This window comes from Parasteatoda tepidariorum, chromosome 6 (assembly GCF_982258835.1).
Source record: "Parasteatoda tepidariorum strain Cologne lab strain chromosome 6, Ptep-v5.0, whole genome shotgun sequence".
NCBI lineage: Eukaryota > Metazoa > Arthropoda > Arachnida > Araneae > Theridiidae > Parasteatoda > Parasteatoda tepidariorum.
The window spans coordinates 108028537-108316894 of record NC_141760.1 but is presented as its reverse complement, the minus strand read 5'-3'; the positions used below and the strand labels follow the sequence as shown (position 1 = coordinate 108316894).

General features: G+C 30.1%; 4 protein-coding genes across 13 annotated transcripts; 1 reads left to right on the top strand and 3 right to left on the bottom strand.

The window, feature by feature from the left end:
* Positions 1–16932: 16932 nt before the first annotated feature.
* Baldspot (elongation of very long chain fatty acids protein baldspot) lies at positions 16933–42271 on the bottom strand. Of its 3 annotated transcripts, none has more exons than XM_016069890.5 (2): positions 41955–42271; positions 16933–20837 (listed from the first exon to the last, which is right to left on the bottom strand). In XM_016069890.5, the coding sequence occupies exon 2, from the start codon at positions 20831–20833 to the stop codon at positions 20003–20005; it is 831 nt and encodes a 276-aa protein (XP_015925376.1). In that variant the 5' UTR covers positions 20834–20837; positions 41955–42271; the 3' UTR covers positions 16933–20002. The 3 variants fall into 3 exon arrangements, with proteins under 3 accessions (XP_015925376.1, XP_042902909.1, XP_015925377.1); XM_043046975.3 differs by lacking the exon at positions 41955–42271 and adding an exon at positions 41736–41885; XM_016069891.4 differs by lacking the exon at positions 41955–42271 and adding an exon at positions 30477–30629.
* A 20680-nt stretch (positions 42272–62951) lies between these two features.
* LOC107453184 (uncharacterized) lies at positions 62952–74916 on the top strand. The gene is made up of 4 exons (XM_016069893.4): positions 62952–63264; positions 65889–66039; positions 68240–68379; positions 71516–74916. Exons 1-4 carry the CDS (start codon positions 63204–63206, stop codon positions 71812–71814), a joined length of 651 nt encoding a protein of 216 aa, XP_015925379.1. The 5' UTR covers positions 62952–63203; the 3' UTR covers positions 71815–74916.
* A 17491-nt stretch (positions 74917–92407) lies between these two features.
* Positions 92408–222681, bottom strand: CaMKII (Calcium/calmodulin-dependent protein kinase II). Of its 4 annotated transcripts, XM_043046970.3 has the most exons (18): positions 222516–222675; positions 216305–216399; positions 172058–172117; positions 142959–143013; positions 136592–136657; positions 133979–134051; positions 133795–133897; positions 130417–130500; positions 125842–125936; positions 123722–123844; positions 123542–123625; positions 122136–122178; positions 115313–115336; positions 110728–110817; positions 108550–108625; positions 102302–102396; positions 96238–96352; positions 92408–92633 (listed from the first exon to the last, which is right to left on the bottom strand). In XM_043046970.3, exons 1-18 carry the CDS (start codon positions 222575–222577, stop codon positions 92504–92506), a joined length of 1473 nt encoding a protein of 490 aa, XP_042902904.1. In that variant the 5' UTR covers positions 222578–222675; the 3' UTR covers positions 92408–92503. The 4 variants fall into 4 exon arrangements, with proteins under 4 accessions (XP_042902904.1, XP_042902905.1, XP_042902906.2 ...); XM_043046971.3 differs by lacking the exon at positions 115313–115336 and having other exon boundaries at positions 222516–222681; XM_043046972.3 differs by lacking the exons at positions 92408–92633; positions 96238–96352; positions 102302–102396; positions 108550–108625 and adding an exon at positions 109132–109377.
* A 14177-nt stretch (positions 222682–236858) lies between these two features.
* Positions 236859–275438, bottom strand: LOC107453183 (uncharacterized). Of its 5 annotated transcripts, none has more exons than XM_043046965.2 (14): positions 275003–275438; positions 271418–271541; positions 269342–269440; positions 267767–267832; positions 265781–265846; positions 265193–265284; positions 263173–263267; positions 260776–260903; positions 256076–256132; positions 253417–253491; positions 246829–246939; positions 244781–244915; positions 244067–244197; positions 236859–237002 (listed from the first exon to the last, which is right to left on the bottom strand). In XM_043046965.2, exons 1-14 carry the CDS (start codon positions 275113–275115, stop codon positions 236894–236896), a joined length of 1401 nt encoding a protein of 466 aa, XP_042902899.1. In that variant the 5' UTR covers positions 275116–275438; the 3' UTR covers positions 236859–236893. The 5 variants fall into 5 exon arrangements, with proteins under 5 accessions (XP_042902899.1, XP_071034355.1, XP_087022546.1 ...); XM_071178254.2 differs by having other exon boundaries at positions 275355–275438; XM_087166420.1 differs by lacking the exon at positions 275003–275438 and adding an exon at positions 273359–273575.
* Positions 275439–288358: the final 12920 nt, after the last annotated feature.

The following is a 288358-nucleotide window of genomic DNA, read 5'->3' as shown; positions in this document are numbered from 1 at the left end:
GGTGACCACTTGGATCTGTTTGCGTAGTGACCGAGGGTGTGCGGTATTGGTCCTCGTTAAACTGTTCTACCGTAAAGCGCTTGACTTCGCTTGCAGTTCGTCGGGCTACCGAAACGGGGGTGCCATCCCCTCTGTAGAGGATCAAAATTGTGATGGCATGTCTTCGAATCATCCTCAGGGGTGTTTCCCAGACCGTCGCCAATAGCCCATCGTGCAGCTCTAGTGCGACGTAAACTAACTACAACAACAACAAAATCTAAAAGTATTAATTTTCATGAAAAACAAACTTTTAAACAAAAAAAACTGGAAGAATGATTTGTTTATTTATTATATTTTTCATTTAAGAATTTAAATTACAACTCAGTTTTTTTTTTTTTTTAAACAGAATAAAGTTTACGCTGACAGTGCAGTTTCAACTTTATTTAAATGCTTTTATTTTTAATATCTATGATTATTGTATCTAATTATGCAAAAAGTTATGGTTTTCGTGATTATAAAATATTTATTTAATAAAATTTTAAAATTTTAAACATGAATGCATTGTGTACAGTGCCAAAAAAAAAATTATTTCACCGAGAATATTTTATGTTCTAAAGATCGTATTTTCACGTACTAAATGTCAACCTTAATGGTTTCTGTGGGTGAATTCAAATATGTTAATTAATCAGTGGTAACTGTTAATTAAATTACGAAATCAATACATATTATTTTCATTTCAAATACCGTTGATTTTAAATTATTTAGCTTTGTATAAATGTCATTTTAAATTATAACTATAAACAAAATAACCACGTGGTTTCAAATAACTTTAGAAATGCTAATTTAGTGACGTAGTTCACCTGTGCTACCGCTTTCACGTTGATGATTAACATGACGAATAAAAAAAATTTATTATCTAAGAACATGCGATAAACTACCTTTTTTTTTATATGAGAACTATAAGGTACCAAATATCACTGCTGTTATCTTATAGTAACTAAAAATATAGGCTGAATCGGAAAATTCTGTATAGGATCTGTATTGTCTGAATATCTGGTGAATCTGACAATTTTGTTGAGGGCTTACATTATAATTTTATAACCGTCGTTGAACAGCAAACCTGATTTTGAGTTAGAGAATATCAATAGTCAGTGCCATAGCTTTGTAATTTTGGACCCAATTCAGAAGATACGTAAACTCCTGGATCAAGCATTAGGACAAATTTTCCTTTTGATTGAACTAACTCTCATTTGCGTCGCAAGAAGAGGAAAACCACGAAAATCCTCATATGTTTAGCCTAACGGACCCTCGGTCCCTACGCAGGCTGATCAAAGTGGACACCCACCCGCTTACTGAGATGCTTGACTTCGGCATGTCTTTACTGGGAACCGTGTCTTTACAATCAGTCCTCTGCTGGACAAAAATATATTGACAATATATAATTATATTGAAGTCTAGAATTGCGCATTTTATCTTTCTTTATGTCTCTACTATCTATAATTCGAAGTCTAGAATTGTGTACGATGTTATTATTAAAACTGCACTTATTTAAATTTTGTAAAAGTTGTTGTTGTTGTTAATTTACGTAGCACTAGAGCTGCACAATGGGCTATTGGCGACGGTCTGGGAAACACCCCTGAGGATGATCCGAAGACATGCCATCACAATTTTGATCCTCTGCAGATAGCACCCCCGCTTCGGTAGCTCGACGACCTGCGCGCGAAGTCGTGCACTTTACGGTAGCACAGTTTAACGAGTACCACTACCACACACCCTCGGTCCCTACGCAGACTGATCCAAGTGGTCACCCACCCGCACACTGACCGTAGCCAGTGATGCTTGACTTCGGTGATCTGCTGGGGACCGTGTCTTAACGATCAGTCCACTGCGGGACAGCCCATTGTGCGGCTCTAGTGCGACGTAAATGAACTACAACAACGACACACCCAACATTATCACTAAAACTCCATTGACACTGGGACCTCCCTGCACGAGCAGTATCGCCCGCCAAACGCTATGCAAAGCTTGGGGTAGCGGGTTCGAATCCCGCTGTTACCCTGGATATATCTTCGTGCTGTTTCCTCTGTATTGTGCTATCTGTTCTTCGATTTGACAAAGGTTTATAAGCCTAAACTGAACACACAAATCTGAAAATATATGCAATTCCAATAAACCATTAACACTTTATTCAAAGAATATTCGAGAATATTGGCCCGAGCTATTTTTCTACTAGGTAGGAACCTTTCTCTGAAAACCTGGAGGTCGACGACAGATCATTCTTTTTAACCGAAAATCCTTCATTATCTGTATCACTAATAAGCACAATCTGTAAGGATTCCTTGAGGTGTGCTTGGAATATTTTATTGATTTGTATGTAATATATTTTGGAAGTTTCACTCTTTGACCTTCTTGCATAGCCTGCGGTCATCAACTGACGAAACCTCGTTGTCGGTTTCCCCCACCCCCTCTTCCTCAAATTGAAAGTGTAACAACAATTGATGATGCCGGAAGGACACCTCTTCGAGAAGTGGTTTTTCACTTCCTTGCGACATTTTTCTCACTAGATCGAGGAGGAGAAAAAAAAACAAGATCGGAACTCAATGCAAAATAATAATAAAATAAATAAATGAAAAATTGGTCCCTCAGGTTATTAACTCAATTGTTGTTTTAGGTCATGCTTTTTTTTGTTCAAAGGCTGAACATTAAAAAGGAAAATCGTGTTGTTTTCGTTTAAACTGTCCTTTCACTTTCTCCAATCTAAAGGTAAGTAATAAAGAAAGCACTATAAACATATGGCTTTGAAAATAAATAAAAAAAAATTATCTTACACGCACGTGTGCATAGACATAATTTCAGTGTCGAATTCTGTGCTTCATAATCAGGGTGCTGATAAACCTAAAATTTCTTAAAAAATATCCTAAAAATGCAAAAAAGTCTTAACTTTTCTATTTGTACCGTAATCCTAAAAAGTGTAAAAAAAAAATTTTAAAAAAATGGCTTTTTATTTTTATTTTTTAATGTGGCTAAAAAAAAATTGCACTAGAAATCGAAAGTATTTGCCACCAGTATGATTTTATTTGATTATTTGATAGTCCCACCTCCTCAGTTTGATCACGCGTTTTAGTGAATATTCCTAGAGAAGGATTTTTAAAAAAGTGACCCTTACGAGCAACTCTCACAAGTTGATTTCGCGTGAAGATTTTCTGTCAATAAAACAGTTATATAGTAGTAACAATAATGCATATTATATCCAACTATTTTTTTTCAGAAACTATATTTTCTCATGACAATTACATGTTGTTTGTTAAAATAAGTTAAATGTAAAATTTAAAAACTAAAATGATTACTAAAATACGAAACTTTGATTTCATCTTTTTTGACTACCATTCTTTAATGATAGATGTAGTATTAACCATTCGCCTGGCAAGTGAACGTGTTAAAATCTGAATTTCACTAATTTTGCTTTTTAACGTTGTATTACTAGTTTTGCTTTTTAACTGTATTTTACTGTTTAATTGACTACTCCTGTCACGAGAAAACGGTCAGATTTTTTTTTAGATGGTAGATATAACAGCAACCAATGATCTTGAGAACTTCTGTATTAGAAACAATATTACCTGTTCGAGTGAGCTGTGAAGGCTCAAGGGATAGAGCGTTCGTTTTCCAATGAGGTGGACGGGATTCGAATCCTAGCGATGGTTGGTCTATGCGAATTCCGCACCCAACTCACACAGACCACAGTGCTGGCGTAAAAATTATCCTCAGTGGTAGACGGATCATGAGTTAGAGTCCCCTTGCTGTCGGGGTAACCGTGGGTGGTTTTCATGGTTTTCCTCTCCATGTAACGCAAATGCGGGTTAGTTCCATCAATAAATCCTCCATAAAGCCAGATTTCTCCAGGAGTTCCCTTGTCTTCTGGATTAGGTTTTAAATTTACAAGGCTGGGGAGTTGAACATAAGTAGTCGTAAACCCAAAGATTGGGTCGGCTGTTTCAATGACGGTTATAAAATAAAATATTAGCTCTTCGGATCATGAGCTTATTAATGCAATTTTATAAAATGCAATACTATATGCTAAAATTAATAACAAGTTTTACAAATATGAACATCTAGACTGGTTTAATTTGAGGAATAAATAAACAAACATTATTAATAGTCATAATATCGACGATAATAATTTTAACCTACTATATTTTAACGACTACGCTGGTTTTAACTATTTGGATTTTAGGCAATTAACTTTCGCAGATGATCCGATAATTTTAATTAGATATTCAATCCTCTATCGTTTAGACGAGTTGGCCACCTTGTTTTAAACATAATATCATCCTGGACCGAGAGTCGCAATCTATCTTTTAGCACAGAAAAAAACCACCACGATCACTTTCCCAAAGAGCGACAAAAGAATAGCAAGACTACCATGTGTTAAATTAACAAGTCAGATAATAACATAAAAACAGCCATAAGCAGAATATACTTGGGAGTCACTCTCGACTCGGGTTTAAAGTGGAATGCTCCTCTAAACGATTTCTAAGATAAACTTCTTTTTTTTAAATCGTCGTTGAACCCACGTTTTTGGGTTTACGACTGCCAATGTTCAACTACGTAGTCTTGTAATTTTGAATTCAATCCAGAAGACAAGGAAACTCCTGGATCAAGTATTGGGATACATTTGCCTTCGTGGAGGACTTTTTGATGAAACTAACCAGCATTTGCGTTACTTGGGGAGGAGGACCACCAGAACCTCCCATGGTTAGCCTAACGGCAAAGAGACTCTAACACATGATCTGTCTGCCACTGAGGATATTTTACGTTAGCGCAGTGGTCGGTGCAAACCGGATGCGGAATTCGTATCGACCAGCCATCGCCGGGATTGGAACCCGGTTCACCTCATTAAAAGGCGAACGCACTATCCCCTGAGTCATCGCGGCTCTCTAAGGTAAACTATAAAATTAAAAAGGCATCCATGGGGGACTTAAACCGACTGTTTTTAAAAGGATATATCTCCAGGTCAGTGGAAGGATAATTTTATACGCCGCCAGTGTCTGGTACTCCAGTACCGTCAAAGTAAATGCGAAACTTAAATCAATCCAACGAATACCTTTACTTACAATAACAAAAGCTTACTCAACAGTCAGTACTGAGGCACTCCAGATAATAGGTTGTGTAAAAATCATTCAATTGAAAGTTATTGATGACATCCATTACAAACGCTTCAAATGGGACTGGAAGCTTGATTATATTACAAAGCGTTTCGACACAAACATTCCTTCCTTCAATATCTGGGGAACCCCAGCCCCAGTTCACTCAACTACATCAAAAGCTGTGCCCTGGAGATGTGAACTACCTACCAACCATGGTATCGCGGTCTATACAGATGGCGCTAGAAGCTAGAATGGAGGACATAAGGGATAAATCAAACTTTAAGTCAGGTTTTGGGATAGTGATCAAAGATAATGGTATCACCAAACATGTGACCTCGGGCCGGGATAGCCTGGTCGGTAGGGCGCTGGGCCCATATCCAAGAGATCGTTGGTTCGATCCTCGCCGGTTGAAGACTCCCCGTGTAGTAAATGGTGACTGATGCACGTTAAATCTGTCGAGTCTCAAAGTCCTCCATGTTCCCACAACAAATCAATACCTCTGGGGGTACTGACTGATCCAGGAGTTTCCTTGTCTTTTGGATTGGTTCAAAATTACAAGGCTACGGAGTTGAACGTAAGTAGTCGTAAACCCATGAAATTGGGTCGGCTGTTCAACGACGGTTATAAAATATAATAAAACACGTGACCTCCTCTGGAGCCAGTGACGATGGCAACATCTTCACGGTTGACCTGCTGGCAATCAAATTCTCATTACTATGGCTAAAAGATCAAAGTTATTCTGCAGCATCAATTCCGAGATAGAAAAATATGGTTTATTTTTACTCAGCAAAAACCTTTTAATGTAAACCTAAAAAAAAGGTTTTTTATACGGCTTACGTGTAAACCTCCTTAAAACGAGGACTGTGGTAATCTTCTCCGTTCTACGCACATTTCCCTAATCCAAAACGTTAGAAAAAAACCTTAAATCGAGGTTGACTTAGGATTTTCAAGCGTGAAAAGGTCATTTCAATAAAGCTGGAGTCTCAAGGTGAAAATAATCTTAAATCTAGGTCATTATAATGTTTCTTTTCGCAAAGTCTTGCATGCTCAGCTAAAATCCACCCTGTCATGAAATTTTAATGGACAATGGAATTTGATCCTATCGCTACTGTGACGTCAGCTAAAATGGACCTAAGCGACCATTTTACCTAAGAGGCAATACTTTTTAAAAAAGCTCTAAAAAATAATTTTTAATCCTTTTAGGATGAAAGGTTTGAAACTGCAATATTTTTACTTCATTGAATAAAGGTTTTTAGTATAAATATTTTCGTGACACTAAAAAGAAAATTCCGACACAAAGGTTGCCTTTAAGGTCACATGCTTTCTGGGATTTACTCTGATTCGCTCTCCTCGTTACAGTCTTCGAATTGCCCAACTTTGTCAATCTCCATTATCCATGAAATAAAACTTCTATGGAAGAATAACATCAAGATTAATTGGGTCGGATGTTCACGTTGATATTACAGGTAACATAGAGGCAGATGCAGCTGCCACCAGACTCAGCCGAATAGAACTCGAAGTCCCAAGTGCAAAAGCACAGGTCAAAACGAGGATTAAACAAATAACCATGGTGCAGAGGAAAATTGACTGGAGTTTAAATTGCTGGCAGACATTATATCGACTTCAAGGATCCTACTACCAAGAGGCTGCAGGCCAACTTTTATCTCAATCAGTTCTTAACCGGACATGGAGTGTTTGGTAGCTTCCAACAAAAAGACTGCTGCATGTATGCATTGTGGGACCTACCGAAACATGATACACTTGTTAAAAAAAGGGCCCATATTTCCAAACACTCCATGGACAATATTTTAATAATCTTAACACACCACATTTGCCACGTTGGCCTGCAGACAAATCATCAAATAAATCACAAAACAGACTATGGAGCACATGCTGGCTCCAAATTTAGATCCTACTACCAAGACGCTGGCAGGCCAACTTTTATCTCAATCAGTTCTTAACCGGACATGGAGTGTTTGGTAGCTTCCAACAAAAGCATTTACAAAAAACTGCTGCATGTATGCATTGTGGGGCCCAGCAAGACATGATACATTTGTTAAAGAAACTGCCCACATTTCTAAACACTCTATGGACAATATTTTAATAATCTTAACACACCACATTTGTCACGTTGATCTGCAGACAAATCATCAAACAATCATAATACAGACCTTGGAGGACATGCTGCCCCGAAATTTAGAAGAACATCAAAACTAGAAGACTACGTTTTAAAACCCATGTGTTATGGTTTATTTTTAACTACTTATATTGTTAATTTTACTTACTCTTCATTTTCACTTAGTATCATTTTTAACTGATTGATTTATTTTAAATGGCGGTTTTTAAATTTCATACAATTACCATCTTCCCTTAAATTTTTTATCATTTTTTCCCGATTTTTCTAACTCTTATTTTATCCGGAGCATTAACCATCTTTTTATCAATTCTGTTGTTACCTTTTTATGCTGCATTCCTGAGTGTTTTTACTCCTTCTGATCATTGGTTTTAACATTTTATTCCAATTTTTAATATTTATATTTTTACACATTTACTTCTAGTGGTTTTATTGCCTTTTTTAAATTTCCATCTAACTCCTCTATTTTAACAATTTTCTGCTATTTTTGACTCGTTCTTGACTGTTCTGTCTACTTATTTAGGTCATGTTTTAAGCGTTATAGCAAATTGTTGCAAAATGTCAACTACCTTGATCATCATTTATGAGATCTTTTACCTGCACCTGCTAAGCGAAGTAAATGTTCTCAGTTTTTATAACTCAGTATTTATTTTTTTTTTTTTTATATACATAATTATTCTGGACATGGGGTGAATATAAGGGTCTCTTGGCCTTCACCAAGTGTTACGTGGTATATAGATAATTATTTCTATTGTTTTTGTTTTTTTTATATAATATTTATTTGGGCCTCCTTAACATTCGATATTTTTGTCAAGCTATAGTCTTTGTCAAGCTACTGTCAACTACAACTTATTTGTGAATTTTATCGTTATCAATTTTCTGTTTTTTTTTTTTAAATTTTATTTTATAACCGTCGTTGAGCTGCCAACCCAATTTTTGGGTTTACGACTTATAATCTTCAACTCCATAGCCTTGCAATTTTGAACCGAATCCAGAAGACAAGGGAGCTCTCGAATAAAGTATTGGGAGAAATTTGCCTTCGTGGAGGACTTTTTGATGGAATCAATACGCATTTGCGTTACATGGAGAGGAAGACCAAGAGAACCTCCATGGTTAGCCTGGCGGCAAAGGGACTCAAACCCATGATCTATTTCACCACTACAACTGATAATATTTCAAGTCAGCACTATGGTCGGTGCAAGCCGAATGCGGATGCGTATCGACCAACATCGCTGGGATTCGAACCCGGTTAACCTCATTGCAATTCGAACGCTCTATCCCCTGTGCTATCCCCTCTCCAATTGGTTAGTCCATTGTAATTTTATTTGAATTAATAAATGCCCCCGGTGGGGGGACTGTTTCATCTCCTGATGTTTCATTCTCTGAGTGAATCTGCCTCGGCGACGTATCACTCATATTTTCCCGAATACTCTCATTATAGTGGGGGAGGGGGATTCTAATAGCTTGCATTTTCTTGTATACATAGATATTCATCTTATAAGAAGTTTCATGTCAATCTCAAGAACAAACATACAAGCAGCATTTATGATAATTTTCCCTTATTTAGCTTAAGTAGTTAAATTTACGCATATTGATGACATATCAGCAAAATAATGACTCGTCATATCAAATACAAATACAGCAAGTGCACGATAAATGTTTTTAGTATACTACAGTCCGAAAAAATGTACAGTTTTAGAAGTTATTCAACTATTAGTTTCTTTTGTTTTAATTAATATGATTTAACCAATTTTTTTCTCTTTTTATTTAGTTTCTATTAACTTATTTTCGTGTATGTGGGGTAGGAATCTTGCTTTCGAAATTGCTACCACTTTCCGACTAGATATTGCTCTCAAATGTTTACTGAAGTACTGTGCCGAACGACAATACAAGTTTTAATCGTTAACTGAAAGATATAAGAAGAATGTGTCATTCTGTTAGCCTGTTTTTTGTTTTCTAAACAGAATTGTAGTCAACCGCAATTCAGACCACTTTCCGGTAAACTAAAGTGCTCAAATCTTATCTGGAGTTATGTGCTTATGACAATACAGGTTTCAATCATTTTCTGACAGCTACAGCTGATTTTATCACCATTGAGATTTTAACTTCAATCAAAATCACTTTTATAAACATATATTTTTTTAAATAAATAAATAAACTGTTTCAATTTAAATAATTTCCCTTGTATTTGGAAGAAACATTTAGAATTACTTGAATTTTACTTGCATTTGTAAAACAGTAACAGTTGGTTTAAACTTCATTTAATAAAAAAAAAATCTTTAATTGCATTTTTCATCAATAATTATTAAGAAAGTCTTCTTTTAAACACTGTTCACGTATTGTGAATTTTATTGATGCATTTTTAATAGCTTTCTACTCTGACAAGCAGCATGACTGTCATATCTACTGAAATGATTTGTGCATTATTTTCCATTATATCTAGAGACACAATTACTGGGGAAAATTTCTTTAATACCATAAAATAGACAATATATTCTAAATAGATATCAGTCTATCTAAATAGATCTATATCTAATATAATAGATCTATATCTAAATAGATACAGTTTAGCCTGTCATTCTTTTTAAAATCTATTCAGTTTAAAAAATGAAAGAATATAATTTAATGATATCACATTTGTAGATAAAGACATCATTAGTTTGTTTTTATTGTTAGTTTGTTATATCTTGCTTTAGTATCATTAGTTTGTTGATATTCTTCCGTCGGTAAAAATGACAGTCACGATTTTCCATACATATTTATTTTCAAAACACATTCTTTGACGAGAACCTTTTTGTTTACTTTTTTATCTTTCAATTAAGTATTAGATGCAGTTTTAAAATAAATTTGTGCACAAATTGTAAATTAAGGACGAAACCATGGATCATTCTCGGGTAAAAAAATAACATATAATTTTAATCCTATTTTTGACGAGAATATTTTTGAAAATGAAGATAAAACAAAGAAAAATTATAGACATATGAAAAAAAAGGGGTGGGGAAATAATCAGTAAAAAAATAACATACAACAGTTTAAAAAAATTTAAAAAAAAAAAAAAAGGATAAAATTTTATTTAAAAAAGCCGGAAAAAAAAGATATAATCTTTTCATCAGCGAAATTTTTCAAGAATGATTTAAAAATGTTTTCGCAGAAAGATTGCCAGATTACAAAATATGAAAACAAAAGCACAAATTGAGTATAACTAGAGGGTTTTAAAGTGCCGTTCTTACTGCACTGCTGAAGTGATTTGTTATTCTGTGCATTGATTTGTTAGTTACCAATGATGGGCCCGAAATGGATGTGCGCAAGGTAATATTATACTGGATAATTTTAAAAATTGACCATAAATAGTTTTAGAAAATAGATGTTTATTTAAGAAAAAATATAAAATAGAAAAGAGAAACATAAATTGCCTGTTTTGCAAATAATTTTAGCCACGGATTTACACGAAATGGATTAGCACATGGGAAAATCGCTACTCGCTCTATAGTCCATTTTTTATACTGTTTTTTCTTTTTATTTTATTTTCTGTTTTTACATGTTATTTTTGCTTTTTGTGTTCTATTTTATTTGTTGTTATTTTTGTAAAAAAATTTTTTGAGTGCTCCTCACACTATTGTATTAATATATTTTGCTTTGGCTTTAGTTATACAATATCAGAAAGCACTCTGTTTTGCGGATATAATCATGTGGGCTGATGAAAAGATTATATCTTTTTTTTCCGGCTTTTTTAAATAAAATTTTATCCTTTTTTTTAAAACTGTTGTATGTTATTTTTTTACTTATTATTTCCCCCCCCCTTTTTTTTTCTTCATATGTCAATAATTTTTCTTTGTTTTATCTTCATTTTGAACTTATCTAATGAGTTCTGTTTACTTGCAGCTTAAGCGCAATAAATGAAACTTATTGTTTTTCTTAACTTTCTTCGTGTTTTCTTGTATATATATATATATATATATATATATATATATATATATATATATATATATATATATATATATATATATATATATATATATATATATATATATATATATATAGACAAAATAAATAATATAAAATGATATTAGTGAAAAATGTAAATTAAAGAAAGAAAACATTTAGGGGGAAAAGAAAAACAAATCATCCTAAAATATTGACTAATAAATTGATATTTTTCGCTTAATGCCACCATCTATTTTTAATTTTAAAAATTCTCCAAATTAACCAAACGCGATTCTGTCCTTGTCGAATAAAACTGCATGTTTTTAAGCAAGAGTTAACGATTTGGGAAACTTTAGGACCGGTACGAAATATTTATAGAAATTTTAAAAACTTATTCACGCGTATTCGTGCTTACTAGCTAAATGCCACCATCGCTCAAAATTTTATAAAGCTGCAAATCGTATCTATATTTTTTCTTATAAATTAGCAAATGGCCTTTAACTAAGATTAAATATTAATCTATTTCTAAAAGGCATTCGAAATCGATTCATTGTTCAAAATGTTGGCAATGATTTTTTCTCCTATTCCGATGTAGAATGTTTTCGAATAAAAGTGAACTTTTCGAACGACCTAGAGGGGCCTTGAAAGGCTAGCCTCAAAAGAAAACTTTTCATCATCATTGAGAATCACGTTGCAGCTACTACTTCATTCGTAATTTCTGTTTTCCAGAAAGTTGCTCCATGTGGCTCGTCATTCTTTTTTTACGCTAATAGCAGTGAAAGTTATTTCGAAATCTTTCGTTAATATATATTTATCCACTTAGCAAGCGCATTTTTTTTTTTTTTAATACGTTTAATTGAAATTGCTTTCCTGTTTGTGCAAAAGCGTCCCACGTAGTAGGGTTTTTTTTTTTTTTTTTTTTGAAACTTTAAAATGAAGATTTAATACGTCAAAACGCTATGATGTTGCTACCTCTAAGAAAATTTTTTCTCAACGACAACACGAGTTGGCAACCTATGCTATTGTTAGACGTACAATGTTCCAAATAAAACCAGTTGCAAAAAAATTTAACACTTTTTTCTTTTAAGTTTCAAACTCTAACTTCTTAAAAGTATGTACATTTTCTCAAATAAAAGTGCCTCTTGAGATAAGAGTAAATAAAGCTGAAAATAAACCACGAATCATGTCATCATGGTAATAAAGTTTCTAACTGAGAAATTTATGAGGGTTTTTTCTTTTCTTAATTCCGCCAAATAATAACGCTTTAAGAACATTAATACCCTCGCTTACAAATCTGGTTGTAAAAATATTAAACCATAAAAAACTTAATTGTCTAGTGTAGCAATGCACAATAGGTGCTCAGTTTTTTCATTTTCTTTAACCAGTTGTGATTTTCAAAAGCGCGCACCCTCGGCCACTTCGCAGATCAAAGTGCTCACCCACCCGTTTACTGAACGCAGCCAGTGATGCTTGACTTCGGTGTTCTACTGGGAACCGTGTCTTTACAATTAATTCACCGCGGGAAGTGCTTAGGGTTTTAACTGCGATGGGCGAAAAATTGGAGCATTTTATTACGTTTGATAAAAATTATGTTTTGTTTAAAAAATCTATTTGATTTTTTTTAATCAGTTTTTTTTTCCTTCCAATTTTCATATTTAACGATCAAAACTCAGATAAAATGAATAAACAGTACTTAATTTTATTCAACAACAAAAATGCAACTAAAAGTTTTTATATATACCACTAGTGATAGAAAGGTTAAAGTAAGTGTTTAAATTCTTGCAAACTAATTGCTGAATAAAAAAAAAGTAAAAAAAAGTCAGTTATTTTTTAAATTTTTATCAAACTTAAAATCTTAATGAATTAAAAAGACAGAGAACCTGAATAGAGCGTTGTTACTATTTGTCAAACAAAAAGTTCATAAATTTAGATAAGAAAACAGTTTTAAAAATAAATTATTCCGGGCATAACAAGTATTCATTTACAAACAGTTATACCAAGTTCATATTTAATAAGATAATCGTTTAAAAAAATAACAGTGCATAATTGAATTAACTGCAAAATAGAGTTCAGATTTCTGTCGGCACTTTGCATTAGTTTACTGACAAAATTAATTTGACTTAGAAGAATTAATTTGGCATAGAAATTTGAAGCATTTTATTGCCTGTGTAAGGAAATCTTTTGCTTTTTGTATCATTACTTGTTTCAAAAATTTCAGCGATATCATCATAGATATCTACAATTAGAAACCTAATAGCTTCAAGACTTTTTAACCAGCATTCTCATCTGCTGTTATCACATAAAGGTTTGACAATCAAAATTTTCTGTTTCTTTAAAATTTCCGATCGGTAATTCGAAGCAGAAAATCTCTTATTTATAATAGAAATACAGTTGTCTCATATTATGGTCGCTCTTTTATTATGAGATCAAACAAATGTGTGTGGCACTTTTTCCTTGTTGTCGGTGAATTTTAATAGGCCAGAAAATCTCACGGTAAAATTCCCTCATTGAATTTTGAGACTGTGATCAGCATAAAATGAATATGAGTCATTAAGGTAACGTTTTCCTACAATAGGCCTACCGTCTCAAACAAAAATCTCTTATAGTAGATCTGTTAAATTTTTTATAAAACTAATTTTTATTATTCTACATATTATCGATGGCTATGGGGATATTGCATCTTAAAAATAGTTTGTTCAGAAATCTTAGAAAATGATCGAATTTGAATTAAGGTCAGGAAAATTTTTTACTTAAAGGGTTCTATGAAATTATACACTACATTTTAGAATAGACATATTTAAATCTGAGTCTAAACTTATTAACAACTAATATTTCTTGGTGCAAATTTCTATAATATACTATTATAAATTATAATTACAAATATTTGTTAAGTGATTAAGAGATCAGTTTCATGCTGTCTTTTTTGAAAACTTGATTCATTGGCAGTAACTAAATAGCAGGATGAGTGAAGATGTCACAAACCCTAATGGAAAAATCTGTTATACGTCACAATCATTGGCTATAAGAAAACTCTATAGTTTGTCTGCGGCAAGAACTCCCCCCGCCATAATGTCTGAGGCCGTCTGCTGCTACGGAAACAAGAATAGCGCATTTAAGGGAGGGTAGCTTCTCTTTACTTTCGGGCTTACACAATAGAACGGCGAAAAACATTACCTTTCTCCAGCTGCCCAGAGTCAAAACTTGTCCTAAACAGTGACCTAGTTACCATAGCAACAGCCACGTGACCAGACGAATTGCTAGGGGAGTTCTTACTTTAGACAAACTATAGAACTAATTTGTTTATGTGTTATGGATAAGAGTAGAACAAGGAGGATAGTTTATAAAAGAAATTTCCTAAACATGGCAAGAAAGTAAAGAAACAGAAAAAAATTAAAATATAATAACTCACAAAGCTGCCGACATGGATATGAAAAAATCCAGGAAATTTTACGAAATATAAATTTCACGATAACTGTTTGCACTAACATTTTACACATAGGGAATTTTATAATCATCAAAATAGAAAAATTGCAACATTTTCCAGTTTAGATTAACATAAAACATACTTGAAATGTTACGTATTATGTTTACTCATAATTTTGAATATTAATAGGCATTTAATTCATCAAAGAGAGTTAAGATTATTTCTTAATTAAAAAAAAAATAATAAACTGGGCATTTTAGAACAAAAAAAATTTCGAACTGATTTCTATAAATGAGGTTCGCTTCATTATGTGTTAATAATACTTATTTAAATATTCATTGAATACTTGAATATTAATAATTCTTATTAAATATTCAAGCGATAATCTGCACAAAAATTCTATTTCAATAGGGATTTTTTAAGGACACTTACTCAATTATAGGGAATTTTCTAAAATTTACAAAAACCAGGAGAATTCTATTTAAACCAGTAGACCAGGAAAAATCCAGTAGTCAACTGGATTCCAGTAGAGTTGGCAGCTATGCAGTCATTTTGGCAGCCCCCCGACAAGGTCTAGACTTTGCACATGAACAATGACACCTATGTGTATAAAGTCAATCCAATTCTATTTTTAAGAAAACATATATACGTTACCGCTAATGCGTACTTTGCCAGCTAATCTTCAGTTTAATTGATATGCGGCTCTATTAAGATGTGCAATTACATTTTCTACACTTTACCAAAGACATGTGCACATTAACTGCTTCCATATCCTTTGAAGTTCAAAAAGTTTCTTTTAATATTTTCTATGATTTTATTCTCATTTAATAGTATAATTTTTAAACCATTTAATTATTCGTATTAATAATTCGGTAATAAATAATATTCGGTTGATAAATAATTATGTCAACTAATGTGTTGATTATATTAACTTGATTCTTAAGTTTTATCGAAAAATAAATAAAATTATACTAATTTAAGCATACAGATTTGTTCTAACAAATATTCCACTTTCACAAGTGCCAAGTAGGGAATATGATTACCAAGGTAATTTAAAAAATGAAACAATTTATCATTTTAGCTGATCGTTGTTAATTTGTGTATTAACTAGATCAGGGCTGTCCAACTGCAGGCCCGCGGGCCGCATGCGGCCCTCCAACACATATTGTGCAGCCCACCAACTTCTTATTCAGGCTGATTGGCCTCAGTTTTCCCATTAAAATGTAAGCAAATTGTTTCATAATCCTTCTGTTCCATTGTTTTATAATTAATAATTCAACTATTAATTGTTATTGTATAAGAGGTTATTGTTCAACTTTTTCAAACTGTGGCCCGTGGGCTCTTTGCAGTTGGACAGCCCTGAACTAGATAATCTAAAGAATAACTGATTTCCGCACTTTTGTGGCAACATATTTTTTCCTATGACGAACTATAGTTTTGTATAACCAAAGTATTTATTTTTTGTTATTGGTTTTACACATCAAAATCTTTTTGTATCAATTTGCTACACTGGAAGTTTTGGCTTATAACTACCCAAAGACAGAGTGTTACTCAAATCTGGAGAGAAAAAAATCCCCGTACGTATTAAACACAACATATTAAGAGGAAACAACGATCACTGTGCTTTTGTCTGAGCTATATTAGGCCAACTATACTAGTTTCAATTGCTGAAAAAACTTAAAGAAATAAGTACAGCAGAAATATCCTTAAGATCCATGTACCATAGATTGCATTTTGAATGGTCACCATTTTTTAAAAGACGACGAAAATAAGAAACGAAATTCCCTGCATTTTCTTAGCTTCTAAAGAAAAACTCACAATTCCCTGTATTTTCCCTGTCACTTCCAGGTTTTCTCTGTGGAGAAGCAAACCTTGGTGTAAGAGAGTGTATACAAAGTGAAATAACAAGCTTTCATTTCTCTACATAATTTTTTTTTTTTGTTTTTTTAATTTCATACACTATCAAAAATATATGTACAGAAAAAATTTGTTAAACTTTGGTTAAAGAAAAATTGAAGCACAATATGCAGAACACAAAATTGCACTCAGGTAGTGCTCAATATTTTTTTTTATATAAAAAATGTATTTGATATATATATATATATCAAATTAATGTTGTAGCTTCTAACATCTCATGACACAGAAGAAAAATAAACAGAAATAATTTACTAAGAGTCATTAAATATTTACATTAACACAGATAAGGAGTTTAAATTAAAACTGCTACACATTAACATTTTTAAAATAAAGCTTCAAAAACGCTATGAATTGATGGCTCCATAATTTTATTCATCCATGAAAAATGACAAAAATTTTAAAATGTGAGGAAAACAATTTTTAAAATGCATAAAAAATTTAAAAGGAAATCAAAGGCAACTTTGAATTGATTTCTTTAACAATTTCTTATGAAAGCAAAACGAGAACAGGAATTGATGACATCATAAATTTTATCCAGGGTGCGTAGTCAGATTTTTCAATGAAAAACACTTAAAAAATATTTTAACTCACTTTTTGAAAAAAAAAATAAATAAATAAATAATAATCAGGATATGTGCAGGAATAAAAATTATTTCTTTCTATTGTTTGAAGTTTATTTATATACATAAAATCAAGAAAATGCAAAAATATTTTCTAACAACTTACATAATCATGATAAAATAATTAGTTTTTGATAAATATTGCAGAGAAAATTGTTAAAATCATGCTTTTTTGTAATTTATGATGACGATTGACACAGCAAAGAAATATCTTATTTTGAACGATAAAAAATTAAGCACTTTTTACAAAAAAAAAAAAAAAGAAGCACTTCCAAGCTTTTTTCAAAAACGCTACGCACCCTGTTATCCATCAATAAAAGAAGAGAAAGGAAATTTTACAATATGCAAAGAATTTAAGGAAAAAAAAAACTAACATGAATTTATGTCACCATAATTTTACTTATCAATCAGGGTGCGTAGCCAAATTTTTAAAAAGAAAAAAAAAACCTCTTAAGCATTAAAAAAATATTTTTTAAGCACTTTAAAAAATATCATAATTAGGATATGCGCAAAAAAAAATTTTTTTTTTTCTTCCTATTGATGATCCTTCATGTATATATTTTTACAAAATCCAAAAGAATTTTCAAAGACTTTACATAATGATGATCATAAAATTAAAAAAATTAGTTTCTGGCAAAGAACTTTTTTTTTTTAATATTAGCCATCATAAAAAGAATTAAGCACCATTTTAAATAAATTCATTATTGAGTAAATCATTCTATTTTTTAAATTAACTATTACTTTACTTAATTATGTAAAAAATTTTAAAAATGGTAAAGAAAAAATCTCATATTGGAAAAGGAAAAATTAAAGCAATTTTTAAAAAATTTCCAATGAAAAAAAAAAAAAAAAACACACCTTTAAGGGCTTTTTAAAAACTCTACGCACCCTTTCAATGTAGGAGAAGAAAGGAAATTTTAAAACATGAGAAGAGACAATTTTAAAAACGCTTAAAAATTTGAAGTGTAATGAAATACAACTATGATTAATTGATGTCCCCATACTTTACCCATCAATGCATCAATGAAAGGTTGAAAAAAAAATTTAAAACGTGTAAAGAATGTTAAAAAAATCAAATTCTATCGATTGATGGCACCATCAATAAAACACGAGAAAATAAAATTTGGAACCAGTAAAGACCTGTTTAGGCAAAATTTTATAAATAATTCGATGTATTTAATGAGCCCTATTATGAAAACAGTAATTTTTTTATGTCTAATGGCACAACTACATGACCTCCAAAATTTTGAGCTTTTTCAACAAATTCCGCAAAGCTCGTTTCTCAAGCATTTTGATTACACAATTTTTACACATACCCTTTAAAATAACAAGCAGTGGAATGTTAACATTGGAAAACATGTTTAGAGCCCTGAATGAGGGGAAGGGATCATTTTATTCCAAAATGGAATTTTATCTATTAGCACCATAAGCTAAAAATGTGTAGTACAATATCTATCAAAACATAACAGTTTTAAAGAGGGAGACATTTAACCAACATACATTAAAAAAAAAACATAAGTATTTTAAACAAAAGTTAAACATTACTTTAAACATTAGTCTTCTTGCATTAATATAAGAAATTATTTTAGACATTTCATACAATTCATGCTTCATTTAACTTTTCTTTTACAATTTTTCTAGCGAAGAAATAGGTTCTGGTGTAATAAAAAATTCTTAGTTATATAAATTATATTCTTAGTGAATAAATAGCACACAGGAAAAAAGTAAAAAACTTAACAAAACATCAAATTTATATTTTCTAAATGCTTTAAAAATAATTTTCAATTTATGTTTTGAATTGTTATGCCCAAATACTAAAGGGAAGCTGGAGAAGAAAAAATAAAGAGACAACTAACGTCCCAAACATTGTTCAATGAAAAAAAACTACAACAAAATTACTGCAACGCTTAATTTACAGTTAAGACTGATTTCTATACTACAAAGATAAAGAAGGCCCTTAAAGAAAAAGCATACTAAAGCAAATATTTTTCATACCAGCTTTAAGCATTTATAACATTTACTCGATATTACTTCAAGCTTTTGGGACTCTTAATAATAACAAAAATAAAGTGGAATTTTGTCTCAAACTACATCTAGAAATTTTTTTTAAAAAAAAATGACTAATGTAAAAACATTAGCAAGGTTTATAACAAAGCTTTAATTTGGACAGTGTAACTTCATTCGAATCAAAACTTCCTAAAGGTAACTCAAAACATTTATAATAAAACTTAAATTCGGTTCAAATAAACAATTTTGATTACACTCTATAAAACACAATTCACATAACTACATATTTACAATGTCTTCACAGTAAAGCTGGAATACAACAATTGAAAATAAATTAACAATAACAGTTTCATATTGGAGGCCATTTACAATAAGCTGCATCAAATTTATGAACTAGCTAAATCAGGACAAAATTTTTATCCACATAAAAATGTTCAAATGACTTCTTTTTTTAATGATCTATGTGCGATTACTTAGCTCGATGAAGCAGATTTCAGTGCTCAAATTTTAAAAGCCAATCACCTGCCAGATCATTTTTTTTTACTTTTAAATCTAATTTATGCTTATGTTAATTCCCTAATATATTTTCATTTTTTACATTTGAACATGCTTTTAGTAGCACTATAGTATATGGTAACCTAGCATTTGCACCCAAATAAAAAAAAATAAAAAAAACACCTTCAGAATGGAATCCCAAGTGATGCAGCTAAAAAATGTTGATCAATCACTATAAGAGTTCACAAACCATCCCACCAAGCTATTGACTTGAAATAAAATTGGCATAAATGGTTTGGTAATTTTCACAATGGGAAAAAGGTTAAGAATGTCATTTAAGAGCTAGCATTCAGTAACATTAGTCTAGTTTCTTGGCTTTACTTGGAGGCGAGAGGTAAGTACCATAAAAGAAACGGGCAAACAACACAAAGTAGGATGTATACATTAGTATTGCGTAGTTGGCGATATCATCTGGTAGTTGGCAAAACTGTCCCCTTTGCCTGGTGATGTAACCAAAGTAGCTGACAAAACAGCCAGCGACCATCTGAAGAATCTGAGACGAAGTAATGAGGATGGCTACGAAACGTGGCATCTTGAAGCGCATGGCCCTCATCGCGTAGTAAGTATACATCATGGAGTGAGCAAAGTAATTCATCACAACAAACCATCGAGCAGGGGCAATGTGCTCGGTGTAGCTGTACCAAGTAAAAAGAAGAACAGTGATGTGGTGGTACCAGTGGAGAAATATCAGCTGCTGCTTTCGGAGGACAATGAAGATAGTATCACCCAATTCAGGAACTTTAGACAAAGTGAACATCCAAGTCCAAAATCCACTCACTTTAACTTCTTCGATAAAACTTGGATTGCATACGGAATGGGTGAACCCGAACTCGTTTAGAACGTGGGCGAGTTCTGGCAAAGTCCGGCAGAGACCGAAGATAGAGAAGGCCGCGAGGAAGACATTCCAGGCGGCAAGGGTTCTTCTAAGTTCGAATCTAGATCTTGATTGCATGTATGCTTGGCCACCGAATATGAGAAGCATGTAGATGCCAATGTAGTAAAAAGCTTGATGCCAGTGTGCTATCATCCATTGTCTTTTTAAGCTTTTATCAAAGTTCTCTTCAAAGTTGAAGATTATGGAATAGTTTGGAGAGCTTGGCGATTCACTGATGAGGGATGGCATATCCATGGTTCTGAAAGAGAAAAAAAAAAAAATCTCTTAATAATCTTCTCAGTTTTAAAAAGTTAATGCGAGCTTATTGTTCTGGAATAAAATAGTTGCCACTCAAATCTGGAGGGGAAAAAAATTCCCTGTGTTTTCCCCATATGTATTATACACAATGTATTAAAAAAAAAAGGATTACTGTGCTTTTTAATGAGCTATATTGGGCTATCTGTACTAGTTTTAATTACTGGAAAAACTTGAGAGTAAAAAGGAACAGCTGAACATACTTAAATAATGCTACAGTAAATGAAATAGTTAGTATAGATAAAATATCTTTACTAAATATCTCAGATTGCCCTCTGAGTGGTCACCATTTTTTAAAAGACGAAAATAAACAATATTCCCTGTATTTTCCCAGTTTGTAAAGAAAAACTCAAAATTCCCTGCATTTTCCCTATTAATTTTGGGGATTTTCAAATTCCCTGAATTTTTCCAGGTTTTCCATGTTCTCATTATTGAGTGGCAACCCTGAATAATTTTGGCATATGACAAAAAAACTCAATTTAAACAAAAATCATTATTTATGGAATTAATTTGCAAAGGGTATGCATATTTATAAATTATGCATTCTTGTAAATGTAAAAGTTAACATGGCCATGCATATCAGGTTTTTTTTTGATATTGTTGGAAATATGGTAATAAACGAACTAACTAAACACATTAGGTTTAATAAACTAACAAGGCAGGAGATGAAAAGTTAATGGACAGACTCGCAATTGAAATTAAAAACATATTCGATTTTATGAATAGTAAAAATACACACATTTTTATCCTTTAGTTTTTGTTTCAAATAAACTTGTTACCTTAAAGATAGTAAAATAACTGTTATATTATTGTGCCATAAAAAAAATATAAAAGGGAATTTTTCTAGAAAATGTGGCTAAATGTGTTCTCAATTTCTATAAAGAATTATAATATTATATTTAATATATTACAATTGCAAATGCTTTCAGCACAACTCTAACAACAGAGTCATTATCCAGAAACACATTTAAGAGGCAGCCAGAAAAAAAAAATTATTAACATCTAAACAGATTATATGAAACCAAAGAAGGAGCAAACACAACTGATACATAATACAACATGCTAATAAAAATGTTATTTACACCCAATATATTTCAAACCTCATTCTCAGAAGCCCTTTGAAGTGCTTTTACGCTATATGAAAAATATGATGCACAATAAACAATAAAATACAGATTAATTTTCACTAAAGGAAAAATTCTTTTAAACTAAACAGATTTGAAATGCTGCAGAGTCTTCTCATAGAAAAGGGATTCTAATGCCTCTGTTTCATTCAACATGAAAAATATGATCCACACATTCTCACAAAAAGATAATACCCAACATATTAATAGCTTCACTATAAAATATGCTTTTCACAGTGAGAACAATAAAATAGATATTTTTAATACCTCAAATAAAATAGGACATATAGGATAAAAAAATAGTTCCAGCCATGTAGTGCAAAATATACACAGATTTTAAATACTGAAGGGTTTCCTTCTGGGAGAAAAGAAATTCTTACACCTCCATGCTTTTGCAGTACAGGAAGGAGCTTTCTTTATTTACATAACTAATTAACATACACTGGTTATCATAAATTAAGGAAAATTCACAAAAATCGCGATAACTCAAGAAATTACACATGGAATTTTATGAAACTTACCCACAATATACAACACATAGTAAGGTATTAAACAACATAAAAAGAAATTATCAGACATTAATAGTAGTATAGAAATTAGCACATGTATAAAATAAACAAATTGGAAGTATCGGTTTGCAATAGAAAAAGTACCTTTAATATGGAATATGATTGCCTCTAGAAGCAATACAGCACAAACAGCGATGTGTGATGCTTTCAATTATGCGGTCTATCAGTTCAATAGGAAGTGAGAGCCATTGCTCTTGTAAAGCAGTTGCAAGCGTGGCAAGGGTCTGAGGGGGCGGATTGATGGCAGATACACGCCTCCCTAGAGCATCCCAAACGTGCTCGATAGGATTCAAGTCCGGGGATCGAGCTGGCCACTCCATGCGAGTAATTGTTTCCTGTTGAAGATAATCATCAACAATGCGAGCTCTGTGTGGTCTTGCATTATCGTCCTGTAACAGGAAGCAATCACCAATTACCCCGGCATATGGGCGCACATAAGCATCAAGGATGTTGTCTCGATAAACCTGAGCATTCACGGTTCCCCTTGGAAAGACATGGAGGTATGTGCGCCCTCCTAAGGATATGCCTCCCCAAACACAGACACTGCCTCTTCCGTATGCATCTCTTTCACGGATGTTTGATGGATGATAACGGGTCCCAGGTTCTCTCCATATCAAATAACGTCTACTGTCACTTTCTAGACTAAACCTGGACTCATCCGTAAAGAGAACAGGCCTCCATTGATCTGACGTCCAGTGGACATGTTGTCGGGCCCACTGCAAACGGTCTCTCCTATGGCGTGATGTGAGCGGCACGCAAATGGCTGGTCGTCTCGCATACAGACCACCTTCGTGGAGCCATCTGCGCACAGTTGACGTTGACACCAACCTTCCGGTGGCTGCAGCAAGAGAGGATCTAAGATGTGTCGGAGTAGCGGTTCTATTCCTGCGTGCACTTAATGTCAAATATCGGTCATCGGCACTGGTCGTAACAGTTGGCCGTCCTTGACTGAACCTCCTAGATGCCGAATCTGTGGTTTGAAATTGCCTCCAAAGTCTATGAACCACAGATGGACTCACATTTAGCCATCTGGCCACTTCTGATTGACTCTGCCCTGCCTCTAGTCTCCCGATGGCTCTCCATCGTAGTTCTTCAGGCAAATGATGCCTAGAGGTCATTATTACGAATTGGCTATCTCAGATTTTCAATGTCGCAATCACAGTAAAATTTGTGTGCTTTCTCTCAAACTTGGACTTTTATGCTCCAGGCAGATGACGTAAGCCGAGTGCAGCGCCACTAATTTGCATATTGCAATTTTACTCAGCTACTCTTAGTGGACAACATATGCAAATTTTGCACGGTTTGGCTTACTTTTGAAAGAGTTATCGCTATTTTTGTGATTTTTCCTTAATTTATGATAACCAGTGTATTTGCATCATTTTATTCAGTGAAATATGTTCTATTGAACCTAGTCACTATGCTTAACCTCTAGAATTTCGTTCAAAGTTCTAAAATTGTTGTAACTAAGTTAAATAGAAAAAGTTTCAATGAAAAAAATGAAAATATTAATTATTTAATATCTTTCACTATTAGTTCTACAAAGGTTGATATAGATAAAAGTGAAATTCTTTAAAGGGCAATTTCCCGAAATAAACCATAGGATAGTTATAAGGAACCATGAAGCAAAGTTTGCTAACATGTGTTACCAAGGATGGATTCTGAGTTGCATAGGTCATAATACAAACAGATGAATCAAATACTGTATTACCATGGTCATTGATAACACACATCTAACACATAAATATCATACTTCGTGATCATTATTGAAAAAATTAACATATCAAAAAAATAATATCGCGATTATACATAACGTTAATTATTGAACAAGATTAATTTCATATCGATAATGAAAATATGGACTAATGCAAAAAAATATTTAAATTGGAAAAATACTGAGATACATAATTATATATCTACATTTACAACAATAAATTATGCGATATTAAAACTAGTCACTTATCGGGTAATAGAAACCAAAGTTAGAGTTGGCGATCATTCGGAAGGACAGTCGCCAACACACGGTCTAATCTCATTACTAATTCATAAATATATAAATTAAATCACTAGATTAGAAGCATTTGAACTTTAATAGCGCAGGCGGCGATGACATAACTATTACGCTTTTTCAAGGTCTCCCGTTTAAAGTGAGCAAGGATAATAGAAAGTGAACATCCATTCATTTTAAAACCAGGAACTAGGAATAGAAATTTCTGTTTCGGGTCACCGTGTGAATAAAAAAAGGGGTCGAGTGTATAACGCGAGGAATGACGCCACTGTCTACTCCTCCAATCAACGTTCGTTGACACATTCCCGAAAGGCATCTTTAAGCATGCCGACGGTCTAAGAATTTCCATATCCCCAATTCTAACGAGGAAAATTAACGACAAAATATCAAATGATTCAGAAAGCATTAGATTTATTTAATTTTTGTTTTCAATAGAAATAATTTCAGCTCAGTTTCGTAGTTTCTTTATCATCTTATTATACATAAATCACCACCAAGATATGAAATGCAAACAGTAAATAATTTCTATACTTTGTTGCAAGCATAGATATAAAGGTATATTATTGCCTGGTTGCAAGTTAAAAGACCATTGCGGTATGGGAATTAAGTAATCAGCGACAGCATTTAGTTTCGTTATATTTCATTATCAAATTATACAAATATGCTTTCAAAACAATATAAAAGCTTTTAAAAGTTAAACATGTCGGACAGAAATTTAACTCGAGCTATCCTTTAAGATATATATCGTAGAATTATGAAGAAAATTTTTTTTTTTAATACTTTTACAGTCTTCCTGGAATCCTAGACTTCGCGACATAATTCGATAAACAAGAACCACTTGTTGATTGGACCACTAAGAATGGTGCGTCGTATGCTGATATGCACTTAACAAATCAAATGCTAAATAGAGAATTTTTATTTTTGTTTCCTAGTTGAAAAAAATCGTCTGCAAGGAACAATATTTATTTTTCTTTTATCAGTTTCTTAAAATGCGAACAGAAGGACGTGCATTTGTTACAATTTTTAGATAGCATTTTTATAAATTCTTATTACTTGTTTATTGTTATTAATAAGAAAGCGAGCAAAAAAAAAAAGAGGCCGTGCAACGTTGGTTCAAGAGTTGATATGCATTCGCGCTTGGAGCTTTGTTTTAATTTGGCGTATACTGGATGCAAACAGCCTCTCTCCAGAGGAATAATTGTTTTTTCTTAACTTGCACCAGAGTATAGTCATTAAACTGACTGCCTGGTGGCTTCTTACTATATATAAATTATTTATATATATAATAACTATATATAATAACATTCTTACCATACATAAATTACCGCCAAGGTACTCTATAGAATTTAGAGCCACTGAATGCTTGACGTTTTTAAACTAAGTATGAAATCGGAGAATATATGTTTAGGTTCAAATATAGCGTAAGCATATTTTTGGCGATTTCGATTCCCCCTAATAGCAAAAATAGGCAAATCATAAGCTCCCTTCCATACATAAGTAAGAAAGTTGCAATACTCACCCCTCTCTTTTTATCGCTTTAACATTGAATTTTATCGTTGTAAAATAATTTTAATATTAAATTCAAATAAAATATGCACATTAGTTCAAAAACATATTTTTTCATTCATTTTATAAAATTTTGAGTAGAATATTTTTTAGGAATCTTGTTTTCCATCTGTAGTCAAAATATCTCAAAAAAATTTTTTTTTCTTTCCCATTTTAAAATTTTCTTCTTTTTTTTTTTTTGTAAATAAGCGGATTTTAATGTTTTACATAAACAGGTCTGCCAACTTTCTACGCGCTTTGGAATAATTTCTTGTAGTGGTAGCTATGTTTATGCTTTAATGAATAATTCTTTGTTTCGTAAATATAATTTAAAATCATTTTCTACACTATTACATGTTAATAATTCAGAAGTTTATAAAAAACGTCACTTTGCTCCAGCTGTCTCATATTACAGCCTCTAAATTGTTTGCAAAATTACCTGAAATTTTGAAAGCTTTAGTACTTGATTGTCCACCATTCTATAAAATGTTTAAACAAAAAGCCACTCCCTTTCCCTTGTCAGCAAAAATCTTGAGCTTACATAACATTCGAACAGTCCCAACACCATATGGTATTCTATGGAATAACAAAGGCTCTTTCGAATTATTACAAATTAGATACTTCGTCAAGTGAGTTTTTCATTAGTCATTAAAAAAAAAAAAAATGATAGAAAGGGCTGATTTCAAAATAGAGCTTGTTTCTATTACCCAATCACCTAGACAAAAAAAAAATCCTGTCTTTGCATTAGCAATACAATATGGGTTTCAGGGCACTGTATTTGAGGAGAAGCTTTCAAAGAACTGTAGTTTTAATATTGTAAATCCGTAATTAAAATACGTAATCGACTGTTTTAAAAAGGTTTTTTTTTAAAGGCCCATTTTTAGAATTCTAAATATATTGTGATGAAAGATCTGTAAAGTAATAAAATAATGTGGTCATAACGACTCTAGATACATTTTTAAATGCAAGCATTCAGTAATAAAGAAAAAGAATATTTTAACATAAAGAGCTTTTTAAAAAAATGAAAGTGACTACTATAATGACTTATATTTGTTTTAAAATGCATTGCGCACGCACTCTTAAATAATACACTAACAATTTATGCACGATAGATTTCATTAATTTTAAACTTTTCTTTTATTGTTGCTGTTAACAACGAAAAAATGGTAACGATAGCCTCGCCTCCAATTATCAATAAATTTAACTTCATTTTATTACAAAATTTAAATAATAACCGGCGTTGAACAGTCGACTCAATTCTGAGTTTAGGACTATCATTGCTCGATTCCGCGGCTTTGAACCCAACCCAGAAGACAAGGGAGCTCCGGGATGAAGCATTGGGACAAACTAACGATCGTGGAGGACTTTTCAATGGAACTAACCTGCATTTGAGTTACATGGAAAGGAAAACCACGAAAACCTTCCACAGGCAGCCCGGCAAGCCATGACACGTCTACCATTCAGAATATTTAACATCAGCACTGCGGTCGGTGCGAGCCGGGAGCAGAATTCGTATCAACCATCCACCGCTGGGATTCGAACCAGTTTCACTTCATTGGGAAGCGAACACAATCGTCTGAGCCACCGGGGCTCGCTAGACTAAAATGATATAAGAACACGACGAATATTTACTCTGAAATCAATATTTATGACAGTTCTGAGTGGGTGCGACTGTTAGAATTTATTATTTATTTTTTTCGAGTTCGAAAATAAAAATCAAGTATTATCAACAACCAGAAAAATTACAACATATTTATGTACCTATATGTAACAAAAAGCCTGCATTTTTCATAAAGCGTGTTGTAACGTGTGTAAATTTATAAACTATGCTATGCATGGCTTAGTTCTAAATAATATAAACAAAAAAAATATTTTTTTTATAACTGTCGTCGAACAGCCGAAAAAATTGTGGGTTTACAACTACCAATGTTCAACTCCGTAGCCTAGTAATTGTGAATCTAATCCAGAAGACTTTGGAGCTCCGGGTCAAGTATTGGGAGAAATTTGGCCTTCGTGGAGGATCTTTTGGTGGAACTAACCCGTACTGTCGTTACATGTAGTGAAAAACCACGAAAAACTTCCACGGTCAACCTGGCAGCAAGGGAACTCTAATCTATGATCCGTCTACCACTGAGGATATTTTACGTCAGCACTGTGTTCGGTGCGAGCCGGATGCGGAATTCGCATCGATCAACTAACGCTGGGGTTCGAACCCGGTTCACCTCATTGGTAGGCGAATGCTCTATCCCGAGTCACTGCGGCTTTTATTTCTCCATGAATATTTTTCCTTACAATAAATCTTGCCAGAAATAATTTCTGGAATTCTCTTTCTAGAAACATTTTTCTCTCCTAAAATGCACGTGAGTTTTTTATTTTCATTTTCTATGACACTAGAAACGTTTCATTAAGGTCACGGACGAAAGAAATTTTTTTCTTCGGTAGTGCCATGAAGGCTACTGCAGATCGCCAATTCATATAATTAACGAAGTCATCACATTGAATCAAGAGCTTTTGGCTTTCGCTTGACTCAAAATTGGGTCGCAATTAAAGATGAGACCGGCGCAGCCAGACCCCACAGCGGGCTCTGGCTCATAATTTTTGTAAACTTTTTTACTACTTCTAAACAAACGTTTGGTTCAGGTAAAAAAATATATATATATAATTTAGAAAGCTAAAAAATTATAGAGATCTGATACTTCTTTGCGACCGCAACATGTGCCCCTTATTGGCTAAATCTATTAAGTATGTATCTAGGATCTTCTCTCGTCGCAATGAACGATACGCGCAAACTAATTTTTTTTTAAGCATTGAACATTAATGTTGTACACTTTCTATATTTTAAACTTTATCAATATACAAACATCGATATTCATAAAAATAAAATGATGACCTTAAATCACATGGTATGATCCAGTTTCCTCGCATAAAAATCCTCAACATAAATAAATACTACAAGTTAAAAGAAATATTGCTCATTCCTAATTTAAAAAGATGATACGCGTAATATTTATAACCCTTTTTCGATTGAATTATTATTCGAAATTGAAGGCTAAAAACTAAAAGCGGAATTTCTTTATAATGAAGCAATTCAAAGATTCGCAACGTTTCATGTTACTTTAAAACAGTATCTCATTAACTATTTCGCTAAATGTGCGAAATAGTTAATGAGATACTGAAAGTATATATATATATACAGGGGTCTGTCCAGACATTTTGTGAAAGGTCAGTTTTTGTAAAATTGTGAAAAATTTACTCGTAACTTGTGAATATAAAATAAACGTTAAGTCACATTCTTTCAACCAGGGTCCGCTTCTGTAAATTTGTGCAAATAGGGTCCATTATTGCAACAAAAAAAATTTTTTTCAAGGAATTTTACATACAAGACTACAAGACATTTAGACATAGAAGACTATGCTTAAAACTGTAAAATTATAATTTAAAAAAAATTCAATTTTAAAAAAATAAACAGCAATTGCAGCTACTAAATTAGCGATGCAACATATAAATATTTGGTATTTAGCATATACTGCTGAACGCAGAATATTCATTTCGGACGAATAAAGGAAGAAGTGTCTGCCGAAGACAAAATTTAGTTCGTTTACATCTGTCTTTCTTCTCGTAAACGCCCCAAATCATTTATACCACATCAATTAAATATATTTCAAGAAAAGTAAAATTAATATTGGAGAATTGTCAACTGTTTAAGTGTTAGTAGAAAATACCCTACGGAACGCTCTGTAGTTAGCGGAAACAAATTTTTTCTCACTTTTTTGCTTTAAATAATGTTTATTGATCCAATGTCAAAGAAAATTTACAAATTATTTAACATGATTAGTGTTCAAGCTGATAACAAAAGTAAAAAGAGAGATAATTTTACTAACATAATATTTGCTTTTGTAAAAATATTGAATTAAAAAAAAAAAAAAAAAAAGACATGATGAATGAGAAACAATCAAGGGAGTTGGTGAATGGAGACTGCTTAGTAAAACAAATATGTTAATATTAAGCAGAGAATGCTAATATATTAAGATTGTATTATTTGACGTACGTAGAAAATTAGTATAATATTCATCATTTTGAAAAAGAAAGAAAATTTACATATTTTCTTAAAACTTAAATTATTAAAATTATATAAAAAAAATAAGGAGTAAAAAAATAATTTACAATTAGTTACAGCATTTAAATTAAACTGTTAGAGACTAACTAGAAATAAATTTGACTCATATTAAGCCAATATTCAGTTGCAAATTCTATACGCCATGGACTTCATAATATCATTAAAATTACGGATCATTGACAAATGAAATCACAAAAATTTCAATAAATTAAACACCGCTTACCCGAGAATACGAATTTACTGATATGCAATCAGTGTTGCTCCGCACATCACACTCTCAACTAGCTCACTGTCCGAGATTTTTCCTCGCCATCCTTTTTTAAGAATGAAACCAATTCCACCTCCCCCCTTCTCTTCCTCCCTTTTTCTTTCAAAGTTCAGTCTCAGTGATGACGTCAAAAAAAATGGAATAGAAACAACTGACGAACTCGAAGGTCATAACTATTCATCAGGATTCTTTTTAATTTGGCTGAAATTACGCACCTGTCAATCAATTTCTGGAACTTAATAATATTTTGCATGCTTTTAACTCGCATAGTAGGTAAATAAGGAAAATAATCCAAGCGAAAGACAGATATCGTCATTAAAATTGACACGAAAATACACATTAGTATATGTTTAATATACTAATAAAGAAAATACTTGTATTATAATGTTTAATCAAACGCAAAATCTTAAGTTCAAAGGTTGCACATTATTTTAAGAGTTCTTAAGAAGTACGAACTTTTTACTGGTGTAGCTTTATACTTCATTATTTCTTTTATATTTACGGTATTACTTTAGAGACTAACAAACGACTTAAAGAGTTAAAATCGTTCTTTTTGAAGATGAATCAAGCATAGCTTTTTTTTCTTCTTAAAAATGTCGTCTGCGTCTTTCTGTCTTAGTTAAAACATTTTACTCTCATTTTCATTCTTCTTTCAGCTAGAAAAATTAAATCGCGAGCTGCGAAATATAATTGCAATCATAGATTGACATCTTTTGGGTAGGATGAGACTTTTGTAGGATGAAATCTGGGATAGCTTGCATCGAAAGCGAGCGAGTAAAAACGTAAAAAAGAAATATATATACATTTTTTTCCTTAATGGAATTAACAAAATTTTAATTGCTTCCTTCTAATATGGCTTCAACAAACTTCAACATTGTCCTGAAACGGAACAGCGCAATCTTCTGGGGCAGTCCAAATATTACTTAAGAACATAATGGGGGAGAGGGTTTGTGATGTACTTATTTTTGTTCACAAGGGGGTGAGACCATGCGCAACGCTTAGGTAAGATTTTAAAATCACATTTTCAAAAAAAAAAAAAATTTAAATGAGAAAAATAAATAAATCTGAAAAAAATAATAAAAGAAACATTTTCTAATTTGATAGATACTTAAGTGTGAAGAATAAAGAAGTTGGAAAAACATGTCTCCTAGGGGTTTGAGGTCAAGAGGGAAATACGAAATATTAAACTCAAAATTATCATAAAAAAAAAGAAGAGGTAGTGTCCGAGATAAGAATTTTAATGCCTGTCATAAACTATTAATTCTTCCTCTTATGCTACTTGCTTTAATCGTTTTTTTTTTTTTTTTCAAAAAGAAATTTACAAGCTTTCAGAAAGATAGAAGCGGCTGTAAGCGATGAACCTTAGAGTTTGAATTTACCATTTATGTATAATCATTTTCAGAAAGAAAAATCTTTTAAAATTAAAATAAAAAAATTCTATATCATTGATGTACTCAGGTTTTAAATAATAAACTTTTAAACTGAATTGGAATGAAAAAAAATAATGAACTGTGCGGAAACAAAAGAAGAATTGGAGATAGTAAATATTGATACTTAATGAGTCATAAATCATGTAAATATTGACACTTAATGAGTCATAAATTATGCGGAAAGGAACCTAAGTAAATTAATCAGGACAATGCTTCATAAAAAAAATTAAAGGGCGTAACGGGGAAGTAAACAAGTAAATTTAATTAATTCCTATAAATAATAATTATATTTACATTAATTTATTTACGGAACTTTAACATAAATGTCGTTTAAGAAACAAATTAACAAAAGTAATATTTATTTGATTAATCGAGGAAGAAAATATTAAAAATTAAGATTTGCGCAAGCAGATCAGTGCCTGATTTATTATAAGGTCTGAAAGGCCCGATTCAAGCGCCCCCACGTTACTAGGGCTAACTAAATTTTAAAAAAATATATAAATAAATATGAGCTTTTCTTAAAAAATAATTAAGACAATGAGTCTATTAGAATTATAAATAAATAAAAATAGAAATAAAGATAAGCTTAAATTTACTAAATTATCTTAATTTGCTTAAATTATATATAATTTAAAAACATTTAGTAAATAAACAAGTAAATTTGATTTAAAGTCACGATTAGGCCTACTGCCTCAGGATTTCTAACCCTGGTTCTGGTTGAGACAGTCAACAAGTTGTTTCCTTCTACTTTTATCATTTTTATTATTAGTATATTTAGTATTTATATTATACTTGCAACCCGAGTAGAATACACGATTAGGCCCAAAAAAGTGATTTAAATTAGGAAAATAATCCCCATAATCCACGGAAAATATTACGAGCCTAATCATGTGGTTGTGTCTGACGGGTTAACGTTACAGCGATTAGACTATTATCACGCTGAAGCTATTTAATTAGATTCCTGTAAGCAAAGTCACGTGTGGTAAGCATTCCGGTAAGCAAAGTCACGATTGGTTTCCAAAGTTGTGAAACAAAATTTACAGCTAATCAAACTTTCGAACAATTCACAACTGCAACAGACATAAAACTATAAACACAGTTCCCAGCAGATCACCGAAGGCAGCCAAGCATCACTGGCTGCGGTTCGTGAGCGAATGGGTGACCACTTTGATCAGTCTGCGTAGGGACCGAGGGTGTGCGGAATGGGTCCTCGTTAAACTGTTCGCTAGGAAAGTGCTCGACTTCGAGTGCAGGTCACAGGGCTACCGAAGCGGGGTGCCATCCCCTCTGCAGATGATCAAAATGGTGATAGCATATCTTCGGATTATCCTCAGGGATAATTAGGACGGTTTAATTTCAATAACACGCGTTCATACTGTGCAACAAAAGGAAGAAGAAAAGAATCTTATCACTGAAAACGCATAAGATGTAATTTCAATAGAATTTTTTTTTTTTTTTTTTTGCCTAAGATTGGACAGTCGGTCAAAAATCAATCTGAAGCTCACGACTTGCCATTGAATCGATCTCAAAGGAAAGATTAATCCCTCTGATTTCTATCAATTTTCAAAAATAACACCCACTATCTACTTCGCTGATCGATAAGAAATGCATGAATAAAAAGACAAAGGTGAGCAGGCTTAACTAGGTTTCGTAAATATTATGATACCTTTAAACATATCGAACCATACTTTTTATAGAAAAGTTAATCTCAGTACTTACAAGGGAAACTAGGGAAGTGTGACTCGTCAATTTTTAAATAAACTAGTAGGATGTATGCCTTATGAAGAATAATTTTAGGGGGCAACATTCGTTTCGGCCCATAGAGGGTCCTATGAGAAATAAAAAATAATTAAGTACGTAGAAAAATCGGTATTTCATTACTTCAATGCAGACTATTAGTTATTGTAATTATCTCATACTCCAATTAATTTTGTGCTACTTTCACGTACTAAATAAATCATATTTATTGTCAAAACTGATTTCGAAAATTTTATATATCTGTAGTTTTTCAGAAAAAAAAATTAAAAAAAAAAATTGGCATTTTAAAAAAAAAAAAAATTTGGCATCAAATTTTTTAAATTTTTTTTTTCAAAAAATTTTCCAATATTAAAACTAGTAAACAGTAATAAATTTCATTTATATGAGAGTCGAAATATAATACGCATTTTCCCAAACTGATGGAATTTTTTGTGAGTATAGCTTATGTAACATCCAAAAATGTGATTTACAAAAAAAAAAAAAAATTCATATTGTTAGATCTTGCAAAAAAATCTGAAATAATTTATGTGATTGCATAAAATTAAATTGCATTTATAAAAATGTTTTCAAATTTGTTTGGCGGGAAATTTGAACTTAAAAAATGTTTAATATTCCAATTCGATTTTTTTCATAAAAGATCAACTGTACTGTATACACAAAATTTGAAGTGATATGTCTCTTTAAGGGGAAAATCCGTTGATATCTATGTCCTGTGAATTGTAAAATATTTTGTCAAAACATTGCTATCTTTATAATATTATTTTTATATCTGATATCCTAGCTAATTTTTGAAATATTTAACTTTAAAAGTTGGCATTAGCTAGGATATCAGGTATAAAGATAATTGTATGAATAATATTTCAAAAATAGCAATGTTTTGACAAAATATTGAACAATTCACAGGACAATTTTTTTCTTCTGAAAAACTACAGATATATAAAATTTTCGAAATCAATTTTGACAATAAATATGCATTATATAGTACGTGAAAGTACCATAAAATTAATTGGAGTATGAGACAATTACAATAACTAATAGTCTGCATTGAAGTAATGAAATACCGATTTTTCTACATACTTAATTATTTTTTATCTCTCACAGGACCTTCTATGGGCCGAAACGAATGTTGCCCCCTAAAATTATTCCTCATAAGGCATACATCCCACTAGTTTATTTCAAAATTGGCGAGTCACACTTCCCTAGTTTCCCTTGTTAGTAGAAATAAATATTTTCAAGCATGACATAAAATATGTTTCATACATGTTCAACATATAATTTACTTATTTTTTGCATCAAATATAAAAATAAAAAAAAATAACATTACGAACTTATTCTACTGTTGTCTTACGCCGCCGCTTTGACAGAGTTTGTGATTACGTAGATCATCACGTCGACCATCAGAGTTCCAAACATTGTCTCGAACCTAATCCTTAATATGGAGTTACCCATTAAGCGTAAAGTGATGCATGTTACGTGTCAAATTTTTATAACTAAATAGTTCATTTAATTACATTAAAAAGCGAGTTCGGATAGAAAATTATCGATTCGATGCAATAACATCACTGATTTTTAGTTTGAGAACAATTAAATTCAGAAGAAAAAAAAAAGTTAAGGACTGGTTGTTTCAGTTTCGAAAGATTGTTTCAACTTTTACATAATTACGATTTCTGTTAAAGGATCATTCCACCCAATAATATTTGATTTAAAGATATTGATGAAGAGTTAACATTGTTCTCAATACTTTTCATTATAAATTAAAATATTTAATTTATTTATTTTGGAATTTATTCAGATATTTGAGACATTTTTTGCCGATCTGAAAAAAAGATTTTTAATGCAGAAATTAAAATGCGAAGCTTTAGAACCGTCTAATACTGTACCGAGATGCCTCAACGCACTTGAAATAAGACTTGAACTGATAGAAGAATTTCTTTAATTCATGTATGTCCGCGATGGCTCAGGGGATAGAGCGTTCTCCTTCCACAGAGGTGAACCGGGATCAAATACCAGCGATGGCTGGTCGATACGAATTCCGCATCCAGCTTGCACCGACCACAGTGCTGACGGGAAATATCTTCAGTGGTAGACGGATCATGGGTTAGAATCCCCTTACCATCAGGTTAACCGTGGGAGGTTCTCGTCATCTTTCTCTCCATGTAACGCAAATGCGGGTTAGCTCCATCACAAAGTCCTCCACGAAGGCAATTTTCTCCCAGCACTTGATCCAGGAGTTCCTTTGTCTTCTGGATCGGGTTAAAAGTTACAAGGCCACAGAGTTGAACAGTAGTAAATCCAAAAATTGGGTCGACTGCAGAGATGCCAACTGCTCCGGACACGCCAAAATAATTAAAAGAACGGTAAATAACTGCAAAGTAAATTGTGCTAATAATTTACTATATTTGCTTGTTCTATAAAAGGTACAGATTAAAATAAGTACTCTAAAGTGGTGAATCATATAAACCTACGAATTATTTAGAAATAGTGATGGACAAAAATCTACTAAATTGAATTTTATTAAACCAAGAATCACAATTTATAAACTACCACTTTAAAATATATATTTGCTGTCCGGAGCAAGTTGGCATCTCTGCGACTGTTCAACGACGGTTATAAAATAAAATGTATATGTCAGGTTTATTTTAAACGAACACAACTGTTTTTAAAACATTAATTAATTTTTTTACTAAAAACTTTATTTCCAAAGTTAAAAGTGACTTAATATTTGCTTATTCTATTATTATAATTATTAATTTTAAAAAAAATTTCTCATGGAAAATTTAATGTAACGATAATGCTTATTATAATGATACATACAAAAAAAAAAAGCATAACACATTAAGTTTATATATTATCTGAATATCTTAATCCTTCTCTGAAATTTTAATTGGGAAACACCGTATGAGATTATCTTACACCGTCGCAAAATGTTGGTTATTTTAACAGTCTTTAAGCTGTAACTAGACAATTGCTATTCTGTTGGTCTGACTGTGGTAAGGTTAATACATATAAAAAAATTATATAATAAATAACGCGCAAACAAACGGAAATTAATTATAACTAATAAAAATAATCTGTAACAGTGCAATCGGCGTGTATTAAGTCTATAACAATTCAATTAGAGCAGTGTTTCCGAAAGTGTGGTACGCGTACCCCCAGGGGTACGGGAACAGTTTAGCAGGGGTACGCGTTCTTATGCAAAATATCTTGCAACAAACGAAAATTTCAAAAAAATTAGTATTTAAAAACAAAGCAAGCCATGAAAATTTACGATTACGTATTTTTCTATTGGCTATTTTTTGCAGAGTTAACAGTTGGTCATAACAGTGGTGTCAACAGTCGTGATTTTTAACTTTTGTGCAGTTTTTTTTTTCTAGTAAAAAAAAAATTTTTTTTTTTTCTTTCTTTTTGAGTGGTACACAGCGTTACGAAAAATTTGGAAAGGGTACACAAAAGTTCTCATTTGCAGTAATAAAACACATTATCTGAAATAGAATAATAGAAATGAGGACAGACAATCTTTTAACGAAATATTATTTCATATCATTTGCACTTGGACTGCTGCCTATTACAATAATTTTAAGCCTCAATGCATGGCAGTCAGACAAATAGCAATTGTTCTACTTAAGTCCATATTCATGTACAATATGAGAATTTTTTTTGCTTATGTAAATGATGGGATATTTCCTTAGAATTCTTCTCGGGCTGGTATGAATTCCCAGCAATATTAATGCCTCATACATATACAGCCCAGCATTTAAATACATTGTGCGTTATATTATCTATTTGCAAACAGAAACATGTTCTATTTATTATACTACTCAGTATCACTTTTTAATCTTCATATAAAGCTCACTTATTGTACATAGTTACGTTTCAGAAAACTGTAATAAGAAAAATTGCGTTATAAAGTTAAATTATTAATACTGTTTTCAAGATATTATAGAAAAATTTTAACAACATCTAATTGTTATTAATAATTAAAACCTTTTATAAATCCGTGAACTCGAAAGTGTAGCGGAATTACCAACATCCTCCCGCATAAGAAATATGATAGTTTGTTATTATGACTGAAATTTGATAACGTTTTTATTTTTGAATGGAGAATATGTTATTGTACTGGATTAGAAAATCACGCGTGTTTTTGTATTCTCTATAATGAATTGATTAATGAGCATTTCTAATAATACTTGTAAAACTATATTTTGGTGTAGTCTCTTAATTTTAAAAATTAAGAAATTTACATTTAAAAAAATTTAAATTAAAGAAAAAAAATTATGTACTAAAAGCTATACATACTAAACCTCTTGATGGAGATTTCAGTTTCTAAAGAATAAATATCACATCTTATTAAATTATTATTGTAACTAATTATAGCAAATTCTAATTCTTTTCGCATGTTCCTTGATTCCGATAGAGTCATAAGAAAAACTTTATTCAAACAGATTCCCTCGTAAATTCAAATGTTTTTTTTTTTTCTTTTTTTTTCCATCTCCTAATTACTATACTTTTATATCATATTAAGGAATGATGATATTACGACGGACAAATTTTCAACTTGATAACGACTCACGAATATTGAATTCTTGTATTCATTCCGTTGTAAGCCCACGTCGTTTAAATAGTCATTTCAAAATATTCAAAGGATTCTCAATACTCCGATTTCATCATTATTTCGCTTTTTCGCCCAGCCGTTTTCACGTTTTTACTAAAATATTGGAATCGGAAAAACATGTTATTACGATACGCGAATTTCAATTTGAGTAATCACATTTTAAAAAGCTCAAATTGCCTTTTTCCGATGAATATTAAATAGGGCATTGAATTTCAAATTGAAGTAATCACTTTTTACCGCACTAGATTCACAACTATTGCATCAAATAAATATTTTTTTTTCGATCTTTTTTTCGGCAGTTATGCCACAGTCTCTTGAGACATTTTCATGCGGTTATTCAAATTCGGATATTTGTAGTATGATGTTTATTTCAGCATGCGATTTCGAATTTGAAATATCACTTCTAAAGTTTGCGGTTCGCAAATTGACGTAATTTCGATTTGTAAATTGTGTAGTAAATTGACGTAGTTTTCCGATCGATTTTCGGCAGTTATTTATCGCTTTTTTCTTTTCTCTTTTTTTTCGAATTTAGATATTTTTGTAAATAGCTTTCACGCGATCCGTCTGTTTGCCAAAAAAAAATTTTTTTTTTTACATAGTCGCTTTTCTAATAATTTAGTCGCCATCTTTTGAAGGAAAAAAAAAAGCTTTTTTGCTGTTTATTGAAAGAAATAGCCATAGTCGCCAGTGAATACCCTGAAACCGACAGTTATCGCGATGTCCTGAAATAAACAATAGGTTATAATAGGGTAGACAAAAGCGTAGTTATCACATCATAATTAACTTCATAAATATTCCCAAACACTCTTATACACATTAACGTTAAATAAACGTAATTCTAACATTGAAAAAATTCATCATTTAAGAAAATAAATTTTACCACAAAAATATTTTTCATAGAAAGATCTACTTTTTTAGTAAAATTCCTAATAACTTCAAATACAATTTTGTTTTTAATTTACTAAACTACTAAAATTTCCCATTCTTACCAATTTTTCTTTTTAATTTGTTGCGACGAAGACTGAAAAAGATTATTTTATTCTAAAATAATATACATAAGAAAAGTTGGTACTTTTACTGTAGCCAGGCACAAATAAATTTAAATTTTTTTCTTCTTTTCTTGGAAGACAAAACAAAATGGCCTTCACAAAAAAAAAAGTAAGAGAACTTATTTGTGCTTGGGGAAATTGGAAAGTACAAAAAATTCTTTAATTAGAAAAATAAAGTAAATAAATCAGAAAAATAAAAACTAAAAATACCTTAGTATTTGTGTTTACTAGCAACTTGAATTAAAAATGTAAATATCAGTCTCTACATTTGTGCATTTTTGTTACATTAAATAACACCATAATAGCAAACATCGTGTAAAATTTCAATACTTTAGAGGGTGTGTAGCCAGATTTTTCAACAAAAAATAAGCATACTTTTAAGTACTTTTCAAGCACTCAAAAAACACTTTTAATCACTCTCATAAAAATAATCATAATTAGGATCTGTGCAGTAATAAAATTTTTTTTCTATGGTTTAAAGTTCTTAATTTATGAACATAAAATCAATAAAATTCAAAAACATTTTCAAAAACTTCACACAATCGTGATAAACCAACTAGTTTGATAAATTTTTCTGAAAAAATTAAGAAAATCATGCATATTTGGTAATTTATAACATGGCAAAGAAAAATCTCTTTTCAAAATATAGAAAACTAAGCACTTTTTACAAACCTCGAATAAAAAAAGTACCTTTAAGGGCTTTTAAAAAAATGCAAATTAAAAATAAGCACCTTTAAGCACTTCTTAAAAACACTATGCACCCCACTTTATATCTAATGCAATGTGTAACATGTAAATTTTCAACTTCCCATATTTTGTTAGATATTGGGAGATTTAAAAAGCATCAACACAATGAAAACATTTATTCTACATCAAGTTTCATTTTATAATCTATATAACCAGTAGTATATTGGGAGATTTAAAAAGGATCAATACAATGAAAAAAAATTATTCTACATCAAGCTTCATTTTATAATTTATATAACCAGTAGTATATTGGGAGATTTAAAAAGGATCTATGCAACGAAAAAAAATTATTCTACATCAAGCTTCATTTTATAATCTATATAAACCAGTAGTGTATATTGGTAAAATTTCAACTTCCCATATTTTGTTAGATATTGGAATAGGGAATGATGCAACGAAGAGCACAATGATGTCGTAAAAGTTTGCATTAATTTTTTTTTAAATACCAAGAAAAAATTTATTCTACATCAAGTTACATTTTATAATCTATATAACCAGACCAGTGGTATATTGGTTTTACCACAGAAGCTTATTTTTAAATCATTGCATCTTGCTGCAAAATAGATATCAGAATCATAATTTTAATTAAAATTCAAGAATAATTAAAAGTTTTGGTATTCAGTCCTCAATAGAATCTATGTAAGAGCTAGGTGAAAAAATGAATTTGCAGGTATGTAAGGTAACAAAACAAGAAATGGCAGTAAAAACGAAAAGAATGAATGAAAATCTGTACTAAAGAGGGGGTCTCATAAAAAGCAGACTTGTAATTCTGATAATTTTTCAAAAATATTGTAATTTAGATAATAAACAGAATATAATATTTAAAATTTTTTAACTTCATATAGTGGTACTTTTTGGTTTGCCAAGCAAAAGTATTTTTTAAAGTTTTTTTTCTTCTTTTATCATAAACCTTTCTTTTTTCTTCTTTTTTAATTTTTGAGAACATCCATTTTGTTTGGTGTTTAAAAAATAAGATAAAATAAAAGTATCAATAAAGCTGTATGAAGAAAATAGTATCAAAACCTTTTTAAAACAAAATAAAAATATTAGAATTTTTTAGTTAAAAAAAATATTTAAATAAATGACAATCAGCAAAAGAAATAGTTCAGAATATGAAGTTATTTATATTTCATTTAATTTATATATTTATATTTTTAACTTCAAGATATGCTGTTCAAGATATGTACAGAGGAAAATCTTTACCATAAAATCAGAACTTTAATTTATATTTTAACTAAAAATACATTCAATTTCTCCAAAATAAGTATTTTATCAAAAAAAAATTAGCATTGCAAGCAAAAGTATACATAAATAAAAATAAAGAGTAAGAAATTGAATTAGTATTCATACTTATGAACAAGATTAAATACAAGTAAAAAAAATTTAAGTTTGCTATAACTATATCGATTCAGTCAGGAATTGCTTTTCAATTAATCGGAGATAAATAATTCAAAATTAGACGAAACAAAATTTGATACATTGATATATTTTCACTAACTGCGGATAAGTGAGAGAAGAAAAGCTATGATCAATAAAAAATAAAGAATATATAACAGCAATAAGTCAATTTTCTCACGCAATTACATTAAAATTAAGAGTGAAAATTTAAATCACTTACGTTTATATTCCCCGACCGGCATATACAAACAATTTGACATACATTTGAGGTGACAGTTATCATATATGTAAATATGGCGATATAAATAAAGCAAGGAAGATTCGATTGATTTTTAAAATAACTATTACTTTATAACAGTTACATTTTTTAGCATTCGCTAAATAAAAAGGGTGAACATTAAAAATGTAATGCACGAAAATCGAAAAGGGAGTAACTCACCTCAGACAGTTAAGATGACAGGATATGTTACAGCAGTAAGCCTAATTTCTCGGTTAAAAGCAGCACTAAATCTTAATATTTCAGTTTAATATTTGCAGTGAAGCTAGATCAGATGTCCCAATTTTCACTTCATACAGCAAAAAGTATCTCCCAAACTGTTCTATGAAATGAAGTTACAAGAATCACTCGCGAAGTTAAAAAGCCGACACAGGTTCACCGCCGCACCTTAGTTATAGTGACACCATGTGGATTTTGGAGTGGCCATGATGTTGCGGCACGACCAGACCATCGGGCACGCGTAGACGTCACCTCATTACGTCACGGTAGGGTTACTACATATTTTAAAGAAGAGTGCTCGATGCTTAGTTGCCAAAAAGAGAAAATAATTGAAATTGAAAAGAAATTTTTGTGAACTGATTGATTCCTATTACTGTTTTTAAAAACGATCTTAAAATTTAACATTTCATAATATTTAAATTACATTTTTCGGTCATCTATTTAAAACTATTTAAAAACATTTGAGTATTTACATTTCATAAAATACGAAAAATAACTGTCCAAATTTTATTGCAGACGATTTATTCATTTTTTCCCTTCATTTTGAGCTCTGTTAAATTTTAATAAAAGGGATAAACTGTTATATGCGTCTTTTTTTCTTCCTTTTCTTTCTTTCATTTTTTTATTTCTTTGAAAAAGTTTTGTGTATAAGTTTTTAAAATTCCCAAATTTTAAACTTGCACAAAATATATTTAAAAAAATTTAAAAATCGAAATTTGAATGTTTTTAATAAGGCAATTAATTGAATGTTGAAAAAAAGGGGGGAGAAGAGAGCTAATAGTAGTTTCTATTTTATGAATAAAAATTTGCGTTGAATGCTTCAATACACTCATAAACACTCTGTTTTTTAAAATCTATTTACATTCATGGCAATTAAGTTTAAGATGGTTACAGTTCTTCAAAGGTAATATTTAAAAATGTATTAAGAGTTGCATAATCTGGAAAATGTAAGTCTCAAATATATTTAAACCTGAAAATTTTTCAATAAAATTATTATTATTTCTTAATTCCGAAAAATTTAAATAAGATTAATATAAAAACGCTTTTTATAATATTTGTTAATTCTTTTTTTTAAAATTTTATTGATAATTTAAGAATTTTATTATAAATAATTTAAGTCTCAAATATATTTCAAGCAGAAAACTTTTTAATGAAATTATTAGTATTTTTTAATTCCGAAAATGAATATTTTTTGAGAAAATATCAGAAAACTTAAAGAAGATTAATACAAAAACTCTTTTTATATTTGTCCAAATTTTTTTTAAAAAGTTTTATTGATAAATTAAGAAGTTTATTATAAATAATTTAAGTCTCAATATATTTAAACCTGAATTTTCAATAAAATTATTATTATTTTTTTTAATTCCAAAAATGAATATTTTTTGAGATAATATAAAAAATTTTTAAGGAAGATTAATATAAAAATTATTTTTATATTATGTGTTAAAAAAAATTTATTTAAAAAAAAAAATTTAAAAAAATATTGATAATTTAAGAAATCGATATATCACTTATTCTATCAGAAGAAAACGTTGTTACCTGTCATAAAATTCTTCATTCGAGAGTGGTTTGATCATAAGGCACTGTTCCCATTAGACCACTGAATTCAAGCATCATTGACTGCTGTTAGCAAGTGGGTGGATGTCCACTTTTATCAGTTTGTGAAGAAACCGAGAGTGTGCCATATCGGTCCTCGTTAAACTGTGTTACCATAAAATGCTCGACTTTGTGCCCAAATCGTTGGGTTACTAAAGCGGACGAAGCAGTGGATCAAAATTGTGATGTATGTCCTCGAATCATCCTCAGGGAAGCTTCTCATTCTGCAATAGCCCATTGTGCACCTCTAGTGCGACGTAATTAAGTACAATTACACAAAATTCTTGATTCGGTTTATGATTTGAAAATTTGTAAACTAGTATTCAAATACTATTTTCTGACATTCGTGGAAAAGTTTGTAAAAATATATATATCTAACGATAGAACAATAGACACGATATTTAAAATTTATTAAAAATTGTATGCACTTACAAATATATCATTTCATCACATATATTTATTACATCCCTTCATTACATGTATTTATTTTTGTATGTATCGTTTCATTAAACGCATCCATCGTTTCGTTATAGTTTGTCTACGGTAAGAACTCCCCCCGCCATTATGTCTGAGTCTGTCTGCTGCTATGGAAACAAGAATAGCGCATTTCAGGGAGGATAGCTTCTCTTAACTCTAGGTGTAAGATATTATGCGCTTACCAGGATCGCATTTTTGTAAAATAATTTACTTGTTATATTCCAGTTAGTAGATGGCATCGAGTCGAGTTCTGTGGTTGCCATGGGGATAGTTTTGGAATGTAAATAGTTTTTTGAGTGAGTGCGAGATTTTTTTTTCCTTGGAATGACGATGTTGTGATTTTATTGCTGAGTTAATAAACCATTCCTTTTATTAAACGTAATAGTAGAGTTTCCTTGATTATTTGATTCGAAGTCCTTTTAGTTTTATTTGAGATCATAAATACAGTGACTCTCAAAAATGTTCGTTCACAGTAGGAAAAACGAAATACCCTGAATCTGAATAATATCAATTTTAATCAGAACTATCATAATATCTGAATAATATGAATTTTAATCAGAACTATCATAATATCTGAATAATATGAATTTAAATATTTTTTCCATATCGTCTCTATTTGATTCTACAAAAAAAAAAAAAAAAAAAAGAACATATTCTTTTAAATGTAAACTGATTCTTTTATTAAGCGGGAACAACATAGCAGAAATCTGTAAAAAAGAAGGATTTGTTAATAAATTTTTCAATGATTGTTTCGAACTTAACTTGATTAACTTGATACATTTTTCTTATCTTATTGTGCATATTTTAATCTTCACTTTACCAAGTTATAAACGCAAACATTTTAAAAATTAGCACTTATATAAGCCAATGCAAAAACTTATTTTTTAAATGAGCCATAACTTGTTTTACTCATAAATTGAAAAACAAAATAGAATACGATACGAATTCCACATCCGGCTTGCACCGACCACAGTGCTGACGTAAAATATCATCAGTGGTAGACGGATCGTGGGCTAGAGTCTCCTTGCAGTCAGGCAAACCGTGGGAGGTTTCCGTGGTGCTCCCCTCCATGTAACGTAAATGCGGGTTAGTTCCACCAAAAAGTCCTCCACGAAGGCAAATTTCTCCCACTACTTAATCTAGGAGTTCCCTTGTCTTCTGGATTGGGTTCAAAATTAAATACGGTTAAAAAATAAAATTAAGTTGTTTCGTCATGAAGTTAGTTATCTCGCACACTTCATCTCTGTAGAAGGTGTAAGAACGGATCCTGAAAATATTGCTGCAGGTCTTCCCACGTGAAACCATGAATGCTCACGTGCATGGATATATCTTCCTTGCTGTTTATATGCACCCTTATGCAGGTGCAATAGGTGATGATTTCGAGTTACACGAAGATAACGCAATGCCGCACAGGTCTCGCATTGTGGATGATTATCTACAGAATCAAACAATTCGAAACATGGAGTGTCTAGCTCGATCATCGAACTTAGATACGGTCAAGCATGATTGGGATGTTTTGGGAAAACTCGCAATCCTTCTCCTCAGACTCATACCGCGCTTGCAACTGCTTTACAACAACAGTATAGCTTGCATTTCCAAAGGAGCTGTCTGACCGCATAATTGAAAACATCCCGCATCGCTGTATGTGCTGTATTGCTGCTAAAGGCAATCATACTTCATACTGAAGGTTTTTTTATTTATTCCAAACTGGCACTTCTGATTTATCTCTTTCATAGATGTTCTAATTTCTGTAACATAATAATTGCCTGGTTAATATTTTTTATGTTATTTTATACATTATTAAGTGCACTATAGTGCGTGCCTGTTTCATTAAATTCCATGCCTAACTTTTTGAATAATGGTAATTGTTGTTATTTTTCTTTAATTTATAACAACCATCGTACTACAAAAAATTTGTGAAGGATTTCTCGGCGATTGCCAGACCAATCCACAAGCTAACAAAGGCTAATCAAAAATTCTTGAGGACAGAAATTTGTGAAAATGCTCTTAAAGAATTGTAGAAGGCCTTACATCTTTGTCTGCACTTGCTTATCCCTAGCCGGACAAATTGTTTATTTTGGATACTGAAGCCAGCAACGGATGTGTTGGAGCTGTTCTGAAGCAGGAAATAAAAGGTCAAGAACTGGAACATCGCTTACTGGAATAAATTCCTATTAAACCCGAAGCAAAATTGTTACACAACTGGAAAAGAACTTTGACAAAATAATAGAACATTTCCATCATTGTCTCTACGGCAAACAATTCTAGCTCCTGATTTATCATTTGTACCATAGAAACCATAGAACATTTCCATAAGTGTCTCTACGGCAGACAATTCTAGCTCCGGATTTATCATTTGTACCATAGAAACCATAGAACATTTCCATAAGTGTCTCTACGGCAGACAATCTAGCTCTGCATTGATCACTTGTACCATAGAAACCATAGAACATTTCCATAAGTGTCTCTACGGCAGACAATGCCAGCTCTGGATTGATCACGCCTTTTTAACCTGTCTTTTAAATTTTAGGAATCCGGAAGGTCAGGTAGCCAGGTGGATATGAAAGATTCCAGGAATATGATTCCGACATTCGGCATCGTAAGGATACTTCGCGTGGAAATGCCGACGCATTATCGAGGGAGCCCTACAATGAAAGCTATCGATATAGCTACAGAATAGAGAAGAAATATCAGATATCAAATTCTGTGTTATTCCAAGTTACGATTTTAACGACATCGAAACCAGATCCATGAAGTGATGAAGGGAAATGACAATCCTAATTTTAATGCCCTTTTAATAAAACCTATCCTTGAAATAAAGGATATCGAATATAAAACCAAGTTGTCAGGAAATTTCCGTCTACAGCGCTAATACTATATTTATACCTGTATAATATTGTAACCTGCTAATACTATATTTTATATATATTATACCTAGTTTAATGGGCTTACGACTACTAATGTTCAACTCCGTAGCCTTGTAATTTTGAAACCAATCCAGAAGACAAGGGAACTCCTGGATCGAGTATTGGGAGAAATTTGCCTTCGTGGAGGACTTTCTGATGAAGCTAATCAGCTCGGGTTACATGGAGATGAAGACCACGAGAACCTCTCACGGTTAGCTTGACAGCAAAGGGACTGTAATCCATGATCCGTCTATCTCTGAGGATATTTCACGTCAGCACTGTGGTTGGTGCAAGCCGGATGCGGAATTCGTATCGACTGGGATTCGAATCCGGTTCACCATGGGAAGGCGAACGCTCTATCCCCTGAGCCATCGCGGCTCGCTGATACTACACAGTAAAAGAGACCTGTCAACTTGGCCGGGATAGCCGGGCTGGTAGAGCGCTGGACCCATGTCCGTGAAGTCGTGAGTTCGTTCCCCGCCGGCCGAAGACAATCCGTGTAGAAAATGGAAAATGGTGACTGCTGCACGCTACATCTATCGGGGTTACAAAGTCCTCCAAGTTCCCATAACAAATAAATACCTCTGGTGGTACTGGATCGCAGATCGATCGTGCTCTGGTTCGGGGGAAAATTACGATCTGTGGATGGATGGATGGATGGTGTGTGAATATGACATCCTTGTGAAACTGGATGTGACGTATGTATGTTGTCTCCGGATCATCGGCAGGGATGTTTTCCCGACTGTCGCCAATAAAAATTTCGTCGTTCATAAACTCTAAAATTTTTCGTACATGCTTTTTTTTATTTTTTTTATTTTTAAGGTTAAAAGAGTGATATAATGTATGGTTTAAATAATAATGAACATTAATAACAGTGCTCAAATAAAGTTTTTTCCCCAATAGTTAAAATCGTTTTTCTCTTAATCAATACAAACTGTTACTTGGTCTTTTATAAGAAATAATTGTTAAATTTTAAGTACAATTAATTGCAGTTAAAATGATTTCTGGATAAAAATTTTAGATGCTGGTAATAAAATCGAAAATATATTTTAAAATTGCTGTAAAATTTTTAAAATACTATAGCAAAGAAGTGTGTTTGTCAATTAGAATAAAAAATATGTCATAAATATTAAATCAAAAAATTTACTTAAACAGCATTAATATTTTGGGAAGAATTTTGCATTTTCTAAAAATACTATAATCTAATCTTTCAGTCTTATCATTATCTTACCGGTATTACAAAAATAAGAGTTAAAGCTACTTAATTTACATATTCCCTATGATTGAGAAATAGTAGTTGGATATTTGTACTGTATATTAATACCGTATGGTAAATATTATATTATAATAAATATTTCTTGATATTTCCAGCAAAAAGAAATCATTTTTACTTTATCCACTCTCTATTAATTATAATATTGAAAGAATTAAAAGTATGCAGTTATAATTTCAGAAACTGGATAAATTAAAATAATAAAATTGCGAGGTATATAAAATTAAAAATTAAATTTTATTTTACTGGATTATTACAAAAGTATTTAAATCGTATTCAGTTTGATTCTCTAATAAATTCAAATAAAACAAAAAACAAATTATATCTTATAAATTCAAATAAAACAAAAAACAATGTCAATAAAATTTTACGTTTTATTAATGAGTAATAATGTCAATAACATATTTTTAAAGAGGAAAATACTAGCCATAACCGTTAGTTGATTGAAATAGACAAACTTTTCTTTTAGGAAATAAGAGGAAGTAAAACCAATTACTTTTCAATATAGTAATTAAAACATTTCTTTAAAACTAAAAAGGCAAAATTTCTCAGAAGAAAACAAAATAATGAGCACTTTAAAACATGACGTGACAATTAATGTTTGGAATATGGAATATATAGTATTAAATAACCAAAAGAAAAAGTGCCAATGCACCAACAAACTATATTCAATAAAAATTAACTCCTTATAAACGATTTATAAAAAGGGCAAAAATAAGGCATGATTTTTTCTTAAATTTAAAAATTAAGATTTTATTATATGAACTAATATAGTCAACGTTACTGACTGTATTTAATGAATAAAATTTCCTTCATTAATTAATGTAACAATTTATTTTAATAGAAAAATGGGTTATTTTAATGGGAAAATTTAATAGAAAATAGAGTACTGCAAAACCAAAACAATCATTTTTAAGAGTGCTTAAAGATTTATGCAGTGCGAAGATTTATTGCTATCTTAAATGTAAGATGCAGGTTCTCACAGACTGCAATACTTATTATTGAACGTACGCTTCTTAACATAGCAACTGAACTAAAAGTTTGATAATAATCAATACCCTTTCCTTGATTAAAGCCTTCAATCACAAGTCTTGCTTTATACTTATCTATACTCCCATATGGATTTTTCTTGATACCGAAACACCCACTTACAAGGCGAAAGCTTTTTCTTTCTCAGGTAAAGGTGTTAATATCCATGTGTGGTTTTCTTTCAGTGATTTGATTTCAGCATTCAGGGCTTTAAACCAACAATCGTGTTCATGTGATAGCTTCTTCGTAAGACTGTGGCTCATTTGAATCTGATATGAAACTTTCAGCTGCCATTACATAATCATCAATACTTTTAGAATTTTTTAGATCACTACTTTGATTTCTTAGTTTCATGGTCACTAAATTTTCTTCGCTTTTATTTTCTGAGCTTAGTTTCTCTTTTAAGTCATCTTGATCAAGCTTTCCCGCATTTTCAGCTTCAGTAGGATACTCATTGTATCCAATAAGAGGTAATTCTGCAGAATCTTCGCATTTAATTAGAAGTTTCTCATCGAATATTACAATTCGAGATCAGATAACATTATTCTTTATCCAGATACGATAACTTTCATCACCATCATATCCCAATAGATAATCTTTAATTGCTTTCTTATTCAGTTTTCTACGTTTCAGGCTTGGTACATGGACATAACATGATGATCCTACTATTCGCATATTGGTGTTTATTTTTATCCTGTGCTGCTAATACTGAAATATCCTGTTCTGCTAATACTTTTCTTACTATGTGGGACTAATCAAACTTCTTTCAGTTCTTTAAATTGCCTCTCACCTTTAGCTTTTGTTACAATCTTTAAAGTGCCTCTGCCTACAGCTGGTAGTACTTGCAGCATTAATCCCATGTGGGGATTCAAAATCGGTGAAGAATTTACTATTATTGGTGATATGGTTTGAAGGACCATTATCTATAAGCCTATAGTAGCTGCTTTCTCATAATGAAACAACTTCGCCAAGAGTTAATCCTCTATCTTCATCAATGTTAAAATCCTCTTATTGACAAAATATTTTTTAAAATGCAAAAAATATATACAGGGTGTTGAAAAAAGTTTGGAATACGCCAAATACCTCGAGAAATATACATCGAAGCGAAAAAGTGGATATAGACGCTCTGGTCATTTTATATAAAGCTCTCCAATGATTCCAAATTCAATCTTCCATCCCCACCTCCAGTGGAAGGGGGCGGCTACTTTAAAAGCTTAAATATGAACCCCTAGTTATTATTGCAGATTTCAATTCTCCAGAAAAAAAAATAACCTTATTTGTTTTAAAGGCTTGTGCATTTTCCTTCACAGGTGGCGCTGTAACCGAGAAAAATTAAAATACGGCACAAACTGTTTAAAATAGTGATATCTTAAGACCCATCAAATTGAAGAAAAAAATTAATAAAAATGTTTCAATATTTTTTATTCTTAAAAAAAAATTATGAAAATCGATTTTAAAAAAAATTCGAAGCATATTTATATTTTAATGTTTAGATTTATAATATATTTATGTTTTGACTAGATGGGTTTCGAGACTTGCAACTTTAAACAGGTAGTACCCTATTTTAATTTACTAATTTAATTATATTAATGTATAAAATTAATAACTGGATAAAATAAAATGAAATAGCTTAATGATGGGTTTCGAGAATGGCTAATTTCAATAGTTCGTATCCTATTTTATTTATTGGAAAAATAAATAAAAAATATAATGGTTTCAGTATTATTTTTTTAAATAAATAGATTAAAAAATATCCAAATTCTTTTTTTTTAAGCACGTCTATTTTCCCGTTTTAATCAGATGGAACTCGACATTTGCCGTTTCTGGCAGATGTAGCCAATTTTAATTTTCTTGGTTGTAGTTAAATCTGCAAAGCAAAATGCATGAAACCTATTCCCAGATAAATTTACTTTTTTCTGGAGAATCCAAATCTGCAATAAATAATTGGTCCATACTTAAGTTTTCAGAGCCAAGAGGTCAGCTTCATTGGATAGTTTTTAGAACAATATCGTCTATTTTTCATTTTATCGATTCGATGCTTATTTCTCGAGATACTTGATAGTTTTCAGAAATTTATTACACCCTGTATGTCTGTACATATCTGTACATACATAATAAAAGTATTGCAAATTTGGAATGAAATACGAGGAATAAATGAGCTCACAAAATTTCTTCACGGAGTTTTAGAGGTGAAGGGTTATGTTTACAGAAGAAAAATACAAGAGATTCCTAAAGAATATTTAAAAAAATTTTTTTCTTCATATTTATAAAAAACTTGCCCACATAATGTTTAAACGGCCCTTAATACAGAATATAAACCAAAGAAGTAATTCTTTATTAAAAAAAAAAAAACTTCAGACAGGAATTTTTAAAGGTTAAAAGGAATTTTTGTCGTCAATGCAATTTTTTATTCAGTTTCCTTAAGTAAACAAGCTTACTTTATTATTGTTCTAAGTAACTGCGTGTATATTTAAATATTTAATAATGTCTGTCGGTTAAAGTCAATATTTTTTTAAAATGCATATTTAAAAAAATCGCCACAAAAGGCATAATAGAAGCCAAAAGGTAACCCTTCAATTGAAAGTGGACTCTCCAATCCGCATGTTTTTCTTCCATGATCTCACCGACATCAGGCTACTATGCAAAGAAGTGGCGCGATTTAATGCCGGTTATCAATCAAGGCACGAGTGAGGCAGAAATACCATCTTCCAAAAACTTTGGACTACGGATATAAACACTACACTTTTATTTATTTATTATTATTTTTAATGCCTTCGATTCTATTTTCATTCTTTTAAAAAAATTTGCCCTTTGATTATGAGATAAATTTAACTCGATCATGCAAAAACAGCGTGATTTCAATGTAAAAATAAGTAAGTACCTAATATGTTTAGAACACGAAGTTATTTTCGAGTTTATTTGTTAATCAATCGTTCTTTAAATAGAATATTCACGTTTGTGTGTATATATGTATGCATACACATACCGGCATATTTCAATTAAAGAGAATATTATTACTTAACAGAAAACTTATATGAAACATGAATATAGTTTGAAAACTTAGCTAATTTTAATTACATTCCAAAAAATATGCTTATTTTACCCAATATAGCCTGCAAGCATGCTTTGAGATATTTATTTTTTTAGCGATAGCATGAAACTTCTTCAAAAAAGTACTTTATTATACTACTAGGGAAACGTAATTATTTAGGATACTTGTTAATAAAGTTGAATATTACTTACGTACACTTTCTATCAAAGAATTGTATTTGTATCCGTAAATTTATTTTACAACCGGAGTTAAACAACCGACCGAATTCTGAATTTACGACTTTCAATGTTCAACTCCATATCCTTGTAATTTTGAACACAATCCAGAAGACAAGGGAACTCCTGGATCAAGTATTCGGAGATATTCGCCTTCGTGCTGGACTTTTGATTGAACTAACTCGCATGTGCGTTACATGGTGAGGAAAATTACGAAAATCTCTCCGATTAGGCTGCTTGCAAGGGGACTCTAGCCTATGATCCGGCCACCAGTAAGGATATTTTTACGTTTGCACCGTGTTTGGTGCGACCGGGGATGGGATTCGGATCGACCAGCCATTGCTGGGATTGAACCCGGGACATCTCATTGGAAGGTGAACGCTCTATCCCCTGAGCCACAACGGCTCACTGTTTCCGTATTGTTAACCTTGGGTTAAAAAAAAACTTTTATGATTATCTAAAATAATTCTTACACACTAAAGGTATGAGAACTGAAGGATAACCTATTACCAATTTAAAAATATTCAGCTATAATGAACTTTTCAAATTGAAGCTAAATGTGCTTTATTGGGGAAAAAAACTATTCTTTGAAATGTTAAATTTTTTTTCTTCTTAATTTTATTCATATAAAAAATTTGGTCTAATTACAGTGAATATTAAAACAGTGTAATGATTAGCAGTCATTATGTCAATTATAATAATGGTAATAAATTAACAAAACATATAAAGTTAAAAATTTGCTCAAAAAGTTTTGTGGGTGCAAGGCCCTCTCTTCATCCTGCCCTATTCATATAAAGTTATAAAGCAATCAAATAAACAAAATAGAAAATCACATTCTTACATTATTCTCAGTTAATTTGTACAACATACTCTTGTCGAGTATCTACCTCTACGAAATTACAATTACAATTCACTATAAGACATGTTAACTCGATTCTATGATGGGGTAACTTTTCTTAGATGAAGGTTGACATGGTCGATATCTACTATCCCCACATTGGTGACCCGGACGTGATGTGAACACGCCTACGTTGGCAGAAACGCCCACTTCGATATGAATACGCCTACATTGACAGGACAGTAACGCTGCTTCGATGGATGGTCCACATGGAACAGTTGATTTGTTACTTGTGACTGCGACATTAACCACCTCCACGCAGTGTTGCTACTCAGTCTCGTCTTGATCACGCTTAACGTCGGCTTGCATACACTCGACTGCTAACGGCAACACAGGAGCGACTACGACCGTGAAGTTAATACACCTCTGATATTCAGCACTCGAAAAATACCGTGATCTTAATACAGCTCTCCCGTCTTCTCAGAAAACAGCAATGAATCAACTAGTGGTATCCGTTCATCGAATTCTATCACAGATATAATTCTGGTGGGGGAGTACTGTAGGGTATTTACCACTACAAAATTACAATTCACTAGTATATAAGACATGTTAACTCGATTCTATGATGGGGTACCTTTTCATAGATGAATGTTGACATGGTCGATATCTACTATCCCCACACTCCTTTAAAAAATTATCTTTTTTGTTTTTTCATCTTTAAAATGTAAATAACAAACCCGAAATAATAGCAAGCATGTGATTTTTAAAAATGTGTTCTTAACAGAATATTTATTTTTCAAAAATTTATTAGTAAAAATTGTTTATTTTCTCTAATTTTCTTACAAATTCATTTAGCTTTTATAGGCCCCAAATACGGAGCTATAACAATCTATTATGAACTCGAGATCACTTGATTATATTTTATTTTATAACAGTCGTTGAACAGTCGACCCAATTCTTTTGGGTTTACGTCTATTAATGTTCAACTCAGTAGCCTAGTAATTTTTATCCCCTCCAGAAAACAAGGAAACTCCTGAATCAAATATTGGGAGAAATTTGCCTTAATGGAGGAGTTTTTTGAGGGAGCTAACCCGCATTTGCATTACATGGAGAGGAAAACCATGAAAACTTTCTACGGTTTGCCTGACAGCAAGGGGACTTACGCTTTCATCCGGCCACCCCTGAGGATATTTTTACGTCAGCACTGCGGCTGGTGCGAGCCGGGTGCAGGATTCGGATCAACCAGCCATCGCTGGGATCGAACCCAAGTCCCCTCATTGGGACGCGAGCGCTCTATCCCCTGAGCCACCACGGGCTCCTCTCTTGATTATGTTTTTATTTTTATATTATAACCATCATTGAACAGCCGATCTAATTTTGGGTTTAAAACTACCAATATTCAACTCCGTCGCTTTGTAATTTTGAACCCAATCCAGGAGACAAGGGAGCGTGTGGATCAAGTATTGGGCGAAATTTGCCTCTGTGGAGGACTTTTTGATGGAACTAACCCGCATTTGCGTTACATGGAGGGGAAGACCACGAGAGCCTCCCATGGTTAGTCTGAAGGCAAGTTGACTCTGCATTCCGTGGCATTTATTAACATTGTGGTGATGAGATTAAATAATATTAAATAAATTGATTCAATAAAATTAATAATCACAACAGTTTAATAATAATTAAAAAAAGAAGAAATCATATTAAGTTACAATGTAAAAGACAGACAGAATTAACGACAGCAGCATTTTTAAAAAGAAGTGAATGCAAGCCCGAAAGAAAATGCTGCCAGATTCTGGAAACTAAAGTTTGAACACAAGAGATATTGCCATCTTATAAAAAAGGTTGAGGGAAATGTTTTGCATTGCCACCTGGCGAGCAGAGTTCATCGCCATCTGGTGAGAAGGTGGTTCACCACAACATCAAAAAATAAATTATACAGATGGCAACAGGCCAATATAAACAAACATTGATCTGATATAACAAAATTTGGTAAAGTAGTTTAAAAGTATTACGATTAAAATTGAGTTCCGTGAGGTCAACAGACCCTTATAAACAAAATGTAACATGAAAGATCAATTCACTTGTTTTGAGACGAATAGAATGTATATCATTTCCAGGTCTGCAAAAAGTAAAGAAGCCGCGGCTGGTATCTCAATCACAACTGAAAAGCTGAAAGTACAAATCTCTTAAAAACTAATGGCTAAAAAAGCAGAAAGGAAAAGAATCATTAAAAATAAACTAAAATAGACCCAGAGTCTAAAACCGTGTAAACAGTAAAAGTTAAAAGCCTAGGTCATAAAACCCATTTCATTAAAAACAATCAAAAGAGGTTGTAAATCCAAAATGTAAAACTAGAGAATTAAAATTTAAGGTGAAAGCGTAAAAACAAAGTTTAAAATATCAAAATAGATAGTCTAAAGTTTACACATTAAGACATCAAGATATAAAAATATATAAGTATATAAAAATATATAGATATATAAATATATAAAATACCAAAAGCATTAAAAAGTTTAAATTTAAAACCTGCTTAAAATTCAAGACATTAAAAAATCCGAATACAGTAGGGAACCGATTATCTGGAACGATCGGGACCATCGCTATTCCGGATAACTGATTTTTCCGGTTTTCTGAATCGCTACAAAAAGCCGTTTTTTTATTGTTAAACCTAACTAAAAAAAAAAAATATTGGAAATAATCTTAAAAAGAAGAAAAAACGATGAAGTAATAATATACTAATGATTATTTCCAAAATGATGGTAAGGTAAACATCTTTCAAAATAGAAAGAAAAATCCTAAAATCTTAAGGAATAAAAAAAAAATTTTTTAAATGGCGGGAAAATTTATCGAATTTCGTTCCGGTTTTTTGGTTTTCCGGTTTTCTGATTTCCGGATAACATGTTCTGTACTGTATATTAAAATATCAAAAGTTGAAATATTAAAAACGGGCTCGTGGTCCGTAATCAGTAATTAGCAAGTGTCCCTGGGATCTGGAGAAATAGTTTAAATCTTGTTGTCTTTAAATCTGTTTAAATCTTGTGCCAGCAGTAATTAGCGGAATTTTCTGCAGAGGCCTGATTTTTTCATTGATTCTAGAGTTATTTCTGTACTAGACACTGGCGGCATAAAAAATTATTCTTTCGCTTGCTTGGAGATATATTCTTTTGAGAATTTGCGGTCTGAGGCTCCGTGTAGCTCTAGCGACACGCCTGATCCCTTGGTTGAACTTTAATAATTTTTCCATGATTTCATTGAGATGAGGGATCCGTGTCAATCTTGGATCAAGAGTGACTCCTAAGTATTTCAGCATTTTAACGTTTTTGATGTTATTGGTGTCATTTTGATTCAGTTTGATAGAAGGATGTCCAGCAATTCTTTTACTGTTTTGGGGGAAAGTAATGAGGTGTGTTTCTTCCTTGTTTAGTTTATTGTCCTCGGCCTAGGTTGAGAGTTGAGAGAGAATATGTGCCACCAGCAGGTCAAAACGGTAAAGTATTGGACCACTCACCAGTTTTAAAATGTTATTAGCAAAAGCTATAACAGTAAAATCCTTACTATTAAAATCTATGGCTACTATGGAAGGATTCAAGTGTAGTTTATTTCTAGTGTATACTAGTGTAATTCAGGGGCTCTATTAAAATCATCAAAATAACTAAAATCAATATCATCAGAAAATTTAAAAATTGAATTAATTAAAATTAACCACAGAATTGGTCCCAGGGAAGAGCCCTGAGGCACACCTATATAGAGTTCTTTTTCCACTATTGTGTTGCCCTCCTTATAGTTAAGAACTGCAACTCGTGATATTGGATAGATTAATGAAGAAGCTAACATAAACCTGGCGGATGATATTTTGTTTAAAAAAAGTTCATTAAAGAAGGAAACGTAAAATAAACTTGATATTCGACTTGGGGGCCCCTCTGATGTGGGGCCCCGGGGCAACTGTCTCCAGTTAGCCTTGTTAAAGGCGTTTTCAATATCCAGAGCCACCCCTATCGTATGTTTGCCATCTTTTTTTATTCTCTGTAAAAATATTGATAACTTTTTTTATTGCGTCTTCAGTGCCCTTCCCGGTTATGAAGCCAAATTGATTATTGTGGATTAACTTTCTTGTTTCGAGATAGTAAGTCAATCTTTTAGTTAGGAGTTTATCTAGAATTTTGCCCCAGACTGAGAGGAGTGAGATGGATCTATAGGAAATCGCTAGAGTTGGATTTTTTTGTGGCTTTTGGATAAGGGTGACTCTATAGCCTTCTTCCAAGATCTAGGAAAATAGTTCGCGGCGAGGCACTTGTCAAACAGGTCAAGACGCCAAACGCTATTGATATAATAGATTTCTTAAAAAATTTCATTCGGTATGCCATCAGAAGCTGGTGACTCCCCCGGTTTAAGCTTACTAATTACCAGCCCCAGCTCTTCTTATGTGAAATCCGAGTCGTTGTTCCCATTGTTTACCTGGGATATTTCATTCCTAGGTGCCCCTGGGAAATGGTTCTGCATGATTTCCTCTATAGACTCTTGAAAACTTTTAGTTTTACTGCCATTAAAGTCAATTGGATTGTTTATTTGTTGATGTCTAACATGACCTTTTACAATCTTATACGGGGCAGCGAAAGCGTTCTTAGTGGGAAGATTATTAATATACAGTAAAGCGCCGATTATGCGAACTGCACGGGAACGAAAGTGGTTCGGATAATTAAAAAGCTCTGATAATTGGAAAGTTGTTTAAAATCTAGTTTAAATTATTATTATTTATGCAGCAATGCATGTATGCATGGCTATATGTATGTATGGTATAATAATACATGTATGTATAACTACTATATGAAAACTGCTGAAAAAGGTTGTAAATTAAATAGTCTTCAGATGTAGTGGATATTATTTTAGAAAAATTGTCGATAAGTTAAAAAATATTTTAAACTTTAAAAAAAAAAAAAAAAAAAAAAAAAAAAAAAAAAACGAATGCTGAGATAGTTTGGATAATTGGACGTTCGGATAATAAGGGTTCGGATAATCGGCTCTCTACTGTAGTTCTTTAGATGAAATGCTTTGGCTTGTCTAATTGATTTTTTATATTTTGCATAATTAGCTTTGAATTTAATTTTGTACTGTAGTTGAAAGACTGGGTCCATTTCGCGTTGAAATCTTCTCAAGAAAAAGAATTTCCTCAGCAATTAAAATTTTTTTGCATAGTAGATAACATGAAATTTGATATTGGTAGTAAGCAGTTCAAACCTTACTGTATTAGTTAAATTTTTTGAACTTTAAAGAAAAATCATTTTCAACCACCCTTAGAGATTTTTTTTTCTTTTTCGGTTTAACAAACAATACTACGGTATCGAAAATTACAAAATTTCTGACAGTATCCTCCTCATGACTGATTATGCCAACTGATAACGCGTGTTTTAGACAAAATTTTATTTGTTTAATTTTTTAATGCTCTGTTACTATTTCTAATAATGTGTCACATTTTTTGAAAATATGAAATCTATTGAATCTCGCTGTGCTAGAAAATTATAAAAGATTCATAAAGTTTCCGCAGATGACAATTTTTATAGATTTTAGATGTTTTGGGCAAATATATGTATATTTTTAAAAAAAATATTATATCAATATTTTTAACCATATATTGGCATTTTTCAAAACCAAATCGAAAAAATATTAATTCAAAATTCATTTCTTTCACTGGAAACCAGTTCTAAGTGAATCCATAGGTGTAAATAATTATAAAAAATTCACGAAAACTCAAAGCAATCATCATAAAATAAACAAAGGCAGAAATGCAAAGCATGGAATCCAGGAAAAGAAGGGTTACGTAGCAGTTTCCAACTGCGTCGTAATTCATTCCTAGTGGGTTTATGCGGGTAATGGTTACGGCATTTTTCATTTTAAGTTATTATTTTTTGAAGGTTTGAAAAAAATTTCACGTTTATTGCATTAGACTTAGTTTATCACATCATCTGCAAACATCGACATAATTTGTACGCAAAGGTGAGGGTGAATAAGTAAGAAAAAATAAAAATTTGACCTTAAAAAATGGATAAGTAATTATACTAATTTAAAATTAATAGGAAGATAAATTTTGAAATTTAAATAAATTTAATCTGCAAAATTTAAAAGTTATTTCATTTCCACCATCGCGTGTACCAAAATCCACGTTTGAGCCCCATTTCAGAAATTTTAAATTTTTTTAAAAAATATTTAATTTTTTAGAGGGTTTAGATTTATACGTGGGTCAATTGTTTAACGAATTTGGTCCCCCTCCCCTCTTTTATTATTAAAAATAAGTCCAACGACCATAACTTTGACTTTCGTGATTATTTAAGTGATTCAGGTAAAGGATTCAAAATATGCATTTTAATTCGTTTTACAAAATTTTGATTACAGTATTCTTCAACAACAATACAACATAATTTCTTTCTGTGGTTAAAACTCTTGACCTCTGAAACTTTTTGAAAAAATTATTTTCCGACTTTTCCTTTCCGCAGATTTAATTTTCATTTTAAGTTGAAAATGTTTCCAAATTTAATATTTTTCATTTTTTTTTTTTTTTGTATTTTAGTGTCTTACGTAAGCACTTTCTCGGAGGAGCCTGTAACCTCTAGAGAGCGCGTCCCCAAAGTGGCGGATAGGGGAATGCTACCACTGGTGGGTGGTAGAAGGGAAATAAAATACCTTCCGCAAACCAATAGGTAGAAGTCCAACCTCTCGAGGCAATGGCTCTATGACAAGTGCGGCTCTAGAACCTACGCAGATTGCCGGGTGCTCAGCTGGATCCGAGGTATCTATTCAACTGTGTCTCTGTTGCCCTCTTCAACATCGACCTCAACTGCTGCCATGACACCCTTTATTCCGAAAAAGTCGGAGATGTGCCCTGGGATGTGCCTTTAGTCCTATTTGAATTGTACTTTTCTGCACTTGTCAAACGACAACAACACGTAAGCACTTACGTCTTATGTACTCATTCTTACGTAAGCATTAATGTCTTACGTGCCCATTCTTACAAACCCGCCTGCCAGTGCTAGCGAAATTTTGAATGGCTCCTAAAGGTACTCATAAATTAAACAAATTTGGCACGGTAATTCGTAAGAGCATATTCGACTTATAACCATGAGAAAGGAGGGCTAGAGTTTCTGCTATCTAACTTCGTTAGAGAGCTGCGACTTACGGGTAACATTTTCTGAATGGTCGAGAATAAAAATTTACCGAAATAAAACGTATCAATTTTTTTCTCGTAGACTTAACATTTAATCTTTACAGTTTAAAGTGTCTATCATGCACAAATATAATGTTAAAGAATTATTTATTTTATGAAATAATTAGGTTTTAAAAATTGTTATGGCTCCGCTTGTCACTTTTATCCAGTTATTTATGTTATTGTGTGCCGGATAAATTGTAATTTTTTTAATAAAAAGTTAGTTTTCTACATAAGAAATTATTTCTACTAGAAAATTTTGCGAACAATATAAAAATGGATGGTGTCTTTAATATAAATCTAAACAGCAATCTCGAGTTCTTGACCTGCTATACTTCCGGTTAGAAAGTATACAGCTGCTTACTACAGCTTATTCTACGAGGCGATATTTTCAAACAGATAATTTTGTTTTTAATAAAATAAAGTATATGATTTCTGAACTCAAATCTGCTGTATTTCATAACATATTAACGATAATAAGTAATTTTGGTGAATTTGAAGTGAACATTTATTTTACTTACTTGTAGATGTACTGTTAAAAGAGAGTGACATGGTTGCTAGATTTAGAAAGAATTCGCTTTTTCAGTAGTCTTGATTTGGCCTCCTTTTACCATTACTTTATTCTTGCCGTGCACCACCATACGTTAGAATTAGCATATTGTTCGAAGATTAGGTTCATTTTACAAATTATCATTTAGGTTTAAATTTCCAAGTTGGTATGTTGTTGACAAGAAAATAAATGCTTTATAGCAATTCTTTTCCTTTCTTTTTTTTTTTTTCATATGACGATTCTTACGTCTTGAAATGACAGGTCTTCAAACAATGATTCTTTTTCAAACACAAATATAAGAAATAGACGTATATTACTCGAGAGAGTCTCAAAACACAATAATCATGTTGTGAGCCAAATGATCATTGTGTTTTGAGACCGGAAACAGTAATCAGGAAGTACAGGCTGTAAAAAACTTGCAACGAACCCTAGTGTAGAAAACACCATCCATAACTTTTATTTTTAAAGAGCTTAATCTGTTCATCAACAATTTTTTTAGGCGTTGTTTCTTGCCTCTTGGCTTCTGGGAAAAGAAACGTAATTAAATATTGATACCATCGCAGCATTCAAAATAAATATCAAGATTTTTTAAGTATACATTCCATGAAGAAAGGATAGAAATCTTTTAAATTACTCGAAATTACTATTTTATTCGAAGTAATTTAAAAGAGTGCGGTTTTGGAAGTTTCCTGCATAGTGTATTGTTTTCTATTTTTCATTATTAATTATGATCAAGTCGTTAAATAAAATTTGTCATTGGATGCGGAATTTACTCAAACATCGCATAATACCAAAATTTAAAATACCACTAAAAATCACTGTGTAAAGCTAAAATTTCCCAAAAAGGAGGAAGAAAGTGAGATTAAGGAGAAACATCGCCAAATGTGTAGCAATTCTACTATCTTTTTTCTTCGCAATCCCACTTTTGCGGACAATTTTGGAGCAGTTGGCGTACTTCTTGAGGGCTGCAGGGCAGTATTTCCTCATTGCATCAAACTTACATTTCAGTAGGTTTACAACATAGAATTTACTTATTTATTTTTTATTTATATTGTGTTTATGTAGAAAGTTATTTTCAGTTGACCCTCTCCTACCAAGAGATTCACCTTATTAAGAAACACATAGGTTTAATAAGCAGGTTAATTTAAAAAGAAAAAAAAATACAAATTCTTTTTATTGGTAACCACTTTCCATTTTTGTCGAATGACAAAAATCAAGTTTTATTTATTTATTTATTTTTTTTAACAATGAAACGCATGATATGTGTCGGATTGAGTAATTTATTACTTCTCTATTAATTAAAAAAATATTAAAATAATTTGACTTAGGCACTTCTTATTTAGTTAATGACCAAAAATAAAAAACACCATCATGATTTCTGTGCAAAAGCATAATTTAACATATTTTTTTAAACTTTCCAATGGTAAGGAATGCAAACAATTGCAACAAAATAAAAACCATAGACATCCAAAGGAAAAAAGTGGAAGAAATAAAAGTTTTTTGACATACTTTTTTACTTTTATAACTTTGTTTTACTATTTAACATACACTCATAAATTTACCTTGAAAGAAACGTTTCGAAATAAAATAAATGAACTCAATCTGTTAGAGAACATAAACAATTATCTAAAAATACATAATTAGTATCAGCGTGTGAGGAGTTTAAGAAAGTTCGGAATCAATATACTTTTGTAAAAAATTTGGTAACTTCTGTACTACATCTTGTAAGTGCAAGTATTTAGCGCCCTCTATATATAACTGGAGTTGTGAATATCAAAAAATATTTCTCTGCTTGAAATTTTTGTATTTGGCAATGAAAAGCAATTTTACGTCAACAAACGTCATCGGGTTTTGGATTTGCTCAATTTTTTATTCGATTTTATTAATTTATTGAATAAAGGATAAATTATTTGCCATAAGTGTTATGAGGGATCGTAAATGTTTTAATAATTTCATGAAGTTTTAGCAATGTCTTGAATTAACATTAAATGTGTGAATATATCTTTTTAATCTATGTGCGTAAGAGGTTTTTCTTAAAATTTTAATCATTTGTAAAACGTCAAAATGTGTAGGTATGCTTATGTCCTATTACCTGTGATATTGATGTTTGTTTACTTTACGGAAGGTAAGAATTTATGATTCATTTTAATCTATTACTACGGATTGATTTATACATAACATGCATATTGACTTGTTAATTCTAAAGACTTGATATGCAAGTAATGAACTTCTGTTTTCAGTTATCTATTTTTTGAAGTTGCAACTTTTTCAGTTAAAATTTTTTTTTAACAATTACAGTTGCTTCTGAAAAGAATTTGCTACATGCATTATGGGTATTCCGTATCGTGATCTATGCTAAAATATTTGCTACTTCCCAGTAGTAACCGGCGAAAAACTAAAAAAAATAAAAACTTAATCACAGATGGGGACCAACTCGAAGGATATAACTCGTAGCCACTCCCGGGAAGGGGAAATTTCCGTGGTCTTTTGCACCAACTACAATCGCAAAGGCTCTAAATGAATTGTAAATACAAATTTGCAAGTTAAAAAAAAAAAAAAAAAAAACTGATTGAAGATATTATAACTATAGAAAATTGATAAATTCCTCAAGGTGGTCCCTTTCTGTAGTGTTTTTTTAATTTATTATTTTTTTTTCTTGTGGGCTGCTGCACCGAAGTTGTCGAAACTTTTAGCATTTATTCTGTTTCGGATCTCCATACGGAAATCTTCAATCCAGGAAAACCTCTTTATACTTGCAATTTTTTTAAAAAAAACTGCAAGTATAAAATCTATTTGGTGATTATAGTTATAAATGAAGTTCACGATCTTTATATATATATAAAAGTTCAAAACGTAAAGAAAACACGGAAAAAATTACAGTACAGATATATAGCGCTCATGGGCTGCAATAGCAGCGCAACTCAAAAAAATCAAGTTTTGAGATAAGTGGGTTTAAAGTTTTCATTGCTGAGCAAAATACATAAGAAATGCTTTAGTTTTCTTAAACGAAGTTTACCTTCAAGTTGAATTATGAGTTGTGATAGTATTGCTGCTGAAAGAATGTGTATTTTCATATTTACACCTGTGCTTAGTCCAGAGCTCATTCTAGGCAAAAAAAAGGGCATTATTATTCAAAAAGGGCAATAATTTCTTTCTATGGGCTTTACACGTTCTATGAAAAAACATTGTCAATTAGTAAAATAATTTTTTTTTTTTTACTTCACTAACAGTAGCAAACCAATAATATTTAATAATTTTTATTAATAAATTAACATATTTATCAAGTTATTGAGTTAATTAGCTTAGTAATTTATTTAAAATGCATGCATATATTAATAAAATAATAAATGTATGTTTTTAAGTGTCTGTAGTTATGATTTAATAATTAAAATGATTAATAATAATTATGATTTAATTATAGTGGAAGCAACTGCAAACTTTCAAAGACAAGTGCAACAAGGGGGTGTGATGGCTATTTTTCCTTTTCTCCTATATAAATCTATGTATTGACAGTAATGACAAACTAAATAAAAAAGAGTTGAAAATTTAAGAAATCCATTCTACAGTTTTGAGAAAAAATTAAGAAGGGGTGAGGAAAGAAAGGGCAAAAGAGGTGTGAAGTCTATTACATCAGGGCACTAATTTACATCAGGGGCAACAGGGTGGATTCTTTTGACTAAAAGGGCAGCAGTGTGCTGCACCCTGTTTACCCTGCCTAGAATGAGCTCTGCTTAGTCCAAAAATCGTGTTTTTTGAGTTGTGCTACTATTGCAGCCCATGAGGGATATATATATACTTCAATTACTATAAAAATGTATTGTTTCTTCTGAGAAAGATGTAGTCTCCTATTAAGTTTCCAAAATCCTTCATGTCTAGAAGACGGCAAAATATTTTATTTGTAGTGAACTGGAACTACTTTATTTTTAAATGTAGTGATAGCAAACTACTTTAAAAATTTAGTCACTACTTTAAGGAAAGGAACTTTGCTGGAAAATGTAATTTGAGCACTTCCTTCAAAGTAGATACTCAAAAATTATTGCAAAAAGATTGCAGCCCTATTACAGAAAAAAACAATAGGCAACAACTATCAGTGTGGTTTTAGAACTAAAAAAAAATTCTATGTGACTTTCAGAACAAAAATTGACAAGTTTTTGAACTTAACAAATGTATACGAAAATTATTTTTAATACTATATTGTAAAAAATATGATTATAAATAATTCTTAATAATCTATACTAATCTATACTGTCGAAAAATAATTTTTCAAAAAGTACTTTGCTGGATATTCGTTGCATCCCTAATATTTTAATTAGCCAATCATCATCAGTGTCTGTGTTGATCCAAAGCTTGTCAGTGTTGACCCAGGCAGAAATCTGGTACAGAAAAAGAACATTTTTATAATTAAAAAAGAAACGTCCTTTCATTAAATTCTAATTTGTAAAAGGGCCTTTTTTTTAAAATTGAAATTTATAAAATTATCCTTTTACAGAGTTTCATGTTATAAACGTATTGAGTGAAACTATACTAAGTTAGTACTTTAGTATTATATCACATTCTTGTATGTACTTCAAATATTTTTGATAGGAAATGTAATGAATACTAAACTGAAACTTTTTATTTGACTAAGAAATTTATATTGACAAAAAGCTGGGTCTCAAAAAGTAAGGCTTTAGTTCCATATAGCTGAAAAAAATCTCTTAAAGGAAATAACTAATTGGAAAATTAAGTAAAAGAATGTTTTTCTTACAGTCTCAAGTATTATGTGTACAAAAGAATCATTTGGCTTCGATACCACCCCTTTAGAGTGTCCTGGCCCTTTTGACTCAAAGGATAAAGTATATTGCTGTGGACCCAAAAAACGGCGCTTTTGCTGCAGCTATGCTGAATATGCTTCTGCCATGTAAGTTCTTTCATTAATTTTAACATTTTTGTAAGCTTTCTTTTGTAAGTTTTCTGATGACCCAGAAATATTTTTCCCTTTCATTAGTGTTAAAAAAATTTAACTGTAGTAGAAAAAAAATTTTTTTTCACTCCTTTAATTGCAATTTGCTGTCAGAGATTACTAGGTTAATTTTTTTTAGCTAGGTGTCAAATTTCAGAAAAGATTCTTGTGTTCAAATGCAGAGTAAAATCATTATTTAAATCAAGAATTTTTTTTTAAATCATTAACTTAAATTATTTTTTTCATGAAATCATCAATTATCCATTTCAAATTTATAAAGTATTTTTAACAAAGGTTATTTGAAATTTTTATCGATTTCCAAATTTTTAAAATTTAATATTTCAATAAATTTCAATTTTCAAAATTATATTAGTCAGTTCTTAGTATGTAATAAATTCTATACTTATGAAATGACATTCTAAAAATCTTAAAATTTGTTTGAATTTTTCAGAATATGAATTGAAAAGAAAGCAGAAATTTAACACAGTTTTTCTTTTATCTTAATACAACTGTAAAGAGTAGATATGGGTTGTTTCATAATTGGAAGAAACATAATAGTTATAAAAATTATACCAATTCCTAATTTTAAAATACAATCTTCAAAACCTGTCATTTAAGTTTAATTTGGCAAGACTTATAAATGCGCCTTCCGCTCTATCTTAGACATGAATATATGCGTGTGTTGCTGTTGCCATGATAAAAAGCTCCAATTTAATTATTCTTTAAAACATTAATTATTCTTGTAACAAGAGTAACTGAAAATTTACAAAGTTTATCCTAAATTAGAAATTTTTTAAAATCTAGAATATCTAAACAGAATTGCTGCTGGCTAATGGTTTCAACTGATTTATACAATTTATCAGTGTTTATTCTAAATCAAAATGTGACCTTTAATCCACATGGGATTAGGGTTGAATCGTCAATAATTGAGTGAGAAATGCACGATTTGAGGTTTGCCAAACGAGATATCTTATTAAAACATTGAGATTTTAAAAACGAAGTGAAAATCCATTTTAATAACTACCGAAAAATCGATCGTTAAAATCACGATTTACTCTAGATTCGTCGCTAATTGTGGGGGATCAAGGAAAATTTTTACTAACTGAAGTACAGGATTCGGAATTTGCGATATGTTATAATGACATATTGAAAGATTGAGATTTTTAAAATCAATGTGAAAATCTGTAACAAAATCTGCAAAAATTGTGCAATCATGGGGATTTATTTGTTGTTGATTCAAATCGATATTAGTTATTGTCTATTCATTATTTTTTTATCGAATAAGGATGTTTGTTGATGGGGCCGTTCAAGAAGTACGTACATCCCGAAGGGGGAGGGGATTTGCTATTTTGTACGGTTTTGTACGATGGGGAGAAGGGGAGGTATTATACAAAGTATGTACATTATAAGCATGGACCAAATTTAAATTTGACTTTTTCCTACACATGTATTATACATATGTTTGTTCTTGTATTTTTTTTTCACACGGCTACCATTTGTTAAAATGAGTAAATCAGTTCTCAAAAAAAGTTTTCTCGCAAAATGAAAAATTGCAAACTCCAAACTTTCCCCGAAACTTTTTCTGGTACCGGATGAAAACACCTGGTGAAATACTGTAGATTAATTGTATTGATTGTAGGAAATTATTATGTTGATCAGATAAGATTGTTTTATTTATTGATTAAAGATAAAGTTGGATGTCATTGTTTAAATAATTTAAATGAATAAATTATTTTTTAAATATTTAATTTTATTTAAAACATAATTATTTTAATTTTTAAGAAAAAGGGGGGGGGGGGGTAGACCAATAAAATGTACGTACTCTAAGGGGGGGAGTAAGACCTTATGTACAGTAATGTATGAAGGGGGGAGGGGTTAAAATTTCTCCATTTTTTTTTGTACGTACTTTTTGAGCGTCCCCTATCTTAAAGACCTATTATCGAAAAAAAATCTATTTTCCAAACTTGCCGAAGTCCTGATGATTTCGGACTTTCCACTTTTTATATATATATATACAGTTATACACTTTAAGTTAACCAAGAAGAATTAATGAGTAGCTCCTAGTTTAATTCAGACTATGGTTTATTCATGATTTGAACTGCATGAACAAGTTGATTATGTTTGTGAAAATTTAATGATGTGTAATTGCACTTTCTAGTAATACCATAGGCATCATAGTTGGAGTGCTGGTAACTGCTATAGTTGTGGTTGTCATCATAGTGGTGGTATCGTGTTTCTGCTGCAGCTGCTGTCTCCTTGCTAAACGCTGTAATCGGCGAGGAAATTCTTCATCTTACAGTGAGTGTCCTTTTCTTCTAACCTTACACAGACTGTTTATACTTTCTGTTTTCTCAATTTCCCTAGCAGCAAAATAAGTTGGGCCCTCATTGGATCTTATTGAGTCAAAATTTGTGAATTTTGGCTAAATAAGGGTTCGAAGCAGGGTTTGGGTTTTATTGAAAAACCCCGAGGGAAATTGGGTTTTATTTGAAATGACCCGGGGAAAACTGGATTTTTTTCATTTATTGCTCATAAACTTTTAAGCTTTACTGTGTAAATATTTTTATTTATTAAAAAGTGTTGTGTAAGCTTAAAAATAGAAATAAATCTAAAAAGTTATTTAAATTTTGTTATATGTATTTTATATTAAGTTTAAATAACGCATTATCACTAATACATATTTGAATCTTTATTGTTAAGTACATAACGTTTCACAATTTTTAACTCAAGCATTAAAAATTATAAATGCAGTAATATAAGAGGAACAAGTTTATTAATCTTTTTGTTTTCACACACATTTATTTACTATATTTATTAAACTTATATATATTTCCCATTATAAAATTATAATCTGTAAAAATTTAAGTTTCATCTGACTTTTGACTTTAATAAAAAACTGAAATAAATATTTAATGGTCTTCCATGTTTTTATAATAAGATTAAGACAAATTGAAATTATGTATAATTATAAGGAGTATCCTTTTCTTTTCCCATTTTTTTTCAAATAATTAACCCTAGGAAAATGATTTCATTTTTAGATGAATAATTTAAAAAAAGTTCTCTTATAAAAAGTTTTAGCTTATTTTTTTAAAGCCAGAAAATAAAAATGTTTAAATGTGTTAATGTATCACTTAGAAAAAAAACAAACAAATTGTTTCTTTTCGATTTTTTTAAACATATGAATTAATATTAACCCCTTAACTGCCGCGGGCGTATATATACGCCTCGGCCTTAAGATGCGTTAACTGCCGCAGGCGTATATATACGCTTTCCCGAAGTACGATGCTTTGCATTGCGCTGCTATAAATAGAACTACACCCCCTACTTCAGAATGCAGTAAAACGGCCTTGAAAGTGTTTGCTTTGCGAATGTATAACTAATTTCGGAGGAGGGGGAATGGGAAAAGGATGTTATGGAAAAGTGATATCGTATTAATCGCTTGTGTGTATTTATTTGAGTAAGATCGGGTTTATTCTTTTTTCGCTTTTGTTTCCCGTATGTATTTGGTGCTTTTTATTCTTTCCACCAACGTCTTCAAAGAAAAATGCATCGCCAAAATGTGCTGTTTGTTCAAGAAAAAAAATTCGCCGTGAATCCCGCTATCGGTGCGATGAATGTGATGTTGGTTTATGTGTCCAACCATGTTCCAGGATTTATCATTCAACTGCTAAATTTTATTATCTTTTATATTGTATTTTTATTATTTAATTTAAATTTTGTATTTTCTTTCTTTCCTTTTCCTTGTCTTGTAAAATTAAACTGTTTTTAAATTGCAATGCGTGCATCATTTTCTCCACCAAAACACCGTGTAAGAAAGTGCAATTGAGCGAAAAACTGTGGCACTGGGGAGTGAATCACGTTAATTTTACTCGGCAGTTAAGGGGTTAATATATAAAACATGCTATATTTGAAAAATTGATCTTTTCAGACTATATTATTTAAATTTCTATTTGATTCAATTTCATTAAAACATTACTTTTTGAAAAAACCCACTTAAAGTTTTCATTAGTACTATAAAATTATGGATTCGAGTTTCTTTTACTTTACAAATATTAAAAACTTAATAAATCATGCAACTCTATTTGATAAGTTTATGCTGCACAATAAATTATATGAAATTGAATGTGCATCAATAAGTTTTAATAACAAAATTTTTTTTTGTTGAAAAAACCCACTTATCTTTCCAAGTGGGTTTTCTCCAGGTGGGCCCATCCAACAAAACCCGGGTAGATTTTTTCAAAGTGGGCCCACTTGGCGAACCCGGATTCAAAGAGGTGTTATTTTCCCGATTTTAGCCCCAGATAGAATTGTCTGGTTTACCCAATATTTCTCCCCCACTTTACAATCAATATCGGCCCTACATCGAATTATCAGATTCATCCGACATTTTTTATTCATTAATCAGTAAATATAGGCCCTATAAAGACTGAGAATGACCCTACGTAGGACCAATATTAAAAAATCTAAACATCCCTATATTAGTTCTTCGGTGCCTGTTCATATAGGACCCATATTGGGCCAATTTTGAGCCCAACTGGGGCCAAAGTAAAATTGTTTCAAGGGTAGGCATTAAATAAAATTTTAAGTATATTGTAAGGGACGTTGATTTTGACTGGTGGTCTGGAAATTCCTTAACCAGAAAACATTGGACTTTATTGAACAGAATTAAACTATTGGGTAAAGTGAAAAACTTCCTGCAAACACATAATCTCAATTAAAAAACTTATTGCACCAATTGGTAAACGATTTCGTCTCCTCCAAATTTAGCGAAATTTCTTTGAAAATCACATTTTTAAAAAAAAGAATAGAACTCTATATTGATTCATACTGGGATGAGTTTGGTTAAAAAAAAAAAGAAATCAGGAAAGCAGAAAATAGTAATCTAAAAATGTTTGTGCAGAAACACTTATTAAATAATTAAAAAATACCTAAAATTTTAGCAATAAAAAATTTATGAAGGAAGCATTTATCTATAAAATGTGAATGTTTTAATAAAAGTATCGATTGGGATTTTATTGATTTAAATTGTGCGAAAATCTCTGCTTGATTTTAAAATTGCGGAAATACCAGTCCCGATATTTTATTTTAAAGCTATGTGAATAAAAATCTCGATGGCTGATTTTAATGGCTGATACCAAGCATGTAATCCTTTTGCTAATTCACAGAATTCTGGGAATCTAAAGACTGTTGATTCGAGGAATATCAGAAAAGGTTTGGGAGGTGGAACACTTTTAAGTAATTTTCTAAAAGAGGGAGCGCAATGCTGAATCGACTAAATAAAAAAATCTTAAAAGTGATTGCAAATCCCTGACTCAACTATTACCAATTAAAATTATTAGTTTTGTGTGTTATTACTTATTAATATTCATGTTTGATTCTTTTTTTACTGTCACTTACAAAAGATCAAACTAATTTACAAGAGTTTTTCTTCCAGCTGCAAGTCAGCCGACGTCGACCGCTACGACGACAACAGCTCACTACTCGGCTCAACCGGCCTATCCAATTCAGACCTTTCCTACAGGATATCCTCAGCAACATTTCCAACAGCAATATCCTCAGCAACAGTTTACACAGGAGCACTTCCAGTATCCTCCTCAGCCATATCCTCCTCAACCTCCCTATCCTGCTGCTGGCGGCTATCAGGGAGGGTATCCCCCGCCGTCTGGCAATCCCCCACCTTACCCAATCAATGATCAACCCCCTTATAACCCATCATTTGCTCCTGGGAAATGAAATCTTCCCCATCAATTGGAAGTAACAGAGGTTTGATTTTTCTCATCAACTGAAAAAACGAAAATTTGTTTTTATCTTTTATGCTAGTGGAAAAAGCAGGATGGCTGTTGCAATTTGATTGTGGAAGTTATGACTTTGCAGGTTTTACTTAAGACATATTTTATAGCGTTTTAATTTTTATCAAGGAATGTGTAATCTCAATTTTTCTTTCAAAAAGTGTTATTGTGCATTTTACTGAACAATGCATTTTTTTTTTAGGAAAGAAATCGTAAGATGTAATATTAGATCTGAATCTCATAATTTTATCAGGTGTTATATTTTCTCATCAACTGAAAAAGCGAAAATTTGTTTTTATCTTTTATGCTAGTGGAAAAAGCGCAATGGCTGTTGTAAATTTGATTGTGAAAGTTATGACTTTGCAAGTTTTACTTAAGACATATTTTATAACATTTTAATTTTTATCTAGGAATGTGTAATCTCAATATTTCTTTTGCAATTTTTGAAAAGTGTTATTGTGCATTTTACTCAACTATGCATTTTTTTGAGGAAAGAAATCGTAAGATGTAATATTAGAACTGGATCTCAATAATTTTCCTAATTTTATTAGGTGTAGATACTTCAATATTATTAGGAACTAATTATCCTAATATTATTAAGAGTAATTATCTTAATGTTATTATGTAGCAATTGTCCTAATACTATTGGGAGTAATTGTCCTAATACTATTGAGAGTAATTGTCCTAATGTTATTGGGAGTAATTTTCCTAATGTTATTGGCAGTAATTTTCCTAATGTTATTGGGAGTAATTGTCCTAATATTATTGGGAGTAATTGTCCTAATATTATTGGGAGTAATTGTCCTAATGTTATTGGGAGTAGTCGTCCTAATGTTATTAGGAGTAATTGTTGTAATATTATTAGATGTAATGCCTTTCAAGTTATATTTGAAAATGGTGTGCTAATTGACCTTTAATGCATTTGACCCTCCATTTTATGCATTTTGATGGAAAACTTGTATTGTAATTTTCTGGGACTTGCTCAAAAAAGTATTAGAACAAACTGTACAAGATGGTATGGTATCATTAATTATGTGTATGCATAAATTTCTTTATCCAAGTAAAACAATTAACACTTTTTTTATCAGTCTTTTTTTTAATTATGAAATTTTAAAAAAAATGTATAAAGATCACATTATTATTTTTGAAAAAGTAGAGAAAATTTTTCATGAATTTTAAAAATAAATTCCGAATGTATGTGGATTGTTAAAAAAAGGGATTTCTGTATGCTTACTAAAATATTTTTTTAATCTGTCGAATTTAATTTTTTTTTCTCATTTTATTTATTTGCATTTTTAAACTTTTATACTTTTAAATGCTTGAGTTGTAAATAGTTTTCATTTCATTGACTAATTTATTTCACACGTACGTGCTTTTATTTTTTATTTCTATAAAATTTTTAGGGGGTCAAAGTACCCAAAAAATGACAAAAGTAACAAGTTTTTTAATTGCTTACCTTACATTGAAACTTTGCACTGAAAAAAAACTCGTCTCATCTTCCTACCTTAGTTGATAAGTGAAGAAAATCTTACGATAGAAAGGTCTTGGGTCTTGTTAAGAAAAATAAAACTTAACAAGTGCTTTTCTAATGGATTAATTTATTGGAAAACTAAAGAATTTCTTCTATTGAAATTTTGAAGTTAACTGTTTTATAATCTACTTCATATAATTATATTGAATAAGAGTTTTAGAAGTTAGTAAAATTTTTTTGAGCTGTATTTTGTTATTTTTTAAATTTTTTCTCCATGATTTTTTTATATTAGTAACCATTAAAAAGATTATGATATAAAAGCAGATGACTGCTGAGAGTTAAAGCAGGTATCAATGTAAACATCAAGCAATTATAGTTTTTAGAAATTACGAGGTGTTAGACATTTAAAATTGCAATGTTTTTATTTTTGGGGGATTTTTTTTTAATGTGCATGTAAATCATCTAAAAATTAGTTACTTTATATTTATTTTTTAAAAAATAAATGAAACTTATTTGTGGGTATTGTGACCCCTTAAAATAGGGAATATTTAAGACAGCTATTTCATAATTTGCACTGTGAAAAATGTATAGTTACTTTGGAATGTATAAAATGTTAATTTGTTGAATATTTAATGTGTACAGTTATTGTTGATTAAATGAATCAATAAGTTTTGAGACTAGCTGACATTACCCAGCTGGCACAGTTTCAGTAATTAAAATTTAGAAAATGTAAATTTCTTAATTAGAAACTTCGTGTGGCTAAAATTGTAAATTTATGTGACTTTCGTAGTAAGTGTTTTGTGCAAATCTGTGTATATAGAAAATAACTTTTTTTAAAGCTTTAGTTTTTTTTAAATTGAATTGTAAATCAATATATAGTAGGTTTCTTTCTTAGAAATTATTTTATTGGTGTGTAATTATAGCAGTTATTTTTTTTTTTCTCATTGTTTTGTTCTAGAGCATAAACAAACTACGGTAATATGAACTTGAATAATATGCCATTTATATGATGCAATTAGACTTGTATGTATAAAGTGACAAATGAAAACTAAATCAAGAACAAGCTGATTAATTATGCTTTCATTTTAGACATGACAAAACTTTGAAGAGACTTGGGGAAAAAGTAATGACACTGAAAAGTCTTTTCAAATAGACAAATAATGAAAAATTTTACTTGCTTCTCTTTCAATCAACGCAGTTTTCATTTATTTGCTTCACTTAAAAATTGTTTTAAGTTTTTGTGTTTTAAATGCTCCCTTACATGATCTTATTTTTAAGATTGGTTTAATTACTCTCGAATATTCAAACTTGACATTTTGAATCTGTTATCCCCTGCTGATCGCTTTAAGCAAAGATATAAAAACTTACAGAATGAGTAGCTAAAAAAAATAGCTTTTAACACTTAGCTAACAAAATTTGCTAAGAGATGAATGAGTTTAGTCTTAAATTTTAACCTTGATGTGGTACTATGTATTGGGTTTATTTTGTCCATTCTGATCGCTCAAATTGGTTAACCTTTTAACTGTCATGTCTGAAATACGTCTCGGACAGCACTGGTGTTCCAAAATGTCAAAATTTATTATTTAGGTTAATTTTTTTTCAATGCATCGTATTGCATCAAGCATTTATTATAAAAAAGGTATCCTGTATGACGTCTTTACTTCTGATTGAATTTTCTACTTTATTTATTTTGTCTTTTGCTCTTTCGTATACAATGTTCAGTTAGTTATTTGTTATAAAAACTTGACTTGAGTGGCATCATTACTTTTTTTAGAGTGCTCTTGCTGAGTTTTTCAAGACAATGTTTTAAAGTATTTTTTTTATGAAAAACTGTATCCAAAGTAACATGTTTTTCTTTTGATTGTTGTATTTTGTTTTTCAGTTTCTTATAGTTATAAGTGTTTCATAAATGACAAAACAGTCTTTATATAAGTAGTGATGATACTGTTTCATATAAAGGTTACGAAGCTAGTTACTTCTGCAAATGCTTTTAAACAAAACGAAAAGGTGACTTACCAAAAAGAAGTTGTATGTTTAGCCACACAATAGTTGCCAACTCCATTGTATTTTTTTTTAGCTTTGTTTGGTTTAATATCAAGTTTCTGCATATTTTTTGAAAATTTCTTTTTTTTTTAAAAAAGAAAAAAATTCTAATTTTTTTTTAAATTTAAAAAAAAAATTACAATTTTCTAAAATGGTATTTATTGTTATAAAATTTTATTATTTTATCTTTAAGTAGCAAGTTTATTTAATGTCACCTGAATAAAAAATATTCACTTTAAAAAAATGATTAAATGTTTGAAGAACTCTTATAAATAGTAATGATATTTTACAAAATGGCTTTTAACGTTTAAATTATTGTGCATTATTTTTCAGCATAGACTCTTGTAAAAAAATATTTTGAGCTTTGACATTTTAAGAAATAATAGTTAAAAATAGAAAATATTTTTTTTTTTAAATGTTATTCCTTAAACTTCCTGATCAATAAGGTAATGTTGAAATTCATTTTATAATAAAGATTTTCATATAAATTGTGTAATTTGAAATTATAACTTTTATCAAGAAATCAGTGATTTTTAGAACGCTTTATTTTTGTTATAATGTAGTGGTGTCTTCCCTGTTGTTTTCTAACTAATTAAAAAACGTATTCACTTTTGGCCAAATATAAATGAAAAATGCCAATTTGTTGTGTTATGTTTTTAATGTAATTCTTGGAAGTTCTTTTTTTTTTTTAATTTTAGATTTTCAATTGTTATATTTTTACTTTATTATAAAGAAAAATGTTTTAATAAACTTTATCTGAAAATATATTTCATAAATTTATATTGTTCAGGTAATTTAAATGAACTTTTTAGAAAAAAATTGATCTGGGCTTATAAAAGTGCACAGTAGAATCCTGATTATCTTATACATATAGTTATATCATAAAACTTAAATTTGTAAGATAATAGGGGTTATTTTTTCGATACATTTATTAATTGTTCAATCATTGAACTAAGAACAAAATTGTTAAAAATAGATAACTATTATCAGAAGCAGGCTTCACATTTTGTCCAGAAGAAACATATTTTTTCCAGGACAATAGAAGAGATTATTTGAAATGATCATTACAATTGTTTAGCTATTAATATTATGGGGAAAGCTTTAACTTTAAGCAAGTTAATTTTAAATTTCCAATTGATGCTTTTCAATTTTCACTTATTTAAAATTAATATATTAAATATATACATTAGTTTCTTCCATTTCTTCAACTTTGGTTGCGCTAATAACAGTGTGCGAAAAAATGAAACATTGTAAAATACAAAAGTGACAGTGTTTGAGATGTTTGCTTTTCATGATAATCCCAGGTTCACGAGATTTTCAAAGTACTCATTGCAATTTCCCTCCATGCAATTTATAAATTACACATTGAAATTCGTGTTCACTTGATGCATTTAGTTGTAAATAAATTAACATAAAATCACATACAAGGTTGAATAGAGATAAAGATAAATGTAAGAATTAAAAATAAACTTTGAATAAGATCGCAAATTAACTTCTAAATTGAACAAATAACCAAACAATGGATAATCAAGATTCTACTTTAAATGCAATTCATGTGTTTCTAAATTATTACTGAAGTTTTCTTTTTGCTTCAATGCCTATATTTGTTTGAAATCAAACTTGTTTGTATTTTTACAAATCTTACATGTTCCTTAATAACACTATCTAATGTATTGTAATGTATGCATTTTGTTAACACAATCTGTTAAGTGTTGTTTTATGCTAGTCATACAGCACCTATTCTATTTTAAAAAAGCCATGCTATTTTAAATACTCAATTTTATCAAATGTTGAATTCTATGTAGTATCAAACTTTTTGTGCTTGCAAAAAATGTACAGTGTGCAAAAAGATAAAACTCCCTGAATAACTTTTGAACTCATGATCGGATTTTCATGTACTAGAACTCTATCTTTCTATACGAACTATATGGTCCTCAAAATATACCTCAGAGATGTGGCCCTAACAGTTTAGTCAGGGGATCGATCCAAACTTTTGATCCCTTTTTTACTTTTTGCATATTTTGCCATGTCTTGAACTTTTTAAACAAATTGAAAAATTTTTGCACTTAACTATAAAATTCGTTTATTCAATAATAATTCCGTAAAAAATATAACTTTTAATAATTATTTAATTTAATAATGGTCAAAAATATTTTAAATTGTAAAGAGTACAATTTTTTGGCTACTTTTAAAAAATATATATTAATAAATGATAATCAAAAAATTATTGTTTGCATAAAAAATATTTTTGAATAAATGGATTTTATAATTGTATGCAAAAAAAATTTTGGATTCACTTAAAAAATTCCTGAAATGGGCATAGTGTAAAATAAAATTAACATTAAGGGGTCCAAAGTTTGGACCGCTGTCCCAACCTTACTTTTGGGACTATATTTCCAAGCTGTATTTTGAGAGTTAGAAATTCCAATCCATAAAAAAGGGTATGTTTATTCAGAGAAAGTACGTTTTGGTAACTTAATACCATGTGCACTAATTAGCATGTTTGAAGTCGCCTCTGCAAACCCTTAAAATTGAGTCCTAGCACGTGAAGATCTGGTCATTAGATTAAAAGTTATTCAGGTCGATCCTTTTTTTCTTTTCTAATTGTACTAAAAATTAATTCAGTGCAATTAGTTGAACATATTGCATCAATTTGCCAATTTTGTTTTAAATTTTTACTTGTTTTCTGTATTTAGTTTAGAATTTTTGTAATATATGACGATTTTAGGAGGAATTTTTTTTTTTACCAGCTGATGCCTGCTTATGAGAATACTTTAATGAGTACTTGCAGCTTGTTCTAATTGCTGTTAAAAACATCTATAATAATAATTTTTAAATTCAGATTAGCCATGATGCCTAAGAAATATTTTTAGTGTCCCTTAAATAGCAAATTGTAACGTTTCCCACAATACATTAAAACAAAAATGCCTGTTGCAATATTAAAGCTAAATAGTTGCCTGTTGAAATTGTAAAGTTAAATAGTTAGAAGTATTTACCTACTCTTAAATATTTTTTTCCTTCATAACATTAATTTTTATTTCTTTGCTAAGCTTAAAATTTTGTAGGATGATTGCTAAAGACAATTTTTTATATTCTCATTATGCAGTTGTTCCTGTATTTGTTTTATTAATTTATTTCATGTATGAAATAACTCAGGCAATTCAATATAATGGTAAACTTATATTTTTTAAAGTTGGGTGCAGAAACAAATAATTAAAAAAATTTTTTTTCGGTGAATAATTGATTCAGATATATTGGATTTTTTATGTGCTTGTTCATCTTTTCTTACTTTAACGGTTGAGAAGGTAGTAGTCATTTCTGTGCTTTCAATTTAATTGATCTAGTCATTGTTTCAGTTCTTAGAAATCTAGAATTGAATAATTTTACTGCTTATCTCAGTTTTTCTTTTTTTACAAATGCTTTTGGGTATTTTATATTTGTTTTACATTTATTTTTCTATCTTACTATGTTTGTGTGTCAATTAACATTTAAGTAACTGGACTTTGAAAGCTATTGTAAAAATTTAAGGCAATTTAGATGTGTTTTTTTTTATATAAATGAAAACTTAAAATGCCTTGATCAAATTAATAAATATTATTGATAGCAACCTGTCATTTTGATTGTTCATCAATAATGAAATAAAAAATTTTCCCTCTATTACTGTAAATTCTCATTTAAAAAAAAAAAAAAAAATTCTGTGCTTTACTCTTCACATGCAATTAAGTTTGTACATTTACTCAAACATGTGCGGTTTGATAATAATTGAAATACACTGTTGTAAGAAATTAAGAGTATTTTCAGACTTGGTCGATTATCTCCAGAACTACTGGATTGCTTTCAAGGAAATTTGATATGTACATACATTGATACAATTCAAAACAAATAAGCATTCAACAAATTTAATACACACGCATGATCGTGCGTAACACTCGTTGAAGTCGGAAGGTATGAAGCAGCGTTTGCAGAATGAACAATAAAATGGGTTAATGGGTACTATGGTCCCCTCTTACAGATATACAGGCCTTTCAGCTTGATTTCATACTTGAAATAAGGCAGTTTATGATTTCCTGTTGCAATTTCTTACCTTCCGACTCCAACGAGTGTTATGCACAATCATGCGTGTGTATTACAATTGTTGAATGCTTATTCGTTTTGTATTGTATCAATGTATGTACATATCAAATTTCATTATAATCGACCAAGTCTGCAAATTCTTTTAAGTTCTGACACCAGTGTAGTTTTGTCACAATATTGAAATCTATTGCATAGCTGCCAATTCTACTGGTTTTTGTATATTTTTGAAAATTCCCTAAAACTGAGTAAGTTTCCTTTTAAAAAAATTCCAATTGAAATAGAGATTTTCATGCAGATTATTGCTTGCCTGAATATTTAAATAAGTAAAGTCAAACCCCGCTATAGTGACACGGTTTATAGTGAACTCCCGGATATAGTGAACGAAATGTTCGGTCCCATGCCTTGCTATACCCGTATAATGTTATTTTTTGTGGATATAGTGAATCAAAAATGTGATGAAGTTGGATATAATGAACTTTTTTCTTCATTTTTTCTAATAATTTCGAAATTTCTACTTCAAAATAAATACATATACCGATTTTTAAAACCATCTATAGTGGAGAAGGCAGCGATAAGCATTTTTTTCTTGATTGCTTATTTTATCTTACTTTCCCATCCCTAAAGAAATCAAGTAGATGTTTCCAACCCAGGCAGATGATGCACCTGTAAGGTGTCAGTGGGATCAATATGCATTTTCTGTCAGAGGGAATGAGTAATTATTCATTATTGGTCAAAGTGTTGGACACTATTATGTGTTTATAAGGCCCTCATTTCAACTCCCGTTTGCTCTTAGTGCAGTTAAAAAAAGCCTGCAAACAAGTGTCTCAAATTTAACTATGGCGGCGAGCAGTAAACGTGAAATGTTCTCCATTGATGATAAAATGGGCATAATCAGAAAAATTTAAAATGGGTGTAATCAAGCTGATATTTGCAGGGAATATAAACTATCCAAATCTACAGTTCGTAACATATGGAAAAATAGGCAATTAACAATTTCTGCTAATGAAAAAAATTTAAATGGCAGAAAAAAGCAGATCACAAGAATATTGAAGAAGCATTACTGAAGTGGTTCAACATTCAAAGAAGCCGCAATCTTCCAGTATCTGGACAAATGTCGATGAATTTGCTAAGCGATTTTATGAGATTACTTTTATGTGCTCGAATGGCAGGTTAGACAAGTTTAAAAAGTGGACAAACAGAAATTCAGGAAAAATTAATTATCTGAGAGTCGGGAAATGTTTCCATAACTGATGTTGAGGACTGCTAAAGAATAACAAATTTTTTGCTACTACATAATATTTTTCAGTCATTTATTTGAAAAAGCGTGTAATAAAAGGGAGGAATTTGGGAACCATTAGTTAAATTTCCCGCATAACGGATATAGCGAACCAAAATTTCGGTCCCTTTAAAGGTTCACTATAGCGGGGTGTCAGATCTCAAAAATATACGCAGACGAGTTTTACCCTTATTGCGCCCCCCTCTCCACTTTGCATCTCTGTCAGAGAGGCAAGCGTTCGTTCACTCAAGAACTTCGAACAAGGAAGTTCACTTGTCAACTCTCTCATGAGCTACCTTTCATTGTTTACTGCTATTGCAGCAGTCATAATAATAATCTTCGTGTATATAGTTCATTTATGTTATTAAGTTTGTTTAATAAATGTTAAATCAAAACACTACAGTCCGCTTTCTATTACATACAATGCACACGGGGTTTGACTGTATTACTATTACATAATATAGCGAGCCTCATTTATAGAAATCAGTTTAAAACTTTTTTTTGTTCTAAAATGTTAAGTTTATTTTTATTCAGAGCTACTTTTTTAAATTAATTAAAAAATCTTAATTATATTTTTTATGAATTAAATGCTAAACTAAATTACTATTCAAAATTATGAGTAAACATAATACACATTTCAAGCATATTTAACGCCAGTCATGACTGGAAAATATTGCAGTTTTTGATGACTGTAAAAAATCCTTAAAATTTCCAATGTGTAAAATATTCAGTGCAACAATTATCATGAAATCTTTTTGCGGATACAGGCAGATAACTTTAGAATGTGATATTATCTCCCCCTCTAATAGCTGCATTTTGTTTTATTGTTGTGTTTTCATTTTGCTAAAATTAAATTTATGTCTAGAAACATATTGACCTGTGTTAGGAAATAGGACGTGTTCATAATTTTAAAAGAAGAATTTGCTTCTCTACCTAGGATAAATTTTGCATCTAAAATTTTCCATGTCTTTTATTTAGTGTCACTATTATCCCTGATTAATACTTAGCATACTAATTTTTTTAAATCTAACACTATTACTTGTAATTGAGAATTCAATACGTGTTTTTTAGATGTGTATAATGTTAAGCAAGCAGGGTTTAAAATGAAAAAACTTTTTTTTTAAACCCAACCCGGGTGGGTTTTATTAAGCTATTGCATAGTTTAACACTCTTTAGATTTAATTTTTAATTGCAAAGAGAACAATTATAATAAAAAGAAATCTTTAATCGAAAATAATACGTTATGAATTAAAATAAAAAAAGTTTTAATTTTAATGTAGTATATTAATAAAATATTCTTTTCATGCTGATATTAACAAAACTCTTAAATTAATTCTTTCCTCGAGTAAAAATAAAATCATAATATTGTGATTTATTTATTTTTAAACATTCATAAGTTATAGCTTTAATTTTTAGTTATAAAGTATGCCTTTTGCAGGCCAACTAACTACAGAACCATTGTTTATTTATCAATTTTTCTTAGTAGCTTTAAAAATCTTTAAACTATGCATTTATGGTTAGTTTTGATTTGAAAATTCCAGAATATATATTTAAGATAAATACAAAATACCTTAAATCTATGTCTCTTTTATCTGATTCTTTATTAACATATATTGATTATGTTTATAAAATACCCATTTGAGCCCCGATTTCGGTGGTTTTTTTGGGGTTTGTGGGTAGGTCAAAAACCCTGTTAGAAAGTGACTTGTTTATGCTATTTTAACACTTATTTATACAGAATATTGTAAAATTACTGTTTTAATTTAAGGAATTAATTTCTTTTCCAATTATTTAAAAATGATTTATTAGGTTGCTTGAAAATTAATGCTAATAGTTAAACTAGTTGTTTAGATATTTTACAAAGAATTTCAACCATTTTTTTTTCTAGTGCGAAAAAAAACTTGCTATCTCTGATTGTGGCCGCCTTCAATTCTGGATAGAAAGAGTTGCCTTTTCACACTACAATAATGAAATAGATGCAGGTTGCCACAGAAAAAAAATTAACAAAATAGTTGCTTTTAGTAGTCTAAAGCATAAAAATAGTTCCCTAAATAAAAACAAAATTTTTTCAATAACTAAAATTTTATTGAATGATTTAACTGTCATATACCATAATCCATTTAGTCAAGTTGGTGGCAAATATGATAGCTTTCATATGAAACGTTAGTGTTCTGGCACTAAATTTTTACATAAAAAAAAATAGTACATTTGCAGAAAATTTAATACTTTAATTACTAGAATTCATTCAAAAACATACTTTTTCTAAAAATTAGTAACTGATTTAGCAAATATATATATAGATAAAAGTGATTACACAAATTCGAAATTCATGCATCACAATATCGTATTAAAATTTGTTTTTTTTTTAATCATGCAGAATTTTGTAGCAATAACCATTGAAAAGGCGATTGGGAAACAAAATACTTACAATGGAATCTGAGCAATTCATTGTGTTTAGAAGCTCCCGTGGGCCGCAGGTTTTCAACCCAATTTATGCTAAAAAAACACAGCTAGGTGTACAGAAGAGTATCTTTTTCCTGAAAAGAGTTGCTTTTTTTAGCCTATTCAGGCAAAAAAAAGAAAGGTGGTCTCAAGTCGAAAATAGTTGCAAAAGTCGCCTGTGGTGTTTTGAATGGTATTTTTTTCACCACTCTTAAAGCGTGTTCTGTTTTTATGTAATTGAACTAATTTCTAAAAACTCAGTCACACAAATAAAGTTTATTTCAGACCATATAAAGAACAAAATTCATTTAACACAATTCTCAACTGCTTTAATAAGATAATTCCAATAATTTTTAAAACGAGTCAAACGTAATAAAATACACTCAATAAAATATAATTAAAAACACAACAAACATATATTATTTAGGACCATATACAATAAAATTTTAGTTTGTACATAATATTATTTTAAGTGCGTAAACAAAGTTATATAAGTTCAAAAATAAGTTCTCATACACTCAAAGTAGCAATATTGCATACAAAAACTTCATTGTACAATCAATTAATTGATGCTATAGTATACTATTTATTTTTATTTCTTACTTTGATTATAAATACTGTTTTCTTTTTTTATTTGAGAAAAATCTTTTTTCTTCTATAACATTTAACTACCATTTGCATAGACAAAATGTATGAATAATTACCTGTTGTTTCACACAAAAATCCATCAAAAACTTTTTTTTTCTTCCAGATATTAAGAAACTTATTTATAAAACACTACAAAAGTGAGGCCTAGTAAAATCTTCTATTTTTGTTAGGACAATATGAACATCATATGTGGACGTAACAATTAGTGAGAAAAAGAGAGAGAGAAATCAAAATTCTAGTAACAGTTAATATATCAAAACATCGACAGTACTTCCTCCAACTATAGTTTAAATTAGGAAAGCAGCAAAAAGTGATTGACATTGTACAAAATTGGATGTTACTGGAAAGTGGCACTTTTCAAAGTGCACTATTCTAGTGAAGACATGTAGAGGTGTTATTGTTTCATGGTATTTTTTTCTCACAAATCTTTAATTAATACTCAAAATAAAACTTTGGATTATTATCTTAGAATCGACCATCGAAATGGGAAACACTTTCCATGTTTTTCAATACTCTACCATGTTTTTCAATACTCTTCAAAAGTCTACCATGCAATTGAAAAAACAACGTAAGAGCTTCAAGAAAGATTTCGAGGGAAACGACTCAAATACAATCGGTTCAAAATATTTCAAATTTGTTACACACCTTCTTTGATATTACATTAGAAATATTGTGGAAAAAAGTTTGCTAATCTGTTTTACATAAATAGTTTTAAACAAATTAGGAGTTACTTAGTATATTTCGGCGAAGCTTATTACGAATTCGAATTTCAATGTAACTCAAACATCACTTTCACTGAGCAGCTTGTAGCAACCACATTTTAATAAGTTTTTATTTAATTTAATTTGAAGATTTTTTAAAATACTTTTCTTCTTTTTATTTGCGTTGCATTTTTTAATTATATTTTTAAGATCCATAAGTTATCAAAAATAAATAAATATGATTAAAGAAATTTCATTACTAAACGTCATATTACATATTTACATAAAATGACTTGATCAGTCATCAATTAAACCTTTGGATGTTTCTGATGCTTTTAAATTGTTCCAAAATAATAAACGTGGTTCAAGAAATTAAACTTCAAAATTTTTTTAGGAGGGTGCAGGAGGTTTTACTAGTTTCTTTCTAGTTAGTTTAGTCTTGCTACAAGCAATTTTAAGAAATAAACATCTGCCCTGCATTGTGTAAATTTGGAGAAAATTCTTTTCCAATTGCACGACAGAAGTATGTTCCTTCATTCTCAAACCAATTAAAATGTACTAGTATTCATATAAAGATGCCAAATATATAAAAATCTAACTTTCAAATTCTTGCCGCTTGTGTCGGTTTTAGAATTGCACAGCAGAAGTATGTTCCATCATTCTCAAACCAATTAAAATTTACGTTATATGAAACACAAAACTGCGTCAAATACAGTGTTTAAAGTCAGCATTGTGTAAATTTTAAAATATATATGGGAAAACATTCTCGTTCGTCTGAGCTGACTCAAGGCTTCTATATTACGGAACCGGTCTTCTCTCTAGATAGTATATTTAAGCGTTGTTCTTAGTTAAAATTGTTTAGATAAATGTTTTAATAATAAGCTTCAAATTATATATATATAAAAAAAATTACATCAGGAGAAATATAGATCAGAATTTTTTTAAAAATATTAATGCATAGAAGTTATTTGCGATTTCGTCTAGCCAAATATTTCTTGTTGAAAAATAAAGCATTCCTGCAACAGCTACAGGGTTTAAAGTTCGATAATTTTGGACTAACAGCATGACAGTGACAATTTGCTTTGGTCCCTTACCCATGAATGGCTGACCATGTAAAGCTAAGCAGATGGCGCTGTTGGTTAAAATTCGTCACAAGGCTTCCCGGATAATACATCCGACTGATTTTTCCGCTTGAACTTGAAAAAACGTACCATGCAATATTATTATACTTGTAGTGTTTAATATTTCAATCTAACTTTCAACGAAACGAACAACAAATGAATTCGGAAGTCTCCGCAAGCTTGCTATGATGCTACTCAAAAAATAACCAACGGTGCTATTTGACACAAATATAGTCAAATGAGGGATAACACTCAAAACATGGCTAAGGTTACACTTTATTTATGGCTGTGATATTAAATTTTGTTTTAAGTTCACGATCTATTTGAATTTATAAATTACAGAAAACTCTTATGAATGGTAAAATTACGCGTAAATAATAAAACTTCCTAGAATATTAAGCATGTTCACATAGCGCCCCATAAACATAAGGGTGAGATACACCGGAAGTTCTCTAAATTTCTTCTGGTTGTAGGAAATTTGTTATTACTTACATACAGCTGGTATCAAAATTTCAAAAGATAAATAAATAAATAAAAATTTATTTATTGAAGTACGGGATATACTATTGAAGTTACCAATAACACTTCTACATGCATATCTATACAACATCAATGATTCTTAGCCAAAAATTTGTACTAGCAATTAGAATAAAAATTATAAATTTATGTAGAAAAAGTAGTTAGGTTATCTAGGAAATAAGTTTTTTTCATCGCAAGTGTGCACATGCACAATGACTAAGATTTAAAAATAATGAACTGATGTGTCTAAATTATACAAATGTTTCTCTTCTCATAAAATTAAACGTGTGTGTTTAAGTAAACGTAATGGAATAATGGGTGTTGTATCCGATTCTCTTTGTCGAGGTTGTCCTCTTAAAGAGGAGATTTCACGACATGTACTTTGCGATTGTGAGGTCCATTCTGCTCAAAGATTTGAGTATTTAGGGCAACAATTGCAATAAGGACTGGGAACTGCAAGATAATCCTATCAGCTGTTTGCTGAACTTTATTTCAGCTATAAGGCTTTCTTGTTAATCATGATTTAGGGTTTGGGTACAGTAGACCTCTGGTCGATGTGTCCTGCTCTTTGGAGTTGCCCAACGTTTAAGTCTAAACATAGTGGAATACCTTCGACAACCAGTTAATCATTAATTATAATATGAGTTAATATGATTTGAGTATTAAGTTAATTTTCATTATTTTAATAACATTATACAACAATTATATGAATAAAACTATGGTAATTTTAACATTTTAGTCAGCAGAATGTCTATTAATAGAGATTGTAAATAACAGATAATCATCTAAAGATATCGCGTATACTCAATGTATAATAAAAATATGAACACAAAATGGCGAACAGTTTAATGGTGAGCATAAATTAATAAACGAAGGATAGCATCAAATTATTTCCCCTGGATCTACATATTCCTACTGAGCATGTGCATCTGTCACTTCAGTGTATAGGGTGTTTCATCTGCACTGCTGAAATGTGCGACTGTCGCGTCTGTTCCTTACCGCATATCGCTTCAGTGTATGGCCTGCCAAACTGATTTGAGCATAAAACTTACCTCGTTAATGTAGCAGTTCAAGAAGCGTCATTAGTTTATCAAACCAAAAGAGATTTAAAGTCTAGAGATATTTACCAAGACATTGACATACGCTATTCTCTATCATAGATGAATCATTGGTTATTGTAGTTGCAGGGGGGTTCTTCCACAAAGTGGATATTGATCTTTTCTGAGTTGGGAGTTATTTGAATGCAAAAATGAGCGATACTGCCTGACATTCACTGCTTGAATGTTCTATGATAAACTCTAATAACGGAGGCTAAAAATCATTGATGTGTTATATCACTACATTACTAAATATAGAACACCAAAAAGCTGACAAATTAAAGTACTTTTTAAACAACAGGAAAAACACGACACACGGACAGTAATGAATTTACAGATAATAATGAAAACCAACACGGAAAATGTTACATTATATTAAAAGATCACATTTTGCATAATCTCTTTTAGGGCCAGTTTCATATGACTACTTTGATATGCCTTTTTATACATTTATTAAAAAGTGCTCTGAAAACATTAGTTTCCATTCGTAAAAAATCATTTAGAAAACATCTTATTTGTGTGTGATTCAGTACCAATAGTCTTTTATAATTCAACAATTACATCACTAACAAAATATATATGTATATCTATATTTAATTTTTAATAATATCTCTCTTAATTTGGCAATATTCCATCTTATTTATTAATTTTTTTTTTAACCACAGGGAATCTATTCAAAACTTTCTTCATGAAAAGAAATATAACACGAAAAATTCAGTACTGAATTTTTATTTTGTCCTGAAAAAGGTTTTAAAATTAAGATTTTTAAGTATTATATTCTAACTTTGCTTTTTTTTTTTTAAATTTCTAATTAAGTTTATTTCCCTTTAATAAATGTATTGATACATAATTTTAATATTTTACTATTCAGTAAGGACAATACTGTAATATCAAAACATAAAATACATTAGTACAAAATTTTAGCACTTTAAAAACATAATTGTATTTCAAAATTTTGATGCTTTTTCTTTTTATAAACTATCAAATTGTAGTCATTTATGCTTACTTATACAATTTTGAAAATATTTTTTTTTTTTATTAAAAGTTATTTTATCTTATATTTTGTTAAAAATTTCAAAGCCAAAGATCAATGTAAATTTTTGATATTTAAGCATAAGAAATGTAAAGCAAATGAATTTATTGGTTAAATCTTGAAGCACAGAAATTGTCATTAAAATTTATTTCGTACACATTTTAAAAACTTTTAGACATTATTTAAATCAAGGGCTTCCAAACTTTATCCATATACTCTTACATCACCTGATTTATAATTCTTTCAAACTTTAAATGGGTTGTGAATAGTTTATTAAAGTTCAATTCTGGTTAAAACAACAGTCAATGATTGAATGGTTTTCAATGCATAAAAAATATACATAGCTGCCAACATAGATAGGAAAAAATCCAGTAGATTTAACGAAATAATATAAATTTCATGATAATTATCGCAAAATGTACTAAATATTTTACAGATAGGGAATCTCAGGGATTTTTACAGTTATCAAAATAGAAAAACTGCAATATTTTCCAGTTATGATTAACATTAAACGAACTAGAAATGTTATGCACTAAGTTTGCTCACAATTTTGAATAGTAATAGGCATTTAATTCATCAAAGACAGTTAACAGATTTCTTAATTAATTTAAAAAGGGAGTTCTGAATAAAGGTAGACATAACATTTTAGAACAAAAAAAGTTTTGAACTGATTTTCATAAATGAAGTTGACTTCATTATGTATTAGTGTCGCTTATTTAAACAATCAAGCAAGCAATAATCTGCACAAAAATTCTATTTCAATAGGGATTTTTTAAGGAAACTAACTCAATTTTAGGGAATTTTCTAATTTGTACAAAAACCAAGAAAATTTTTATTAAACCAGTAGACAACTGGTAAAATACAGTAGTCCAATGGAAAAATCAGTAGAGTTGGCAGCTATGGATATAGTTTATACTAATTAAATTGACATTAAAAGATTCATTTGAGAGAGCTAGTGTGGTCCTATTTAGAATTTTTTTCATTTACTTAAAGACACAATTTAGGCAATATTTAAAAGCAATGATTACCGATCAAGCTAATAAATAGTTAAGTTTTGAATCTATTTAAATAATCAAATTCAAATTAATCTTTTAATGAAAGAATGATTGGAAACCTTTGATCTAGATGATAAAATATTCAAATTCCTAACAAATAATAGCACAAGTAAAAAAAATATTTTAACAATAAATAGCAATAAAATATAAAAAATTTCCTTAAAACTTTTTAACCACGAATACAAATTTCATATTAAAAATGATTTTTAAAAGTTTTGATATTTTGTTATAGGATAATATTTTTTACAAAAATTAACGAAAACAAAATTGACTAGATTTTTGGTAAATTGGAGTCTATGTTTTTTCTTTCCACTTGATCATTTTAATTAAATCAATAATCAAATCACATTAAAAAATTACAGATATACAAAAAAGTGAAAAGACATAAAAATATTTTATAAGTAAAGAAGAAATTTTAGATATGTATTGATTTTTTTCTTCACCTTTGGCAAAAAAAAAAGTATACACTTTTTTAAACATAATTTTGAAGAAATTTTTTTCTGATCAATTATAACCATTATCCTAAAGAGCCTTAATAATCTATTCTAATTATCTTTCGTTAATATTGATTTCTATAAAAAAATTCTTACCATAAAAATATGAATCATTCTTGTAATAAATAGAATATCATTAGAAAAGCTAATAAATTATTTTAAGTAAGATAAATTATACATAAATAAAATAGTTATTAATAGATTATGAAAACTGTGAGCAGTATCAAAAACTTATATTATACTGACATAAAAATTAATATAAAATGTCAAAGAATTTACAGACTAAAATAGGTTATTCTATGACTTAGTCAATAAAAAATCACTGCAAATGCTTAGTTTTTCCCCTCTCCTTTTTTAATTTAAGCCTAAAAGTGATAAAAAATGAAACAACATGGTTATTCAATGATATGATGTACTTAAATAGTTTCTCAAGCTTTTATTTCACTTATTGGTTCATTGAAATAAGGAAAGTTTTGATTTTTATGAACTAATTTAACTGAATTCAATGAATCATTTCAATGAGTTAGAAAAAGTACTAATAGCTTTCAGATATTTTAATATTATTTTCGAAACTTTTCTTTCAAAACATTTAAATAACTATTTAATCTTATAAATTAGATATGATATCTATATTAATTGGACGAAATTCAACAATTTATTTTGTAAAGAATCGATGTTATAAAATATTATATCACAATAATTAAATTCTTGTAACTTCATTCAGTAAAAAAAAATTAAACATTACTTATTTAATTTGGGCCTATATAAGTAACGAGTGGGTGAGCTAAAAATTTAATTGAACAATTAGTTAATTAAATAAACATTATGTAATACAAAATTCTAATTACAAATCAATTTTTCTATTATATATGCAGAATTGTAAATAAATATGTTGCTGATTGATGCAAATAAAAATTTCCTGTAGGATAATGAAAAAAATTACTCTTTTTTCCTTACATATAAGAAATTTCAAATAGCATTTAATCAATAAATTTCAAATTAGCATTCGTATTTATTTAGTAACATATAATAGTTTAAATAATAAAATATGCATATCTTTTAAATAGAATATAAATTGTCACTCTTTCATATGCACCAAGCCAAATCTTATATATTAATAAATATAATTGAAAGCGTAGGATATTTTATTTTTAATCTTTCCAAATAACCTTATTTCACCAGTTACCTAAACATTTACTGAAGTAATAAGAACAGAATGATGATACTTATTTGGCTGTATGCATTATAAAAATGGATTACAAGTAAATAACCTTATAATTAATATGCGAATTGAGTACAGGTAAAAATATTTAGAATGCTTAAAATGCATTCCAAAGGACTACAGAGATCAAAAGGAAAAAAATCCAGAATACAGAGGAACATTTAAAGATAGAAAACAATTGATTATAAAGAAAGTTTAGGAAATGAATGGACGGTTGATAAGTCTGGCATTTGTGGTCCACTAATTTTGATAGAGTTTTGTAATTGGCTATCATCAATAAATAGCAATTCTGAATTGAAAATTATTATTTAAATAAATTAAGATTAACCTTAATTATGAATCACGACTTTATATGTGATTAACTGTTTTAAATTGCAGAAATAAATAAAATTAAACTTGATATCTTTATAAGTAATTTTGAGTTTATGAAATAAACAAGAATTTATTAAAACCGAAAAAAAAAAGAAAATTTGCAATTTATGAATATTTATTTTAGTAATCTGGACAATATTTAAATATACAATGCAATACTTGAGTAAGTAGCAATTGTTTCAGAAATTAAAAGTATAAGTATTATACAGTACAGAACCCGTTATCCGGAAATCAGAAAACCGGAAAACCAAAAAACCGGAACGGAGTTCGATAAATTTTCCCGCAATTTTTTAAAAAAAAACTTTTTTTTCCTCATAAGATTTTAGGATTTTTCTTTCTTTTTTGAAAGATGTTTACCTTACCATCATTTCAGAAATAATCATTAGTTTATTACCTTATCGTTTTTTCTTATTTTTAAGATTATTTCCAAATATTTTTTTTTTTTAGTTGAGTTTAACACTAAAAAAACGACTTTTTGTAGCGATTCAGAAAACCGGAAAAATCAGTTATCCGGAATAGCGATAGTCCCGATCGTTCCGGATAATCGGTTCTTTACTGTAATAAAAAAAATATTAGACATAGTTTCAAATTTTGCCACAACAAATTGAAATCTCACATGCTAATAAAATTGTATAATTCAGATTGCAAGCTTGATTTAGTTCAAACTTATTGTTTTCAAAGAGAAAAACTGAAGTAATTGATGTAGTTTTTAAATATACGACAGAATGCTGGAGTAAGTAGCAATTGTGTAAAAATTAAAATATTAAAAAAAAGTTTCAGATCACTGATTAAAATATTGTGCACAAATGAAAGAAAATAAAAATTCTTTAATCTTTAAGGCATCCTAATTTTATTCCTGGCCCTCGGACATAGAAAAAAAAAATCTTCCTTGATAAAGAGTTCCAGTTTTTCTCTCCTCATTCTTCATAAGTATGTCTCAAAATTGTAACAAATTAAAAGATGGTGAAGGACTGGGAATTTTCGGAAGCGTTTAATGAATAAATGCTACATACACAGCCTTCAATGAAATATTTCTACATAACAACATAATCATGCTGAATAAAATTATTTATGAACTGAAGTGAAAGGGGATGATGCAGAACCAGAGCGGTGGAAGTGTACACTCTGCCATTTTCCATCCCGTTTGTGCCAGACTCTAGATTCTTCGCTCTGCTGAGTATGAGCAACTCCAGACCTGAGAAATAAAACAGACCTTTTTTTTAAAAATTTTTCTATGCAAAATTTACCTATGCTTTGTGTGATTGCCTATGGACAACTTCAGAAAATAAAATAACATCGCTATTGGTGCTAACTATCGCAACAGTGAAAAAAAAAAAACCCATCCTGAATAACTTTTGATCTAATCAGCGGATCTTTACGTTCTAGGACTCAATCTTAAGGGTTCAAGGGAGTGACCTAAAACATGCTAATAAATTATATAAAGACGATATTTTAAGTTACGAAATCTGACACAAAAACGTACTTTCTCTGAATAAACATACCTTCTTTTTGATGGATTTGAATTTTTGACCATCAAAATATAGGAAGTAGCCCCAATCTGGGAAATATGGTACGGTCAGGAGAGAGGTCCAAAGTTCGTACCCCTTAATGTTAATTTCACTTTTTTACGCATTTCACTATATCTTGACAACTGTTTAAGTGATTAAGTGCGGCTACCTATTCTTAAGGGTCAGAAATATGAATCCACCGAAACAAATGTAAGTTTATTCAAAGAAAATATGCTTTTGTGTCTGATACCAAAACGCAAACATTAATTAGTTAGCATATTTGCGATCACCCCCCTCAAACCCTTAAGATTGAGTCCTACAACGTGAAGATCCGATGAATAGATCAAAAGTTATTCAGGGTGGTTTGCTTATTTTTTTTTGCGCACTGTACTATACGAATAAAATACTATTGACCAATATTCCTTCAACTGATGCATGCTTTTTGTAGGTCAGAGCTGATGTTTTTGTCTAACTAATCCTAACCAGTTATTATTGTTTAATAAGATGTAATGAATATTCCGGACATTCACTTAAGTGACATGGGGAATGTTTATAGTTTACTATATATCAGTTCACTTCACTTACGGCAATGTCATTGCTGATATTTTTCTGATTCATCCTCATCAGATAAATATAAATCTTAATCCGATATCAAATAAATATTAAATATACCAAATAAATTTTTATCATATACATACCAGCCAATTTTTAATCTTTTTGATTTTAGTTTGATTTTTCTTAAGTGGTAGTAACATTCAAATTGAATTACAGCCATATTCAGAAATATATTTTGTACTTGTACGAGCTTAAAATTCAAAATCATACCATTATCATACTTTTCCATAAATATAAGTAGTGGTAGTCAAAATAATTTAAATTTATAAATACAAAAAAAAAATGGAAAGTAAAAATTTTACTAAAGCTATAAAAATAAAATTTTAAGCAAAAAGTGTAGAAGTTTGCAGCTATGCAAATAGGATGCAATAAATATTTCAGACAATCACTAAAATATAGATTGTGATTGTCGGTACTCACTTGAGAAAGTTGACAGCTGCCAACTGTTCCAATTAAATCGTATTTGTTCCAATTTTTTAACCTTATTTTAAAAATACGATTTTTGGTCAAAATTTTCTGATTTTTTAGTATTCTAGTGCCTTGTCACTCCTTATACAAATTTTCTTCTAACCCAGGGCGGATCTAAAAGCTAGAAGTAGGGTATGTGATTTTTCCGCATAGTATTCTGCGTATCTCAAGAGTATTGGTTCGCGGATCCGCCGAAATTTTGTAACTTTTGCTTAATCCCACTGAAAAGACGTTTGCATACATGATTCTTTTGGTTTAGCAGATTTTCGCCATTTTGAATATTTGGAACTGCACTGGAATTTGCTAATATCGTGATTCTTATTCAAGCGATTTTATTATCAATCATCAATTTTCGTAGTTACCTGATTCATAAGTTACGCATTGCCATTTATATGCACACGATGTATAAATTTGCACATCACAATTTCTATTATCACGATTCTATTATTTAAAAATTCAATATCACAGGGGTGATTGTGAGCCCAATTCAAAATTCCGGAAAATTTCTTGAGTTCAAAAAAAAGAAAACAGTTTCAATTGAAAAAAAATTTAAACAAGTTTTTTTCCCCTTTTCTCAGTATTTCTTAGTTTGCTTAAAATATATTTAAAATATTTTACGCATACCTATACCATTTACACATACCTATGATGACCTGGAGAAGTAATTAAAATTTACAAATATGTCTTTCTTTCTTGAGTTTATGATTATAACAACTGTTTACGGATAAAAAATGAATATTAATCACGAATATAAGCTTATAAAGTATCTCTCTGACTCTCCCTTACAAACAAATAAAATAAACTGTGTTTTTAAGTTCCACCTCAGAAAATTTGATTTCCGGAAACTTCTATGATCAATGATTTTTTTAAACATCTGGACCTTCGATTTCCGGAAACTTCCGGATCACTGTTAGCAAAAATTCCGGAAATCCAGATTTTTTCCGGAGCACAATCAGCCATCATATCATGATTAGTTAAACCTAATGTTTCGATTCATATTGACAAGATTTTAAAAACCATTCTTCATTCTTAAAAACCATTCTTCATTCGTATTCACGATAGTTTAAAGAGCGATGTCCTGATTCCTATTCAAGCATTTTAAAAAGCTAATATTGCTATTCGTATTCACGCGATCCAAAAAATTATGCATCATGATTCATATTTAAGTGATTTAAAAATTCAATTTCACAATTTCTATTTAAGCTTTTTTAAAATCCAATATCTTGATTCATATTCACTAGATTTTAAATTTCAATATCAGGATTCTTGTAAGAAGTTTTTTTCTTCTTTTTAATCAGTCAGGGTGCGTAGCCAAATCTTTCAACAAATTTAGCACCCAAATATCGCACTTTGTCAGTACATTCTAAGCAAAAATATTTTTAAGCACTATATACATTAACAAAATGCACAATAATTTTCAAAGACTTTACATGATCATGAAAAAATTACTAGTTTTTGACAAAGAACTTTTATGATTATATCAGCCAATAGCCATTAAAAATAATCAAGAGATATTTCGATTTCATTTCAGAGGGTGGAAAATCAAGCTTAAAATTGAGAATATCTGGCAAAATGCAGCAGAATTGCACGTGAGAATGCAATAATTTAACGGAACCCAATAATTTTACACGTTAATTTTATACGTAGTAATTTTATACGCACATGCAGACTCGCAAGTATTTCATCAAACCTGTAAAATGATTGTCGCTTTCATACGCTATGACCCCTAGGGTACACTGAAATATTTCTTTTTAATGAATTGTGAAAACATAGAATAGAACAAAGTGAAAAGCATGCTTTTGCATAATACGTGGCGAAAATTGACATGGTAAAGAGAAAAAAAATCTCATTTTTGAAAAGCACCTTTTAGAAACATCCAAAGAAAAAAGCACCTTTATGGGCCTTTAAAAAACAAAAATAAGCACTTTATAAAAATGCTACGCACCATGTTAGTTACTATAAAGGTGTGATATTCTTTGTTAATTAAAAAAGTTAGTTCAAAAAATTAAGTTTAATATAAAACACGTATGGTTCATAAATTAATATCTTGATATCGATTTTTTGCATATAAAATTTTCATGGTTTTTAACTTTGTATCACAACTACCACTGGTTGGCCTGTCATGCCTTGTGTTCCAATTTTTATTTTTGACATTCACACATATTGTGGTAACATATTTATGTATTATCAATTAAAATTATTACTCACTTGTCAATGTATTGCGTGAGTCTAACATATGCAACACAAGCACCATCCTCCCCCAAAAGATGTACGGTTGGATTAAGGATTGTGGTGTTAAGAGACTTGCAGTTTTTACCTGAAGCTATAGGAAAATAATTAGAATTTTATACCTATAAAATGAAAAAAAAAAAAAAAAAAAAAAAAAAAAAAAACAACTAAATTTTTCTTTTAATTATGCATTTAATATTAATTTTCATTATTTAATAGACAATGGGTGGGAGCTCCTTGTCTGCACTCTGTTATCAACAAATGCTTGGATTCAATCAGTTCTAATACGCTACTTCAATGGTTTATGTTACTTTAAAAGTCTACTCTTATTAAAGTGTTTGCTGTGACTTAACTAGGAAAAAAAATTGAGGATAACAGTTAACTGATTAATAGTTAACTTCACTATGTTACGAAAATGGTGAATTCTCTCTCTATTATTATTATTATTATTTAAAGAAAAAGGTAAGAACACATAATTTAGCTCCCTACATTTTTTATTCACTAAATTAATGTAATTTTAAAGTTACTTTAAAAGCTATCGATAAATAACCACATAAACCACTAAAAAAGCGTTTTCTTTCTTTCTTTTTCTAAATAGAAATAAGCGCATAATGCTCAATATTTATTCTTAATTCTAAAGAGAATAAACAATCATAAATGCATTTTTTTCAAACCTTTACTTAGTTTATGTGAAAACACAAAGTAATAAATATAAAGTAAGTAAATAAAGTAAACCGACACAATACTGTCATTTAGCATAGCATTTTCTGGTAAGTTATTCAAACTAAAATTGGACTTTAATGCAAAAAGCTAACAAATTACTATATTTAGTGTCCATTAAAAAGTCTGTAACCACCCTCTTAACTTCCTAACAGTTGCACCAATAGATGTAAAGTGGAGTCTAGAAGTAAAGTTGCTATGAGCTACAAGATCAGACCACTCACAAAGCCACTTGGCTGTAAATTGTACAGTACCATCTTTATGCCTGGGCACACCCAGGCAATGCCGGGGACCCAAGCATTCAGAAGTCCTAGAGAATCTTACTTTTTATATATTGTATTAAAAAAACTAAGACCAGAAACATTGCATTATACATTTTTCAAAATAAATATATTCTCGTGTAATAGCAACAATTCAAGTACAACTATTCAATTCCCATTCACTAGTGCAGTGGTCGGCAAAGTGCGGCTCCAGAGCCGCATGCGGCTCTTTGGCTCCTCCGACTCTGGCACAAATATCCATGGAAGGCACAATAATATTTTTATTTAAAAAAACTTGGTAAGAAAAAATTTACATCTTATTTGATAAATTAATCCGAAGTGCTATTTCGGGATTTTAAGAACAAAGCAGATATTCTGAAAAGAATTAAAGAGGTATCATTGTCTGCCAAACCATTAAAGATAGAACAATTAAAATTTCTTCGAATATAACCACCCAGCATATGGAAGATCTGAAATTGGTTTTGGCTTAATCGACAGCAGTTGACGAGTTTTGTGACATAAATGATACAGCGCAAGTTTCACTTTTTGTAAGATTTATGCCTCATTCAGGCCCTAAAGAAGAACATTTAGGATTATTGCCACTCAAAGGTCAGACGCGTGGAGAAGATATCGCAAATGCTGTAATTGAGTGAATGGACAAAGATCATATTCCCCTCAATAAAATTGCGTAGATTTCAACAGATGGGACCAAAAGTATGACTGGCGTAAGAAAAGGGGTTGTAGCTATTTTGAAAGAAAAAATTAATCACGAGATACTTGTTTATCATTGTATCATTCACCAAGAAACGCTTTGTGTGCAAATATTTCCGGATGAAATTTGTAAAGTTATGGAATTAGTGATTACCATTATCAACTCCATTTTAGCTAAAGCTCTTAATCATTTCCAATTCAAAGAACTTTTATTTGAAATAGAGAGTAAGTACGCTGATCTCCTGCTTCATAACAAGGTACTTTGGTTATCAAGAGGGAACGTTTCAAAACGTTTCGCGTGCCTTTTTCCGGGAATTAAAGCATTTCTCCTTGAGAAGGGAGTTCACTATCCAGAACTAACAGATGATCAGTGGATCCAAAACTTTTATTTCATGGTAGACGTTACGTCTCATCTAAATCAGCTTAATCGTAAACTACAAGGGAAAGGAAACTTAATTTTTTCGATGTTAGAAGAAGTAATAACATTCAAAAACAAATTATCCATTTTTGCTCAGGATTTTGAACCTGTTGAAGCATCGCCGAGAAAATAATTCCTCTATTGATAAACACCATTTTAAAACAATAATTTTAAATATGAGAGAAGCATTTCTCAGCAGGTTTCAGGAATTTAAAAACAGCAGAGCAACTTTAGCATTTGTCAAAAATCCTCTTAATGCTACAATAACCGAATTGAAATTTTCTCCTTTTGTAATTGACATTGTTAGCTTTGAAATACAATTGCTGGATTTAAAAAACAAGGAGATATGGCGCTCTAAATTCGAACATCTTTGTGTTGAATAAGAAATGTTGTAGAAGAAAAAAATTGATCTTAGTTCACAACACAAGTGGTCTGCTTTGAATGACCTGGAGAAGGAAGACATGATCATTTTCAACGCTTGGAATAGTATTCCTGACTCTTACGATCAGCTGAAAAAGCTCGCGTTTGCTGTTCTTACCCTTTACGGTTCTACATATATATGAGAACAATCTTTTTCAAGAGTAAATTGAGAAGTCGTCTTATTGATGAGAACTTGGAAACATGCCTAAAATTAAAAACAACAACATACAAACCTGACTTACTCAAACTTTCCAAGGAGATGCAAGCACATTGTTCGCATTAATAAATATAATTTATTAAGTATAAAATTTAGTTTTATTTAATGTACTACTTACTTAGCGTAATAAAAGTTTACTAAACAAGCAGATTTGGCTCCCAATTTTTTTAAAATTGTTATAATGTTCATATTTGACTCTTTGTCTAATAAGTTTGCCGACCACTGCACTAGTGTATAAGACAAGTTTACTTGACTCTGATTCTATTTGGAGGTACCTTTTGATAGATGAAGGTTTACATTGTCGGTAGCGCAACCCCACAATACTTTACAACTTTGTGTTTTATTTATCCCCATCACACGCCATAAATGTATCAAATGTCAATTTTTCATCAGGTGGTGCAGTATGTAATCTCATTTTGTAGCATATACTCTTCACTATATTGACATCATATTTTATAACTATAGTTACAGTCAACTTTTTAGAGTACTGCTAAGCCTAATTAAATTAAAGAAAAACACATTTAACTGAATGGAATTTTTTTTTTAATCGATTGGTTTCAAAAATGGCTGGCTTTCTCAGTTATTTTCTAATATTTAGTCATAGCCTAAATTGTAGGTAATAAAATTTAAGGTAACAAGTTTGTAATTCTACAACAAGAAACCATAAATTTTTCTTAATTTAAAGCATTAATTTATCACATTTCTTTTAGAAAATGTGTATAAATACAAGTTTTTTATGCTTTAATAGTGAGAGACAACAGCTATAACAGTTCACTATGAATATATACAAAATTAAAACCATAATTTTCATGAGCAAAACAAAGATTTGTAAAAATAAAAAAGTAAGATGCAAAAAAACACTTTAGGCTCACCATATATCAAAATCCAAATTGGAGCACATGAAAGATCAGTAATTATTTTTTTTTTAATATAGGTAATGAATATACACAGCATAGCTCAAAACTATCTTTTTCACTATGAAGAGCTACCATATCTCCAACCAGCAGTGTGAACAACATCTAACTCACTGCGCTACCAGAGGTATTTATTTCATACAGACAGCAAAGTTGAAAAGATAGTTTTGAGAAAATCTGAACATTTTTAAATATACTTATCTCGAGCAACATAAATAGGGTTTGTACTCAAGGAGTTGCATAGTAAGAATTAAGTCAATAATACAAACCCTATTTTATATGTTTGCTATTTAATCTTTTTTTTTTGTTGACATTTTCTTAAAAAAAGTTAAAGCACAGATTCAGCTTTGCAATTAAGTCAAAATCTTTTGTCATCAGGTTTTTTGATAGACAACTTGAAGAAAATGTCAAAATCAGCAGACACAACCAAATTAACATAGAGAATATTTTTTAATATATAATAAAAACTGTAAAATATATCATTTATATGTCCTAATATTATTTTTATTAGATTAGTATTAACACATAATACTTACTTAACTGCAAAAAAAATTATTGCTAAAAACTAAGAGCAACATTCAATGATACCAAAAATTATTTAAAAATTTAAAAGATATTTTAATCTATATTATAATCTAATTTAAAAGATCCATGCATAATGTAGCTTTTGAATTAAAAATAAAATAATACCAAAATATGATTAAAAATTTTGTCTAACAAAGATTAAAATATCGGTAATAAAAATGACATTTAATATGAGAATCTGCATCCGTAAATAAATTATTTAATATAAAGTAAGACATTTTTCTCTTCAGCAATATTGAAATGTAACTCATAAAAAATAGAACAAATTAGTTTAGAACACTTATAAATATCAAAACAGTTTTTAAAAAAAAAACTATAAGTAAATTACAAAAAATATATTTTAAATGATGTTTTAGTTATTTCTTAAAATTTTAAAGAATTTTTTAAATTTTTTTATTATCAGTTATCGAAAACTACTTACATTAGGTTAAGTTTCTATTAATAATCTTAAAGCATACTTAATTTCAGACTCAGTTTAATAGATTGTGGATATTGAAAGTTATTTCTGATTCAACCTAATTGACTATGCGTGTAAGAAGTTATTTCTAACTCAAACTAATATAAATAATATTTAATAGCTTTTGAATAGTTAAGATGTAACTTGCTTTAAAATACACTATCTGGCTAAAAGTATGCGGACACCCGGTTGTTGTGGTGGTGGAAGCATAATGATGTGGGGGTAATTCTCCTGGTTTGGCCTTAATCCGTTATTTCCTGTGGTTGGAAACATGAACTCTGAGATGTGTATGTGAAACAATGCTGCACACCCAACTCTTTGGGAATGTTTCAAGGAAGGCGCATTTATCTTCCACAGGGTGCATGGCCAAATTATTCAACTAAAAATAAGCACCTTTTAGGCACTTTTCAAGCACTGAAAAAATATTTTTAAGCACTTTAAAAAAATATCAAAATTAGTTAGCGCTTGAAAGTTTTTGACAATTGAAGGTTTTATCTTGTTTTATCACGTCAAAAAAAAAACTTTATGCAATGTTTTTGACAATTGTCGAAAATCATGAAATTTTGAATCATGCAAAATGGACGTTTTCATACAGACAATACGCCAAAATAGATTTGGGGTTGAATTAATTGTGAAAACGTTGAATAGTACAATGTGAACTGTGTCTTTTTGCATAATTCAAAGAGAAAATTAACATAGTAAAAGAAAAATCTCATTTTGATAAAGGGAAAAATTAAGCACTTTTTAAAAACACCTAATGAAAAAAGCACCTTTAAGGGCTTTTAAAAAAAGAAAATCGAAAATAAGCACCTTTAAGCACTTTTTAAAAACGCTATGCACCCTGTTCCAGCAGGATAACTGCTCCATTCACACACCGAGGCTTGCACAGACGAGGTTCGATGATATGGGTGTTCAAAAACTGGACTGACCTTCTCAGATCTAAATTCCATAAAACACCTTTGGGACGAATCAGAGTGCTAGAATAGCCAGCCAAATCGACCCTCCTCACTGCAATCACTCTCTTCAGCTGTGATGGAAGTCAATTCCTATTCAAAAACTGGTGGAAAAGTCTTCCTAAGACGTATGCAGGCTGTCATCAATGCAAAAGGGGGACCAACATCACATTAATATGTGCTAAGTCCATACCACTGTGTGTCCGGATACTTTTGGCAGGATAGTGTATATTAAATTCTCACATAAATGTAATCAGCATTATGATCCTTATTAAATTATAATTGAAAAAGGATATATATATATATAACAGTTATTTCAGGATATCGTAAAACCTAAAGAATATGAGAAATTTCTAAACAATTTGAAAGATGTATAAGTTTGCTTTACCATTGTCGAAATAAAACTTATGGAAATCCATGCCTTCAATCAAGTTGCCGAGAGCTTCAGGCTCAAAAGCAGTCATGTGCGGATCACAGTATTTACTATAATTAAAAAATAAGCACCTTTTAAATACTCAAAAAATATTTTTAATCACTTTCGAAACAAAGTTATTATTAGGCAGTAATAATTTTTTTTGTTCTATTGTTTTAAGTTCTTAATTTATAAACAAAATCAATAAAATTCAAAAACATTTTCAAAAATTTTACATAATCATTATAAAATAAATTCTGATAAATATACTGATTAATATATTATTTTAAACTAAGTAAACCTTATTGTTCAATATCTCAGAAATATAGCGCCAACTTGGCATCTTTGTCTCAGCATCCTCGCCACCGTTTGTTGTAACCCTAATCAGTTGAAAATTAGTTGTTGATCTTATAGCATGAGCGTGCTCGTAGCACCAATCATAATAAAAATCTTTAATACAGTCCATTCTATTTTAATCATTTGTTAACAAACGAACCAGCATAGAAATCAATCAATTGGTATCGAACATTAGTGGTCCGTCGAGCCGGAGATGGAAAAAGAAAAACTAAATAGATCGAAGCGTGCCGTCAAAGGTACCATAACAAAGCTAGAAACATACATTGACCAGACCAAGGAACATAACCATACTGAATTAGAGGTCAAGCTGAAGCGTGTGGAACAATTGTATAAAAAAGTTGATGATTTAAAGGAGCATTATTATGGGCTAAAAGACATAACTGACCCTGAGGTAACTGAAGTAGAAACGGACTTGGAGGGAACAGTAGACAGACTCGAAGCTCTGGAGGTAAGAATTAAAGATATTCTTAACTCTTTGATAATTAAACCTTCAATAATTAATTGTGAAAATGAAATATCTCAGGCTGATTCGAAAACAAAACTAGAAATTAAACTACCCGAGATACCACTACCGGTATTTCATGGTAAATTTGACGAATGGCCCAATTTTAAATCGCAATTTGATAACATTATAACTAAAAACAATGATTTAAATGACTCTCAAAAACTGCATTATTTGAAAGCGTCATTGCTGGGCGACGCTAAACGTCTGGAAACTGTTGACGATTCTTTTGAATCACTTTTAAAAGCATTAGAAAATAGATTTGAGAATAAACGTCTCCTCACTGAGACTTACATAAATCAAATTTTGGAAATTGAAAAACTTACAAATGAATCAGCTGGAGATATTAGAAACATGGTAGATATTTTAAAGAAAAATATCAGAGCTTTGAAGCTTCTAAATTTTGATCGTAATAATTTATCTGACATACTTCTGCTTAACATCATTTTGAAAAAGGTAGATCGAGAAACTAGAAAACAATATGAACAAACGATCGCATCAAATGAAATACCAGAACTGGATAACTTTTTAGAATTTTTAGAAAAAAGAAGCCAAATTCTTGATAGCATTAGTCGAACAGCTTCTTCTTCAATTTATAAACTTAAGCAAGCTGTTAATAAGAGTAAATCTTTCCTGAATTCGAATAATAATCCTAACTCTTGTGTAATCTGTAAATTACCACACATGATTTATAAGTGCAATACTTTTCAAAATATGAAGGTTTCGGATAGATTTAATGAAATAAAACGATTAAATTTGTGTATTAATTGCTTAAAGAATAATCACAAAGTTAAAGACTGTAAATCGAACAATTCTTGCTTCGTTTGCAAAAAACGCCATAATACATTACTGCATATTTATGAGATTTCGTCCCCGCCTCCTACCTCCTCAGTTTCTACGATGCCAGGCGCCGATCAAGCATCTGTCTCGCAAGTGCATGATTCATTCCCACAAGAACATTTGAACACTTTTTCTAATTATTTAGTATCAAAAAAGAAACAAAATATTCTCTTGCCTACTGCAGTTGTTTATATTAGAAATGAATTGGGAGACTATTATCCATGCAGAGCGATTTTGGATTCCGCTTCTCATCTTTCTTTCTGTAAACAAAAATTAGCTAATAACTTAATGTTGAAAAAGGAAAAAATAAATGCTTCTGTTTCTGGATTGAGCGATATTTCGGTAAATATCAAACAAAAGGTAACCACTGCAATTAAAAACAATAGTGGGAGTTTCTCAACATCTTTAGAATTTTTAATTGTTCCTTCGATCACAAATTTAACGATAATTAATTCGATTGAAGTATCAAATATAAAGATTCCATCGGACATTAATTTGGCTGATCCAGAGTTTAACACACAAAAAGAAGTAGAATTAATTATAGGTTGCGAGCTCTTTTTTGAAATTTTAAAGCCAAATCAGCTTCGATCGCCATGTAGTAATTGGTTGTTTCAAGAAACTGTTTTTGGTTACATAGTCGTAGGGAGCTCCGATAATAGTACAAATAGAGCATATTGTGGATTAACGCTTAGTTCAGATCTAAATTCGGAAAGCCTTGATAAACAGCTACAAGCATTTTGGAATATAGAAACTGTTGAGGAGCCCTCTGTTGAACATAGTGTCGAATTTGAGTTATGCGAAACTCAATATAAAAATACTCATTATCGAAATCAGGAAGGCCGTTACACAGTACAGTTGCCTTTGAAGGAGGATCCCTCTTCGCTCGGTGATTCTAAAGCCGTTGCCGAAATGCGTTTAAATCAGTTATGGAAAAAACTCTCAAAAGATGAGGAGTTGCAATCACTTTACAAATCATTCTTAATGGAATATGCTGACTTGCAGCATATGCAATTAGTTGTAGAACCTCTTGATAAAACAACTTCGTATTTTTTACCTCATCATGGTGTACTTCACCCAGATAGTAAAACCACTAAGTTGAGGGTGGTATTTAATGCTTCCTCTAAAACGACATCCGGTCTTTCTTTAAATGATATTTTGTACAAGGGCGGTACTATACAACAAGATTTATTTTCAATACTTTTGCGATTCAGGCAACATGCATATGTGTTCACTACTGACATTTCTAAAATGTTTAGGCAAATTTTGATTCACCCTGATCATCGAAATTTACAGTTGATATTATGGAAGAATAGCGTGAATGACCCAGTGCAAACCTTCAAACTTAACACTGTTACATACGGAACTTCTTGTGCACTCTACTTAGCAACCAGAACTATTAAACAACTAGCCATTGATGAGGGTGATAGTTTTCCCTTAGCCGCTGCTGTAATAATTAGAGACACTTATATGGATGACATTTTGTCAGGTGGTTCAGACTTTCAAGAATTTCAATTACTACAAGAACAGTTAGTAGACCTGTTTAAAAAGGCGGGTATGAGCTTACACAAGTGGTGCACTAACACTTCAAAAATTCCTAATTCCATACCATTAGAAGACCAAGCCTATGATTTCTCTTGTGAGCCACCTAATACCATTAAATCCCTTGGGGTTATCTGGAACCCAAATTTAGATTATTTTACTTTCAAGGTTGATGTAAATATGCATGACTCATACACCAAACGAAAGGTCTTATCCACCATCTCACGCTTGTTCGACCCCCTTGGATTCCTTGGTCCCATACTAACCAAGGCTAAATTGTTTCTCCAGAAACTCTGGATACTCAGATTGAAATGGGATGAACCGCTTCCAGATTCAATGGCTAAGGACTGGCAGTGTTTTGTTTCTACTCTACCTGCCATTGAAAACATGCAAATTCCTCGTCACGTGGGGGAGAAGAGGGGAATCCTGATTCACGGCTTCTCCGATGCATCAGCCGTTGCGTATGGAGCAGTTCTGTACATGCAATCAATTTCGGGAGAAACATCATATACGAGACTTTTGTGCAGCAAGTCCCGCGTTTCACCAGTAAAGCCTATCTCGATCCCTCGCTTAGAATTGTGTGCCAGTGTTTTATTGGCACAGCTTTTGAACAAGGTTCTGAAGTCTCTAACCTTGCCCATTCAACAAATAATGTTGTGGACAGATTCTACAATTGTGTTGGCATGGCTTCAACGGTCACCTGATCAACTCAAGACTTTTATCAGCAATCGAGTTAAAGTAATACAAGAACTCACTAAGAACTGTCATTGGAATCACGTTGCATCTGATAAAAATCCTGCAGATGTCCTCTCTCGTGGTCTGAATGCTTCGGAAATTGCTTCCCATGAACTGTGGTGGTTTGGACCAGATTTTTTGAAAGAAGAACTGAATATTGTTCCAATAGAATTTGAAAAACTCTCTTCGGACAGTGAATTTTTACAGGAACTCAAACCCCCTGCCAAAATACTTTTAACTTCTTATAAACTGGACTTAATTGACAATATTTTAAATCGTAGCAATAATTATACTAAAATTTTGAATGTTTTAAGTTATGCTTTCAGATTCATATTCAACTGTAGAAATCCAAGTAGCAAAAGATTTGGTAAGTTATCCTCTAATGAACTAAAGGACACGGAATCCTTTTTAGTTAGAAATGTACAAGCATCTGCTTTTAAGGAGGAAATAGAGGCCATTTCCAAGGGCAAGGTTTTTTCAGGTAAGAGTAAACTTAACTCTTTAAATCTTTTCCTTGATGGTCATCAAATTGTCCGAGTCGGTGGTCGTTTGCATAATGCTGCTCTGGATTATTCTCAAAAGCATCCAGCTATACTTTCTGCAGACCATCCTTTCACTAAATTGTTAATGACTCATTTGCATATCAAAAATCTCCATTTAGGACCTCAAGCGTTGTTATATTGCACTAGAGAAAGGTTTTGGCCACTTCGTGGTCGATCGATAGCTAGGAAAATTGTACATAAATGCATAGTTTGTTTTAAACATAAACCCCTTGTTTCAAATCAACTTATGGGAACCTTGCCTCGAGAAAGAGTAAACCCTAATTATCCTTTTTTGCATTCTGGTGTTGATTATTGCGGCCCTTTCCAAATTAAATATAAACACCAGAGAAAGGGGAATTTCCAACGGATTTATGTTGCAATATTTGTGTGTTTAGCCTCGAAGGCGATTCACTTAGAAGTTGTTTCCGATTTAACAACCGATGCTTTTCTTGCTACTTTAAAGCGTTTTGTAGCTAGGCGTGGCAAATGTGCTACGATATCATCTGATAATGCAAAAAACTTTGTTGGGGCTAGTAGGGAATTGCAGCGATTGCAGAATTTAACTAGATTTCCTGACGATAAACTAGCATCCTATTTGGCATCTGAAGGGATAGTTTGGAATTTTATTCCTCCCAGAGCTCCAAATTTCGGGGGCCTCTGGGAGGCAGGGGTCAAATCCTTTAAGTTTTACTTGAAACGAGCTACAGGAAATCTAATATTAACATTTGAAGAATTCCTTACAATAACAGCACAAGTCGAAGGAATCCTAAATTCTCGGCCATTAACACCTTTGTCAGATGATATTGATGACCTGGATGTTCTTACACCAGGGCATTTTTTGGTTGGAAGATCTATAACTGCCATAGCTGAACCAAGTTTGTTGGATAAATCGGAAACCCGACTTTCTCGATGGCAAAGGTTGACAAAATTTGTTCAATACATTTGGACTAAGTGGTCTCACGACTATTTGAACAATTTGCAACAAAGAACAAAATGGAAGGTAGAGAAAACAAACATAATTTTAAATGCGATGGTTTTAATAAAGGAGGATAATCTTCCTGTAAATCAGTGGGTATTGGGACGAATTTTAAAACTATTTCCTGGAACGGATGGAAAGGTTAGAGTAGCGGAGATTAAAACGAGCAAGGGAATTGTTAAACGTAGCATTAATAAGTTGTGTATTTCGCCATTGGACAATTAAAAAAGATGTGTGTTAATTTTCTCATAATGTGTACCTACAGCATTTATTCAATCTTTGTAAATTTTATATTGGAATATGTTTATGTACCATTGTTATGCTAATTTGTATGTTTATTGAATATAATTCAACGGCGGGTGGATGTTCAATATCTCAGAAATATAGCGCCAACTTGGCATCTTTGTCTCAGCATCCTCGCCACCGTTTGTTGTAACCCTAATCAGTTGAAAATTAGTTGTTGATCTTATAGCATGAGCGTGCTCGTAGCACCAATCATAATAAAAATCTTTAATACAGTCCATTCTATTTTAATCATTTGTTAACAAACGAACCAGCATAGAAATCAATCAATTGGTATCGAACACTTATTAAAATAATAAACACTAATTTTTACACACTTTGAATAATAATTTTTTCAGTCGACTAAATATAAATATATATATATATATATATATATATATATATATATATATATATATATGTATAGTAGACAATAATAAAAACTACTCACGTGTAAATTTCATAATCTCCTGTGTTTATAGCATCTATCAGTTGTTCTGTAATTTTAACAATTTCTTGTTTCCTAGCTAAGGGTCATGAAACAAATAACAGCATTAGTTTCCCTTTTTCAAATGTAAATAGTATATTTAATAGATTTATTATAAGCAATAAAAAGCCACAATTTTTTCTTGATACTTTGTTTTGATTGTTTGTTGCTCACTATACTATTCTGATTGCAAAAAAATTAAGATTTTCATAATAAAGAGATTAGTAATTCTATTTTTTTTACTAACTATAAGAGTGAAAAATTAAAATTACATATTACTTTTATCTATTACTATGTTAGACTAAACATAATTACACTACTGGTACAGTTAGTCTAAAGTAAGAACTCCCCCAGCCATTCGCCTGGTGGTGACTATGGTAGCGAGGTAGAACTATTTCAAGTAGGGGTGTGGAAGTCATTGTTTAAGACAGGTTTTGGTTCGGGTCTGCGAGAGAAAGGGAATCTTAGCTACCCTCGCTGAAATACACTATTCTTGTTTCCATTGGAGCAGACGGCTTTAGATTTTGTGGTGTGGGGAGTTCATACCATAGACAAACTATATCTGTCTGACTATACTGTTCCAGTTGTAGAAAAATTAGGATTTTTTCATCTGCAGATTGACACGGGAAATTCTGCTATCATCAAAAACCTTTAAAGAATTTAATTTGTTGGGTGCACACACAAGTTTCTCACCTGTAGTGGCAATGGTTAAGGAGGCAGGAAGACTAGGTAGAGAGGCCCTTTTTTGAAAAGCTTGTAAAATCTTAGTGCTGTCAGGAATTGAAGTTTTAGCTTAGAGAGAAATAATGACTTAAGAGAAAAAGAAAACAAAAAGCAGAAAAGAAAAAAAAACATAAAATAAAGCATATAAGAGAACAGAAGCAGTACATATGAAAAAAAAATTATGAAATAAACAATAAAAAAATTTAAAACCCTGTAATAACTATAAAATAAAGCATGGAACAAAAGTATAATAGAGAAATAATAAAACTGAAGCATTATATAAGAAAAACAAATTAATAAATAATAAAAAACTGTTTGTGATATAAAATGAATCATTTTTTGAAACTGATTGGCGAATACATTAAAAAATAACAATCTTTTATTTGTTTAATTCAACCAAATTACTAAGGCATAAGGTTTGTTGCGGTTATAGAGAAATTTTTTTTTTTTTTAAACAAGAAAATAAAATTAGCTTTGATAGAGATAACAAATACCTGTATAAAACATTCATTAACAGTAATTGATAAAAATGTCTCAACAATTTTAGGTCATTTTCATATCACGTGTTTATCATCGTTTGAAGCAAACTTTACTAATTTCTATATCAGCCAATTATAATTTTATATTGATTGTATAAAAATACAATCTTCTACAATCTAAATTAGCTTTTTATGAAATATATTAACAGAAATAAATTGTTAACTTCTTAGGAAAACAGGTTATTGATGGATGTCGCACAATATTGCAATCAGGATATCACAAATACCTTTGATATCATTTGGCGTTCAGAATGTTGATCAATATTAATCAGTATTTACCAATATCCCTGTACTACTTGGGTATATAAATGCAAACTCATCAAAATAATCATTTAATTTATGGAACTCTTTTACTCTGAGTATTTTCAACTTTTCTTCTGATGGCTTGGTCTTTTTAAAACCTGCTTTTCTTTTACTCTAATTCTGTATAATCATTGAGAAGAGCATATAGTAAAATGATTTTATAATATTAATTAATATAGATTCAATATATCATGTTTTTAACTGCCCTGCAGTCGCTGCAGGCCTTCACCTCTTAAACTATCCCACAGAAGAGGATTTGTATTCATTTAATGCCATAGAAATAACAAAAACTATTCAAGTACACCATGAAGTATGATTAAATAGAGGATACGACACCAACCAATGATTATTTACAATATTTTTCCCATACAGAGAAAAGATATTCAGCTAGTATTAAATAAAAGAAATATATTTTTTGTATTCATAAGTTCATAAGGGAATTTTCACAACAAATTTGGTATCATATAAACATACCATTCAACTTAATGTAATAATTCAACTTAAATATAATTACAATTTGAAAAAGTAACAACACTAAATTCAAAATTATAATTACATATAAGTAAACAAAACTAACCTTTAACATCTTCATCTTCAAGAGTCGTGCTGCTGTCAGTGGATTCTTTAACTTGAGAGCCTTCACCTTTTTTGGCCATGATACTTCGACCTACATATTTCATTTAATTAAGGATACTCAGAAACACAAATTATGCTTTTATGCTCTCAACTTAAGATTACTGAAAACAAGTTAATACTATAAAAGTTACAGATTTTAAGAAATTATAATCTGCTTCAAAATTCCTTTTTCATTAATATATTTTTAGAAATGTTATATATATAGCAGTAATTTTTAAATATTCAAATACATAAATAGGAGCAGCTAGTAAGGATCATTTTTTTTTTTAATTTTAAGAACACTCTTGTAGTTTTTTTTAAATAATGAAATTATAAATATATTATTTGATTTATATACATTTACAATACAAATTTCATAATTTACAGGTATAAACATACACAATATAGTTAAGTACACATACGGCTCCCGACCATTCTGTCTATGGTGATGAGGGGTAGGATATAATTAAAATAATTTCTTTTAGATATAATTAAATACACATTAAACATTTCAAATAAACAATTAATGTAATATTATTAATTAAAAATTTTTTTACTGTTTATTAAACTACATAACACTAAAGTCCCCAGCTCAGGGTTGCCACAGAAACAAAATTGTTGCTGAAAATTATGAAAATAGTTGTCTAAATATGAACAAAAAATTTTCAATAATATGACTAAAAATTTATTAAATCACTTAACTGTCGAATACCATGATCCATTTAGTCAAATATGATGATTTTTATATAACCGTTAATATTCTAGTACTAAATTTTTATGACAAAAAAAATTTATATTTGCAGAAAATTAAATACTTTAAATTATTAGAATTAATTCAAAAAAATACTTTTTCATTTGAAAAGAAACAACCTTTTTTTAAAAATTTTTCCCTTTAATCAATAATTGATTTAGCAACATATATATTGTGAAAAGTGATTACTCAAATTCACACATCATAATATCTTATTAAAATTTTTTTTAATTTTAAAATTATGCATTATTTCGTAGCAATAACCGTTGAAAAGGTGACCAAGAAACAAAATAGACTTGCAGTGGAATCTGTGCAAATTGAGCACATTAAAAAGTGGTGACTCAAGTTTGCAATTCAATTTTTATTTTTTAAAGAATGTCTTTTTAGGCAAAAAAAAAAGTTGCTGTAGTCGCCTCAGGCTAAAAAGTAATAGTAAATAGTCACATTTTAATCGCCTGCGGTAACCCTACCAACTATACTCTTTAAACTACTAACTCTGAAGCAATAGTTTTTGATGTTATTCCAGAGTCAGTTTAGTTGATTTGTAGCATGTTGTTTCTTGTTCATAGTCACTACAAACTTTTTCTTTTATCCATTTGGCTAATAGAGGTTTTGCATAGCATGTGTCTTACGTTAACTGCAACACTAACCTTATTTTCTCCAGAGTTTTGCAATTTGCAGGAAACGTTTATGCATACCCTATAAAACTAAAATAACATTAGTGAGAAATAACAGTAAAATTATGCAAAACCTCCCTGACATTGTTTCAAAGATTTCTCATTTTTATATCTTTCACCACCCACAGAATGTTGGAACTGCTTTTGAACTAGAAAGCTGATCAAGAATTGCTTGAACAGTCCTTCCTTTTTTATAAGGTCTGAATTGTCAGGAGCCGGATAGACAAGAGTACATTCAAAAAGGGAATTTTTTTTTTCATGCAGCTAACTGAAGGAAAATACTACAATGCAACAATAACAAGAACACACACTTTTTCATGCAATCAATGCATAGAAATGGAAGTTCATTCAAAACACATATTTTACCCATAATTTATGCATCTAAAGGATTGCAGTTTTTTTTAAATTCATAACTACCGTTGATTACCTTACTAACTATTCATAATGCTAAACAAAATCAATTGAAGTCATTGATATTGATAATAAATTAATGATTAATTTTTGAAACTATTGAATTGAGTCATTAGTAATTTCCACAATTAATTTCCTGATTTCTTACAATTCACCTCAAAACTCATTTTCTACACATTAGTCGATAGGGAAGTTTTAGTTAAATTTTACCAAGGGATTCAATATTTGGAGGATAAAAGAATATTAAATGAAATGTTCCTATAAATTATGTTGAGTTAATAAAATGATTTTGAAAAATTTGACAAGAAGGGTACCAGCTCAGGTGATGTTTATAATCAGAGTGAGTGGAGGGAGAAGGAATAATACCGCTTTCTCACCATGATCATAAAGCCCTGATAAATAGAGTTGGCAAGGGGCAACGAGGTTAATAGAATGATTAAATTTATTTATAAAAAAAAAACTTAATTTAACTTATTATTGATTTTTATTTATTTTGTTTTAACACTAGATAACTGAACATTCATCATATAAAGTTTATATTATAAACGCCTGAATTTTGTCTGATCAAATTATAAACACTATACACATCAGATTGTAAACATTGAACGGAATTGCTGATCAACATTTTAATACAAATTCAAGACTTTCCTTTATGTTATCTTAGTTTGCTCGACATAAATAAAGGAAATATCGAAACAAAAACATTCTGAATTTGTTAGATTATTTTATTTTATGATTTTATTTTAGATTAAAAAAATAAAAATTTTTTTTTGTATAAACGAATTAACAAATTTTTAATGAAGTATATACTTTGAGTTCATTTAAGTACAGTTTGAGTACATTAAGTAGTTGTACAGTTAGAAAAGTTGTCATTAAACTTTAAGAAATTTATTTATGACTTAATCAAATAATTAAATTATTTAAAAGCAAATTACATAAAGCTATTTTAAATTCACTATGGTGATTGAAAACAAATAAGACAAGCATATCAATAATTATAAAATTAATGATAATAAAAAAATTGAATCACTTGAAAGACTAGTTTCTACAATAAATTTTGATTATACAATTTCAACATATTGCATACAGTGAATAACACTTAACATGGAAAGCAGGCAATGCTTCAAGCAATGCTCGTCTGCATGCTCACATGCAACATTAACTAAATAGCTCATGCAATTTATAAATGACGAATAGAAAATTAACAGCAATGGGTGATTAAAATTAGAAAAATAGCTCTAATAACAGAAATGGTGCAGATCACTGAAGCACTAAGAACTGTACGGAGTATGCCAGATTTAAAAAAATAATTACTTTAAAGGGAATAATAAAAATATAACAATGTTTTAATTTCATTTCTCAAACAGGTGCATCACCAAGAAGTGTCACAACAAAACGAATTATCTTATATATTTCGGAATACCTCATTGTGAATCATTCAAACACTTCACAAGTGAAGAAAAACACATCTCAGGAAATAAATTACAATATAAAAAATATATAACTGTAAAAAAAAATTAGGCCTCCTACACTTTTTTTTTGGAATAAGTTTACAAGTAGCAAAAAATAAAACAAAAAATAGTATGAATATGCTCGAGCATCCCTTTATAAACATAATTTTCAAAAATTACTGCAAATTTTTTTCAAATAACAGTAATTTTCTAAAAAGTAAAATGAAATTTAACTTTCAGCATGAATTAGATTAAAAATAAATTATTTAATATGCATTTTTAAAATCTATAGAAAAAAATATTACATGTCATATTCAATGTAAAGTTAGAACAATTAACTTTTACGAATAATAATTTTCATATTTTAACCTGAGAAAAACAAATTTAAGGGGTGGTTCTATCGGAAACCTATCAAAGTGCCTATGAGGGCCAAAATAATTTTTAAATGGTAGCAACATACAAATATTTAGTACTTGGTGCATACAAAAAAATATTACATTATCAATATGAAGATTATATGTTGGAAATAAACGTTACTTGTAAATTTTATAACAAATCTTTACATTCTTCCGAACATCAAAACATTCTTTCGATTCATCAGCTATTTTTCTATGAAATTTCTTTTTAATTATATATGAAACCAAGTGAGTGTTAATAACCTGAAAATATTATCCTACGAAGACCTGATGATGATCCTACGAAGACGAAGATGATACTAATTACAGATACCTCATAAAAATATACTGCGCAAGAACTTCAGTAATTTAGTTTTGGTTTTCTTCAAAAAAATTCCCATTGAATAACAGAATTTAAACAAAAGCTCATTGAAATAGAATTAAAAAGAATTCTTACTTACAATTAAAGACATTGAAAACCTTTTTTTAACTTCTCCCTGCATGTCTCACAAAATAAAGTGACTGCAAATTTAGTTTTATGTGTTGTCTTTGTATATCTTTGAGTAAATTTAATATAAATAGCTTTTATGGTTACCATAATAGAACATGCGATCCCAGATAACCGAAATATTTCCAGTCAGTTTGTTCCTTTTCTTGTAAATAAAAAGTAAACAATATAAAAAACAGCTTATATCCTATATTTTAATTAGTATTTATTTAAAATAACTTTATATGTACATATTAAACGTAAAACTGATTTTTCCATAAAAATCGACAATGAGGATCATTTGTAACTATGACCACTTTTTTTTAACCTAGCATTTAATTGTTTGTAGCAAAGGAAAGATCAAAATCAATTTACCTTGATTTGGAGCAGTTACATGGCCTGCAGGTAAAGCATGAAATTGTTAGAATGGATAAAAATAGGGAAAAAAATGAACATGCTTTTAGAAAAAAATCATGCGCAGATGAAAAGTAAATAAAAGAATATTACATTATGATAAAAATCACATCAATTGAAAAAATATACTAAGCTAAATAAAAAAAGTACAAAGAATTCAAAAATATAACACCCAAGCTGGAAAACAACTTGGAAATATGAGATAAGTCTATGTAAATGTATATCTAAGAAAAGCATAAGAGCAAGTGAGGAAATTTCTATAAATAAACAGGGCATTCGTTCTACATTATTTTTTTTTCTTCCTCAGCCTGCATATTGAATGTTATGTTATAACATCTATTTATACAAATAAAGCAAGGTGCAAATGATGACGTATAAACGAGCCTGCGATCTAAAGCCTATATAAAGAAAGATAATTTGGAGCTATTTACCTCGTGATATGACTGTTTAACCAATGTGCCAATGTAAGAATGTTTGAAATGACAAGGAAATGAGTTCATTTTAGAAAAAAATGTAGAAATTCTCAACAGTAAAGGGGTCATCCATAAAATATGTTCACTCAGGGAAGGGGAAAACAAAATGCAAGATATGCAAAAGGACATTTTAAGATCATGAAGGTTCATAGTTATATATGTTGCCACTAAAGTGTAGAAATAATTTATTGTAAAGATTATTGAGCTAATTTGCAGATTAACAAGGTACATACAAGAGATTGTTCCATTCTTCAAATTATCAAGGTAACTGGAGCATTCCTTAGACCAGGGATGGACAAACTACAGCCCGCGGGTCAACTGTGGCCTGCCGGAATGTTTTATCCGGCCCGCGGATAGAATTCTAACTTGCCGATCAGTGGCGAATATAAGCAAGATACATTATACATCCATTATTTTGTCTACTTTGTTTGAAGCTATTTTTTTCCTTTCCTTTTTAACAAAGTACTGATAACCTTTTTACTTTCTCTATTGGTGAAATTGATTGAAATAGTTAGCACAGACAGCTTCAATTGGTAAAACTTTGAACGCAAAAGTTCTTTATAGAATAGCCGCAGATTAGCTCCAACTAGTGTTTGTCTTTCTCGAGGATCAGACATATGAAATCTAACATAGGTGAATTGTGCTTCACATGTGGCAGACAGAGCATTTTAAGCTCCAACGAGCTGATTTTTCTGCTGATGCGAGTTTTAACATTATTTATTGAGTATGGAAAGATTGCACACTATTGTTGCATCTAAACATGCCAAAGTTTGAGTTATGCAAATCATTACCAAAACCTAGTTTCCTAAATTTAATATCTCAAGCCCAGAAAAACAGTGCTTAATCTTATATATGTGATCAAGTGTTTTCAACTATGTACCTTAGAAAAAATCATTTCAGAAGTAGACTAACAGACAAGTATTTAACCTCGTTCCTTAAAATAAGCTCATCTCACTTTGAACCTCAATATAAAGAACTTTCAAAAATGAAATCGCATTGAGCATTTTTTCAAATACTCAAAGAAAAAAACACCTTAAAGGGCTTAAAAAAAACACCTTTAAGCACTGTTTAAAAAAGCTATTAAGGTAAGGTATTTGGGTAATCGGCACCCTGTGCCGATTACCCAAAAGCACTTATTAAAGTGAAAATAAGACAGTTGCTCAAACAACAGCAATAGTAAGCTTGAATTAACATAATGTTATTTATTAATTTTTCACTATCTAAAAATTTAAATAGACAATCAACACACTAGTTGAAAGAATCAATCACTTTGAAAACCCTAATACAATGCATCATACGGTTTAAAATATTATTACGTTAAAGCAGGAGTGATTGTGAGCCCAAGTCAAAATTCCGGAAAATGTCTTGATTTAAAAAAAAAAAGAAAACAGTTTAAATTGAAAAATTAGAAAAAATTTTAAACATGGTTTTTCTTCCTTTTTCTCAATATTTTTTAGTTTACTTAAAATATATTTAAAATTTTACACATACCTATGATGACCTGGAGAAGTAATTGAAATTTACAAATATGTCTTTCTTGAGTTTATGATTATAACAACTATTTACGGATAAAAAATGAATATTAATCATGAATATAAGCTTATAAAGTATCTCTCTGACTCTCCCTTACAAACAAATAAAATAAACTGTGTCTTTAAGTTCCACCTTGGAAAATTTGATTTCCGTAATCTTCTGTGATCCATGATTTTTTGAAACGCCTGGAACTTTGATCTCCGGAAACTTCCGGATCACTGTTAGCGAAAATTCCGGAAATCCGGAGCACAATCAGCTCTGTTAAAGGAAATGAATCTAATGTCTTATTTAATTTTCAATATCTTAAGAATCAACAAATTAGTTAATAGAATGAGATAATTCAACTTTTAATACAGAAGCCATTAATGTGCAGGTCAAATAAATAAATAGTGGAAACCCTTGATTCCATACTTTAAAGGCTTACCCTTGTTATTCTGCAGATTAGCTAGGTGTATTTTAACAGATTTTGGGCTTTAGCAGTAATACATATTTTACCAATTATTGCCAACAATAAAAGAAAGGAAGAACTAATCTTCACTGAATAACTTTTAATTGGAAAATTTTGAGAGCACATTTGAAGCTGAGGTTTCTACTATAGCTTGATCTCAAACATTGTTTTGATCAATATAATAAAAGAGTTCTTATAAAATTTGAAATATTACCTTAAGGCATTATAATCAATACCCTAATGTGAATTTGGGGATGAATTTTCTGCAATTTTTTAGAACATATTTTATAGACAAACCCTAAAATCATGAGGAAAGACCCTGTCGAGTCATCAACTTCATACAAATCAAATTGCTAAATTAAGTTAAAACATGTATTTTATTCTTAAAATTTTGAATTTATTATTATTAAAACCTAAAAGATCTATTGATTAAAAAAAAGCTTTTTAAAAAAAAAAGATTTTATAAGTTATATAAAAAAAGACTTAAAACGCAAAAGACAAAATGGTATGGGATCATTCCGCACAAAATTTCACTTTCCTCCAAACTAAGGACCATAATGAATACTTATCCATTTCGGTAAGTTGTAAAAACCTAATACTGCAACATCTATTATGACAATTAATTATCACTAGCATCAATAATAGTTTGGTGATTTTATTATGCTCCAAGAAAGGAAAAAGTGCTAGAACGTTTAGTTTTAAATTGAATTATGGAATTTTAAAACAGGGTTGCCACTCAAATCTGGAAAAAAGATTCTCCGTGTTTTCCCTGTACACATATTACACACAATATATAAAGAACAAAAACACAATCATTGTGCTCTTGTATGAGCTGTATTAGGCTAACTATACTAGTTATAATTGCTGAAAAAACTTAGAGGTAAAAGGAACAGCTGAACATACTTAAAACAAATAATGATATAGTAACTAATGATATAGTAACTAGATTAATATAGCTGAAATATCCTCCTTAAATATCCCATAAATTGCACTTTGAGTGGTCACCACTTTTAAAAGAAAAAAATAAGAAACAAAATTCCCTGTTATTTTAGGTGATTTTTAAATTCCCCGTATTTTCCAGGTTTTTCCCTGTGGAGTGGCAACTCCGTAAAATTTCTTAAACTTTTTCTTTCCTTAACTTTCTTTTCAATCTAGAAAATTTTCCACATACTATTTTTTCTGTATTTCTTTTATTTTTTTTTTTTTAAATTTTAAATAAAAATAACTAAAGTGATTTCAGCATTGTATGTAAGCATTGATCATTCCCTTCCCAATTTGTCAGCGGTAATAAGCAAATCACAAACCCACTCTCTCAAAGCATTTAAATAATATTTGAACCACTCCTATAACAATTTTTTTTTTCAAATGGAAGAATGTTTTAAGTGCATATGGGTAGAAAAGCTGGCAACAACCCTAAAATGTCACTCTACTGTCTGTATATTAAGACGCGTAGAGTGTGAAAAATATAAGCCTATATTTTGAGTATCAAAAATGTAAATCCGTCAAAAGTAGAGTATGTTAAATCCCAAAAAGTACATTAATCTGCCTAATTTTGAAAAATATATAATTTCTGTATCTGTTAAGTAAAATATTTAAATGTCTTCAAACAATTAAAATTGAGTCCTAGTATGCGAGCGAAAATTTGATCGTTAGATCATAAGTTTCCAGAGTATTTGCTTTTCTATTTAGCAAATCGTACATTAAAATCTTATCATTTGATCAAAAATTATTCACACTATTTGGGTTTTTATTTCGACAACTGTAAGTATCAGATGACACACAACTGGTAGTGAATGGTCACATCTTCAAGAAAGTCCTCCCCAATTTAAATATCTTTAACAAACAAAATTGAAGTGAATGGTGAAAATGATCACAGCTTGATACTGGCCAACAGATGTTAGTAAGGTTTAAGAAACTAACTAAACACAAGGCTCATTAGCTATCGAACTAAAATCAGTATGTAAAAAAAACACTAATCCAGTCAACTATGACAGCTAAAGTTGGACACAGTATGCATATCTAAAACAGACCATTAATTTTTGAAAGAAATATGCTACGTAAAATTTTCCTTGTAGTTTAAAAAAAAAACAAAAAAAAACATGCAAACTTTAGAACTAATTCATATAAGTTTACAGAAACGTCACTTAAAACTTTCTTCCACTCAGCTCTTTAACTTGAAAATATTCTTGGAACAAAAACTTAAGTTATAGTAATTATGCAACACACACAATTCAAAAAAATTTTTTACACTTCCTACCTATTACAAAAAAAAATGATAATTAAATGCAAATAATAAAATCTAAATTAAATACGTGAAAAAATAAAGTGCTATGGAGTTTTATATAGCTTAAAATAATTGCTATTTTTTCAAACATTTCTCTATCAAAATTAAATGACCTTAATGGTGAAATTTTTATAAAATTAAAAATAGAAATAAATTTAAATATGCTTTTTCATATTCAGCAATAATTAACTATTTTTTTTTCTTTAAAAAATTGCAAGAAAAATACTGTCACTGATTTTAAAAATTTTATGTTAATTGGAATTTAAGAGCTTACAGGTTTTACACCTAAAATAATTTTTTTCTTCTTAAAAATGAAAATTCGCTTTGTTTATGATGCTGAAGTAAAAATAATTGCTAGTTTTAAATTTAATTTTCTCTATCTAAAATTAAAAAAAAAAAATGGATTAATCGCATATAAAGGAATTTAAAAACATATGTATTTGAGTATAATATAAATACGAGTAAGTGATCTTTGCAGCCGTTTTCTAGAATTTTTACTTTGAAATTTTTTAGAAATCACATAAAATGATTAGTAATCTGCATACCAGCAAAACTAAAAATGTTACTAGTACATAATTATACAAACAAATATATATATTATACAAATATATATATATATATATATATATATATTGAAAAGAAAATAAGCATAAAAAGATTATAAAGTATTGTGCTTAGTTTCAAAAAATTTCATCATTACTTCTTTGACTCAAATAAGAACAAAAGAATATCCTGAAGATAAATAATCTCAAGTATTATAAAATGAAGAACATGACATATCTACAACTTTGAAATTCAATAAATACATTCCAAAGTTTTCTCTCAAAACAAACAAAAAAGAAAACTAATAGTCATAACTTCTTATCTTTGTACCTCACTCTTATCACACACAATTTAAGATTATTTACTGACAAGTGTACTTTGAAAATAAATACAAAAGATAAAGTTAACAAAATCATCATTCTTATGTGAAATAAAACTCAATTATTTGAATACATTCCTAACACTGACAATCTTCCATCAGTTTTACATAATTAAATAAAAAAAAGTACATGAATTAAATACCTTTGATCTTTCAAATGACAAAAAAAAAATATTGTATTAACTTTAACCTGAATCAAAAGCAAATTTATAAAGTGGAAGAAAACTAGTTTTAATTAAGTATATGTACTAATACAAGAAAACAATGAAAATATGCAGCATTTAACACATGTAAATTATTTTTATGGATATTAATGATAAGACATTATGATTAAACTACAATTAAACTTGTTAATTAGACCACCTTTAATTTATATGATAAAGAGCAAAATCCTGATTCATAAAAGGACCATTAAATTTCGTCCCACAAGCGTAAGTGTAGCGTTAGAGGCAGCACACTATTTGTTTCTAGAAAACTGTTTAAGTTTAATGTATATAAGCATATTTATTTTTAATATGCGTGTATACAAAATGTTATAAAAATGCAAAATGAAAGCAAGAAAAAATTATGTATAAAATGTATGTACAAAACTTAAAATAAACAGTTTTCTAAAAATAAAAATTGTGCCCAACCCTCTTCACTCTACGCCTATGCCCACTAGTGAAAAGCTTAGATATAGTTTGTCTAAAGTAAGAACTCCCCTAGCCATTCGTCTGAACCCATGGCGGTGACTATGGTAATGAGGTATAACTATTTCAAGTAGGGGTGTGGGGTCATTGGTTAGGACAGGTTTTGGCTCGGGTCGATGAGAGAAAGGAAATCTTTAAATTTTGTTGCCCCCCTAGAGTGAATAGAGGCATCCTCCCGGAAACGCAATATTCTTGTTTCAACAGTAGCAGACTGTCTCAAACTTTATCGCGGGGGGAGTGCATACCATAGACAAACTATAGAGTTCATTGTAATATTTTAATTCAATCTTTTTCAAAAGGGATGTTAGTCAGAAGAAAAAATGCTATCGACAAAACAAATCACTTCAACATGAATAGTACAACATAAAATTTTTACACTTTTGTAAATAAATAAAATAAAAAAATGATACATATAATTGAAATAATAATACTTACTAGAAAAGTTACGTGTGGCTAACATGGTCGTAAGTATTGCACCCTAAAAGGATTGAAACACATACAAATATTTTACACTTAAATTAGTCCCTAGAAAAACAATGTATTTAACGACACGAAAATTAACCCCTCAACTTAAAGGCCCAATATAACATGGGGCAAGAAAACTTAGCCTGATATAATTGTAAAGTTAAAGGGCTAACAATCAGAGTGAAAAAAAAAATATTTAGAAATAATTACTACAATTTGTGATTCTTGAAAGAAACAAAAAAGTGCATTAATATGTGAAAAATAAGAGTTTGGTAGCAGAACTGCTAAGAAGTAATTAAGCTGAAATAATTTACAATTTGGGAAAAATCTTCTAGAAAACAAACAAAAGTTATTTAACTATGGCAGTTTGTCTGTGTCAGTACACAAAACATTCATTTCAACAATATACAAAATACTTTTAAGAAATAAAATTGCCTAAAAGAATTATTAATAATAAAGTAAAAATAAATCAAACTTTTTCCCATTTATAAGAAATGAGTGTTGCCACTAAAAAATATGAAGTATGTTTTTTGAATAGATGTTAAATTAAATTTTTAAATAAAGTATCAACTTATATTCACTAAACATGGGTTTTGACTATCTACATTTTACATGAGTAGCTTTCAACAAAGATATCGCAATTAAAATATAACAGCAAAGAAAAAAATAGTAAAAGTAGTTGTTATGGCATAAAATTAGAACCAAAATGAAGAAGAAAAAAACCCAATAAATATTTAAAAACTATTATTAAGTCGTGCAAAATTTTCCATTTAATTCATTGCAGAACGAAATCCATATGATAACATCATTGATTCTGCTGTTATGGCATCTTTAAATGTTTCAAAAACTTTCACTGTGTTACGTTTTTTTTAAAAAAATATTCTTGAATAAATTATCTTTAAAAAAAACCACAAATTTATAAGAGAAATTATTAAGCCTAGTAAAATTTTCCATTCAATTCATTGCACAATGGATTCTACATGACAACGTCATTGATTCTGTTGTTATGAAATATTTAAATGTTTCAAAAACTTTAAAGTATTGTTTAAAAAAAACTTTTATATTTAAAGAAAATACAAAATATTAAGATAGTTTTTAAGAGAGGAAAATTGATACAGAGTCATTCATATCTACCTCATTGTTTATAATACATAAACATTTCAAGATAAAGTAATGTGTGCCTTTATTACTAGTGTATAAGTCAACTCTCTAATTTTGGAGTTTTGAAGACTTAACACGGGGATATATGGTAATTTATTTCTTTTGCATAGAGAATTTATGTTTTCAAATTTGAATAAAAAACTGTATGATTCACTTTTAATTTCTTACAATACAAAACAAAATTCACAGCAGGGAAGAATGTGAATTATAATTACCTTCAGTTTACGACGAGCATTGAATTTCTTGAGGCAGTCCACAGTTTCTTGACGATGAAGAGTAGATGCAACACGCTCTCGTTGCTAAAGAATATAAAAAAAAGGTTTAATTATAAACAATAAGGATATAATAATGATGAAAAGAAAATGTTTGTAAAAAGTGAAATTCAAAATACTCACACAAATCCATGGATGTTTGAGAGCTTCACTGGCAGTGATTCTTTTGCCTGGATTTACAGTTAACATACTATTGATTAAATTCTTAGCTTCAGGTGTCACTGTATCCCATTCTGGAGATGGATACTTAAATACAATATTAAAAAATTAAGGATAAATAACACTGTACAAAATTTAAAAATTGTTTCATAAAGATTTTATTACAAAAATATCAATCATTTACGGCTAATGATGGAACATGAATAAAAAGCAGTCTCTGCTGAATTTTGCAAGAGATTCTCAATTTCTACCCTCTGATATCGAATCAAAAAATCTCTTGATTTTATAATGGTTAATGTAATAATGTACATTGATGTAAAGTGCTTCGTCAGAAACTAGTTATTTTATCATGATCATGTTAAGTCTTTGAAAATTATTTTCGACTTTGTTAATATGTATAGTGTTTAAAAATATTTTTTGAGTGCTTAAAAAATACTTAAAAGGTGCTTATTTTTGTTGAAAGATTTGACTTTGCACCCTGTTTGTAAAAAAAAATTTTTTTTGCTTTATAAATTATTTAAAATTTATTTTTTTATTTCAAAACAAACTGCTTTTTAAAAAATTAAGGATAAATAACACTGTACAAAATTTAAAAATTGTTTCATAAAGATTTTATTACAAAAATATCAATCATTTACGGCTAATGATGGAACATGAATAAAAAGCAGTTTGTTTTGAAATAAAAAAATAAATTTTAAATAATTTATAAAGCAAAAAAAATTTTTTTTTACAAACAGGGTGCAAAGTCAAATCTTTCAACAAAAATAAGCACCTTTTAAGTATTTTTTAAGCACTCAAAAAATATTTTTAAACACTATACATATTAACAAAGTCGAAAATAATTTTCAAAGACTTAACATGATCATGATAAAATAACTAGTTTCTGACGAAGCACTTTACATCAATGTACATTATTACATTAACCATTATAAAATCAAGAGATTTTTTGATTCGATATCAGAGGGTAGAAATTGAGAATCTCTTGCAAAATTCAGCAGAGTTGCACATAAGAGTGAAATAATGTAACCAAACTCTGCTCAGTAGACGCACGAGCGGACTCTCAAATATCTCATCAACTATGTAAAATGATTGACACTTTCATATGCTATGGACCAAGAGTACACCTAAATAGATTGTGGTTGAATGAATTGTGAAAACGTTGAATAGAACAAAAAGAAAATCAGGCTTTCGCATAATACGTGGCAAAAATCGACATGGTAAAGAAAAAGATATAATTTTGGAAAAGGGAAAATTAAGCAATTTTTAAAATCACCCCAAAAAAGCACCTTTAAGGGCTTTTAAAAAACGTAAATAGAAAATAAGCATCTTTTAAAAACGCTACGCACCCTGATATGTAAAAGTATTTGCATAATCAAATGAATGTATTAGTAAATATCTTTTATTATGGGTTGGAGATGAAATTACAATGTAATATCAAATGTCCATCAGTAGATTAAACTCAAGAAACACTTTTTCTGAATTTTTTTGAAATAAATAATTACTGCAATAGGAAGTCCACTTAATTTACTCCCTTGCTAATAAAACGATAATATAATGAATATGTTCGGGTAATAAAGTGTCATCGGAGTTTTACTTAATTATGAACCATGTTTTTGGCAAAATAACAAAATTAATGAATTCCAGTATCTACTAACATCATTACTTGTTAATACTAACACCATAATTACAACAACACATTCATTATTTCATAATTTTACCAGCATATACAAGATTTGGACAAAATAATGGAAACACTTCCATACTTGCACATTTCTTCACATTTCTCAAGAAATATTTACAGTAGTATTTTAAAATTTTGGAAGTATTTAGGTCACGCAATTTCTCATACATATCAATAAAGTTGTAAAGCTCTTAGAGGTTTAATTGACCAGCAATAAGTTAGCAACAAAAAATAAATGTTTTTGAACACCTTATACCAAAAAATTTAGCAACAAGCTTGTAGATAAAATTCTTTAGTAGTGAAAGAACTACTAAAATTTACATTTTGCTCACTCTTGAGATAGTAAGAACATTAATATTTTTTCATTCCTGCTTATGTTTAGGTAAAAGTGACAAAAACTTACATCATAAGCACCAGCTTTAATTTGGGCATACAGCCTATGTTGATCTTCATCCCAAAAGGGTGGATAACCAACAAGCAATATATATAGAATAACACCTGGAAAAGTAAAATTTTAAAAAAAAAAATAACATTCAACAATTATAAAATTATTTAATAACAATGAGTAAGATAGTCATTATAACGTCTCTCCTGATATGAGAGAGTCAAGACGTTGTAACTTGAAGATGTTAGATGGCTAGGGCATAAAAACAATAACCATAAATATTAAACCACAGCTAAAAAATAATGGACTAATTTTAACACAACACCAATTTACTTTAAGTAGAATTTGTTTAATAACAGAAAAATTGGTAATAATGTAAATTTTTTTCTATATTGATATATGTACAGGGTGATTCTAAAAAGATGGACAAAATTTTAGGAAGTGATAGTACACACCCAAGCAAAAATTTTTTATCAACGAATGCATGGTTGAAAATAAAAGGCAAGGTGCTGACGCATTTGGAAAGTTGTTTGATGCAAACATGAAAGCTCCATTCCGGTTGTGAGTTCGTTCGCTACGTTACTTGTCGCCAAGCTTTCGGCCGCTGCAGGGAAAGTTCGAGATACGCCTAGTGTGTTTCAGAATGTTTGCCTATCTTTTCCTCGCCGTTGTACTGCGTGCATAGCCGCTGTCGGCCACTGTTTTGAACACTTATTTTAATCACATGCCATTAAATTTGCTTTTATAACTTAACTTCATCGTTCTTTGTGTGTTTTTGCCTCATATAAGAACATAAAATTTGACGCCCTTCAGCGGTTTTGCGTTTTGTTTTCGACCATGCATTCTCTGATAAAAATTGTTTGCTTGGGTGTGTACTATTACTTCCTAAAATTCTGCCCATCTTTTTAGAATCACCCTGTATATACACACTAAAGTATAATTTTTTTAGTATAATATTACACCTGTTCAAAATGCATTAAAAATAATATGTGGGCAGCCATTTTCTATAAATAACATACATCAAGATTTTAGTAAAACTAGATGTTTTGACTCAAAAATAAACCATACAATGGGACTGACATTTCACAAAAAGAGTGAATAAAATTTCCCAACAAGAAAAGTGTGATTGATAAAATTATTGTATCCTTTGAAAGAAGTTACATAGCTCATGCATAGCCATAAATTACAACCATCTAGGACTAATGATAAGAATTCAGCAGTGCATGCACTTCGTTTGCATTCAAAAGGGATTCTACGAGGCCATGACCCCTCCTTCAGGGGACCTCAGCTTGCACCCTAATGGATAGGAGGTTTTCAGAGAATAAAGAGAGAGGGGTAAAGGTGAAAAATTATATACACATATACATATACATATATATATATATATATATACATACATATATATATATATACATATATATATATACATATATATATAATATATATATATATATATATATATATATATATATATATATATATATATATATATATATATATATATATATATATATATATATATATATATATATATATATATATATATATATATATGCCGGCCAGGTGGCCGAGCGGTTAGCGTGCCTGACTGCGAAGCCAATGGCTGCGGGTTCGAATCCCGCTCTGGGCGTGGATGTTTCTCTCTGTGCTGTCCTCTGTTGTGTGTGATGTGTGAATGTGGCCCACCCTATGAACGGGTTTGTGGCAGTGTGGCGTGGGTAATGTTGCTCGCCTCCGTGACTTAGGTTCACAGGCGCCCACTGGGTAACGCTAAATGAGCAACACTTCCGGCATCTTCCGAGGCGAAGAACGAGAGTTCAAGTGCCTGCCGTTATTTAAAAAAAAAAAAAAAAAAAAAAAAAAAAATATAAATATATATACATATACATATATATATATATATATAAACAAAAAAGAGTGCAAATATAATTGTGTGAGCTGATGATGAGACAGGGTGGCCACTCAAATCAGATTTCAAATTTCCCTGATTTTTCCAGGTTTTCCAGATAAAAATCTTAAAATTTCCAGGTTTTTGTTTCTTTTTTCTTATAAAGTATAGGATGTGTACAAGAAAAGTGTCAATATTATAAAATATTTTATTCAAAATGTTATTTTTTTAACATATCATCTTGAAAAAAATAATTTGTTTTAACAATTTTCAAGATTTTTTATTTATTTTTTAATGTTTTGGTACAAAATTTTGAATCAAAAATCATATAGTGACCAACAAAAGAGTAAAATTAAATATTAATATATAGTTGGCTCTTAAAAAAACCTTTTTTTTAAAAATTAAAATATGTTATAAAAGGTTAAAATGAAATAGAAAAAAATAAGCATTAATGCAACAATTTTAACGATATGTCGACAAACATTGCTGCTAGCGATTGTAAAAAAATGTGTGATTGGTTGGTTTGCTGAGAAAAAATAATTCACAGATTTCTTTGAATAGGAGTAGAAAAGCTTTCAGAAAAAGAGTGCGATATGAAATCTATTATTATTAAATTGTAACCAACTAATTTTTGGAGAATTTTATAAAGTTAATAATACAAAAACATCTTGTCAAAATAGGAAGAAAAAATTTTCCACCAAAGAATCAGAACAAACTTGAGTCATAAATGGATTCAGCCCAAGGACAGAATTTAAAAACAGAAGCTAATATCCTAATCCCTTTTTCCACCTCCACCAGAATCTTTCCTAAATTGCGGTCAAGCGGTCAAAGGAGAGCTGTAATGGAGCAAACTTTGATCCAAGCAAAGTATCGCTAAGTTGATGATATTTCATCTGTTTGGCGATACATTTTTGTTTAAAAAAAGTGGGTATAATGGATAAAATAATTTAAATTAAGAAGATTTGTAAATAATTTAAATTAGTGAAATTAAAAAAATTATCAAAGAAAAATTTCCAGCTTTTCTTTAAAATTACCTGATTTTTCCAGATTTTTATCCAAATTTCCCTGATATTTCCAGGTTTTTTCCAGTATAAAAAAAATTCCCTGATAATTCCAGGTTTTTAAGGTCTTCCAGGTGGGTGGCCACCCTGTGAGATTGATCTTTCAATTTTTTGTTTTCCGACTTTTTAATATATATATTTTGAATTATTTTATATTAATAATTTTTTTTCTTCTCTTTTCATTAATCTTTATTATTTTCCATGTTTTTCGTCGGAATTTCGGTAGGTCTGTAAGATAGATTTTATCTGATAATAGGTCTTTAAGGTAAACGGCCTTCGTGTATATTAAGCATATCTGGCAGTTAAGTACTATAATAATACCTTAAATTTAAAATAAATTAAATTTCGTATAGTACCAGAAAGCTAAAGATCTCGTTACCTTTCAATTTAAAAAAAAATAAACTATTTTAATTTTTTTTAAAGTTTCATACAGAAATTCAAAGTTTATATACCATATTATTTATGAATTTGGTACCAGAAAGCTAAAGACCTCTTAACCTTTTAATTTTTTTAAAGTTTCATACAGAAGCTCAAAGTTTATATACCATATTAATTAAGAGCAACTTTGAGTTTTTATACTTAATAGTACCTGATAATAAAAATTAGTAAGGTATTTGCAATTTTGAATTAGATCTTGTTTTAGTGTATATGTTTGCTATGTAATTTGTTAATTTGTAATGAAATTTAATTATGTTATTTAAACAGTTATTTATAATTTAAAAATTAGATTTAACTATACTAATTTACATGAAACATTGAAAAATTGGAGTTATTTCTATTTCTTAAGAGGACGCCATACTGCAAAAGAAAATTTTCCTTGCAAATTCTCTTTCTTCTTCATAATTTTTTCTTCTTCATTCTTCTTCTTAATTTAAAATTTGAAGTGCAGAAAAAGTGACTTCAAACAAACCTAGAGTAAGCCATAAAGTCTCTAATACTGAAAAGAAAAATTTTAAATATACAAATAAAAATTAATTATGGGATGATAACTTAAGATTACGCAACGGAGAAGTTCTCATCTAAAAAATTGTTTGCATTTTAAAATTTTTAGGTATTTTTTTCAGCAATTGAAACTTTATGACTTACTCTAAGTTTGCCTCTGAACTTACTTTTTCTTTCTTTTAAATTAATCGCGATGAAAATTTCCCTCCGCGAAAATTCCTCTTAAGAAATTCATAAAATTTCTTTTATTTTTTATCTTATTCATTGCTTTTTAGTTTTTAAATAACTTGAAAATTAATGCCGTTATTTAGGCTAGATTACAATAAATAACTGTTTAAAAAACTGTTTTAATATTTGATTACAAAAAAAAAAAAATTCTTTTAGAGATTCTTTCCATGGATTTTTCTGCTTTTTTTTTTTTTTTTTAAACATGGAAGAAACTTGTCACCCCTGTCTCAAAATACATAAAATTACTGTAAAAATTATTAAATATTTTTTAAGAAATATGAAGAAAAAAAATGAGTAAAAAATTGAAAGTTCCAAAATTTGGCACTTTAATTTTTTACTCATTTTTTTTTCTTCCTAGAAATGAAATTTGTTAAATGTGACCTGCATAAGCACTATTAAAATCTTTTTACAATCTTATTGAAATCTAAAAAGCTAACAATTTAAAATGTGAGATTAAGTAAAAACAATAATTACCACATGCCCAAATATCAACAGGTTTTCCATAAGGATCTTTTTTTAGAACTTCCGGTGATAGGTAACCAGGTGTGCCAGCAAAACCTGAAACCGACAAAAGGACATTAGTTATCAAAACCTTCTTATTAAACCATACCTAATAAACAATAGGGATGCACCTGATTAGATGATCAAGTAACAAATATTATCAGTTATTCCTTATTGAATTATTTTGCATGCTTATTATCAGGTCTTAAAGCATGACATTTTATGGATCTTATGTTTATTATTGTTTAGTAACATTCACAAATTGAACATGCACAAATTGAATTTTGCATGTCGTAATAATAATGTATAAAAAATATAGCAATTAAAAAAAAAAGAACACTGAAAAAATTCATAGCAATAATAGCCGATAAGACGATGGAAACGCTGCATGGATTCACGATGGTGTCGACTCAAATCAAAAAGTGATTTATCAGATGCGCGATTCAAATTTTACGTGTAGTAATAATATTGGAGCTTTAAAAACCATGAGAAAATCAACCACATTAATAACTGCAATAGAAAAAAGATTAAAACACGTATTTTTGATGATATCAAGCGCTTTGAAAAATAATTACTAAATGTGCGATTTAAAATTTACATCTCATAATATCATGTTAAAAATTAATGTTACAAATTGGTATTTGAAACAAAATTGCTACTCATTTAAACATAAGTATAAAAAAAATGAGAAAAAAACACCTTTTTTTTCAGCGAACAACCTTTTAATGTTAACCATTTTGGAACAAATTTTTTAGATCATCAATTTTATACTTTTGCGTGTGCCTCAGTAGTTCCTTATTTCTAGCCGAAGTTATCACGGAATATTTTCCTTGAAGTTTATCCGAATCGCGTTAATCTCAAATCTGCAGTAAAAAAAATTGTTAATGAGAGTAAATAAGATCTTAGGGGGTGGGAGGAAGAAGAGGAAGTTGGTAAGTCCAGAATAAATATCTCGTAAAGGAGATTTAAATTTTAGATTAGCGGAACTCCGAGAAAGTTTTGTTGGAATATAAATTATTGATTCGCCGAATTCCGAGAATTAACAGAAGAATTACATGACTGGAAAAGGAGTGTTTATGTGCTAGATTAAAAAATTAAAGAGAAAGCACTAATTAGCATCAAGAGAAAGCATTTAATTCGTGAAAACTGACCAGTCATTAGAACAAAAGTTATGTATGGAGATATCTTTTTTTCTTCTTTTTTTTTTTTTTACATTTTTTTGCTCACTGTTATTTGTTTAAAGTTATTTTATTAAATGTAAATAAAGTTGTTTCAGTAACATACAAATGTATATGCATTAGTAACATATAATGATCATTAGATCGAATAACTTTCGATCTAATGATTTGACTCAATTTCAATGGCTCAAGGGCCTAACCTCAAATATGTCAACTTATATGTAGACAACTTTTTAAATAACGAAATTAAATTAGCATTAAGGAGTCCAAACTTTCAATCGCTCTCCTGGCCAAACTATTGGAACTATATTTTCCAAATTGGGGCTATCACCTTCTCTCATATTTGAGAGGTAAAATTCTAATCTGTTCGGGAAAAAAAGACAAGATTATTTCTAAAAAAGACGTTTTTGTCTTTGATGGCGTAACTTAAAATATAACTTAGCACTAATTAATTAGTATATTTAATGTTATTTCCTTGAGCTATTCCAATCTATACCTGATCATTAGATCGAAATTTATAAAAGGAGTTCATTCCTTTTTAATCATTGTGCATAAAACGTGAGAAAAATGCCTCTCTTGCTAGAAAACTTATTTATTTAATTTAAATGGTCAAATGTAAATTTTATTTAGTTCATGAACAACACCAAAAAATAACTTCATCAAATAAATATGAATAAAATAATGATTTTTCTAAAGAAATTATTGATTAAAAATGTTTTTTTTTTAAATAAACAAGCTATCAAGACAAATGCTTGATGTTAAAAAATATTTAATTAATTTTTGCTTTAAAAATAATTCAAATACCTACTATTAAATTTAGGATGCTTGTAGAGTTTTAGAGCCATCTCTTTAAGCTAAAGAGTAAGTATCAGTTATGTAAAGAAAGATAGGCAAAAATACAAGTGTGGATACTCTAATTTCCCTACAGTAATTGGCTTTATTTAAATCTCAATTCTATCGTTATTATCTTTGATAATTGAACAAAAGACATAAATAGTAAAAAAATAAAAAAACTCATTTAGGGTGCTTAGCCAAATCTTTCAACAAAAAAATAAGCACCTTTTAAGCACTCAAAAAATAATTTTAAATGCTTATTTACAAACTATCACATTAACAAACTATTACATTACTATTATTTTCACAAAATGCAAAATTATTTCCAAAGACTTTACATGAACATGATAAAATAACTGGTTTCTGATAAAGAACACTCTCCTTGACTATATTAGTCATTATAAAATGATCGAGAGATTTTTTGGTTTCATATCAGAAGATGGAAAATGGAGTGTGAAATTGAGAATATCTTGCAAAATGCAGCAGAGTTGCACATGAGAGTGCCAGAATCTCAACGAACTCAGTCAGTAAACGCACACGCGGACTCGCAAGTATTTCCTCAAACAAAACTATTGCTTATATATATAATGGATTGAAAATTAAACATCAATTCACTGGTATATAAGACATGCTAACTTGATTCAATCACGAGGTACCTTTTGATAAATGAAGGTTGGCATGGTCGTTAACTCCGCCCCCACATTGGTGACCTCCGGACGTAATTTGTACACACAGTAACATCCACTTTGCAAAATAACTTGACGGTAATGCCTACTTCGATGGATAGTTCACATTGAACAGTTGACTTACTACTTGTGACTGCAAAATGCAACAACGATTTCTACGACGTGATGTTAATACACCTCTCACATTCAGCACTCAACAAAGCTCTCCCGATCTTTCACAAGTACAGCAACTAGTGTTAACAATTCATCGAATTCTATCCGTGATAAAATTCTTGTGGGGGAGTATTGTAGCGTACCTACCACTACAAAAATTAAACATCAATTCACTGGTATATAAGACATGCTAACTTGATTCAATCACGAGGTACCTTTTGATAGATGAAGGTTGGCATGGTCGATAACTCTGCCCCCACAGCACCTTTAAGGGCTTATAAAAAAATGAAAATAAGCACCTTTTAGCAATTTTTAAAAATGCCATGCACCATGTCATTGCATATTAGAGCTGGTACATATTAGCTGAATCTCATCATTGGTCTAACAAATCTAACAAAAGTTAATATTCAAAGTAAGGTAAATGAAAAATAATTTATTAAAAGATAAAAATATCAATTTTGTAAAAAAAAAATTTAAGTGTGCAACATAAATGAACATACCATACCAAGCTTGTTGTTCCCCTTGTACCTCAATAGCTAAGCCAAAGTCTGCAAGTTTTACAGCTGCACCTTTAGCTTTACTAGCTAGTAATAAATTTTCTGGCTAAAAGAGAAGAAACATTCAATAAAATTATACTGATAAACTTTTTTATTCTATTCTCTTATCATACAAAATTCGATTTACCTTTAAATCTCGATGGACAATACTGTTTTGATGGCAATGGCTAACACTTTCTAAAATTTGCTGAATGCAATGACTGAAATTTAAAAATATGCAATTAAAATTATGCAATTAAAAATATGCAATTAAAATTATGCAATTAAAAATATGCAATTAAAATAAGAATTGAAATTAAGATCAAATAGAGAGGAAAACGTGTTAAATAATATAAACAATTTCAACGATCAAAAACAGTTCATAAAGCATGCTTTATTATTTTTCGTGACCAAGTTTTCTAAGTCTTCCTTTCAGGGGAAAATATCCTTATTAACAAGCTTCAAATTCTTCTGTCAATTATTAAATAGAATTTTAAAAAGTTAACAAAAAAAAGTACACGTGTGAGCAATTAAAAAATCTCCTTAAAAAAAATAAAGCAAAACTAAGTTATCTTAATTAAGTAAGGCTTGAAATTAACGGAGGACGGTCTGTTTGGGACCACTAAAACTTGACAAGACAACTAGTAAATACATTTTTGATGGTCTCCAGGACCAGCAATCAATATCAACATTAAAGGAATGCTATGTTGTTTTAGCATTTTTATATTTGGTTTAGTGTTTTGTTTTCTCAAAATATCATAATTGTGAACATTAAATTTGAATGGACCAATAATGACTTTTTATAACTGGTTCTTTAAACCTGTGACTAACTCGTCATAATTTTCAACCCCTGCAGTAAAATTATATGAAAACTTAATACATATACTGTGAGTCCCGATTGTCCGGATTAATGTGAACCACAAATAACTCGCATAACCAAAAAACTCGATTAAAGCAAAGAGTATAAAAAAAGAATGAGTAATTTTCGAATTTGTTAAATGTAATACATTTAACAAATACGAAATTTAAACGAGTACGCCACATATAATTAAAAACAATTAACGAGCATAATTTACGAGAATTAAAGAGTTTTTACTCAAAAAGCCCTTAATCGTTTTTTGTTTTATGTTACTTTGGCGCTTTTCTGCACCAATATTTTGCCATTTTTTTAGGAGTAACAGGAAGACTGATGTCGCCTTTTCTTGTTTTTCTATATACTCAATAGCACTTTCGATAGCTTTTAGTCAATTTATATGAGAGGATTTTACATGTTGATTTTCATCGTCACTGTCCACATCATCTTTGCTAAATTCATTTTCATTATTGACGATATTAACGATCATTTACTTCATCGAATCAAGTTGCTGGATTTTGTTTTAATGAGTGTTTGGAAGAGAAAATTCAGATTTTTTTTTTCAGTGGTAGTTTTAAAAAAAATAAATAAACTAGAACAAAAAAAATCCTTGAAATATTTGATTGCTCGGTTAAAGCAGAAACTCGGATAATCAGGACTCAACTGATGTATTAAGAAGTTAATTATCAAATTAACTTTTTAGAAGTTATTATTTCGCTAGCATTAAATCCCAAGATAAATAAAGGCAGAAATAATTTAAAATCTCTAAGAAAAAAATGGTAAAAAACACACACACTTTTATTTTAAATGTATTAATAAGTAAGCCCTGATTTGATTATGTGGAGTAGCGGGCCGTTTAAATATTACATAAGCATGTTTTGGCCTCTCTCCTCGTCTCATGTCTCCTCCAACAGATGCTTACGTAATATTTGAATGGTCCCTTAATAATAGGTGCATTTACATGCTTTCATTAATGAGCATTCAAAAAACATGTTTAGTCATGTAGCAGTTTTCAGGGGTCTGCCCAAGGCAAATTTACTACCGTTTAGCAGTGCCTTTCAGAAAATACTTTTAAAAAAGCAAGTTCACAAGCAAACCCCAGTCTCGTTGCAATCTATGGAGAAGAGCTTTTCTGCCAGCTGTCTTTTACGAAAAGGTCAGATAGTGCAATGTGGCAAGCCTAACTAGTCGTTTACGCCACAAAGTGAGCTTTTTCTCTATTAACTTTACAGGAATTAAAAATTTGAACACCATTCTAAACATTCGAACATAATCTTAAACATTGTAAATTTACTCTATCAGACCTATATTTTTTTATGAAACATTTTTTCTCTGTGAAACTTTTTTTTGTATGACCTATAGTCGAAAATGTTCTCATAATGAAAATAACTTTTAGTGCTAGTACTGTTAAATTCATGTTTTTACTAAATTCAAGTTGAAATTTAACTATTGACGATTTTTAAATTTGGGTACAATTTAAAGCCCAAGATTTTACAATAGCAAAATTATTTTTGAATTACAAGGGGAAACATACATAGAAATTAAAAAACCATAAATAATTTTCATTTGTGGTGACTATTTTTGAAAATATTTTCTTATTTTACCATATTTTTGTGTTGATTTTTTAATATAATTTTCAATTTTTACAAATTATGTCTACATTTTCACAAAATAGGTACCCCTATAAAAAAAAACTTAAGACAGACCCCTGGTTTTATTCCAACTAATTAAAATCATTTAAATTTAACCCTCAGTGTGCCCTTCCTTTGAATAAAGTTAGTCTGGCAGACAAATTGCAAAAATTTAGTTTCAGCATGCAAGTTATCAATACAAAAACTAAAAAAAAATAGTAAAAATGACCCAATCTCACATTATAAAGAAAAATAATAGCTAGGTGAACCCTTATACCTGGCATCAGCTTCACTATAATATTCCCTAGCTACAATATCTTCAAATAATTCTCCACCTGTTACTCTAAAAAAGAAAATGCATCATTAAACATTTATTGTTCTCAAAAGATGTACAAAATTTTGTGAATTATAAAACTTATAATCGACATACAAGCATCACTAAATATGCATAGCCTGAACCTTCTACATTTTCATGGTTAACGCCGTTGTCTATGAGAACTCCTCTTTCATTTTAAAATACTAACTAGCCTAAAAGACTTTCTGAAGAACTACACTCCAATAAATAAAAGGAAGAATTAAAATTCAATAAAAAGAAGACATCAGGGCTATGCACCGTCATAATAAAAATCGAATATTTATAAAGCTTTGATGGTTGTTTTTGTTAAAGAGATGCATCAAATGAAATTATTCTTTTACACGCTCTAAGAAAGTTTTTAAATATTAATGACAAAAAGTTAATTATTAAGCACAGGAAACCTCGTGCATTTACTTAGTGAACCACTTTAATATTCTGTTTAAATAAAGTATCTATTTCAGAAGAATCTATTTAATTAAGTCAAAGGAATAGATGACGTGACTGTTATATATCTTTCATAACGTAAAAAAGATAAATCATTTCTATTTTTTGTTAAGGAAGAAATTTAATTTACTTGTTTTTAGTGGTTTAAGAAATTTAATATGTATAAAAATTTAATTGCATCTTCAAAGTTTATATCGAAATGAAAATGAGAGAATTAACTTTTTAAAATTTTTTTAACCTCGACTTCAACGGCATTTCTAAAATAGCAAATCGTCAGTAAACATTTTATTTTGGACATACAGCAAAACGTATGTAAGTTGACCAGTGCGGTGCGTTACTTCAGTGGTCAACTTAGGCAGATTAATTTCCCCCCAATAATTTTTTATAATCACGTTATTCATACATTAATAATCAAAATAATGATAAACATACCATAATATTCGAACCATATAAATGGGGTGAATCACATAATATACTTAATAATATTGTAACATCATAATTACGAAGTTAAAATGATCTAGTCGAAATTTACCACTATCAAAATAATTTTATTAAAGTTTTTTTTATTTATTATTATTTTTGTAATAATTTACTGTTATTAGGTGGCTTTACGTTCTTCTTGAGAAGTTGAGGAACGATAAATTACAATCCAAATAAATTCCAGGACACTGCGATATTCACGGCAACGAACAAGTTGACCAAGAAGGGCACTCGAGTAATTCAACAGTAATTCATCTCTTTTCATTCCGCAAAACTTAATAATCAAAAATCTAATAAGACAAAAGCCTTGCAGACTTCTCGCGCTTCCTCAGGAAATTGGATACATAGCTTAGACCAAAATATTTCAGATATGCCCCCTGAAAAGGCTGTTGCGAATTTCAGCCTCACGGAATCACCTTCACCTTTAAATCCAATCCAGAAGACAAAGAATTTCCTGCATCCCCAGAAGTACGAGTTTTTATGGGAACATGGAGAACTTTGTGACCCGACAGATTTATCGTGCATCAGACGTCATTTACTACACGGGGAGTCTTCGGCCGGCGGGGATCGAACCCACGACCTCTTGGACGTGGGCCCAGTGTCCACTTTGTGGAAGAGCCGAAATCATGGACAGGAACTATTTGCTGGGATGCATGGCTCTGCGTGGGGGCTCCGAGCTGAAGCGATAGGGGCGACATCTGCTGATGGGACGTTGAATTTTTCTCTTATTGTTTTCTTTTTTAATTCCTGTTCTTTGTTAATCTTATAAGAGTTAGTCATTTTCCTTTGCCATTCGAAATACATAAAAAAAAAGGTGGCTTTAGGCTATTACATTAAGCAAAACAAGTAATTAGTAATTCATAGTTCATTCCATCAAAGATTCAGTTTGTATAAGACAACAATCAAGCTACTACTTTCAATTCAATAAAAGAATAATTTCTTAGAGAAGCTGTAAAATTACATCATGAAAATGATGCGGCATCAAGTTTACCCATAAAATACTTCGTACCTATATTAGGTACCTTATAAAATTGCACTATGATGGCAGTAGTGCCTGTTACCAAAATTAAGCATCATTGGTGCCAATAACAGTTTGCCGATTGTTTCCGCTCTCATGAAAGAATTAACATTCTTCCAACATTAAAAACATTTCCCCATTAATTTTATCTTTACATTACTTATATTACATATCTCATTATTTTGCTTCAGTTAGTAACTATTACCGAAACTAATTATCATTGGCATCAATAATAATATTGGCGTTTTTTTAATGTTTATCCTCAATGAATTAGTATCACTTCGTTAATTTTGCTTTTCAATACAAAACTTTTTTTTTCTTCACATTACCGTTGATTTTAAATTATTTAGTTTCATAATAACCTATTTTAAAAGCATAACTATAAACAAAATAAACGCGCTGCTTCAGACAACCTTAGAAATACCAATTTGGTGACATAATCCATTCAGAGAACTCGGCACAACGAATAAAAAATAATTAAGTATTACAGAATGCGCAATAAACAACTTTTTTGATTAGAGCTATAAGCTAGAAAATATTACTAATGCTATTTTTAAAATATGTGACTAAACTGAATCGTCTATATGCCCACATAGGCTTTGGCCAACATTGGGCTGTCTGGCCAACTATGATAATGATAAAAATTAAAATAAATAAGTAAAATCATTACTTTTTAAGCAAAATAATTAAGCATATGAGTAAAAAGCATATTTATTTTTTAAACAACTATGATTCAATTTACTTTTTTAACTACACCCTATCTTTAATTATATCATATCTTAAAATAATTTTCAAAGACTTAACATGATCATGATAAAATAACTAGTTTCTGACAAAGCACTTTACATTAATGTACATTATTACATTAACCATTATTAAATGAAGAGATTTTTTGATTCGATATCAGAGGGTAGAAACTGAGAATCTCTAGCAAATTTCAGCAGAGTTGCACATGAGAGTGCAATGTCACCAAACTCAGCTCAGTAGATGCACAAGCGGACTTGCAAATATCTCATCAAATATGTAAAATGATTGACACTTTCATACGCTATGGACCGTCGGTACGCCGAAATAGATAGTGGTTGAATGAATTGTGAAAACGTTGAATAGAACAATGTGAAAAGCACGCTTTTGTATAATACGTGACGAAAATCGACATGGTAAAGAAAAGAAAAAAAATCTCATTTTCGAAAAGAGAAAATTAATCACATTTTAAAAACAACCAATGAAAAAAGCACCTTTCAGGGCTTTTAGAAAACAAAAATCGAAAATAAGCACCTTTAAGCACTTTTCAAAAACGCTAAACAAAATAAAACTTAACTATTTAGTGCTTCTTGACCAACAAACCGCATATTCAATTCAAAAATACAAATTGCATATAAATTTTTAAAATCAATTACCGTAAACTACGGGAACTTAAACCAACTCTTAAATACGATACCTAGATTTTAAAATTCGCATGAAACTAAAATGAATAATTTGAAATTAATTTTTTTAAAAGAGTATACAGGTATACCTGTATGTGAAAAACTTTAAAAAAAAAATTATAACATTTATTGCTTAACAATTCTATTGATTATTTTTGGAATTTTCTACTAGTTCAGTTTCTTTCGCTTTTCTTCTGGGGAAAATGCCGACTCTTCTGTGGACGGTATTTCAGTTTCGCATTTGCGCACTATATCCAACAATTGCTTAAAAATTTAATGTTCAGCTTAATCAGCTATTCTATGTAAACAACAGAAGACGCATATCAACAGAATATAGGCTGCTGTATCTTTTTTCTCGGCACTATTTTTATAGTAACAATCGTATAGTAGTTAGTTAATAAATTTAAGAAGCTTCTAGAATAACTAGTTTATGTAAATTTGTTTCAGACGAAGATAATAACTAACTACACAGAATGATTGTCAAACTAGCATAGAACAAAAGAATTAACATATTGGGTATAAAATATATGTTAAATAAGGTTTATTTAGATTAAAAAGGTACACTTTGCAAAAGGCAAGATTCTCTATGAACGAAATATCTGGTCCTTAACAAACGACGAAAATGTATAAAAAACGAGAGTTACTTTTTTTTTTTAACATATATCCATCCAAATGAAGAAAATGCATCAGTTCAACAACTATATGACGGAAATTCGTCATTTGGTAATTGAAATGTACCAAATAATAATCTAAATAATTATTTAATAATAAGTAAATAATTGGTACATTGCACTAATTAACCTATTAACCAGTGGCAGAATCACAGTGACACGGAAACATTGTCGCAGAGCGTTACAGAGAAAGATTTTTCGTTTGAAAAATAAAAAATTGTAGTTTTCTTTTCTACAGAAATTTACACGCAAAATTTGAATCATGCATTTCGATAATCACTTTTTGACGAGCTCAATTTATGTCGATAGTTTCGTAAATCGATGTAATGTTTCAATTGTATTTTCGGCATTTATTGAAATTGATTTTCACGTGGTTTTTAAATATCCCAATACGTTTTAAACAATATGGAAAATTCGAATCGTGCATTTAAGTATTTATTTATTAAGGCAATAATTCTATCGAATTTTTGGCAGTAATTGCTATTGATTTCTGAATAGTTTTTAAGTCCAATGTTTTTTATACGATATTATTTATTACAACAGCCTAATCTCGAAACGAAACACGCATTTGGGTAACCCCTTTTTGAGGATTACGATTCGCGTGACTTCGTCGTCGATCTTTTTCTTCGGCAATTACTGCAACGAATTTCATGTTATTTAATTATTTTTTTTGTTGTTGAGAAGATTATTTAGAAAATGAGGTGAAAGAAATAATTTGTGCTCCCCCCCCCTCCAAAAAAATGCCAGAATATCACCCATAATATTAGAATAAAAAATTATTGCATGTTCAATTAAATATATATATATATATATATATATATATATATATATATATATATATATATATATATATATATATATATATATATATATATATATATATATATATATATATATATATATATATATATATATATATATAGTTTTTTTTGTAAACATAGCACTTTTGTTATTTTAAATTAGTCACATATGTATTTGTTATTATTAAAAGTATCTTGCAGAAAGATATTAGTGCTAGAGAGTTTTGTTGCAGATAGCTCGAATTCTGCCACAGGGACTGATTGTAAAAAAATGCTTGGATTTGGTCACTGACGATGAAAATTGGTTGATGTGCATTGAAATTTCTCAAATCACAGAAAAAATTCCTCTGGCAATGGGAGATTTCCGTTTCTTTTCTGCGATTGGCCACCAGTGATCACCACTAGATTTTCAAATTATACTGTAGATTCAGAATAATTCCAAATCTGACAGGACAATAGTGACGTAACGGAAGTTGCGTTCTTAAGAAACAGCAAATCTTGTTTTTATCCAACAAAGAGACTGGACAACTAGTCATCTTTTCATTCGGTGACGTGATGAAGTTCACTATGAACTAGATGCTCCCTCGATTCCCGGAAATTTGATACTTATAAGTATGGAAGTATCTTTTTAACTAGAAAGTATTTTTGGGGCCTCGATGGTAGCTGACTGTTAATCTGATTTGAGAGCCAAAAACGTAAATATTTGAAGCTACTATGCTTCAAATCTAAATACATACTGGTTCTGAAACATCTCTCGCTCACAAAGAAACAAGAAGACCTCGATGGTCGGTTGAAATATCTTTCCTGGTTTCGACCTGAGTTGAGACAAATATTTACAGATAAAACGAAATAGTTCAGAGGCTCCATCCACAGCTAGAGTTGGGCAAAACGAATCAGCTAAGTGATTCGAATCAATAGAATCAGTTCACATTGGTGATTCGAATCACCGAATCAATTCATCGAATCAGTACCCAATTCGACCCACAACAGGCCATTCATCTCAAAAAGGGCAAGCGGAAAAACAATCCTATCTTGCTGAAAAAAATTTCTCAGGGGAGGGAGAGAAAATAAGACGTCCACAGAGGAAATTAAGGAAATACGAGAATCACACCAGCAAGTCATACATAGTATAGTTTGTCTACGGTAAGAACTCCCCCGCCACAAAATCTGAGGCCGTTTGCTGCTATGGAAACAAGAATAGCGCATTTCAGGGAGGGTAGTTTCTCTTCACTCTAGGGCTAATCCCTACTTAAAATAGTTATACCTCGTTACCATAGTTACCGCCAAGGGTTCAAACGAATGGCTAAGGGAGTTCTTACATTAGATAAACTATAGACACCATCTTGTGCCCAAAACATTTCGACCAGACGAAACATCGCTGAAGGACACAATACTTAGCACAGTAATTAGTGATGTTTGTTTCAAAATAGATATGAAATAAATACTCACAAATCGAATATTAAGTAATGGTAACCTTCTTCTTGAATACTGTCATGTAATCGAACTAAAAGAGAAAAGAAAAAAAAAAACTTTCAAAATCCAACATGAAACATAAAATCTGTCTCAGTAATACAAGAACACACACATAGGAAAAATTAGATAAAAAGTATATACCCACTACCCTACAATAATGAAAGAACGCGTTTTAAATTCTTTTACAAAGAATTTTTTTCAAAGATTTCAATTCTTTCACTATATATTTACATAGAGACTTAACACAAAGACAGGCACTAAGTCGCGTGGAACATAAACAAACTAATAATGCATCAAAGTTGCCAGATACAAAAAACAAAAATATATCAAGGTTACAATAAAATACACAAACAATTAATTAATCTAAGTTAAATAAAAGAATTATATTTCAACTAATTCGATAGGGCTCAGCATTTAATTAATTTATCGTTAATTAACATTCTAACTTATGTAGAGAAGCTCAACTTTAATAAGCCATTTCGCTGATAAAGATTAGCTGACGTCATAGTGTGGGTATGGGGGTCTTCTTCTTTTCGAACTGCAAGCATCCAATTGGTAATTAAAATGGACTTAAGCTTGCCAACAAGTTTTATTTAATTTTTTTAAGCCTAGACGAAATATTTTCGCTATTATTAACTTGTCTTAATATCGAGACCCAAAATTATCTAAGTCTATGTGAACTCAAATATATAATTTTTGTACGTTTCGGGCATACATTCACTTTTGGTACCCAACTTTTCATCTTCCACTTATCAGTTATGCAGATCATATGCTAACAATTGCTTTTTAGAGTAGTTACCCACATAAACATAGCCACTCATGACAAAGGGGAACAAATTTTAACATCAATATGCATTGTCAAAAATATAATGCGATATTTTCTATAATAATCCTATTTCTACATTGGTGTCAATATTTATGTTACCCAAATAGCAACATTGACAATAGTATTCAGTAATTATCGCTCTGTATAATATTCACGATATTTTATTCTTTAAATCTCGTTGAACAGCCCACACAATTTTATGGGTTTACGATTACTAATGTTCAACTCCGTAGCCTCGTAATTTTGAACCCAATCCAGAAGACAAGGAAACTCCTGGATCAAGTATTGAGAGAAAGTTTTTCCTTCGAGGAAGACTTTTTCATGAAACTAACACGCATTTGCGTTACATGGTAAGGAAAACCTCCCACGATTAGACTGGCGGCAAGGACTCTAACCCATGAACCGTCGACCACTGAGGATATTTTTACGTCAGCACTGTGGTCGGTGCAAGCCGGATGCAGAATTCGTATGGACCAGCCATTGCTGGGGTTCCAACCCGATTCACCTCATTGGACCTCTATCCCCTGAGCCATCATGGCTCATATTCACGATATTTTGTATTTTATAACCGTCGTTGAACAGCCCACCCAATTTTATGGGTTTACGATTACTAATGTTCAACTCCGTAGCCTTGTAATTTTGAACCCAATCCAGAAGACAAGGGAACTCCTGGATCGAGTATTGGGAGATATTTGCCTTCGTGGAGGACTTTTTGATGGGGCTAACCCGCATTTGCGTTATATGGAGAAGATCAGAACCTCCCTCGGTTAGCCTGACTGTAACCCGTGATCCGTCTACCACCGAGGATATTTTTACGTCAGCACTGTGGTTTGGTGCCAGCCGGATGAGGAATTCCTATCGACTGAGATTCGAACCCGGTTCGCCTTATTGGAAAGCGAATGCTCTATCCCCTGAGCCATTGTGGCTTCTACTCACGATATTGTAATATCTAACCCAAGTATATCAACCGAATACGAATCTCGCATTCAATTTAAAAAATTGCGTGAATTCAAATCTCGTTGCTTGATTTTAAAAACGTATTAATACGAATCACGATGTTTGATTTTAAAATCTCGTGAAAACGAATCACAATATTTGATTTTAAAGTCGCATGAATACAAATATCGATATTTGTTTTAAAAGTGTGAATACGAATCTCTATGTTTGATTTTAAAATCGCGTTAATATTTAAGTTATCTAGTAAAACGTGTTTTTGAAGTTATACTTCTTATGCGACTTCCAACAAGGTTGCGTTAAACGTTTAACGCTACATTTTTATTGGCCGAGAAATCACGAGGTAGGATCCAGTTTTCCCTCATTCATTTCCATATTGTTTTGGTTCTCACTAGCATAAAAATAATAAAAGTATTGTTTTTCTGTAAATATTTTTTTAGTTTATTTTGATACGCATATAATTTAATAGGGTAGTATTTTTTATTTTCAAATTTAGTGGATAACAATTGTAAAAAATGAGTGAAAACAGTCCCAAGGACAATGCGACGGATTTAAGGTTATGTCAAGGTACAGTCGGCAAAAAAAAAAAGATATCACCCTGAATAACTTTTGTTCTAATGATCGGATTTTCACGATCTAAGTGTCGATCTTAATGGTTCCCGGGGGTGACCTCAAATATGCTAATTAATTAGTGCTAACTATTAATTAAGTTACGAAATCAGACACAAAAACGTACTTTCTCTGAATAAACATGTATTTTTTTTTACATATTTGGATTTCTAAGCTTCAAAATATAGGGGGTAGCCGCAATCTGGGAAATATGGTCCCCATAGTTTGGTCAGGAGAGCGATCCAAAGTTCGTACCCGTTAATGTTAATTTCCCTTTTTACGTTTTCAGTCATATTTTCAAAACTTATAAAGCAATTTGAAGAAAATTGCGCCCACTCATAAAACTCATTTACCCAAAGATAATTTCATGAAAAAAATAATTTTTAATAATTATTAATTATTTTTTATTATTTAATTAAATTGAGGATGAAAAAATTTTGAATTATTAGGTATGAATTTTTTTATACCATAATAATCTACATATTTTTCAATAGAAAAATCTAAAGTTTCAACTGTTTTTATTTATTAGAAGCTGAAAAAAATTAAAATTAATTATTTTTAAAAAAATAATTTGGCGACAATAAAAAAATGATTAAATGGGGCGATTAATATTAAAATGTGATAAACTTGCGAGGAACTTGACTTCTCGCGCGTAGTTTAAAATTTCATTCATATTTTTTTCGCTAATAATCGTTTGCTAATCTTTTTATTTTTATTTCTTTCAAACTATAAAATACGATGTTTCTTTTTAGTCATTTAATAATTTATTTGTAATTTAGTAAAGAAATTATAAATAAAACATTTTGAATAAAAAACACTTTATTCAACGAATGTCTAGTTTTATAAAGGCGTGCTTCTGATAGAATATGATTATGCACCAGATTGTGCTTACTTAATGTGATTATTTTTTAATTTTTGATTTTCTTTTTCAATAACTGATACAATTTCAATAATATACATACGTATGCATAGATTTGGAATAATATATTTATCAATTTCTTGAATATATATTTTATAATTATTAATACGAATGCGTAGTCAACATTTTTAATCATCTTAAAACTTCGTCCGGTGGCTGAGCGGTAGCGCTTCGCGCTGTCGTTCCTCGGGCCGGGCAAGGCTGACTCAGCCTTTCTTCCCTTCAGTGGGTCGATAAATAAGTACCAAGCATGGTTGGGAACTAAACACTGGGGGTTCCGCGTTCGGCTGACCACCTGACCGGAACATCTGCTCCTGCACCCCAGAGCCCTAGGTCCAGAAAACTGAGATGGGCACAGTAGGCCTTGGCCCTCCATGGGCTGTCGTGCAGCTGAGTTTAGAGTAGAGTTTTTTAAAACTTCTTTACATCTTATATATAACCTTAATCTTAAAATAAATTTGTAAATTACCTGTCTGTGCGTGTTTCGCAGAATTATTTTTCTAACTTTTTTATTGAATTTTAATGCAATTTTTTTTAAATTCTATTATGTATATTTTTTTCCAATAATATACTAATCAATCGTTTAAGTACTTTAACTTATGTTTTTCTTTAAAGTAAAATTACTTTTTAAATTATTGCTAAGTTCTTATTGAAAGAAAACTTAGAATTATTGCCAGGTATCTGAGAATTAAATCTTGTTAAGAAATTAAAAATATTCTACTGATCACACACAATATCATTCGAAGCAGAACAGCTGACTATTTACTAAAAATACTATTGTTTACGAAAAATGAAGATAAATTATTATTATTTTTTTTTTTATTGCTTCTTATTTATTCGAGTAATGAAAAGTAAATGCGTATATGCGCACAGGGGAAAAATTTAACAGATTGTTTTGTTTTTTAAATGAACAAAAAACTATGGGCATGCAATTTTAATTCAACATTCAAAGAAAATCTTGTGCGCTAACCCTTTTAAGTTACCCTTTTGTGGCATGCAATTTTATTTCGACAGTGAAAGTTATTCTTGTGCGCTAACCTAAAGAAAGTTACCCTTTTGTTTTAAAAAGTTGAAAATATTTGCTTAAGAAGTTGTTTGTATGATTTCTCAACTTTTGCACAGTTCAAAAAAATATTGCTATATCAGGAAAATGTTCGATATGCCTTGTTTTGTTAAACAACTACTAAAATAAAAAATTGTAAAAAGATTTGAAAAACGTGCTATTTTTAGAATCATCATCTCAAAAATTGTTCTTTTACTCCATTTGACTTTCTTCTTCTTAAATAACTTAGTTTTAACTTAGTTTAGTTTAGTTTAATAATCATAGTTTTAACACACGTTTTGAAGAAATTATGTATACAAATTTCTCCTAATATTTCGTAATAAAAAAACAAGAATATTAATGATTTATTTATACAGTGAAACCTGCCAAGTTGACTACACTTGTAAGTTTTACACCTGAATAAGTTGACCTCAATTATCAAGAACGGAAATTTTCCTACATAATAAAGAAGCAAAACCTTTGTAACTTGACCACCTGTCTATCTTGTATGTTGACCACTGAAATAAGTTAATTTTGTCTAGGAGTATTATGAAATTCTATTCTAAAACCCTCATAAGTTGACCAGAAAAAAAAATTCAGAAAATTTTCTGTCATTTTGCAATGTATGTTAATATTTCACTTGTTTGGTGAAATAGTGTAAAAAGCTAATCTAAACCCTTTTGTGAGTTGACCATCTGGGGAAACTGTAGGGAGTCAGCTTTTGACCATTTCGTTCATTCATTCATTAAAAACAGGTGTGTTAGTTGAAAAGTTGCTCTTCCAGTTGCAATAGTGAGCAAATAGGCTTATATGTGTAGTAATAACAGAATAAATTTTGAAGTGTTGAAATAATTTTGTTTTGTTAAAGTTTTCAATGTTTTCGTGTTCTGATATTTTAAGAAATTATTTTTATTAAACACTTCACATGCATAACTAACAAAATAATTTTTTTTTAAAAAGTTAGTTAAATATTAAAATTTATTTCTGTGTAACAAATTGAAGTTCGTTTAGGTTTAAACACATTTCTTGAGATATTCATTTGGCCATTTGCTAAATCAAATTCTTAAGTCAAGTAAAAAAAAAATTTAAATGTATAGCAACATGTAGGAAACGAAAAAGTAAACAATGTCCCACCCCTTCTATAAGTTTACCACTTGTCTACGTTGGCCACTAAAACAAGGCACATGAAGTGGTCAACTTACACAAGTTTTACTGTAATTGTTTCATTGAACCAGAGTAGTTAATTGTTTTCGTAATAATCGGCCTTACAACTATTTAACTTAGATTCTTTGGACTAGGCGTCACTTCATGCATGTCTTTCGAGATTGAAATTTCAAAGATAAAATGTAAAAATTACAAGAACGCGTAAGCTGGTTTCAACTAACAAAAAAAAAGGGACAAAATCGTTGGCAAAAGAAGTTATCTCATGAAAAGAGTGTCAGAGTTGAAAAAGTATTGTAAAAACTGTAACAATTGTTACTCTTGTTTAATTAAGGGTATTATAAACCTAATTTTCTTTTAATCTTTTTAAAGAACTAACGAAAGGAGTGTGTAAATAACATCAACTCGTAATTTTCATCTTTCAAAAAAATTCTTTTTCATCTTTCATTTTAATTTTCATCTTTCATTTTCATTTTTCAAAAAAAAAAAAAAAAGCCCAGAAAGCAACGCGAAAAATTCTTTTGGTTGCTTAGCAACGAGAAGCACTATCTTTTCCCATCTTGTCATTCATTCAGTTTCTTTATGGTTGTTATAAATTATTTCTCCTTCTATGGCGAGGTAATTTGGCATATTTTTAAACCATCGCCAGATATATAAATCCTTATTGCGACCTAATTTACAACCCATTTTTTTCGAAATTTTGTCTACCCCCCCTATTTTAAGGGTCAGGATTCCAAATATGTAAAAAAAAATGCATGTTTATTCAGAGAAAGTACGTTTTTGTGTCTGATTTCGTAACTTAATTAATAGTTAGCACTAATTAATTAGCATATTTGAGGTCACCCCCAGGAACCATTAAGATTGACACTTAGATCGTTAAAATCCGATCATTAGAACAAAAGTTATTCAGGGTGATATCTTTTTTTTTTTGCGGACTGTACGTCTCTTGTGAATATCAATTGATTGTTAGGTTTTCTCTTCTGAAATTACATTATGACGCATTCACATACATTATTAATACTAGAGCCCCTGAATAGTATAGGAGCCTTAATTAATACAAATACATTTACCAGGGCGAGACGATGAGGCAACCACAAGCACTTCCACTGGTTCAAGAGGTCCACGAAGGAAAAATGCACAATATTACCGTGATTACAGAGCACGGAAGCGAGCGGAGCAGGAAAAAGAGTCGTTGAATAGAACTAGTGATCCTTCTACGACTGCTGATTCTTCTACTATTACCGTCGCAGGTTGCGAAGTTTAACTTCTTCCGCGCGGAGGGACTCCACGCACTATTTTTATTTAGTTTGTTTTATAGTGTAATTCTTTTTAAATGTGTTTCTATAAAAATAAATAATTTAAAACCAACGGTAATTGAAATTTTTAAAAAAAAATAGTTATGTACTTAAAAGCAAATTTAATGGAAAAGTGAAATTTATTTAGGAGAAACGTAAAAATTCGCCATACTATTATTGATGCCAATGATTCTTAAATTAGGTAATACATGCATATTAAAATAAAAGAAATAATCTATGTACTGAAAGGAACTTATTCTTCAAGAGTAACCGTAAAAAATTGCCATATCATTACAGACGACAATGACGCTTAATTAATGCTGATAGTATGTTAATTTAAACAAAAAAAAAGAGTAACATATCTATTAAAAAGCAAATTTAATGGAGATAATTATTCGTTTTGGGGAACAGTATTAAAAAAAATCACCGTTTTATTATTGAATTCAACGCTTAATTAATATTGGTAATATGTATTAATTAAACAAAAAAGCTGCATGTAAAGTTATTTGAGAAAAAAGTGAATGGGAAATTCGTTAAGGGGAAATTGCAGATTATGCTTAATTAATTCTACAGGTTTTGATAAGAATTCGATTTGTCGGCTTTCTGTTGTTTCAGAAATGTATTCCCAGTGGTAACAAAGATAGTGCATAAATAATTTAATAAATTAGATTTAGTGAATAATTTATTGAATTAAAAAGAACTTTTTCCCACCACTACTTATAAACATTTCAGTAAATTAAATGCTCTAAATACCCTATTAAGGTCTCATAAAAATTTTATTTGATTTTAAAATGTCAGCTTTATTTTGCACAATACTGAAATCTTCAGGGTATTATTGTGATATATTTGGCAATTATTAAAACCGTACCAATACTGAGTAGTTTTAATACCGATACTGTGATAATAAATGTCATTCGGCCCCCTTCAAGAGGCATCGAAGAAAATTACTTATTTCGACTATCCTGAGTTGATTGCAAGCATGCCAATTGATAATGAATAATACAAAAAAAAACGCGATTCGATTAATTTAATAACATAAAGCCACCGGAACGGGCAACAAAGAATAATAAAAAAATACATATAGGGTAAACTAACCAGTGAAGGAACACTTAAGCTTCGCTTGCCTTTTAAAAAATCATATTAATTTCAAAATTGGTAATTTTAGTTAAATGACAGTGTCAACATATTTGTTACTAATTGCAAATTATGTAAAAAAATTGTAGACAGCTTACATAATATTGTTTTAAAGTTTTGGAGGTTCAAATAACAAGTAGAAAGAAGACCAAGAGAAGGAACAGCTCTTATCAGTGAAGGAACACCCAGTAAAGGAACACTTAATTTTGGTTATTTTTTAATGCTCTTTATGAATTTATAAGCCATACAAATATTTAAAAACAAGCCTATTCTTGAAATTATAACGTATAAATACTTGGAAAATGTTAAATTTTTTTTGTAATCATGAAATCAAAATTAAAGTGTGAACATATTAACACATAAGTTCATTCACTGGGAAATCTATGCCCAGTAAAGGAACATGCCTGTTCCCTCACTGGTTAGAAGTTGTTTTTCGTATTTTTAACATACTTATGATGCGGAACATCACTAAAGGTAAAAGAAAATGAAAGTTTATCTTTTATTTTCATTAACTTAGAAAAAAACCCAGTAAAGGAACACTTGTTCCTTCACTGGTTTTTCATCGTTTGGTGATCCAGTGAATAAACACCCCCTTATCTAAGTACTTTATTATGCTATGATGCTTAAAAAATAAATAAAACGTAACTTCAATAACTATATTTTGAATTCTCTTTTTCACAGTGAGAAAAATAAAATTATTACATGCAATTAATTCCACTTCAAGCATATAAATACAAACTCTCACCTTATAATTTTTTCAAGAAACAAGGTGTTGCTGAGATTAAAACAAATTCAACAATTTTTCCAGAGAAGTTCATTTAACGAGGTAATCTAAAATATTGCTAGATGACTTCCTATTGTTTGGCAGTAAGCTATTATTGCCAATCAATCTAAAGAAAAACTTTCAAATTCATATTTTTAATCAATATATATGAAATGTTCCTTCACTGGGTAGTGTTCCTTCACTGGTTGGTTTACCGTAATTGACATTATTTTTGCTTCATTAATTCTGTCATTATAATGCCTTTCATAAACACACACTGCTCTACAATAATGGAGGAGACATTTTCAGCATTTGAAATTTTATTAAATTTCTTAAGAAATACTTAAAGGATTATTTTGTAATTTTAGAGGTGTTTAGTTCATGCAAGTTTTCAAACTTAGCAATAAGATTTAAAGCTTTTAGAGGTTTCAGAACCAACAATAAATTACAAAAGAAAACAAGTATTTGAGAACACCTTATGCTAGAAAAATCAAGAAATAAGCTTGCAACTTGCATTGATTACTTAAATTATTTTTAAAACTACATAAAATTTCATATACCGAGAGTAATGGAGAAATGGAAATTTTCATAAAAAACTAATTTGTTTTTTGTCTTAAGTTTTTTTAATATTACTTTAAAAATATTCAATGGCATTAAACAAATTTTTCGGAGTATTTTAAAATCAATTACAAAATTATTGATTTAAAATTTAAAAAAAAAAAATTAAAACTGCGCAAGATATGAGTACTTAAAGTAGAGAATTCAAAAAAAATGAGCAGAATTTTTTCTTTTTTTTTTTAAATAATTTTGTAGTGAATCGTATTGGGCAACTAATAAAAAAGTGATTTAAATATCTTAACAATTCAAAATGTTTCTTAATAATTTTTATACTTTTTAAAAGAAAGATCAAAACGAAAAAAGGTTTTGCACATTAATAATAAAAAGTTTGGGATTGTTTAATTGAGTAGATTTAAATTTTTATGTAACATTCTGCTTATCCTTAAGAAATAAAAATAATAGCGTAATAATCTAAAACTTAAATTTCCATTGTAACAAAACAAGTAATAAATTATTACCAATATTCAACTGTCTTGTTCAGTACTCAGGAATAAAAATTTAAAGTATTTTTGAAAAAACTTGGGATTTTCATCAAAAACAGAATAAATCCCAGGTTCTTGATGAAAAATTTAGGTGGGCTGAGATTTTTCAAACCCTGTTTATAACATACCTGTTTAATTTTTAGTACAATTTATGAATTTAAATTTTTTTTTACTGCTTTCCATAAATTTACAGTTATTTATTGCACATAGAAATATTATACTAATTTATTTAATTACTCAAGATTTTTGAAACAGTTTTCTTTATGGATTCCAGTTTAAAAAAAAATTTTTTTTAGGATACTCCTTTTTTAGGGTTTTGTTGTTTCTATATTCGGGATGCAGAAAATCCTCAGCGGCCATGTCGTATGATTATGCGGCATGTAAAAGATCCCTGGAGTGCCTTATTGGCTCTTGGCATTTCCGGCAAAAATAAAATTCCTAGTGCACTTTAGCATCCAAATAGAGTCTCGGTGCTGCCATCTAGTGTGGCAGAAATTAGACGTCTAAATTAACATGGCCAACGGTATCTCACCCATTGTGGTGGTCCTGAAAGAGTGGATACCACTTCTGGAGAACGCAATAAGTCTGCTCATCGGGAAGACTGATTGTGCAGCTCATGGAAATAAAAGAAAACTTTGTTTCTATAACCAGTAGAAGTGAATTTCTTGAATTTTGCCGATTTTGAAGGTCAATGTGGGTCTTCTACTTGGGTACCTTAGACCCAGGGCTAAGGAGAATAGAAGGGCTGGTTCACTCCTTTGAAGAAACTCTTGCCGCGCCAATCCTCCAATTTTCTCTAGTGACGTCACTTTGGCGTAAAACACGCACTTTTACTTCAAGAACAGAGCGTTCGGCCTTACTAGCTCTAACTAATATTGGAGCATTTTTTTTGTGGCATATTCTAAGACATTTGTTATTTTCAATAATGACTTTCCTCAGTTTTTGCAGTGAATTTACAAAAACTTAAAACTATTAACGAAAAGCCAGTTTGCGCGATTGCAACTTGCAAAAATTCTGATAGAAAAACAAAAGGAAAAAATATAATTTTCAGCGTGTTCCCTAAAGTAAATGAACAACTATGTAAAGAATAGATTCCGAAATGACACAGTTAATATAAAACAGCAATAAGTTTTTTCTATCGTTAAGAACTTTTATAAAAATTCATTATCTAAATAGAAACCGCCTCGTTACTTCAAAAAGAAAGGCAGGTGAAAAAAATTTAAAAATGGATAAAGTCAGAGAAAATTAAAACGTAAATAAAAAGTATAAATAAAATATATAGTGTATAGTTGAAATTATCATAATTTCATAACATATTTTTTAATGTAGTTATTCTAAATATTTACAATTTTTTTAAAAATTATATTGTCTTAAACTTAAATATCTATAAACAGGGGTGATTGTGAGCCCAGATCAAAATTCCGGAAAATTTCTTGAGTTATTTTTTATCACTAAAAAAAAAAAAAAAAAAAAAAAAAAAACGGTTTAAATTGAAAAATTAGAAAAAAAATTAAAACATTGTTTGTTTTTTTTCCTTCCTTTTTCCCAATATTTCTTAGTTTACTTAAAATATATTTAAAATTTTGCACATACCTATTACCATTTACACATACCTATGATGACCTGGAGAAGTAATTAAAATTTTATGTCTTTCTTTCTGGGGTTTATGATTATAACAACTATTTATTGATAAAAATTGAATATTAATCATGAATATAAGCTTATAAAGTATCTCTCTGGCTCTCCTTTACAAACTAATAAAATAAACTGCGTTTTTTAGTTCCACCTTTGAAAATTTGATTTCCGGAAACTTCTGTGATCAATAATTTTTTGAAACGTCTGGACCTTCGATGTCCGGAAACTTCAGGATCACTGCTGACGAAAAATCCGGAAATCCGGATTTTTTCCGGAGCACAATCAGCCCTGTATAAATTATATCATCTTAAATTTAAATATCTATAAACAATTGTAAAATTTCTAATGTCATTACGAACCTAAATTATTATTTTGTTTCAGTAATTAGCATTTAAGGTTGATGTTTCCTAATGATTAAGTATGAACAAATTGCTATTAACGGCATATTTTAAAATCAGGGATTCTATATTTAACTCAATTTATTGTTATGAAAGAATATGTAGATAAAAAAAGTGTCAATATATGCTTTCATTTTTCTTAATAATTAAAGTTAAAACTGAACTTTTTAAAATAAAGTATTTATAGTGTCATTTTCGCCAACTAATAAAATATTTTTATAAGTTTAAAATGGTATTTTTTTAATATAATGGCCAAGAAAGTTTTTTTGAACTATGTTTACGAACGGAAATAATGTGTTAATTACGTAAAGTTTGAAAGCTAATAACCAGAAAAAGTCTAACTTATTTTTACAAAGAGAAAGATGCAAAGTTATCATAATATTTTTGCTTGTGATCTCCGAGATCTGTGGACACAGTAACGTCATGAGGAGGGAAATCGTAACTTCAGCTCTAAGAGCGTAGTCATAGCCTATAGTAGCCGTAGTCAGGGACTAATATAGCCGTAGTCGTAGCCTATATTAGTCCCTGAGCGTAGTGAACTAGCCCTTCTATTCTCTTTAGCCCTGCCTTAGACCTGTCCCCCTCTCCTCAAAAGGCAATATCTCTTTTATGTGCAGTATCCCCCTTGTCCACACTTCAATATCTTCTTTTAGAATGCTATCTAAAATAATAGCTTAATAGAATTAAGGGAGCTTAAAAGTAAACCTTAAAAGAATTATACTTTAACTGTAGACTAACCTTTCTAACAGATGAGAACATTAAATAATCTCTTTCACACAATAAACTAAGCTCTTCGCGTATGGATCACAGTTTAATTAAATAAAAACGTAATCTTTATTTAAAAAATGAATCCATAATAACTGCGTAGTTAAATGCCTTTATGAAACCGAAAAATCATTCAAATTAATAAATATTTTGGGATCTTAGTACATCTTTATCCGGTCTTATGATTCCATCCTACTGTGCAAATTCTAACAAAGAAGTCTGGGTATTGTAGATCACATGACATGAAAGAAATAATAACTATATGCTACACGTTCAAAAGGTAGCGTACTTGTTTTTTTTGAAAATGACGTAGAATTTATCCCCAGGAGCTTCTGCTCCATGTATATTAATTGTAAATAGATTTTCTTTACTCTTTTCCTTCCTCAATAAATGCTTAGTAAAAATTATTATGGTAGTATCATACTAAAAAAGAATATATATATATATATATATATATATATATATATATATATATATATATATATCAGGGTGCGTAGCCAAATCTTTGAATCAAAAATAAGCACTTTTTAAAAACTTTTCAAGCACTCAAAAAATTCATATTCAATCAGTGATATCATTGAAAAACAAAAACTTTTTATAAACAGTTTTAGCGTTAAAAAAAACCCCAAAAAGAAACAGACGTAAATCGAAACAATCAGTACTTTCCCACATCATCGAGTGAATTCAACTTGACCTTAATCTCAGAACAAAAGTACACGCACCCCCTACGTCAAAAAAGTGTTAGAAGTAAAATAAAATAAACAATAATAAAATTAAAAAGAAAAACATTTCATAAGGATCTGATATTCTCCATCCGAATTGGAGCACTCGGGTTTCGGTTTCAAGTGTGCGTGCATGTGCAAGTCATAACGTGGGTACGACTACGACATGAAGTCCGCGTGAATGATTACGCAGCAAACACCCCATTTTTCGTGAAATGCATGGGATCCACCAGATATCACTGAAGGGGAAAAAAATTATTCGGGAAAAAAAAGCACCTTTTAAAAACGCCAGCTGAAAAATGCACCTTTAAAGGCTTTTAAAAACGAAATCCCCAAGAAAGCACCTGTAAGTACTTTTTACAAACGCTACGCACCCTGTATATATATATATATATATATATATAATGAAAAACATTAAGATAAAAGCTCTACGATAATAAAACATTCCTAATGCATAAGGAATGAAGCAAAAAAATAAGCATTAAATGCAACACTACTATAAGAAGGAAGGAAAAAGCTTTCTTTAATCGAAACAAATAGCTCTTAGAGGAATAGAATTTTTATTTTTAGAATGATTAGAAAAGTAGTCAGAATTCGTTTTACATCACACTGATATTTCTTTTCAGTACAGAGAGGGTGGGGCGAATAAAAACGTATGGCTTTTAGAACCACACAAGTTCTGTCATCTTAACAGTTTTGTTGATTCAAAAGACTAATCCGACTCCACCCAATTTTTTCGAAACAGTGGGTGTTGAATGGAAATATATATATTTCAAAAATTATTTATCGATAAGAGCTGTTCCGAGAAACAATGAAAATCAGACGATTTCGATTGCTGATGGAATGGAATCCATAACTCGAAAATAGTTTCTTTCTAAAATCATATGAATTAAAGGTGGAATAAATAAAGCTAAATTTTCAAAACATTTATCGCATTTTTCTATAGTTCATCCTTTTAAGATTATTGCACAAAAATAATTAAATTTAAAACGTCGTTGAAAAGCAGACCCATTTTGAGTTTACGACCAGCAATGTTCAACTCCTTAGCCTAGTAATTTCAAACCCAGCCCAGGAAACAAGGGGACCCCGGGATCAAGTAAGGGGGAAAATTTGCCCCGATTTTTTTTATAGAACTAACCGCATTTGCGTTATTATCAAAGGAAAACCATAAAAACCTCCAACCGTTAGCCTGATGGCAAGTGCCAATGAGTACGTGTACCAATGTAGATATTTTTCGTCAGCACTATGGTCTGTTTGAGCTGGGTGCGAATTCATATAGACCAGTAATCGCTAGAATTCGAACCCGGGTCACCTCATTGGAATGCGAGCTCTTTATTGTAGGAAGCATTCAGAAAAATTTGTAAAAAAAAAACGAATACAAATAACAAAACATTTTTAAATTATTCAAAACAACAATTATTTAATAATTACTTTCGTTAAAGTATTAACGCTTCACGGTAAAGAGAACTAAAGTGTCATTAGAGAGGATGGGGAGGTGGCCACATTTATGTTTCATAGAAATGTTCTAATTAGTTTCCACGAAAGTTCCTTGACCATTATAGGCGGTGGTCATTCAGAATCGAATATTGATCGGACAAGCAAACTGTTGGGCGTGGAATTGGGGGACAAGATAATCAACTCACTTAAATAATAATCACCGCTGGTCATTACATGATAAGACTAAAGTCAGAACACTTACAGGAAATTTGTGTATTATGGCAGAAAAACGCCTATTGGCTGCAAAATATTTGGCGAGAATGAATCGTCTCAAAGAAGAAAGGAATATTTTAAAGGATAAACATACTAAAGGGTAGATATTATCGACTGCATGAAATAAACAGCATCAAATTTTATTTTATTTCATAACCGTCGTTGAACAGCCGATTTAATTTTGGATTTAGAACTACCAGTGTTCAACTCCGTAACCTTGCAATTTTGAACACTAACCAGAAGACATGGGAACTCTAGGATCAAGTATTGGGGCAAACTAGACTTTTTTCATAGAACTAACCAGGATTTACGTTACATAGAGGGAAAAAAACTTCCCATGGTTAGCCTGACTACAAAGGGACTCTAACCCATGATCTGTCTTAGGGGATGAGGATATTTTAAGTCAGCACTGCGGTCGGTACGAGCCGGATGCGGAATTCATATAAACCAGCCATCGCTGAGATTCGAACCCGGTTCACCTCATTGGAAGGCGAATGCTCTATCCCCTGAGCCATCGCGGTCGCCGACAGATTTAACTCACACCAGTCACCATATACTACAGGGCCGGGTGGATTCGAACTCCCGTTCTCACAAGCGTGAGTCCGGCGCCCTGCTAACCTGGATATCCCGGTTAAAGATTTGTTGTTGTTGTAGTTCATTTACGTCGCACTAGAGCTGCACAATGGGCTATTGGCGACAGTCTGGGAAACATTCCTGAGGATGATCCGAAGACATGCCATCACAATTTTGATCCTCTGCAGAGGGGATGGCACCCCCGCTTCGGTAGCCCGACGACCTGCGCGTGAAGTCGAGCACTTTACGGTAGCACAGTTTAACGAGGACCAATACCGCACACCCTCGGTCCATACGCAGACTGATCCAAGTGGGTCACCCACTCGCACACTGACCGCAGCCAGTGATGCTTGACTTCGGTGATCTGCTGGGAACCGTGTCTTAATGATCAGTCCACTGCGGGACCCCGGTCGAAGAAACTAAATACCTAACATATATATATTTCGCTGTACTCCTTTTGGTAAATGTTTGACTAGCATTTATATGTTTTGTATTTCTTTTAGTTTATTTTAAACTAACTACAAAACATTTATACATTTTTTGTCGAATTTCTTTTATCTTTTCAATGCAGCTATTGTTTGAGGATTCAATCTTCAACAAATGAAAAGGGGGGAAAAAATTCAACTGGTCAATTCTTTTTGCACAATCTGAAAGTACGATGTAATTAAAAGCTGTGTAGATCTTGTATGAGTTAATAAATTACGCTACAAAAAGTTTTAAAAACATTCTTGTATGTTCGATATACTATTGAATATTTCATGTTGAAATAATAGTAATTTAAAAAAAAAATAAATTATTCGGGAACTGCCGATCAATAACAGCGATGATAAATCGGTTAATAAGTGATTTAGAAAAGAGCAGCATGCTCGCAAGAATCAGATTAAAAGTGTAAATGGGAGCATTCCCCCCCCCCATTTTTTCCCTTTTTAGAAGCAATTAGTTATTCGGTATAGAATATGGATGAAAACGTGAAAGAAAGAATGAAAAAAGAGAGAGAAAATCAAAGAAAAAAGGGAGAAAACCTACAACTTACGTCGTTAATTTGAAAATCCAAAAAGACACTTAGGAATTTTAGATAATAACCATAATGAAATATTCATTCTCCCTAATTGAAAAACTACTTATTTTAATGGAAATTTAATAGCACTATTTCATGCGTCTCAATAAAAATTAGGGAATTTTGTAGGGAGATTATATTTAAAAAACAAAATTGAAATTTATTACATTTTCAAACACAAGTTAACACTTACCATTTAAAAAAAAATTCCAGAAGCGGTTATGTATTTTTTTTTCAATTAAAAGGCTTTAATTCCCTAGAATTATTTACAGGTTCTTTATATGAAGAAAAGTTTTTTTTATCACGAAAATTTTTTTTAATAAACATAAACGTCTATTTTAAACTAGAATTTCAAACATATTCAAAATTATTAAATTAAAATTTGGAATTATATTAACACATTTGTATTTGAGTGATAAAAAATAACTTTCTGATAAGAAAATATATAAACTTTTTTTTGGTGAAATCAAGGAATTAAATTTGCAAATAAATGTTTCTTAGAATTAGAAAGAAAAAAAGAAAACTGGTATCCACATAATGCTTTTAAAAATAATGAGGATTTCTAACTTTCATCATTTAGTAATCTTTGCCTTCAGCACTAAAACAAAAGTTTCAAAATAAATACGGTAGCATTCAATTTTATTCTTTTAACTTTTGAGTCCCACTTTTCCTGCGATGATAGTGTACTTAAAACCATCGCTAATTAACCACAAGTTAAAAATCTTAACTTACTAAAAAACTTACCACAAATTAAAGTAAAGCTAATTATTTATATGTCCCAATCTATAACAAAGAAAAGTTCGTCTCTCTCCTTCATTTAGGCCGTTCAAATATTACGTACTGTTTGTCTATGGCCAGAACTCCCCCCGCAACAAAATCTGAAGCCGTCTGCTGTTATGGAAACAAGAATAGCACATTTATAGGAGGGTAGCTTCTCTTCACTCTAGGGCTAACCTAGAAAAATGATTCCCTTTCTCTCGCCAACACGAGCCAAATCCAGTCCTAAATAAAGATCCAACTTCCCTACTTGAAATAGTTATACCTCGTTACCATAGTCACCGACACGGGTCCAGACGAATGACTTGGGGAGTTCTTACTTTAAACAAACTATAAGCACCAAACGAGTGAGCGGTTTATTTATTTTTGCTGACAACGGCAGAAAGTAAAAAAAAATGCTTACATCAGAATCCTCTCATTTTCACATCTTTCTTAAAATACAAAAATGTAAAAAAAAAAAAAAAAAGAATTCCTTGAAGAGTGGTGTTTGACGACAAAACGGATTCGTGAAGAATATGCCCTATCTGGCAAAAAGTATGAGGACACCCAGTGTTATGAACTAAGAGCGTCCTAATACACATATTTAATGGTTTAATACGCTATTATGTTGGTCCCCTTTTTGCATAGATGACAACCTGCACACGTCTTGGGAAGACGTGTTTTTGTGTCCACCCGTTTTTGATACGTGGCCATAGGAATCGACTTCCAGGCTTCCATCACATCTGAAGTGAGTGATTGCAGTGAGGAGGGTCGATTTGGCTGGCTACGTAATCTGCGCTCTAATTCGTCCCAAAGGTGTTCTATGGGTTTTAAATCGGGAATCTGAGAAGTCCAGTCCACACTAGAAGAGAAACGGACCGAAATATTGCCATAGAGTTGGGAGTGCAGTATTGTCCACAATACATCTCAGAGTTCATGTTTCCAACCACAGGAATTAACGGATTAAGGCCAAACCACGAGAAACACCTCCAGACCATTATGCTTCCACCAACATAAAAACCGGGTGTTTGGATACTTTTGGCCGGATAGTGCAGTACCACTCGAATGAATTGAAAAAAATGAGTTTCGTTTAATTTTTTTACTAAATTTTTATCTTTAACAGGGAGCGTAGCCAAATTATACAACAAAAAATAAGCACTTTTCAAACACTCAAAAATATTTTTAAGCATTTTAAAAAAATATCATAGCAAGGCAGGGCTTTAAAGTTTTTGACAATTGACGGTTTTATCTTGTTTTAACCGCCATGTCTAAAAAAAAAAACTTTTAGAATTGTTTTTGACAAGTGTCAAAAATCATGAAATTTTGAATTATGTAAAACGAATGGCGTTTTCATTCGCTATGAACTGACAATACGCCGAAATAGATTTGGGTTGAATTAATTGTGAAAACGTTGAATAGAACAATGTAAACTGTGTCTTTTTGCATAATTCGTAGCGAAAATCAACATGGTAAAGAAAAAAATCTCATTTTGAAAAGGGGGAAATTAAGCACTTTTTAAAAACACCCAATGAAAAAGGCACCTTTAAGAGCTTTTAAAAAACGAAAATCGAAAATAAGCACCTCATAAGCATTTTTTTAAAAATGCTAAGCACCCTGTTTAAGTTTTGTTACAACAACAAAAACCATGCGGATGGGGCTTGAGTTTTGCTTACATTTCAAACAAGGGGAGAGTCGAAAAAAAAAATGTTTGAGTAGTATTTGAAATAGCCCTACGGAACAGTCTGTGTGGGAGGACCAATTTAAGTACTCGATTCTTTTTTAATTACAATAAAAAAATTATAAGAAAGTTGAGAATTCAAGTAAATGTTTTCTTACACTTTTATAGAAAATACATAATCGAGTCTAGTAGATTTTGTTTCATGACCAAAAATTGTCAAGAGATGATTATTATTAAGTTTGTAGTAGAATTAAATTTGTAGAAGTTAAGTTTGATTTTTATCGCATTTGATTTTACTATGATGTGTAAATATAAATCACATTTTTCTGCCATTATTTAATGTTCAGGAAAGGTTAAGTGCAATGCAATGTTCCATTTTACACGCACAGTACAAAAGTTGCATGGCTAATGTACGTTCCTCGCAAACATTATACAAAGCGGAACAGAATATGCATTATACGATGATCCCCACTTAGTGGAAAATCTTTTAGGAGAAAGACGGTAAACGGATTCAAGCGTTTAAATTCTTGCAAATAACATTTGATAGTAAAGAATATCCAGGCTTAAAATATTTAATACAGCATTAACCAAAAAGCCATTACTTTTCGGATCAAATCAAGCGTCAAATTAATCTGTTATGCCCTCTCAGGAGTACAATCCGATAACCAAATTAATTAACAAGTTTAATGCACTCATAACTCGAATTAATTGGATATAAGGTTCAACCTCCAGACTCGCCGCACTTTCTAAAATAATCAAGCTGGAATATTGATAAAGTGAAAAAATAACAATTCGCGAAAACATTCTACCAGTGCTCACCGTAACCGTTTTTTTAAAAAGATTTGTCCACCCCCATTTCTCCTTCGAACAATCGATAAAGGATTTTTATTCGCGCAAAGTCAGCGCGCATATCGCCCAAGAGGTAAGGTATACACACACACACGCTCCTTACCTCCTTAAAGTTTATGGATTACTGAGTTACCTAATGGAAGATCGAAAGGTAACATCACTGGTGTTGTTGATGTTGATTACCCTTAATGCGTTTGGAACATTGGCGTCCAATTATTTGCTAAAATTACGGAAGAATGTAGGGAGATTAAAAACTTTTGAAACATATTTTACGCATGTTTAAATAGTTTTCAGGTAAACGTGTTCAAATTGTAAAAGCCTTGTTCAGTCTCATAAAAGGAACCAAATACCAAACAAACGTTAAGCAGAAGTTTGAGAAACTTCTAAAACTCAGGGTTCCCACTCAAATATGGAAGAAGAAAAAATTCCCTGTACATATATATTATGCACAATATATTAAGAGGAAACACAACAATTACTGTGGAAATACAACAATTACTGCGCTCTTGTTTGAGCTATATTGGGCTAACTACAGTTATTAGTTTTAATTGCTGGAAAAACTTAGAAGAAAAAAAAAAGGAACAGCTGAACATACTTAAGTAAGCTATAGTAAAAGAAATAGTTTAGTATAACTGAAATATCACGTACGTAATCTACCGTAATCCCCTATGGCAGAATGTTTTCGGTCTTACTGCTTCCTTCTTTTTTCCCTAGCATTAATAATATATTATTCCTTAAGATATTTTTAATTATAACAATAACTAATTTAAAGTAACTAATTTAAAGTAACAAAAACGTTGTATTTACAGAAAAAAGTATAGAATAAAAACGTATAAAAAAATTCTTATTGTAAAAGTAATATTTTTTTAAATTCTAACATTATAGGCACTTTCTCGTAGGTGGAAAAATGCCCTAATTATTTCCCCTTTCTAATTTTGTAAATCATTACAAAATTTAAAATTCATAAATAAATTAAACGATAATAATTTAAAATTTGTACATAAATTAAAAATCGTAAAATCCATGTAGTAATTCCAAAATAAAGATCGACGACAAAATCACGCGAATAGGACTAAAATCTTTCTGCAAAAACTCAGTAACGTTCTGCGACAGTTCTGCCACGGGGGCCGTAATCTATGTAAGTATGTACACGTACTCTACGTATGAACTATGTACACGTAATCTATGAGATATTTAAATATCCTATAGAATACGCTTTGAGTGGTCACCATTATTTAAAAAACGAAAATAAGAAACAAAATTTCCTGCATTTTCCTTGTTATTTTAGGTGATTTTTAAATTTCCTGTATTTTCCAGGTTTCCCCTATTGTACCTGCGGGAGTGGCAACCCTGTTAAAATACCGTGGGAAATTTTAAACATCGAAACTGGTAGCACATTTTTGAAATTTATCTCAAATGTCGGTCGTTATTTCGACCAGGGTTGGCAAGTTTTTGACACATGACAGTTTTTACCGGTTTATACCATGGTTTTTACCGTCATGTCAAAAACCCTTCTGTCAAAAACGCCAGAAACTGTCAAAAACCCATAGTTTTGATAAAACTGTATTTTAATTTGAGTTTAACTGCTTAGGATTTAAAATTAATTTATTTTTGGGCAATAAAATTAGAAAAAAAAGTTGTTAAAAGATATTTAAGAGCAGATTTTTGCATTTTCCCAACATGATTATATCAAATCATACTATTTGAAGTAAAATATTAGGATACTAAACAAAATTTTCAACATTTCCAAGCATCATTTTGTTTGGCATATTACATTACTGAAGAATGTCAAGTCATTCCTGACTTAGAGTTTGTTAGTAGTTACAAGTTTTGAAAGTTTTGTTTAGCTTATTTCCAATATTTAAGAAATGCCAAATTTTAAATTCTTCTTTTTAGTTCTTGAATTTATTCATAGTTCCAAGTTTTTTTTTGTTTGTTTATTTATTTATAACAATTAAGAAGTTCAAAATTTTGAATCCTTTGCAAATCAAGCTATAATGATAAATCATTATTTTCTATCACTATCACTATCTTCAATAAGTATGTTACAATATTTCTGTATGAATGTATATCCTTCTATAAGAATACATGTATATAGTAGCAAAATCAATAGCAATCATTTACAACATTCATTTATAAAGGCAATTAAGTGGAAATAATATATTGTCCGCTATATGCCATAAATTAAGGAAAACAGTAGGTTTTTGACGGTTTTTACCGGTAAAAACACGGTTTTTACCACTGTCATGTCAAAAACCAGTTTTTGACTGCAAAAACCCAACCCTGATTTCGACATATACAAAATTTGTATAAACTGCAGTAGAGTCGACGTCTGAAACTTGGTTCCTTTCAGAAAATCAGCAATTTACAGATTACTTTTTTTTAATTAAATAAAAATAAAAAATTCCCTGGATAATCCGATCAATAACAGCGATGATTAAAAGCAATTAATAAGAACTTAATTTAGAAAAGAGCAAAATGCTCGCAAGAATCAAATTAAAAGTGCGCATTTTTTCCCTTTCTAAAAGCAATTAATTATTCAGTATGGAGTAGGGATGAAAACCTGTAGGGAAGAAAGAAAAAAAGTAAGAACTTAACTTTGCCGTTAATTTGAAAATCTAAAAAGAAACATAGGGTTTTAAAATAATAACCATAATAAAATGTCCCTAACTGAAAAATTGGCTATTTTAAGATAAATTTGATAGCACTATTTCATGCGTCTCAATTGAAAATTAGGGAATTTTGTAGGAAGATCGTACTAAAAAAAAAGAAAAAAAATAGAGATTTATCATATCAATTTCAAAAACTAGTTAACATTTATTACATAAAAAAAAGTGGTAATGTATTTATTTATTTTTTTTTAAATAAAGGGTTTTAATCCCTCATGATGATTTTCTAGTTCTTAACACATATCTTAAAATAGTTAATAAACGTTTATTTTGAACTATATTTACAATATTTAAAATTAATAAATTGAAATTTAGAATTAGGTTAACGCAAAATTGTATTTTAGCAATAAAAAATTTATTAAAAGTATATTTATAACTTGATGTTCCTTGGAAATAGTACAAAGACGAAAACAGGTAAAGACATAATGCTTTTTTAAAAGTAATGGGAGTTTTTTAACTTTCATTATTTAGTAATTTTTAAAAATTTAGTAACCTTTGATTTACTAATATTTTTTTAAATTTTTTATTTTCAAACTAACTATTTAAGTACAATAATGGTGAAGAATGCAGAAGTTTGAGAAACTTTTTTCTCCAAAACTATAACCATTTAATTGCTTTTTTTTTCCATATAGGGTTGATTGGGTTCAAGCGATCAAAAAACTGTGCAAATACTTAATACTCTTTAACGGCGAAATTTGGACATTTTGAAATTCACTACTATAATTAAAAAAAAAAAAACACTTAAAACCTTTTCCGCTTATCCCGACAGCTGGTTCTCATTTCATTTGAATATATATTTGAATACCATTTCAAAAAGCTTTCACCAGGGAATTTAAATTTTTTTTTAGTTTACACAGTTTAAATTTCATTTGGATACAAGCACCAGTTCAGACTGAAGAATTTCAAATTTTCCATCTTATGGTGAAATGTCCACTGGTGAAATGTCTGGCAACACCAATTTAACAAATATGTTACAAACTACTAAAAATGCATAATTGCTTTTAAATGTTAGGTTGGTTGGTTGGTGTCGTATCCTCTATTGAATCATATTTCATGGTGTGCTTGAATAGTTTTTGTTATTTCTATGGCATTAAAAGAATATAAATCCTCTTCTGTGGGGTAGTTTAAGAGGTGAAGGCCTGCAGTGACTGCAGGGCAGTTAAAAACATGATATGGTGTCAGTTCCACATTAAGACAGTTGCCACAGTTTTGATATTTTCTAGTCCCATCTGTAGAAATTTTCATGTTTTCATGATGTTTTGTTCTTAGTCTGATGAGAGTAGTGGCTGTCTTCCTATCGATGTCAAGATTAGTTATTTGATCGCGGGCTTTGATTTTTAAAGGGGTGAATAGTCTTGACTTTGCAAAAGCATTTGCATCTGCCAGCGTGGTTGGGATTGAATTTTGATTGAGATCTCTGGCATTTTTAGTCAAGGAATCAGCTATTTCATTGAACTCCAGGTTCACATGGGCGGAAATCCACTGCAAGAAGCATTTTTTCCGGAGACGCTGAAGTTGTCCTAGTTGTTCTTTGATATTCAGGATAAGGCTTGAGGTACCTTTGCTTTCTATTTAACGAACTTTCATTTTACGAATTTCTCTATTTAGCAAATTTTTTCGAGGAATCAAGAACATTTTGGAAATTTCATCGTAAAATAACTTCCAAATAGCGACGTGCATTTTCTATTTAACGAACTTTTCTTAGAGATCCACTTTCCTTATTTTCTAAAATATTTCTGAACATTTCAAACGTATTTTATGGGGGAAATAACCTTGAACTAATTTTCGAAGCCACTGCTTTCTCTAAAAGTTAGTTTAGAGAAAGCAGTAAAATCCCTTTCCCTTTTTGTTTACATTTAAAACGAAAAACTCAGACCAACGGATTTTATCAGTAAGAATGAAGCTTAATAACACATGTGGTAATGTATGTTTAAAATTACTTTTACAATAAATGCAGCTATAATTTGATACATTAATTATTATTTTTTTTTTAGTTGAAAATATATGTAGCATGATAGTGTATGAAGTATGAAAATGCATGTAGCACTGGATAATGTTTCTCTATTCTTGTTTTCCATGCAGATTTCTTTTATGGTTAATATTTATAGAATAAATAGTAGATACTAGTTTACAAGATAAAGGTGCATGCATTGCAATTTTAGTTATGCCTTGTGTTTATGCATTTTTAAGCCTGTTTTGTGTTGTTTAAGTATTTCAAAAGGTGGTTTTCTATTTAACGAATTTTCTATATAACGAACTTATTATCGGCAACTTCGTAAAATAGAGGTCCTACTGTATCTCCTTCACAGAATATTACATGATGATTCATACATGGTATGCCATCCATACAGTCCGTACATAAGGCATGCTGAGTACCAGATTACTCCAATCAGCAAGCAATGCTCTCTGTTGAAAATTTCAAGACACGTTGCACCTAAGTTCATTTGCTGGAGCTCCACCCTCTTTCTCAGCATACAAAAAATTCGATCTTAGAAATCTAATTAATTTTAGATAATAGGTTTACAAATCAATCTCAAAAATATTTTAACATAACATTAATAGAAAAATGGACCCTATTAAGAAAACATTTCACTATTAAGAAAGCATTATACATTTCACTTTCAGAAAGTAAAGATTTAACGGAGACTCTGGAATTTTACATAACAAACTGAAAATGAAAGCCATCAATTCTTTGCTAAAAAAAATGTGTTTTTCAAATCGATAGAGCCATTCATAAGAAAGAAACATCCAGAAAATATACCCAGTTTTCCCACGAGGTTTTTAGAAATCCCTTAAAGGGTATGTTTCGGCTTGAAGTTTTCCAATGAAATACTAAAAAGAGGAAGATTATAGTCCCCCCCCTCTTCCCTTCTGATGTATCTTATTTGATGCAGCGAAATATTCCGGCTGAATGCGAATTTTATTTCGATACTTAAGACATTTTCGAGGTTAAAATAATCTTGACACAAAAGAGACGAGGAGGTTTGCAAGCAGCAAAGTAAAATCAAAAAATAAATTCCACAAAAAGATTGTGGTTTGAGAGAATTTTCTTTTTTAAATGCAAATAAAAGTGGAATTTGCTACCTCAAGCTATGACGTACATTAGGTACACACTCGAGTACGGAATCACTATTTTTCAAATGATACATATGTGACACTTTGTATCATTTGAAAATACATTATATGTATATTTGATTTACATAAATGACATTATCTAATAGCCGATCGCAATGCTCGAATACGCCATCTGGTGAGAAGTCCGGTTCCATGCATTTTGCCCTTCTCCCTTCCCTCTCCTTCTAAGTTGTATAGGAATGTACTACAATATTTTTTCCTTTTCTTAATATTTTTCATTTTTAATTAATAAAAATATTTTTTTTTTAATTTCCATGATGCTTTCTTTTAGAACTATGTTTAATGTAGTTTTCAGTTCCATATAGTTTCCCAACTTTAAAGATTTTAATCTATATGAAAATCAATACAGAAACTGACGTACTTCCCTCTTCTATGACTCTCCACACGCTAATGGTAAAAGCAGGCGAAGTGCTGCCATAGGTAGAGAGTTCTTCTGCTGTAGCCCATTTTGATCGCCTACAGCTACGGTACAACTTTGCTTAAAAGTAAATAAAAATTTGCGCTTGTAGCTTTAAACGACGTTTATAACTCATTAAATACGACCGCTTTTGAAAAATACTGTCATAAAAGTGACGATTTCTTGATTCAAGAAAATTATATGAAATTAAGTGTTTGTACAATATATGTATTCATTTTTGATTTCTGGCTTAGGTTTAATCTTGAAATAATGATAAGTATTGATATCTCGTTTAAAATAAACTATCTCTAAACACATTACGAATAATCTGGTGCATAGATTGAGAAATAAACATGATTCTGGGCATAATAAAAATATTGTTTCAATGTTTTTGGCTAATTCAGCTTGGAAATGTTAAGGGCACGAGAAACATAAGGCAAAACTTCACACCGTCTTTTTGACTGGAACAAGTTTGGAGGGGTTAAGAGGATGTCCCAAAAGTCTCCCAAGATTTGAATTGTGAGCCATTTGTGTTATAAAATGTTGCTTAAGAGGGAAAAAAAGGAGAGCTGATAGTAGTTCAGGAATAAAACAGAGCGTTAAACAAAAGTACAAAGCGTTTCGATTGTAGATTTTAAGCATTTTTGTGTCATTCTTTGATCACCTGATTTTTTTGATTTGGTGACCAAAATTGCAATTCTACACGGACTATTTTTTCTTCTTTCTATTAAGCGTTTTCTCAAGTTTCATGACAAAAAGCCCGCGATCACCAAAGCTGTGTCTTTTCAAAGAAATTCAGCTAAATTTGTGGACAAGTACAGTTGAAAATTTCGTGAAAATCTAGAACGTAAATGACAGCATTACATTTCATTAAAGATTGGTTTCATTCACTCTATGTGTAAAAAATTAAATCGGTTGTAATTTAAATAAAAAGATTTAAAACATATCTATGATAAATATTTCGAAAGAAAAATAATTAACAATTAAGTATATCGAATATTTCGATAAAAAAAAATAATTAACAGTTAAATATGTCAAATATTTTGATAAAATAATAATTAACAATTAAAGTACTGATAAACTTAAGTAACACGCACAAAATTGAAACAAATATTCCTAAATAAATGATGTTTCGAATTCACAGAAGAATGTAACAACTAAGTACACTAAATGGTAAATATCCAATTACTAGGTGAGGAACTAGAAATGCATTTTAATTCCAATGAACATTTTGTCGCAATTCCATTAACACTGCACAATGGGACATTGGAAAGTGTCGTATCAAATCAACAGGAATTGATGATTTAATTGTAAAACAATAAGGTTTATGCTGAACATATCGAATAAAATTGGAGAGTTAATAGAACACGTTAAGAGATATTTTGTGTAAATTTGAAGAATTCAATTAGTTAAGAGATTTAGTTTTAAAATACGAATGACATTTTTACAAACCATCTTTTTAAATTTAAAAAAAAAAATTTAACAAACATTTATACATTTCTGTTTATTATTTAATAGCATAGCTGCCAACATGGATAAGAAAAAGTCCAGTAGATTTTACGAAATAATATAAATTTCAGGATAACTATTCCATCACATTCTAAATATTTTACACATAGTTAATCTTAGGAATTTTTATAGTCATCAAAATAGAAAAATTACAATATTTTCCAGTTATGATTTCACATTAAACATACTTAAAATGTTATGCATTAATGTTTCCTCATAATTTCGAATACTAAAAAGCATTTAATTCATCAAAAGTAGTTAAAAGATTTTTTTTTTAATTAATTTAAAAAGAGAGTTCTGAAAATAAATAAATAAACTGATCTTTTTAGACCAAAAAAAGTTTTGAAACGATTTCTATATATGAGGTTCGCTTCATTGTGTATCGGTAATACGTATTTAAATACGAGGGTTGTAAATTAAATAGTGGCAACTTAATCTTGAAACTCACAGAAGGGCTAGCATGCGCAAATATGATATGGGAGCGGAGAGGTGGCGCTGTTGTCGATGTGTAGAGTGCAAAAAACAGTCGATCTGCTTAGAAGGGTAGTTGTTGCGTGGAATTAAATTGAGGAGTTTTGTTTCCATCGCTCTAAAGCATGTTTTCAAAAGATGATCAGTGGTCGTGGCTTAAAGTCAAGGTTGCCCGTGGCAAAAATGCAACAGAATGCTAACGAGGGTTATTTGAAGCCTGTGGTGCAAATGCTTTACTGTATAGGACAGTAGCACGATAGGTTGAAGCATCTTGTCTTTTTTCGTCATTAAGCCTTTTGAAAACATGCTTTAGAGCGATGGAGATGAAACTCCTCACTTTAACGCCACGCAACAACTATCCTTCTAAGCAGATCGGCTGTTTTTTGCACTCTACACATCGACAACAGCGCCACCTGACCGCTTCCATATCCAATTTGCGCATGCCAACCCTTCTGTGAGTTTCAAGGTCTAGTTGCCACTATTTAATTTACAACCCTCGTATATAAGCTAGCAAGCTATAATCGGTACAAAAATTCTATTTTAATAGGGATTTTTTTCAGGAAACTTATTAAATTTTAGGGAATTTTCTAAAATGTACAAAAACCAGGAGAATTTTAATTAAACCAGTAGAACAGGAGAAACTGGCAAAATCCAGTAGTGTACAGGAAAATCTAGTAGTGTACTGGAAAATCCAGTAGAGTTGGCAGCTATTTAATAGTAAAACGAGAATGTTCATGTCCTGAACATATCAGACAGCGAAAATAAAATTATGCAGAGCACGTTAAAAAAATGTTTTAATAAACATGAAAAATTCTATAATAAATATCTTGAATATCATTTTTAGAAAAACCAGTGATATTTTTTTTCCTCACAAATCATCGTCTTCCACTGAAACGTCCACTTATTTCTGTGCAATGACAAATCGATAACCAATAAACAAAAACTTACCTATATTTGTATGGTTGAGCTTTCTACAAATCCTGGCTTCACGTTCCAATTTTTGAAAATCTAAAATAAATTGAAAACGTTTTAAATAACTGATTCAATTTCGTAACATTTATTGATCAATTTCAATTAGTTATATAAAATTAATCAATAAAAAAAATATTTTTTTCAATTCCTACTATTAGTTCACACTCTTCTTATATCTTGTTCAAATTTTCAATCATTAATAAAATACTTTTTATTCATCCACTCTAGTTCAAATACATTTTTTTTAAAAACTACAGTGAAACCTGCCAAGTTGACCACCCTTGTAAGTTGGGCACCTACATAAGTTGACCTCAATTATCAAGAACGGAATTTTTCGTATATATTATAAAGAAGCAAAACCTCTGTAACTTGACCACATGTCTATCTTGTATGTTGACCACTGAAATAAGTCAATTTTGTCTAGGAGTATTATGAAATTCTATTCTAAAAACCTCATAAGTTGACCAGAAAAAAAATTCAGAAAATTTTCTGTCATTTTGGCAATGTATGTTAAAATTTCACTTGTTTGGTGAAATAGTATAAAAAGCTAATCTAAACCCTTTTCTGAGTTGACCATCAGGGGAACTGTAAGGTGTCAGCTTTTTACCATTTCTTTCATCCGTTCATTGAAAACAGGTGTGTTAGTTGAAAAGTTGCTCTTCCTGTTGCAATAGTGAGCATTTGAATAAATGAATCCTCTGAATCTTTGATCTTTAAGTGTAGTAAATAAATTTTAAAGTGTCCAAATAATTTTATTTTGTGAAAGTTTTCAAATTACATGTTTTCGTGTTCTGATATTTTAAGAAATTATATTTATTAAACACTTCACATGCATAACTAACCAAATAATTTTTTAAAATAAAATTAGTTAAATATTAGAATTATATGTATCAAATTGAAGTTCAATCAGGTTTACACACATTTCGTAACATATTCATTTGCATATTTTCTGAATAAAATTTTAAGTCAAGTAAAAAAAAAAAAATTCAATATATAGCAACATGATATAGGAAAAGAAAAAGTAAACAATGACCCACCCCTTCTATAAGTTGACCACTTGTCTAAGTTGACCACTAAAACAATGCACTACAAGTGGTCAATTTACACAAGTTTTACTGCAGTAGTGGAATGACACTTGATGTTAATACAGTTTTATATAAATATTTATTCATTCATTAAATAGGGATGAGCGAAAAACGAAATGGAATTTTCCGATTAGTTAAGCGTTGTTTTAAATTTTACTATAAGCGATTCAGTTTTTCACATATTTTAAAAATAACATCAGTGATAATCCCTAACTTATAGCTCTATTTGAACAAAAAATAGTTCATTGCGCGCATTTAAATATATAATTATTTTATATTCGCTGTGTCAGATAAATTCAATAAAGAACATTACGTGATAGCACGCGTTGTCCACGTCACCAAATTTGTACTATCGAATAATTCGAATATCGAATATAAGGCTACTATACTTACAGTATTCTGATACCACGCGCCTTTCTTTTTCTAGTTCACACTCTCCCTATATATGTATATTCATATATCTTGTTCAAATTTTCATTAATAAAATACTTTTTATTCATCCACTCAAGTTCAAATACATTTTTTAAAATTTGTAGTGGATGACAGACGATGTTAATACAGTTTTTTCAAACATTAATTCATTCATTAAATTTAATTAATTTCAGTTTTATATGGGTGAAAAAATTTTGTTGTCCTAAGTAGGATTTGACTTTAATTGTTGTTTTTTTAAACATAATACTTGTTTTATTGTATTATCATTTGAAAAATAAGAGCAAAATCAATAAAGCCGAGGGGCTGCCCTTATAATAACTTTTTGAAGTTATACTTCTTATGCGACTTCCAACAAGTTTGCGTTAAACGTTTAACGCTACATTTTTATTGGCCGGGAAATCACGTGGTAGGATCCAGTTTCCCCTCATTCATTTCCATATTGTTTTGGTGCTCACTAGCATAAAAATAATAAAAGTATTGTTTTTCTATAAATATTTTTTTAGTTTGTTTTGATACACATATAATTTAATAGGGTAGTATTTTTTTTATATATATATATTTTTTCAAATTTAATGGATAACAATTGTAAAAAATGATTGAAAACAATCCCACGGACAATGCGACGGATTTAAGGTTATGTGAAGGTAGGTCTCTTGTGAATATCAATTGATTGTTTCTCTTCTGAAATTACATTATGACGCATTCACATACATTATTAATACAAATACATTTTCCAGGGCGAGACGATGAGGCAACCATAAACACTTCCACTGGTTCAAGAGGTCGAAGAGAGAAAAATGCACAATATTACCGTGATTACAGAGCACGGTAGCGAGCGGAGCAGAAAAAAGAGACGTTGAATAGAACTAGTGATCCTTCTACGACTGCTGATTCTTCTACAATTAACGTCGCAGGTTACGAAGTTTAACTTCTTCCGCGCGGAGGGACTCCAAGCACTATTTTTTTTCCTATGTGTTACTAACCGGAATCAAGAGCGAAAATTAAAATACGATTTTCTCGAAATAATTTCTAAACAAGTTTAAGTTGCACAACAGGAGAGTACAACGAATCTTAAAATCTATCGAAGTAAGCTATATAAAAATTATTTAATGATGTTCCATGGTTCAGTAATTTTTATGAAGTTGAGCATTATTTGTGATACCCGAAAGGACTTCGGGCAAGAGAAAAATTAACGTTTCTATTTCGTGAAACCCGAGCTGCGTTCATTTTTACTTCAGGATACTTAATTCACTATTTTCCTTATAGATGGCATTAGTGGTCTTAGTTTTTCACCGATTACGACTTCAGTCGAGGGAGCGAAATGTGGAAGGGGGGTTTGGGGATATACCATACTGTAAAGGATATGTAAAATTTATGTATTGAAAATCATATTGTTGTGTTTTTATATTATATTATACTAGCGATATTATATTTAGCTCCAAATTTTTGTCTAATTGAATAAGATGTGTGTGTGTAATCCATTACTTTTTTTATGTGTATGTAAAAATGATAAATATAGTAATTATTGTATTTAAAATTTTACTTTTGCAATAAAAAAACCATATTTTAACTTTTATAATAATGTAAAGAACAAAATTAAACAGTCAAAAAAAATTTCCATTTTTGGTCCATTTTTCTGAAATATGTTTAAGGGGTTAAGAAAAGAAACTTGTAAAATTTAAGAAACAATTTTTATAATTACAATAAAATTATGAGAAACGCATTCTTGTTAGAAGAAAAAAAACATATCAATAACATCAAATTTTTCATTTTTTATCACAAAATAAACAATTTCAAAAATGAAGAGATATGTTTCCCTAATAACTATTTTCAACGCTTATTACAATTCTTATTGGTCTTCATGTTAACAAAACCCCTAATTCATCTTATTTTATTCGTTTTTATATCCACAAAACCCCTAATTCATCTTGTTTTATTCGTTCTCATTTCAACAAAAACCAAAATTCATCTTATTTTATTCGTTTTCATTTTAACAAAGACCATAATTCAGCTTTCATGTCAACAAAAAACATAATTCAGCTTATTTCATTCGTTTTCCACTTATGCATACACCAAAAGCAAATTCAGAACTAGACTAGATGCGAAATCCACGAACCCAACTTAAATAATTGAATTCACATTAACTATTTTCAATACATCATCTTTTTCGTTGCTCACATGCAGCAGGGTTTCCGCTACGGTAGCTTTTTTCGCAAAATGAGAAAAGACCCCTCAAAAATGCTAAAATTCAACAAAGCATTTTCGCATTTTTGCTAAAGGATTTTACTAAATTCCATTAAAAAAAGCTTACTGATAGATTGGGAGATTTGGATAAAATCGAAATGTTCAATATATTTATACCTAGCAGGATGCCCCATCGTTCGGAAGAATTACAGCATTATGGTGTAAAGGAAATCCGTTGAATTTTCAATTTGTTTTCGGAATCTCCCAGAAAAGATTTTCAGTTTACAGAAACTGAATTACTTTGTGAATGGGGATTATTTAAACACATCATAATGAAACGATGTAAAAACATGCCATTTAATGAATTACTTTTATTTTTATATACCAATGATGTGTCTGAACAGTACCCATTAATAACTTCTGTTATAGAGTATTGTGCAACAATACCAATGCACACTGTTGACTGTGAAAGGGGCTTTAGCTGCCTTAATTTGATTAAAACTAATATTCGAAACAGGTTGTTAATCAACCATGTAAACAATTTGTTAATGATTAATATTGAGGGCCCTGAAAGTGCATTTAACTTTCAAGAAGCATTTGTAAAATGGGCAAACATGAAAGAAAGGAAGATTGTTAATTATAAACCAAAATGTTTTGATAAATAATAAATGTGTTTTTTTTTTTGTTATAGGTATTCTTTTTGATATTCTTGTACATTAAGCTATTCTTTGTCAGATAACTTACAGTACTTGTTTGATATAAAGTAATTTTATAAGCCTAATGGCATTTTAGCATTTTGCTAAAACTTTTTTTCAGATTTTAGCTTTTTTGCTAATGAATTTTTAGACTCAGCCTAAACCCTGACATGCAGGCGCAAATTAATTTTAATGATGGTGGTTTCGCCTAATTATTATTTTAGGGTTGCCGAAAAGAATTGGCTGATCTAGAGGCAACAGTATAAAAAAAAGCTCCAAAAAAACAGTTTCAATTAAAAAGTGAGAAGAAAATTCTAGAAAATGTTATGTGGAAGTTTAAAAAAAAGACAACAAAATCTTAAAATCTATTTCCCGTGAAAGATGCCTGTGGGAACTTATCAAGAATACCTCACAAAGTTGCTAAGGTTATCCAGGATATAACGATAACAAACGACTGTAACTATTTAATGAAAAGAATTTATCGATAAAATTTAAGCAGAATGTAGAAGAAACTTAAAAATTTTGTATACATGAATCACAGATTTTCTATGTGGCATCCCTTGGCTACACGGACAACATCCACTCAGTAGTCCATTTCTACATTCTGAAGCATTTGCGCAGTCACCGACGCATGCGCCATTGCAATAACATTTAAATGAAATAAATAGATTTTCTATTTTATAACCGTCCTTGAACAATCGATTCAATTCTTTAGGGTTTACGACTACTAATGTTAAACTCTGTAGTGATGTAATTTTGAACCCAACCCAGAAGACAAGGGAACTCCTGGATCAAGTATTAGGGCAAATTTGCCTACGTGAAGGACTTCTTGATGGAACAAACCCGCGTTTGCGTTCCACGGAGAGGAAGACCACGAGAACCTCCCACGGTTAGCCTGGCGGCAAAAGGACTCTAACCCATGATCCGCCTACTACGTCAGCACTGTGGTCGGTGCAAGCCGGATGCGGAATTCGTATCGACCAGCCATAGCTGGGTTTCGAACACGATTCACCTCATTGGAAGATGAAAGCTCTATCCCCTGATCCATCATTGCTCTTTCCAAATCAATTGAACTCAAGGAACACATTTGCAATGCGCATGCGTCGGTGACTGCGCAAATGCTTCAAAATGTATGGCGTGAAATGGACTACTGAGTAGATGTTGTCCGTATGACCAAGGAAAGTCACATAGATTATCTGTGATGCGTGTATACAAAATGTTGAAGTTCCTTCAACATTCTGCGTAAATTTTATCGATTAATTATTTTTCATTAAATAGTTATAGCCGTTTGTAATCGCTGCATTCATTTTGAATTACCCTGTATTTTAATGTTTTAGGGCAGCGATTCAATCCGAGAGTTCTTGTTTAACCAGTAATAACAATTATATTCCTTAATTTATTTAGTACTAGCCGCCTAAGGCGGCCAGCTGTCCGCCACGCTGAAGGTTTTCACAAATAAAGTTTTTTAAAACATAGCAGGAAATCTGAAGATTAGTGGACAATTAAAGTGTTCCTGTCCAGCAATTTTGTCTTCATATCCAGTTCTGCTGCAGATGTGTTATAGCTCTTGAGGATGTTTGAAATTATATAGCTACAACGCTTAAGAAAAAAAAAACTAAAATGCTAAATACATGAAAAGAACACGAAAACGAATAAATTTTTTATGGTATCAATTTCTATTTCTATATAATTTTTTATGGTATCAAATTCTATTTCTATATCTGTTACGTCAAGCACTCAGGTATTATAATTTGATCTAGTTGTGCTTGTATAATTTTGATCTAGTTGCGCTTTCTACGTCATTTTGTTAACATCGTTTGGTTTGTTATTTAACATCATTTGGTTTGTTATTCCTCAGTTAACTTTCAAAAAACTAGCTGGCGTCAGAATTTTTATTCTTTAAGTTGTTTATTTTTTCTTTTGGAATTCGTTCCTTTTTAGCGAAATGTTTTTCAACCTAATCGAATTCTTTGCCGACTGTTCTCTGTATATATAAAGAAAATAAAGTAAATATTTTTAAAGTGTTGTGAAAAGAATTTTTAGTTGTACAAAGTACTACAATATCGCTATAAAAATTATCGTCTTCGCTTAAGAAAAAAAAAATAGAGCGTGAAAAGAAGAAGAAAAACTTATTATAACAATTATGAACAGCGACAAATATATCAAAGCGAAGCGTTCTATTTACGTATCGAATATGTTGCCACATTTTTAATACAAAAGTTAAACTTTTCTCCACTTTAATAAATGTAAACTAATGCGAACTTTACAATTAAATTATTAATTCCTTCGTATATTATTGGTTTAAGTTGTCGAAAATTAATATTTAAATTGTGAGGTTCGCATTAGCATACATTTATAAGAGTGGGGAAAAGTATATGCATTTTTTAATAGTTTTTTGAATATGGCTCTTTGAAGACGAAAAAGCAGACGAAAAGCATAGACTTACAAAATGACTGATAACTAAATAACTAATCAAAATTTTTGAAAAAGAAAAAAAATACTTCTTCATAATGTCAAAACACAATTATGGGCCGAGTTTCGTGCCCGGGCGAGGCTTCTGGGGCGATATATTGTGATTACAGACACACACACAGCCGCGTTTATTATTATGTATAGATGTATAGATTAGAATCAATTTTTTTATAAAAATATTTTTTCACTAACAATATATTGAACAAATTATGAAAAGGATATGCATTTATAAAAAACTACATAAGAATTTCTCATCTAGATTTTGAAATAAATTAATAACTAAATTCAAAAATAAATAATTACTACGTTCTTCTGATAACTAATCTAAACATATGAAACAGTTCTTTTTTTTAGAACCATCATTTAGTTAATTTTATTAATTTTCAGCAAATGTTCTCTTGTATTTCAAAACAAGGAATTTATAAATTCGGTCATTTATAAGCAGAGTAGCTGAAGTTTAATAGCCAATTCAACATTACAGCTCGACAATCTTATCCGCCTTCAAAACGATCTAAAATATCAAATTAAATTGAGAGAATGAGCTAAACTAATTCCTTTTTATAAATCAATCTCAATCCCAAAAATTTTTCAATGCAATATTACTAGAAATAATGGTACTTAGAAGGATTAAACAGATTTACTAATATCTCAAACCATTAAGGAAAAAAAAAATCTCGAAACACATGAAACATTTTAGAACGGGAAAAATGTATCAAAACTACACATTAAATTTAAGTATCAAATCAATATTCAATGCAATAAGGCATGCAACAATCTCTATTCCCGTTAGATTCTATTTTGAACCTTGGAAATAGAATTTAAAAGGAAGTCTTGATGGGATGGTAACATTTTTCTATTTCCTCACATTTTTCAATCTTTTAAGCACTTAAGACTTTTACCACTAGAATGAAAAATGGAAGCAGTAATTTGCATACTTTTTTTTATCGCGTGTTTTTTAATGGTTTTTAAATAAGCCGTTAAACACGCAGAGTTCACTTTCTTGTTTTTTTTCCTCTCTCTCACTATAGCAGACATGAAATAATGATTACGAGGAGAAAATCTATCGTATTTTATTTTATAAACGCTGTTGAACAGCCGACCCAATTTCGGATTTACGACTACTAATATTCAACTCCGTAGCCTTGTTATTTTGAACTCCTGGATTAAGTATTGCGCGAAATTTGTCTTCGTGAAGGACTTTTTGATGGAACAAATCCGCATTTGCGTTACACGGAGAGGAAAACCACAAAAACTTCCCACTGAAATCCGGGCGGCAAAAAGGGACTCTAACCCATGATCCGTCTACCACTGAGGATATTATAAGTCAGCACTGTGGTCGGTGCGAGCCGGGTGCAGAATTCTAATCGACCAGATATTGGTGGGATTCGAACCCGCCCCACCTCATTAGAAGGCAAACGCTCTATCTAATCATTTGTGAGTATCATATAATATATATATATATAACATGGAAATCTTTCACAAATATCTTAGTGTTATTTCTTTATCAAAATACTCTTTATTTTATTATTCATAACGAAACGCGTTCTCCCATTTATTACTCACATCCGGTATTCTAGCTCTAAATTTAAATTAAAGCCTGCTAGAATTAACATTTTAAGTTTTTCCCTTAACCGAACCATAAGAACCGTATAAATTCCTCTCTACCAATTTTTCGAACGAGTTATATGAAATATTAATTCCCCTTTTGCATGTGAAAGAATTCATCAGGATTTGCATTTTTTTTTCTTCTTTTGAGTTTTATTAATTCTTTTACCGGTACCACCCTTCCCGAAAAAAATCATGGTTGTTTGAAAAGTTAAAAAAAAAAAAAAAGAAAAACATTAGAACTGTACAGTTTGCAGCGCCAGTACCGTGGGCAGTAGAAACCACGAAGAAAACATCTTTATTTAAAAAAAAAAAAGGTAAAAACCATAGGAAAAAATTAAGTATTAAAACTATCGTAATAACTTCACATCGCAGATATCGTGTAAACCCAGTTTAGCAATGGGAATATAGTTCTTACAGTGTAATATAATTTACACAGAAGAACGTTTTCAAGAAGAAAACTCATTATTTCGATATTAAAATAACCATCGCACAAATGCTAGTAACTTTAATAAAAAAATTTGTTTACATATATGTGGGTAACCCTGTGGCAGAATTTTTTCTGACTTTCTGCGACAAACCTAATTAGAACCAATATCTTTCTGCAAGATATTTTTATCGTTATAAATGTATGTGTAATGAATTTATAATAATAGATGAAATTCGTGTTTATAAAATAAGTCTACATGCATAGAATAAAACTGTGTAGTTTTTTTCTTAATTTCATAATATAAGTTTAAATTGTTTAAGTATAAATTTGCATAATCTTCGATAATAACTAAAAGTTATAAATGTATAGATCTGCAGACAAAAATGCTTACTAGAGCATAAATAAAGATTACCTAGAACCTGTTATAAGATAGAACTTATAGAAATAGCTAAGAATGGACAAAAAGATTAAATTTATAAAACAAGATAACTGAATTTGAAGTATCATTATAAACCGGTATGATTTAATGTTTCACTATAGTAGTTATATCAGGTACAGAAACAAATCAGGTGAAAAAATTAATATTGAAGTTGAGTAATCAAAATAATAAAATAGTATTGACTATAACCGAATTCTAAAAGCAGAAAAATTAAAGCAATGTTTGTTTCAATTTTTTCTACATCTAATTAATTTTATCTAATTAATTAGATTCGATTAATATTGTACTGACTTATTGAAAGATTTTTTTTTAAAAAAAAAGGAGGTAAATAAAACTTTTTTCGTGATCAGATTAAATTCAGAATGAAAAAATTACACAGCGCTTGTGATTTCGCACTGTATTGTGTAAATATATAGCACTGATTCCACACGAAGTATGCAGAAGCAGTTTCCGACTCAATATGCTCAAGTCTATTCAACATCTCGAAACGAAATAGTCTTTATCAGTACTGAAACATCGGTATTAGAGCCATACTCATTGGATGCGATTTTTTTCGCATGCGTATGGAAACCTGTTTGAAAGTGACCAGTAAATATTTTTCACCAATCTGGTTTTCATTCGCATGCTAAAAAATCGTAGATAGTGAGATATCTTTCAGGCTTTATTTCATTTATCGTTAGATTGCGTTTTTTTTTTTTATTTTTTTTTTTTTATCGACGATTATCAAAGCATATAGGCATTTTTAGATGTTGTCGACTTCCATCTTATTTCTTTTTCGGAATGCCACCTTGATAAATCAGTTTTCAAATTTGTTTTAACTATTGTGGCTTCACAATTGCAACAAATAACCTTTTCGCTAGACATGATTTTTTTAAAAAAAGAATCTTTTTACGCATGAAATTTTCCACATAAGTGCAAAAAATATAAAATGCTCTGTTCTCATAAAAAAACACAAAGCAAATTACTGCGCCAGCGATAGAGGCCGAAGTTGGCAAATTTCCAAAAATAGCTTAATAAAGGGGAAAACAATTCTCCCCTTTTTATCCAGTAACTGTTTGTGTTGGAGATTAACGGAGAATTACGAGCGCTTTCTCCTTCCGCGGTACGCTAGAAAAAAAAATATTTAAAACAATTCTGTAAGAAAAAAATTTTGCAGAACCATTATTGCTTCTGCAGAAATTTTTTGTTTCTGAAGAAAATGTTTTTGTTTTTTTTGTTGGTAAAACAGCTTCTGTTTCTGCAGAATTTATTTTGAGAACTTTTGTTTGTGGCAAACCAAAAAATTTTATTTCCCAAATAAAAAAAATCTTTCTGCAAGAACTCAGTCGCTTTCTGCGACAATGTCGCTGTGTCGCCGTGTTTCTGCCACGGGGGTGGGTAACAGCAAAGATTAGCATGGGGTCAAGAATATTTTCTCCATTTCCAGAATATTTCAACCATTTTATAATTTTTCATTGAGCTAATTTGCAGTTTACAGTCGAAGAATTAATAAATTCTATTGTTTATAAGCACAGAACATAAGAAATTCAAGTTTATTGCCAATTCTAAACAGTACTTAAAATTTTGAAAAATCCCAATCAATTCCCCAGAAAAATAAAAAAAAAATTAATTAATTTTAGGTATTAAGATAAATGAATTTGTTTTCATACTCAATCGCAAAACTATTTTACCATATTACTGGAAATAATAGCCCTATAATAAAAGGTTCACAAAAAACATTCTTTTATGAACTTTGAAACTTTGCACATATATAACTTTGAAAATAATGTAGCAACTGTAGGCTAATTTCCAGTTTTGGCATTTCTCCAAATAATGCTTAATGTACTTTAAACTGTTGCGTTAACCAGGCGGGGAGGGGGGGAGCATCCCCCGACTCGAAACACAAAAAAAGCGAATTTTCTAATGATCTGGATATTCTATACGCACTTGAACCAAATAAACGCTCGAAAAGAGTTCTCAATTGACTAAACTGAAGGAAATGGAATATTTTTTCTTCCTTTTTTTATCCAGAGAGTTTTAATATTTTCTGGAATGAGTTCAGTCTTTATCAGCCTTTTTAAATTGATCCCCCAATTATTTTCTTTTTGGTGAAATACTCATTTTTCAAAGATTAGGAAGATTTTAAAGTGAATGTCTGAGTCGCAAGGACAAGTTTATATAAGCCTTTTTAACTCTAAAAAATACACTATGGAAAAAAAAGAAGAAGAGATTAATCCATTTTAGGGCCATTCTATCGTGGCAGCATTAATATTTTCACATTTTTTTGACAAGCTTCTTTATTAAAATATAAATCCATAAAATAATTTTAGTATTTTAACAATGACAAATGATAAACCCTTACAATATTCATCTAATGTGATGGTACAATAAAAGAAAACATTCTTTTGATCCCTAACATTTTTAATAAATCTCGTAGAAAATAAATTTGTGGAAAACCCCTTATCGTTTTGAACTTTCTTTCAAAAAGTACAAAAACTACTTGCTAAATTTTTAAGAAATTCAAATCAGACTTTTTTTATTAGTTGCCAAATGCGATTCACTACAAAATTATGACAAAGAAATTCTACATTTTTAACCGAGAATGGCCAGTATGATTCAAATTTTTCGTTTCTAATTAATATCGTAAGAAAATATCGTGATTTAAAAAAACCATGTCAACCAGAGTCAATTTAAAAAATGCGACAAAAAGTGAGTAAAATATGGACGAGTCGAATTGTGCGTGTCGTAATCATGTATAAAAAACATAGGGATTTTAAAAAAATGAGATCCCTCTGCGCATCAAAAAGAGATTTACTCAGATTCGCGATTCCAATTTTCGCGTATCGTAATAATTTCAGATTTTTTAAAAATCACGGGGAAATTAATCGCATTAACTGCAAAAGAATAAAAAAAAGATCGAAACATGGGTTTACGACGGTACAGAACGCGTTGAAAAGTGCTTACTGAAATGCGCGATTCGAAATTTCCATGTCGTAATATCATTTTAAAAATTAATCCGATCTAATTGTAGCCACATAAAAAAAGGTCTGATATATGACATTGATTAAATAATTCTATTACAAATTGGGATTTACAACAAAACTTCTACTCATTAAAATATAAGTTTAAAAAAAATTAGAAAAAAACATTTTTTCTCTAGTAAATGATCTTTTTAAATGTTCGCCATTTCCAAAAATTACTTTTTTGATTATTGATTTTATAATTTCGTGTTCATAATTCTTTCCGGAGAGTTCTCGAAGTTTATCCGAAGTTGCATTTTTCTCTAACAAGTCTGCGTAAAAATTTAGCGGGATTCCGAGAAAAATTTATTGGTAAGGATACAAAGTTATTGATTCGCGAAGTCCACGAATCAACTTTAACTTAGTCAATAATTTGGTTTAAAATTCATCAATAATTGATTAGGAATCGCAGAACCCCGCGAATTAGTGGAAGAGTCTCATACCTGTAATCATTTCATTTTAGAAGGAATTCGAAGAAAAACTTACTGCCTTAATTGCATTTAAAATTTAAACTACACAAAACTTTAGAAAACTATACTCTGTTGCAAATTAAGAAAAAACCATTATCACAATGGAGGGAGCCTGTTTGCATCCAAATACACGCTAAATAAGACGCCAAGCTCCTAGCGCGAACGAATATCAATATCGCACGGCCTTCTTCTTGCTTATAAGAAATAGCATATTGAATTTCTGTCCGACGAGTTTAACTTTTTAAAGTTTTTATGTTGTTTCGAAAGCATAATTATATAATTTGATAGCTAAATAAAACGGAACTATATGCATTAGCGGATGATTACTTAAATCCTACACCGCAATGGTCTTTACTTAACTTGCTACGAGTATACAAAAAGTTTAGTGATTTTGAAAGTTGGTAAAGTCGTAAATCTATAGCCAAGTTTAAATTCTATCTGCTTTTATTGCTTAGGATAAAATGTTTTCCCTGATCCAATTTATAAATATAATTTTATGTTTTTATAGCTGGAGCAACAAAAAAAAATTTTTTTATTTGGTGGAAATAGTAAAAAAAAAATAAATAAAATCATCTTCTGCCTCAGAGGAAATGTTTCTGAAACTAGTTTAAAAAAATTTCAGTTATACTAAAACTATAGAATCAACATTTCCTCTATTTACTAATAATACACTTGGACAGGATAAGGAAAACGTTCTAAAGCTTTTATTCTAAGGAGATTATATAATTTTGAAATGTTTCTTTTCTCTATCGGTATTTCATTTTTTATTTCCTTCCAAAAAAAAAATAATAAATAAATAAAATGTAAGGAATTTCCAAGACAAATTCTTTTTGAAATCATAACCCTGAATTGTAAAAAACGGAATCTCAAAAAATAACAAATCAATGCCAGAACGCACCTTCGTGAGATTGGAGATCTTTAACAACAGAATAAGAGCTACACGAGAGAAGGGAGAAAAAAAATAACATTCCATTTTAAAGAATAGAAAAGTATAAACGACATTTATTCTTTTTCGATAATGTCACCAATCCTTTCAGGATAATGATTCAAAAAGAGAGAACTTTCAACAGCCGAAGAGAAATAAACAATACTTTTATTTGTTCGGAAAAGAGAATTTGTTTTGCTCGCCAAGAACTACCATTGTTTCTCGATCAAAACTGAGGGGGGGGGGGGTGTTAAATATGAGATTTAAGTTTATGATTCTGACTTCATTTTTGACAGTGGTTTTTCAGGGTGTAAAATAAAACAGTAATAAAAATTAATAGTTATAAAAAAAAAATAATATAAAAACAGAGTACAATTTTTTTAAAAATGTTCTTCACAGTTGTTAACCTTTACATATATATATATATATATATATATATATATATATATATATATATATATATATATATATATATATATATATATATATATATATATATATATATATATATATATATATTGACAATTGTTTTTTAAAATTGCGCAGTTGGTAATATAAACGAAAAACACCCTTAACAGAGATTTTCGATCATCATCTACAATATTTTTCTCGCAATTTCTTTTCGACAGAGAATTTTTAGGTTGCAGGGTTAGTAAAATAAAATTCACTCGGAAAACATCTTGTGAAATCAGTCGAATTACTAATGAGGAAAGCTGCTTAAAGATCAAAACCAGTTTGATTGGAGGCGTTTTTAATGATCACCTTTCAACTCATGTTTCCTCCAGCAATTAGACCAGTTTGATGATTTCAGTCAAGTCTACCCCAGTAATAATAATTCGTAAGCTTTCGATGCATATTTTTACTTATTTTTATACAAGGTCGTTTAAAATATACTTTAAGGGCAGTAATTACCGAACACCTTATATAAATGAATAGCGCAGTAATAGCATCAAACACTAGTGGCTAAAGCTACACGATAAATCGATACATCATGAAAACTAAATATTTTTTTAACATCGCGGTTAAGGATATTTTAAAATGTATCTTATCGATATGCCGATAATACCACTAGTACTACGTTTTACAATAGGTATTGAATGTATAAATGAAATCAGATATACCATTCGATAATTATCAACGATAATATCACGATCGTGAGCCGTTATGGTTCAGGGGATAGAGCGTTCGCCTTCTAATGAGGTGAACCGGGTTCGAATCCCAACGATGGCTGGTTGATATGAATTCCGCATCCGGCTTGCATCGACCATAACGCTGACGTGAAATATCCTCAGTGGTAGACGGATCATGGGTTAGAGTCCCCTTGCCTTCGGGCTAACCATGGAAGGTTTTCCTCTCCATATAACGCAAATGCGGGTTAGTTCCATCAAAAAGTTCACGAAGGCAAATTTCTCCCAATACTTGATCCAGGAGTTCCCTTGTCTGCTCGATTGGGTTCAAAAGTACAAGGCTACGCAGTTGAACATTAGTAATCGTAAACCCCCCAAAAAATATTGGGTAGACTGTTCAACGACGGTTATAAAATGAAATATAAAATATCACGATCGTAGTCATAAATTTCGAATTTGATCATTTCAAAAGGGTTATTGCAAACCAGATTATTGCAAACGTTGATAAGTATAAACCAACGAAAATTTCATCGAATGTAAAAATAATGTTAATTACTTAAATTGGAAAATATCGCAATGTCATTAAACAACGGTATTTATTAACGAATTCGAACTATGACACCTAATTATATATTGCTCTCCGTTTGAGGCAACATAAAATAACTGTTTTTAAGTCCTTTCACTCTAGACAACTTAATTTATTCCTAACTTAGGCTTAATTTATTCCAACCTACCTTATTCCAACTAGTCCTAAGGCGGACAAAGTTGGAAAACTTAAAACGCTAGAGTAAATAACCTATGGAAACAAATTAAAAAGTGTTGCCCTTATCGATTTCGAAAGAAAAAAAAATGAAAGATTTTAATGAAATGAGATTAAAATCAATTTTTAAGTCATACTAAATGGACTCTTAAAAAAAAAAGTTCTTTTTCTTTTTTTTAAATCGGAAGGAGTTTTTTGCATAATTCTTAAGGTGAGATAGAGAAAAGTAAACAATAAACTTGGAGAGACCGGAGTAATGGCATTCCTGGCTGATATCCAGAAAAAGGAATTTTCTTCCTTCATTCTCCCTGACATTTAAAAAGGGGTGCGGTGACTTATCCGGGGACCATGCACAAAATGCATACTTTAATAAATGAAAACATAATTTAGTTTAAAGCAGTGGTTACCAACTTGATCACATCCGTCCCGCGAAGCCTTTTTCTAAAATTTATTAGTTGCCATTTTTTTGCGGACAATTTTCGTAAAAAATCTACATAAGTTAAAAATACTTTTCCTTCGTTAAAAAAAAAAAAAAATAAAAATAAAAAAAAAAACTAATTTCTCCGTTTCTGTAAAATTTAACATACCAAAGGTGCAAAAAATTTATTTCTCAGGCTTTTGTTTCATACAACTCGATAAAAATCTGACAGTAATATTTAATGTTCCTTCAAACATAAAAGAGTCCTATATAAAATTTTGATAAAGTTGCGGCCCTCCATTTGACTGGTGGTCCCCAGCCTCATGTAAGTTGGAAAGCCCTGGTTTAAAGCAATATAGGACGCAAAGTATTAGGTGCAGAATTGGGCGAAGATTAAGTTCGTTATTGATTACAGATAATTACTATGTAATCAGTAATATTAATTGATAATCTTATAATTATAATCTGTATATTAATTGATAGCGGATAATTAGTATGTAATCAATTATTTGTAATCACGATTACAGGTATTTCCGATTGAAATTGAACCGTGGTGGCTTAGGGGATAGAGGGTTCGCATTTCCGATGAGGTGAATCAGGTTCAAATCCCAGCGATGGTTGGTCGATACTAATTCTGCACCCGGCTCGCACTGACCACAGTGCTGGCGTAAGATATCCTCAGTGGTAGGCGAATCATGGATTGGAGTCCCCTTGCCGTCAAGGTTTTCGTGATTTTTCTCTCCATGTGACGCCAATGCTGGTTAGTTCCACCAAAAAGCCCTCCAAGAAGGTAAATTTCTCACAATAGTTGATCCAGGAGTTCCCTTGTCTTCTGCTGGATGGTGTTCAAAATTACAAGGCTACGGAGTTGAACATTAATAGTCGTAAACCTAAAATTGGGTCTGCTGTTCAACGACGGTTATAAAATAAAATGAAATCATGATCTCTGTTTACATCATAGTCGAGCAAAAATGTAATCGATTACATTTTTCGATAACAGTAATCAATTGTTCGTAATCATGATTACAAATTATGATTACAACTGCAATCGTGTAATCAATTACTTGTAACCATGATTGCAAGTATCCAAAACATATGATTGCATGTAATTAGGATAACAACTAATCTAAATATACGATTACAAGTAAAGACGATCCTATATCATATATATGATTATATTATACAGTACAGATAGTCTAGTATATTTTATAATGATACATTTTGTACGTATTTACGTATCTCTAAAGTATGTACAGATGAATGTAGCTAAAGTGTATCTACATATGTAAGATACATATTTAAGTTAGTTAGTTACATATTTAAAAGGACATGCGATTTCTCATACATATCACCTCATCTCATACATACATCTAAAGGCTTGAGGGACCAGAAATAAATTAAAACGAAAAAGAATGTTGTTGTTGTTACTTTACGTCGCACTAGAGCTGCACAATGGGCTATTGGCGACGGTCTGGGAAACATCCCGGAGGATGATCCGAAGACATGCCATCATAATTTTGATCCTCTGCGGAGGGGATGGCACCCCCGCTTCGGTAGCCCGACGACCTGCGCGCGAAGTCGAGCACTTTACGGTAGCACAGTTTAACGAGGACCAATACCGCACACCCTCGGTCCCTACGCAGACTGATCCAAGTAGTCACCCACCCGCACACTGACCGTAGCCAGTGATGCTTGACTTCGGTGATCTGCTGGGAACCGTGTCTTAACGATCAGTCCACTGCGGGACGAAAAAGAATGTTTTTGAAATATACTATATGCAATAACTGCACAAAATATCATAAACCTAGCTTTAGTAGTGATGGGAATTTGGATATTTTCATTTCAAAAAAATCGTGCGTGCGTTTTTTTAATATACATGCAGAAATATTCAATAAAATTAAATAAATTTAGAGTAATTTTTAATTTACAACAAAAATATTATTATAAAATTGGAAAAAAAATTCATTTAAAATTGCACAAAATAGGAGTATTTAAAGTAAAACTGCGCATGCGTGGAATATTTTAGAAGAAAGGGGGGGGAATAATAATTTTGATTTAAGGCGTATTTGGTAACTTATGAAAAAAGTCCGATTTGAATATCTGGAAAATATAAAAGTTTCTCAAAATTTTTGTAAGTAGCTTTTGTACTTTTTTCTTATCGAAAGTCCTAATTTATAAGTGGTTTTTCTATAAATTTAATTTTGTGGTATTAAAACAAGATTTTTTAAAAATGACAACGGCATTATATAGGACCACCCCTATTATATGCATTATTTCACATGTGTTCTGTCATAATACCACCACATTTTGTTATCCGGACCATCATAAATCATTATCATTAGTTACTAGATTTTTGTAATGTGATAAAACAAAAGAAATTTGTGAAAAATCCCTTATCATTCAGAGCTTTCAATAAAAAAAGTACAAGTGCTACTAGAAATTTGCTAAAAAATTTTTATACTTCCAAAATATTCAAATCGGACATTTTTCATAAATTACCAATTACGATTCAAATCGTTTCGCCAAGAAAAATAAAAAAGTCACAATTTGAGTGCTTTACGCTTGAAGAAAAGCTGTAATTTTAAACTGAATATGCCATCTTGCTGCAAAGAACAATTCAGGCTTTAAAACGGAGAAATAACTGAAATATTTCCTAAAGTTATTTATTTTTTAAAAATCGCTAATTTGGAGAGAATTTTCTTTTTTTTTTATCATGAATATCAAAACCAGTGCCTTATTCCCAGTTTTTTTGCAAATTTTTATGAGCCCCGATAATGCAGCACTGGCAGTTTTTAAATTTTAAAAAATTAAAACCGCAAACGCTATTCATTTTCTCAAAGCTATTTTCAGAATGAACACAGAGGGGGCTAGCTAAAAACAGGTTAAATGCTAAAAATTCTTTTAATGAAATTCACTTTTAACTAGCACTTAAAAATCAATCTAAATTACATATAGGAAAATGATAAATTGCGTGTAATTATGAATATTTTCAAGAGCCACGTTATCAGAATTTAACTTTCCTGAAAGTTATATTTATGGTTCGATTAATATAATTGGACTCGCTGACATAATCTAAATCATAAGAAGTTCCCTTTTTCAATTTCTTTCCGTATCTGGAAGATAGGGAATGATTATGGAAAGAATAAAATTGATGATCTAGAGACGGCCCTTCATTTCGCATGCCGTTTAAAGAATGAGGGACATCGAATTTCGACTAGAACGTCTACATGAATACGATTCTCTCGATCATTTACTGGAATGTTTTTGAAATAATGCTTTTACGAATTCATTATTACATAGCATCAAAGAAATTCCAGAGGAAAGATATACACGATAATGGAAAAATTCCATAGAATAAAAATAATCCCATATGAAATAATCGGAAAAAATTGAAGCGGAAAGATATACTTGATTGAGAAAAATTCCACAGAATGAAAATAATCCCAAGAAATTGATTCGGAAATTTAGAATTTATAATGGAAAATTCCATTGAATGAAAAATAATCCCAAGAAATTGAAGGAAAGATATGCGTGATAATGGAAAAATTCCATAGAATGAGAATAATCCCAAAAAAATATGAAATAATCGAAATAAATTAAAGCGGAAAGATATACTTGATAAGGAAAAATTCCATAGAATGAGAATAATCCCAAGAAATATGAAATAATCCCAAGAAATAGAAGCGGAAATTTAGAATTTATAATGGAAAATTGCATTGAATGAAAAATAATCCCAAGAAATTGAAGGAAAGATATGCGTGATAATGGAAAAATTCCATAGAATGAGAATAATCCCAAAAAAATATGAAATAATCGAAAGAAATTAAAGCGGAAAGATATACTTGATAAGGAAAAATTCCATAGAATGAGAATAATCCCAAGAAATATGAAATAATCCCAAGAAATTGAAGCGGAAAATTATACTTGATAATGGAATATTCCATTGAATGAAAAATAATCCCAAGAAATTGAAGGTAAGATATGCGTGATAATGGAAAAATTCCAGAGAATGAGAATAATCCCAAAAAATATGAAATAATCGAAAGAAATTGAAGCGGAAAGTTATACTTGATAATTGAAAATTCCATAGAATGAAAAATAATCCCAAGAAATTGAAGGAAAGATATGCGCGATAATGGAAAAATTGCATAGTATGGCCAAGGTATGGAAAATAGTCCCAAGAATATGAAGGAAAGTTATACATGATAATGGAAAAATTTCATAAATTGAAATATTCCCAAGAAATTAAAGCGGAAAGATAAACTTGGAAATGGAAAAAGTTCATAGAACAGAAGAATGCCAAGAAATTAAGTGGAAAGATCGATTAAACCTGTCAAGCTGACCTCTCTTATCGAAAATCGAATTAATTCGATACAATAAAAGGGATCGAAACCTTTGTAACTTGACCACTTGCTTATCTTGTACAAGGCTCCTGAAATACGGTCATTTGTTTACTACGGTCATTTGTTTTCTGACACTTTTCGTATATTTTAATATTTATAAAACAAATTGGTCTGAGAATTAAGCTCAAACGATATCTAAGCCCTCGTTCTCACCCGTATATTCCAGTTATCAATCACAAAAAGTAGTTCGAAAAACATGCTGAATTCAGGGCGAAATCTGTGCTGATTTTGCCGGAACGGGTGCATCAAGGAGTTGTTATTCACATGAGTAATTCAAAATTGTCTTGTCGTCATATAATCATGTTAAAAATATCGGTATTCCAGAAAATCATGCAGAAAATCTTGAAAAAAAACCACGCGGATTTACGATGAAATCGATGCAAAATCGAACCCGTCAAAAAATAATCACTTAAATGTGCGATTCGTAATTTGTATGGGGAAGCGCGTTCGATTTAACTTTATTTCGGTCAAATAATAATAAAATGAAGAAATATTTGTTTATAACCAGGCAAATCGCGCTATTTTTAGTGCAAAATTCGTGATTTTGAAACTTTCCATCGAAATTTTTTGGGTACGCGGTCTCAGAAGTTTTGAAGAAGTTGCGTTACAATTCATAAATTTGTGTAAAAAAAAAAAAACTCCGCTTTATAGAACCTCATTACGCGTAATCGCAAATTCTTTAATAACATACATATTTAATTATAAAAGCATTATACTCTGAAACCAAGTATTTTTATTTTGATATTTCTTTTAAAAATTTAATATTTTTTATAGTATTGTAATAGGTATATCAAATATATACATTTGATGGATGTATTTAAGAAAATTTCAAATTTGGAAGAGAAAAAGACTAGAAACATGAGGGAGAACTAGAGTTGCTAATGTATTTACTTGCTCTGAGAAATTTTTGCTGACTACCAACATTCTTTAACTTCTTGGAGACCTAAATTTTGTATGTTCGTCTGACAAAAATTAAAGTTTTTTCCACTTTTATCTACTTGAAAACGCAATTTTTCTTCCGCAACATAGCGTAATTTAGATTTGATAAGCTTAACAAATAATGCAGTTTTAATTGAAGTTTCTGTAAATAGGATAATCTTGGAGAAAACTAATCTAAATAAAGAAGAAATTAATTTATTCTACTCTAAGTAATTAAAAGTTAGAAGAATTATAGCGTGCAATTATTAAACACGCACGTAAGGGAAGCCTGCAGTTTATTCGAAGCTTTTTTCAAAGGAAAATAAGTTCTTTATTTGCGTGGCACTTTTATTGTAAGAATGATAAAAATGTGTAATAATAACGCAATGAAAAGAAAAAAACATTTTTCTTCTTCCCTGTTCAAAAAATAATTAAGTTACATATATTTTCTTATTTAATTTTAAAGATATTTGTAACTTGAATAATGGTGGTTCTACAATTATCGAACATCATGCTAAAAAACTAAAAAAAACTTTGAAGCTAAAAACTTTTAAAAGGATTTAACTCTCACTTAACAAAAATCGGGTATTTTTTATAATTTCTGTTAAAATAAGTCTTGGTGCCATTTACACATACTGCATTTTTAATAACCTACGTTAAAACATTTTTCACAAAAAAAAAAAAAATGAAAACAGGATGTTGCGTTCGTATCGCAAAATGTTGCATCTGTAATATCCTGTTTTTACTTTTAAAAAAAAAATTAAAAAAAAAAATAAATAAATAAAAACTTACATTTCTAAGATAATAAAGAATTGTGGAATTGTAAATTACATCAAGAGTAAGTATAACACAAAAATTATTAAAACAGCTGGATTTTTTTTAACTGAGTTATATGCTTTAAAAAATCTGTTTTAAAATAATGACATTCCTACATTGTGGAACTGCCAATAAGAATGTTTGATGAAAAAATAAATAAAAATGTAAAAGACTTCAAATGTAATTCCTACAAGATTAAAATCCTCCAATAATTCCAACGGAAAAAAAAAAGAAAAAAAAATGATTTTAAAAAATTAAATTCTAAGTCAAATCGTATTAGCTTGATTTTAATTAAATTCAAAATGTAATTTAACATACAATTAAAACTAGTATTATGTATCAACTAAAATTAGTTAAAATTTCAATTTGTTTTAGCGAACCTGAGTAAAAAATTAAAATAAGTAGTGTTTCATAAATACCACCTTGAATACATACTTTTAGAATCCTTATAAAAAATGAAGACAAAAAAGCATACCTATTATTTAGGAGGACCCAAAATTAATGCTTAACAGAAGGGAAAAAAATAAAACCGTAATCCAAATCTGACATATCACAATAAAGGAAGGCGGTTGAACAGGCACACCCGTCAAGATTATCATATTGTCATTGTCATAGAGTTATTGGTTTTTCACCACTTAAATATTAATTAGCGATTTCCCAATTTGACAAATATTCTAAAATTATATATTAAGGCTGATTTGTACGGAAAACCATGTCTACATATACAGAGATCGATGGAACTGTGCCTGTTATATATTAAATCATGGCTTGTTTTTTTTTCAAAGGTTCGCACGAAATAATTTCGAAAGATATAAGAATTATTTTTTCGATTTATGAAGAAAAGCTACTTATAGCATTACTCAGAATTAGAGATTCATTTTTTAAAATCTCCCTGAATCAAAGATTTTTTTTAAATAAGACAATTGAGTACTTCAAGAAGACTTCCCATACCCACACATGTGACCTATGACGTCAGCACCTGCTAATCTTTATCTTCAAAATGGAGTAATAAAATTGAGCTAAGTTTCTCCATATAAGTTAGAATGTTAATTAACGTGAAGTTAATTTAAATACACAGAACCGTACCCCGCATAGTTGAAATATAATTCTTTCTTGTCTACTTCTTTTATATATACAGTAGGGAACCGATTATCCGGAACGATCGGGACCATCGCTATTCCGGATAACTGATTTTTCCGGTTTTCTGAATCTTTACAAAAAGCCGTTTTTTTATCGTTAAACCCAACTAAAAAAAGAAATATATGTTTGGAAATTATCTTAAAAAGAAGAAAAAACGATGAAGTTATACACTAATGATTATTTCTAAACTGATGGTAAGGTAAACATCTTTCAAAAAAGAAAGAAAAATCCTAAAATCTTATGAAGAAAAAAACATCTTTTTAAAAAAAATCGCGGGAAAATTTATCGAATTTCGTTCCGGTTTTTTGGTTTTCCGGTTTTCTGATTTCCGGATAACGGGTTTTGTACTGTATTAGATATATTATTTGTTTGTGTATTTTATTGCAACCGTGACAGATTTTCGTTTTGTGTACCTGGCAACTTTGACGCATAATTATTGTTTATGCATTAAATTGTTTATGTTCCACATAACTTCGTGTCTGTCTTAGTGTAAATATTTAATATTCGAGAAAGAATCTTTTTGATAGAATTTAGAAAGTGTCATTTAAGAGAATTGATACTTGACGGGCTCGGCTTACTCGAAATAGAATGAAAAGAACAGTTGCTAACCTAGACAAATGCCACGCTTCAACAACCAATCAGGTTCGAGATACCCACACTACGTCACTTGCAGGTATCTCATTAAAATTATAGCTTTGTCACTTTTTTCCTTTGGCGAAAGAATTCTTAAAAAATGAGATGGTAAATTTATGATACTGGAAAAATTTGTATAAAATGGTTACTATTTGGCAGACAAGTTTTAGTTAGTTAACACAGTTTTACATCTGCAGTATTAAAACTAGCAAATTCATGATATAAAACAGGAACAATATTTATCAAACGTAATAAACTAAAAAAATTTCAAAAACGTTCTAAAAATAACGATGTAATAAATATAGCTTGGAAATTAAAGCAATTGCTTAAACTAAGTTGCAATTTTAAACTGTTTAAAAAGCAGGGTGTGTAGCCAGAATTTTCAACAAAAAAGAAGCACCTTTTAAGTACTTTTTAAGCACTCAAAAAATATTTTTAAACACTTTCCAAAAAAATAACCTTAATTAGGATCTGTGCAGTAATGAAAATGATTTTTTTCTATCTTTTAAAGTTCTTAATTTATAAACATAAAATCAATAAAATTCAAAACCATTTTTAAACTTTAAATAACCATGATAAAATAACTAGTTTCTGATAAATATTGCAGAGAAAATTGAGAAAATCATGCATTGTTTGTAATTTATTAGAACAACAATAGACAGACAATAGAAAGAAAAAATCTCTTTTCATAAGATAAAAAATTAAGCCGTGTGTTAAGCCGTGTATTCCAAACCTCAAATAAAAAAAGCCCCTTTAAGGTCTTTTAAAAAATGTAAATCAAAAATAAGCGCCTTTCAGCACTTTTTTAAAAACGCTACTCACACTGAAAAATTGCTTTAATATTTGATATTTCTTTCATTTTAAAAAAAAAAAAAAAAAAAAAAGAGAGTTTCTTCCACTCTAGTTGGAAGAAACTTATTATTTCCAGGTTTCTCTTTTAAAAAAAAATCGTTTATTGACAAAGAAACCAAACATGAAATATGAGTTCTTAGAGCTGTGTATTTATCAGCCAAAATTTTTTTTAATACTTTTTTACTTCAATAAAATAACAAAAATATTTCAACACTAGAAAGACTGAAACTTAGTATATACCTATATTGCGCAACAGCAGTCAAAATAACAGGATTATGAAGAAAAAAAACTAATGTATAAAGAAATTTGTTTAAAATTAATTTTTAATATTTTTTATATTATTCAATCATATAACAAGTTATTAGTAAATTTTAACAATAAAAAAAATTATATGCTGTACAAAAATTCAGAAAATTCTAAGAAATTGTGTACACTGAAGAAATATGCATTGTTTTTCTAATTGAAATTAAAAAGCAGTCAAAATGACATCCTTGAGCAATCTAGTGATAAATAAACATCCCATTTTCTAAATCGAATTGTATTAGAAGACAAGTTAGAGCGCAATTCGAAAACTAAATAAAACTGGATGGCTTAAGGATGATTTATAATTTCGGATGAAAGAAGGTAAAATCTTCTGCCCTCTTTAAGGAAAACTTTCATAATAGCTTCCCATTGAGGGAACCAACCTCTTTTAACATTGACGACCCCCCCTTAACGACGAGGCATCTTCATTAGCGTGCTTTTCACATCCACCCAATACCCTTTTCATATACTTCACTGACAAAACTAAATGCTTATTGTATTGTGGGAGCTCATTCAAAATTCTGAAATGGTGAAGGAGTTTTAAAAAGAATTTTAAGAGTGATAAACAGATGATGCTGAGAATATTTCTCATAGATGGCGCTTTGCACACAGGGGTGCCGGATTGGGCTCCCGTATTTCTGTAGGTCCCTATTATGAATGGCGTTTTCAATATAAATGTAAGCCACAACAATCTACTTCCGGTTAGAAAGCATACAGCTGCTTATTTTGCGAGGCGATATTTTACAACAGATAATTACTGTTTGTAATAAAAAGAAATAAATAATATAATTTCTGAGCTCAAATTTGCTGTATTTCATAAGACACTAATGATTTTAAGTAATTTTGGCGAGTTTGAAGGGAAAATTTGTTTGATGACATGGTTGCCATATTATAAAAGAACTCGTTTTTTTGGCAGTCTTGATTTGGCCTCCTTTTTCTTGTTTATTACTACTTGCTCTTGTTGCAAGTCGTGCACCATCATACGTTAGCGTTAGTATATTGTTCGAACAGCGAGATTACGTTCATTTTACTAACTAACATTTAAGTTTAAATTTCGAAGTTAGCATATTGTTGGGCAATGTAAAAAGTGTCTTCTAACGATTATATATTTCAAATGACGATTTTAACTTTTTTAAATGACGGGTCATCAAATGACGATTCTTATAAGGATTTTTTTCTATACACGAATTCTAAATCAGGTAACAAATACGCGTATGCAAAAAAATAGCATTCTAGAGTTTCAAAACACAATGATCACGTTGCGACTCAAATGGCTTCAAAATATACCGGAAACAGTAACCCGGAAGTATAGGCAATCAACAGCTTGCAGCGCACAAATAGTATTTTAATAGATGCAAAAATAGTATTTTTCGTAATATTTTTTTTTTTAATGTAGTGCTTTTTTTTTTTTTTTTTTTTTTTTCATTTCTTAAATCAAAACGGAGCACTTTGATTAAACAGATTTGATGGGTTTTTTTCTATGTAGGATGTGAAACAAAATGTGGGAATTTTTTTTTTTTTTTCATTTAAGTTCAATTTTCTACAAATTTGAAATAAACCATTTATGATACACACAACTCTCTGTTAGTTCTTCAAAAGAAAAAGTTGCTGTTATAAATCTTTGTTACTACACGTTTACCTGAAGTATAAGTGCACAAAAGAAAAAAAGATTATTGTTTATCTACTATAATATTATTTTATCCTCAACTAAAATAAATTTAAATACAATTCTAAAAAACGACAGACCAGACATACGATATAAACGATAATAATTCTAACCTCTAAAAAATATTTTTTTTTTTAAAAATCACATTTTTTCCGATTGTATTTTTGCCAAAATTTAAAAATAAAAATAAATTATATTTAAAAAAAAGAATAATTTAAAAAAATTTCATTCAAAATGAAAAGAATTGAATTTGCTACTAAGTAATTTATATAGAAAGAAAAAAATTTTTTTTTTTTTTTTTTTTTTACATTTAATGAGATTAGAAAAAAATAATAACAATTATCTAGCAATAATTTATGCAAATCAAACATACATTATTTTTAATAAATATAATAATAATTGAATTCGCTTCAAAGTAATTTATATAATAAACAGAAAAATACAACATAATTGTTTGTTTTTTTAAGTCATAAAAAGAAAGACGCGTACAATAATTTATGCAAATTGAATTATAAGAAAGGTTTTATCTAGAGAATAAGAAAAGGAAAGGGAAGGAAAAAAACTAATTGTATGCAAGAGTGGGATATAATATAAATACTACATTATTCACTGATTTATTTTGCTTTAAATACATAATACAATATTAGAAAGCACTCTTTTTTGCAGATTTAATTATGTGAGCTCACGAGAGTAAATCTTTTCTTTATTTTGATTTTCGGCTTTTTTATTTTTTTAAAAACATTTTCTAAAAATATTTTATTTGTTAATAATTTTCTTTTTTATCTTGTTCCCTTTGTATTTTGAACTTATTTTATAGGTTCTATGTACTTGCAACTCATACACAGTAAATCAAATTTATTATTTTTTTTAATTTTCCTCGTTACTCTCTTTTTTCTTTTTAATTGTGTTATGTATTGCATACAATTAATAAATATAAATAGGTACATGTAAGTTTTAAATTATAATTTTGCATTACTTACAAGTAAAATAATCTGCTGTTTTACCATGAATAAATAAATATTTTAACTATATTCATTTAGTTTTGTTTATTTAAATCCAAGGTCTTTCAAAATTTATAAAATTATGAAGTTTAAGTATTTAAATAATGAAACAAAAAAAAAGACTTGTTTTCCCCTAATATTTTTGGATCTAGTAAATTGTTTTGCTTTTTAATTTAATATTTAACTGATAAATTAGCACGCTGCGTACGAGTGTTGCGTTTGTATAAAAGTAAATATGATTTCATTTATACAGTGATAAGTTTATTTTACTACTTTTAAGAATCAAATTTTTGAATAAACAGTAAACTTTTTATCATTTAAAAATATAATAATAATTCAATTCTGATCAAATTAATTCAATTCTGATCGATCAGATCAATGATATCAAACATAAATATCAGAATTAAATGCATTTAGCATTTTTCTATCGGGTTCAAATTTTACGCAATTGCCCTCCAAACCAAACCTTCTTTCGCAGTTGTTTATCTGTTTCGATTTTTAGTTTTTATCAAAGAAACCTTGCTAAAAATTCTCTCACAGTCTGAATTTAAAATTGGGAGTTATTAACAACAACAAAAAAAAAAATTACTCAAATTTTTAGACTTAAAGTCTTTGATTTTCATCAAATATCTTAGAAACTGTTTCAGATAAACTAGTTCTCGCCACTCTTAATGGATTATTTCAATCGCAGCAAAACTGGCAGTAAAGAGTTAGTTGATCTAGTAATTGCTGTTCCTAGATCAATGAAACTCATCTGTTTCAAGAATTCGCTCCTAAAAGGTAAACGTGACTTAAGTTCTTTACACAGCACGATTAAAAATGTTTGGCAAACTGCAAATATTTTTAAAATCTTTTTTTAATGAGAGAAATATTGAACCTTTAACGCCAATTTCTCTTAATGGTAGGAAATTAACGCTTGAATCCGGATAATTTGTCTTGTGCCTCTGTCACCTTTATATAACCAATTTTCATGTACATAAGGACTTAAAAGCTTCACTCATTGTTTTATAAAAACTATCGATAATTGAATTTCGTGCTTGAAAAACTACGGACAATTTACTAGAGATGCTCAAAACATGACTAATAAAGTAAAGATACAATTTTTTGTATGGATTCATGTATAAACCACAAAGTCTCTCTACAGCCATTAGTCTCTCACTTAAATGTTGTTCTGTAAAATAAAAGAGTAAGGTATTCCACTGCTCAAGTACCCCGTAGACACTTTGACCAAATGAGAGTCAACGGATGTCATAGTGTTTGAGAATACAGTCAAACCCAGCTATATTGAACCTTCAAGGAGTCAAAATCTTGGTTCACTATAACCGAGAGTTCTGCAAACAATTTTAACTAATTTTTCCGAACTGCTCCCTTTTATTACACATTATTTAAATTAATGATCAATAAAGAGAAATATAAAAATGATTAAAAAACAATATGTAGTAACAAAAAATGTGTTAACTTTTATTTTTAATTACTCATCGTCTTGCGTACAAAAAATTTAAGGATGGGAAGCTGAGATAGAAGAAACAAACAAGAAAAATGCTTATGGCTACATTCCACTTAATTGATGGTTTAAAAAATCGGTGTACGTATTTTATGTAGAAATTTCAAAATTACCAAAAAAATGAAGAAAAAAAGTCAGTCAAAGACAGAACAAAGTTCATAATAACCAACTTCCTCTCATCTTTTGGTTTACTATATCCACAAAAAATATTATATGTGTATAGCAAGGGAAGGGAGCGAATGTTTCGTTCACTATATCCGGGAGTTCACTATAAACCATGTTCACTATAACGGGGTTTCACTGTATTATGTGTTGGAGTATCTGAAATTCCTTGAATTCTTCTCTTCTTTTAGGGCTGTAGGAAAAATATATATGTGTATGGACGTATCAAATCATGGGAAATTTTATACATGATTTACTCACAGCTAATGCAGTTGAGTGACAAGCACATTTAATAAACATGCAATCAGGAGATTCATTGACTAGCTTTTGTACAACACTATTTGTGTTCACCAAACATAACATTGGTGGTGTCTGCAGCAAAGCCTACTAAATTTTGCAGATGCAGATTTCTGTCGAAAGAAAATTAAACAATCCCTCAGCTGTTTTGTTTTTCAATGCAACAAGATGTAACAATTTCGTCTTAACAGTTTCATCAGCTTCTAATTGACATTTTATCACAATATTGCTTTCAATTGATACATCTGTAGATTCATCTACTATAGCTGAATACTTTACTTTAGAAATATCATTAGTACCTTTGGTGTCTAAAAGCACTTTTCCTTTCGTGTGAACACTTAAAACTTTGTTTGCAAAGCTTTATTTGTCATTTGTTTGTTCGTTTGCAATCCTTTAGCGCTCCCTGAATCTAGGAACAAACTGGACTGTCCTAAAGATAACCCATGAATTTGAATGATACATTGTGTTCTACCAAAGCTGCACAAAATTTAAGCTCAGCTTTTTTAACAATATCTTCCACGGGTGTTGACAAAAATTTGCATATGGAACTAGTTCCAGAAAAATGTTTCATGTGCTCAACATGTGTGTTAGTTTTTATGTGCAGCTAAAGACTAGCTTTAAGCGGCATCATGAATGTTCCACAAGCTTTGCAAAATGCATTTCCAGTATTGTCCTGAGATAACCACGTTTTAAACAAATCATACTTTTTTCCATTGGTATTTTTGTTTCCTAGCAGAACTATTACTATCTATGTCTTGACAATTTCTCTTCAGTGTGTTTAAGTCTATATATAATAATAAATTTATTTATTCATGTGTTAAGAATTAAACAAAATCAAAAAATAAACAAAACAAGGATATTACCATTTGAATTTTGAGATCAAAAAAGTCACCTCAAATAGAGAAATCATTGAAAAGAGAGACGTTGAAACAAAAATTAATGCAATTTTATTTATTTTAGAATTAAAGATATTTAGGAACATTTTTTTTTTTGGTTAATGGCGGGCACTTAGGTCTATTTCCCATTGACCTCAGAAATGCTACTCTCTTATCGTTACCCAGTGAGCACCTACGGCTAAGCCACGGCGATGGAGTAGCGTCGCCCACGTCAGACAATCCCAAACCCGTTTATAGGGCGGGTTACATTCATACAATCACACAGAAGAAAGGACATAGAACACAGAGAAAGAAAGAAACATCCATGCCTTGAGCGGGTTTCAAACCCGCAACCACCGGCTCCGCAGTCAGGTACGCTAACCACTCGGTCACCTGGTCGGCTTATTTTGGAACATTCATTCTACAAAAACAAATGACTATCTGACGTTTCAAGAGAATTACATTTGATTGGACCATTAAAAATGGCTTGTCTTATGCTGACATGCCCTTAACCAATCAAAAGCGAAATAAAGAATTTTTACTTTTTTTTCGCTGTAGATGAAAATCGTCAGCAAGAAATAATGTTAACAATAATAATCGTCTTCATCGGCTTCTTTTAATGCAAATTGAAAGTATTATCAAAATTAATGCCACTCTAATTCTACAGGAAACAAAACAATAGTTTTTATTCAATAAGTTTCGTTCTCCGCATTAGAAAGCAAGCAAAAAGACGGCTGTGCAAATGCGTTTCAAGAGTTGCCGATGTTGATTTATGTTCGCGAAAAAATTACTTAAGTTTAAGATTCCAAAAAAGTACTGTAAATGGAGCTTAAAACATGTAGTATTTTTTCGGATGTTTTTTTTATTTTTTATTTCACAGTCTGGCAACCCTGTTAGGGAGTTGCCACCTTCCTAAAAAGAAATTAGTTTTGTTCCCGCAACGAGCAAGGTTGTTCAAGATCGTTTGTTTATATTGTGTTTTTTTATATTGTAATAAAAGTTGTTAAATTCTATTTTAGAGTTTCTTCAATAAGTCCATATCAATCAAACCACAGCTAGCACAAATATTTAAAAAAAAAATCAAAATCACAAGTTTATATAGATACGCCGGGAAAAGACCTTTCTTCAGCCTTATTAAACTATACAATATTGATTTATTTTGCCCAATTTCGCAGACTTCAGTGGTTGAAAGTTTGAAGTTACATCTTTGAGAGGTTACGGAAGAAAAAGATTTGACATCGAACTAATCCTTTGTTGTCGTATTGAGTTTATGCATAGTTTTCTATTTCTAAGAACTTCATTTTTTAAGTAAAAAGATATTAATGTAAGTTATTGAAGCATCAAAAAGAAAAGAGAAACCGATGTTTTTAATTTCCAAGAGAGGCCAAACCCATTTAAAATGATCGAAGCAGTTTTAACTTTCAAATAACAGATGTAAGAAAAAGACATTGAAATAAAAACAAATCGACGGATATAACCAAAAACGTATAAAAAAAATGCGATGTTTAATTTAGATGATAAATTATTCTCCTTCCTCGAACACAATAACAAAACGAATATATTTGATTCCTATTTTACAATTACTTTCACACAAAACACTCATACTTTTTAAATTTACCCAAAATAATTTTCAATTTAATAATGGTGATATTACCGTGAAGATTGGAAACTTGTGAACGATTTAAAATATATCATAAAACAGCGAATTCAAACGATACGTTTAATCAAAAGATAAAAAAGAACAATAATGATTTAAATACAAAAGACAATACAGATGATTATCGACCATTTACTATAAAACGATAGGTAACTCGTACTATGAGGAATTAAACTTTGCAGGTGTCGTCTGACAAAACATCATTTACCATAAAGAGAATTGTAATCGCTCTTACCTTCCATTACTCGTAAATGTCAATTCATATTACAATGAGAACCGTAACACAATGCTTCGGTTGATTTTAATGTATAATCTAAATTGTAAGCATCATTTATATGAATTGATTTTAGAGCAATTGCGCATTATTAAGTACTATAAAAAAAAATACGGTATGGTGGAAATCAAACTTTGCATAAATTAAATGTGGTAGTAGTAGTACTTTATTTACATAACAATAAATGCGAGATGAGCTATTGGCGACGGCTTGGGAAACATCACTGAAGAAGATCCAAAGATATAAAATCACAATTTTGATCCTCTCCAGAGGGGATAACTCCCCTACAATATAATACAAGAGACAATAGCTGCCAGTGTTCGGCTCTCTCCTTGACCACACGCCAACCTTCACTGTTACCCACATTTATGGAAACAAATCCCTTCATTGGTATTTATTTATAAGCACATAGGAACACAAGTCATAGATGAGAAAATAGTTTCCTATCGATACTTCAGAATCCTTTTATTTAAAATTACGATATTTTTAATTATTTAATCGATTGAATTTTTGAGAAAAAGATAGGTTCACTTTTCTGAACAATTTTATATTTATTTACTTTTATTTCCAATATTTAACTTCTAATTCAGATAAAATAACATACTTCCTGATTAAAAACCATTCCACACAAAAAGAAAAAATAACGAGTTCTAAAATATTAACAATTCTCGTAGATGGTTTTCCTTCAGTTCTTTATAAGAGAGGGGGAAAAAAACAGGTTTTAATTATTATTACGAAAAAGGAATTAATTTAGCAAAATTCACTAATGTTTCAAAACATTTTATTTAATGCCAAAGTTAAATTCAACCTACCAACTAAACCATTCAATCTACTAATGTACTCAAGAGCATTTGACATTTTCAAAATCGGAAAAACAAACATTAAATAAACTAAACATTTTATCGACAAAAACAGGTTATTTTGAACAACAACAACAAAAAAATATTATACTTCGTTGCGTGCGTGCACCTGGAAAATTTGCCGTATCTAAGAAAAAAAAATAAAGCTCTAAAAAAATAAATAAATAAATAATAAAAGTAAATAAAATAAAGATGCAACATACATTTTGCAAAATATTTCTATTTTCCCTCATTATATAAGAAATAGCTCCATTATAAGAAGGAATAAAGGTGTTCTGCCAAATTATTAATACTTATCAACACTTACAATAATTTACAATTATCGCTGCTGTTGTTGTCTTATGCCACTTGTCAATACTGACATGCCTATTAAGGCAGAGGAATCTGCTCCTTTTTGTTTTGCAGTGGCGCCATCTATGACCAAGAATTCGACTTCTGCCACACACATATATCACAACCGTTTCACAGGGAGGATACTTTCACACACCATCCATCTATATGACGATAGTAATTTTGACCTGAACAAGAGCACGATCAATCTCTGATCCAGTATTCCCTGAGGCATTGATTTGTTACGGGAACTATTGTGCTATCATCTAATGTGAAGTACATAAACTCTGAAAGTATCTACCTGAAAACAATACTAAGGAAGAGAAGTTGGATTATCGTTATTTTGCCTAAGTTTTGCAATTATAAACCACTAATCATTACTTGGTTAGAAAAAAGAAGATAGTTATTTAAAAATGTATAATGAGTTCTTATTTAAATTGTGTAGGTATATTTTTAAAAAGATTTTAGAATTTACGTTGCATAGGGCACTTTTCAAAGGGCTTGATGATGAAAATAAAATTATAAAAAAAACTATAAATCTTTACTAATATTGATTCCTTTGGAAAAAAATCTCTTGAGAAATGTGTTGCAATTAAAATATAATTGAAATATTGGAAAATTAGCTATTAACAACTCTAAAAACTTTGGTAAAATAATCCATAAAACTGCATGAAAAAAATATTAAAAAAACTGACTGTATCACAGAGAAATAAAAATAATAAATAAAAAGAGAGAGAGAGAAAGGGAATTGAGCCCAAAGGATTAACACCATCAATAGTACTTTTTCTTCCAAGCTTATAAACACAGCTCTTATTTTTTAAAGCTGACTTATTAACAAATATAAAATGCCACTTTTAATTTAAATAATTGAATTAAAATATATCTGATGAATTCCACTAATTTTAAAGATTAATTACCGAAAAGAATTTAGAACAAGTTTGAAAACAAATTTATTCAAAAAAAAAAAAAAAAAAAGGAATTTTTTTTCTTCCAAAATTTTTAAAATATAAGAAATTCGAATCGATTATTTTTCACAATGTATTAAATATGATAGTGCCTTGTTTTTAAGTTTAAAATGTTCCTACATGTTTCTTCATTCTTAGAACTTGACCTTCCATTTCCTGTTTACATTTTTTTACACATAGCCCGGCATCCTTTCCTTTTATCATTTTTAATTTCATCAAAATATAACCACCAGAGTTGAACATTTTTGTTCTTGAATATTAACATTAATCAATTCTACATCTATACAAAACAAAAGTAGGTATGCTGCTGAAATGAGTTGAGTTGTTTGGTTGAAAGTTGAAGTTATTTACAACATCAAACAATTTGAATAATATAATTATAAATAAATAATTAAAAATGCAATTTTAAATTATTCTTAGGGAAAAAACCAAATGTTTTTTTTTCTGAGGAAAAAACCATTTGGTTTTACCCAGGTTTAAAACCGTGTCATCCCTGTTTTTAACAACAACAAAAAGTAGTGCATACAGATCAATACTAGGAAAAATTAATCATTTTCAAATTTATTCATTCGCAAATCAAACTGGATATTACAGTAAGGCATACTTCAAGTGTTAATGCAGGGGTCTGTCCAGACATTTTGTGAAAGGTCCGTTTTTCGTGAAACTGTGAAAAAATTACTCACATTCTTTCAACCAGGGTCCGCTTTTATGAATTTGTGCAAATAGGGTCCATTACAGCAAAAAAAAATTTTTTTTCAAGGAGTTTTCAAATTGTAAAGACATACAAGATTATGCTAAACACAGTAAAATTATAATTAAAAAAATTAAATTTTAAAAAATAAACAACAATTGCTGCTTCTAAATTAGAGATGCAGCATACAAATATTAGGTATTTAGACTATACTGCTGAACACAGAATATTAATTTTGGACGAATAATGGAAGAATCGTCTGCCGAAGACAAAACTTAATTCGTTTACATCCATCTTTCTTGTTTTCTGCCCTGGAAAGGGTTTATTCAATTAAAAAAATAATAATGAAGATAAACAAATTTGTGAAGGGTCCGATTAAAAGAAAAATCATTTTGTGAAGGGTCCGTTTTTATGAAAAGATATTTTGTGAAGGGTCCGTTAACGGACCCAAATTTCTTTTAAACAGACCCCTGTAATGGCAAAATTTCCCAAAAGGGGAAAAAAATGTTGCACAAAAACTTGATATGGTGACATAATTCACTTTTACTTTTAAAAAAAAAAGCACAAAAAAGTGTTTTTTTAAAGTGATACGGAGGCAATATCATTTTTTGCATTTCAATTTAAAGAATTAATTTTAAAAAACTTGAATGAATTCCACTTTTTTTAGAGATTAATTACCTATAAGAATTTAAAACAAACGACAAGAAAATATTAAAGCATTTCATTATCCAAAAAAAAAAAATTTTAAAAAAAAACTAGTTTTTTTAAAAATTATTTTTTTTCGCAGCCTCTTAAAAAAAAAGAAAAAAAAATAGAGGCAAACTATTTTTAATGGGGGTAGGGATCATTCCATTCATGTCACGTCATTCTACACGATTGCCTCTTAATAAAAAAAAAAATATTGGGGCGGAATGACAGGATCACACGCAATTTACTTCACCATTTCATCAGACATTTATACGTAATTGGAAAGAAGAGAAAATGGGCTCTCCATCTAAAATGTATCGTTAAGTGAAAATAAAAAATACGGTTATCGTATGCTTTCAAGATTGAAAAAGATTTAATAGTATTTTTGCTCATTAATAATTTACTTAATCGTATCTAGCTCTTGAAACTTTACATCACGGCTTTTAAGATAGTATCTTAATATCAAAAATCAATAGTCACAAAACTTTCAATTACTATATACTATATGTTACCGCACGAAAAGTCTTTAATGTGTGCATTACCTAGCTAGTCTAAAGATTAACTGCAAGGATGGCGAACCAATGGCAAGCGTGCCATTTATGGCACGCGACACAATAATTTGGGCACTCCACCGATCACAATTGTTGATACACCATGAATTGTTATTACACAAATGTTATTACGCTATGAAGCATATATGTAACAATTAAATTAAAATTCACAAAAACAAACAAAATAATAAGCAATTATTAATAAAAAAAATTAAAAATTAATACTAAAAAACAATTAATAACCGTAAAAAACAAGCTAACAATAAATAACTAGCAAAAAAAATCAACAGTCCTGTTTAAACTAACATCTTACAACCTAATATAAGTTATTGGTCATCTAATCTGCAACAACAGAAGTCCCATTGATGTTACTTTAAGTTGAATTACGTGTATAACTGAGACATTGCAAAATGTTTTTTTTTTTTTTTTTTCAATGTAAATAAAGAGTTTTAGTTGATAGTATTTAGTATTATTATTTTCCCAATAATCACGAAGTCAAAATTATTTGAAGGCACGTCCATGACCTCATTAAGCAGTTTTTTTAGAGAAAATGGCAAGTTGGTGTATAAAGGTTCGCCACCCCTAAACTAGAGTAATCGTTTTAAGTGCGTTTTTTTTTTTTTTTTTGGCATAGGTAATGCTTACATTAATGGTTTCCGTATCGTTCAACTTAAAAAATTTGTCTTTTTCATTCTATACCAGGGGTTTTCAACTTACATGAGGCCGGGGGCCACAATTAAAAACACGAATCAAATGGCGGGCAGCAACTTTATCAAAATTTTATGTAGGACTCTTTTATGTTTGAAGGAACATTAAATATTACTGACAGATTTTTACCAAGTTGTACAAAACAAAAGTATTGAATTACAAATTAAAATAAGAAGTAGATTTTTAAAAATATTTAAATGCATATTAAAAAATTCGGGCTACAATAACTTTAATGTGCACCCATGTATTAAACAATTAATGTGCAACAGATATCTAATTGTTAAGATATAAAACTTCAAAAAGGTTGGTATTAAAACTTACATAGTAGCACACAAAATGTTCAATGACAAGATTGAGGTTTGTCTGCAGCAACCACCAGAGAATAGATATTTACATTTTAAATTTAAAAATGCGCGTGTAACTATTTCGTCCGAAATGAGTGGTTTCAAAAAGTTAAATCGGAGAATTTTTTCGAGAAAATTTCTGTTACACACATGCTAAATTATATTTACAAAATACAAAAAAAAATGAAATAAAACAGAGCGACATACACGATTATTTTTGTATTGGAATAAATATTTTCTTGGATGCAAAACCTGAGAAATAACTTTTTTTGCACCGTTGGTATGATAAATTTTTCAGAAACGAAGAAATTAGGTTTTTATTAACGAGAAAAGTATTTTAAACCTGTATAGATTTTTTACGAAAATGTCCGCAAAAACGATGACAACTTATATATTTTAGTTAGCGAGCCAAAAAAAAGGCTTCGCGGGTCGGATGCGGCCCCCGGGCCGCCAGTTGGAAAGCACTGTTCTATACCAACTAATTTGTTCACCCAGTGGCAGAATCGTAGCGACACGGCGACATTATCCTAGAACTTTATTTGAAAAGTAAAAAAAAATTAGTTTTCTCTTCTACAGAAATTTACACGTAATATTTGAACCATGCATTTTGATAATCAACTTTTGAATAGCTTTATTTACGCCGATAGTATCGCAAAACAATATAATGTTTTGATTGTATTTTCGGCAGTTATTGATATTGATTTTTCACGTGGTTTTTAAATATCTCGATATATTTCAAATAACATGGAAAATTCGAATCGTGCATTTCAGTATTTACTTTTTAAGGCAATGATTCTACCTAATTTTTGGCAGCTATTGATTTCTCAACAGTTTTTAAATTCGATATTTTTTATACAATATTACAATTATTTATTATGCATTTGAGTAACCCTTTTTTGAGGAGTCCAATTCGCGTGATTTTGTCGTCGATCTTTTTTTTTTTTTTTCGCTAACGGATTACATGATTTTTAATTATTTTTTTATTGTGATGGTTACCTACAAAATGCGTAGGAAATAATTTGTTCGTTACCCCTCCCCCCACATAAAATGCGAGGATATCACCGATATTAGAATAAAAAGTTATTACAAGTTCAATTAAAAAAAATTATGGTATTTTTCTTTTGTTATTTTAAATTATTAACATGTATGTCTGTAATTATTAAAAGTATCTTGCAGAAAGATATTATTGATAAACAGTTTTGTCGCAGATAGCTTGAAAAAATTCTGCCCCAGGGTTTGTTGATTGCTTAATTGTATTTATTGACTTGAATCTTTAAATATCGAAGAATAAATAAATGACATAATGTTAATTGTGTCATCTATTTATTTTTCGATATTTCGTAATTGAAATAATATTTTAAACCGTTTGATTAGTTGTATTATAGTTTTTAAAAAGTGATTGGCTCTATCAGAAAATATGTTAATTGCAGTAACTTGATATCTTTTAGAAAGCGAAAAATATTATGCTTATTTAAGAAATCAGAAACGTGTTGTTCCAGCAAAAATCTTATTTTCCACTTTAAAGATTGCCTAGTAGATAATGAACATTATCCAGATATTTTGATATTCCAGATAATTATATAGATACTAGGAGGCTCTGCCCCCTGCTCGCTGGCGCTCACCAACCCCCGGAACTGCTTTCGCAGTTCATTTCGGATTGCTTCGCAATCCAATGCTCGCTTTGCTCGCTCATTGGATACGTTTTTAACGTCTAGTTTTTGTATACTTTTCTGAATACTGAAGTTCCGAAAACTTTGCACTGTAGAAAATTCTAAACCTGTACATTTCAATATTAATTTGAAATTGCAAACAGTTCACATATTTTTCTTAATCACACTATTCTAAATTTCAGTTGTTGAGAAAAGTAACTGTTGTAAGTTTTGTTTTAAAGTCTTTCCCATCAGAGGGCTAAAGTCATGTGTTGTAAAACAATATGAAATAGTTGTCTGCCACTGAACGCCGGATGTAAAGCATCGGCTTTGATGAAGATAATTTTGTATTTTTAATTCTCTGAAGGGTGCCACCTTAATAATATGGAATTTGTAAAATAAATGTATATATTTTTGATTGTTGATGAAACCCATCATTTTGTGTTTTCATCAGTGTTCAGAAGCAGAACAACTATAAGTTTTCGATTTTATCACAAAAATATAAAATGTATGAAAAACAAAGAAAAGAGTAAGAAATTGAGTATAGTCATAGAAAAAGTTAAAATTATAATCTAGTATTTGTCAGTTAAAATAAAACTTTTTGCTTAAGTCATTGCTAACAATTCAAATTTCTCCGAGGCAATTCTAAAGTATAAATTAAAGTAGTATTGTTAAGTTGAAACACAATATTTTTAGTTTTGATGTCAACAATACAATTCAATTTTTCACAAAAACGGTTGTTTCCATTGTTAAGTTCAATGTCAACAATTCAAATTTTTCTGAGGCAATTCTTAACCTCTAAATATTATTTTTTTTATGTACTCATTTCTAAATGTCAGTATTCAACCACAAAACAACTTATCCTCAAATTTAGCTCAAAGTCCTCAAATTTAGCATGAAGTTGTAAAATGTAATGAAAGAGGGTCATAGCAATAATGAAAGTAGAAGTAAAGTTAGTACTGTAAAATTAAAACAATATTTTTAATCAATGAGCCAAGTTCTTCAAGAAGCAGTTGTAGAAGTAGGTTGTTTATTTAAAGTATCATAATTTTGATCTAGTTGCGCTTCTATGTCATTTTGATTTATGTTGCTAAGTTAACTTTCAAAAAATTCTATGGCTGGCAACAGCATTTTTATTTTTTAAGTTGTTTATTTTTATTTCTTTTAGAATTCGTTATTTTTTTAGCGAAATGTTTTTTTACCTAACAGAATTCTTTGCCGACTGTTTTCTCTATGAATGAAGAAAATAAAGTAAATATTTAACTGTTGTGAAAAGAATCTTATTTAGTTGTACAAAGTACTTCAGCCAAAATTTGGGAGCCACGTAAGAGAATTATATATATTAGATCAGAAACACATCATTAAAAGGCAGAATGCATTGGTGTTTTCAAAACAAAGCAAACGTTGCCACCGGCGGAAAAGAAATACAGCCAAAATTTGGCAGCCACGTAAGAGAATTATATATAATAGATATATTAGATCAGAAACACATCATTAAAAGGCAGAATGCATTGGTGTTTTCAAAACAAAGCAAACGTTGCCACCGGCGGAAAAGAAATACAGCCAAAATTTGGCAGCCACGTAAGAGAATTATATATAATAGATTTTGCAGGTAATTTGAATTTTTGAACCATGTTAACGAATAGCACTGACGAATGCACTAGGATTTTTGCAGATTTTTCCTAGGCAATTTTAGGAAAGAAACATTGAATGCGGTAATTTTAGGAATGAATGCAGTTAACGGATCAACCTGCTAGATAATTTGCAAATTAACTGATTTCTACACTTTAGCGATGGTGCGTAGCCAAATTATTGAACAAAAAATAAGCACCTTTTAAGCATTTTAAAAAATATCATAATTAGGCAGGGTTGGAAAGTTTTTGATAATCGACGGTTTTATCTTGTTTTAACCGACATGTCAAAAAGAAAAAAAAAAAAAGAAAAAAATTTGTTGTTTTTTATTTGTTTTGATTGTTTTTGACAATTGTCAAAAATCATGAAATTTTGAATCATTACAATTGTCAAAAATCATGAAATATTGAATCATGTAAAACGAATGGCGTTTTTATACGCTACGGACTAGAACAATGTGAACTGTGTCTTTTTGCATAATTCGAAGCGAAAATTTAAATGTGAAAAAGGGAAAATTAAAACACTCTTCAAAAACACCCAATGAAAAAAACACCTTTAAGGGCTTTTAAAAAACGAAAATCGAAAATAAGCACCTTTAAGCACTTTTTAAAAACGCTACGCACCCTGGATAACTTGAAGCCTTTCACGATCGTAATCGCTACCTTCATGGCCCTCGGTATCCTATCCTATAAAATATATCGATGTCCTGTCCTTCTATCTTTAACGGCCTAAGATCATCTCACTCTGGTACTCTTTAACCTCTTTATTACCTCGACTTATTGGTTTCTTAAAACACCACCATAAAAAAAAATTATAGTTTTACCCTCATTAAAATATTTATGGACATTTAAGCTTTCTGGGAATTCCGCAATCAATGCAGAACATGCAAGTTATTTGGGTAGAATTCCACATAAACAGAAGCGATTATCGAAAAATGACGTCAAATACACCTGAAAAATGATTCCAAATACGTAATAAAAAAATATTATATAATTTAATAACTCGGAAAACAACTTTTTTTTCTTTGACTTAGTACTTCCGTGATCTCTATGAAGCTTTTAAAGGTATATTTACTTAATACAGTAAAGAATATGCAGATCCAAGCATGGGTACGCGTGGCGAAAACAGCCTAGTAGTCAAGTGAAATCTCACAGTATTATGAGTATTTAATTTCATATCTAAGTAGTAATATATTTAAAGGTATTGTATTTTAATTCATTTTTTTACGTTAAGGAACATGCATCCATTGATTAACTTTCAACTTCTAGTGGGGGTCCGAGATAACCTGGTTGGTAGAGCGTTGGGTTCATGTCCATGAGGTCGCGAGTTCGATGCGTTTGTAGCGGATTAATCAGCATGACAAAATGCTTTTCGAGATACGAAAATATGCACATTTTCTAGAAAACTGATCACCCATATGTCATAAATCATGGACCCAATTTTATGGGTTTACGACTACTAATATTCAACTCCGTAGCCTAGTAACTTCGAACCCAATCCAGAAGACAAGGGAACTCCTGGATCGAGTATTTTATTTTATAACCGTCGTTGAACAGCCGACCCAATTTCATGGGTTTACGACTATTAACGTTCAACTCCGTAGCCTTGTAATTTTGAACCAATCCAGAAGACAAGGAAACTTCTGGATCAGTACCCCCAGAGGTATTGATTTGTTGTGGGAACATGGAGGACTTTGAGACTCGACAGATTTAACGTGCATCAGTCACCATTTACTACACGGGGAGTCTTCAGCCGGCGAGGATCGAACCCACGACCTCTTGGATATGGGCACAGCGCCCTACCGACCAGGCTATCCCGGCCTTGGATCGAGTATTGGGAGAAACTTTGCCTTCGCAGAGGACTTTCTGATGGAGCTACCCCACATTTGCGCTACATGGAGAGGAAGGCCATGAGAACCGCCCAAGGTTAGCATGACGCCAAGGAGACTCAAACCCAAGATCCGTCTACCACTGAGGATATTTCACGTCAGCACGGTGGTCGGTGCAAGCCGGATACGGAATTCGCATCGACTGGGTTTCAAACCCGGTTCGCCGCATTGGAAGGCGAACACTCTATCCCCTGAGCCATCGCGGCTCTTATAGCTCTAATTTTATTTTATATTTTATAACCGTTCGTTGAACAGCAGATCCAATTTTCTGGGTTTACGACTACGTATGTTCAACTCCGTAACCTTGTAATTTTGAACCCAACCCACAAGACAAGGAAACTCCTGGATACCCCCAGAGGTATGATTTGTTATAGGAACTTGGAGGACTTTGTGACTCGACAGATTTAACGTGCATCAATCAACATTTACTACACGGAGAGTCTTATGCCGGCTGGGCACAAACCCTCGATCTCTTGGACATGGGCTCAGTGCCCTACCAACCAGGCTATCCGGGCTCCAACTAGGGATATTTTTTTAAGTTACAAAATATTGTTTCATTCTAATTGGAAGTATTAAATGTTATTGCTGTCTTATGCCACTTTTCAATCCTATTTAAAGGCAGAGGTGTGCGCGTCTTGTTTTCCAGTGACGCCATCTATAGCCAAGAATTCGACTTCTGCCATATACTTACGTCTCAGCCCGTTTTACAGGGGGGGGGGCACATTCACACACCATCCATCCGCAAACCGTAATTTTTATCTAAACCAGAGCACGATCTATCCCCGATCCAACACCCCCAGAGGTATTGATTTGTTATGGTTGTAGTTATAGTTGTAGTTAATTTACGTCGCACTAGAGCTGCACAATGGACTATTGGCGACGGTCTGGGAAACATCCCTGAGGATGATCCGAGGATCTGCCATCACAATTTTGATCCTCTGCAGAGGGGGCGGCACCCCCGCTTCGGTAGCCCGACGACCTGCACGCGAAGTCGAGCCCTTTACGGTAGAACAGTTTAACGAGGACCCATACCGCACACCCTCGGTCCCTACGCAGACTAATCCAAGTGGTCACCCACCCGCACACTGACCGCAGCCAGTGATGCTTGACTTCGGTGATCTGCTGGGAACCGTGTCTTAACGATTCAGTCCACTGCGGGACTGATTTGTTATGGAAACTTGGAGGACTTTGTGAGCCCGATAGATTTAGGGTGCACCAATCACGATTTGTACAAGGGGAATCTCCTGTCGGAGGAGATCGAACTCACTAACATGGGGCCAAAGCCCTACCAACCAGGGTATCCCAGTATCAAAACACTTACATAATTAAATTTCAAAATTAAATAATTTATTTAAATAAAACAGAAAAAACCTTACCTCGAGCAGACAGCTTCTTTGTATTGATAATTTTAGCCGCAAACTCTAATCCAGTATTCCTTTGAACACATCTCCTGACTATAGAAAATGCGCCTCTAACATGAAAGAGAGAGAGAGAAGATTATTAAAATCAAACAAACAATAATCAATGCAAACAAAACAATAAGCTTTGCACATGAATCTGGAATCTCAAGAATACTTACTACTCGGTAGGATAAATTTCTTCCCTTTCACTAGCACTTTTTCATCTTTTTTTTCCCCCCGGTGTGTCTTTTGACGTCAAAAACCAGTCGATGAGTGTCAAAAACTGGGGGTAATTTTTTTACTTTGGAGACATTTCATTTGATACTAATTGGTGCAGCCCGTGGCAGAATTGCGGCGACATTGTCGCAGAGTTTTTGCAGAAAGATTTTAGTCCCATTCGCATGATTTTCTCGTTTATCTTTATTTTGAAATTGCTACATGAATTTTACGATTTTTAATTTTATGTACAAGTTTTAATTTACTATCGTTTAATTTATTTATGAATTTTAAATTTTGTAATGATTTACAAAATTAGAAAGGGGAAATAATTAGGGCGTTTTTCTACCTACAAAATGCGAGAAGGTGCCTATAATATTAGAATTAAAAAAAATATTACTTTTACCATAAAAAATTGTATACGTATTTATTCTATACTTTTTTTTGTAAACACAACGTTTCTGTTACTTTAAATTAGTAATTGTTATAATTAAAAGTATGTAAAGGAATAATATATTATTAATGCTAGGAAATAAAAATGAAAATATGACCACCGAAGCCGACGTCTTCAGGGGGTGCATGTTTTTTTTCCTGGACTTCTATATAAAACCATCAGGGTACTGAGGGAGTTAATTTAAGCATTTGCTTCTCCCTCAATTAGAAATGGTTTTGTTTTTATGGCTACCGGGCCGGTACCCCCTGAAGACGTCGGCTTCGGTGGTCATATTTTCATTTCTATTTCCTTTATTTTCTTTTTCTTTATTGCTACTTTTTTCTGAAATTTCTGCTGCTTTTTAGCGCATTTTTTTCAAAGAAGTTTTTTCTATTTAGAATTAAAAATATTTGTGTTTTCTTTTAGTATTATTAATGCTCAGGAAGTTTGTCGCAGAAAGCCCGAAAAAATTCTGCCACAGGGTTGGTACACAATACTTGAATTATATATTTCTATAATTACGATGTATATTATGAATCGCATGTAAAAAATGTTGCCAAAATTATTGTTATTGGTTTTTCTAATGGCAATCTTAATACTTTAAAATCCATTATTATAGCTATTCAGTTTTTATTAAAAGTTATAACTGTGAGTTGTTAATCATTATCAATCTTAATATTGATTTTGATTCCTTTATGTTACAATTCAGGCATATTTTTTAGATAAAATTAAGTGTTTTTCAATAATTGTGTAATCTCAACATAAAATTTTTTTTTTATTGATTCTGAATAAAAAAAATTATATGTTTGTTGTTATTGACTGATTGTTGTTACTAACTATAATCAGGGGAGCAGAATATGTCTGGTAGCGCAAACAAGGCTTTGTACGAAGTTCAGGCAGCAATGGTGAAAAAAAAAAAAAATGCTTTTTTTGGTCAAAAAAAATTCCCACGAAACTTTTTGTTAAAAATGTGTCGCTTTGTAAAATTTTTCTTGTTAAAAGTACATAGGTCAATTTGTGTATTTATTAGTTTAAATTCCTTAAGTAATAAGTAATTAGTTTAAATTCAAATATGCTCGTTTATTCAAGAATTGTGCAAAATCAAAGGAAAATTTTCTTCTACAAACTTTATTTTCCAAAATGTTATTGTACTGAAAAAAAAAAGCTAAAATTTATGAGGAAATTTTGATCCAAAACTTTTGACTTTGGTCATAGGAAATATTAGGCTCTGAGAAATTTCTGCACTCCTGTATATACGTACATGAATATTCCAAATATTACTCAACTAATGTTAATTATATTGATGTATAATTAATTCACTAATTAATGAAATAATTATAATTTATAAAAAATATAAATGTTTGTTTAAATGAGTTAATAATTTTTCAATCAATCAATTCAAGGATTTAATTGAATAACTTTACTATTAATATTTAGTAGGGGAGAGTGGGGTCAATTGTAACAGGGTACGATTGTAACAGAGCAAAAAATTCGAGTGTCGGGTTCTAGATTTGGTTCCTAGGTGGCGCACAAGGTGTATTTAATAAATCTACATGTACACCCCTGATGGCAACCATTTTTGTGTACTTTTTGTGTACTTTACATCACAAAAGATATTTTCATGCCACGCAAGTAGTTTTTTTGGTATTAGAATATTATATTGTAACAGAGTAATTTTGTTCAAACAAATAAAAATTAGTAACCGAATATGTAAGTGGACACTTTAATTAACATTTCAATAAAAAAAAGATTAGTTTTGCTAATTAACTAGCATTGTTTTTAACAGATGAAGCTGAAATGGCGTCTTGGGGACAATTGTAACAATAAGTAAAGGGACGATTGTAACAGCTGAAAATAAATAATCTTATGTTTACAAACCATTACTTAACTCTTTAAGAACCACCAATAGTTTCCTATATCATTTATATTATGTTGTATGTGCATTATTTTATTTGTCACCTTTCACAGCATAAATTAAAATTTTTAACCCCTTAAAGTTAAAAGTTTAACCCTTTAGGTTTCTGCTCATTATTATTTTTACTCCTAAAATATCACTACTATTTTGATCAATAAAAAAATATATCACAACTATGATAATATGTATAATTAACTGTTTTAGTTGAATTTATGAACTGTTACAATTGACCCCGTAAGTGGGGACAATTGTAACAACTGCACGACTGTCAAAAATTGTTAATAACTAATATAATAATATTTAAAATCAGGTATTTATTTTTTTTTCTAGTAGAGGATAGTCTACTTTACTCGTCTGTCAATTAATACTAATAATATATTGAATTTTTTGTTAGTTAAAAATAGTTAAGTAAAAAATGTTACAATTGACCCCACTCTCCCCTACAGTTATTAGAATAAATTTCCTAGTTACATGTAATCTCATTATGTCATAATAATTTAAGATTTCTAGAATATGCAGATCAGCATCAATCAAAAAAAAACAGTTCATAGAAAACTAAAAAAATGAACGTGGAGCACAGAATGTTTCATTTGCTTTTTATTAATTGTATATTTTAGGTAAAAAAGGAGTTAAAATGGGAGTAAATGAAAATTGATTTCATATATCAGGGCTGTCCAGCTGGCGGCCCCCCCCCCCCAACACATATTGTGCGGCCCGCCAACTTCTTATTCAGGGTGATCAGCCTCAGTTTTCCCATTAAAATGTAAGCAAATTGTTTTATAATCCTTCTGTTCCATTGTTTTATAATTGATAATTCAACTATTAATTGTTATTGTATAAGAGGTAAGAGATTATTGTTCAACTTTTTCAAACTGCAGCCCACCAGGCGATCAGTCACCGGAATTCTGGCCCGTGGGCTCTTTGCAGTTGGGCAGCCCTGTCATAGATAATAGATAAGATGATTTTTAAGTGATCTTTTATTAAGTTGATTGTTTTAGTATTTTTATTTTCAATAATTTGAGAAGTTAACAGATTGGATAAATCTCAGTTTTACACATTTTTATTTATAATTATTTAATATTTTCTACACCAAGCTTTGTTTTTTTTTACAGTAATAGTCAAAACATAAAGAGAGTTTAATATCAAAATAATTCAAGAATATAATTCATCGATCACTTGTAATTTCATATGTATGTTTATATCTGCTTATTTATAATAGCTAATAATTATCCTCGCACTAAAATTTATGGTTTTTGATGCTTGTCAAAAAAGGTTTTATGACAGGACGGATAAAACCATGGTTAAACTCGGATAAAACCGTGAATTGTCAAAAATTTGCCAACCCTGGTTAATAAGCTGCATTCACTATAAAACTTATTGTAACTATGAAAAGTAAATGTGACACAGTTATGTTGCAAAATGAGGTGAAACTAAGTGATTTTAGTGATAATTAAAATTCAATATAACAGCAATATTCAAAATAGTTTACTCCTAAATTTGATTTATATCAATGATGTTAATATTCTTATTTTTTAAAAATGGTAGTTATTACGTCACACTAAATTAAATAACATAAAAAGATACAAAAAAATTATACTTTCACCTTAATTATTTTGAAAGGGGAAAAAACATCATTTTTCTTCTTTTTTTGGAAGGGGGTAAAAAAAAATAATACAAAATTTTCATTAATTTAATCTTAACTTATTTATTAACATTAGTTAGAATTTCTAATTATTATATTTAAATTTTTTCTCAACTGAAGGAAAAAAAAATATCCAGCAGCGAAATAGCGAAATTTTAAATTATTACTTTCCACTTAAATAAAAAATCAACATTTAATGACAATTTCTCAGAAAAGATTTATCAGTAAAGAGCTAAATTAAAGGAAGATACAAAAAAATTGCAGTAGTTTGGTATCAGTCAATAAAATCATAATAAAAAAAAGGTAAACCTATCAAAGTTACAATGCTTAAAAATCAACAGGTATAAGAGTTAAAAACTTCAACTTTAAAAAACTGGAAATGATTATTCTTAATTCTTTTCTCAAGAAATTAAATTGAAGAATAATATTACTAAAATAACAGTAGATCTTCAGCTTAAATAAATTTTATATCAAATTCAATAGGAGTTAAACAATTTTTACAGAGAACTAAAAAATAACAATTAGAAATTTTTTATACTAACAAATGATGAAATAAGTAGAACATTTTTGAATTTATCAAATATACATCTAATAGTTTTGTTTGAAATTATCACTGGTCGAAGTTTCGACAGAGAAGAAATTTCCTGTATTTATATAATTACTGTAATAGATTGAAGTTTTATGTAAATTTCCAAAAAATTTATATTAATGTTAATAATTTAGAATTAAATTAAAATCTTTATGAATAGACACTGATTTTTTAATAAAGAAAGCATTATGTTTGTATTTAAAATAAATGTTTCATCAATATAAAACTTTAATGACAGCTTAACTTTAATGAATCAGTTTTTCATTTAGTCATAGCTTAACTTTATCCCTCAGTTTTAATCCTCAAATTTACTCATATTAAATTATTGATTTTTAATTTCTGTCATATGTGTTAATATATATGTTTGATGAGATATTATGCTGTGATTAATATTGCACTTCATATTATGGTTTACAAACTTATAACCTTTAATTAATATTACAATAAGGTATTATTACAAGAATATTCTAAATGAAAAATAAAATACAAAAATGTCTGCATAAATTTTTAAAAAAATTAACATGACGGATCTATTTTATAATATAAACAGCTGAAAAATAAACCAATCCATCCTTTCCTGTATTTGTCTATTTATTTTATATAAATATAAAACATCTAACAAATCTATGACTTAAAAAAAAAAAAAAATCGAAATAAAAATTAAAAAAAGATTAAGTTTCGTCTACAATAACAGGTTTCACTTCTCTCACAAAAAAAAAAATAATAATAATTAAACAGTAATCAATCGAATTACAACAAATATTGCTAAGGCAATTGCAAAACAAATTAAACGCTCTTTAGTTATTAAATTGTGCATTAATAACAATGCTCATAAAAGTTCAAAAGTATGCCGACGAAAGCAAGCAATAAAATAACTAAAATTTATATAAACAATGATTATGCAAATGAATTAGTGGAATAGAGGAAGTAGTTTCAGAATAAAATGCAACAAGATACAAAAATTCTAACAAAACAAAGTGTTCAACAGCAAAAATAATAAAATATAAGAACAAAACAAACGTAAATCGTGTTCATTTTTATTTAATACTTCCATCATATAAAAACAATTAATCAAATCGGCATAAAACATCGAGAAACAAAATAATCTTTCCTTTTAAAACAAACTCAGATATAAACCAGTCTTCTCAAAATCAAAAAACACGTTTCTAAAAAATCTCTATTTACAATATCTCTTTAATAAAAAAATAAATAAAAAAAACTACGTGTCCTAAGTTAATGCAGGGGAGGGAAGCGGTAGGGGGTGTCCTACTTGCATAGAAAACGTTACCAGCCACATCAAAAAACTGATCTGCTAAAGTGCATCTCACGTAATTTTACAACGTGCACAGATGATGTTCATAAAAAAGTTATGAATTTAATAAATGCACTTACTTCCCCAGTTCTTCTTTCAGTTCGTAGTTATCACTAAACCGAGTACACACCGTTACGGCCATATTGTTTTGGCTGGCTGAGAGGCGCGGGTTACTCTGTGCAACGAGCAGCTAAGGTTTCTTGCATTACCTAGAATATCGCCAATTCGAGTCGCATGCGCATATCTCGCATGGATTCTTTCCTGTTGGATAGGTTTCACAGCATGACAAATCCGCCAAGATGGATTTTTCCCTATTGAAGGTGTAAGAAATTCCCCGCGCAGAGAAATTTTCCCTCCGCATCATTTTTCAGGGAGATCGAAAAAGTTCTGTTTTTGACGCTTGGGAGTGAGCGGTTTTCTGAAAGGTAATTGACTCCTAGCTAAAACAATTTCTTTCGTTAAAAAAGAAAACTTTACTCTTTTCTCATTCATTCGAGGATTTATTTAAGATTTGTGAATTTAGATTTTTTTAACAACAAGTATTTATTTTAATATTAATGCCTTGTGTTTCGAACATTTCATTTCAAATAAAATGTTTGTTTTTTTCTACTCGCAAGAATTCAGGATATTGGAATTCATTACTTTAAAAGTTTTAAGTTTGTCTCTACTTAAAAAAAAAAAACCCTTTTTCCCTGAGACAGATTAATATTTCACAGGCAGTGTTGCCAGATTGGGCTACTTTTAAATATCATATTATTTGAAAACATTATTATTTATTAATTATTATTATTTATAAATATTATTTAATCGAATTATTATTTACAAATAAAATTTAGGCTACGCACTACTTTTTGGGCTAATCAAAATTTTTCTACTGCTACGAATCTTAAGAATGCTCTACTTTTTTTTATATATCGAAAATAGATTTTTTTTTTAAATATATACTATTTTTTTTATACTATATATATGGGGAACTGTTTTTTCCCTTCCCATTTTAAAATGATATCAAAAACTCTTCAGCTTTTTCAAGCACCTAGGTATAACTTTTCCATGGGGGTGTTCAAAAATTCGAAATCGTCTGATTGAAGTGACGTTTAATTTAAAGTTGGAGTCTAATACTTTTTATTTATAGATATTTAAATATATATCGGTTGCATTTAAATATTTAAAATTTTGTAATGAATAATAATTAGCAAATTTAATACCAGTGATTTGGCCGAGAATCAAATATTCGGCCGTCAGATAGCAATATTTTTTAAAAAAAGTAATAATCTTTAATAAATATTATTTTTCAGACATCAATAAAGTTTAGTCATTATTTAAAATTAATCAAAACTTAGCTACATTATTGATGTGTTATGAATGTAAAAGAAAGAAATATGTAATACAGTGAATTCGCGATAACTCGAATCTGATAGGACTGATGAAAAACTTCGACATATCAGAATTTCGACTTACCGTTAGTTTCAAAATACTTTCAAAATATTGTCGCATTATTTAATTAATGATTATTAATTACAAATCTTCTAAATGCTTACAATATTTAAGATCATTTTTCTGACAAGCCATTTACGATAAGACTGTTTGAAGCACTTTATGATACACTGGTCCATTGGTTGCAACTTTGCTGTTGTGTCACTATGCGCTGTGCATTTATCCATAAAGTGTATCGCTTTTCTTTCTTCAGCAAAGAATTTCCGATCCAATTTTCTTACATAATCTTCAGATAAAACTGATGTCATCCAAAACTTTTTGTTAGACTTGTAATCCAAAGGATACGTTTTTACATTCTTGAAACATCGGGGATTTCGGTATTTTCCAATAACAAGTAAGGACAATTTCTCTGTCCCAGACACATTTCCTCCAACTAGGACAGTCAAACGTTCCTTGATCATTTTACCCCCTGAGCGGTTTTCATCCTTAAACATCATAGTCTTATTTGGAAGACAATTAAAAAATAAACCCATTTCATCAATATTGAAAACATCATTTTCACTGTATCCTTGAAGTAAATTTGGCAACGTTTCATTTAACCACTGTTCACATACTTCAAGAGGGACAGCTTTAGCTTCTCCATGAAGAGTGCGAAAGACAATATTGTGTGTATGTTGCAAAGGAAGGGGCAAGATATCAGCTCCTAGGCTTTTTTTCTTGCTTTAAAAGATCACAAAAAATCGAGTTAAAGGGAGTAAAATTCGAGTAATCCAGAATAATTAACATGAAATTGAAGATAAAAGGGTCGGGACCTCATAAAAAAAATCGAGTTATAGTAATATTCGAGTTATCGTACTTCGAGTTATAGCGAATTGACTGTAGTTATCCATTAAAAGTACAGTGAAACCTCCAAGAAAGACTGACTGCATTTAATTACGACTTCTTTTAGGAGGCACGGAATTTTTTCCGTAGACTTTGTGTTGAAGAAAACCTTTAGCAGGCACCATTAAAGACTCTCCCAAACGACCGAGAAAACATCTGCACCAAATGCGGATAAGGTCAAATAAGGAAACACGAAAAAATACCAAAACAAAAAATTCAACTAAACAAAAAGTAGATTAAAATGTACTCAAAATATTTGAGTGAGTCTCTTATTTAGAGGGCTCTTTTTGACGATAACATCCTCATGTTGCAGTCAGAATCCACTAAAGACGAAACAAACAATGATTCACTTTTAGAGTTGTAAGTTAAATTAGAAGAAGAAAAAAGTTATTTTAGAAAGAAAAAAAATCATCTCAAACAAACAAACCTCTTCTCATCTTTTAAAGCTAAACTAATTTTTATGATATAAAATTAAACGCAAGCTTAAAAAAAAAACATAATTGTTTATTTATTTAAAATACACTGAAGAGCCAAAAAAAAACTGGTATACCTGCCTAATATCGTGTAGGGCCCCCGCGAACACGCAGAAGTGCCGCAACACGACGTGGCATGGATTGGATCAATGTGTGAAGTAGTGCTGGAGATAATTGACACCATGAATTCTGCAGGGCTGTCCATAAACCAGTGGGAGTAAGAGGGGGTGGGGATATCTTCTGAACATCACGTTGCAAGGCATCCCAGAGGAAGTGTCTAAATTCAGATGAGTGCCGCTGGCCACCAAAATCCCCAGACAAGAACATTATTAAACATGGGATGCCTTGCAACGTGATGTTCAGAAGATATCCCCACCCCCTCTTACTCCCTCTGGTTTATGGACAGCCCTGCAGAATTCATGGTGTCAATTATCTCCAGCACTACTTCACACATTGATCCAATCCATGCCACGTCGTGTTGCGGCACTTCTGCGTGTTCGCGGGGGCCCTACACGATATTAGGCAGGTATACCAGTTTTTTTTGGCTCTTCAGTGTAGCTTTATCATTCATAATTGGTTAAATTGTTTTTACACATAATTATATCAGTTGGGATCACTTTTATAGAGGCTAAATTGCATTCATAGATACTTCTTTTCATGACGCCAACGGAAGTGGCATTTCTTCGCCAAGAAAATGACATTGTCTAAAATTAAAATCGTTAGCGAAAATTCATGTACTTAAATGACAATTTTGAAATCGATGGAGGTAACGATAGAACTCAAAGAACGACCAACCTCCATCAACGCCATTTTATAGTGGAACGGAGAGTGGTCGCTCCAGCGAGGTTTTCCTGTATTTAAAATAAATAAAAATAAAGAAAACTGAATAACAGCTATTAAAAACTAAAGTTGTGAAGTTGACAAAAAGAAATAGAAAAAAAATCTTCTTAATTTTCAAATCAAAACTTTTATGTTAAAAATAATATTTTTCTGAAGAAAAAAAATATGCATAAAACGTTAAAAGAAATATGGTCAATAAGAAGGGCTTATAAAAATCACAAAAATGACCATGAAAACAAAAGATTATGTAGAATAACGAAACAGAAAAAAAAATCGATTTTAAATCTGGGAAGGAAATTTTATAGCTTCACATTTCAGTTTTCCAATTATTTGATTTTCAAAAAAAAAAAAAAGTAAAGAAAAAAAAAAGAATAAATTTGAACAGAAACCCTTTAAATTGCTGCGTCATAATAAAAATGCTGAAAAAAACAAAAATTTAAAAAAGATAATGCTAGATAGAGAGCTAAACAAAAAACGTTTTGAATTTAAAAATGAAATATTTAACGTTAAAAATCTTAATTTAACTTTTTTACAAAGCCATATTTGTAGAAATAAGTGATAAAACAAGTAAAAAAATATAGAAAAAGTGAAAAAACAATATTTTCCTGAGAAAAAAAAGAATCCATAAAACATTGAAATAAATATGGTCAACCAGAAAGGCTTATAAAAATACCGCACTCTCATTAAAATGACCAGAAAACAAAAGATTATGAAAAATAACAAAACAGAAAAAAAATCGATCTTAAATCTCGAAAGAAAATTTTTTAGTTACACATTTCAGTTTTCAAAGAATAAATTTAAACAGAATAATTGCTGCGTAATAGAAATACCAAAAAAAAGAAAGATTTAAAAAAAAAATAAAATACTAGATAAAAAGCGAAAGAAAAAACGTTCAGAATTTTAAAAGGAAATATTTAACGTTAAAAATCTTAATTTAACTTTTTCTCATAGCCATATTTTTAGGAAAAAAGTGACGAACAAGGAATAGAGTTTATTTCTGCAGTTTTTCCAGGGAACCATATTATGTCCCATAGTGCGACCACTGATTCAGTGGCCCCCATCCCCCCCCAAGCTCTTGGACGCATTCATCCCCCCCCCCAAAAAAAAATTTACTAACTTCCCCTTCCATGTTAGCTTGTTCCAAATAGTGCTACTTTGCTTGCATTCTACTCATAATATGAAAAATGCAGACCTTGATCCTGATTGTGAATGCTGAAAATATGAACTGTCCTGAATTTTGGTTTCAGGGCAGTTTCGATGCATTTTTTGGCATTCAGGATGCCATCAATCACTTGAATTCGGCCCACACCATCTACAGACATACATGCCCAAATCATGACATTTGTTGGATTTTTTGTAGTTGCTTCTATGAAATCAGGATGAAGCGCTTCACCTACTCTACGTCTCACGTATTTTCTACCATCACTTCCAAAGAGCGATATTTTACACTCATCACTCCAGATTACTTGCTTCCATTGATTATCTGACTATTTAATGTATTCATTTGCCAACTTAACTCGTTTTTCGCGTTGCTTTTGATTTAAATATGGTTTTTCCCTTGGAATTCTAGCTTGTTGTTCAAATCCTGATAACCTTCTTCTTATTGTTCTTGAACTTACTGCAATACCAGCTGCATTCATTTCACATCTGATGATTTTTTTCTAGCTTAAAGGCATAGCCATTTAATTTTTCTATCGGTAGTAGCACTTGTGCATTTCGGCCTGATTTGGCATCCTGAATGCCAAAAAATACATCGAAACTGTCCTGAAACCAAAATTAATACCTTCCATCAGGGATCTCTTCCCCAACAACGCACCATTTATTTTTCAGCAGGATTCAGCTGCATGCCACACAGCAAAAGTATGTAAAGCATGCTTTCAAAATAAAGGCATGGATATATTACCATGGCCAGGAAACAGTCCTGATCTCAATCCAATTGAACATTTGTGGCGACGTTTGAAAATTCTTGTACGAGAAAAACGTCCATCCAATAAAAGACAACTACGTGTAGCTATAATTGATTATTGGCACCATGTGATTACTAAAGATGAACTCCAAACACTCGTTCACTCGATGAAAACACGCTGTGAAGCTGTCTTAAAAAATAAGGGTTATCCTACTAAGTATTGATTGTGTAAGTATCACTTTAAAGAAATGCATATATAAGATAGATCTTACTAATAGTTGCGTAACTTTTTTTGTAATACAGATGTTGTAATACTGTATTTATTATTAAATTCTACATTAAATTACCTTCAATTTGATAGATAAACGTTTTTATTTAAGTGAAAATTAATATATTTTACAAGCGCACAAAGTTCAAAAACTTGAAACTTTCAAAAAGTGCCCACACTTTTGGTCACCACTGTATATACATATAGTACATGAGCAAAACTTTTCAAATTTATAATCACTTTTTATAAAAGCAGTTAAAAACAGTAATACAAATAGGTAAAGGTTTAATTACGTTAAGATATTGTGAAATAAATAAAAAATAATATATTTCTTAAATATAATTTTTAAAAATTGACCACGGTCGGATTTCGAAGCACGGATCATCGGGACTAGTAATTTGATACTTCAAATCACTTTATCCTACACGTTCATTTGGGTAACAAACTTATAACAAGCTTTTAAAAGTAATTTCTATTGTTTGTCGAGGGGACCAAGTAATGCTCCATTCTGAGGCCCGTAATTTGCGTATAATTATTTCGCTTGGTATAGTAGTATATTTTATAATAAAGTACAATATATGACCGAGATTGAAAATTATAAGTTAATACTTAGGGGAAATATGGGGCATTATTTGCATGCAGTACATGAGCAAAAATTTTCAATCTTCTATGCATTTATCACAATTTACTGAAATAAAAGTAAGTAAATGAATATTTTATTTATATTAAAATGTTATACATTTAAAAAAAATTCTTCTTAAATCTAATTTTTAAAAATGGCCGCGACCAGGATTCGAACCACTGCTCCTCCCAGTGGCGTACGCAAGGGAGGGGTTTAGGGGTTTAAACACCCCCCTTGAGCTTAGACAAAATAGCAAAAATGAAAATTTTAGTAGAAATTATGCGGGCTATTATTTTTTAAGACTATATATTTTTATTTGTCTTTTGCCTACTTTTTTTTCTTACGGTATTTCTCAGAATACTGAAAAAAACATTTACTATAATAAGGTTGTACTTTCGAAACCACATTCACGTGATAATGTTACGGACTGGTTCCTTTCTGTCCTGCCAGTCGCGATAGTTTTCGAGACTGGCTGGCATTCGCGAGATCTTAACGCGATGATTCTGGAATCCTAGAATAGTGTAAATAATTTACTTTTCTTTTATCTTCAATTGTTTCTATTATTATGTATCAAATTGCGATTTTATTGTTATGTATAACCAAGACTAGAATTATGATTTTCAACTATTATACATTCTGAGATTTAACTTATTGTTACCCATCCTCCAATTTATTTTTCTATTGCGATCAAAGAGCAGATATCCAACACTGGATAGGTACACTGATAAAACTTGAATAGTTAGCTAGTGGAGTTAGTTAGTCGGACTAAGAGTTATCTCTGCCGCTAGTCTTTCGGAGCTTGTCGCTAAATCTGTTTTGTCTTAACAAAAAGTTCATTCAATCGCCGAACCAGTCGTCGCCACTATTTTGACCAGGGAAGAAATCAGTAACAATACCATTGGTGATACTGTGCTCGTTGAAGTTATTCCTACCCGCTCGAAACTTTGAGATAGTAACATAGCGGATATTTCTGCGCCAATATATATATATATATATATATATATATATATATATATATATATATATATATATATATATATATTTTCTGTTCTTGGATCTTTAGGATGTCAAAACGCAAGAATTTAACAATTTTTAATTACTTTGAGAAAAATCACGACCTGAAATTAGTGAAGTGACAGCATATAGTACCAATCTAAGTTTTTCTGTTGTACGGAAATGTGATACTTCCGTTGAAGAAAACGTTTCTAGCATAACAAAATCTGATGAATGTGAAAGTGGCCCTCAAAGTGTTGCTTTCCACCCATATGACTTTTTTTCAGAAGATATTACATCATGTTCCTAAATTTAAAAAATCAAATCAAAATTTAACTAAACAATGCTGTCTAAATAAAAAGTCAAAATTGTCTAGCTGTCTAAATTAGGGAAATAATAGTGCTTTATTACATACTCGAATTTCTTTTAGTAGTTCCAGAAAATTATGAACACCCCCCTTGAAAAAATTCTGCGTACGCCAGACGTACGGAATCTGGCGTCCACGGACCGGTACTGGTCCGCGGATCAAATGGTACCGGGCCGCCCATTTCATTGAAACTGAATTTAAATTCCTTAGTTTATACCCCAAATTAAAAATATCAGTGTTCCATTAAAATTTTATTTCTTTAAAAAAAGCCCCCCCCCCCGAAGATAGTGACATAGATTTTTTAATGTTTGTTATGTATCATTGTCTCCGATTACCCCAGATGGAACCGTCTCATTGCAAAGAAACAAGCTCAAGGCTCTCATTGATTTAACGTTCTAAGAAGTTAAAATGTTAAATCACTTTATATTCATTTTTTGGTGTAACTGTATTTTATTTTGAAGGCATGCTTAAATATGATTAAATTAAAATTAATAAATCAAAATAATCTGAAATGTAAACAATCAACGTCTTCCCCCCCCAGAGGGTGGCGGTAAAATTATCAAACGTTGACAGGTCCGCGGTGATAAAAAGGTTGGGAAACACTGCTTTAAATCACCTAACCCTACTCGTTCACCTGGGTGCAAAACTTATTACAAATTTTCTTAAGTAATTTCTGCGGTTTGTCAAGGGAACAATAATATTGTGCGGCCCCTAGTTTATCTATTATTTCGCTCGGTGTAGCATATATTATGCTATAATATATGAGCGAGTTTCAAAATTGTAGGTTTATAACTGAATTTCATAAGGAAAGTGAAAGGTTTAATTTAAATGAACAAGAAAAACAAGCCAATTTGCTCAGATTTCCCAGGAGCTACCTCCTCGGCCATGTAAATATTGTGATAAGCTTCGGATCACCAATGCTTACTGATGGTGCCAAAATTTCGTAAGAAAGCAGAATTTCTTAGTTGCTTTAAAAGAAAAAAAAAATTGCGAAGAAACCATTCTTCTGTAAAGAAGGATTACAATAAAACTACCTTATTTCAAATTGAAGAAAAATATTAAATCAAGTTTAGTACGTTTGATATTAGTTTCTATCAGAGTTAATATGATGACTCTTGGAAACATATATATATATATATATCAGTTGATGGCTCTTAGTGGAAAAAATTTCATTCCATAAAGAAAACATTTCTTTCCAAAACTTTTGCTAATTTGTCGATTATTTTGCTTAGAAAAAGCTAAATTTTGCAGAATAAAAAATCTGGAGCAATCGAATATAGCCAGATATGAATTATTCATATGCTGTTAAGAAAAATAAAACTGACAAAATATTTCAGCTCATAATCTGATTTTTACACAAATTTATTCCTTGAAGAGTTTAAACTTCAAATCGATTTATTTTTTAACATTTATTTTTAAGAATGGGTTTTATTTGCGACTACAAATAAAACGTCATTTGCTAGTAAAAGCAAACAGGAATACTACTTTATTCATTTAAGAAGGCTAATACTTAGTGTTTTTATCTAGAAAAATCTGTTCTTATTGATTGTCCCCCCCCCTTTTTTTATGGTTTACGACAGGAAATACAAATTTTTGGTCCTTTTGCTTTTAAAAGGAATGAAAACTGATTTTATGATATAAATGGCTAGAATTTTGCGCATTTAATTTTATTTTCATTAAAATAATTATTTTTAAACATGGAACTGTGTAATGCTTAAATTCGTTTAACCAGCATACAAGTCACCACATCGTAGGGAGGAATCTAAAAATTATCAGAGATAATTTTTGATCAACAATTATCAAATCATCTTATTTTATTTTATAACCGTCGTTGAACAGCTGACTCAATTTTTTGGGTTTACGACTACTAATGTTCAATTCCGTAGCCTTGTAATTTTGAACCCAATCCCGAAGACAAGGGAACTGCTGGATCAAGTATTGGGAGAAATTTGTCTTCGTGGAAGACTTTTTGTTGGAACTAACCCGCATTTGCGTTAGACGGAGAGAAAAACTACGAAAACCTCTCACGGACAACCTGACGGAAAGGGGACTCTAACCCATGATCCGTCTAGCACTGAGGAGATTCCATTCAATCATAGTCTTCCAACACAGTAGCCATAAATAGGAGATAAACAATAGAAAAATATCAAGTATCAAAAATAATTTTACACTTAGCATACCATAAATGTTAACCAGTTATGACTGAAAATCAGTCTAGTTATGATTGAAAATGACTAAACATTAAAGATGACTTAACATATGACTAAAACATTAAAGAGTAAGACATAAATGGCTGAGAGTGCAACGAACATATATTTTTCTACAGTCCAATAAGTTTACTCTCACTTACTGTGCAATTTGCGCCTGCAAGGTTCATACGTGCCTGTAAAATAAATTAATGTGAGCAAGTTTTATGTAAAGTCATAATATCACTAAAAGTGCTTGGACTCCACAAACTCTGTTTGGTATTTAAAATTAGTTAAATAAAGCAATAATTGAAAGAGTTTAGAGTTGCACGGCACTATGGGAGAGAAACTTTTCAACTTGTTACAGCAGATCTGCATAGAACAAAATTTTATTAACTGCTAAATTTGACAAAATATTTCATATCATTTGATTTTTTTTTCTTGATTTGTGTTATACCTTTGTATTTTTAGTTTAATTAGCTTCCAAGGTTTCGAAAATTATTTTGTTATTTGAGGATTGCAACTGATTAGAATATCAATTTTAAAAAATTATGTATAGTTTAAAAATGCTTTATTTATGCACATTGAGTTTTTGGGGTATTAAAATGTGTTTTAATTTGTTAAGATTATTGCGTATCTTAAAAATGCTTTATTTCATGTGTTTTCTTAGTTCGATTTGAAGCAATATGACATGTTATATCCCTCTAGCTACACCACAGCTACACACCCTCTAGCTACACCACAGGAGATATCTGTTTTTCACAATCAGACCTATTACAGCATCTGGATTTCATTTTGAAGGAGAGACGATTTGTTTTGAACGAAAAAGAATTATAATAATTTACAAGGAGAAAGAAAAATTCCAGGATGCTGTAAAAAAACCTGATTAACTAAATGAACGAAAAATGTTAAAAATATAAAATAAATCTAGAAAAGCTCTAGTTTCATTTTGTAGGAGAGAGGATTTGTTTTGAATGAAAAAGAATTCTAATTGAGTTTAATTAAAAAGAATTCTAATAATTTACAATGAAAAAACATTTTTTTTGATAAAATAAATGAATACAATAAGTAAAAAATATAAAATAAATCTAGAAAAGGCAAGTTTCATTTTGAAGGAAAGAGGATAGGTTTTGAACGAAAAAGAATTCTAATTGAGTTGAATTGAAAAGAATTCTAATAATTTACAATACGAAAGAAAAATTCTAGGAAGTTGAAAAAAAAAAATCCTGATTAACTAAATGAACGAGAAACGTTAAAAGTATAAAATAAATCTAGAAAAAGCGAGTTTCATTTTGTAGGAAAGAGGATTTGTTTTGAATGAAAAAGAATTCTAATTGAGTATAACTGAATTTAAATTTACAATAAGAAAAAAAAATTCCGGGATGTAGAAAAAAATCTTAATAAACTAAATAACATTATAATAAAAAAAAATTTAAAGGCCTTTTTATACCTTTTATTGTCCTAATGAATTTCATAACTGCAAAATAAGATTTTGTGCCCAAAATTACTTGGATACACAGGCAAATAGGTATCTTATTTTATAACATATGTTTAGATAATTAAAAAAAAAAAGAAAAAAAAAGAAGCATGTTTCATAAAGAAAAACTTGATCAAACAAAATAATTTACTAATTTTTTTATTATATAAATATTACTGTATGCACATCAATTATAAATAATTTATCACATATTTAACATATAATTATATTACATAACAGTTATAGAATTATAAAATTTAAAAACACAATTTAATGAAAATTTATCACAGATATTAACATAGCACTTTGAGATGTGACAAAGAGAGAATTATTGTTCGAAATTTTAAAGCATTTATTCAAAATGAATGATAAAGGAAATTAAAAAAAATTATTTTCATTAATTTTTGAATTAAAAGCAATATTAATGATAAGGTTTATTTAAATAGATATATAATTGTCACTTCTAAACATACTACAATAGGATGCTAAGCTACCTTCATTATGCATTTAAAACAAAAATATAAAATTCCAATTAATTTTTAAATAATTTATTATATTTATTTATTCCATACTCTTCGCAAATATTTCAATCTGCTCAAGGACTACAACCAATTTTTGAGTTTTTAACATAAATACTTATTTCAGTGCTTCATTTATCATTAAGCTTTTTTTAAAAAATAAATAAAATAATCTCACAGATTTTATATTTTCATACATTAAAAGAGCGTTTTTAATAATTAAGGCTCACAAGTTTTTGATTGGAGAAAACATTATCATCAGAATTTCAAGTAATGAGTGTGTTTATCATTTAAAATGCAACACATAGCTCTCACAACAAGTGAATACCAAAATACTATTAGCTTTTAAAATATGGGCAACTAAGTTGAACTACAACAAAAATGTAGCAATAGTTTAGTCAGGAAATAAAAAAAGTTTAACCTTAAATAGTCCACAAAATTGAACTAATTCTTGAGAATTGGAAATTTTGAAAAAATCTAGCTTTTTTAAAGCATTATTTTTCTAAAGGTATACAACAGATTCAGTTTAAATTTTCCCACTTAAAATTATGAACAAATTGCAATGCCTTGCTTTACAGTTCAAAATATTTTTGATCATCATTAAGTCAAATAATTAATATTCATTTACATGGTCATCAAATGTTTAAAGGATCAATTTATCTCTTTCGGAATTTAATATAACTATTATTAATTATTATAAAAGTCAATATTAAATTAAAAATCTTATTATAATTATCAACATATATTATAATAGTATCTTTAGAAAAGTGATTTTTACAACTATGAGTAAAAATATTTTGATTTGTGAAAACTCATCCAGAAATATTGCAAAATGACACAAATTTAATATCGAGGGTTACAAATTTCTTATAATTTCCAAATGAAACAATTCAAGTAAGATATAAATGACTTCAGCTACACCCCCTGTTTTAAAAATAAGGTATCTTAAAAAAAAAGAGTTTATAAAGAGAAAGTAAGCTTTTATATCTGATTTCATAACATAAACCCCAATTAATTAAATAGTGCAGCCTCTCAAAACACAAGGATTGCATGTCAGTACATGAAAATACAACTGTTAGATCAAAAGTTATTAGGGCGTTTTTTTCTTTGAATAAATAAAATAAAAAATACACTAAGATCACTGTGGATAATGCATATATTAAAAATTTCTACTATTCTTAAACAAATTTCACATAAAATTCTATGCCAAACACTGCTATAAAGAATTGAATAACAAAACAAACACATTTTCCTTTAAATCTAATTAAAATTACTATAAACAGGGGTGGTTGTGACACAAAGAGAAAATTTTATGTACGAAAACTCAATAAGATATTTTATATACTATTCATATGCAATATGATTTTTGGAATTAAAATTTATAATTAAATTACCTACAAAGGAAGAATATCACATCTTTATGGTAACTAATTTAAGAAAAAAGTTAGTTCTCAGAAGATATTGAACTTTTAAATCTCGTAAATACGAATTGCGATGCATGATCACGTGAATAGAAATAGCGATATTGGATTTTTAAATCACGTGAATACGAATCTCAATGTACAGTTTTTAAATTGTGTGAATAAGAGTCATAACATGTAGCTTTTAAATCAAATAAATACGAAAATCAATGTTTGATCTTAAAATCACACGCATATGAATTGCGATATTAGTGGATTCCAGAGTGGTATCAGTTATTTCAAACGGTAAAAATTCGACAAAAAAATCTAATTGGCAGGAGAATTATGTGTATGAAAACGTCTCGTGAACGTGTATTAGTGAAAGTTTTAAAATTTAAATTTCTCAATGCAGAAGTCTCAATGCTTACCTCTTACTTTAAATGTTAGATTACGGTAAAAATTTTGACGGATTATACGACAGGTGATTTCGACGGATTTTGATTTGCGGACTTTCATGAATGAATGGACTTGAGATATGAGGAATTCCAAGAAAAAAAATCATAAGCCCTGTTCCTAGACTTAGAAAGACGATACAAAAAACCAAAAATTCTGGGGTACAACCGGAACACAATCAAGCCTGTATAAAATATGTGCGTTACTTGTAAACAAATTTTATAACAAAATCAGTATTCAAAATAAATCATGAATATAAAAATTTAAATCTAATTGTTAAAATATTTTTATATATACATATAACATTTGAAAAGATTTATACAAAATATAAAGAAATATAAATATATATATGAATTGGAAAATATTAGATACTATTCATATAGAAAAAGCTCTGTCATTTTCTTTCTTACTAAGAGTTTTGATCAATTCGTTTAATTTTTTTTTTCTTTTTAGAAAACTTAAAGTAACCATCACATTTGTGCACATAATGTTTGAATTTCTAAACTAAATATATGGAATTTTGGCAATTTGCTTGTACTTGAACCATAATATTTGTAAAGAATAATAAATACATAAAGCTCATATATGCATAATTTGTAAAGAATAAAGAATACATAAAGCTCATATATTCATTGTTAGTTATTGAGAAACAGAAAGACGAGACACTTTTCTAAGAAATAAATTGTTCAAAATATCCTTTATGTCTGGCAAATCAAACAGAATTTCTAAAAATTCTTCCATTCCTGACCTAAAAGAAAGAACATGAATATTTATAAAAATAGAATACAGCCACTATAATGAACCTAGAATATAGTGTGTTGTAAATATTTAGTGGTCCAGTTTGTTTAACTATATTCAGGGTATCTGCTACATTTTAGATTTTCAATTCATGACTTTCGACAAATAATTCCATGAATTTTTCATGACTTAACGAAGTTACTATTTTCTCCACAAAAAGCACAACAATAAATTTAAAAAAAAACATTATAACAACACTAATTGAAATGATAGGTAAAACCGAAACTGTTATACTCTGCATCTTCATATTTATTGATTTTAAACTTAAGAAACAGAGTAAAGAAAGAGTTGAAGCAATAAAATAAATGAAAAAAAAATAAAATACAAAAGCAAATAACTAAATACTGTCAGATATATGTAGTTAGTTAAAGCTGTTTTATTTCACCTTAAAGTGTGTGCGTAAACTAGAATTTTAAATTAATAAAATAAAATAAAAAAATAAATAAAAATATCCTGAAAACACAGAAGTTTAGAAGATAATTCGCTCTACTTGAAATGGCATTCTTTCTTTCATTTTTTGAACAAAAAAAAACACCATAATTTTTAAAGAACAAAATAAAAACATTTTATATTTTAATAGAATATGAGTATGAGTGGGGTGAATTCCATTTTAAAAATTAGGATTTTTCGGCAACCCAAACCCATAATTTTCCATGATTTTTTTAAAAAAATAATAGTTTAAATCATGAAATTTCATGACAAATTTTGTTCAATACCAAAATCCATGACTTTCCAGGTGCACAGATACCTTGTATATTTGTTTTAAAACTTATAGTAAACAGCTGACTAATGATATAACGTTTATGGTATCGATGGAAAACTTTTTTTCAGTTGATGTAATAATGTCATAAGTATATACTTTTTACGTAATAATGCACATCAGAAAGTAGTGTTTAAAATGTGTCATTTGGCTGGAGTAAATAATGAGAATGGTTTCAAAATCCGGGTTGCCACTGATACAGGGTTCTCACTCAATTCCAGGAAAAATATTCCCTGACTTTTCCAGGTATATCAGATAAATTTTAACGAAAATCCATACCATATTTTATCTATACCGTGATATTTTTCATCAGAAAACTTTGATTCTTTTATTAGTAATATCAAATTTTGTGAGCAAAAACATATAATAGAATGAAAAATAAATAAGTTTCAAGGTGAAATTTCATAAAAATAAGTGTAATAGATGTTAGAATTATTTAAATCAAATCTCTATAACTTATTACTGTTATTGACAATTCTAAGACTGGTTATTTTCCAGGTATAATATAGGAATTTTCCAGGTTTTTTTGTAAGAAATTGCAACTTTCCCTGACTATTCCCTGCTTTTTAGAGTTAAAATAAAATTCCCTGACAATTCCAGGTTTTCTTTGTTCTCCTTGACCCATGGGAACCTCGTGATATCTGTAAAAAAAATTCCCTGTGTTTTCTCTGCACACATTATACACAATATATTAAGAGAAAACATGCATTCACAGCACTGCACTATATTAGGATAAAAATGCTAGTTTCTGGAAAAACTTGGAGAAATAAGAAAAAGCTCAACATTAAAACGAATAATGTTATAATCAGGGCCCGACTTACAAGGGAAACTAGGGAAGTGTGACTCGCCAATTTTGAAATAAACTAGTGGGATGTATTCCTTATGAGGAATAATTTTAGGGGGGCAACATTCGTTTCGGCCCATAGAAGGTCCTGTGAGAGATAAAAAATAATTCAATATATAGAAAAATCGGTATTTTATTACTTCAATGCAGACTATTAGTCATTGTATTTGTCTCATAATCCAATTAATTTGTAATTAGTTGGATAATTAATTAATTTGCTAATTAACAAATTAATTAACATTCGTTTCGACCCATAGAAGGTTCTGTGAGAGATAAAAAAATAATTCAATATATAGAAAAATCGGTATTTTATTACTTCAATGCAGACTATTAGTTATTGTATTTGTCTCGTAATCCAATTAATTTGTAATTAATTGGATAATTAATTAATTTGCTAATTAACAAATTAATCAAAAAATTAATTGTCAATTATTAATTAATTAGTAATTAATTAATTGATTTACAATTACATACTCCAATTAATTTAAAAAGTTTTTTGAAAAAAAAAATTTTAAAAATTTGATGTCAATTTTTTTTTTAAATTAACCTAACAGGTTTTTTTGAAAAACTATAGATATATAAAATTTTCGAAATCAATTTTGACAATAAATATGCATTATATAGTATGTAAAAGTACCACAAAGTTAATTGGAGTATGAGACAATTACAATAACTAATAGTCTGCATTGAAGTAATAAAATACCGATTTTTCTATATATTGAAATATTTTTTATCCCTCACAGGACCTTCTATGGGCCGAAACGAATGTTGCCCCCTAAAATTATGCCTCATAAGGCATACATCCCACTAGTTTATTTCAAAATTGGCGAGTCACACTTCCCTAGTTTCCCTTGTTAGCCTAATTGGGGCCCGAAAAAAAACTTCTTCAGAGGCCTCCGTCTGCTTCACTACTGCAGTAATGAAGAAACCAAATTTCTGAAGGCATTTAAATTTTTCACCTCATTATAGATATATAACAAGAAAATTGACTAGAAACTAAAATAGCGATAAAGTCCCCCCTTTTCCAATGGTCAGACGAAATATCCTTCTGTCCATTTTATTGATTTCCGGATTGTTATCTTTGTCATCTAGCTGCGAAAATTTCATATCCTTGCTGATATTAGGGTGGTTTACAGCTAAATTTTCGCAAGTAGGATGGCTCAATTAAACGAATCAGAAGCCTGTATTTCTGCAAACATATCGCATGTTGATATCTGTAAAAATACAGGCTTTTGATTGGTCAAATTTGTCCATCGCAATTGCAAACATTTAGCTGAATTCTGCCTTAGAAAGTGGGGGATTTACGAAATATAGATTCTTTGTGTCCATACGATAGATTACTGAAGAAGCTAATATAAAACTGAAGGATTTTACACTGTACTGATATTTTGTATGAAAAAAGTTCACTAAATAAGGAAACGTAAAATAAGCTTTCTATTTGATTTGGGGCCCCGGGGCAACTGCCTTATAACTGCCGGGTATGCCCTTGCCTTAGTCAGACTCTGGCTATAATAAATGAGCAAATATAATATAGCTAAACTATAATCTTTTAACAGGATGCGTAGCCAAATCTTTCAACAAAAAATAATCACCTTCTAAGAATTTTTTAAGCACTCAAAAATATTTTCAAATGCTTATTTACAAACTATCACATTAACAAACTATTACATTACTATTACATTCACAAAATGCAAAATTATTTCCAAAGACTTTACATGAACATGATAAAATAACTGGTTTCTGATAAAGAACACTCTTCTTGACTATATTAGTCATTATAAAATGATTGAGAGATTTTTTGGTTTCATATCAGAAGATGGAAAATGGAGAGTGAAATTGAGAATATCTTGCAAAATGCAGCAGAGTTGCACATGAGAGTGCCAGAATCTCAACGAACTCAGTCAGTAAACGCACACGCCGACTCGCAAGTATTTCCTCAAACATGTAAAACTATTGCTTTCATATGTTATGGATTGCCGGTACGATGAATTGGATTATGGTTGAATGAATTGTGAAAACGTTGAATAGAATAATGTAAAAAATACGCTTTTGCATAATACATAGCAAACATTGATATTGTAAAGAAAATAAAAATCTCATTTCCGAAATGGGAAAATTAATTATTTCTTAAAAACACCTAATAAAAAAGCACCTCTAAGGGCTTTTAAAAAACGAAAGCACCTTAAAGCACTTTTTAAAAACACTATGCACCATGCTTAATATTCCATATGTTGTGCTTTGAGAGGTCTGCTTTTTTTAAAAGACAAAAATAAGAAATAAAACTCCCCGTTTTTTTTCTCAGTTTGTAAAGAAAAAGTCAAAATTCCCTGCATTTTCCCTGTTATTCTAGCAGATTTTTAAAATCCCTGTATTTTCCAGGTTTTTCCTATTCTCCCAGTGGAGTGGCAACCCTGAAAAACATACCCATATGAGAGAGAATTTGGATGCATAGAATTTCCATTCTTAATTTCAACTTTCTGTTAAAATAATGGAAATCAAAGCGATCAACATCTAAAAAAATTCATTATAATGAAGAGAATCACTTCAGCAGATGGAGAAGATTTTGAATGTTATGAAATATTCCAAATAAAAACATTGTTATAAGAAGAAATTAAGCATAAGAACACTTTGTTGAGGAGAGATTCTACAATTAGTAATCTGTATAAAGCAAATTACATACTTGACTATCACTATTTTCTGATAATTTTTTTCTAAGATTTTGAATAAAACGAATCATCCTTTAGTGGGCTTATTTCTGGGCCGGGATAGCCTGGATGGTAGGATGTCAAACTTGTGTTTGTGAGGACAGTAATTCAAATTCAGCCAGCCGAAGAATCCTGTATGTATTAAATGATGACTGGTCACATTAAATCTGTCTGGGTCATAAAGTACTCCTGATTCCCATAACAAATCAATACCTCTGAGAGTACTGGATCGGAGATTGATTATGCTCTAGTTCAGATCAAAATTATTATAAGTGGATGGATGAAAGGTGTGATAATGAGTCCTCCCTATAAAACTGTTTGTGAGGTATGTGTGTGGCAAAATCGTATCCTTGGACATAGATGGCACCACTGAAAAACAAGAAGAGAACCCTTTGCCTTAAAAATTTGTTTGATTTCAAGCAGGCTGGCCCATATTGGCAAGTGGCATATGTAGTAACAATAACAACTTTTCTGGGTTCATAGATTATTATACTAAGGCAAAAAAATTTACCATAGACATACAGATGGCAATCTATGGATATCGTAGAAATTTATAAGACAAGACGCTATAAGTATATGGTTACAATCAAAATTTGTATGATATACATATAGTAAGACACCATAAGGCTATGATTATCAGAGAAATTTGCATAGCATTTTATGGAGGGACACCATAGCCTTATGGTATGTTTAAAGGTAAGTACCATAGGCATAAAACAAGGTAAGAGAAACACACTATTCACATGCATCATTCATACGGGAATGTGGATAAGGTTGCGAGGGGGGAAGGCTTGTTTTACAGCAACTCCGATAATCCAGCTAAATTCTGCGTTAATTAAACCGATCTATTAAAAACAATAGTACTTTTCAATTATTTCAACAAAAAAAACAACAGCATTTTAACTTATAAAATTTCCCGAGCTGCCAGGTCGACATCAATACCTCAATGAAGCGTTAATTTGCCAAAGAGGTTTTTTTTTATTTACTTTTTGTACAAAGCCGTTTTATTATTATTACTAGTATTTCTTTTTTTTTTTTTTTTTTTTTTGAATTTCAAAGGAAATAGATTTAAAACTTTTTGAAATTATTGAACATCCAATTAGTTTTGACAATGTTTATAGAAATTTTTGAACTTAGTCTATTTTATAAACAACCTGATTTTGGATTTAAATGATATTAGAAGCATCTAGAAACAAATTAGCTCTCACTGCTACAATAATGTTTTGTGAACTTCAGTAACATCAAAAATTATGTTTTGCGTCTTTTTGCGATTATCGCGATGAATCTGTGACGTTTTGATTGACTTTGGATTAATAAACAGTAGAGAAGTAACAAATTTGTAAGACCATTCCAATTTATTTTTTAAATAACTCATATTAACTTTACTTTATTTATGTTTTCTAATTAATTTTTGTTGTAAAGATATGAATCATCCATGTATATTGTCCTTTGCTTTTTTACATTGATGTTTCTCATGTTTAACTACTCAAAATCTGACCTTATTTTGTCTTAATATAATCATTCTTCCAAATGAAAAGAACTTACTGTAATTTAATGACCCTTGTCTATGTATAAATTTCCCTTTATGGAGTTGTATGATAAAATTCAATAGGGCTGTGAAGAAATGTTGTCATAGTCTATGGAAAAATTTCATAGGCTAAAGCACACCATAGTTTTATGGCAAAATTTTTTATATACAATTTACCATATACCGATGTGGTCATACCTATGGTGGAATTTTACCTCATACTTTTGTCTCATATGTATGGCAAAAATTTTTCATATGGTAAAAACTTTGCCATACGTTTATGGCAAAATTCTATGGTAAAATTTTACCATAAGCAAAACCCCATAGGCATCCCTGTGGTTGAATATTTTTGGGCTTTCTGCGACATCTCTCCAGTACCGATATCTTTCAGATAGATACTTTTAATAATAACAAATACACATGTTACTAATTTAAAGTAACAGATGCGTCAACTTAAAAAAAAAAAAAATCGGATAAATTTTTTTTTTTAAATTGAATATGCAATAGTTTTTTTATTCTAATATTATGGGTAATATGCTCGCCTTTTGTAGGGGGAAAATACACACATCATTTCCTTTTTCACATTTTGTATATCATCACATTAAAACAAATAATAATAAAAATTTGTCAAATCCATAGCTATAACTAACAAGAAAAAGATTGAAGGAGAAATCATGTGAATGAGACTCTTCAAAAAGGGATGCTAAATGCATGTTTTCATTTTGAGATTCAGTTGTAGTAAATAATACCGTGTTAAAAAATACTGAATTTTAAAAACTATGTGAAAATTAACAATAATAAATGCAAAAAAAATAGAATTCAACAGAGAAGGAAACTAAATGTTTTACTTTATTTTTCAATATTCTCAAATGAGAATAGAAAAATCATAAGCATTTTTTTTCTACTCAGAAGCACGAGAAAGGCATCTTTTCAATATAATTCTGAAGAAAAGATAAAATCTTTTAAAACATTTCTGCAGAAAAGAATACCATAATTTCTTACTTCACAAAGAAAAAATCTTTCTGCAAAAAGTCGGTACTGTTCTGCGACAATGTCGCTGTGTCACTGTAATTCTGCAACGGGACAAAGGCATATCCTATGGTATTTCTTTATGGCAAATAGTTCTAAGGGAGGGTCTAACTGTAATTAAAAATCAAAATGAAAAATGTACACTTACTGAGAAAGCACATTCAATACAACAGCTGTTTCTGATACAAGGAGATAATTTATTAAACGACAACAGTGCATCTTAGGGATCTCAAAATTGGATTTCAAGAGTTTGGAAATGATAACTGGAAGATGATGAATCTGTTGAATAGAATAAAATCAACATTGTATGTTTCTTAAAAATAAATTTATTGAAACACATAATAATCATATCCAATCAAGAAACCATATTTAATTTAATACTTCAATTGTTTATATGAATTTATGTATGTAAAATGCAATTTAAAAAAGTAGCTTAATTAAAAAAAAAAACTTTTGTTTTAATAGCAATATCTTGAATAAAATATGAAAAGTGTGTGCATTTATAAAAAAAAAATTCAACAAGTATTTCTCATTAAGCTTTTCAATAAGAGGAAATGGTACGTAATTGGTATCAAATCAGATTGGTTCAAAATTTTTAACAATAAGACATTATAGCAAAATCAATGTAAAATATATATATTTCAAATTTAAAAAAAGTTCACAAAATTAACAGTTTCGGCAAAAAATTATTAACAACTTGTGAGGAACGAAACATTATCTTTTCAACTTTAACAAGCATTAAATAAAGAATACATAGAGAGAAGAAAGCTCTCATACACTTAAATTGTGTTCTTTCTTTAGCGGAAATTTTTTGTTTCACCAGTATCTCTTTCATAAATAAAGAAGTAATAGTAGTATTTACCACACACAGAAAATTGGATGGACATTCTGAAAAATTAGCTAATCCTCTTCCTATCTGTCCAAGTAGCTCAGCATCATAATCATTCACCAGTGACAGCAGTTCACACATAGCAGTTACATATTCGTGAGCAATGTCCTATTAAAAAAAATAATATTACAGGAATAATCAAATAGGACAAAAATATTTTTAGTGAACTTCACTTCAAGCATAAAAGCCTTTAGGTAAAATTGCACTAAAGTTTCCTGGCTACACAGCTTTTTTCTCATTAGACATTTACTTATTTTTTAGGCAAATGCTTTAATTTTTTTTAAATAAAATACTCAGTTGTAAAATTTTATTTTGCAATTAAAATTTAATAAAAAAGTAATTTTTGAATAAATTAGAGAGTTAGACACAGAGTTTACATTAGCAGTGAGCAATGTGAATAAATTAGATTAAAAAAAATCAATTAGAGTGTGAGATTCTGCATCTGGTGATGCCTTTTTTCAAATGCTTAAATTTTTTCAAAATAAAATACTTAACCTTAGAAATTTATTTTATTGAAACAAAAATAAAATGTAATAAAAAAAATTGATTTTTGACAAAATTAGAGTTAGACATAGAGTTAACAAGGTGAATCAATTAGATACAAAAATCAATTAGATAATGAGATTTCATAACTGGTGATGCCTTTTTTCATGATTTAATTTTTAAAAAAATAAAATACTTAACCTTAAAATTTTATTTTACTATAACATCATTAAAATTTAATAAAATATTAATTTTTGATTAAATTAGAGAGTTAGACAGACTTAACATTAGCATTGAGCAAGGTGAATCAATCAGACTCAAGTTAAAATTTTTGATGGTCCCATCAAAATGTTTTGATGGTCTCTGTTGGTCTCATTGAGATTCATGAAGGTCTAACATCCTCCAACATTTTTCCTTATGCGTTCTAGTTTTTTGATATGCCAAAAACTTCCATCAATCTATGATGAAAAATGCTACTTTAATACTATGATGGTTAACCAGAAGTTTGATTCTCATGGACCAACAATCAAGGATGATCTGTGATGGTCCTCAATGGTTCCAAATGTATATTTTCATGATGGTTCAATGGATATTCGTGCTGGTTCTCAGGAATTTGCCATCAAAACAATGTTTTTTTTTTATGTTGCACCATCATAAATCAGTCTGAATTCCTACATTAGGATGATGGTGGTTCATGATCGTTCCAACATTTGATTTCTAAGAAACTCTAATGGAAATTTCTAATGGTTCAGCATAAACAAACCATCAAAACAAGTTCCTATTCTTATGTTGGGCCATCATAAATCAGTACAAATTCCTACATCAGGGTGTGATGGTTATTTATGTTGGTCACCCTCAAAAATATAATGGTTCATGATGGAATTATTGATGGTTACCATCAATATTATGTTGGTCCATCAATGGAATTTTAACTTGGGGATACAAAAATCAATTAGAGTATGAGATTCCATATTTGGTGACGCCTTTTTTTCAAATGCTTACATTTTTTAAAAATAAAATACTTAACCTTAAAATTTAATTTTACTGTAACATAATTAAAACTTAAGTCTGCACACGTCTGGGAAGACTTTAAACTAGTTTTTGATAGGAATCGACTTCCATCACAACTGAAGTGAGTAACTGCAGCAAAGACTGGCTACCCAAAAGTGTTTTATGGGATCTGAGAAGGCCAGTCCAGTTCTTGAACACCCATTTTGACAAATCAAGTCTGTGCAAGCGTGTGAATGGTATCCTGCTGGAAGAGAAATGGACCGAAATATTGCAAAAAGAGTTAGGTGTGGAGCATTGTCCACTTACATCTCAGAGTTGATGCTTCCAACCACAGCCCCAAACCATTATGCTTACACCAACCAGGTGTCTGGATACAGAGATAGTTAGTAAGGAAAATAATTTTGTTTTAACTTTGCGCAAATGACTTAAGCAGCAAAAATTAATTTAAATATCCTTATAAAAAAATCTGAAAGGACATTATAAAAGAGTAATTGAATACAGCAGTAGAAGGGAAAAAAAGAACTTACTTGATTAATGGAAATAGAAACATTTGATACAATACAGACTGCATTGACCAGCACACTTTCACAAGTTCCTTTCATCAGAAAAAGAAGGGGTTTTGTTTTCTGCATTTCTTCCTGCAAAATAATAATCCAATGAAATTACCATAATTGAATCAAAGAATCTCAACAGGTAATCCACTGTTACTCAGTGATAGAATTCAACTGTTAGGCACACAGTTCTTAAAATTTCACAATGCTATTGATTTAAAAATTACGTTTTAGCACGAGTTCGGTTTGTATTTTGTAGAAATAAGTGTATTGTACGTTTTAACTATATTGGAGCTTTTAATATATTTCAAAAAATTTTCTAGTTATTATTTTGATTAAATAAAAAAAGCAACAAAGTTCAGTGGATTATTTTCTTAAAAAATATGAAAAAAACATTCAATTCGGTTGAAGGAACAAGCAGGAAATTCTGTTTATACAGAAGAAACATTAAGTGGTAACCGAAAAAATGAAACTAATATTCTTGAACGGAAGATAAAAGTAATATTTTAAATTCAGTACGTGGTTACAGCTTCATAAAATTTCTAAAGTAGCACGTAATTTAAAAATTAAAATAACACCAATATTTTTTTGAAAAAAAAATTGGTCTTATTTACAAATCACCGAATCACCCCTCACACCAACAAATCACCCCTCCCCCTATTATCTCTAATTTCTCTATGCTTCGATCACTCACATTAATTATGGATAAGGAGCACATGAATGTAGAATTCTTCGTAATAAAAATATTGAAAGACTTAAACACGAAGAAAATTTGTACAACAATTCAGTACAATTTGTATAACAATATTTTAATTTCCTAATTAGCAAGATAAAAAATAGATTTTTGTGGGAAGAGTTGTTATCAATGTCAACCCTCATCTATGATAAGGTACCCAACCATAGAATCGAGTTAGCATGTCTTATATACTAGTGAATTGGAATTGTATTTTTGTAGTGATAGATACACTCCAGTACTCCCCCACCAGAATTATATCTGTGATAGAATTTGATGAACGAATACCACTAGTTGCTTGCTGTTTTGTGAGAAGCCGGGACAGCTGTAATAAGATCACCATACTTTTTTGACTGCTGATCGTGAGAGCTGTATTAAGTTCATGGCCATGGTCGCTCCTGTGTTGCCTTTAGAAGCCGAGTGTATACGTTGTACATTGTGTGTGATCTAGACTGAGTAGCAACAGCACTAGGAGATGGATAATGTCGCAGTCACAAGTAGCAAGTCAACTGTTCGATGTGGACTATCCGTATCCATCGAAGTCATCATCATGGATGGCTCGACAGCCCAGGGGGGGGGGGCATAGGCCTGCTCAAGAAGTTTTTTCCCTGCTAACCTTTTTTTGCTAGTGTTTTTCAATTTTTAGTTTTTAAAACCAAAAGGTCTTTCTCTAGGGCAGTGGTCCCCAACCTTTTTGTACCTAAGAGCAAATACCAGAATATCGGTCGAATGGCGGGCACCATTTATTTTTTCAACATAAATTTATAGTTGGTAGACATAGGTAATAATACACACTACATATAGTGCACAAAAAATTAAATTTCAAAAATTAATTTAACATATGAATGCAATTAATATTTTTGTGTAAAATAAATGATTACTAAATTGCTTTTAAAACATACGAAGTATAAAAATTATTTATAAAATTCAGTGGCATGTGGTGTTTGGCATGGTATTTCGCTGACCAGCGCTACATAATTGGGAGAATATGATGCTCTTTTTAAGAATGGAATTTAGTCCTTCAAATATATTCCAGAATTTCTCATGTGATATAATAGTTTTGAGGATAATGTCATCCAATGGAGATCCAAAATCTCTATATCCAATTCTTCTCGCTTTACTTGAAGATATTCCGAAATGTATGTTGCTATTACGGTTACGTTTGTTTGGTTGGTAAGAGGATTAACAAAAAAGTTATCAAAGGCTCGATGATATTAAATTGCTGCTATTAAATTGATCTTTAAGCAATTGGAGGTTGATGACAAATGTCAATTTCACTGCCACCTATCACTTTTTTCATGTTTGGAAAATGCACAAGAGACTTCATTTTCAAATGTGATATCCACAAAACTAGCTTAGCTCTGAACGAGTTAACAGCCTCTATCATTTTTGCTTTATGTTTGTCCTTTCCCTGCAGCTCCAAGTTTAAATAATTTAGTTTTTTCCTTACGTCTATTATGAAAGACAAATCTGCTAGCCAAAGAGGATCTATCTCTTAGTTCTAAAAATGTATGATTTTTGGTTGCAAGATAATTTTTTATTTCTCCAATTATATGTAGAAATCTATTCAAATACTTTACCTTTACTGAGCCAGCGTTTATTGGGAAAATAGAAAACTGAAATATTTTATAGTTGAGCAGCGGGCGCACCTAGATCGATCGACGGGCGCCATGGTGCCCGCGGGCATAGAGTTGGGGACCCCTGCTCTAGGGTATCTACCAATCTCAAATTCGGCCTGCCTCTTTTTCGTGTGCCAACTGGTCTGGCATTGAAAACTCTTTATGTGGTACGGTCTTCGTCCATTCTGATAACGTGGCTTTCCCACTTTATTCTTTGTCGTTTAATAAAGTTAATAATGTCAAGTTCATTATATGTGTGATAAAGCTCTAAATTTGATCATCTAAGCTACACACCATTTTTTGAATTCCTCCAAAAATACTTCTCAAAACCTTTCTCTCAAAGGTACCCAACATATCTTCATCCGTACAACATATGGTCCAGGTTTCACAAGCATATGTTAAAATTGATCTTATAAGAGATTTATATAATAAAACTTTTGTTTTTCTACGAGTTACATTAGATTTTATGTATTTTCGAATTCCATTAAAACAGTTATTGGCTATAGTAATTCTTTTTATTTCCATTGCGGTATTGTTCCTGTTGTTGATTACAGAACCCAAGTAAACGAAATTGTCAACAACCTCAAATTTATATTCTTCAATTTCTAAATGGGTGTTATTGAATTTTGTTTTAGTACAGGGCAAATATTTAGTTTTACTCTTGTTTATTCTCAGGGCCCATCTTGAGAGCCGCTTTCTCTAAAGAAATAAAAGCCTGCCTTAGTGCTATAGGTGTTTTAGAAAAAACGTCTATGTCATCAGCAAAGGCCAACAGTTGTACAGATTTATTAAAAATAGTTCCCCTGATGTTAATGTTGGAATCTCTTATTACTTTTTCTAAGACTAAATTGAAGAGTAGGCATGCCAATGCACCCCAATGTCGCACACCATTAATTATTACCATTGGGCTTGATAGATTATTCTGTATTTTGACCCTAGTTTTGGTTTCATTTAGTGTTAGGCATATCAGCCTAGGTAACTTTTTAGGCATTTTAAACTCGCTCAAGGCTGCAATGACGGCTTTTCTATTGATGCTATCGTAGGCAGCTTTAAAATCAATGAAAAGTTAGTGTGTATCTATTCCAAATTCTTTAGTCTTCTCCAGCACCTGCCGAATGTAAAATATTTGCTCAGTGGTGGATCTTCTTTTCCTAAATTCATCTTGATAGTCTCCAACCAGTTTTTCTACAAATGGAGAGAGTCTGTTGTATAAAATATTTGAAAATACTTTATAGCTTGTACAAAGCAAGCTAATACTTCTATAGTTAGAGCATTCAAGTAAATTGCCTTTCTTGTGTATTACACAGGTTACACTCGTTCCATTCCTCAGGGATTATTTCCTAATCCCAAATTGCTTTTATTAAGTTATGTATGTACTTAGTCATTTTAATTCCACCATTTTTCAGTAATTCGGATGCAATAGCATCAGGACCAGGTGCTTTATTGTCTTTAAGTTTGTTAATACCTTCAGCTACTTCTTTTAACGATGGTGGTACAGTCTCATCTTGGATGACAGTTTGTATGTTTTCTGTACATATCTCATATCCATAGATGTCTGTGTTCAGTAGACAATCGAAATGTTCATTCCATCTCTTCAACACCTCTGTTCTATCAATCAATCCTTATGATGACATGAGATAATTCTTGGTTTTAATTCTTGAAGCCCTAGATTGATTTCCTGAAAAAAAGCTCTGCTTTCATTAGTATCTCTCAAATGTTCAAAATTTTTAAGGAGATCCTCAAAAAATTTCCTCATTTTTGTTTTGCGAATTCCTTTTTCCTCTCTTCTTGCATCCTTGTGCGCAATCACTGAATTTCTTGAATGTCTCTTGCTCAGCATTTTGCCATATGCCATTTTTTCTTTTTGTAGCCAAGAAACATTAATTATCAAACCAGTCCTTTAATTTTGCTTTCTTAACCTTTTCCACAACTTGGTTACCAACTTCAATGTGTTGAAATTAAATTACAATTGTAAATAAACAGATCATTTTGAGAAAAAGAAATATTTTAATAAAGATTATAACATAAGACAAACTTAGACGAAAAAAAAAGAACACTTCTATTGATATATTTTCTATATAAATAGAAGTGTTCTTTTTTTCCGTCTAAGTTTGTCTTATGTTATAATCTTTTTCTCAAAATGATCTGTTTATTTACAATTGTAATTTAATTTCAACACGTTATCAGCGCGACGCTCTGTGTAAATAAATATTAGAAATTCGGATCTAAGAAGATAGGCAGCACAATAATAATCGCCGCTATGGAAGAATACAAATTGAAGAAGCTGAACGGCGAAAATTATCATGCATGGGCAATACGTGCCCGTGCACTGATGGTGCAGAAAAAATGCTGGGAGGCAGTTGAGTCTGGCTATGGACTTGCTGAAATGTCCGAAAATGAGAGAAAGAAAAATGATGAAGCATTAACTCTAATGTTCTTGATTGTAGAATATACGTTTTTGGATGATATTGGCCACTGCGCCAAGGCGAGGGACTCATGGATTGTATTGAAAGATATGCATACTAAATTTGGCTTACTGCATGTTTTGCAATTAATGAAGGACTTTTTTAACATTACCTTGAAGCCTTAGTTTGAAAGACTTGCTCTAACCCTTGCCATGACCAGAAAATGGTCAGAATTCAGGTTAGTACCATGATAAGTTCTTACATCCAGTATGTCTGTCTTGTGTCTTGAATCTATTAAGTAATGGTTTATTTGATTGTTAGTGTCTCCATCAGGAGAACTCCAAGTTATTTTATGATTTTTTTTAAGTTGAAACATTGTGCTTGGTATTATCAAATTATTGCCTGCTGCAAAATCAATAAGTCACCTTTCATTATCATTTGTAACGTCATGAAGTCTATACTTATCGATAATTGGTCTAAATTCGTTTTCCTTCCCACTTTTTGCATTTCATTTGCATCACCCAGTATAATTTTGACATCGTTTTTCGGGCTAGATGCATACAGTGCCTGTAGTTTTCGTAGAAGAACTCCTTTTCCAAACTATCTTTGTCCTCCGTTGGAGCATGAAAATTAATAAAACTATAATTAAAAAAAAGATTCCTTTTATTCTAATTTTACACAGCATAGATGACTTACAAAGTCAATTAGAAGAGGTCTTATTCGCTTACTCAGTATAAAGCCAGTGCCAAATATATGCTTGTTTTTATCACAGCTATAGACAATCATGTGGTTTTATCACAGCTATAGACAATCATTGGGTTTTCTCTTCAACTATTCCTCTCCTATCCATCTCATCGCTTGTATATAGCTAGTATATTAATTCTAAAATAATCAATCTGCTCAATTAGCATTTGCAATCCTTTATTCCTATATAAAGAACGAATATTCCATGATCTAATTTTCAAGTCTTTAAAGCCTTTACCAAATCGTCTCTTTGTAGTCAGTCCGTGGTTTTTTCTTCTTGAGATTTCGTAACAATAGTTTTTTACAGTGTAGAGTCGTTAGTCTTACGTCCAACCCACAACCTGGAGGGCCAGTCTCCTGATAAAATCCACAGAAGCAGGGTGCCCATTTTAGTCGCCTCTTACGACATGCATGAGCTACGATGGGACTATTCCTTCAAATCCGGTCACCACACGGGTTATCCATCAAAGTAGGCATGTTAAAATCGTAGTGAGAGTTTCTGCCAAGGTAGACGTATTCGCATCATGTCAGGGCCACCAATGTGGGAACAGTAGCTATCGACAATGTCAACTTTGATCTAAAAAGATAGGTACCCCACTGTTCAATGCGGACCATTCATTGAAGTAGGCATTTTTAGATGGAAAAGAGCGTTACTGTCAAGATAGGCGAAAGTGGGAGTTTTTGTTATGGTAGGCGTGTTCACATCATTAATGTGGGGAGAGGATTACAGAGAATGTAAACCTTCATCTATGAAAAGGTACCCCACCATAGAATCGAGTTAACATGTCTTACATATTAGTGAATAGGAATTGTATTTTTGCAGTGATAGATACACTACAGATTTCATTTTTCAACTTGGCCACACTTGCGCAATAAAGAGTCATTCCTCAATAGTAACGGCAATATCATGATAGTTACAGAAGATAAAATTTTAAAAGTTGCACAAAAAATATTTTTTTAAAAGAAGTTTAATGACTTAATTTAGCATTTTGTTTAGTTATACAAAAAAAGTCTTTATGTTAAGTAGGAAAAAATATTTTAAAAAGAAATAAAATGATCAAACCTGTATGATTAAGTCTCGAAAGGCTTGTGACCCAGCAGATAAATAAACTAGAATTTTAGAAATACAGTTTTGCATCTAAAGTAAATAAGTCTAATTAAACAGTAATATAAAATATTGATACATTGATAGAATGAGAATGATAGTTTTTAGGTTTTATCGTAATGTGTTCATGCATATATATGTATTACTGAACTTTTTTATTGTAGAAATATGGAGTCCCCCCCCCAAAAAAAAAGAAGAGGCAAAATTAGACTTTTTTATTTATTTATTCATTAATTCAAATTATTATATTCTTTAATAGTTATATCAGGAATGGCAAGTTTCTTCTGCCCTGTATGAAATAGGTATCTTCCAACTTAAGCAGAAGAAATACTTCTCCAAAAACTAATATCTCACGTAATATTTAAACAGTTTATAATTTAAATCTAGTTTAAACAGCAGAATTACTTTTCAAGCAATTTAATGCATTATTTTTAAATAAATAAAAACTATAAAGCAATAGTTGATGAAAAAAAATTATGAATTACAGTAGTTTTTCAAATGTTTTACATAAATGCGTATAGCAAAATTTTATTCATTCGACTAAATTAGCAAATCATATACTAAACATATAAACTACTAAAAAACATATATTGAATGAACAATTACAAATAACATACCAATTTTGTTAAACATAAATACTACAACCAAGTCTTAAATAGTATGACTTGTAGATTTTTAAAACTAAGAATCACCATCATCATAATTTGTGAGACAGCCCAATGTGGGCCAATGCCTTCCCCTGAAGATTTCTCCATAATGACTTCTGTTTTATCTTTCATCTCCAATTCATTTCATTAATTGCAAGAAAATCCGACTCCACCCAATCAGCCCATCTCAACCGCGTCCTTGCCTGCTTTCTTGTTCCAGTGGGTCTAAAAAGCAATATCTTTTTTATTGTATTATCATCATTCATTCGAATCACATGGACCATCTAATTTATTTTTATGTAACTTATATCAGGTTTATAAATCTTGTACAGTTCGAAGTTAAATCTCCCTCTCCAATTATTGTTTTCATTTACACCACCAAGTATACTCCACCCTACGTCAAGATCGGCCTGACAAGAGTTTTGTAAATTAAGAATTTTGCTTTTCTAGAAAGAAATCTAGATTTAATAAATTTTCTCAGCCCATAAACAGTCCTATTTGCAAGATAGTCAGTTTTTTATTTCAAGAGACAATCTGTTATCAATAGCAATAATTGATCCAAAGTAAGTAAAAGCAAAACTAATAATAATAACATGAAAATATAGTTAAATTTATACTAAAAAAGTAAAGGTAAAAAACTTCTGGCACTCTATTAAATTTAAGCTATTCTTATAATACTTATTGTTAAAAAAACTGTATTGATCTTTTTAAATTTCTTTCATTCAATCAGTTTCTCCAGCCTTTTAAAGTTCACTGGAAGAAATAGGTTCCTCCTGGAGAAAATACCCACCCTGGGTTAAAACAATCAAAACAAACACTGTATTATTTTATTTATATATTTTTAGACAAACAATTAGCAAAAAAGAATAGAAACCTAATATATTATAGGGTTGCCAGTCAAATTTGGGATGAAAAATTCCCTGTACATATTACACACAATATATTAAGAGGAAACACTATCACTGTGCCCTTGTGTGTGAGCTATATTTTATTTAATTGCTAGAAAAACTTGAAATAAGAAACAGTTCAACATACATAAAACAAATAAAGCTATAGTAAATGAAATAGTTTAGTATACAAGGGTGATTGTGACACAAAATGAAAAACCCTGAAAATTTTATGTGCAAAAACTCGATATCAATTTATGTACCATATATTTTTCGTATTTAACATAATCATTTTTAAGCAATATTTATAATTAAATTATCTACCAGTGAAGAATATCAAACCTTTATAGTAACTAATTTAGGAAAAATCTTAGTTCTTACGAAATTCGCAATGTAGGATTTTTAAACCACGTGAATACGGATCATGATACGAGATTGTTAAATTAAAAATCGCAGAGCGTAATTTTAAAATTAGGTAAAAACGAAAATTGATGTGTGATATTCTAAGTGTGCGAGTAGAAATCGCGATATTAGCAGGTTCCGGCGCAGTTCCAAATATTCAGAATGGCGAAAATTCGACAAACTAAAAGAACAAACTGGCTGAAGAATCACTTGCATGTAGCATCTCCTTAGCAAGAAAAAGCGAAAGTTTCAAAATTTGATATTGGATTCCGTGAAAATGTTGTTAGATTATAAATTTTTGATTAGTAAAAGTCCAAGAACCAATGGTCTTGAGAAACACGGAATTCCGAGATATTCCCAGAAAAATCATATACCTACACCCAATTTTTAGGCCTGGAAGGATAATATGAAAAACCCAAAATTCCGGGTTACCCCTTGAATACCATCACCCAAGCTGAAATATCATCCTTGAATATCCCACATAATGCGCTACGAGCAGTCACCACTTTTAAAAGACGAAAATAAGAAATAGAATTCCCTGCATTTTTCCAATATGTAAGGAAAAACTCAAAATTCCCTGCATTATCCCTGTTATTTTAGGTGATTTTTAAATTCCCTGTATTTTCCAGGTTTTCCCCATGGTGGAGTGGCAACCCTTTATTAGAATAAAACAAAAATTACCTGATAATCTTCAATCAGAAGAGCATCAAAAAGGTATTTAATAATGTTCGAATGATTCTGAAATAAATAAGGATATGATCAATAATAAACATAGAATAAAAACGAATAAACTTAGAGCTAAAATTATAAATAAAACAAAACATGCATCAAATAATTATCAATTAATAAGACTATCATTATAATCAATTCTTTTACACATATATTTAAAGGCATAAAGCTTAGTTTTGGTTTTAATCTCAATTTATAATAGATTTTTATTTACCAATTTTATTCAATTCATTTGTGAATGATGAACGTATATATGTACTAGCAATAAGTTATTTTAAAGGACTAACTACTATGCTTATTTCGAATTCTGAAAAAATACTTAATATCCATAATACAGTAGAGAACCAATTATCCGGGATGCTCGGGACCATCGCTATCCCGGATGTCTGAATTTCCCGGTTTTCTGGATCGGCAAAAAAACGTAGTTTATCGATGTTTTATCGAACCCAAATTACAATGAAAACAAGGTAAAACATTTTAAGAAAAGAAAATTTCTCTTTAATTAACAAAAATAGAAAAATAACATTTACAAGAATAGAAAAATAACATTTTAATAACATTTAAAAGTTTTGACAAGAAAAGTAAGTTTAAAAATTACAAAATTCGCATATATTTATTTTTTAAACATTTCATCAACTTTTAGCTGACGAAACTTTGGTTTTTGATTGAGAAACAACTGTTGGATTTTATAAACAGCCATTACATGAGTTTCCTCAATAAATGATTTCTGTTCCATTCCAGCTATTAGTTCTTTAGTTAGTTGGATACATCGTTCATTAGATATGACAGATACTTGTTCAGCTTCATCTTCGTCGTCACTTTCGTTTTGTTCTGCGCCTGGGTTCAACGCCATCTGAATAATTTCAGAATCCATCATTTCGTTTACAATTGGGACTTCGTTATCTATATTAAAGCACTCATTAATCTCTGCTTCTGACATTAAGTCCCGCTCTAACCATTTTCGAGAGTATTCGCGGAGCTCATTTTGAAAATCTTTTTCTTTTGAAATTTTAAACCCTTCAAAAGGAGAGTCGTCAACATCTTCTTCTAAAAAAATACAAGTCGGAATTAACTTCCGCCATGCGTGAGTTAATGTATCGTGGGAAACAAATTCCCATGCTTTCGCTGACAACCATATAGCATCTTTCACGGTGAATGTTTTCAGAAAATCTTGGACTGATTTTCCTTCATTAGCTGCGTCGATCAGCTTCTTTAAAAACTCAACCTTATAGCGGCATTTCAAGCTGCGTAAAATGCCTTGATCGAGAGGCTGTATCAAGGACGTACAGTTTGGGGGGAGATATTGAATTTCAATATTACTGGCAGTTAAAACGGCTGCAGGTGGATGTGCCGTACAGTTGTCTAAAAACAAAACAATTTTACAGTCATCGGGCAATCCCACCGATTTACAATGTGCGCGTGATTTAGGCACAAATTCCTTTTTGAACCATTCCGTGAAAAGTTCCTGCATGATCCAAGCTTTTTTATTAGCTGTATAAACTACAGGCAAAACTTTGACACCTTTTAATGCCCGGGGATTTTTACTTTTGCCGACAACAGTCAGTTTCAATTTACACGTGCCCGCTGCATTCGCGCAGGCTAATAATGTCAGCCTATCCTTCGCAATTTTGAAGCCACTAGGATTGATTTCATCTGTTGTAGTATAGGTAGTATCTGGTAGATACTTGTAATGCAGACCCGTTTCATCAACGTTAAAAATTTGCTCTAGGGTCAAGTTCTGAGTCTGAACCACATTCAGCACAAAATCTACATAATTCTCAGCGGCTTCTATATCGGCTGAGGCTTTTTCACCGCAAAATTTCGTTAATCGAATGCCGTTTCTCTCTTTGAATCTGGAAAACCATCCTATGCTGTATTCGCAATTTTTTTCTATGCCAAGCTCATCATGAAAATTTTTCACTTGAGCCATAATTATTTGTCTAGTTAAAGGAAAGTTTTCTGATCATCTCTGTCTTATCCACTCCATTAATACTTTGTCGACATCCTCATTTTTTGCCTGATGCAAAGTCTTTCGTTTTTTCATTGCATCTTCTCGCTCGGAATTTGAAAATAGAGCCAGTATTTTTTTCTTTTGACCGTCTTTTCGAAGATCATAAATGGTTTGAGTCCCTACGTTATAAATCTCATTAAGAGATTTTACTGAAGAACCTTCGTCTAATTTTTTTAAAATTTCTACTTTCGTTTTTATCGATAAACTCACGTGCTTTCTTTTTTTAGACGTTGAAATAGACGAAGACATTTTCTTTCAAAATCACAAAATATACGACTAGTGCTATAAAATTCCAAAATTAAAATAAATTTTTCACACTCTAAAAAAGATTCCTAACACGTTTTAACTAATCCTAGCACAAGTAGATAAATGATGGATGATCTACTAATGTCAGAGAAGGGGGTGGAACCAATGCCAAATAAATGAAGCTGAAATAAAAGATTAAAAAAAAAGTTCTAACATGTTAACAAGTTCCTTGACTCGGACTTCTAATAGACAACATTCCAGAAATGATTAAGAATAATAGAAGAATCTTAAAGATGCAAAAAATAACGTCGGTCCGGTAAAAATCGGATTTTTTTTAAATTCTGTGTTGCGCTAGCGCAAATTACAGTACTGAAAACGGAAGCGAAATCTCGCAATTTAGTAGTGTCGAATTCTCTGACAATTGTTTCCAATTGTGTTTTAAGTTTTATTTTGCGAAATTATTCTGATTACTTTTTTAATGATAAAATGTAATCTTTTTTTAAATGATCAACTTAACTATATTCTTACTTTATTATTGAACTAAAATTTGTCGTACAATTTTAATCGTTTTCGTATTCCAATTTGTACTCCCATTTCAGTTTTTTTTTACTTAGTAATGTATAGGGATATATTTTTCTTTTTATTTCTCTTTCACCTTCTATTCAACGATATTCGTGTGCAATGCTTGTTCCCCGCCCCGCCCCCCCCCCCCACATAAATCAAAGAGAAAACGAAAACAGCAAGCCACTCCCTTTTTGATTGACGGTAGCTTATCTGAAAACCACAAATTCTTGGGAATGCAGGGATGAAAGTAAAAAGTTTCCCCTTTTCCGGCCCCTTCCCGTCCTAAAGAACTTCAAGGTTACAGAAGAAATAATCAAGTTTTCTCTTGACATATGACTCCCTCCACCCACCCTTTTTCCTACTAAACTTCAAAAATGAGTAACACTTCCGCATTTTTTCTCCATCCTTCCAGTTCAAAATGGCGGGAAAACGACGCGAAATTTTTCCCGGTTTTCTGATTTCCCGGTTTTCTGGGTCCCGGATAAATGGTTCTGTACTGTACTACAAATAAGTTTACTAATAAAAATAATTAATTTTAGCTTGAAATAATAAATTATTTTTTACTGTTTAATTTTTAACTAAGAAATTAATAAAAAAAATTATTGCCAAAATTGTTTTTACTGAGGAAGTTAATAAATTTTTTATTCTTAAAATTTTAATACAACAGTGCTTGTGTTAAATACAATTTAAAAATTTGTATAGGTGTTTTGAAAACAAATTTTTTTTCCTTCAAAAGAGCAGTTCATCCACTATAAGAGACTGCTTTTTGTTGATGATAAAATAAAACACATTAGATTTCGTAGTAGGGAAAAGAAAAAGTTATAAAATTTTTTTTTTAAACATTTAACTTATACCAGACAACTTTTAAAAATGTTAAACAACAAACTAAGAAAAAGCATAATTTCTTTGCCGAAGTATAATAAAGGCAGATTTTATTACGGAAGAATAATAAAATGAAATATTTTGAATTTAAGAATTACTTTAATTACAACAGAAAGTTTTATCTGTTTCCAGTATAATTTTATTAATGGAGCTCAAAACAACTCATAATAGTCAATATAAGAAACATTTTTGTAGTTCATTCAATCTTTCCAAAATTCAATTAAAATTTGTAATCAAGTTCATGACTCCCTTAATCAAATAATTTTAAAGTAAAGTTTCATTAATATGGAAACAAAAATGCAGCGACTATGCACCTTAAATATTTTGTACAAAAGTAATCCCTCAATTCACCATTTAAAAATTCGATGATATGATTATGTATTGATGATTGGAATCCATCATTTTTATATCAGATAAAAGCGACAAATTGATAATTGCAAAACTACACACCTTACAGGATTAGCATTTGTTAAAAATAATAAATAAAAGCATAATCCCCTAATTCCTCGCTATAAAAGTTTGATTATGTAAAATTCTTATTTAGTTTGTTTTTTTTTAATTTATTTTTATTTAATAAAATGTCTGAATATTTAAAAAATTGAGAAAATGAATCCTGTGGGCAAGGTTATATATGCTTGAACCAGGTATACATAAGTTATGGGTGGTCGCTAAGTTTTGAAGTATCGAATTTTGCGATTTTACTATCATTATTAATCAAATAAGAATATAGAGGATCAAAAGTTTAACAGTTATTTAAAATGAGTAGCTTTAAAATCCAGATTTGTATTCAGAGAAAATGGGATGTTTTGAGTGTATATACAGACAAAAATCAGGAATATTAAGACAAAAAAGAACAAAATATTTGTTATCAGGAAAATCAATATTATGAGACAAGTAGGAATCCTGAACACAAAGATAAATACAAAACAAAAATAATAAATTGTCTCACTTGCAGTAGATATTCATGATAATCAAAATGACTGACAAGAAGTTGCAGGACTCTGGAAGCAAATACGGCTGTTGTACCAGAAGTGCAAACCAAAGAAAGCAAAGGATCTACAATGCCTTCCTTTAAAACTAGAAACAAATATATATTATTGCTGATTTTTTTTTTGTACCAGGACTAAAACTTTATTATTATTCTAGTATTTTTCAGAAATACAAAAGTATAAAATAATCATTCCTAATAAACTTGAAAAAATAAGATTTCAAAAGTTAAGTTAAAGTTCAGCAATTTAAAGGTAACATTTTTAACAAATACTAACATATATATTCAAGATAAGACTTAAAATTAACAATCGTTCCTTCATCTTGACAGTCGTCACACTAAAATTTGACTCGGCCCACCATATATTTTGATTTTTGTCAATTTATTTATTGTCAATATTGATTAATTTATTGTCACAATTGATTTATTGTTCATTAAGCAATAATCAGCTTTCACGTTAAGCGATCAGCATGAAAACTCCATGTTAAACATGTAAAATACAACAAGAATTGATTGCTGACTCACAGGACCAAACAAGCGTTTCATATAAAGCAATATTTACCGTTAAGCGGTTTAGCTTTAGCGATGTTTAGCTAAATTGCTCCAGCATTTTTCATTTATTTAAATGTATTCTTAATTATTACATATATAAGCAAAATATGCTATGCTACTAGACCAAACACTCCAGAAAAACAAAACAATGACGCATTTTTAAAATTGCATATTAAAACGATAAAGATAAAACAAAAGATTTTGAATAAGACACACAGGGGTGATTGTGAGCCCAAGTCAAAATTCCGGAAAATTTCTTGAGCAGGGAAAAAAAAAAAATTTTAAATCGAAAAATTAGAAAAAAAATTTAAACAAGGTTTTTTCCTTTTTCTCAATACTTCTTAGTTTACTTAAAATACATTTAAAATTTTACTCATACCTATACCATTTACACACACCAATGATGACCTGGAGAAGTAATTGAAATTTACTTTCTTTCTTGAGTTTATGATTATAATAACTATTTACCGTACTATTTTTCGGCAAAATTTTTTTATATCGTTTTGTGGCTAAAAGAGAACTTTTTTCATGTGAACTCTTTGTTAACACATTTTAGGCTATTCTCCCCCACCCCTCAAATAATTTAAAAATTATGTCACTTGATGTATTTTAAAATATTTTGTTGTATTCAACATTTAAAATTATTTGTTGTACTTAACTTTATTTTTTAACAGACAAGAATAGCTTCATTTTATATCGTTTTGTTGCTTTTTTTTTTGATGAAAAAGAAATTTTTTATAATAATTTAGAAATTAAAACTTAGCTTTATGAAATGTAAAAAAAAAATTATTTTTTATTACACAGATATTCTAAATAGTAATTTAAAGGTCTTTTCTATAAGGATGCTGATATCCGTGGTGTAGCATCATTGCGGCGCTTACTGTAAATTTTTTTAAAAAATTTCCTTTTTATCGATGTGCGGTGCTTGCGACGAAGCAGTGCTTTCGCCGAAAAATACTAATAAAAAATTTATATTAATCTTGAATATAAGCTTATAAAGTATCTGGCTCTCCCTTGCAAACAAATAAAATAAACTGTGTTTTTAAGTTCTACCTCTGAAAATTTGATTTCCGGAAACTTTTGTGATCAATGACTTTTTGAAACGTCTGAGCCTTCGATCTCCGGAAACTTCCGGATCACGGTTGGCGAAAACTCCGGAAATCCAGATTTTTTCCAGAGCACAATCAGCCCTGGACACATAAACGCAGAAATTTAGAGGGTAAAAAACATTAAAATTTATTTTTCAGACTAGTTTTGGAAAAATGCCGAAACCAAATATTTTGAAAAATGAGAGGACGTAAAGAATTTTTAAAGGGATAACTATATATAATTGTTATTGCTACTAACATGTATAAAAACTAATTTAAAGTGCAATTAGAATTTGAAATACAATGATTGTACAATTACCCCCTCTTTTAAACTTGTCAGATAGCGTTTTGATTTCTATGCAACGATAAGGTAAGACAATTTGGTTTCAAAAATCTGAGTATAATAAATAGTTTGTAAATTTTAAAATAACTAAAAATGTAAATGAAAAATTGTATTATATTGTATTGTATAGTTTTATAATAACTATGCAACAATACATATTAAGTTATTTGTTTACATATTAACCCATGCAACATATTTAGAACAGCATAACAGCTAATGGCCTTTATTTGCGCTATTAACCAAATAAATATTTTTGTTCTAAAGGTTTGTGGAGGTTTATGAGAATTATGTAGAGTAGGTTTCAGTTTTCAGCAGGTTTATTTATTTTTAATACATACACAAACCAAAAGTAAAATAAATAAATAATAATAATACCTTCCAATCTTAAATTAGAATCCATGCAAAATAAATTTAGAACGCTCAAGCTATCACTAAGAATTTCACTGGAGTCATAGGATGAAACCAGAAAACTAAAAATATAAAACAATTAATATAACTATGAAATAACACGCAACTAAAATGCTTCATTTGAAAGAAAATTTCTTATTTGTAGTGAGATATTTTTCAAATATGAATCACACTTCAAGATATCAATAAGACTGCCATTGTCATATTTACTTCTTAGGCACTATTGTTTTTTTTTTTCCAATTTTATTATTTTATTTCCAATGTCTACCTGTGTTAACATTTCGTCAATTCAGGCATTTTAAAGGGCAGATTTGTTGGCCTTTTTTTCAAAGGCATCATATTAGGTGAGCCAACGTTGCTCCCACAGTAAGATCATATAGTATGGAGAATGAAAGAACATCCATGCCTTGCTCGGGATTCGAACCTAGAACCTTTTGGATGCAAGGGCAGTTCCCTGATCCCTACAGCTTCAATTTTAATGTAAAAAAATAAAACTTTTCTTTTTTTTAAAATTTAAATGTATTGTAAGAGAGTGTATCTAATTTTAATTTTTTTGTCAATATTGAATTAAAAATGTCTTTTTTTGCATAAAATAATCTTTAGGTAAAAATGTTTCACAAATGAGTGCAAGAAAGCTTTGGTTTGAGAAATTTTTAAAGGTATGAGAAAAAGAGCAAAAGTGCAAAAAAAAAACATTTTGACAGCTCTCCCGATAAATGACCTCCATTCATTCAGAGAGGTTGGTATGTTTCTCTGGCTGCTATTGACATAAGCACTGATTAATTAGTATATTTAATGTGAAACCTTCAAACTATTAGGATCGTATGTTAATCAGGCCTGTCGCGAACAGATTCGAGAAGTGGGCGTTGAAATTTATTTTGCCAATTGATTTTAATAATTTTGCCAACTATCATATATTGGTGATAGAAATGGGCTATAGGTGGCATATAGAACCTATGGCAACAATTCGCATGCTTTCATCATTAGCGTGTGGAGAGTCATAGAAGAAGGAAGTACATTAGTTTCTGTTTTGATTTTCATATAGATTAAAATATTTTAAGTTAGGAAACTATCTGGAACTGACAACAACATTGAACATAGTTTCAAAAGAAAGCGTCATGAAAATTTTAAAAAATATTTGTAACAATTAAATATGAAAAATATTAAAAACGAGGAAAATATCATAGTACATCAAAGCTGGTTAGCTGATGATAAAAGAAAGATCTGAATCGAAGAACTCACATTTCACAATGAGTCTAGGAAGAATTCCTGACGAATACAAAACACTGATAACATTGAAATCCATCTAACTCTCACTGCAGACAAAATATTCGACAATGTCAGGATTTCGGCCAAATAGGGGGTTTGGCTTGTTTCATGGGTCGATCATTGTGCTTTGAATTAACACAGATTGTTGCTCTTGGAAGAAAGACCTGAATCGGAAAATTCGTGTTTCCCAGCAAGATTTGCCGAGTCTGATCTGAGACAAAGTCCCAAAATGATGGTTGAAAGGTTGAAATACATCTAAATCAAACTCGCAACACAGATAAGTCTGTAGCAATACAAATGCTTACAAATACAAACACTTTTTATGTTGCTTTTTCTCTTCCTCAAAAATAAATCTAATACTGCTTGTTTCATGTAACTAAACTAGTAAAACAAAGCTTTTGTTAAAGGCAAAAATAAAAAAATGCAGACTCGAGGCAAATTTGCTGACTAAGCGAAATCGCTGATCTTAATAAATGAAAACCTGATCATGAGATTAAAAGATTATTTTTGACACACCATTCAGCCCATTTGAGTTAACATATTATGGAAACCAACTAGTTGAAACTTATAGTTTTGAAAAAGTTTCTTGAAAAATAAGTTCATTTATAATTAAGTTGCACTTGAATTTTAACAGTTTGACAAAGACCTATATGTTACTGTAATTTACAGAAATAAGCATGGAAATAATAACTGAAATATAATCAAATGTAAGACAAACTTCTTTATTAATTTCAGACAACCAGATTCAAGTAAAAAATTGTTCAGAACTACTCTTTGGGTAATGGTATTTAAGACTGAAGCAACAGCTTTCTGAAAAAAAAAAAGAAAAGGCTCAGTTATATTTATTTTAATTTAGTGAAGATGCAATCTTAAGAAATATATCAGTTAATTTTAATGTGTACATTACCAATAGAAGTTCAAAGACGCTTTAAATGTTGCTTCCCTTTATTTTCCCAATTTGTAAGGAAGAACTTAAAATTCTCTGAATTATCTCCGTGATTTATTATTTAGTCCTGATTATTTAGTATTTTAGATGATTTTTAAATTCCCTGAATTTTCCAGGTTTTCCCTATTCTCCCTGTGGAGTGGCAACCTTATTTTTATTTGATTTTATAGAAGTTCTTTCGTAGACCATAAAAATAAGCAAATAAATGAAATGATTTTGAGTTTAACATTAAAACAATCATTCACAATTGTATATCACTTCTCAGTAAATATATAATATAGATAATGCATAGAAGTCTATATTACTCATGACTAAAATTACCTTTGAATTGAAAAAGAAATAATAAGAAAAATGACTCACCTTTATTTTGAGGTCTCCATTAAGAGCTAAAGAGAACATCAAATGCAAACCACCACTTCCAATTACCTAAAAAGAGTTTAATTGGTAAACATATTTTATGCTAAATAACTTTTAAATATGTTAAATAATGATTTCTTTCAACATTTGCATTATAATACTTGTGTTTTTTCGCTAAAAGAGTAAGAAAACAACGAAGTCAAAGCACTAAATTTAAAAAGTGAGAAAGTGCAAGCAAAAGTAAAGTAACAAAGTACTTTTAACTTTCACTTTCATTACAAGCAACAAAAGTAATACTATTGCCATACATGATAATTCAAGCAGTAAAACACTCTAAAATTGTTACTTGATATAAATAGGTTAGAAATCTATTATAATTTAATTTTATTGAAGATATAGTGAGTGACCCTTTTAATTTTTTACACAAACAATATTTTTTTTTCTTTTCGATATCTATTTTGAAAATATAAAATTTGTGTCTTTCGATTTGTGAGATAAATTAACAATGTTCCTATTATAACAATAGATAAATAGATTAAATGACACCACTAACAAATTGAACTTTATTACAGGGTGCATAGCATAATTTTCACAAATTATGTCTAAATTTGCACAAAATAGGTACCTGTCATAAAAACCTAGACAGACCCTTATATATAGAATTGTTCGATTCACCCGATATCTCATAGCCACTTTACGACCAATATTGACCCTATATAGAATTGTCAGATTCACCTAATATTTTATATTCATTATCTAGCCAATATGGATCCCATATTGGTCAATGTAGGCCCTATACACACTATTCTTTGACCAATATTAAAAAATCTATTATAGGACCCATATTGAGCCGATTTTTAGCCCAACTGGGCCAAGATAAAATTGTTGCTAGGGAACTTAAATTAGTAAATATTTCTTTAAGAAAAAATTAGAGTAGACAAAAGCAATTGAGACAGAGATCAAGATATCTTGAATATGAAATTAATGATAGCTGATTTTGTTAATTAGTGATGATTTATAACTCAAAACTGAAACATTTTGATCATAACTGAGAAAAGGAGAAAAAAAATCTCTGTTTTCTCTGATTATACCAAATTACCCTGATTTTTTAACTGATAATTTTAATTTTTTGGTTCTGTCTTACATACAATTTTTTGGTTCTGTCTTAGATTATAGAACACTTTTAGTTGCTATTAAATAAGAAAATTAAAAAAAAAAAAAGATTACAGGAATAAAACTAAACAAACACATTTAGTGAAAAAATTCAAGTACATGGTAACAAAAAGATGTTACATCTGTTTTATCAAAATTGAAGACTAATATTTTTGTAGTGAAATTTTTTGTAATAAATATTAAATCAACTTTTTCACAAAAAGTAATTTTTAAAGCTGATAAAATTTTATAAATATAAATACATTAGTCAAGCCAAAAAAGAGAAACTTATAGTAGATATCGAATTATTGGATATAAATTAAACCGTTAAAAAATATCTGCCAGAATTTATACTAATTTTGGGGGGAAAAAACCTTCAGTTTCCTTCAAACTCAAATTTATTCTGTTTCTGAGTGCTTTAATTAAATTTCCTGATTTTTCCAAACTGATAAAATTCTTACCTTTTTTTTTAAACATTATTTCGATTGATTTACTTGTTTGGTGGTAACTCTGATAAACAGTATTTTAGTATATATCTTTTATTTTATTAACAAATTCTCCATTAGAATATTTTTTTTACTTTAGTTATTGTTTGAAACTTGATTATGATTTATGATTAAAGATATAAAACTATATGTTGTGTGCTTATTTCTATATAAATGTAATGATTAGTATTTTTCTTAAAAACAGTCTGAAACTGCATTTCAAAAAACTTATAAATAATCACCATTAAATTAATGGGTCAGTCACATTTAGTTTCTAATTAGTTTCATTAAAAAAAAAAATACAATGATAAGAAATACAATGAGAAAATTGATAAAGATAAATTTTACAAACTTGACAAAGGCCAGAAGCATTGGCTATTATTTCACACAGACCAAATACACCCTCTTGCCTCAACATCTAAGAAAAGAAAGAAAAAAACAAATTTTTTTTTCAATAGCATTTTAATGATTTACAAGGTTAGATCTTTAAAATAGTAAATACTAGCAGCTATTCAAGCTTACATGCGAAATTTTTGTGTTCTTATAAGAAACCCAAAACATGGGTTATGTCTGTCCATTAAAAATCAGGGCAAGTTAGGTCATCAAAATAGATCAGAAGCTTTATTGCAAGCATTGTTCAAGCCATTTTATAAAGTTATGCAGTTAATTAACTTACAAATGAGGGTGGTCTCCGCTGGACACTTACACCCCTGAAGGAAAATAATGAAGCAGAGTTTTAAATAATTTATAGACCATATGCCCGGTGGCAGAATTTTTTCAAGCTATCTGCAACAAAACTCTCTAGCACTAATATCTTTCTGTAATATACTTTTATAATAGCAAACATATATGCCACAGGGTTGCCACAGAAAAAAAAAACTGGTGCTCTTAGTAGCCTAAACCATGAAAATAGTTGCCTAAATAAGGACAAAAATGTTTAAATAATATGAGTAAAATTTTATTAAATGACTTGTCATATACCATGATCTATTTAGTCAAGTTGGTAGCAAATATAATTTTTATACAAACGTTTGTGTTCTAGAACTAAATTAGCATATTTGCAGAAAAGTAAATATTTTTAATTACTAGAATTCATTAAAAAAATACTTTTTCATTAAAAAAATATATTATGAAAAGAAATTACTCGAATTTGAAATTCATGCATCGTAACATGGTATTGAAAATTGGGTATTTTAAAACCATGCAGAATTTTGTAACAATAACCGAGCGATCGAGAAACAAAATAGACTTACAATGGAATTTGTGCAAATTGAACACATTCAAGAGTGATGAGTCAAATTTGTAATTCAAATTTTTTATTTTTTAAGATGAAAAAAATTCATTGCGTTCAAAAGCACTGGTGGGCCGCAGGTTATCAATCCAATTTATGCTAAAAAACATTCTTAAGAGTACGGATAAATCCCCAAATAGTTTCTTTTTCTTGAAAAATAGTTGCTTTTTTAGCCTTTTCACGCAAAAAAAAGTTGTTATAGTCACCTCAGGTTGAAAATAGTTGCCTGTGGCAACCCTGTACTAATTTAAGATAACAAAAGCATTGTGTTAACAAAAGAAAAAATTATAAAATTTTTTTTTTACTTGAACAGATAATTTTTTATTCTAATATTATGGGAGACATTCTCGCAATTTGTTGGGGGAAAAAACACACTAATTATTACCTTCTTTTCATTTTGTAAATAATCATCACAATAAGAAAAATTAATAATTAAAAATCATGAAATCTGTAGTAGTAATTGCCAAAAAAACAAAACAACAAAAAAAAGATCAACGACAAAATTATGCAGCATTCTAAAGTTAGGGATTTTCTAACCATATCAAATAATAGTCTCTTTTTATTTAAGACATTCTGAAAGAAATAAAAAAAAGTTGACAATTTATAAAACTGAGAATATAAAAATTGCAATCTTACCAAATCATCAGACTTTAACTTGTATAATAATTCTACTAAATTTTTACAATCATTGCAAACTTTTTCTGCATCTGGCATTCCAAAATGAGGGAGTGGAACCTAATAAGAAAAATCAAGATGCATTAATGTGTAAAATTGTTAAATGAACAAAAATATTGAAAGGAAAGTATCAATTAATAACTTTTGGTTATGATTTAAAGAGAAACATAGTAATTTGTGTTAATTTTATAATTATTGGCATAAAAAGTTGCAATATAAGAAAAATAGTTGCTTTAGCTGCTTCAAATATGAAAAACTGTCTCAAAATACTTTTAAGACGTAGCCATAAGAGCTCAGGGGGTAGAGCGTTCACCTTACAATGAGATGGACCCGGTTCGAATCCCAGGTATAGCTGGTCGATACGAATTCCTCATCTGGCTTGCAACGGCTACAGTGTCAACGTAAACTATCCTCAGTGGTAGACAGATCATGGGTTAGAGTCTTCTTGCCGTTAGGCCAACAGTGGGAGGTTTTTGTGGTTTTCCTCTCCATGTAATGCAAATGTGGGTTAGTTCCATCGAAAGGTCCTCCACATAGGCGAATTTCTCCCATTACTTGATCCAGGAGTTTCCTTGCCTTCTGGATTAGGTTCAAAATTACAAGGCTGCGGAGTTAAACATTGATAGTCGTAAGCCCAAAACTCGGGTCGGCTGTTCAACGATGGTTATAAAATAAAATGGGCAACCTGAAAAAGTGTTAAGGGACTGCTACAATATGTTAAATAAGGTCCAATAGACTGGAGAACTGCTGAAAATTTTAGTCCCCTTAAAGTTAATTTCACACTCTACGCATTTAGTCATATCTGTGAAGTTTTCAGGTAAATTGAACTTTTTCAACTAAATTTTGAATTTTTTTAAGTCAAATATAATTTCATGTAAAAAATAATTCATTATTTGATATAATGAAGGTTACGAAATTTTGAATTAAAAGTATAAAATTTCTCACAACATTTTAAACTACATAATTTTAAATGACAAAATGCACAATTTGAGAGAAATCAATTAAACAATTTTTAAATCAGAGAATTAAACAAAAGCTATATTTTTCAAATTATATTTCTATGTAACTATTTCGCCAATTTTAAATTTTGTCATTTAAAATTACCTAATTTAAAATTATAAAAAAGTTTGTTTATCTAACAATTCAAAATATTTTTCTTTTAAATAAAATATATCTCTAAATGAATAAAAATGACTCTTTTTCAATAAAATAATTTATAAAAAAATATGAAAAATTATTTTTTACGTGAAATTTCCTTTGAATCAACTAAATTTGTAATTGTGTGCAAAATGTTTTCAATTTGCTTAAAAAATTTGCAAGATATAAAGAAATAAACACAAATAAAATAAATTTTAAAATGGAAGGACTTAAAATAGAAGTGACCCGAAAGCATTCTTTTGCATATAGAATCACAGATTCCAAATTGAAGCTACCTTCCATATTTTGATAGTTAAAAAAACAAATGCGTCAGGAAAAAATAGGTAGATATATATTCAACAAAAGAACATTTTTGTGCCTGGTTTGGTAAATTGATTAAGAGTAAGGAGTAAGTAATAATTAATTAGCAGATTTGAGGTCTCCTTTAAATTATTATGATCAGTACTTAGTTTGTGAAAAGCAGATTATTAGAACATAAGTTCTTCAAGGTAATATTGGGTACAACTTTTCTAAAACCATTTTTAATTATTTAATACTTAAAAATGTCTATTTTTATTTATTTTTAATTGTTAGATAATAATAAAATAAGTTTAATGACCATCATATTGCAGATGAAAAAAGAGTAACAGTGCAAAAAATTGAGAAAAGAAAAAGTCTATATTTGTAAATTTGTCATTTTGGACTATATTTTAGCGAAAATAGTTACGTACTCTCCAAAATAGTCATTTTAGTCACCAAAGGCAGCCTTATGACTAGCAAAAAAGAAATAAAACATTTAATAGCTGTTAGGTAAAAGGAAACAAAATCACAATTTCTTTAGGGAGAAATAAAAAGGACCACACTATTTTGGAATGAAAGAAGTTTAACTTAAAGAGATACCTTTTGGGAGCAACAGTTAGAGCAAAATATTCTACCACAATTCCTACAATGATGCTTTCTTCTAAAAGCTGTGAATTTAGAATCACAGATAGGACAGGTATTGACATCAGCATCGGGTAACCACCTAAAATCATTAATTAAAAGCATTTAATTTAATTTTTAGAATCATAGATAGAACATACAATAGCTTTAACATTATATTTGAAATGATTGAAAATATTTCAAATAAATTAAGAATCACCAGATAGGAGAAACATTGACTTCAGCCATCAGAAAACTTACTGAAACATTTAATCACTCCCTGTGGCAGAACTTTTTCAAGTTTTCTGCGTCATATCTTTCTGCATGATACTATGATACTTTTAAAAATAACAAATATACATGTTGCAGAAACGTCAACAGAAAATAATAAAAACGTCAACATAAAAATAAAAATTATTTTTCAAAAATATATAAAATATTTATTTCATTATATTATCATGGGTGATATTCTCGCATTTTGTAGGGGGGAAACACACTGATTATTTCCTTTTTCGTATTTTGTAAATTATCATCACATTAAAAAAAAAATTTTGAAATCCGTAGCAGTAATTAATGAAAAAAAAAAGATCGATGACGAAATGATGCAAATCACATGATAAAAAGGGTTGCTAAATGCGTGCTTTCATTTCGAGATTCGGTTGTTGTAATAAATAATATCATATAAGAAATACAGGATTTTAAAAACTATGTGGAAATTAATAATAATGACTGCATAAAAAATATTCGAACGAAAACTCCCGCAGAAAAGAAAACCAAATTTTTCACTTAATTATTCTTTATTTTTCATTATTATCAATCGAGAATAGAAAAATCGCAAGCTTTTTTTGCTACTTCAATGAGCGAGAAAGTCATCTTTTGAATATAATTCTGAAGAAAAGATTAAACTTTTGAAAATTTGTTACTTCCCAAAAGAAAAATCTTTCTGCAAGAACTCGACAACGTTGGACGACAATGTCGCCGTGACGCCACAATTCTGCCACTGGGTAATCACTTCATTGAAATTTAGAAACTAAGATAAGACAGATATCAACTTCATCATTTGTATACTTGTCAACAACATTGAAGAAATAAAATAATGGAGATTTTAATAGCGACATTTTTTAGGCTATAAAGTTTTGATACATCATGCATAATTATGTGAGTCAAAAAGAGAAATTCAAAATTGGAAATTATATAAGCACTTACATTTAGTTAAGTAAAAAATATGTATATAAATCTTAATCTAAAGAAGTTTTTCTTAAAACATTATTTACAATTACTTAAACTATTAACACTCAAAATACTGCAGTACTGACAATAGCACCATCTGTTGAGGCATAAGAGAAATATTTCTGACATCAGCAGATATTTTATAGCTAAAAAAAAATTTTTTTTTTAAAATTTCTTCAACAAATATGGAGAAATTTGTGAATGTACAGGTAAATAGGAGATAGTTATAAAGTACAAGAGTCTTCAATAAAAAACAGGTAACTTGGCAGATATGCATTTAACAACTTGAATGTCTTTAATTATTGTAAACATTTAATGTAAATTTAGAAACACAGATAAAACAGACACTAACTTCAACATCAAGTAACCATTTAGATATTTAATGTAGGTGCTTGAAACTATTGAAAACATTTTTACAAATTGAAAATCTCAGCTCGCACAGATATTAATTTCATCAGGCAACCACCTGAATGCATTAAATCACTGAAAATAATTCATATAAATTTAGAAACAGTGATAGGACATACATTGACTTCAATATCAGATAACCATCTGAAAATATTTACAGGTTGTGTAGCCAAATCTTTCAACAAAAAATAAGCAACTTTTAAGTACTTTTTAAGCACTCATAAAATATTCTTAAGCACTATTTACAATAACAAAATGCAAAATAATTTTTAAAGACTTTACATGATCATGATAAAATAGCTAGTTCCTGACACGGAATTCTTTTCTTGGTTATATTTGCCATTATAAAATGCTTGAGAGATTTTTCGGTTCAACATCAGAGGGTGGAAAATGAAGCCTAAAATTTAGAATATATCTTGCAAAATGCAGCAGAGTTGCACGTGAGGAGGAAATAATCTCCCCGAACCCAGCTCAGTACACTCACAAGTATTTCATCAAGCATGTAAAATGATTGGCGCTTCCATACGCTATGGACTGATGGTACACTGAAATAGATTGTTGAATGAATTGTGAACGTTGAATAGAACAATATGAAAAGCATGCTTTTGCATAATCGACATGGTAAATGGTGCTGGGGAGATTTCCGTATCGTGATCTGGGGCAGAATTATCGTCAAGTCTTGGAAACTTCCGGACAGTAGCCCGCGAGAAACTTAAAAAAATATCACAGAAAGGGACCAACTCAAAAGGTATACTCATAGCCACCCCCAAGCAAACACATCTTAATGTTTTCTTTCTTTTTTTTTAAATGTGCAAGTTTAAAATCTATTTGGCACCTTGGCGATTGTAGTTGGCGCGACAGATCACGATACGGAAATATCCCCAGCACAGAGCACTGCTGAGCAGAAAGGAAAGTATTTGTATTGGTGGAATATAATCGTTAATATTCAGAAACTATTATTGGAAACTTTGTGCCTACTTCTGAAAGTGTGCAAAAAAAGGGGGAGGGGAAATTTCAAACTTAAAGCTATTTATGGAGACTTATTTATTTATAGGGGGGGAAGATTCACGTATTGTGATCTGGCGAGCAAACTACAATCACCAAGATAACAAATGGATTTTAAACATACAAATTTAAAAAAAAAAAAAAAACATGTTGATGATTGCCCGGGCTGGTTACGCGTTATACCTGTCAAGTTGGTCCCTTTCTGAGTTTCTTTTTTAAGTTCCTCGAGGGCCGCTGCCTGGAAGTTGCCAAGACTTGGAGATTATTCTGCCAGAGATCATGATACGGATATCTCCCCCACATAAACGACATGGGAATATTTCCGTATCATGACCTGTCGCGCCAACTACAATTGCCAAGGTGCTAAGTAGATTTTAAACTTGCAAATTTAAAGAAAAAAAAACATGTAGATGTTTGCACTGGGGTGGCTACAAGTTATACTTGAGTTGATCCCTTTCTATGATGTTTTTTTTAGTTTCTCGCGGGACACTGCCCCGAAGTTTCCATGACTTGGCAATTATTCTGCCACAGATCATGATACGGAAATATCCCCAATGACATTATGGCTCGAGTTGGCAAAACCTTGCAAGTCAGTGAGTGAGAGAGGAAAAGAGATAGTCTATTAGGATTTGTAAAGTGTGATTTTCTCCTTTTTATTTTCAGTCTGGTTATGATTCGGTAATCTTCAGTTAATAAATTATGCACTTATTACAATACCTATTACACAAATAATTAAGCATCACTGTCGTCAATATCTCAGCGACTGTTTTTACAAGTAATAACTATTTTTACGGGGTTTTCAGATATGTACCACAAAGCGTATTTAAAAAATATGTCAAAAAGATTTAAACAGGGAAATTTCCATTTAAACGAACTTAAAAATTATGGTGTAAAACAAAACATAAGTTGTTCACAATTTACCCTGGCTTTTGAAATGTCAAAGAAGAAGAAAGTGGGGATCCACCCCCTGTTACAATTGGTAAATTTAGAGCAACTCCATCGATAAATAAATTTTCAGTACCAAAAGGGTTCATACTTCTTTACATAAAAATTAGGTTCAATATAATTTAAACAAGCAACACATTTAACTTTCAAATTCGAAGTGCAAGAAATTAAATAACTTCATTCTTTTAAAACTGCAAAGACCAAAACAGATTGAGGAATTAATTATGTGCATTTCAGATTACTTAATTAGATAATACTTTTCTCGCATGCATTTTTTATTCAATCTAAATAAGAATTTAATTATGTATCACTTCGAGTATGTATCAACCTTGTAAAAGTAAACAAAACAAAATTTTATGGTCATGGGTAAAATATCCGTACAGCTGTTTTTGCCGACGTTGACAGCAGCGCCACTTAGGTGGCGTAGAGCAGGAATTCTTTACCTATGGCAACACTTTAGATGGTTTCACTGTTAGCGTGTGGAAAGTCATAGAAGAAAGATGTACGTTAGTTTCTGTCTTGATTTTCATATAGATTAAAATCTTTTAAGTCGGGAAATTATATGGAACTAGAAATTAAATTAAACATAGTTCTAAAAGAAATCATCATAAAAATTTTAAAAAAAATGTATTAATTAAAAAGAAAAAATATCAAGAAAAGGAAAAATATCGCAAAATATTCCTATAAAACTGAAAAGAGGAGGAGAGGGAAGGGAGAAGGGCCAAAAGCATAAAACCGCTCTTCTCCCAGGGCGTATTCGAGCATTGCGATCGCCTATACATAACACTAATATCTAAATAAATAAAACTTTAAATTTTTTAAAAAGCTTAGAAATTTTCAAGATAATTTAGAGAATTAAATTCACATTTTTTTCTCTTGGTTTTTTGTGAGAAGAAAATAATTGCGGATAATGTAGGTAGGTATTTTACTTACTTCCCACTAGTGGCGATCGCAACACTCAAATACGCCATCTGGGGAAAGACCGGTTTCATGCCTTTAGCCCTTCTCCCTACCCTCTCCTCCTCTTTTCAGTTGTATAGGAATGTACTATGATATTTTCCCTTTTCTAAATATTTTTCCTTTCTATTCAATAAAAATATTTTTTAAATTTCCATGATACTTTTCTTTAGAGCTATGTTTAATGCAGTTTTCAGTTCCATATAGTTTTCCAACTTAAAAGATTTTAATCTACATGAAAATCAAGAGAGAAACTAACGTACTTCCTTCCTCTATGACTTTCCACACGCTAATGAGGAAGGCGTGTGAAGTGTTGCCATAGGTAGAGCGTTCTGCTCGACGCCACCTGCAGCCCATTTCGATCGCCAAGAGCTGTTCAAAAATTCCCGAGGATGATCCGAAGGCGAATTGCCAAACCATACCATAGATTGGAAAGGGTTGACGAAAATTTCTATTGGCGTTAAAGAAGAGTTCTCACCAAGCAGCTGTGCGCTTACGTTGTTATTATGTTTTCAGTATCACGCATCCATCATTCACCAAATTATATATGGGTGCGACATTTCAGAGTTTCAATTAAGTGCGTCTTTAATAGATTCTTTTGCATTAAATTAAATATAAAGCGTATTTTTTTGTTATAGCGCCGACCTAATTGTTTGTATCTGTTAACTAAATTGTATTTATTAGCGTTTTTTAAAAGGTCGTAATAAAACTAAGATAAAAATTTTTTTTATTATTTCCTCCATAAATATAATTTCATAATTTTCATTAAATGTACATATTTCGAGTAGTGAACTTCTTTTCCTACTCATCCACGAATTAAAATTTATTGTTTCACAATATCCTTTAATCCTTAATAATGAAATGATAATTACAATAAAGTTTGTTTACTTAAAAGATTAAAAAATTTTTATTTTTATTGTTTAGCTGTTGTTGTTAGCAGAGACTTTGTTTCCAATTCTATGTTCATTAATTAAACTTAATGGTTCTGCTTGATAACCATTTACAATTTTTAAAATTTTATTTAATTTTCAGTTATAATGGAATTCTTTAAATATTTTTTGACGTATACGTATAACTATAGAGATTATTTAGCAATAATGCGACAAACTGAAATTTATAAATGTGTAATATTTGTAAATGTTTAAGGTGGTCCTAAAGCCGTATACCTGTAATGTTAAAAACCGCCGAACAGTTACACAGATTAAATAGCGTACTAAGGGTCTCGAAATTTTTCACGACGTTTAAAAATCTTGTTGGCCAGAACCTAAAATGTTTATTTTTGCAAAATTAGATTGTGAATTATTTTTAAAAGCATATAAAAGTTTTGTTACATTTGATTTTGTAGTTCTGGTTCTGGAAATTAGATGGCGCTACAAGGCTACGAGAAATGTGAATTTATCGCTAGTGAGGACAATTTGCGAAAGAAAGCATAAAATACTTATTTATATTCTCATTAATTGCAAATTCTTTTTGTTTTAGGTATTAATACAGATTGTTAGCTTTATTCCAATAGCAGTTTTAAAACATTTTATTCAGTATTTAATTTGTTTAACTGTTCGGGAGAAAAGTCACTAATTAATAATTTTTCCAGCATCGAAAATCAGAATATTTTGTTTTTTCAGTTGTTTACGAACGCGCTTGAAAGAGAGTTATTCAGGATTTAGCGACTAGCATCAGCAATTTTAATGTTTACATTGATATCACGTAGCTTTCATTTATGTTGTTTCTTCACATTTAAATTCGAAATCAACTTGAAAGTTGAACCAAAGAAAAATCGTTGGAAATCTAGATGCAAAGGTGTTAAAACATCGTATTTCTTATGTTAAAACTTAGAGACATAAGAATAATTTAATCTATATACTCTGTTGAAATTTCTGGCAAATGACTCAAAATAAAATTATCTGCTAGTTAGTTTTACTAATATTTATACGCTACTAAAATATTTCTATCAAAATCGTTATATTTTCTAAACGAATAAGAGCTCAATATTTTTTTGTTTTCTCAAGAATCGGAAGTTTAAAAAATTGTATTTAATGTTAGAAAAATCAATTTCATTCTTGCATTATTTGGAAATTATTATTATCAAATAAAATAGATGATCCTGTTAATTAATGACCTATTATTAATAATTTTTTAAAAATATATATATAACGATTAAAGTGTTAAATTCACTTTTTGTGTATTAAGTGTTGATGGCACTGGAATTTCTCAAAAGAATTTTAAAATTTGCAAGCATTTTTTCTTCAAAAGCATCTAATAGAGTTTTGAGTACGGATAATTTAATTAAAAAATATAGCTTTACTTTTGAGTATTTTATTTATTCAAAAAGCAGTATTGTGATGGCAAATTTTGCAATTTGAGAGAACTAAAATTTACAAATTTTATAAATATGATCTTTCTTTTTTCTTCTTCTGAAAATAGCATGTTGAACTTTTGCAATTTATTTTAACTGCAACTAATTTTAACTAGAACCTGGTTACAGTGGTTTCACTCTTTTTATTTATTTGTTTATTTTATAACATAATTTAAAGTTTATTATAATAATAAAGAGTTGTTACCTTATGCATACACATACATTTATTAATTTTTTGCCCATTTAAATTATATTATATAGCTGAATATTGGAAAAAATTTAAGCAATTTTACATTAATAAAAAATGCTTAATTTATGATTATCATAACAAAAACAATCAAACGACAGTATGCCATGCTCCTGTATACATTCCTACTGCACCCTATTAAAAGAAATTTTCTATATAAGCAAGGTATACACACTTCCTTTGAAATAATGGCATTGAGTAGAGTACACACTTCCTTTGAAATAATGGCATTGAGTAGAGTACACACTGCGTGATTTTTGTGCCTTCAGCCCTTGGTTTTTAAAATTAACCATGTTTATGACTATAAAAAAATATTTGAAAGTATTTACATTTTTAAATGTAATATAGAAGATTTTTGTATAAGTATATCCTTCAAAATAAGTGACATTAAAGCAGTAGCATTTAATTGAATGTATTAAAAATTTATGATTATTCTGTTTGTGCTTTTGAAATTCGAATAATACTTTTATTTTCGTCCAACTAAGATTAAAACCCTTTTATATAAGATAGGTTAAATTTAATTATGTCAAATTATAATTTGAATACCTTCAGTTTGAAAGCCTTTGTTTTTTATTAATATCAATTAATATTAAAACATGCAGTCTATAAATGTTGATTATTGCTTCAATTTTAAAATATCAGTTTTTAAAAGAAACACAATTGTCTAATAATGACTGATGTTTTATAGTTTTGCTAAATGGTAGAATAGAATTGTATTACCAGTGCTTTTGCAGATGACTTTTTTACCTTTTTTTTTCATTCCATCTGATTAAGAAAATGTTTAAAAAAAGTTTATCTATTTTCGATAGTTTCGATTATATAACTTCAGTTTTATTCAGGATTGGCAAGATTCTTTTTTTTCTTGAGACATTCATTTGAGAAAAAAGAAAAATTTTAATGCAGAATTTATCCCTATATTCACAGTGTTGTTAAGTTTCTTTAAATTTTGATTTTATCAATATTAAAAGTCGTATCTAAAGTAACAAAAAGGAAAGAAATGTATGTAAATTATTTGATGTCAAAAATTAACTGATAAATGTAAAAAGATACTAGTATTTGTTAATAAAAGCTCCATGAAACCTTCAAATTGTACCATATATAAATAATAATGTTAAATAATTTGTTGTTTAATAACCATTATACATATTTAGTGTTGTTTATCTGATAGCAAAAACTTTAAAAATTCTGCAGCAGTTCGATCAAAGCCTAAAGAGGTTTAAATTAGCACTCTTTGCATTAGAATTCTGCAAATATTCTTTACTACTTTTTTCAAAATAATTTTATATAGTGATATGGTTGAATAAAATGACCAATCTAAATCCTGTAAATGTTATTATACAAATAGTGACGAAAGTTAGGTTTTGTGTTCGAACTACGAAATTCTTTTTCAGTCTTCCTGTTTTTATATAATTTAAAATTTTACTTCCTTTGGCAATTATTTTACGTTTTTATTTAAAAAAAAAAAAACTTTATTCTTTTAAATGTAACAAAAGTTTTAAATGTAACCACTAATTATGAAATGCAGTCCAGAAATATAGTTGACTTTTTTTTTGTATTAGCTCAATTGACCATCAGAAACATTTTATTAAAATTATTTGCCATGGTAAATTGTTTTTACCTCTTATTCAAAATATTTACCTTATTTTTACCCAAAATGATGAGTTAAATTAAAATGTTTTCCTTAAATTAAAGGAATTGAGACCAAAAATATATGTTATATGGTTATGAAAATCATATTTCTAATCTCATTTCTTAGGATGTACTTTTTATGTCTTGATCAAAGTTGTAACAATTGAACTGAAATTGTTGAAATTTTTTTTTTTTTTTTTTTTGATATTTAAATTGAATATTTTTTTTTTTTTTTTTTGTGAAATGATTATTTTTTAGCTTTGATGGATTCCCTCTCCTCCTCTCCATGAAATCTTCACTATATTAGGAAACTTGTCTCTATTTATATTTTTACCTTAGGTTATGCAATTTGGAACTAAAATTATAAATTTTATTTTGGTGTGTTTAATAACAGACTTAAATCACAAAATTTATTAAAAACATGTGGTGTAACTACCAATATGATTATTAAACATCGATTCACTACACACAGCCATGAACTTAATACAACTCTCATGGCTAAAGCTCAAAACCTGGTGACCTTAATCCAGCTCTCCTGGTCTTTCACAAATACAGAGGGGATGAATTGTGGCGTAACTACCACTACTATTTCTTAACATCAATTCACTTATATGTAAGACATGATAACTTGATTCAATTTTGAGATACCTTTTGATAGATGAAGGTTGGCATTGTCTAATGGCTCGTTCACTGCAAAGTCTCTCTTTTCTTTTCTTTATTTATGGGGTACTCAAACCCAGTAAAATTTTAGGATATGGTACAACTCTAATTCAAACATTCGTTACATCAGTAAAAATCTTTTATTCCAGCTCAACATCGAAAATAAAAGTGGACCTCAAATTTATATTAATATAGTAATTATTAAGATAAGTTTTGACTTTGAATTCCAGCTCAACATCGAAAATAAAAGTGGACCTCAAATTTATATTAATATAGTAATTATTAAGATAAGTTTTGACTTTGATACTTTTTATACAATCCAAAAAGAGTTTTATTTTATTTTTCTTTAAGTAAAGAAAAATTGGTACTTTAAAAAAAATTAGGACACGAAACAAACATATTGTTTTATTGATTTTCCGAATAATTTATTCCGTATTCGACGACATTTGCTGATCACCTAATTATTTATTTGGTTCACATAATTGTGAGTAGTGACTTGTTGCGAAATGAATCGTTTAAAATAAATTGAAGTTTAAAAAAAAAGAGAAGATTTGTTAGTTTCACAAACTGATAATTTTTTCATATTTTAATATCTTTAATTTAATAATTTTTTAAGTTACTTTAATAGTGATGCTTTCTGTATTTATCTTTTAAATAATAAGTATAAAAAAACAAAAAAACGAAATATTCATAATATTGAATAATGGAATATGCTGTTACAAGAAATAATAAGCAGCTTTCGTTAAAAATATGAAATAATATAGTAATGCATTAGCTTAATGCTTTAAAACATTTCTAATTTAATTGCTAATCTCCTAACAAAAAAAGAAAGAAACAGACTGGACATCATTTACCAAGGCCGGATTTACGTATAAGCTGTAGCTTGGGGCCCCGAGATGACAAGGGCCCTCAGAAGCCCAAAATGCTTCTTTTCTGCATTATCGGACATAATAAGTATAAATAAATGACTGAATAAAACAAAAAACTTCATTGTCATTAGAATGAAACATATCATCTTTCAAGCAATTTAAGTATTAATAAATTATTTATAAATAAATTTTTTAGTTTAAAAGATAAAAAAGTTTTTTTTTTTTTTAACCCGTTCATTCGATCATTAGACTATTTAATATCTGTTTCTAAGGATCAGAATTTTCCTTTTGTTTTACTTTAAAAGTGTACAAATTATATATTCAATGCTTTCATGTGATATGCAGCAGTTTTAAATAGCACTTAAAAATATCTAAAATGACTGAAATTGTCAATTCAAAAAACAATTACTTTTCAATATGAAATTAAATAACTACACACGTTTGTTTTGCAAACTCATTTTATATAGCATTATTTAGAGGAGACAGTTGCGTGTGGATGTGATGATGACGTAATGAAAGAGGCATACAAAAAAAGCAAATTTCAGTTAAAATCCTCAATATTGTATTTTTAAACTCCTCGAAAAATGTAGTAAAAGAGGTATGCAAATTAACTGTCGCAATCATATTAATATTAAGTAAGAACGAAACAGAAATGATAATGTTGAATCACAAATGAGACAGATGGTATGAAAGACATCGAAACCTATTTGATTGGTAAAACTAGAAGGCGTTTCTAAAATTCTGAAATCTATCAGGCTTTAATTTTTTTTCTGTCACAAAATTTATCAGTAATTAAAAATAATACATTTATTCCCAATATTTGTTCTGTTTTTTCGTTGATTAAAATGTTTAACATTAACAGATAGTTGTCTTTTAAAACATTCCATTCCATAATAAAATTCATTCCATATTCTACAATTGTAATTATCTAAAACTAATTGATATAAAGCATTACTGTGTTTCATTGATATGTTGAATGCTCGTTTTGACTGGATGCTGCTCTTGCACTTCCTAGCCACTATACACAAAGAGACGAGCTGATAATTCAAACCCGTATTACATTTATTCTCTCTGATATTTAATAGACCCTTTAATAAATCCTTAAAAATATAAGCCAAAAATTTACATAAATAATGACAATTTTTATTCTTGCACTAAAATTTAACAAATGTACTTGAAACAATTAAAAAGAAAGCAAAAGTAATGAAGAAATATTTTTAATGTAAACATCAATTAAATAATATCAGCTTACGAAATGTTCTTTTTATTTTTACAAACAGTATTAATATAACGGTATCCAGGGTGTAGGGACTGCTGGATTGGGAATTGACAAGGCTACTGATTTGAATATTAGTAGTCGTAAACTCGAAACTGGGTTGGCTGTGCAATGACTGTTATAAAATAAATTAAAAATGTGGGCGGGATAGCCTGGTTGATGGTTCTCTTGACTCGTGTTCGTGAGAATTGGAGTTTGAATCCAGCCGGCAGAAGAATACCCATGTATAAAATGGTGACTGACGCATGTTAAATCTGTTGTGGTCACAAAGTCCTCCAAGTTCTCATAAGAAATACCTCTGGGTACTGATCCAGCAGTTCCCTTGTCTTCTGGCTTCGGTTCAAAATTACAAGGCTACCGAGTTAAACATTGGTAGTCGTGAACAATTGAGAACCGTAAAGAAAAAACAATTGAGAAAAAATTAGCAAAAAATCATTAAAAATTGCAAATAAAATATATTCAAAATGAAATTTAAAAAAACTCTGTTAAATATATAGTGGCCCTTCCAGCATGCCAAATTTTTACTCTGTGCTTAAAATTTGTTTCTGTTGTAACTTTTTTCTATCGTTCAAAAAATATGTGCAATAAAAGAAAGGTTCTACATTATAGTCTCATCACAATTAATATATTTAACAATAAAGTAATATCAAATTTTTTAAAAAATTTAATGTTAATACTCAACAATAAAAAATAATGACAGTTTACTTTAGGTGTACAGAAATAGAATTGAACTTATAAGGGCTCCACCAAGCTTAAATCCGGCCCTGTCATTTACTGATGAGATTTGAGATTAAACCTTAGTAAACTGATGCCAAATGTTGATAATTACTTATTAAAGTATCAGGTTCATCCCTCCCTCTAAAAGCATTTATTTATTGCTTAGTTATTTTATATAACAGATAATACATTTTAATTTGACTCGTTTTAATTTGAATTTAATTAATAAATGTATAAAATTAACATGTGTTTTCTCTTAAGTTTTTCACACTACACTTCTCTACAGTTAAAAATTTATATCTGTCACAGTAAGTAGCACTATACCAGCTGTCAAAAATACATTTGAAGTTGATGAATTTACAAAAAATTAATATCAGGTAAGCAGGGGTCTACGAGACAAAAAAGTTTGGGAACCAATGATCTAGGAGATAACGCAGCTTGTTTTATCAATAGAATAATGGTTGCATTTAGAGCACTTTGGTTCTCAGAAGGAGTTCAAGATATTTAGTGGTGATTGTTCTATTTGCAGATAAAATGGTAATAAACTCTGCTGTGATCAGGGAACGATTTGTGTTGTCAATTAGCTCAGGAGCTCCGGAAGAGATACGAGTACTGTAGCTAGTCGGAAAGTAGTATAAATTTCGATCGCAATTTAATTCAGTTATTAATAATAATAAACCTTTCGGTGATAAAAGAAAAAGAGTTGTTTTTTTTTCCATTGATAATTAATTCCGTTTTTATACTTAATCGAGATTTTGTACGTTATTGTATTTTTTATAAAAATTCGATACTTTTTTTTAAACATGAATATTAACTTCAAATCCACAATAAAAATATCTTTTTTACTTAATTTTTAGCAAACATTAGTACATTAGAAAACATCAAAGAACACCCAGAAAGTTTGAATAAAAATATATTTTACAGAATTTAAATGAAAATAACTTGTGAGCTAGAGATTTTCTTATAAAATTAAACACTAGAATTGGCAAAATTATTTTAGCTCGGAAGCTAAGGATACATAATATGTGATTAGCGTTGAAAACTCTAAAGCAGTGTTTCTTAACCTTTTTGGTATAATGGACCCTTTTTAAAAAATTTTAAGAAGTTACAGACCACCCCCTGTAAAAAAAATTATTGCAAAAATCATTAATTATTTTTACTTTACTTTATTTTCAATTGAAATAAAATTCGAAGGCTACTTTGTGTTTTTGAAAATGTAAAATTTTTTTATGGTTTGCGAATGTTCTTTTCCTCACATTATGGAGGATTGCTGGCATATCTAAGAGAAAAGAGCAAAGGGACGGCTCATAAAAAATGAGGGGTTGATAGAGGATTATAAAAATAACAAATCGGACGTAATCAGGGGGTTGCCCTGCTGCTGCAAACTAAAAGTCGGTTGGTGGCGAATGTTAAAAATATGACAGGGATATTAGAGGGTCCGCACTGAATTTGGGGTATCTCAATCACCTAGTTTCAAATATGTATGTATTTTCATCTTTTAGAAGAAAAAAAAAGATCAATGTTATTTAAATATTATTGATCCAATCGTCTTAAAAATAGTCGGTGGACCCTCAAAGTATGACGCATGGACCCCTAAGGGGTCCATGAACCACAGGTTAAGAAACCCTGCTCTAAAGCGTTACATGAAAAATTAATTTCCATTACAGATTATTTGCAAAAACCGTTTAATTTGGCAGTTTATAAATTCATTTTTGTTAAATTTGCTTTAACTTAATTTTTAAAAATAGTGTGTACACACAGATATATATATAAATATTTGGATTGTAATTTTTACAGCAGCAAATAGCATTATTAAAATTTATAATAAAATAATGCCACGTCAAAAATTTAAATGCATTTTTAGCGTAAATGAAATAAAATTTTATTTATTATCTTTACTTCATGTAGAAATTACGGCTTGAGCAAAATTTGATTTTGTATCTTTTATTCCGAAAAATCTAAATGCATAATAAAAGATTTTCTCGGCTGTACGCAAGCTAGTTTCAATGAGTCATATGATTTTGTGAAATTAATAAAATACCAGCGTATGAACTTTTACTAACTGGGCATCCAAGGCCAAATTAAGTTTTTGCTCTACTTATGGTTAAAACTTAAATAAAACGCAATTGTAATTATTTTTTAAATTTTTCTTTGAATAAAATGTTGCAGCTTTACACAGTGATTCTTAAGTAACTTTATCAATTTTAATTCGATTTAGTTTAAAATTTAACAGTGTATATTATACTGTTGTAGTTCTTATATTATACTTTGATATTTTTTACTGAACGATATGCGGTTTTCCTAAAGACATTTTCCATTGAATATATTACCAATTTGTAAAAAATAATAATAGAAAATGCTCTTCATGCAAAATAAACATCAATAATAATAAACATCTTGTTCAATTTTTTGGTAAAGAAAATAGAAATTTGAAGAAGTTATGAGGCTTATAATTAGCAAATTAAACTTTTAAAAAAGAGCATTTTAGTCTATAATTTAATTTTAATCATTTTCAAGATATTGGTGCTCAGGGATAGGAGTCCTATCTTGTTCTCCACTAGTTAGTTACGCCACCGATTAGCATTGGAACTAAAAGACACAGAAACTTTAAGTTATATATCGATTTGAAAAATATTAGAAGTTCTAAATTATAAGGCTTTGCAAAAAATTTTGTACTTGACTTATTAAAACCCTAACACTCAATTATTAAGATAGTTTATTTAATTGTTTTTACAAAAATTATTATATTTTCTATTAAAGTTTTATTGGAAAAAAATTGTGTAAAGAAAGAATCGTTGATTTATTGAAAACTTTCACGCGAATAATCTAAGTTCTAGGTACTTTTAGGTAGCTTTTTTATGTTCAACACAGGAACGAAAAGAATATGAGCTTTGCTTGAGGTAAATTTCTTGGTAAGTAGCATCCTCGAGGTCAGAGGAAGTGGGGTGGAATGTCTGTAAAAAAACCTGTTTTTGAACAATAACACTGAGGGAGAAGTGTATTTAAATTCCATTCATAGACGATGTGTAATTATGTCCCTATTCCCTGAAACTAGAAATTATTCTTTCAACCCATTTGCACAATAAATTTAATTTGAAACGAATTATCCTATTTTTGTTTAATTTGAATGTAACGTATGATTTATTTGACAAGTTGTAATAGAGAGTGTTAATAGCGTCCATTGGCTCACAATTAGATGATTAAATAAGTGGTTGACGCGATTCCTTTAAATTATTCAGAAAAAAATTATAATTTCTTTTAAGTTTTAGGAGCTCTAGCCGAAGCGATTACATTTCTACTTCCAACCTTAGCCTAATTAATCTATGTTTTCTATATATTTAGTAATAATCAGAACTGTGTTAGATTTTGAACAACTTTTCAATCAAACTAATGAGTTATAAAATTTCTATAAGAGAATCCAAAAAAATAACTTAAAAATTTTAATTAAATAATTTACAACTTGGAAAATAAAGTAAATATCTTAAAAACAAGTAGGCTAAAATTGGGAAAATATATTTAATCAGATCTAAAATAAAAAATGTGGGGCGAATCGTTTTTAAAAATTGTGGGATAAATGTTCGCCGTTAATAGAAATATATTACGAAAGTGGTTTGTTCGAAGTGAGTGACTAACGTCTAAAAGAATAAATTTTTTTCTTTCTTTTTTTTGACTACTTGTACTACATAGTTTATAAAATTAATAAATGAGAAACATAACTTTTCATTTCTTTTATTTTTGTAGAAACTGATATGCACTTAATTCGGTGTCAGTTTTTAAATTGAAAATTTAAGGGTACAATTACGCATTAAAAATTTAAAAAAAAACATAATTTCTATTCAACTTATGTGCACACTAGGTTTAAAAGTACAACTATAAATCAATTAAATTTTTTGATTACAAATCAGTGTATCAATTTTAAGAAAAACCAAAAACCTGTAAAGAAGAACTTTTTTAAAGAACTGATAACGTGTACGCTTTTGCATATTTTATCTGTCAAAAGACATATATGGCTTCTCGCAATCGGAATTCCTATCACTTTCCCTGTAGCTAGAGTTCAGAAATTTTATTAGATGATAATACAAGTATTCTTCGTTTTCTGACCGATACAATCAGAATCCTTCTCTCAGTTGATATTTATGGTAAATAGAAATTTAAGACCACACATTTAAGACAAGCTAAAATGCCCATATTGTATAATTATTTCAAAATGCCTCGAGCACAATTTATCTACATTCTGTTGTTAATTGAAATATAACCTATTTCCTTCATGAACGACCTATCAGATACAAAACTGAAAAAGAAAGAAATAAAATATTCTTTAAAAAAGTCTTTTTTTTAAACCGAAGGAAATAATTCAATTTTTGGTACACAAAAAAACAGGGCGTACCACTTTCGTAAATAACTTTGATCTCCACCGAAAATCCCTCAACCTTACTTCTTTTGATAAATTTCATCAAAGAACGTTCCTCGCATTTCTAATAATATATGTGGGAATTAAGTTTCTTATCTTACGAGGGTCAAAAATAGGCATTTATTCTACTTTTATGTCCACATGAAAATAAAATAGTATGAAATTAGAATGGTTTTTTATGATTAAACGAGGAAAATATTTTTTATTTAAGAA

Excerpts from the sequence above, each read along its gene's own strand:
- CaMKII (XM_043046970.3), bottom strand. The coding sequence starts at position 222,577 with ATGGCCGTAACGGTGTGTACTCGGTTTAGTGATAACTACGAACTGAAA. Across the intron at positions 122,179-123,541 it reads ATGCTCGTCGTAAACTGAAG|GGTGCAATACTTACGACCAT; the intron begins GTAATTATAATT and ends CAATCCTTTTAG. Across the intron at positions 102,397-108,549 it reads GGAGATTATGAAATTTACAC|TAAATACTGTGATCCGCACA; the intron begins GTGAGTAGTTTT and ends TTTTAATTATAG.
- LOC107453183 (XM_043046965.2), bottom strand. The coding sequence starts at position 275,115 with ATGAACCCTTTTGGTACTGAAAATTTATTTATCGATGGAGTTGCTCTA. Across the intron at positions 271,542-275,002 it reads TTGACATTTCAAAAGCCAGG|GTGGTTACCCGATGCTGATG; the intron begins GTAAATTGTGAA and ends TAATGATTTTAG. Across the intron at positions 237,003-244,066 it reads GTATTGAATGTGCTTTCTCA|GTCAGGAATGGAAGAATTTT; the intron begins GTAAGTGTACAT and ends TCTTTCTTTTAG.
- Baldspot (XM_016069890.5), bottom strand. The coding sequence starts at position 20,833 with ATGGATATGCCATCCCTCATCAGTGAATCGCCAAGCTCTCCAAACTAT.
- LOC107453184 (XM_016069893.4), top strand. The coding sequence starts at position 63,204 with ATGTGTAGGTATGCTTATGTCCTATTACCTGTGATATTGATGTTTGTT. Across the intron at positions 63,265-65,888 it reads GTTTGTTTACTTTACGGAAG|TCTCAAGTATTATGTGTACA; the intron begins GTAAGAATTTAT and ends TTTTTCTTACAG. Across the intron at positions 66,040-68,239 it reads GCTGAATATGCTTCTGCCAT|TAATACCATAGGCATCATAG; the intron begins GTAAGTTCTTTC and ends TGCACTTTCTAG.